At 38.8% G+C, this 257,416-nt stretch overlaps 1 protein-coding gene across 1 annotated transcript; it reads right to left on the reverse strand.

Moving 5' to 3' along the window:
- Window positions 1-26,725: 26,725 nt before the first annotated feature.
- On the reverse strand, window positions 26,726-199,749 carry PREX2 (phosphatidylinositol-3,4,5-trisphosphate dependent Rac exchange factor 2; the record flags this gene model as incomplete). The annotated part of the gene is made up of 40 exons (XM_080338602.1): window positions 26,726-26,771; window positions 30,783-30,850; window positions 38,717-38,819; window positions 50,215-50,405; window positions 52,055-52,121; window positions 65,712-65,826; window positions 70,567-70,710; window positions 72,783-72,885; window positions 75,395-75,612; window positions 78,236-78,277; window positions 83,487-83,615; window positions 84,953-85,043; window positions 85,381-85,463; window positions 87,369-87,463; window positions 90,274-90,453; window positions 95,623-95,830; window positions 96,182-96,404; window positions 100,210-100,371; window positions 103,147-103,331; window positions 104,188-104,305; window positions 107,548-107,684; window positions 109,738-109,823; window positions 112,436-112,584; window positions 113,873-113,965; window positions 114,118-114,260; window positions 115,404-115,476; window positions 116,209-116,284; window positions 116,832-116,881; window positions 118,217-118,320; window positions 122,364-122,464; window positions 123,527-123,671; window positions 127,076-127,225; window positions 134,569-134,672; window positions 136,464-136,597; window positions 144,619-144,780; window positions 146,555-146,656; window positions 149,346-149,450; window positions 151,332-151,454; window positions 151,529-151,600; window positions 199,609-199,749. The coding sequence occupies 40 exons, from the start codon at window positions 199,747-199,749 to the stop codon at window positions 26,726-26,728; spliced, it is 4,821 nt and encodes a 1,606-aa protein (XP_080194728.1).
- Between the last annotated feature and the right edge of the window lie 57,667 nt (window positions 199,750-257,416).

Here is a 257,416-nt window from a genome sequence, read left to right on the forward strand (position 1 = left end):
GAATATTTTCCCAAATCATTTATTTGCTAGCATCACAACAAAATTTTTACTTCTTTTTAGTTTAAAAATGCTTATCAATTTGAGTCATTATGCATGACAGCAATGAAGATATGTACAAATATATTTCCTTGACAGAGTTATGACTGACTGGTCCAGATTGATGAGCTGTCTTCTACTGAACTGCATTTTGAAAGAAATTCAAGTAGGATATACACCGGTACCAGTTAAGAAGTCTTTTCATTACAAAATTAACTCTCACAGAAACAAAATTTTCTTCTTACTTTAAAAGTAGGTTAATGATAATAAATATTAATCTTTTAGTTTGTTAATGTTTCTCATAATCTGAATAAACTGATGTTTCAAATATGAATTCCCATTCCACTAAAACCAGCACCTTAAAACAGTACATTCCAGTCAAAAGCTGTTTCAGACATAGGCCTCTTCTTCAAATTTTGATTCAGTAAATTAAAGAAAATACATAATATTACAAAATTATCTGGTTCTGGTTTCTGAAAGATGTTGAAATTACTCGTGTCTCCCATGAGGATATTATCTAAGGAGAGCAGGAGAGAAAAAGCTACCTAAGAATTAATTCTGAAACATTGCAAGTATATCTTAAAGTGTTTTTAAAGTACTTTTAAATGTTCACAGAAAGCATTGCATGGACAAAGGAAGGAAATGGAAACATTACAAGGAGACATTTTCCTTACAAGTACAGAACAGAGTGTAATTCAGTTTCTGTTCACATTCAAGAAGCTTGAAAAACAACATATCAGAAATGCAAATGTATACAATATGTTTAAAGATAAATATAATGCAATTGGTCTGGGTAGTATCTAAATCAGGAAGTTGGCTGTAATTGTAGCTTATTTTATGAGAATATAATATAATTAGAAGGCTGTTGAAGGAGAAGCTTATATACATCAAAATTACTGAGTTAAGACATTATGTTCTTTACATGAAATTCTGCCCTCAGGCTCTGAGGGAAAGGATAAAGTGGCAGAGAGTGGCTGAGTGGAGTTAAGAGCCCCACAGAGCACTATAGCAAACCACACTGCCAGAAAAGTTCTGAGAGGGCGCAGGGAAGGAATCAGAGCACCATTTCAAAATTAAGTGATGCAAGAACATGGGATAAAGAAACCGCTGAGGCTCCAAAACACACCCTTTCTTTTTAAGGGCTTCAGACCAGCCCACCCCTATGCCCACATGGAATGCAAGTAAAGAGTATGAGGACACACATAGCCTGCAGTGTCCAGCCTGGACCGGAGGGTAAAGTTACCAGTGCGCAACAGATGATCTCCCAACTGATTGGAGCTTGGAGATGCAAAAGTAAGGCTGTTAGTGCTCAACCAGAATAAGATTTGCCACCGTGTATTAACAGGGAACTAACACTGATCCCTGAGAGCAAGAAAAGTGATGCTTATTGATTTGCTTGGACATTAAAGTGACCTGCAAAAGGATTAGTTCATAACTCCTACAGAATTTCCATTAGATTTGTAGAGTAAGTGAAATAAAAATTCTAGCATGACTAACAAAATTTATGTGGAATACAATGGTGGTGATGAGCTGTGTGATAAGATCAGATGTGTTTTCTCATATGGCCTACGGAACAATAAGATCAGAGACCATTTTGCATATAGTCTAAGGACCATGCCAAGCAGAGCAAAAAAAAGATATGAGCTGAAGGAACATTAGGAAATGAGTGATTACAATAAAATCAGATATAAGATGTGTGCAAAATGCATGATGCAAGAAGAGGTAGTATGCTTTTAACAAGTGAACTGGAACTGATGTTTGAGAAGATATGATTTGCAGTAGTTGATCTATCCTGATGACAAAAGTAATGTCACTTTGAATAAAATAAGAGTGAGAAATTGGGCCATAGAGATACAAAATACTATATTAGCACACTAGGAATCAAATAGGTTTCATATACATTCTGTTCAATTAAGTTTTCCTAAAGCAGCTGGACTGTGATTATAATTTGCAGTCTGATACTAATATACCACCCAAAAAGATTCTTAAAATGCTACCCAACACTTTGGCAAGGTAACAGCCACAGCAGAATCACATTTAAAACATTTGCAAAGCCTTTCGAAAGTGCAGTCCAGGTGAAAAAAAGCAATTGTTATTTTTTACAAAGACATTTCTCTGGCACTGTATTTTCTATCAGCACTTTTCTTATGTTTACTTGAACTTTATTCTACTCCTGGATAATGTAGAGAAGCTATTCAGCTGTAAGAAATTTAAAATTTCTTAGGTCAAGATTCCAGAAAGAACAATTTTCCTGTTCTGTACCCAGGCCACAAGACTACCAGGCATCAACTCTTCAAAAGAGCTTTTTCACATAAATGTGTTACTTTTCACCAGTAGCTGAAAAAGGCATTCCCGTTTCCAGTTCAGAATTTCTACCAAGTGAGCTTACTAGAAATCTTCAAAAAAGCTATAATGTACTAGGGAAGGGAGAGGGTAGTCAAGATCTTTGCTATACACATATCTCCTTATGCAAAAAAATTTGAATGGTAAAGCTTAATACATTACAAAGAGGTTTGTGATCCTTACACACACCCCAAAGTTTTAGTTCTTCTTATAAGTTAATATAGAATGAATGTGGATACAACTGTGTAGGCTTGGCAAAGATACAGATGTTCAGTTTGCTTGGATTAGCCTTGTCTTACCCAGTTCTGCAATGGAGACATACATTATTGCTTGCAGTAGAAATACGAAAAAACAAAACAAAACAAAAAAACCCGTAGTGTTTCAATTATAGCCTAAAAATCCAAGAGTTTGCAGGCAGTACCTTTAATGCTAACTCTTTTTTGTCTGTGCATGAGGACATTTATATGGTCATTGCACAGAGTGGCAGAAACTAGTCAGTAGGTAGGAAAGTGTTTGGCTTTCACAGGTGTAATTATCACTGGATAAAAAAATACCCTCTGCCCTACATCTCCATCTTCTCTCTCCTCCAGCTGGCACTCAGCATGAACTTTCATCTCGCAGTAAACATCTATACCAACAATTTGTCATCGTTTTCTACTCCAAATAAGTACTTGATTTTGCAGCTTTTAATTATTTAGATGCTATTGTGCATATGTTAATACTGAATTATTTTATGTAATTAGCAGGTCCTTATGGTTCTCCTTTCTATAATATGGTAATTGTATTCACTCTTTTTTTAAGTGATGGCAGGAATGAACAGTTGTTCTCATTGTTCTGTGATCTCATCAGCTCACACAAACTAATTTAGGTCAGGCTGCACCAGGTTTGGGTGCTCTTCCAAAATACATAAAGGGACTTCAGTAGGCTGAATTAGTGATTTTCAACTTGACAATCTAGTGTAATTTAATGCCAAAGGAGCTAGGAGACACTGGATTGCTGCAGAAATTATTTGCAAGGTAAAGAGTGGATTCCAGCTCCTGACCAAATTTGGCTTCTTTCAGAAGGGTTTTATCCAAGTAATATCATTTCCATTAACATATATAATAAAAATTTTCATTTACACATATATCAAAAATACTTGCGGACAAAGATACTATCTGAGATGAATAAAGGTAGAAGAATTTGTTCCAAAGATTTATTGGGATCCCCCTTCTAATCACGTAAATGAATAGCGGCTATTGGGTACACAGAACTCTCCAAAGAGCTTTAACTTACCCTCTATTGCAGGGTCAAAGTACTGAACAAGAACCCCTCATGTCTGCTCTCTGCATGTCAAAATCAGAAATTAAAAAACAAGGGAGGAGGAAGAGGTAGGAGGCCTACCTTTTCCCAAAATCCTCAGTTCCCTTGTCTATTCCTATAATGACACAAATTCTCCAGTTCACTTCATGAAAGTTTTCAAAATTAATCTCTGGACCTTTTAAACTTGCTGTTCTTCTGCCTGTGTGTTACCTGGCAAATTTTTACTAACTGTTCAAAACTGATCTTAAAAAGAAGAAGGTCTTTTGTGGTAAGAGTTGGGGTTTTGTTTGTTTTCCAAAGAAATTATTGTCATTTTCTTAGGCAGCAAGTTCACAAATGTAAAATCTGCTACCTAAATTAAGGAGTTACTACAAAGTTGCAATTGATATATTCAAATGAACATAATATAACAACAAGGAACCGGTACATCTGTAAGGGAATTGCAGTCCATTTATAAGACGTGCAGCTCTACAGATTGGTCAAATATTGTTGAGAAATGGTTAAAAAATGTGATTGCTCTTATGGCAGGAATTTAAGGAGTATGGGAGAGAATACAGTATAAACTTATCAGCAAAACAAGGACTAGCATATGAAATTTGGTGGGAGATTGTTCATAAATTATCAGAACTGGAAGGGTGAATCATAAGACAAATAAAAGGATTTTTCAATCATATGGGATCAAAACTCCCAGCACAACATCTACTACATAGTTTCAGTGTCTCATTTGTGAAATGTTTTCAACAGGTAATATGGACCAATATCAAAACTACTTTTATTCTTTAACTTTGTTGGGAAATTATGCATGTCTTTTAATGTGTATATAGGTTAATTTAAAAACCTTTCAAATCTTTTGAGGTAAGATCTCTCTATGCAAGGAAAACATCATATTATTAAAAGAAATATAAAAGTACATATGTGACATATTTCAACAAAACTAATGCCTTTAGTGGCAATCAGATTTTGGGGTTGGTGAGTTTGTTGCATAGCAAAGCCAAACAAATGCTGCATCTGGAGAGCAAGTAATACTGAGAAAAAAGCCTCACATCATAGAACATAGTAAAATCCAAAACATATATACAAATGAGAAGGAAAACTCAGTAATTAGATCATGGAATCACAGAATGTTAGGGATTGGAAGGGACCTTGAAAGATCATCTAGTTCAATCCCCCTGCTGGAGCAGGAACATCTACCTGAGGTTACATAGGAAGGCATCCAGGTGGGTTTTGAATGTCTCCAGAGAAGGGGACTCCACAACCTCCCTGGGCAGCCTGTTCCAGTGTTCTGTTATCCTTACTGAGTAGAAGTTTGTTCTCATATTTAAGTGGAACCTCTTGTGTTCCAGTTTGTGCCCATTGCCCCTTGTCCTATCATTGGTTGTCACTGAGAGGAGCCTGGCTCCAGCCTTGTGACACTCACCCTTTACGTATTTATAAACATTTATGAGGTCACCCCTCAGTCTCTTCCAAACTAAAGAGACCCAGCTCCCTGAGCCTTCCCTCATACGGCAGATGCTCCACTCCCTTAATCATCTTCGTGGCACAATATTCCAGATGCAGTCTTGTGATGACTAATGGAACAAATTTTTTTAGAAAAAGATTCACTGCACAATTCAGCATGGCTAGAAGGTCCTAGATAAAGAGGGGCATGTCAAACCAGTAAAGCGCACAGATAGAAATTGCTTACCACCATTCAGTGAAAATCCAGAGTCTGGAAAATGTATTATATAAGTATTCGCAATATCTAACCAGGGAGCCAGGGCCAGCAGGAGCTCGTAGGCAATTAGGTTAGCCTCGTAAAGAAAGCCATAGAAAATGTAAGATCAAACAGAAGTGGTATCCAGATGTTTAAATGTAGGCATCTAGAGACAGCTGAGACCTTATTCCTGAAAGTGTTCATACATATGCTAAACTTTACAGATGTTAATACCCTGTTTTCCCAAAACTAAGACCAACCCCAAAAATAAACCCTAGCATGATTTTTCAGGATTTTTGAGGATGCTTGAAATATAAGCCCCACTCCAAAAATAAGCTCTAGCTACAGTTCATGAAAAAAGTCAATTTAAATAGTGTCCAGGCAGCTATACATGTAAAAAAGTAAGCATCTTTTGGAGCAAAAATTAAATAAGACCCTGTCTTATCTGGGAGGAAACAAGGTAGCTTCATGAGCACAGAGTCAACAGGAGCTGAGTGGTGTGTGTCTTGGGAAACATGAGACCAGTCTACAGAGGCAGACAGGACAAATGGGAAAATAAAAAAAAACATCAGGGTGATGATAGCAAAAGAACAGAACATATTTAAATATGGGCATACATACATACATATATACACTGACATATGTATGTATGTATATATGTACATATGCATGCATATGTATTGCATGAATGAAGAAGAAGAAATAAATATAAGACTACACATCTGGTTGTAAGTGCCTTGAAAAAATAACACTAAAGCACAGTTGATTTGAAAAGTCTCCAGATTCCACAGGCTGGGCCAACAATTATTAATGTTTGCTACAGAGTGCAGAATACTCTCTCCAGTTCCTTTTGGTCTCAGTTTCAGTTTTTGCACAGGTAGACCACCCCCACCCCCACCCCCCCAACTACTTTTCTTCTAATCTACATTTTGCTGGATTTAGTTCTTACATACTACCAAATTTATTCAAAATCCATGTAAGTAAAATAGCAAGAATCTTCCCAAAAGCAGTGGCAGACAATAATTTTTACTTCCATAATGCACACAGTTGTGTAGCAAAATGCTTATGATCAGATAACTTTCTGGAGCAGGCAGACATGCTTTAATTAATTTCAATAATGCCATTCTTATTTATAGCAGCTGCAAGTGGGTATATTCATGCTCAACTTCTATTTTGCATTATTTTACATTAACATAAAACAACATAACCTCACTCAAGTCTAAAATAGAAATTTTATGGTAATGGTTGCTTTTGAAGTAGTTTTGTGCTTGTTCTAAATGATCAGATATTATCAGGTCCAACGTGTGACTTTGAACATTCAAAGTAAAGAAAGAGCTTTTTTATGTTGATGCCAGATGTGCAAAACCACAAATTATACAAAATGAACATTAACTGCGTTTCATTATCAGCCTGTGGGTCTGGGCAAGCTCAGGTCCATGCTAGAATGTATACAAACACTGAAAATTAGGGCTGAAAAGATTTTTGAGAAGTCTCTTACTCCATTATTTGGTCCAAAGGGAAAATCAGCGACATCTGTATCACTTGTGATGTATGTTTGTCAAATATACTCCTTAATACCTGCAGCATGAGAGGCCACATACCTTTTCTATCCCACTTCTTCACATCATGAAAGAAATCATATCCCAATTTTCACTTGTTTTTCTTCTGCTATTTGACATCTCTTGCATGAGGGGGAAAAAAAAAAAGATCCCTATCCCCTTTGCAGCAGCATTCAATATATGTGAAACTCAGTCCTATTAAAAAACAAACAAATAAAGCAAAAAAAAAAAAACAACAACAAACACCTGTTTTCTGGTCAATAAAATTGTTTCACAGAAAAAGTGTACTTAGAGTAAACTAACAGCATTCTATAGTCTATTTGGACAGCTAAGAAAACAATGCTGTTTCATTCTAAGAAAGCATGTTTATTCTTTGCTATTTCTCTCTCTAATGATTCTTGGCTCTCTAAATCTCATTGAATCATTGTGCTGTGATTGATTGCTACACTGTAGGGATGAAAGCATGTATTCTTTATCACCACAATCTCTGTATTGTTACCAATTTTTCAATAGGTAACCAAGACCATTCCAAAAAGGGAGGAAGCAGAATCTTCCAGTCCTCATGGGGAGGCTCTATTCTAGCCAGCTTTCCATCTCTGTGTTCCCCTGAGGAATACCATTCACTATTTTACATTGGCAGCAAAGAAAACTAAGTATTCAAATATTTCTCCTTTTTATAGGAGCTTTTAAAGCTGCTTTTTAAGAATCTCTTATCCTTCTCACATCCAGGCCCTAAAACTCTGAAGATGAGTTACAACCTTTTTCTTGATATATTCTTGGATTGAAACTTTTTATTATAGCGAAGAAGTTCTGACTTCTTAATAAGAAAGTCACGTTATATTTGTGGTTCAGGTAACTTCAGTAGGCAACTGTTTGATGGCACTTGACTGTAGTTTGTAGTCTGGGACTTCCTGTTTCTCCCACTTTTGCTCTTTGTTATACTTTTTCTAAGTCCCTTTACTACAGAAAATTAAATCTCTTAACTCCCATGCAGGTGTCCAGGGCTGTTTGAGAAGAACTGAGAATATTTTTTTTAATTTCAAAATGGTATTTACCTTCCCATCATTTTTTGTCGTTGAGTAGTTTTATCCAGAAGTGACAAAGCATTCAATCTTTATCTTTCTTTGCCTTTCCTTTGACAGTCTAATTAATTTGTTGACACATCCACCACACATTTGAAGTCACCAGTAGTAACTGGGTAAGTGGTATGTAACAATGTTTTTGGCATGCAAAGAACCATAAATATGAGTCTCCACCCATAGACGGCCGAAGAGGCCAACCACTTATGGTAGGGTCAGGTTCAAGACTTGCACTTTCTTGAGCACGCTGACTCCATCCGCATTGCCGAGTGGCTGCAGTGCAGCTTGGCATACCACTTACCCTGCATCTCTCCACACCTGCATATAGGCCTCTGGTGTCACATCTGGTAAAAGACCATGCAGTAGACACAGCCAGAAGTATTCACAGCTACCAACTTCGGTTCATAAGTAACTGCTGCCTGCTGTTGCCCTTCTTGCTCCTCCTCCTCAAGATTCTGTGCCATGTTAAGTGCATCTGGCTCTCCCTAGCCTCCAGCATTGCGTAAGATGAGCCATTGCTATGTAGATAGTCAACTATCTGCAAGAACTGGTGTTTGAAAACTGGCAGTGCATAGAGGAGACATTTCCATCAGCAGCTCAGGTCTCTGACCACTGGATCATTTGACACCATTCTAGCCAGGCTTCCCATCACAAAGGGGAAGTTTGAGTCCAGAAGATTGATGTCATTTATTGAAGACAAATGGTTCAATGCTCCAGATGTGACCAGGAAGCCTGTTCAGAATTTTCCGAGGCAGACAGCCATATATGAGAATGTGGCTCACCACATCTAGCACTTTCAGGAAGCCTGTGAAGCCTACAGGCCTTAGCTTATACTGATCAGCTGGCAACCAGTTTGGGGTCACCATGTCTGGAAGGAACACGCTGGTGGCTGAGGCCTTCATCTAGTGGTAATTGATTCAGCAACCAGAGTAATTTAGGTCAGAGGGGACATGAAAGCCTTGCTAACTTCAAAGTTAGATCAGATTCCTTAAGGCATTTTCCAGCTGAGTGTTGAAAATCCCCAAGAATGAGGATGGATTTCACAGCCTGTCTGGAGCAAACTGTGCCAGTGCTTAAGGTGATGAATGTTCTTTCCCTTAACACTGGTCATGCTGCATTTCCCATGTTTTATCTTGTGACCATCACATCTTGTGCTTCAGTTCTGCATTTCTCAGAAGAATCTGGCTGTGTTTCTACAACACCTTTCTCTCCTATCCTGAGCAAGCTCAGATCCTTCACCCTCACCTTGTGTGCCGTGTGCTCCAGCCCTGTCTTCTTTCTGCTGCATTCTCTGCAGTTTGTAGACGTCTCTTGTACTAGGATGGTGGGAGGTTTTGAAATTGGACAAGGTACTCCAGCTGTGGTCTCCTGAGTGCCAAGTAGGTGGGATTGTTTATTTGATCTGCCATTTATGAGCAGATGGTCATGTATGAGAGGAAACTTAATAAGCTCCCAGAAGCATTGTTAGACTTGTTCAAATGTCCCTTACCTCTTGCCCTTGTGTTCCTTACAGAGCTCCTCTGGTAGTCACTGCCTTCGTAGCCAATCACTATGCTACATCAGGCCCAGTGATTCTGACTGTGGATTTGCTCCAGGGTGGTCTCCAGTACCCACTGCTTGGACAACCTGAATTTCACAGTCCTAGGCCAGACAATTGGTGTGTCTGGAGATTAAGTCTTCTCCTTTCCTCTACTTGTTATTGGAAAAGTAAAGATATGAAGAACGCACAATCTTTCTGATTTCTGAGGGTACACAATATTTTATACTGCTGCATATACCGACTGCTTACGAATCCAGTATTCTAGTTTTGCAGCTGTTGTGAGCATGGCTGGGGTGGGTTCATTCATCAGAAGATACGACTTGCATCAAAGCTTTAAGGTATGGAAATTAAAGTATAGGTTTTCAAAGATTCCCATCACTTAACTGTCATATGAAGTCAGGCAAAGTTTGAAAATGCCAAGGTATTAAAAAAAAAAATCCAAACCAAAGCAAAACACTTTACAAAAAGTGTTTTCATTGGTTTTAAGTTTGACAGAGCTAACTTTCATGCTAGTTTGATTCTGTCCCATTGTTGTCCTCAAATTTATAAGGCAGCAGTTTACTTCATGAAAGGTTTTTTGGAAAGCTTGGAACTAATTTTGTCAATATATTAAAAAAAAAAAACCAAAACAAAAACCACAACACAACCATTAGAGTTACTTCTTTACACAATACATTGTTCTCTATAGAGCTGTCCTTTATAGAAATCAATGTAATAACAGCTTATTGAGGGTTGTTCTGTAACAGAAAAATTTTATTTTGCAGGCGAGGATGAGTTTCTATGATTGCTTGATAACAGGCTTCATTATTTGGATTTATTCTTCTATTGCGCTTCTTTATTTTTTAAATGTTTTAATTACATTACTTTAAAAAAAATTCTTCCTGTAACAATTGAATTTCAAAGCCTCTCAATGAGCCAATAAGCCTTATATTTTCATGTTCATTGTTTCACCAAGATGGAACTGTCTGTTTCAGTGAACACACTGGGATCCTGGTGAAATAAGTGGAGATTCTGGTTTTTGGTACTACTGAAAATCTGGTTGTAATGAGCATGTGCAGCTGTCACATAAGAGCTCTGGAATCTATGGCATTGCTCCAGAAAAGAGTATCAACCATAATAAAACTACATAAGTATGTATTTTTTTCTACTGCTATGTATATTTTTCAGAAAAGGAAACTACCAAATTACAGCAGGTTTTGCTTAAGTATAATAGAAAATATAAATCTTCCCTGTCTTCTCGGTGTCACAAATCTAACAAAATTTTAGATTGTCAAAATTCTACCTCCTGTTTGGCAAAAAAAAAGCTTTTACAGTGAGAGCATTTAAAGTGTTTTTTACATGATACACAGCAGAACACAGATGCAAGATGGGATGTTGACAGTGCCTCACTTTACCAGAAAAAATCTTGTAGAAATAGTTGTAGTTTGGTTCTATATTCATAGCCATGATGCTCCATGAAGCCTTTCCTCAGAAGCTTTTTTGCTACAAGCCTTAAACTTGAAGGCTTATAGTAAAATACTTAGGACTCCTTAAAACGCAGCCCTGCAGAGATTTACCAATGCAGCTGATATGCCGTGTTTTCAAAAATAACTTCAGCATTTAACAGCCTACAACTAGCTGTTCTTCACTCAAGGCTTAAATATGTTTTGACGCAGTGATCGATTTAGATGTGCAAAACTACACGTAGTACTTCTGCGTCCAGTGAGAGGCCACGGACCATGCTGAAATCCAGATTCAGCTCTGTATCGTAACTTCCGTCTGAAAGGAATATCTTGACATTCTGGATAAGTACCATCACTAGCATTTCAAAAAGGTGGAATAAAATTGGAGTTACTTGAGACTTTAGTGAGTCAGCCAGAGCCAAAATCACCTAGTCTTAAACTAACCACCCCTTTTCTCACTGTTTCAGTACAGCCAAGTAGAAACATCTTTGCTAACACATATATTGGAAACAGCACAAGAGGCAGATACATATAAAGATGGTGTTCATGCCTCTGGAACCGCTGGACCAGCAAATTTGTAGTCTACTGATGCTCCAAATGCACTCTTTTCTTTTTCCTTTCCAAAGGCAATAACACTGGTCTAAATCAGATTGCTCAGCTGCCTCTACTGCAAAGAACAAAGCTCTAGTTTTCATTGACCGATGTTCAGCTCTAGATGACGTTCTCAAATGGAGTCTGAAAAGCTGGAACAATTGTTGCAGTTCCTATCTTATAGCTTTATGTAATTGCTTAGCAGGTCTTCTCAACTGCTAAGTCATGATGATTTTTTCAACCTTTTCACAGCGTATAAAATGCCAGCCCTGAGTTGTCTCTGAGATAGGTTGCAAGAAACTTAAACTAGTGCCACTTGCTTGAACACGTTTCCCTCCAAACTTCTCTAGGGATAAGGAGACAGGGCAGCTCAGCTGCTTCCATTGGAATGACTTCCTTTTGCAAACTTTGAAATGAAAAATGGTAAGAAGTAGATTTTTATCCCTATGTTTGTTTAAAGTTAAGCTTGAGGTTTGAGCCCTGAAACATCCTTCAGAGAGAAGAATTTGTTGGAGGAGACATGTCTGAGAATTTTGAAAATACCCTGCAACAACAAAAAAGCATCTTCATTTTTCATTTTTTTCCTAGGAGCAGTGACCTCTGATATTTTAAATGCTTCACTAAAAATACAGGAATCCTCTTCAAATAATCAATACCAGTCCAACATATAGTTCTAGTGATTTCAGTCTCCGGTACTTAGTAATTCAAGTTTTCAGTTGTCAATAGTCCTTCTCTCCTAAGGAGACTCTTAATAACTTATTTATCAGAGAAAAAAAAAATCCACAGCAGATAAAGCTCTTTGGTGTTGCATAAATTCCAGTGTTGGAAAAAATAGAGGAAGAAAACGTATCAGCAAAGCAGACCTCCCCCCGCCCCTGGCCCTTCCTGGAATTAAAGTTTGATTTAGTACACAGAAGCTCCCTATTCTTCACATTTCTGTGGTGATTCATTTGCTTTTGCTTACTGTAATCCAACTATATAGAGTTTTCTACCTAAATATTGCAGGAGAGGGCTTGCAGTTTTTATGTTTTGCAAATGTATTGTTTCCTCAGGCATGTGGCCTTCTACCTCACTTTTCTCATTGTATATTTTAGAATCATGGAATCATAGAATCATTTTGGTTGGAAGAGATCCTCAGGATCATCAAGTCCAACCATAACCTAACCCTAGTACTACACCATGTCCCTAAGAACCTCATCTTAATATTCTGAAGAACAGTGAAAAAAAAAAGTCAATTTTTTCTTTCTTTGGATACCAAGCAGCTGTGTCAAGAGACTTTCAGGAAGAATGAAGTTAAACAGTCCTAAGAACATCACATTTATAGTATCTGTACTTTTTAAATTAGTTTTGGAAATTAATAGGTAATTAATTTATTAATGCAGTACTTTCCCAGTAATTTCTATCCTGAATAATCTTTCTTTGGGATGCAATATGAAACTTTTTTTCCCTGCTTCATAACTTTTATACACACACACAGTCTGTACACCTACAGAACCCTAAATACCTAGAAAGTAAAAAGAATGTTTTGTTCCAGGTACACTACCTGGAGACATTTTTTCCAAACAAATTAAAGGAATCATACACTTTAAGGCTCAGTCGAATCTAAATTTAAACCACTGTCAGCTTGGCCACTTGAGCCTGGAAGACACTTCTGCACGTTAAAGAGAGGACTCTTCAAAATACTTGCCACCAACAAAATATGGCAGAAATTCTGAAACACATTTTCTTTTGTGATCATAGGTGTGAGCCTGCTCCCAGAAACCCCTGCAGCATTAACACCACTGTGGCAATCAACTATGTATTTTTAATGTCACTTCTGAGCAATGTCAATGGTTAAAGCCTCCACATCCTTCTTTGCAGAATTACAATTTATACCACTTACTCAGCCCAGATCATAATAAGACTACAAAGTTATATCATTATCTGAGCAAACTTTATGATGAAAAAAAATCACCCTGAATTTAATCCAATACCTATTCAAATCTACAGATCTGTGAAAGATTTATCTGTTGCTCTAGTTCTTCAAAAGTTGTCTTTCCTCCATGTAACACATATATCATGGAGTCTATACTTTTCCTGAATATAAAATGCTCTGTGTCCTTGCCCAGCTTCCAACCCCCACATAATATGAGAACTCAGCTTCGCAATGTTTTATACTGCCATTCTGATAATTCTTTTAGTTTAATCTGTAGGAAGGAGAGAGCTTTCTCTCTCATTCAAATGAAGGCTCCTTCAAAGCTGCCTGAGGCCAAAAGAAGTTTTGCCATTAATGTTACTGGGGTTTCTATCTAAAGAGCTTACTCACCTTACCAGTTTGCTTACATCCCTCCTCCTCAGCTTCTCTCTTCTTACTCATGGAGTTAGGTAATTAGGAGGCACCTAAGCAAAAAAATGATTCTGTATGCTTAGAGGATGAGAACATGCTAAATAATTACTACACTGATGCAAAACTTACTTGCTTTGCTCACTATGTAGACAGAATGCAGAAATATTGCTGAACGTATTTTGTTGCGAACGACCCATTTGTTAGAACATTTAGGACAAAGCGGAACTAATTATCACCAGCAGAATTATAGACTCAGCAAATTCTCTTTTGATAGTTTCAGAATAAATACTATCCCAGTGGTTAGCCTGAAGAGTATCGACAAGGGCCTGATTTGGCATGTCTGGCCTATGTAAGCCCTTATTATAGGAATAATCTATAGTTATGTGGTGAAATAATTAGGGTTCAACTATTCCTGGAAGCCTCTGCCAGAACAGAATGATTCAGCAAGTGCACCCGCTCTGAGTTGTTGCTTCCGAAAAGTTAATCAGTTCTCCAGAAATTCCAGAGGATGTGGATCTTCATCTCCCAGTTTCACGTACCTGTATATGGTGTTCTACTGCTAGTAAAATCGATAAACACAAGCAGGCTGGACTCTCTGTCTGCTGGAAGATGACCTGGCTATACCACCTCACTCTCAAGGTTGCGTGTGAGCTCTGATCTGACATTTGTGTCAGAAAACTCCTGCTAGTGAAATATGCTGAAGAATATCTACATGGTGTTTCCAATGAGGTTAAATCATTTGCCAGAAAACAAGAGCGACTTGTGGAGTTTTGGGGATGCCCCAAAGCAGGCAGGAAGGTAGGCAGTTGACTATAGAATTTTACTGGTGCAAATATAATGACTTTAAATGTTGGTTGGCGTTAAGAGCATCAAAAACTTGGATAGAGATGCTCATAAGCAGCATTTGCATGCTTTTATATGGAGAAAGAGAGAACAGAAAGACCTTAGAGGCTGAAGGAATAGTATTATTCACGTTTCACAGTAAATAGTTAAGTGCATGTTAGTGATTGGAAACAGATCCGAGACTTATTAATTCCTTGACATGGTCATGAACTATCCTCTTTTTCTAAATTAGCTACAATCCTGCAATAGGACAGGGAGACTATATATAACATTTCCACATGGATCTCAGAATGGTGTGGTATCTAGAAGACTGAACAACAGCGCGAATATGATAACTGTACAACAATCCTTTAAGATTATTATGGTGCCTTTCATTATCCTCGGGGAATACTTGTTAGGGCTTAGATCTATTCCTGCTGCTTCAACAGAAACACTGACTTACACGAGTTCTGATCTTCCAGATTATGCAAAAATTTTAAAAATCTTTGAATAGTTGAGGTATCTGGGAAACTGGTGGTATAAATACACGAGTAGTAAGGTTTGCAGTGGGTGGGAGCCAGCCAGCCAGCCTGACATTAAGTGGTTAGCCAAGACATATATTCAAGGACATTTGGAAGGGAGATTAGAGGAGAGAAAGCTCTGAATATAAGCCAGAATCTGTGGATAACTGATCATTTTGCCAGTAAGAATTTAAATATAACTTGCCATATGCTGGGATTGGCAGTTACAGGGCAAGGTCTCTACAGCCAAATTAGACAAATACGCAGTGAATTGAACTACAAGTGAAAGGCTGTTGCTTTGACAATATTAAATACTTGAACTTCATGTGTGTATGAAAAAATGTGCACTGCTCTTCTGACTGGAAAATCATAAATGAAAGATCAAATTTGTTTATAAGAATTGGTATTTCACTTCTGTTCTGAAGGAAGTTTATGACACCACAAGTATTACCTCTTTCATCTTACATTTTACATGCATCTAGATGAGACTCTTAAAGCCACCTCTTTACAAATGGTGCAGATAGCCTGGTTGCATTTTCAAAAGCATGGAAATTATTTGGATTAGGCTTTAGAAATCTTAACAAGTGGTTGTCTTCCTAATTAGGTATCCAAATACAAGTATCTCATAAAAGAGATTTAAGACTTTTCTTGCCATAAGTCAGAAGAATTTATATGTTCACTTTAAATTTATCAGAGCTGAGTAATGGAACAGGTGCATTAGTTCTGTTCTCAGAAGTGATTGATAAACCTGAACACTTAGCATTTATTGACACCAGTGACTAAATGCATAGATACCAGGTTGCACGTCAGAATCCAAGTCCAAAGCTGGATTAATTCCTTTGATGAAAACCTCAATGCCAGTTGAAGAAAAAAATATATATATAAACATATATATATATATAAACATATATATATATATATATATATTTATTCTGATAACCCAGACCTGAGTCACTTCTGAAAAATATGACATAATTTCACATTTTACTTTTAGATAATTACAGCTTCAGTACCTATAACCAGGATGTCAATCACTAAGTCCAAAGATGTTACTCAAAATGGCCTGTGAGTCTGCCTAAACTTTCCAGATACCTCCCTTCTGGCTGAAGAATCCCTTGAGCGACTGTAGCTCTGCTCTGGGTATGTTGATAGGCAAATGGGCTGGAGCCGAACTCTTGACTAACTGCCTCTAGGATTGGGAAAAAAAGCAGGATTGATCCAAAGCACATACATTTATAACATCTAACACATACGAGACTGGGCTACATGCTGAAAGGGAATAAAAGTCTTCTCAGAATTTTTTGCCTGGCAATCAAAAGTTTTTAGTCCAAACTGAACGTAGTCTTTTCTGCCTGAAAGCAGCTGATCATGCTTATCCCAGGACTGCACAGCAGTGGCCTGGCTGTGCTCTAGAAGAGGAGCAATTCTTTGTCTCTCCTGCTGAAGCTACACAAGATGCGCCGGCCTAACAAGAGTGCAAGCCAGGGGAACCTTGACATCATCACTCTCGTGTCCTCCTACATCTTCACGCTGCTATCCAGTAGCTGACACACCACACAACTGTCACCTCAGGATGCAGATAGCATATTATTTTTCTGTAGACAGACTGTTAGTGTGCAGGTTAACAAAAAGTCTTATTTCCCACAGCAGCATATATGAACAGCCCTGTATGTGATCCAAATAGCAAATTTCACAAGAAGAGGAATCACATTTTTCCATTTTGCCCCACTTTATTCAAAGCAGACCTACTTCCACCTATCCCATAATCTGGCAGAGCTTGTACTTCTGCTCTGCCCCAACAGCCCTGCCCAGTGACAGACATCAGACCAGTGCTGAATGAGACAGAAAATGGTCTGTGATTTTCTTTCCTTTCAACATGAGTCGAATCCATTTTCCATGCTGGTTTGTTCTTTGGCCTCCCCACTGAGTCTGCTCGAAGGAAGGTTCACAGGGATTATAAGTGTTTGAAAACAGGGAAATAGGACTTGGAGAGTGGAAGAATAGTAGAATGATTTCATCAGTTTTATACCAAGCTTTCTATTTCTTCAGAGAAAATTTTGAAGTGCTTTGAATTTTATTGAAATCCTGATTATAATGGGGGATACTTCCTCATTCTTTTCATCTGCTGTGGCCTAAAGGAAATTTAAATATTAAGGATACCTAGGGACAAAGTAGGGTTTTCCCACTCTTTTTTCTGCCCTTCTCATTCGAGATTTATTACCATTCTAAAACATGATATAAGCAGTTGTCTCACTTTTATTCTAACTGGTGCAGAATACCTGTTTCCCATTTTTCTACCAATCAGACATATGAAAGACCATCGGTAAGGCTCATATTTTATTTTCACCATACTCGAGTGTGGATTTTGTTATAAGCTCATTTAGATCATAGCTAAACTGCAATGGAAACAGGGTGCATTTTTACCACAATCTCAGCAGAAAGCACTTCTGTCACTCCTCCATCTTCAGAGTCCTTTCTTTGCCTGACTGCTCACCACTGGGACAAGGGCTGCTGCAGGGAGCTCCAAACAGACTGTGGCCTTCAAGAGAGATGTTGAAGGTACAACAGGCCCATAACATCAGTGTGGCTGGAGTCTTAACTTCTACTGTTCCTCTGAAAGGCATCTCACCTGAATCACAGAATCACAGAATGTTAGGGATTGGAAGAGACCTCGAAAGGTCATCTAGTCCAATCCCCTTGCCAGAGCAGGGCGATAAATTAGTTTCTTAAATGAAATTAAATGTGTTCATTAAATGAAATGGGAAAGGAAATATAAAATCTTAAAATCACTTTTAACACATCGTTTTGTTACTGTAGACAGTAAATAAAATTGGAGCTATGAGTAGGTAGGGAATGTGTGCTTCTTTAAAGATAAGGCTTAAGTTCTCTTCATGACTGTATTGTGATGAATATCCCAATAATGCAGTTTAGTCCCACGTTACAGTTTCAAGTATTAATGCTTTCTCTTAGTCATGGGAACTAATCCAGAAATGAAAGCCTACTGTCTGTTCTGTCTGTATCAGGCCCACAAATGTCCTTTAAAATTGGCACATGGTTGTAATTATTTCCCTATGTTTCCCAAGCTACCAGTTTTCCAGGGTGTGCTGTCAAACTTCCTAACACCTACCCAACTTTTTAATATATAAAAGCTTTATGTATTTTCCTATTTTGGAACAGCATGTAAGATACTGCTAAACATTTGGTCAAGCTTTACTTTGTCTTGAATTTGAATTCAACTGTCACTCAACATATTTTGAAATGTATTACAATATGAGCAAATAGCACTGATCAGGATCAGACATTATTTCTGTCTTAATCTGATTGATACTTTGTCATTAAGTTTTGTGATGATGCACTGACTTCAGTTAAAGCAGTACGGATGTTCATTTGCTTGCAATCATGCCCTGTATTGGTTTGATTAGAACTACTGTATGGCTGGTTGATGACAAAACCCCATTGATTACATGTGGTCTGCTTCTCATTTCCAGTCAAGCTTTCTGTCTTGAGACATGAATAGATTCATTAATTAGGTGAACTAAACATGTTGACAAGCATTCAAGCTAGTCCTGTTCTGGCATAATAGTCCTAGTATTATGGATTCATTCTCTGTAGTCGATGAAAATTTGGTTATTCATTTAAATGAAAGCAGAATCAAAACCTATTGGTGTTCCTTTTATTTGATTAAGCTCCCAGAATATATCCAGTACAATTTCCTCCTACTTTTAGAGGCTGTTATGCTTCATGAGGAAAGACAACAATTATTTGTTCCAGATGTTAAAATCCCTCCCGCTCTGATAAAGAAATGTAAATAACAAGAACAAAACATGACTAGCTAAAACCTAGAGCTCTAAAAAAAGTTCTGGATATTAGTAAGAATATTAGGAATTTACACTGAGTCTCCTATAAAGGATGCAGTTTTTTAATGACATATCAACTGTGCTAAAAACTTGCAAAAACTGAAGTCAAATCTTCAGGACATTTAATTGCTGTGTTGACACTGCTCAGCACTTGTCTTATCTTGCACACCTTTCTCAGTAACCAATATTCTTTTTTCTCCCCCTGTCCTGTCATGTTATGGAGATATATTTTGAAATATTTTTCATCAAATTAGGCTAAAGAGCATTTTTGGATGCTACCCTTAGTCCCAGGATAAAAATCAATGGAAGATACCTCCCATCCATCTTGTGACTGGAAATGGGCTTTTTTTTTTGACACCAACAGCAATCTAATCCATTAATCTGCTTTAATGCAACCCAAGCCAGTAATATGTTAGACATGGCAGAACCTGTACCAGCACTGGGTGTTCCTCTTGAGGAGCAGCAAGAGCAGATCCATGGCCCTGAAGGAGGACAAGCCAAGAGCTGTGGGTGACCACAGTGGCCTCCCCCTGGCAGGACCGGGACAACCACAGGCTCTGCTGGGAATGATCAGATAAGGCAGAATCAGGTGCAGGGTCCATCCTGAAAATCCAGTCAGAAACAGCAGAAGATGGGACTAGAGACAAAGCTCCCCAGAACACACATTTCAGTGTCCACCCAGAAGATGAGGCTGGAGACAGGAGCTGCCCAGGCCTGAGCTGAAATGCTGCCCCAGATCCACGGCCAGTGGGTGCATGGGTGAGGCTGGTTGGAGCAATTAGGCCTTTTAGCTCTTGAGGACCCTGGCAACTCCACAGAGGAAAATGTAAACAGAAATGTCCAGGGGAGAGGAATCAAGGAACCTGGGAAAACAGTTTTAGAGAATTAAGATTTCTACAAGCAAGAATGAAGTGACTGTTAGGAATTCCACTTCTTTAGTATAGGCAAAACATGAGCATCATCTATCCTGTTTCTGCATGACATAATGAGCTATATTAAAACAAGGGCAATCAAATACATAGTACAAGTAAGCTTATGAGTAAAGGAAGTGTCTTAACTTTCAAAGATTAGCTGACACATACTTTGATGTGAGGCAAAGATACATTATCAATTTTGAATTGTGGACTTACGCTATGTCTCATATGACCTCTGACATGTACGTGTAGCAAGTCCCTTTGCAGACATTTTGACATTCAAATCACAATGACAGCAATACTTTCTCATGGAAGACAAGAAGTTACTGGACACCCATCATGGTGTCATTGATATCTTTCTCAGAAGTTGTTTCAAAGCACTATATTTTCCCATTGTGTACACTGATCAAGAAAACAATTCTTCAGACTTTATTTCTGATGTATTCATGGCAGCAAGTCAAGACTACAGAAATGAAGAGCAATAAAAAAAAAAACCACTTACGATGGTAGAAAAGCAGGCCGTATTTGAAATCATCTGGTCACTTCAGCTTCTCAATACTTCTCAAAAATTCCATGCTGCCTTCCTTTGCCAAACAATGGAAAGAGGAATGCTTAGGACAGAAGGGGAGGGGGGCCAGTAATCTATATCTTGAAATCTACTTATCCAGAAATACTTTCATCCTCACCCTCCTCCCTGCTAGCAGAAGACTGAAAACAAAAGGGATCTTACAAAACCATTGTAGCTGCTTTTGGTTCTACCTCCACTGTTCCTCTTGGTCTTCATCACAACAACCGTGCAGAAATCAGAACTCCCTTCTGTAGAGACAACTGCTCTGTGAGGTCTAATATTTCATCAGCTTTCAGTCCTATGAAAGAAACATTCAGTGCAGCTCCTCAGACCCCTGGATCCCACCCGTAGCCAGAAGCTCTGAAAGATCAAGTGGGTTGTGGGTTTTTTGGTGTTTGTTTTGGTTTGGTTTTCGTTTGGGTTTTTTTTCTGGGGGGGTGGGGAGGGTATACAAGGTATGTGAGAAATGGTGAATGTTTTGGATCTTCTTGGGGCGGTAACAGCACCGGGGCCCAGAAAGGGATTTTAATGCCCGTGTCTGTTCCAGTATTCACAAAATACAGCTGCCAAAAGCTGGGGACTACTGCTCATGCAGGCTTCAGTTTTCTACTGGTTATAAAGAAACACTTGTCAGCAATGAACCTAGCCTGTGCCCACGTTCTCAGCAGAGATTCTTATTATAAACATTTATTTCTAGGAGTTTAGTTTCTGTTCTCTTGCAGCAGAATACGTAGGACAGCTGCTCTAAAAGGGTCAAAGATACCCAGCCCCCTCCTCCCCAATTTATTTCTTGCTTGCAATAAAGAGATTTGCAGTGGCCATATTATGAACGGTTTTATTGCTGTCTGACATTTTGTAATACATTGTTACTATTCCAGTCTTTAATATGTAGACTAAAAAAATAAACCATAGATCTAGAAGTACACAGTATTAGTTTAACCCATAATCAATATAGCAACTGGTTCAAAGTATGCTACCCAGGCACTTTACAAAAAAAAGTAATTTAAATCTGTGTTTCAAGAATATTTAACATTAAATTCCAAAGGTTACTTCTATCTACCTACTCAACTATCCACAGAGCTGTTAGTTTTCAAACAAAGCTCACTGAGAGATTCTGTGTATGGCTGTACTTATATGTAGTATTTCAAAGCAGTAATGTTCTCTTGTGCTTAATGAGACGTTACAAACAATATATTCTTCATTTGAAAAAAAGTGTGCAATACTCAATGCAGAAATTAAGTTCATTTTTAAAGTGTAACACAAGTATAACCGCATACATACACTATATACAGGGTGTTAAAAAGTTAAAAAGTGTTAAATCTGGTGCATGGTACAGAGAGAGAAGACACACACCCACAGGAGATGTTGTGGATATTCCAATGAAAGTCCAAATCCAAGTACTTGGCAAAAATGTCCCAGCTACTTCGAATACTCCACTGGACTTTCAAATAGAAGCAGACATTATTTCTAAAGTAGTTCCACTCTAGCCATATAGGATTTCTAGCATGGAAGTGTTATTTCTGGAGAAGAATGTAAGAAATGACTCCTTGACTGGCCTCTGGACAATCTGAATTTCCTGCTGGAGTGAGCATCTGCATGCCTGTGCATGCTGTATATTCATTTATACATACAGAACAAGAAAACATAAAAACACATCTTCTAGCAGGAAAAGGGAAACATTCCTAATAATACATTTATCTTGAGGAAAACTTGATTGATATATACAGTATATATATAAAAAAACCCTACACAATTGTCAGCATATAAAAATATGAGTTCAGTATCTTTTTATACTTCAAAACCTAATGATGAAAAATCCAGGTATCCTGAGACAGGTATGTACTGTGCATCTAACTGACCAATGCCAGTGTGCTGCTGGAGTACAATTAGAAAAGCACTACCTGCATTTATCAACAAGTACAGAGATAAAATACATAAGGCAATGCATTAGCTTGAGAAACTCTCCTCTCTCCATAATGTTAAACAAAAATGGTGCAAAATATGCGTAAAATGCTGGCGGACGTATGAAAGAGCTGTAAAGGAAAGAGTATGGAACAATATGTATATATACTACAGCTACTGATTTCACAATTTAAATGAAAATAAATGAAAGATACTTTCCTTTTTTAGCATCATGCTTAACCATGATGTATATAGTCACACTCAGGCAATTGTCTTAAATATATATATACACACACTACATCTGACAATGAATTAATAAAACCAAAAAAATCACTGTTGTTTGATTGTGAATTTCTCTGGGTAAAAACAGATCAATAAAACTGGTTCATTTTTTTCCATTAGGAGATTCTAACAGATGAAACAAAGTATGATTACTATGAATTCTCATCAACTTAAGGCTAATTGTTTTGACTCTAGAACACAGAAGAGCAGCTCTGACCACTATTCACTGCATTAAAACAAACAAAAACCAACCCAAAAATCTGATGCATTTGCTAAAATGCAGTGAAAATTACCTAAAAAGGCCATTAAAAATTGCAGCTCTCCCAGTGGACGTAAAATTGGTTGGTTGGTTCAGCTGATAGCAGGAATATTTACTTTCAAATGGATCCCTAAACACAAAAATGTTGAACACTGAGAAACTAGAGTATATACATTTTTGTATTAATTTACATTTACAATCTACAAGCAAAATAAATGTTACAAAACACTTAATTTGGGGAACTGGACTGAATCAATGGCCATTTTCATAGACTAAAGACTGTTTAGCATCCTATTGTTCATAGATGACAGTTACAAAGACAGGCCAAACATCACCAGCTCTACCTTAAAATCCAAATCGAAGTTTTCTCCAAGTATGAACCCTATGGAAACTTCACTGTTTCTTGGCCCTTGACCCTCCCTTCGCAGCTGTTAGATCTCCTATACTTCCCCTACAGACCACCACTGAATCACAGTAGTCAGTATTTGGTAATGTATGTCTCTAAACCTTTGAATTTATTCCCAGAAGAATTACACTCATCTTGGATCAGAAAGTAGAAATTACATACAGAATGCTTTCCCTGAACGGGTACAACACATTGTCCTAAAACCAGGCTGCAAAATCTGTTGCTGTAGAAGCAAAGATTTAACAAGTTATGGGTGTCACAGTTCTTGTAAATCATCAGTCTTGGTCATCCCTTCTTGTCATCTGTCAGTCGAAAAATTTATGAGAGGATAAACATACTGTGGTGAGAATGGATTTTTTTTTTCACTCTGCGCGTGCACCTTGCATAAGGAACAAATACATCATCTACATATACCAAACAACATAAATAGCTTTAATACCGAACAGATGTAAGTTTATAATTTAAGAATGGGATTCATAGAGGTCTATCTGATGTTATCAGAAGCCAGCTGTGTTAGAATGTGCAGTGCGCTCTGAAAACAGAGGGACGAGAAAAGCAGTTTGAAAAGCTGCATAATGTTTCAAGTGAACACTGTTTTTTGAAGGAAAATTTGAGAAATTAGGCACCCACTTTCCATAGACTGTCAGTGGGACATTTATGCCCATTTTTCTCTGGAAATCCTATCTTTACATACTACCTGTGAGCCCCAAAAAACAGGACTTGAGCTTCTCAGCCCCTTTGATGCTTGGCTAAAGAGATACTTCAATTTGCAGAATGGGTCACCAAACAAGCTCATAGTGCTGAGCAAGTTTTTGAAAACTGCCTCTAGGGGGTGAAAAAGAATAAAGAGCTAAAAATCAGATACAAAAACAAGAGGTCAAGATTTCTGATGCACAATCATGAAACAATAGCCAAAGAATTTGGTCCAGTGATGAGCTCATAACTATTTGTTCTTCAGTGTTTATAAATGACTATTACACCGTGTTTTCAACAACAAAATTAATTGCAAATTACCATATTATACAGGAAGACAATTTGGCATATTTGCGCTCCTACCATTTTCAATGCAATTAAAAAGAAAAAGTGATGACTAGTTGCGTGTGTGCATGCAAAAGATCTTGTCCTCTACTTTATATTTTACAGGATTAGCAGCTCCATGCAGCTGACTTGCCTTGTTGTTCAAAACCAAAACTCATGTGGGCAAATCTCAGAGGAAGACGGGAGCTTGTGGCCGGGGCACCATCCTCAGCACAAAGAGGTTGTGGATTCTCTGGGCTCCCAGCGTCTGAACAAGCAAAAATGAAACATTTTTGCTGCTTTTGGCTGGATTGGGAATGACCCTCATCAATACTGCCTCTCGGAATTAAACACATCCAGAAATATGAGATCCTGACTAGAAGACCAATTACAGAAATTCTGACTCTTTCTTAGGTACAGGAATTAGGTCATCCTAGACAAAAAGAGTAAGCTTCTAAAGAGTAAAGCTTCATTTTCTAGGTTGTTTGTTTGTTTGTTTGTTTGTTTAATAAAAACGTAGTCCCACAGCTTCCAGTAACTGTGAAAGAGTGTAAACTTCAAAGCACAAAGGCAAAACTGTTACTGAAGTGTTCATTACTGCATGTCTTTGTTACAGTTTAAGGCCAATGTTCTACATTTAAGGATGCACAGGTAATTGATTTGACTATATAAATATATACATATTGAAACTCACATATATGCACTATATGCACAGACATATGTATCTGTGGATATAGAAAAATATTTATTTTCTTAGCAAAGTTAACGTCTGTGTAAAAACATTAAGAATACTGAAAAAGGTAGGAGCTCTAATTCCTCCTTTGGAGAAAAGTAACAAGTCCCCTAAATTTCCTATATATGAACACTCTCTGCAAGAGTACAGCTCATTTTGAAGTCTCATGTATTTCATTGTGGATTGATATACTTGGAGATTTCATAAATAATTAGAGAACATGCAACAATTATAGTGAGGTTTGATTGCTACAACATAACTATAGGCTGCTGTTGTACAAAAAATACATTTTATTCAGACAGTGTATGTCCTGCTTTGATCGAATGTGTAGCTACTGCTACAAGTAGAATTATTTGAGAATAGCTTTTGTTTTCAAGTGCTCATAAATGAAACCTCATTTGGGGGCATTTTCTGTGAGAATTCTTTGGCCAAAAGAACAGCCAAACGCAGAGATATTTTCCCTGGGCCCTCTAAATACTCAATATAATGTCAAAATAAATCTATGACAATTACCACTCCACAGAACTGTGCTGCATGAAACAATTCTGGCAAAATATGGGAAATGGTCGCATAAAACATCAAACCCCAAACTGTGCTGCAACTTAAACCACAGACATTTCCAGTTAAACATAACAATAGTGCCTCATCCTCGCCTTAAGTAGATTTGCTAGTATAGTGTTATACAGGAATATAAACAACTCTGGAAAACTCAAAAATGCAGACGAGCAGTAATATAAAACATCCATTAGACAGAGTCTGAAATTCAGTCTAACTATGAAGATCAGACTTATACTTCTTCTCCTTCATTATAATGGCAACTAAAAAGGGCAAAAACTTCATGTCACATGCCATATATTAATAGGTTCTTCTCTAACGAAATATGACAGAGGTTGCTTAAGACACAGCTGAGTTTACTAATTACAAGCACAGGTTCATCACAGCAGTCTGCCTGCAGCCTCTAAACACAATTGAGATGAGCTTTCCACCTTTAAACCTCACTTATCATTGAAACAGTAAAGTCATCGTTCTGAGAAATTATCATGGTGACAGGAAAAAAGGGACTATCAGTGCAAAGGGCCCCATATGAAGTGCATGCTCATTTCTGAGCCTAGTTTGTCTAGCCTTTTATTCCTTCCACAAGAACACATTCTGTGGAGCATACAACTGAATTAATTCTCTCTGAACAAAACGTTTGTTTTCAAGCTGCTGGCTATAGCTATCGTGTGGCTGAACAAGATACATCAAATGAATCCGATTCCAGTGTAAAATTCCCAAGGAAGATTCCTGTCCTACTAGTGTAAGGCCAGAGTGCACAGAATCCAGAAATGTTTTTTGGAAGTCATTTCTCAGTGCCAATAGAGAACATTTACGGTATTTCTTTCTTTATCCTGAGTAAAGTTTTGTTGTTTGTTTGTTTGTTTTTTTTAATTTATCAAAGCCCAAGGCAGATGCTGCTGTCTTGCAGTTCAATTTCATCATATAGTCCCAGTATCCTAAAGGCCATTATTGGATTATTTTCTGGAGCAATTCTCCTCATTCTTCTCCAACAGGTGGTGGTGGCTGGCATAGCTTGTATAATCTGCCAATGACAAAAGAACAAAGCAATTGTTATACCAAGAGTTTGGTCATTATTAAAATGAGTGACCTTAAGACACACCAACTAAATCTAAATCTTTCTGCGCTGCAAAACATGAGGCACTGAATTCGGTTTGATAACGTTGGTGTGAGCCCAGTAAAATCTCGTTCGTGAGCATGAATGTTTGCCTTGAAAGTGGTTATCATTAAAACACACATCTTTAAGTAATCTTATAAAGACATTCCATTTAGTCAAGTTCTCACATTTCTGCACTGAAGACTCCATTCTGGAGAAAGTTAAGTCTCCATTAATCCAATTAAGAGTTGCTGCTCTGAATTTCTAAACTGGAAATGCTGCTTGAATGCAATTGCCTCCATTTTTCTTTTGTTTTTGCACAGTCTGACCTCATACTAACACAGTTCCCTGTAAAACTGATGCTGTTTGAAGAACCTAAGACAAATATCATGTGACATGCCAGCATAAAGATTTACCCTCTCCCCCTGCCCCATTTCTACATGTATGAAGTCAAGATCAGCAAGATTAAATTTAAATGACTACCTGACTGAAATAGCCACTCCTTCATTTAGAAAGGCTTTTGAACTCCTATTAAACACTTTTACATGGACTTGATAATTAGCAAGTGTTTGAAACTTTAATGTTAGGAATACTGAAAATGAGTGGCAATCATTCTGACCTCAGGCTTTCTCTTCAGTAAGTATGTCCAGCATACAGTATCTCTCCTGCAACCACAGCAATTAGAACCAGTAACAGACATGATCTCATTTGGAGATTACATATTTTCCTCTGTATCATTGAAGGAACAGCAAAGAGAAGAGACCAAGTGTGTCACGAGAAGGAGAAAAATCATCAGAATCCAAAACTGAAGAGACACAGCATGTGCATCAGCAATTAACATGAAGAATCTCTATTATTAAAATACCAAAGCAATCGAGATGGCAGGTTTGGTAGGTCTGGCCTGGCTACAGGCAGGGTGGTGAATCACCCAATGGCTTTGGTGCTAGGGATATATAAGGTGCTCAGGGTTTCTGAGTTCTCCAAGGGTACTTTGCAAATTTGCCTGCTAAAAGTATTAATTTATATGACTCCATTTTAACTAATTGTAAATTTTGAAATCATACTGCAAGTAAACACAGAAAACAAAACTCTGTAAATGTGGCTGGGCTCCACAAACAATCCACAATTAATGGGCTGGTGCCTTCTTGGCACGATGCTCTGCTGCTGAAATTATGTGAGGCACAGTATATACAGCTGCCCCATGTGTACTGAAAGCCTCTTCAACATCCAGGCACATCTTGTCAGAAGAAGTCTCCTGTGGCTACGCAAGAGCAGGGCAGGATCGCTGCTGTTCAGTCTTCAGTTCCCTTAGGAGTTAAAACCCATAGGACACTGATAACACAAAATGGCTCTGGGCTAAATAACTTGTCTCTGAATCTCAACTGGAAGTGATTATGAAGCAGTAGGAACGGGGAGCATCAGTTCTGTCAGCCAAACAGCAAGTGTAAACCCGCTTTCAAACCTCCACCATAATGTCTTCTGAACATCACTGGGCTCTTCCACATTGTTATCTGGCAGATTCAGACATGTGATCCTTTAAGGTCACATTGTGCAGACGCCATGTATTTCTTCGGAGCCATACATCAGCCAATACACACGTATCTCGTATTTGTATACCAATGAGAGAATAAGATGGCCTGATCTTTATAGAGAAAAGTATGCAGAGAAAAATAAACAGGGACTATTTGAGTTATTTTATTCTGCTGGTGCAATAAAACAGTAATATTCAAAGCTGGCAAAAGGCAGATAAAATTACTGTCAAAATCTCATCTAAGTAATTGCAGTGGGATTAGTTCTTGATGGTATTTTAACAAAATCCAGTTTCTATGGAACAATGAGTAGAAAAACGCAGCCCCAAGTACCAAGGTCCGTGTATTCTTCAGCATAAACGGTAACCATTGGATTACTTGTCTTGGCATTACTTGTCTCGGAATTCTGAAGCAAACTAACAACAAGGCTGCATAAACCCCTAAGGAGCTGCAGTTGCTGAAGATGGTACCGAGCAGAAGCAGCTCTGGGTCAACATATATGGAACATCTATTTGAGATGGTAAGAACAGATCAGTTGAGAAAAGACAGAAAACAGTGGCAACTGCAGAGAACTGAGAACACTGCCAAGTGATGTTAAATGGAACCAAATGTAATGGTAAAATTATTTTCAAGGCAAAGAATTGAGCACCCACAGTATTGTTTACCTATACATCAAAAATATTGCTCCTGCTGATAACAATTCTGACTTACATGACTTATCTCTCCCATGGAACACCAAATGCCCTGAACACTGAGCTCAATGAGATATTCCTGTGACATTGCTGTGGCTGCAGACTGGCGAGCGTGCTGGGTGCATCTGGATGTCTATTCTATGTTCCAGGAGCTCTCCCATAACTTTTCTTCAGCTTTCAATTGCAATGTTGTAGGAGTGTCAACTGGAAAGAGGCAATCTTTTCTCAACTGGTACAAAGCCAAAAAATATCTCATGGCTATAAGAACTTGGATTTTTCCTATCTCACAAAAGCTCTGAATCTAGATAAGTGCTTTTTGATTTAGAGGTGGGAGAAGCTTCATTTGCAACAGTTCTGTGTCTGTCTCCAGAATTATGTCATGAAAGAGAAGCCCATTTAAGGCCAAAACCATACAGTTAAAAAATGAAAAGGCTTCTCACAGCTTTTACTGTAATAAAATGTTACTTTACTGTCACAGGTTCCCACAACGCAAGACAGTTGCTTGGGCAGTTTTGGTCCTGGATTTCCTCTAGGCTAATCATTACTGTGAGAAGGGATGATTTCATCGGCTGGTAAAAGCCAAGTCTTTATTGCTGATGGGTTTACTCTAGACTCAGTACTTCAGTTGGATCTTATTTAATCTCCTTTATGGGGCATGCAAGATGCATATATGCTCCAACAAATGCTGCTACTCAGCAACTGAACAGCAGCTGCTACTCAGATTTACATCTTGTACACTTAAGGTACACCCTTTCCTAGAGTGAGTTTGAGCATGGGCACAGAACAACGTGCAGTGATTTGTCACAAATGATGAGCAGTAGCCTGACTCCCTACTGGGAGAAACTGGGACACCTGAGAAAAGGGGAACAAATAGCATAAGAAGAAGTTCAGACTGTAAATGGTCAGAATCCAGCAGGCAGACTCTCTGTTAGGCTATGGATAGCACATGTGTTCATTCACATGGTTACCTCTATCAGGTATTACTAATTCACTGTTTCCCTACTGAAATTTAAACACCACAGTGGGTCTGTTATGTATTCCACATAACTGTTTAGCATTCAATGTGTTATTGTTAGTCAACAAAAAACATTATGTTTTAAATTGGTTAAAAAAAGTTTAAATTAGAGCTAGATTAATAAAACCACTTCAAGATAAATCTGAGAACGTTCTTGTTTATTTTCATTTATAAATACTGGGCTTGTTAAGAAACGTTTCAGGTACCTGCCATCCATCACAGCATTAAGAAGCTGGATAAATATAGAACAGTTGCATTTTTCATTCCAATGGATGTTTGTTTCAGAAAGAGACAAAGAAAGGCTACATCATCTCTAAAAGCAACTAGAACATGATTTTGCTGAGATACTGCAGTACACTATTTCATTAAAATGGGGTTATTGATTTAGTTCCAAATATTTCCCCAAAACCACTAAACATCACAAATGATAAAGGACTTACTCCAGTGTTTTCATAATTAACATGAACAAGGCTTCATTTTTCAAAACTGGGCACATTTTGAAGTGCTACAAAGCCAGAACTTCTGCAACTAATTAAGTAAAATTGTGTGGCTAAAAACGTAGTGGATTTTATATACATTAAAAGCAAAATCTTACCAGTTAGTGCAAAATACAGTCAATGTCTCCTGTTAGGTTTTGAGTAGCTAGGACAGAATTTGGCACAACTAGACAAAATCAAGCTCTAGGACACAAGCAATCAGTTACCTTGGGACAGACTGTGGCGTTCGATCTCTCACTCCTAAATTCTTGGCTGTGTTTTGCACTCTCGCACCCTGTGAAAGAAAAATAACAGTTTCGCTTCATTTATTCCAACACAAGTTAGAAAGTTTTCTAAGCTTTCTAGATGAACAGAACTGTGATTATAATTAATACATATGCTCCATGTTCCGAAACAACTCTCTTCTAAGGTGGGCAACAAGAGAGAAACATGCAGAAGAGAGACAAAATCCTTCCACTTGTCTTTAAATAAATGTATATATGTAAATCTTATTAACATAAAAGACTTAATTTGGAAAAACACATTCAAGATTTAAAACAATTCAAACGCATCTTGCTTCAATTTGTTTGATTTTTGTCACCATTCTTAGTAGATGGCATGGATAATAAAGTTCTTTTCTGAAATGTCACTTATTTCCTATGAATTTTTGAACAAACAAACATTACAAATTATTTCCTATGAACAGCTTTCTAGTTCAATCTAGAAAAATGGCCTAAATTGAGGCACTAAATTAGGATTATGAAAATGCAGGTCTTGATCTTCCTTTATAATCACAGGATCACAAAGAAGTCAGGTTGGTAGGAACCTCCTGAGATTGTTTAGCCCAGAGGTAATGGAACTACTCCTACATTTGTACAGTCATAAAAGTAATTCAGCCCTTTGAAGGCAACTGCGAGGCTGATGAGGCCCCCAGTGAAAATTGAGCTTGACACCCCTGGTTTAGTCCAACACCCCTGCCTAAAGCAGGGTCAACTAGAACAGCTGGTCTCTCTGTACCTCAGTTGATCCTTTGAGAAGCAATAGTGAAAGCACTTTCACCTGACTCGGCCAATAAGGAGGAAGTTGATAAAACATACACAACATTCATATACCATGATGGTAAAAAATACAGACTTCTGCAAACTAATTAACTTAGACATATGAAATAACTTAGTAAAATTTGGTTTTAAATCATGAGGTCTAGCTTTTGAAGTGCAATTTTAGATTTACAATCTCTTTATGTTTTCTAACATTTTAAAGGAGATGGAAACTACTTGTTCAGTCTGTAATCCATACACTAATGCTCCCTTTATTTCTCCTTCTGGACTACCTAACTTCAGGACAAAGTAACAGAGAATAAAAAAAAGATAAACTCAGAATTCTTACTGTGAGATCTTAGATTGGTGTGAAACACCAAGGATCATTTACATTCTAAAGAGAGCTGCAATGGCAGCTGCACATGATGTAAAAACGAGGTATAATCATTGAATCAATAGGTAGAGTAAGTCTAGACCTCGCATTTGACTGAAATCTGGTACCCAGGTAATTTAGAAAGTATTAGCTCACTGTTCAGGGCTCAAAAAAAGATGAAACAGGCTGTTTGGTTACACACAGGTGAGTTCTTACAGTTCAAGTAAATCAACATGTGCCACAAAAAATACTGTGTCCTTACATTTCTTTTAGGAATAAAACAGCGGTTAAGACAGAGAAAATAACTAGAGTACCTACAAAACCAAAGGCTAAATATGAAAGTGATTATACTAGCTTTAAATCTAGCCCAGTAAGCTTGACTCCAACAGTTGCAAAAAACACATGACTACAGACCATCACAAACATGTCTTTCCCTATAAAGTCCCCCAGAATTCATTCATTAGTCACTTGATATTTCCTCTGTTTAGCAGCGAGTATGGATTCAATAAATTTCAGTGATTCTCTTCTTTCCCATCTCATCTTGAATCCCCTAATAACTTCCCATCACTAACCTTGTGGAAGGAGATCTACATCTTGGGTACAATCTTTGCTTGCTGTGTCAAGAACCACTATTTTCATTTGGTTTGAAACTGCCAGTTTCATTTGATGCCTTTACTTCTGCACTGGAGGACAATGGTCAGTCCCCATCCATGCCATATGTTCTTTAGATCTCTGTCATATCCTTCTTCACTCATGAAGCTGAACAACCCCGGAGTATTTTGTCCTGTCTATAAACCATTCCCAACCACTGATTATTCAACCACTGATTATTTTTTTTTCTGACCTTCTCTGTACCTTTTCCATTATTCTATATCATTATTGAAGGGATCAGAACATCAGACAGTTCAAAATGAAGGGTCATGACAGCACCTGTCATGACCTAAACTATTATAACTTCTGATTTGCTCTCTTGATAGTTACTGAGAATTGAGCTGATGTTTTCTGTCATGTCCTGAGGTCTTAAAGATGAGATGCAGATGCAATGGCTGACTCACAGTCAATTATTTTGAATGTGAACTCAGAATTTGTTTTTTTGCCCCATGTACATCATTTAAGAGTTATCTGCACTGATTTTCATCTGCCATTTTATTGCTCAGTCATGAAGTTCTGTAAGATCTTTTGGTAAGTCTTCATAGTTACTTCTCCTCTTTAATAAAAACTTGAAAAGGGTTCAGAAGAGAATAGGGAGAATGATTAGGTAAGAAAACAAAACTGAAAAAATCAGATGAAATTATGTTCTTCTATCTACAAAAGTGATGGCTTACCAGGGAAATTCCCATAAATTTTGGGACAGACATTTTAGCAGGGCCTGTTGCAACAGGACAGGGGGTAATGGTTTTAAATTAAAAGAAGGTATATTCAGACTAGATATAAGGAAGAAATTTTTTTACAATGAGGGTGGTGAAACACTAGAGCAGGTTGCCCAGAAAGATGGTGGATGCCCCATCTCTGGAAACTGTCAATATACTAAAAGTCTACTGCTAAAAAGAGAGCAAAATCTGGTCTGTAAGTCTACAGTATAATAGACAGAAAACATGAAAATTAGATTTAAGGGGAAAAAAAAGAAAAAACCTCAAATGAGGCATTAAGTAAAACATCCTAAAGAAAAGGTTAAGAAAACTGTGAAACAGACCACTTGGGCAGCACTGTGCAGGAATCTCCACTGCTGGAGGTCTGAGAACAGGTAAGACAAGTGTCTGTCATGAACTCCGTAAGGAGAGCTGATGTGTTGTTGGTTACAAAGTTAGACATGTTGAGTCCAGACCTTCATCACCTTCAGTGTCCTTTCTTCAGTGCCATTTTCTAAAATTTTATCATAATAAAGAAACCTCATCGTGACAAGACTGCTGAGACTGACATGTGATTAATGTAACTGAGAGCAAGAATATGCATATACATGGGAAAACTACCTAAATTAATCACATGTAGATCCTGGATGTCAGTACTGTGATTACCTTTGAGAACAAAATCAGTCTATTTTTACTTGCATCACTCACTAGACAAATTAATTTTAGTATCTTGCTCACATAATAAATCAAATGCACTGATAGAAAAAGGAGTCTATCTTTATACAAGCATGTAATTTATTGTTTAGCAGGAGAACAAATTAGACTTTACTTACAGGCACTAAATTCTTATTTCTTTTGAGGAAAAGCCCCCAAGAATTACTAGCAACTTGTTACATGACATCTCTTTGTCTCCCCTGAGCACCATTATGTTATTTCTATTTCAAGATACTGTTAATTCATAGTTCTCCAACACTATTCTTAAAGCTATGGCAATGTAAATATTGACACTTTTTGTATCATGTAGGCCATAAGGAGCAGTTGTGCTACGCGGGTCTAGAATGCTTCCCCCTGTGTACCAGTACTGCCAGGGCACTGGAGAAAGATCCCGGCAGCTCTGAGGAGGCACCACCATCCATCTGGACTCTTATATATGAACTAGTATTCTCACTGCCATGAGGAAAAAAATGATAGGGTTATTTTCAAGCTACACGCTAATTTAAGGATAGCAAGAACCAGTCACATAAAGAAAACAGATTCTCTTTATGTCTTGCTCAAAGAGGTGTAAATCAGTACAATTCTTATGAGAATTATGCAAAATGTAGGGCTGTTATTACACTCATGAAAAGGCATGAAAAATGATTACCCAAAAGACAACACAAATTCTCTCCTAGCCTTTTCTGTTTACCAGCTTGCTAGTTACGTTTCTTGCTCGGATCAGAGCTCTGTGTCCCCCTGCAGCTCCCGCCCCAGGCCTCTGTCCCCTCCACACTTTGCTGCATCCTTAAGACACACTTCTGTCACGATGCTTTACACAGCATTTTGTGGGTGCAGAAGTTTGTGTGAATAAACATATATGAGCAAGTAAAGTTACTAAAAGATAGCGGGGCATTTTCTCAAAATTTTCATTTAAAAAATCAATCTAGACTCGATTAGCAGATGAAAAACAGAAATCACTTAACTATAACCATCCTACAAACCCAAATTCATTCCAACTCTCACAGGTTGGTCTCTTTAGTTCTCAAAGAACAGGTGCTTGTGAATACCTAATTATAACTGACAGAGCAATTACTTTGAAAATTATTCCAACAATAGATTCAGGGCTATTATGAGTCTTGTTAAACATGATCATGACCTCATTCAACTGAAAACCCCACAACACTTCCTGGGGCCATCCATTCAATCAGGTGTCTGCAGTTACTCAGCACTGGTGCCCCAAGCTGGAGGAGGTGTCAGCTTCCAGATAATTTCTCCTCATGGAAAGCTGATACTGGTAGGAGACAACGTTCCTGGCTTCTCCAGAAAAACAGGTGGAGTAGATGTCCTTTCATGTTCACCTCCCTGTGGCTACTATCCACAAAAGATTCAGGGTGTAAACAGGATAATAAAGTTTTTGTTTGGTTGTTGGTTTTTTGTTGTTTTATATTAAGCCAGGTAAAAGATACACTTATTGCCCTTAACTAAATGTTCCGCATCAAACTCCACTTTTTCTTTTTCCTCTCTGAGTTTTATGGCCTGCATTACGCTTCTCACAGTTAAATCCTGCAGATAATTTAAACATTAAAACCGGAACACGTTTCTAGAAAATACCATAGTGTGTTGTTGAAATTACTCCAAAACATTTAGAATTTAATGGAGGGTTATATTTCTACTACAGAACTTCAAGACTAATTTAAAATTACAACAAAAGATTATTACTCTATTAAATGCTGTACTGGTTTCCTGCAAGAGGAAAAATGTGTGAAAAAAGTCCAGCTTGATACACCAGCAGACTTTTCTGCAGTGTCTGTGGGTGGTATTGAGATATTGGTATCTTTAACAGCTATTGATCACCTGCTGTTTTACTTCAGAGAATGCAGCCTCACTCAAGGCTTTTTTCTACATCTCTGTTTGAGCAAGTACAGGAACAGCTGCTCAAAACCATGCAAGGTACTTTCATCTTGTCTTTCATTTTCATTTAAGAAACTGCAGAAGATCCACAAATGAATCAGCATTTTTGAAAAGGGTCTAGAACTGTAGATTGAAAACGTACCCTTTGACAGCATATATCCCACAAGCAGACCTATATGAAACTCCATGTCCATGTTTTTTGATTGCAAAATGCCCAGATCTTCCTCTTGTCTAGAACTTCAGGAGCAGACATATCAACCCACACAAGCAGGATACTCCTTATACAGCAGTAGCTTTCTTTTCAGGTCAAGTAAAAGCTGTAATTTCTGAGCAGACCTACACGATCCAGTTCAGGAACCTTGAGGGTATCTATTCGCCACATAAACTTAATTTATGCACTGAATAAAGTGAAAGTCCAATATGAAAAGGAATAAGACTAAGTACTCTCATGTATCCATGTTAGGCAGCAGCACTTACATGTAACTGATCAGAATCTATGGCTTGAGAATATCTACACAATTGCTTTAACAGACTAAAGGTTTGATCTAGCATATGTGTATTTTTATCTACAGCATGTTAGAAGTAAAGTACAGCTGATTAATCATTTTCATAACTAAACTGTGATTGCTGAACAGAACATGTAGCAGAATTAATGAAAACAATAAAATTAGATGCAAACTAAAAACCAGAAATTATGAGCCTTATCTGTGATAAATTGTTCCAATAATTCATTATCTTTTTTCCATGTCAAGATTGAGTGCCTCCTGTATCTTGTTTATGTTTTTGTCATAAGGTTGAAAACTTCCGCAGGCTGGGATATATGTTCCATATGCACACAGAGTGATTAAGCCCCCCACTCAAACTCTCTTTGATCAAATGAATAGGTTGAGCTCTTTAATCTTCACTTCATGAGCCCTGTCTAACAACCTCTGGATCAGTCGTGCTCCTCCTTTGAACACCTTCCAAGGTTCCGAACAGCCTTTTCAAAGTATTTATCTGATAACAAGATATTCTAGGAAAAGTTGTGCCAATAGATTGTATCCCCCATTTTCAGTTGTTACTGTCTTTTAATCCAGCATTTTTTTGTCATACCTTAGCACTAAGAGTACATGTTGAGATGGTTATCTATCCACAGCAGTCTCGAAATCCTGATATTCTAGTATGACCAAAGAGTGAAAAACACCATTTTGAAATAAGTATATTCTTGCCTGGAAAGTTAAAAACCATGGTATTTATTTTTCCCTTTCCCTCCTACACATCCCGTTCATTCAGTGTATGAGTCACCTTTTATGAACAATAGTTAATAATCTTAAATTATTTTTATGGATACTATATATTAAAATAAAGATTGTCTTACTCAACAGAATATTCTGATGTAAGGTGATGCCGCAGTAATTACTATACAAAAATCATTAAGTAAAATCTTAAAATCATACCTCTGTAAAAATTATGATCCATGCAGGGAAAGAAGTATCTGGCTAAAAACAGTCTGTCCATTATTTAAAAAAATGAGCAAACAAACAAAAACACAACAACAACAAAACCCATCACAAAAAAAAAAAAAAAACAAACCCAAACAAAAAAGTTAATGTAAGTAGCTTTTAAACAAGGAATCACAGAATGTTAGGGATTGGAAGGGACCTCAAAAGATCATCTAGTCCAATCCCCCCGCCAGAGCAGGAACACCTAGATGAGGCTACACAGGAATGTGTCCAGGCAGGTTTTTAATGTCTCCAGAGAAGGAGACTCCACAACCCCCCTGGGCAGCCTGTTCCAGTGCTCTGTTACCCTCACTGAGAAGAAGTTTCTCCTCAAATTTAAGTGGAACTTCTTGTATTCCAGTTTGTACTCATTGCCCCTTGTCCTGTCATTGGTTGTCATCGAGAAGAGCCTGGCTCCATCCTCGTGACACTCACCATTTATATATTTGTAAACATTAATAAGGTCACTCCTCAGTCTCCTCCAAGCTAAAGAGATCCAGCTCCCTCAGCCTTTCCTCATAAGGGAGATGCTCCACTCCCTTAATCATCTTTGTTGCCCTACACTGGACCCTCTCCAGCAGTTCCCTGTCCTTCTTGAACTGAGGGGCCCAGAACTGGACACAATATTCCAGATGTGGTCTCACCAGGGCAGAGTAGAGGGGAAGGAGAACTACTCTCAACCTACTAACCACTCGCCTTGTAATACACCCCAGGATGCCATTGGCCTTCCTGGCCACAAGGGCACAGTGCTGGCTCATGGTCATCCTGCTGTCCACCAGGACCCCCAGGTCCCTTTCCCCTATGCTGCTCTCTAACAGGTCATTCCCCAACTTACACTGGAACCTGGAGTTGCTCCTACTCAGATGCAGGACTCTACACTTGCCCTTGTTATAATTCATTAAATTTTTCCCCGCCCAACTCTCCAGCCTGTCCAGGTCCCGCTGGATGGCAGCACAGCCTTCTGGTGTGTCAGACACTCCTCCCAGCTTGGTGTCATCAGCAAACTTGCTGATAGTGCACTCTGTTCCCTTGTCCAAATCACTGATGAATATATTGCATAGTACTCGTCCCAGTACTGACCCTTGAGGCACTGCACTAGATACAGACCTCAAAATACCACAAAACAACAACAAAAAAAACCCCACACAACACCTTTCAGTCAAGAATAAAGGAAGAGAATTAAAAAAAAAAAAAAAAAACCGCAAAGAAAACTCACATAGACTTTAAACAACATTAAGATGAAGGTTAAAAAATACTCAGTCAAGTCACTGTTGTTTGATGCTAAGCCGTCTTGTTAGGAAACATCCACCTTACCTGTTTGCGCATGACATCTGTGGCCTGCATGATGTACCGCGGGGGCAGCCCGTGGCTGCGAGCCAGGATGATCGCCTGCTCCAGGGTGACGCTCAGAGTGCAGCTGCAATGGAGGACGGAAGTCAGTGACCTGACAGCAGTCATTTCCTTAAAATAACTGAGTTTAGATCAATTATGTTATGAATAAAAAGATTACAGAACAGACCTGCCCCCATCCTTCTTATGCAGGCATCAGTCTGAACACTAGAAGGTTTCTTAAGTAGAAAGATTTAAGGATTTTGAGTGTAACAAGTGTTCCTGCTGACTTACAATCAAATGCATTTGCCTTGTTTTGCTGGGGTTTTTTGTGGTTTGTTGTTGACAAGCGCAGAGAGAATGACAACTGAAGGACAATAATTTTTTTGTAATTATATGAATCCTTTCCCAGGTGGTTTCTGCAGATGTTATCTCTTGTCCTCCACTGTTAATGCAGACCCAAGCTTTGGTACCATTATCCTGACCACTTGCCATTAATTTAGCTTTGTTATTCTCATGGATCATTAGTGCAGTTCAGTCCAAAATTTAGAGACACTTACTCCTTTCAAAAAAGAAAATAAATAGGGCATTTCTTCAAATAAACTGTCCTCCCCTTCTTTGCCAATCTTTTTCAAGTAAAACACTTGAGGATAAAAACTGATCATGGTACCACATCCTAATGAAAACGCTGTAATTGCTTTGTCAGAGCAACCAGGAAAGCTTCAGAGCTAAAGATCTTGCTGGAGAACAACCTGTCACCATAGCAGACAAGAAGTAGTAGAGAAAGTAATTTTGGACATGCCATCTGATTTCAGCTGTCATGGGGTGGACAAGGCTGGAGAGTTGTTTTCCCACACAATCAAGACCAAAGCTGTAGAAGGCTCATAGACAAAGGTAACTGAGCAGAAAAAGGTACTTTTGGGAAGTACAACATGTTTGAGGGCTGCTATCATCCAAGAGGTGAGAGGGGCTCCATTCGGCACCAGTAAGCTGCTTGATGGTTTTTCTGTTCACAACCAAAGTACCGCAACATTCAAATCTCTTCAATCAGAAACATGAGGTGGACAGAAAATGACCTCACCTCAGCAGAACCTGACAAGAGCTGCCTATATCAAGTTCAAATAATTAAACTAAGAGACGTGGTTAAAATATACTTTTGAGTAGCCTTTTGGCAAAATCCTGACCAAAAAATTCTGTATAATTCCTGTTAAGCGCACAGAACAGACAATGTGTTTCAATCAAACACTCATCTTGCTGAGAAGATCTGTAGGAGGAAAAACGTGTCTGCACTTATTTTCTTACGGGAAAAAACCCCAAACCCTGACACATTTTAAATACCGCTTAAGTAAATTTATGGACTGTAAAAGTTTCACACTGGTGAATGTAGAAGATATTAAATTTGATCTGTAGCTTTATTAATGGCCTTTCATTAAAAATTTATAAGCTAAGTGATTTTCCTTGGTAATGAAAAATCTTTTATTCCCCAGTTTCTTGTATACACTGACCTCAGAGTTAACTTGAAGCAAAAATCTATTGATCGTTTGTGTTATATGTTTGATTAAGGTGCATAAGAGTTAAATATTAGACTAGAAATTCCAAACACTGTGTTTTCATCTTGTCTTTGAAAGGTGAAATATTGCACAAATAAAGTACATGCTCATAATATTTGCCGGAATCAAAATCTAAACATCTAACCTTCAAGACCAGATTGCAAAGGTAGCTTTGTTCCATTGACAATGGGAAAAAGCAAAAATATCTGAAATCTAATTTGACAAGTGTAACCTAAGCCAGAGAGAAAGGGTAAAAAGTCTCTCTGCAGGTATAACAGGTTAATGGGCTCAAAGTACAGCTTTCAACCAACTAGTTACTGAGCCAACTTTCCCATAAATCCCATCTGCCTGGAACTCAAAAGATCGAAAGAACAGAAAAATCATATTGTGCACGCATAAATCAAAACTAACAAAAGAACCTCCTAAATGAAGGGCAGCTTGAAGAATTAGGTGCAAATGCTGATCTTGTGATTGGAAAAGACCGACAGACTGTTCTCTGTCCAGAACCTGAGGAAATGGTTGCTGATCATGAACACTATGAGCCGCCCACATTTTGACAACGCCAACTGTGATTCAGAAACAAGGTTTCCAAGTGTGTAGATAAAGACATAAGCACAGTGGAAAAAGCAGAGAGAAAACCAGCAGAATTAGGATTTCCTTAATAGGCTATTATGGAGGTAGGCAACAACGACAATACAATCCTGAATGATATAAGCTAAAATTTAAGATTACACCTCAAGGCAAAAAACGAGTAATCCTAAGGACAATATTTTTAACATATCCCTAGGAAACTAGTAGCAGAGACACTCAAGGTGACAGCAGTGATGATGTTAACTATTATCACACCTCTTAATAAAACATTTTACATTCAAGGTGAAGTCCTACAGTAATGCTGGTTAGATACATCCACTGTGTCTTTTAAAAAACATTCTTACTTATTAACGTATGTTAAAAAATGTTAAAAGAGTATCAGTGGCATGATTGAATTTCAATACAATATCACTAGATTTCAGGTTTCTCTTAAGGCATGTAAAAGGTCTGATGAACGGCAGAATTAAATGTAAGTCACTGCTATGGCTTTTGTCGTGTAATAATGAAATAAGGCTATTACTTTCTAAATACAAACAACAAAACCACTCACATTGCTTCATTTTGGTTGAATACTGAATCAATGAGATGGCATGTCTAATAAAACTGATCATATAAACCTCCCACAGTCCTATGCTAAACTGACTCACTAGGAAAGACACATTTACATGCTAGTGCTTTCTTCCAGTTCTTCAAATATAGTTTTTTAATTACTACATATTTGTTATCACAATCAAACTGCCCTGGAAACCAGCTGTGAAAGAAACAAATGCACACACAAAACATCAGATGGAAACACGGAAAAGCCATAACTGGAAGTACTTCAGCAACAGGGCAGCCGAGCACAGAGAGATCAACCAAACGCAAATTTAAACCAACACAAGTTGTACAGTTTTATGAAACGATATGAAAGCTGGGAGTTCCTCATATGGTAAGACTGTTCTAATGGTCTGAGCAAGGTTCAATATCAAGGATTGTCAAGAAATATGAGCAAAATGTAATCATCCACTCTCCTTCCCTGTTTTGAGAGCTGATAAGCAGATGGTATTAAAGTTCACAAAGCAATCTGGAAGCAGTTCTGACCACTGAAAGTATCTGGTCATTTGGATGCAATCAGCCCAGACAAACCAAACAAGGAAAATATTAGGGGAAAAACTCCTTCAGTTCTCTCATAACATTCTGTTATGGGAAACATAAACCCCAAATCCATGTATTTTACTGTGTAAACAAATAAAAATCTGTTCTCGTTCCCTCTCTTTCACTCTCATTCCTCCTTTTAAGTCAGAAAAACAAAAGACCCAAATTCATCATCTCAGAATTTATGTCAGAATCACAAATTCCTTGCCTTGACAGATTACCACAGCAAGGCAGCACAGACGTTTGGCTTTCCCAGCACAACTGGGCTGAGAATTCCTCATTTCACTCAGCTGGTTTCCAAGGAACAGAAGGGGCTGCAGCTGCTCCCAGCCCCTGCCTGCTACCCCCAGTCTCCCATCAGTCATGACAGTATTGATGTGAAGATTAAATACACACTTTCAAACACTTTCTGCATCATACCACCCTGAACAAAAGAGGTTAAAATATTTTCTATCACCAGTAGCCCATTTGTTTCTGACTGGATGTAATTTTTACTACAGGGCAGCAAATCGTCTGGATAGACGTACATTGACACTGAAAAATGGAGTTGTGAAAGAGGAAAAGAGACTCAAATTTTCTATGAAATGGATTATTTTGTGACAGCTTATTTAATGTCACCTGAAAGGAAACATAAGCTGAGTTCATGAACACTACCTACAGAGCTGCCACTCAGTGAGCTGTACATCTATGTTACTAGCATAAAAAGAATATAAATGATTCAATTCATTCCCAGGTTTCAATTAGGATTCCAGCCATCCTGCATCCAGAGATGCATCAAAACATCCCTTAGAAAAATGCCCTGAACAGAAAAGATGAGGTGAAACAAATTGGTTTAGTAGTTACCACAGTGAGAGGTGTTGAAATGAATTATGTTCTGACTATGTGAATAGGATAAAAATATGAAAAGGATGCATGTACAGTTAGTCTAATTAAAATCTAAAACTTCTACTCAACAGGTAATTAAATGCTGTTGTCTTATTTTAATTACTTTTTTCCCATGCATCATAAGTTAATCATACCTACATTTGATCATCTTTTAAACAAATTACACTATTAAGTATTCATTTGTTTCTGCTGTCATTTAAATTAATGCTTATAGAGCAGCTATCATTTATGTCAGCATATGCGGCAATTAAAAACTTAGTACTAAGTTAAGTCACTTTGGGATAAAAAGTTTTTGGGGTATTTCTCTATAATTACAAGTGATGGCTGGGTAATAGGTATTGATTCTGGAGAGCAACCCAAAGAAGAAAGTAGGCTATGATAAACGTAAAAAAGAGAGGAAATGTTGTTCAAGACTATAAAGAAATAAGCATTAAAAGTGTAGACAGGTCTGACTGAAGACTCTCCCACACTTTCTAAGCTGTTCTCATTGTGGGAATATGTCTCCAGGCAATTAAATGGAAGTTTGCAGTCCCTGTGCCCATATACTGAAGCCTTTGCTGAACAGAATTTCATCTCAAAAGGAGACAGAACTTGGGCTAGTTGATAGGTATTAGAGAGAAAATTAGCAAGAATTTTGTACATTAAACTACAATATTGTATTTTACAATTACAACAAAACTCTAGTGGAGTTCAGGACAGTTTCAGTTCCTTTATGAACCTTTGTGAAGCTGAGAAATTCCTGGTGTAGAAGGACCACTGCTTTAAAATTAGCATTGGGCTGAACCCATCCATGAAAGGTTAGTCCAAAACTTCTCTTATTTTTGCCAACATATAGCAAGCTGTTACTCTGCATGTGAAATATATTTATTCCACTATGATGGTTCAGTAATCATAAACAAGGCTTCAAAAGTTGACTGTGAAAGATATTAGACCTCCACACAGAAATATAATAGATAGTCCATGGTTAGGGGGAGTTCTGCCTTTTATCCATTAAGCATCAGCATCAAGAGGTTTCCTTCATTAGAGGCACCAATGTGATTACACAGTTGTGCCAACCTCCAAGTCAGTATATCCCAACTCCTGTTCCCTGACAGGATGTTCAAACACAGCCCTACCAGGTGTTTTTGAACGCAAGCTACCAGCAGAGTTCTGACTTGCTCAAGTAGATGGCACGATCTTCTCAAGCTAGAGAATCAGTCTTGGGAGCTAAGTATACATTAGCCATATTTCAGACCTAACCTTGGTTAATGACTTCTTTTGTAGTTTACAAATACAGTTTTAATCAGGTTTATTCAATTCAAAATTAGTAATTTTTAATCCTGAAGCATGCAACATGCAGTAGGTAATGATGATTTTTTCTGTAGTTTATTTGGAAGATTACTATCATCCAATCTATTTCCAGAAATAAAAAGTGACTGTTCTACCTTTTCCAAGACAGAGAGCTTTTCAAAGAATAATGAAAAAATAAACTTCTTTTCGCCACACATCTTCTGTAATTGTTAAAATATTGCACAGAGCATCTTTTCAGAAACATTCTTCCTGTAAGATCTTGCCACCTTTAATCAGCTGGAAATGTTGCAAGGAGACACTTCTACCATTACATGTTCTCTTTTTTGGACGGAAGAACGGCATTTCCAAAAGGTTCAAAGTATCTCATGCCTTTTGTTTGCTCATTCTCAGTCATACTTTCAAAACAAACAAACAAAAATCTAAAGTAATCTGAAAACCCAGCTTTGGCCATTATCTTTTGTTCATTGCAGAAAGATTTTCACATTAAAGGCTTCTTCCCATTTAAGCAGGCAAGTAAATCTGCTAGAAAATTGCAATTTATTTCCTGTCTAGTACTTGTTAAGGTTATTCAGGTAACTCTCTTCCACCTCAGAACTCAAAGAACATTTGGGTAAGTTTTTAATGTTAGATTGTTCGAGAGGATCTATTCTATTTTTCTCAGATTCTACCAAAGACCTGGACTGCAGATAAGGTAATACTTCAAGAACTGAAGCGTGAGAGAACGATTTTACATAGCAAGGTGATTGAGCTGTGTGTCAGCCTTGGTGCTAAATGTCTGTCCTGGTCCATTATGTTAAAAGGAATCCAAATAGGAAAAAAGAACACGTTGAAATCCATACTAGCAACAAATTAGATCCATCTTATCTGTCTCAGTGCACTTTATGCACTTCTCTGCATTTTCAGATTGCATTTTAAACAAAGTAAGTGTCTCAGAATTTAAAGCATGCAAGAGAACTCTAAGACAATAATCCTCCATGAACATATTAAACATAAACAAAGCAAACATGTGCCAGATTGGCTATGAAAGGCAAACATAAATAAAACTATCATCACTGTGGAAATAACCTATTTGTGCTAAATGCCTTGTTTATATTTTTTTAACACAAATTATCACGTATTTTACATGTAAATAACTGTTTGCGGACAGTAACCAGCACAGGAGGAAGTATGCCAGTATCTTAAATTATTTTATGAAAACAGAAGTTTATGTCTCAGTAGGTAAGGTATCAGAAAAATACACTAACTGTAGACAGACACAAGAAAACTGTCATTAAGAAAAAAAAAAGAAGGGAATCTTGACTAAATGGGAAGGTAGCAAGACTAAAAGCATGGTTTAGATGAGAAGGCTGGAGACGAGCAAGGCTTAGTCCTCCAACCTGTGCTGACCTGCCTCCTAAAAGCTGTCCCATCAACCCCAGAAAGCCTTCGATACTTTGGAACTAATACTCAGCCCGAATACAGTTGCAAAACTTCAAGGAGACTTTTTTTTTATTAATTAATAGCACACAGTCGTTGAGCTCAGAACTAAATTCCTACAGAGAAGTTTCTAAAATAATTTTTACTATAAAATGTCTTGAATAACCAGAATTCCTAATTTGATTTGATTTATTTTATCTGATGCACAGACAGGCAGCTGGCCGTGCTGGACAGCTTATGGCGTTACTCTGCTTTGCTGTGTGGAAGATGGAGCAGGTTTAGCAGGATGGCAGGAGCGGTGCCAGCTCCAGGAGACGCATAATCAACCCTTGGCAAAACCCGCCTCATCATTCAGCCGAGCTCCTGCCAGCCAAAACCCCACTGCTGGAGGGATGGCCACACTAAGGAGAGACTTTTTGGAAGGGAAATTAAAATTCAGAAAAGAAAATAAGACAGTGATTTTTCTGGGGCTCATCAAGCTTATGAAAGACTTCTTTTCTCTCGATCCTCCAGGAAATACAAAATTTTAAATAAACTTGGGATTTGTTTCATTTGGATGCTCTAAATGATTGCTTTGAGCCTGTAAGGCCTATGGTCCCTGAATAGACTTCTGCAGCTGCTGCACCTAATTTCATTTTGGCATGGAAAGAGGCTAAGGCATGTCTGTGCAGTGCACTCTCGCTCTTCTCCCTCAAGCAGGAGCAGCATCATGACTCAATAAAATTCAAAAGTGCCTTTCATCACCTACATTTGCGCAGAGTGATTGCAACTTCAAACAGAAAGAGCACAAGTAAAGAAAGCAGAACATTGTTTACCGGGTGACAGCTGAGTGGCAGGCAGAAATATAATTATGGATGATAAAAAGGGGAAAACAGAAAGGCAAACTATTGATTTCTTGGATTAATTTAGAGCTCTGTTCCTGATGTTGATCAACAAGGCATGTTCACTTATGATAATCCAAAGGGAGTTTGTATTCACATATCACTTAGGACAGTGAAGGTTAAAGGGACTTATTTTTCCCCCATCCTTGTTTTTCTGGACATCAAAATATATTTGAAAAGAGCTGCTGTCTGAAATAGATATAGGATTTCAGGCTCTAAAGTAAATTGGTAAACATATTGTCATAATAAAAATCAAAGCAAAGCAATCACGAGCAACTCAGAATCCCCAGTATTATCTTGGATATAGGGATGAAAATATGAACTCTGTCAAGCTGTTTTAGCCTAGTGCAGTGTAAAAAGCAATTTAATATGGATCACAGAGAAGTCAGAAACCAAGACACTGCTGATCCAGAGATCAGTCATCACTGTCAAAGCAGACAAAGCTGCTGTTTCATAGTTCTTGGCCTCTTCTGCACTGGACTGCCACCAAGCACCTCCCTCCCAAGATATATCTGGGATTTGCTCCTGCTTAGAAGGAGAGAAAAGGTGGCAGAAACCTCCCCACTCTGTCAGCCTAAGTTGAGGAAACACAAAAAGGGCTCTCCAGGAAGTTCAGTGAAAGACAAAGAAATTCAGTTCATCTATATTTCAATTATATTAATTATATCTAAATTCTGACAGATTAATGGTTTTCTCAGTTCCCACTCCCCAAGAACAAAAGAAAGATGCTGACCCGCAGAGCATCCTGTGCTCTTACCCAGACTCGGGTATTCTGTCCCAATAGACAAGCACAGAAATTAAGCAAAGACTAGTTAGTTTGTTTTTACAGAAAGCATACACAGACTTTTCTCTGAGTCAATTATTCTTCATTTTTAGGATGATAAGATGATAAATGAAGAATATGCTTTCAAAGTTTAACCTGCAAGCACAAATCACATCACATCGCCCCCATCACATCACCCCCATTTGCTTGTCTGGTAGTATCTGTAGATAATATCAGTTTTCAACTCATTTAATATCCATAACATAGTGTTTAAAAACAGTTACAGATCCTTGGGTCTGGGCCTCCAAAATGTTGATTTCTGCAACTGATCACAATAAAACACTTCATGGCATTTCATTTCTAAGAACAGAGGAGGCCAGATAGAATGCGGAACGCAGAGATAAATATCCTCTCTTGCTGCAAAGCAGTAGCTTGAGCTCTACAGAACCGACTTACAACACATTTTGCGTGAGAAAATTAAGCATTAGTTTGCATTTGCAAATGAGCATTATTTTGCATAATTATCTGCCCTGATTAAATAATATTCCATCCAACAAGCAGAAGAATTAAGCCTTCAAGATTGCAGACAAGAGGCAAAATCATCCGTGTCTACAGGACTTGATCCAGCATCTTATTCTTCCCTCTTCTGTCCTCCTGACAGAATTTCATGGTGCTGCAAGACAGTTTCACTCTGCAGAGCAGCAAGGGGAGCAGGTTGACAAGAACACAGTAGAATTTGGCAGCAGAAATCACAGGAACAAAATTCACCCAGCAAGCCTACTAGCAGGAGAGAAAACATGCTTTTTACCTGCGCAAAAGCAATTTCAGAATGCCAAAAAGCAGAGTCTGCTTAGTGCTGGACTGTAGAGATGTGGTCTGGGAGGCCAGAAAGAGAAAACAGCACACAAAGTCACTTTATGTGACTTTTTATGAATTTGAATTCTAAGGAAAAACTTCCTTATCCATTGAATACCTATAAAAATCTCAAGTAACGCACTCCTTTTTCCTGAAGGGCCTATCTTAAAATGTTTCTGATAATGCCAAGAGTTGATGTTTCTTTCTCCGAGCAGATGGTAGCCACAAAGGCAGTTTTAATACACAAGTGAAGTAACAGTATCTTGTATAAAAGCTCAAATGGACACTCTGTAGAGCAGAACTTAGTCAGGCTTGAGAGAAAAGTGGTTTGGACCTTTATGTAAATAGGTGATCTTGAATACTTTAACATCTAGATCAAAAAACACACATTTAAACACTACTCCTGTTGCTCTTAATATAGGCTTGAAATTCAACGTGTTGGTTTTCTACTATTTTGGGAGGGTTTTTTTCGATATACTTAAACAGACACTCAATAGTTGATACCTGTCCTAGTTTTGTGCAGAAATGTGATGAAGAAATTACGTTCATCTAAGAACAGCTCACATTCAGAATCAACTATACCAGCATACCACCTCTTACTCAGTCACCAAATTATTCTGAATACTTTGTGACCCACGCACTAGGGGTTATAGTTTACTGCGGCTATTAAAGTTGCTCTGACTTTATTCTTAAACTACAAGAATTTTTTGCTCAAATATACTGGCAAATTCAGAACCTAATCCATGAAATCAGAGTGAAACCCAGAGGTAGTCTTTTTCAGCTTTATAAAAAATGGCAAAATTAAGCCCAAAGTCTTTTCTGATCACACAAGATGTTAAACTGAAACTGAGACAAAGAGCCAGAGAAAAGCTCTATAGCTTCATGGTCTTCTGGAATGACAACTTCATGTCAGCCCATGCTATGTAGTATTTCCATCTTCACTTGATACAGTGACTAGTGTTCAGTACTACAGACTTTTTCTGTTACTGCCTAAAATCAAGTACAGTATAGACCATGATATACAGTTGTGTCAGTGACAGAGAGTAAAAAAATAGTCTGTTGCAAACTTTGTTAAGTCTGTTAACAAAGAAGTAGCAAGCACTGTCTTTATACAACTTAATTGTGTTGGCTATATATGGAGCTTTTCTGGTTTTCGTGCTCGATAATCTGCATTGCAGCTATGTTGCTGCTTCCCCCCCCACCCCGCCTCCTTCTCAAACCTCTTTTAAAGAAAGGACATTACTTAAAGTGAGGAGAAAGTAATGCTCATTCTAACACAATGCACCAGGTAACCAAGTCTGCTTAAATAAGGATTTGCATAGATCAGAAACTAAGCAGCATATTTTTAACATATTGCTACCTGTAATCCACAGTTCGGAATTCTTATAGGAAGAGCAGATATTTAGCATCAGGTTCTTGGTTATGTTTATTTTTTATTTGTTGTGTTTTTTCTCCCCTCTCCAATTGTAGTTGTGGTTTTTTGGTAAAATGTACAAAAAATTATCTGCTCGGCTGGAACATAAACATATTGCTGCCTTTGATGAATATCATTAAGTACTAAAGCGGTCTATAATGACACTGTTGTCATATATACACATCTATTAAAATATCTTAGCATTGACAAAGATTGGTTGATTACAGCTCAGTTCATTTTTTTATATTATATTAATCACGCCGAACTTCTACTTATTATAAGGTACTTATTATAAGGTACACCTGCAAAAATTTGTATCTCTTCTGTTTCATTTTTTTCCTTGAAGCAAGGTCTTCTACAGCTCCCTTTAGTATTTGAAGCAGATAAAAATTTCAGCATTTTTTGCCTGTATTAGGAGTTTAATATAGTATGTTATTCACCTAGGAAACCTTCCTTTTTCTGCTTCAGCAATTAAGATTTCTGCCTTTTACTGACTTGAATGAGGGACAATCCATTACAAGTGCACAAAACAAAACTGCGTTGCTCATTTCTGTCAGTCACTGCAAATACAATTCTACATTTTCCCTACAAATCATTCAAGTGTACTAGATTATTGAGTGTGAGACCTCTCTAGAAATTAAAAGCAGCGGTCTCCAACCTGCAATGACTGAATGAAACAAAGGGAGGGAAAGAAATGGTCATACCGGTGAACTCCACTGTTGCACATAATGATGTGACAAGCGCCAAGCCTGCTGCAGAGCTCGGAAGACACAGAGAGCAATCCCACGCCGGAGGCGCTGCAGGCGGTGTAAGCGCAGGCAGCCGTGCGCTTCGATCGGATGAAGGACCCGATCAGTCGGTAAAGTTCATCCAAGCAATTGAGAGGCCTCATCAGCTGCAAGAGAGGAAGAGAGATTTGAATATTTGGTACTGAGAGCACATGAAATGGTCTTTTAGGGCAGGTCCTCACAGACACAGATGGAACGGCAAGGCTGGCTGAGAAAGCAGAAGCCAAATTCCATAACAAATACAGAGCACACAATCTTCTGTTACGTGACCTATGACAACTTTTCCAGACTTTTAAATTCTTACCATCACTGACTGTTTCATTCCCAGTCCTGCCTACAGAAATGTTTTTCACTTCAACAAACCCATCCATCATTGCCATTTCCATTACTGGTATTGACAAAGAAGGGAAGCCATGAAGAGGCAACCTAGTAACTCACTGAGAAAATCAGCTTATAATTAACTTAACACTGTCCTTTATTTATGCAAATGTCTAGTTCCTAATTCTGACTAACAACATGAAAAGTAGAAATGAACAAAAGTGACAAATATACACTAAAAAACAAGAACAGTTAAATGTAGTGAGATTTAAAATAAACTCAGCAGCACTAGGGAAAATATATGATCCACCTAGTAAAGAAGGCAGCTTCAAGTGGAAGGCTGCTCTCAGAAGAGGAACCTTCAAAAGTGGTTCAGCAATAAAAAAGCACCATTTTATGGTGCTTTGTGTAAAGGAGACATTCACAAGACAGTTTTGCAGACCTCGTAAGTCCAAATTCCCTATTCTCTTTATTCCAAAAACACCTGAAGATTCCAACAAACCACCCTGCTACTCAAAGAATTAATCTTCTGAAAGACAGATTCATTCTCTGAATACAATTTTGACTATTTAGGGAAACGGCAGCCTGACTTGCTCCTATATGAAGGTTGCTTCATAGGAAAGCACAGAGTTCAGGTAAATCAACTATAACAACCAGCATATTTAAACCTGGGTGCAAACCAGCACGTGTCCTCCTCCCCTCCCACGCAGTCCAGCCTGGATCTAAGAAGCAGGAACTATCAGTTGGATAACATCGACATACAATTTTAGTCTGTCATAGGGCGCACCTGATGATCACAGTATTTCTCAAGTCACAGAAGCTCAATCGCTTTTGAAGTCAGTGTAGGCAAGACCCAAGGAACTTCTTTTTTCACCCACTGGGCTGCAATACAGGCATTAACTCTCCAACAATAAGAGAGAGCATTAAATGATTTTTCATAGCCCCTGGGATCTCTCAGTCCCAGAAGTTTAAAGATAGATGAAAGCATTTGAAGAAAGCCTAAATGAGGTGGTTCAGAAGAAAGCCTTCTGAGCAGGATGCTGGAGGAGTATTTAATTTGGAACAGCGCTTCCAGTTTTCAGAACAAAGAATTTCTGCCTGCACCTGCTGTCCCCCGCCCCTACCCTTCTGCCCCTCACATGCTCCCAGCACAACTGCATTGCTCTGAAAGCACGGTGAAAAACGACAGCTACGGTTACCCTTCTCCAGCACACTGATGCCCTTCAGCAACACTTTTTGATACAGAACTACATGGCACCACATGCCCCTAAACCACAGGTGGGACAAAATGCTGCAAGAGAGCTCCTCCTTCCCTGCTTCTCCCTAGCCCAGCGTTAATTCAAATTTTAGGTGGAATTAAGAAAGCCTCGGGAAAGGATTACAATGACACAGTGTATAACATGCAAAGTTTAATTAGGCACTTGACATTTTTATTTACCTTATCTATATAAGCCGCCTTGGATGTTGAATTTGGAGGCAAGTTGGACTTGTCCAGGTAGAATGCCCTGAAAAAACAAACAGAATAAGGCAAAAACTATTAATTGTTTAAATGCCTGAACAAAATGTATGCAAAGCGACTATTCTTAGACACTATCCCAAGGCTGGATTTTTTATTTTTTTAATTTTTTTCCCACTATTGAACCCTAAGAGAGGATCAAAGAATAACACATGGGTAAACAGGCACTACCACACTTTCTTTCAAAGTCATAAGGAACATTTATTGTTCTGGAGACAAAAACTGTCCCTTTGCCCTTTGACAGCACAGGGCAAAGTTTTCATGTCCAGATAGCAGAAACACTGGATTTGAAAGTGATTTTCACCAAAGCTATCCATGAAAAGGTTTGTGGCAACTGTCTGGATTTTAATAGTGACTTTGGGAACTTGGCATATAAATAGTGCCTGAGCCTCATGCAGTACAGCTTTTCTATATTAGCTGCATACAACTGCAATAACATGAAACCAGAATCCCAAACATGAAACACATACTGACAGAGGAAACATACACAAGCTCACAATATAAAAAGGAATTAAAAGGCAAAAACCCTGCAAGGGGCAAATACGCATCATACAAGCAAAACTGCATTTGGAATGTGTGTGCTCATGCACGTTCACGCAAATAAAAAACAACTGCCTTCCTTTACAATTCCTGCACACTTCTTAGAAAATGAATTAGTGCATGAAAAGAAAAAAGCCAAAGACAGCTCTCATTCACCTGCAGAAAACAAACACGACAGAGCAAGCATACTTACTGTATCAAGATTATCTATTGTGTACTAAAGCTCAGCAACCCACATTTTCCCAGTTCCTTCTACAACTTTTCACTTACCAATGAACAGTACTAGAAAAAGTCTCTTAAAAATGGACAAAGGCAACATATTTTGTTTTAAAAGGAAAAGTTTGACTAATTTCTGTGTGGCACGCCGGAGGCTGACATTTTGTACAGATGGCTTTCATGCTATCCTTCTCTCAGAACACATGTAAACTCTTTTTCAACCCCAGAAAGGAAGAGCTTTAGCAAGGAGCACCCAGGAAGCACGGAGCCCTTCGCAAGTCTCCTTCAACTCAGGAACCCTAGAGGATTTTTTTTTCTATGTTACAAGAAAATTAATTGCTTACCACAGATGATCTATCATTAAACACCTCATAGGCAGGTGAATTATCTTAAATATCTGTCCTGGTTTTGTTAAAAACAAGATCAGTTTCTCTTTTAGTGAATTTTTCTTTCAGTTAAGTTCTTCTAAGTAATTGCACTTTTCTGAATTTGGCTGCATGTTTTTTTCAGACACTGAGCTCCGGAGCTGATAACAATAGCAATGGTATGCAGAAGAGGCCCAAGTTTAGACTTATTGCTATGGTAGCCAAGGTTACTGATAAATTTTGCACGTCCCATAAGTGAGAGAGGTGTATTTGTAAGGTGGGGTGGACAGAACAAGTGACTAAAATTGACCAAGTATTCCATCCCATACACCCTATAAAAGTGGGAGATCAGGAGGGTCTCTCTCTTCAACCATGGCCAGGATCTGAGGAGGTCCCTGCCTGTCGTCCCTGTGATCCGAAGCCTGGTTCCAGCCCCTGCATCACTGAATCCAGCGCCAGTTTGCTGTGGAGTCCAGCCCAGGACTTCCAGGTACCTGTCCTGCAAACACAGGCAATGCTGTGCTATGCTGGGAAATTCAAGATTGTTTTTGTATATTTTGTATTATTTTCTCTATTTATTAGAAGTATTAATGAAGCATTTTTAAATTTTCCAACTTGCAAGTCTCTCTCCCTTTTCCTCCTATTACCTTTCCTTACTGGGGAGGGTTAACAGAGAGCATCTGCCACAGCTTATTGTCACCCTGCAGTAAACGCTGACAATATCTCTCCAACAAGATCACAGTTCCTCTGCCCCTGTGGCACCACTTAGGACAAAAAAATAATTGTCCTTGCCTATTGCAGGGGGGTTGGACCAGATGATCTTTAAAGATCCCTTCCAACCCAACCCATTCTGTGATTCTCTGATCACAAAACTCTCATTCTCTGCTGCTTGAAAAGCTCCTAAATCCTGCTGGGGCAGCTGAAAATAGAAACACCTGGTAGGCTTCCCTGCCTGGAAGAGGCACCCAGTGAGAACCAGGCAACAGCTACTACTGCAGCAATTCTGGCCAAGGGCAATATAAAACAAAACAAGAAAAAAACCCACTGAACTATGGAATGTGTTGAGGGAAAAGAAAAAAAGGAGAAAAAAAAAGGTTTCTCCAGTGGAAACCTCAAAGTACCACTATGATCCAGCTCCGCTGCCTGTGCACAAGGAGCAGACCTGACTGAACGTCACAGCCGAGCCACAGACCCAGGCTGGAACTATGGAGTGTGGTAACCAAATTTCATTTGCAATAAAATATAAACACTGATAAGTATGCATTCTTGCATCCTAACTCTCAAAAGACAGGATCACCTGGATCCTCCAGTCATGAAAACATTGATTCATATAGCATACATGGATAAAAACTGCTCTCCTCACTTTTTTATGGTTTTATCCATCATAGAAGGTATTCACGTTGTTGCACACTTGGAGAGCAGGGGTGTAGCCTGCAGATTTGAAGAGACTTTTATTCTTCAATAATGTGGAATAACTGAGCTGATAAAAAGATCAAGCCACCTTTAATTCTAGTAGAATTTGCTTCCCATAGCTTTGCAGTTTTGAAAAGCATCTCCTCCCAAATTCAAGGTTTGAATTAATCCTCCCAGAAAGTACAGAAAAGCAAATCAGTTATTCCATTAAGCCTGTTGCATGATCCAGAATGTACTTGGTGTCAAAGGAAGCTGGCGACTACTGGAAGGAAAAGAGGTTTGCAGAGAAAATTACCTATAAATCACTTTGAGTGGCCACAGCACATAAAAGCTACATCAGCAGCATCAGACCAACCTTTTTCTTTGTTAGCCAAGCTAAAAAACAAAGCTTCACCCTGCCATCCACTGAACATTATCAGACTGAAAGCCTATACTGCTTTTTCCTGTCATGCCACAGGAAAATCTGCTTCATTCAGAGTCTGTTCAGCACTCCCATTCTCTTCGGACTGTTATTTCAGCAAATTCAGCTGCGTTAAATGAAACCAGAAACCAAATATAGAACAGTACACACATTAATGGAGTACATGGAAAATAATCAACTCGGGGTACAAATTGAAGCAACATGGACACTAGAAATGGGATATACAATTATAGGAATTACTCCATTAATTCAGTCAATAATTCATTAACTTAAAGAAGAAAGAAAAATCAGCTATACACAACATTAATTTTAGATATCAAAATACACTGTTAAAAATGAAACTATACCCCCTCCAATCAGATTACACTCCCAGATGTTTCTCTAGTGCTTTATTTTTATTGCTTTTCATAAAAACTGTCTTCAGTATTTTACAGAACATGACAAACTGTGGACAGCATATAAATTTCCAAAGCACTTCACTTAATTACTAAATGCTTGTTAAGGTCCTTAATCATATTTTATGGGAAAAGTTAATGGCAGTCTTGGCATGGTGCCCAATTTGGACAATATTTTCTAATCCATTTGAAATGAACAAGAATGAAATCATAGTTCTTTGTCTGCGTATGTGATGGCAGGTTTGCTTCTAAAAGTTTTACAGTTTCTATAAGCTGTAGCAGAAAAGCCTTTCTTCAAAAAGAAGGCAGAAAATCCAATAGGCATTCAAACTATGGGAGATTATTGCTGTGTTGAACTTCTGTAAAACATCCCATATGTAACAATATCAAATAATGGGTCAACTATCTCAGGGAAAGCTTATACTGGAACAAAGTAACAAACATCTTAGGGCTCCAAAAGAAAAATTTATCATAAAATGAATGCTTTCCCTAGATGTTTTCCCAGAACTCAAGTACAAAGGAGATGCAGAAGTACTGATGTTCTCTTAGTGAAGCATTTTAAAGGGTACCCTCCAAAAAAGACCCGGACATATAAAATCCTGAAAATTTGAAATACTGAACCCTACGGAGGCTTCAAATCTGTGGGGAGACACATTCCTGCAAAACTCTGTACATGCAAATTATTCAAACAAAGTCAAATTTCTAGTCTTGCTCTCCGTTTGTTGTTCCGGGAAACCAACAGGGTTATCCTAGATGGTGATAATCTTTTCTTCAAAATACAAGGACAGTAAATTTGGAGTGGGGGAGAAGGAGGAGGGCAGGCTACCGGGTTATGGCATTAAATAAAGGTAAGTTAGCGGTTCTGCTCTAGAAAGGTTTTGCTTTGATATCATAGCAAGGAAGAATTTAGTCTTTTATAGTTTCTTCATCACTGTGGCATACATATAAATAAATTCATACTGTCCTCAATGGAAGGATGGAAATATATTTCAACTCTACTTGATTTTCAGCCCCTTGATCACGAGATATTCAATAGGATGTAGATAAGCATGGTCAACAACACAGCAAAAGATACATCAGTACAGATGCGCAGAGTCAGGAACTGTTAGAATTAGTGCCCCTAATTATCTTCTTCAGCTCAAACTAAAAAGCATGTATTTATGACTTAAATAAATAATATCTCTGTGTATCTGCATAACTACACATACACACTTTTGTACTTTAACAACAAGTCTGTGTTCTGCCATTTGATTGTTAATTATACAGGTGAGCATGTGTTGTGTGTATATTATATATATGTATACACACATTTGGAAATACATTTTTATATATGTATAACATATATAAATTCAATTGTTTCTGTAGTACAAAGTATCCTCAGCAAAAAGACTATTTGCTGTCACAGCAAACAATGTATGTATTTTACATGTTATTTCCACTAAACAGTAAACCTTAATAAATGATCAGTTACCAATTAGCCTTTCAGCCCATACTAAGACCTAGGGATTTTAAACAATGTGTCCTAACATCTTTGTCAGTGATATAATCCTATGTACACCGTCATTAGTAGTTAGAGAAACGTTTAATTATAAGAAAACTTCTACGACAGTATCATGACTTTAAATTTTTAAAGAGCATCCATGGTAACATTTTGACCTTTCACAACTATTGTGCAAACTGAAGTGTAGAAAAGATAGTTTTAACACCTCGTGGCTCTGAACTTACCATGGGTAATTCACATCTCATGTGTAACTATCACAGTAAGCCCTTCTTTTGAACTCGGCACTGGTGAGGCCCCACTTCAAATCCTGTGTTCAGTGTTGGGCCCCTCACCACAAGAAAGACATTGAGGTGCTGGAGAGAGTTCAGAGAAGGGCAACAAAGATGGTGAGGGGCCTGGAGCACAAGTCTGATGAGGAGCAGCTGAGGGAACTGGGGCAGTTTAGCCTGGAGAAAAGGAGGCTGAGGGGAGACCTTATCACTGTCTACAGCTACCTGAAAGGAGGTTGTAGCATGGAGGGTGTGTCTTCTCCCAAGTAACAAGAGATAGGAGGAGAGGCCTCAAATTGCACCAGGGGAGGCTCAGATTGGATATTAGGAAAAATCTATTTGCCAAAAGTGGTGTCAGCCATTGGAACAGGCTGCCCAGAGAAGTGGTTCAGTCACCATCTCTGGAAGTGTTTAAAAGACGTGTAGACGTGGCGCTTAGGGACATGGTTTAGTGGTGGACTTGGCAGTGTCAGGGTAATGGTTGGACTCCATGTTCTCAAGGGTCTTTTCCAACTAAAATGATTCTACAATTCCTGGCTTACTCCAGGCACAAAGTGACAAACCAGCTTTTGTCAGTCTCTGCTGTAACTAAGCGAACAGCACTGTGTGAAACAGTGTGGTCTGTGGGGAGGAGGATGTGACTGTAAGGTGGGACAAGCAAAATACACAGAGAAAATATAAGAACAGTTAGATTTTGTTATTCATAGAAATACCTACAAGTGGGGAGGGTTGTTAAGAAAATTTCAAAAAATGAAACTTAAGGGCTTTCTTGGCAACTGTTGGCTTTAGTGGAGTAGACTGGGAGCATAGCTGGGACACCGACTTGCAAAGGAACAGCCCTGCTACCCCAGCAGGCAAATCACAGCCTTCCTCTCAAACCTTTACAAATACACAAGCAGGGGACTGTAGAAACGTGAGCATAGATATGTTAAGACAGAAAGTCAAATATGACAAAACATGAAAGAAAATTCCCTTTGCTATACGTAACACTGCCCACTTTTCACATGCTAGATCTTAATCCCTGTTTTTCCATGAATCTAGTCTTCAGCAACTCTAGCTACTTCCAAGATCACTTGAAACCACCCTATTTCATAGAATCATAGAATGGTTTGGGTTGGAAGGGACTTTAAAGATGACCTAACTCCAAGCCCCCTGTCTAGGAGACACCTTCCACTAGACCAGGTTGCTCAAAGCCCCATCCAACCTGGCCTTGAACACTTCCAGGGATGGGGCATCCAAAACTTCTCTGGGCAGCCTGTTCCAGTGCCTCAGCACCATCATGGTGAAACGGAAGCTCTTGGGCCACAAACCAGTTACAGCTGCCTTATTGCTTCTCCCACCATTATCCAGACAGTCAAATCCACACTGAACCCATTAGTACTAACTAATTGCTTCCACATTTGCCTTTCAGACAGCGCATGTCTCCTTTTTGGCTCCTGATATTCCAGACATGCAATACACTGTTAAAAAAGACAAGATGCCAAATAGTCATTGGGTGGTCAGGGTTTCTACTACAGCCACAAGCTGTACCAGCTGCAGACTTGGGCTGGATTCCTACCAGTGACCAGGAGCAAAGGAAAAGGCTCCACCTCTGATCATTACAGATAAATGTTCTCTGCATTTGCAGAGGACAAAGGAAGCAGAAGGAACCAGATGTCCACCTCGGGGAGCAAAGACTCAGTACGTATAACCTGTCAAGACATTGTTTTCAACTTCAGAATACTACCTATAACAAATACTGACCATACTTTGTCAAAAGTCTAAAGAAACAATGAATTTACACTCACAGAAAGAGCATAGCACTGGAAGAAAAAAAAAAATAAGCTAAATTCAAGCCAGCTGGCAGTATCTTTTAGACCAGTTAGACAAATTTAATTTACTTTGTCCGGGATCTCTCTATTCTCTCTCTGGTCTTGCTTCACTTAGATGCAATGAATCTTACTTTCTGTTCTACCTAAAATGCTTCTCATTAAGTTCATCAAGAGACAAATTTAGCTATTATTTCCTTGTTATGTCCTTCAGAGTAAATGCTTAATTTTCAATCATTCCTTCATAAAGATTCTGCATTTAGTGGGAGTTCAGCCATGAGTATCTAGTTCATTTGGAACCACATCTTAAAAAACCTAAAAGGCATTAGATTTCCAGATTTTTTAGTCATATAAAGTACCTGATAAATTTGTGTATGTAGCACTGCTGTTCAGTTTGACTGTTGCCTTTTTAAGCACAGAGCAACACATCAAATACCTAGTATTGAAAACAGGACAACAGTTTTTCACCTGCTTTATAAATATCCCACTGTACCAAAAAGAATTTATTTTCACGGAATCACTCTCTGAAACCTGAAACTCTCTGCAGGTTATCTTTTCTGAATTTGATGGCAATGACAAAAAGTGTTAACATTGTTCATTAACATATCGCTCACTGAAGTGGACAGACATGAGGCAAAGCAGAGCTAAGACTAAAATCATCAGAGGACAACAGTGGCACAAGGAGAAAGAGCATAAGCTGCTTAACCACACAAGCAATTTGTTTTGGAAAACCTGGAAACACTGGGGGAAGAAATCTGCCAGTTTTAAGGTGGATAATGCATTTATTACAGGAACTGATCTATGATCTGGTCTTTTTGATAATGCAGGTATCGTCTTGAGGACCCATGACTTTGTTCCTGAGACAGACGAGTTCTTCCTTTCATCGTAATTAACTATCTCTATATGGATATGTCCTTTATGTTATTGCATCTCATTTATACCAAAGTAACTATTAGAGAATTTTAGTTCAGCCTGAAGCCACGAGTGCCATCACATCTATTTTCTGCCTTGACTAAATTATACAGGATACAGAAAACATCAGCCTGCCAAGAAGCCTGCAGCTTGAGAAGCTGCTGTGCGTGTATATGTGTATAAATAAAAAAGATGTTATATTCCTCAGACAGATTTTGTTCTGTGCTTACACAAATTCTAGGGGCAGAAATAGTTTCCTTTTCTTGTCTTTTTAAAAATTAAAAGAAACAAAAAGAACAATAACATGAAAACCTCATGGATTATAACAAGTTGACTCTGAACAAAGAATTGTATTAAATTTGCCATCATTCTGTGGAGGGCTACTTATGCAATAAAATAAATACAGAAGGCTTCAAGACAGAGAAACTGTTTCAAGTTACATTGTAAATGAAACACTTTAAAACAACAAATATTACATCCAACATAATCAGATGTTCAGCGTAATGAGGGTAGTTAGCGAAATCATTTGTCATTAGATTCACTGATTATAATTGCTTCCTTAGCGTAACAGACTTGCATTTACCTCCTAAAATGATAACCAAGAAAGCAACAACATAGAGAAAAAAAAAAACACACCAAAAAATGGCCTTTTCCCTTTACTGCTTGCTTTAATTTTTTTTTTCTATTACTTCTGTACAACAGGCTACAAAGTGGCAATAATTGTGGACACAGCTGAGTTCAAAGAATAGTTCAAAATCAGACAAAATGGCAGGAAGGAAATTTTTTTCCAGACCCTTCTTTGTCTATTGATGACCAGGCAAGTTAATTACTATACAGTGGTAATTAGCACCCACACCAGGGGCGGGGATGGATAGCAATCTTCAGTTGTCTTTTCCACAGCATGATCCTATCTTTGGAGTGAAGAACTGGGTCATCATATAGTCAGGGGTGTCACAAGAAAGTGCCATGCTGGGATAAAAGAAAAGTTATGGGAAAGTAGAGCTCTCCTCACCTTCCTCTATTATCTTGCTGATTTCCCTCTGAATATTCCAAATCCAAGCCGTCATAACATCGTGAACCAAATTTTACGAGTGTTTAGATGTCTAAATGCAAGCATAAGTGCTGAAAAGGCATTTAAAATGCTTATTAATTTAAAAGCCAGTGATTTCCGTAATTTCTCCTCAGCTAAAAATTAGCTGCATAGACAGCTTCATAAACCAAATGGGTACACTGATGTGCAGTTTTAGGCACCTGTATCCCTCTATAGTTTGCGCTTGCTGTCTGACCAATGTGCAGCAAAGCGCACTGCAGAGATCCAGGAGCTGGCAGCACATTTGGTGCAGCCTCAGCCCTGCACCCCACGGAAAGACCCATGCCCTCAACATCCTCTCTGCCTTTGAGACGCACCGCTCATGCACACAGATGCATCCAGCAAAAAACTCTTCAGAGCAGATGTGCCTGGACTTTTCTGATTAAGAAGCTAACCAGCAGCACCTGTAGAAAAATGCATTTTAATAGAATGTCATAGGAGGGATCCAATTTTTTTTTTTCCCAGAAAGAGAATTCACACATGCACACACAAAAAGACTAATCTGATAAAATGTCAAATATTCACAGAAAAAGGAAGACTGGAAGATCAACCTTCCTTATTACTGTAGACTGAAAGTTCCATGCTGGGCCATCAAGTCCAAATCTCTGATGACAATTTAAACAAACATTACAAAAGTTGTCATTCCTACACTCATCAATGACCATTTTAAAAAGAGTTTTGCAGGAAGCTAATCCAAAACCTGATTTCTTTGAAGATAGAAACTGTTCTCATATGCAACCAAATGTTTTATCCTAAAGTCCCTATTCAGATCAAGAATTGCCTGAGTTATGGCCATTCCACTAACCTGTCTGCCAGGGCCTGTCCCACCTTCCAACAGGCCTGCATTGCAATTCATTTGGTCACAGTAATAATCAAGATTTATTTCTGTGAGATATAATAACTACCATACTGAATCTCACCCTGCAGGAAAGAGAACTTTATGAAATACTAAAATCATATTCAAAGGACAGAATGTATTTTAACTACATTTTTAAACTTCAAAAACTACAATTAAAGTTCACCCTCATGCTTTCACAATTACCTGACTCAAGATTTGCAGGAAAATACTTAAAACCAAATAAGCAGTCCAAGTAAATACAGTTCATTCCTGAGTTCTTGTTATTCCTATTGGCATTTGTAGTAGTTACAGATTCAAACGCCATTGCGCCCTGCACTGTTGAAGGAAAATGGTCTCTGGTATCTGTAAAAGCAAAAGGACTGATTTGAGATGGAAAAAGCCTGTTCAAATGGCAAGGACCACCAAAGGAAGAAGATGTGGAAAAGCAAGAGGAGGCAGGAGAATACAGAATGGGCTCATGTAACATCAGCCTCTGTTCAGGTCAGATACAGAGGTTCTTTCTGGTCCTCTTCTGCATCAGAAGACAACCGCTGAGCTACAAACACACAGTAATAAAGATCTTAAAAATCTCTGCTGACTTAATTATTTTCACTTGGTTGTACTGCATATTTCCCATTAGCAAACAACTAGATGAGGTTAAACTTACATCACTGGCAACTACCAGCACCAGCCCAACCTGCAAACAGAATTTGAGTATAATTGTTTTTTTCCTTATCAGTGTCAGAGAAACAGAAGTGGCAAAATATAAAAATAAGCACGATCTGGCTGACTGTGAAAAATAAATCCAGCACCATTAAGAATAACTGTGGGCCAAATGTTGAAGATTTCCCAGCAGTTTCAGAAATTTCATAAACTAGGTGTTATGTTTTTTAAAAAAATAACATCTTTACACAGTTAAAGGACTTCCTACATACTGCTGGGGCAGGGCATGTTGCCTGAGGAATTTTAGAAAAACTCAACTTTAGCTAGCCTAAGAATAAAAGTTCCCTTAGGGTTAAGTTCTCTTCATTCCATGTAAAAATCAAACTCTGTAACTGGTTTTCAACTGTCTTTCATACATTCTCATAAACAGTTGATGTAGCATTTGCAAAAGCCCCAAAGCAAGAACCAGGAAAGACAGAAGTTCTTACGATGCCCAAATCAGTGTTATGGAGAGCAACTTTACACTTGGATTTATTGTATCACTTCTGGTACTGTGGAAAAGCTGGTCAAAGTTCCATAGTAATGAATGAATTTCACAATAAAAGCAAGGATTCAGCTCTTGACTTGATATGCACTGAAAATTTACTATTATACCCCTTGATTCATTCAAATATATAATTTGAAAATGAATTATTTTAAGGCATACATCAGTATCAGATTTGTGACCCAAAAGACACCACATTCCTCATAAACGTTCTATGTATTCAAAACTTTAACAAGACTTTACCACAAGTAATTAAGAGAGAGCCAAGCAAATGGACTACTTATTTTTTAATTTTAGTGTCCTGCTTGGTTATATCCCAAGTCAGGCCAACATGGCTGTTTGTGTGATCATACACAACAAAATGGTCTCATTATTATCTGAATGTGTCAGGAATAAGAGAAGCCGAACTTGCATCAAGAGTTCTCATCAATGGATGACTGCACTTCAGTGTCACTGCCAGCCAGTGGTTTCATTCCCACTAGTCCCATCTTCTTCTCACACTACTTTTTCCTTTGCTGTTGCTCCCATCTACTTTTTGCTGCTGTAGTGATGGGCAGATTGTAACATGGTCATCAGATGGTGATTTCACAAGAAGGCAATGCATTCCTTTTCTATGGAGAAAGAATGGTTTGTGGATTGTGTCTTGAATGACTTGTTTTATTACTAAGAAAGTGGTTCTGCACAGAAGATTTCTTCCATGTGAAGAGTTTAAGAGAGTATTATTGCACTTGAATATGTTTCCAGGGAATATTCATTTTCACTTTTTTGTTCTTCTCTAGAGCAATTACCCAAATGTTAATAGTTTTTGCTGCTGTAGTTAATTTATTAGATTCTCCTGGCTAAACACCTACACAGGCTAACAAATGGCAGAACATGAATGAAGCATCTGCTTTTCTGGTTTTCCTCTTCACATTATGTCAGTGAATTCGTGAAGCTGTTTGTGCCTTAGTTAAGAAATGGGTAGAGTTCACCAGAAACCAACCAACCAAACAAAAAAATCAATTACTGAATGTTCTCATCAGACATTAGATGGCTGGAAAAAAATCCCAATTTTTTCTATGCTTGTGACTGGATAGAGCCACTCACATTAATTTCTGTTGAATGCTAACTTTTTCATACTAACTTCTTGCAAAACTAGGCCTCAGAGGTTAGCAACTGATCAGAGCTGTGGGTCATGACCCCATAAGTGGAATGTACCTCATTAGAGCCACAGCACGAACAGAGGTCCTAACACACAAGGTACGTGAGGTCAGGGAACACTAGAGCATAAAGTAAGGAAGAATTTCTTTAAAAGATTTTCATGGGGGCTAAATTGGGCCTATTCATAGAAAAAAAACCAGCACAGAAAGTCTTGCCTTGTCCAGCTGATGGAAATCTCTCTCCAACACTAGCTGATTTCATCTAGGCCAAATACTGGCATGACCGAAGTTTTCTGTAAAGCTAATTCGTAACATAAACCTTGTCAAATAAAAAGTCAGGAGGAACTTTTTTTCCAAATAGCAAGTACTAACAAAAGAAGGTGGAAAACACACTGAAGAAATACTACATTTGTCATTAACATAGAACTGCACTGATACAGATGGCACCAAAAAAATTAATTATACAGTACTCACTGAATACAACTGGCTTTAAAATAACTTTTGCTATAGTACAGCTTAGATTAAAACACAATCTAGGAAGTCCACTGTGTTGATAATGTGTTAGAGAAATACCATTACAAGATCCATGAAGAAAACCTTCCAAAAACAGGAATGAGCCAACAGGTGAAGGAATTCAAAGAAGAGATCCCCATTTATCTTTTCCCCTTCTCCACTGTCATTAACCCCTTTTTTTTAAAAAAAAATATATCTTTTTCTCTGCTGCTTTCAAAAGCTGCCTAACAGTTCTAATGAAATGATGACAGTGTTTCCACCTGATTCAAGAATTTTAAAAGTTAATAGATATGATTTTACTGCAGTCCTTTGCACTCTTTTTCTTCAACTAATGCACAAATAAATGTACGTAAATAGGTGTTTTTCACAGATACAGTAAGATGCAGGAGTGGTCTATGTACACCTTATCATCATTTTACTTCATAACCAAGAGATTATTTTGTATACCAGAAAATCTGTCTCTTTGTGCAGCATAAATACACATCTTTACATACGCTGGCAAGTATGCACTCTGTAATTCACACCCAAAGTTGATCCAAATATGTTTATATTCCCATTAGTATGGGGGGGAAGAGAGGAAGATTCTCAGCTTTGAGGAAAACAACACTATTTTTTAAGTCATATTCTATAGACATTAGGTAAATATGGTCTGCAAAATCAGATCATAATGTTTAGCAATTCCAATAATCCATTTGTGATCAAGTAGACATTTCCATTTCTATATGCATTAGTAAAACAACCTGGAGGCAATTACAGCTATAGTTTTCATGGGAAAACAATTTTTTTAAAAGTAATTTAACAGTGCAGATGCCAAAAAAGTCAGAACCATATTCAATCATGCACGAAAATCAATCACCATACTATGCATTTCAGTATAAAGATGTGTCACAGAAACTAAGCTGAAAAGCAGAACTTGGTAAACTAATCTCAAGAAAGTTGGTTTATTACCCACCGTAGTTTCTGGTTATACTGCTTGACTTTTTCTAGTGAGGCTGCATTAATCTGAGCTTGAAATTCTTCTACTGAGACACTGTCTCTGTAATAATATCCTTCCATGCTCTCCAATGCTGTAAAAAGAGAAAGGATAATGCAGCAGAGAAAAATCAGTATTAAATATTTAGCATTTGCCTTCTTTGTAGTTTTGTTCACAGACTAGTGAATTACTTTTTAACCTTGAGGCTGTGACCCCACTATGCATTGCTGAGCTGTTTCCATATGTCATCAGATCCATACAGATCCCTCTAAGATTTCATTTACAAGAAAAATTATATTTCTTGCCCTGTGGAAAATATAAAGGAGAGAGCTAGTCTGAGTTCTGTTGCCCTAATTAAAGTACTCCTGCCCTATGAATGTAAATGTGGCTTTTCGTTCTGGAATAAAACAGTATAATAGAACAAGCTGGGGGTAGAGGAAAGAAAGGACTGATGTACCAGCTACTTTCACAGAGGGAGATCTAAAAACTTATGAAGCCTGATTTTGGGATATGTGAACCTCTAGTTATTTGCACTATTAATCTGAATGCTGCCTTCTGGATCAAGTAAAGCGAACTTCTCTCAGTCTCTGAAAATGCCCTTTTCAGGGATCAGGTAAGTTTCTGAAGTCAAATACTATGTCCACTTTTGTTGTATTCACTTCACCAAAGCAAGGACGAATATTGCTACCAAAATTCAGGAACTAAACAAAGAATTCCATTAAAGCAAGGATCATAAGTCCTCCTTACATGAGCATTGCACAGAAATTAGAAGAAGAAAAAAATGAACACGCAACCATTCCATTGTGACACGCTCTTCCTAGCAATAGTTTTCATAAGAAGAAAGAAAAAAAAAAGAGCATTCCCCCAGTCCCTTTAAGTGAGATACCCAGGGAAGTTTAATCTTTTCTTTAGCCAAGCCAAAATGAGTGTTTGAAAGGTTCTCAAGAAAACCTGGACTGGGAACATCAAGATCTTCATATTATAACAGAATACACAGGTTCTTGGTGAAATAGGTCATCTAGGGAGAAGCATTAAAGATTCTGCAGTTAGGAATACTGCCACCTTAATAATCCATACACATTCTAAGAATTCATCATTCTATCAGAAAATGCAAGCAATAAGCAGACTTCTAATGGAAACATGCTGCGGTCTTACAGCTTTGGCTGCACACAGAATATTAATTCTGCTTGTACTGCTTAATATGACCAGTTAATAAATAATTCATTCATTGTGAAAGAACATGCAAATTGCACTCCCCTTCTGTGATTTCAGAGTTTGTAATTCTACTTCTGCGCAAAAAAACCACAATAAATTTCAACAGTCATTCTTGCTTCTTAACTTCCTTGGTGCTAAGTCACACCAGAAAGCCCCCACAAAAATATCCACTGAACTCCATTTATAACAGTATCTTAGTCCAAACAGAGTTGGTAATCTTAGTTTACTGGCATAAAGCTGGTTTTATCCAATTAGACCACCCAGCCCAGAAACTCAGTGGTCTGCTGGGACTGGCTGGAGCAGAGAGTTCTGCCTCCACAGGCACTGCAGGGCCATGCTCAGGGGTGCTGGCAGGGAATCTCACTGTGGGATTTGGCTCCCGCCCTTATGAAAGGGTTTAACGTTTTTCTACCTAATATATTAGAAAGCTCTTTGGTAAGGAAGCTTTCCTTACAAACAGACACGTGTTCTACGGTGTTCTTGATTCAAAGTTGGAATATTATGGTCTGAATGCATGGGCAACTGAATGGGAGAAAAACCTGGGGGGATGGAGAAGGCTCACAGGATAGCAGCTAATGCAATGTGATCTACCCAGGGGACCATTACAAGTAGAATACCACAGGGATCTATACTGTTCAACATCTTCACCACTGACCTGAAGAACGCCCTCCAGGGGCACTGACAGAGTGCCCCCTTGTCTAGTTTGCAGCTGGTAACAAAGCTGGGGAAGCAGTGGACTTAATCAAGTACATAGCAACCTAGAGAGGGACCTGGACAGGCTGGAGGAATGGGCCAGCAGGAACCTTGTGAAACCGAACAAGGGCAAATGTTAAGTCCTGTACCTGGGAAGGCAGAGCCTAAAGAGCAGCTCTGTTGAGAAGGAGCTCAGGGTCATGTTAGACAGCAAGCTGAAAAAGCACCTGCAGAGTTCTCTGGCAACTAAGAAGGCTGGGAGCATCCTAAACTGTATTAACATAAGCACAGCCAGTAGACTGAAAGACTGCTTTGTCCTCACTTTACTCAACACTCATTAGATAGCATCTTGAATACTGTGTCTAGTTTTGGGCCCCACAGTACACGAAAGCTGCTGATCAAGTGGAAAGAGTTGAGTAGAGGGCCACAAAGATGGTCATGGGATGGAGCACATGCTCTCTGAGAAGAGGCTGAGGAGGGATCTGAGCTTATTCAGCCTGTATAAGTGATGGCTTCAGGGGGGACCTACTAGCCAGGTGTCACTAGTGACCAGGTCAACAAGAAGTCAGAGCCAGGTTCTTCACAATAGTGCATGGTAGCACGACAAGAGGCAATGGACGTAAATTGAAACAAGAGATACTTCAACTCAATAAAAAGAAAACACTTTTTCACCATTAGGGCAGTCAAGCAGAGGAACACGTTACCCAAGAGGTTGTGCAGTTTCTGTCCTTAGGTGTTTTCAAGATCCTACTTGCTAAACATCTGGGCAACCTGGTCTGATGTCACAGCTGATGCTGTTGAGAACAGGAGGTTGGACTAGAGACCTCTTGAGGTCCCTTCCAATCTGAATTATTCTAGGATTCCATGAAAAACTAAAAAAAAATGAAAATCCCTACATAATTAAGAAACTAAGTAGCAAATTTAAATAAACTGTGTTTTAATTTTAAATAAATTTTCTTCTAATTAAGCTTATTTATTGCTGAGATCTCAGTTCTAACAGAGGAAATAGAAAAAAGTGAATACCAACAGCAGTACCCCAGCATTCTCAGACCCCATTCCTGCAAATCAGGATTCTTTTGACTGTATAGACTTAATTAGGTGATTGCACAAAACTGTTTGTAAAAGTGGAGTGATACATAACATAGTCTAGATAAACAATTTTTAACTGTGTAAAAAGTCTACAGTCCCAGTCCTGAAAATACAGACTTGTGATTTTAGGCATGGAGCTACGCAGCACAGCATAGAGCAACACAGAGGTGAAAAGACTGAAGTGCTCTGACTTGTGCCTTTGATGAAGTGTTCCAAAACCATGATTTTCTAAATATTCTATTTGAAAATATCATAACTATTGTATTTTAGGAAGGAAACAGCTTAGCGCTGTTAAGCTTGAGAAGCAAGAATTCACTTCACAGAGGAACTTACAGAAGATTTCTACATTTGCAGCTAATAAATCTCAGTTAAAGATGGGGATGTACTGAATGAGTTTGATGGCAGCTCAGCCAAACCTCATAGAAAAGAAATAAGAAATAGAATACCAATTCACTCATTAATGAAGAAAAAAAATTAAACACTAGGATTTAACTTCTTATCCAGGACTTCTTATTCTTGGAGTCTAATGGAGTATTTTGGAGGGGGATCCTTGAAAATTAAAGAAATTTGGTATAATAAAGAAAGAAGAAATCTTCTACATTGCTGAAAATTATTAAGCAGATGTAACACTTGAATGAACATCCTTTTCCTTTAGCTGACTACAAAGCAGCTTATCGTAAGACTCAAATATTTTGGGCTTCTGGAAACAGAAAGGGAAAAAATTCTGCAAAATAAATTCTGCAGCACACTGAATCCCCCCCTGAATCTAAAAAAAACCAAAACAAAACAAAAAAAACCCCCACAGTATTTCCAGGTTTTCATCAGAAACAAGGTATTTTCTGTTCTCTTTCATGTTTCTTTTTGTCTGCTCAGTGCTCTCATTTTCCTTTATAACTGAAGTCGGTCTGCTCAACAGAGATACGCTGAAGTCTGTCTTTATTAGTTGGTTTAAAAGTCAGACTTCAGGGATCTTATTTTTAAAATATCACGTGTTTTAAGTGTACAGTAAGTTCAGCTATTTCTTCATGTATCTTACTATTTGCTGTTTCCTTTTACATCCTCCTTATCTATCAGAGACCAAACCCTCCTCGAAACCTTCATTGTATGCCTGACGTCTGCATGTTCCACAGAGACCCAGGCAGCCTTTCGCAAGGTACGCAGTTACTTTCAGCCCCTTCAGAAATCAAAGGCAGCTCAAGGCAATCAGCACCTCGCACTCTCCATTTCGGTGAATCAAACCCCACACTCCTGATGAGTGTAATGACACCACGGCTGATTTGGGCTGCCTGCCAGTTCTGAACAGGCTGAGCATCGGCGCCAGCATTCATCTCGCCGGTAACGTTTGCAGTGTCGTAACTATGAAAGCCTGAAAACCTTATTTAAGCCTTCCTAACATTTTAAAGAAACAAAATTATCGGGGGATAACAATCTAGTGCTTAAATTTGAAGTAACAGGAAAAGATGTCGCATTTGCGATGCAAAACACTTTTAAAAGCAAGCTGCATTCCCTGACTATGGTCCACTAATGTCTACAAAGAACAAAACAATATTGATACAAAAGGATTCATTCTTTGGTGTTGGAATCATACAACATGTATAAACTTACAAGTGTATACCCATGCCTCTATATTTTTATCACAAATCCCAGCATTTCTTAAATTCACATTTTAATTCAAAGTTCTCAATAAATGCCCGCATTGAACAACATATTTAAATATAAGCATCATGTCCTTATAGTCACTAACAGTTTAAATCAGACTGAATAATTAGGGTTTTGAAGCAAGTTAAATATTATGTGAAAGACTCCGGGCGGGGGGAGGAATTCAAATGCAAATTACCTTGTGAAAAAAGTACTGGGTGGATTTTAAATCCCCCTCCATTCTTCAGCCTTTGAGGAAGCTGCTCAAAATGGTAACTGTCAAGGTAGAAGTAAACCTTCAGGGTTTGCCGGCTTCCTTCTGCTTGGTATGTGATTGGTACATCTAAGAATACAGTTAATGTTACTATTTCATTAAAAGCAATTGCACCTTTTCCAGAAGCTCTTGCACCAAAAAATCACACTATTAGGTAAAAATCATGGCAGACACAAAATTAATACATGCAGTATTTTACATTATACTCGGTGGTGTTGTGGTCACTTTTGGCCTATCCATTATCAGGAAGTAGAGAAACAGTGACACTGACACCTTTAGCCGTACTTCACATGCCTCCCTCAGGTGCACGATGTTAAATGTCAGTGTAAGATACAGGGTCAGATTCTTCTCCAATTTGTGTGTGACAGAACACAAATAAATATACAGTAGCTACAGCATATTCATTAAACTATTATTAAAAATACTGGGAATACAAAAGTATTATGGTAGAAGATATGAAACAGTAGGAGCACATTTCATTACACTTTGAGAAGCCAAAATCAATGTATCAATTGGTTTAGAGTTCAGGGCAACTAGCAGTATTGGTTTTCAGTTACAGTGATTCCATAACATATTCCGTGTGTATTATACCAGATGATCAGCATGTAACGACCATTAGCAAAAGTCAATGAAAATTTTCTATTTAGCTAGATCTCTCAGAGGCAGTCAGTTTAATTCAATTTGAGCTTTGTATGTGTTTCTTGTTTAAGCATCGTTTTGATACATAAGTCTCCAAGTTGTAAACAAGTAACAATAAAATTTAGTAATTTGCATTAATATATTAATATGTAGTTTTGACACTAAGTGCATAAATTATTTTGTACCTAGATGTAAAACACTCCAAAGGAACATCTTTCACTATTTTTGGTAATAAGAAAAAGACTTATTTTTTTTTAATTGATTCTGTAGAATCATAAAGGGAAGGAAAACCAAATTTGCCAGTTGTCTTCTGTAACCATAGTCAGGATGACCCTGGTGGCAGCACTTAAACCAACAGGAAACACAGAGTTTATTACACTCCTAGAACACACAGACTTTCCAGTTACTTCTGTTTTAGCACAGACACCTCAGTTGGAAGATACAGCAATACAAACAGTTCATAACATAGGCACGAGGTTAACTCCCCATCAGCAGGCCCTCCTGTAACTGCAGTTCCATGTTGTTGCCTGGCTTGGCAAGGCTTCTTTTTAAAACAAACACTCTGAACATGGTCCTTATTTGAATTATACAGAAATAAATATGGTCTCATATAGGCTAATTCCTACTTGACTACCAGCCTTGCACTACCGAATTCTTTGGAGCACAGGCAGCTTTGTGGAGGAGTTTTGTGTCTTCTGGGTTTGGTTACTGCAGAAGTTCTCTCATGTGTGGTCTCGATCCGGCAAGGGAATTGTTTTAGAAAAGCTTGATGTGAAGCAGACATGCTTTCCTCCCTTCCCAGGGGATTTATGAGACTTATGAAAGAATGGGAACTTTTTGCTCACTAAACAAAGTTCACTGCAGGAAAATCTCTACTGGCTGAAAACATATTAATAAAGGAGCAGCTGAAAATGAGAGAAGGGTATAAACAGCAGACTGAGAAGACAGTCCCTTCCTGCAAGCTGGGCCAAGCACTGGGAGGGAGGGTTCAGGACCCTGATGGTCTGCACCCGCAGGTCTTGGAGGAAGTTTCTTGCACAATTTAAAGCCATCCTAACAGTTTCTGTGCCTCCTTTCAAGGAACCCTTCTGAGATCTACTTTGTCCCTCAGACAATAAAATGAAATTATTTTTATGCTTCTCCATGTTATCTCAGCTGCATTCCTCTATTAAGACTTTCATGCTTATTTTACACGTGACTCTTCAATAACAACTAGTCTTCCAGGGACCTTCCTGATGTAGTCCACGGAAAATGCGCTTAAGCAAATAGTTTTGCCCTCAAAGTTACTGACACCGCCAGATAATGATTCTGCATTGTTACTGATGGTAGCTGTATTTCAGGAAATCTAGGAATATTAGGAGAGCTACAGATCTACTAATTCTCCATAATCTCAAATCATATAATAATCCCCATGGGAGGTAACGTTCTAGGAAAGAAAAATGGTACAAATACAAAAAATGTTTCCAAACAGTAAACCCCAGATATTAATTATAATTACTCACTTGCGACTAGTGGTTCTGGCTCTGATTGTCTGAAATAAAAAGTAACTTTCTCTAAGTCAAACAGTGCAACCAACGTATCTTCCAGCATGGCCTGCTCATCGGCCTAAAAAAGGCAAAAGAAAAATTGAAACGGTCATTTCAGACAGACTTTTTCCCTACCAGAAATAATACCAGAACACGACATAAAAATAACTTCAGAATGTTGCACAACATTTCACTGGTGCAGTGCATAACCTAATTAACTCCTAGATAATGTTTCTATCGGCACTTTCCCTTTTATTACTAGTCCAAGATTATTAAAATGAGTGTTATAATTTCACATGGTAAATTATTAGATAATTTATAGCTGCCACTACATAGCTTTTAATCTAACAATACTGCAGTTATTCTTTATGTAAGAGTACAGAGCTCAGGGTGATTTGCACCTTCACCTGCAAAACTCTAGATGTAAATCAAGTATGTAGATAGACCAACATTCTGATGTGCACCTATGGTTCACTCTGTGTACTCCTGAGCTAAAGGGATAGCTGAAGAGATCCAGTATAATTTACCAAAAAAGCTTCAGGAAGCAAATTACTAACTTCTCAGGACACTTTACAGAACCTTTAAAAAGGAAAATAGTCATCTACAAGTATAATTACCTTGAGTTAAATATGCAGAGCAATTATAGCAGAAATCAATAATCACTTAAAGTAATTCTATTCTTTACACAACCCTCCCCCTAGCACCTTAAGCTAGCAAGAGACAAATGGAAATTTGAGGCATGCTTTATACCTCCTCTAAGAACTGAAACAGTAGGAATTCAAAGAATAAACTAGCTGCCTATAAAATGAGGACAAACTTTAGCTTACTGAATTATAGAAAGGAAAAAAACAAAACAAAACAAAACCAAACAAAACCCCCCATGATTTTCCCTGATCTATAATGAAAGGGCAATCTCCCTTGTATTTATGAAAAAACACAAAGATGCTAGAAATGCCTTGTCTCCTGGTTGAATTTATGGAGTCCCTAGGGACAGAGCAGTTTTATCAGCAGAACAGTCTGAAAACCATTCAGTGAACATGGGAAATCTTTGCACAACTGCTCATTCTTTACTGAACTGTGGCCATAATGAGAGTAATTTCCTTCAAATACCCTTGTTTAAAATAACACGTATCATTTGTAAGCAAAATAGTGCTGAGATGGTATTGAAAAAGTTGCCTTTAAATACTTTTTCCTTGGTTAAGAACAGTTAGAAGAGAATCTATTTTCAATTCAACAATGCATACTGCTGGTATCTGATCATGTGAAAATAGCTAAGTAGAATGCATTTTCACTACAAAAGAAATCTCTACAATCTTGAAAGAAAAAAAACAAAAGTATTCAGTGCTATAAAGACAACAGTTATTTTGTGCACATGTAAACACATAAGACAGGCAGCAACTGAACTGACTCTTGAACTCTGAGGACTCCAGCACCAGGACATGTTGGTGCTGGATGGTGCTAAAAAGCATCCAAGACTCAAGACACGAGCCTGAGTTCCCCCTACCATGCTGTCTTCACATATTCATCCTGTTTCTCTCAAGCACTCACTTGATCTGTTTTTAAGCTGCTCGCCTCATCCTGACGTACCCTTTCCCACATGAGCTCAAGTCAACACTCTCCAACAATACCACAGACTAATACTTTATGATTGTGATTTAGAAATACCGTCATTTTTATTAAGCTTTAGAAGCAGAAGAGATTATCAGGTCAACTTGTCAGCAATTTGCTAACAAGAAAGACGAGGCAAGAAAATATGACCTTTGATACTAGGAACACTGTCTGTTATTTGTGTGGACTTTTATACAGTGTAATGTACCAAATCAGATATTTTCAGCGAGCAACTCCAGAGGCTGAGAAGACTGCCATGGAGCAGACTGCTTCCCAGTTCTTCAGGATAGCAGGAACCAGCCTGGTGTGAGAAGCAGCTTAAATAGCTGAAGAAGCACTTTGGATAACAGGGGATTACAGGACTACAAAGCCATGTCTCTTTTTTAAATTGTTTCCTAAGCCATGGCTCTTTGCCATGTCTTATGAAGAAACAGCAGAATTCCAATTATCCTGACAGGCCATGAGGATTTGCCCTTCAACAGGAGCAAAACAGACCACCATGTCTACTCCCCCAACCACTAGAGACCTATTGGGTTGTTGGTTTTGTTTATTTGTTGGGGGGCGGGGGGTGCTACTAAAATTATCCATACCAGGTATTTTATTTATTTTGCATTGCTGCTTATTGTAAACTGAAGTGGTGGTTATCACCTAATACAACATGCACTCCTAGGGAACAGCTATGATAGGGGTGGGGAGTCAAGGATAAGCTCACTATCTGCTAACTCAAAACAAACATCATAGTGTCTATGTGGAAAACCTATTTCCCGTATCACACACAAACACTTCCCATATCACAAACAAACACTTCCCATATCTGTAATTATCTAAATGGCAAATTTTCCAAATAACAACTAATTAAGTAACAAGCTAAGCACGAAGGGCACAAAAGATCACATTTATAACTAAGACTGTTTAACTGTGCCCCTGGTTCAGAGAACAAAGACGGGCTGTGGCCAAGCATGTCACACGAGGAGTCTTACCAGGTTAGGCGAGAGCAGAGACTGGAAATGAAGGAGAAGACCCGCGCTGGCAATCTGTTCCAACCACCTTCTGCTGGCCTCCAGCGTCTCCATTTCATATTCCTTGTTGTTGTCAAACATCTGATTTAAGGCCACCATCAGTTGCTCTGAAAAAGCGCAGACCGTGGCCACTAGGCTCTGACAGAAGACCATGTCTCGCCTCAGCTGTATCTCACTATCTGTGATGGGTAAAAGCCCAAAGAGGAAAAAGAGAAATGGAGCAGGAGATTAACAAACAGCAAAGGACCTGGGCTGGAATATTTTTCTTTGTTTTAAACCCACGGCATTTTAATGTAAAGTAAATGACAAGTTTACAGCCTAATGTTATTCCCAGTAAACAGCAACACTGCCATTTTCCACATTAAAATATTATTTTACAATTCTAAAATGGTATAGGAATGTATTTAATATCTGGAATTTAAAGTGGTTCTTTATAAACAATGCATGTTTATCTTGTAGATTTTAATGTATATACCATCAATTCTATGTACTTTTGATGTTACAAGGTGACGGATGTGAGCCAGATCTCTCTGCTGCAAGGTGAGAACCACCTGGGCACAAAAGCATTTACTTTCCCAGGAAAGCAAGGACAGGCAGAAGCTCTTAACATGACTGCAGTACCTGGTCAATTCCACAGCTACCAGCTGGGGAGGTTAGATGAAGACTGTCCACTGTGAACTGCAGACAAGGCACATAGGAGTGTTGCTACCAAAACACAATATATCCAAATACTATATATATATGAATATTAAAATTATTAAATGAGCACAGAGCAGCATCACATATCCAGGAAGGAGCAGAGACTTATGGTGTCAGGGAAGTCCAAGGCAGGTCCCTAGGCAGAAGTCTATGGAACCATTAGCAGTTGATTTAAATTAGGGACTAGCTAACCTACCCATTTAGTTTGAAGGGCAGAGGCATTAGACTAACTAAAGGTCAAAAAAGTGAGAAAGGAAAACACATTCTCAGTAAAGCACAAAAGTGTGGTGATAAATATTCAGTGCTTCCTTCTTCTTCTCTTTTCTGAAGGTCTTCAAATATTTTTATCATTATGAGCTGTTAGACAAACATCAATCACAAATGGTACAGGTAGACTTAATCTTTCTTAGAGCAAGAGAGGAAGATTAGGTGATACTGAGGTCTTTCCAAACCCTACAGTCTTGTCCACACTTTTAGATTCCTCTGCCTCTAAGAGGCTTAGCTCTTTACCCACCTTTCTCTATGGAGCTGGCAAGACTTTAGATGACCAGATAAGTAAGCAGAAATAATGCTGTAGTCACAAAATTAATATTGACTTTAAAAATATGCTTTTATAAGACTCCAGGTGTTTCTCAAGGTAACTTCATTCTACCTGTTTCCCTTCTGAGACCTTATTCAATCTTTTCCTTGACCATTGACAACAGTGACCACTCTTTTACTGTCATTTTGATTCCATTTGCCAGCCTCTCTGGACCTCATGAATGTTTTCCATAAATGATCTAACCCCTACTGCTTCTGCACTGTGACTCCTTGCTTTTTGTTTCAATTATTAAAATTAAGCCCTCTCCTCGCCTCTCTCTCCAGTCTCTCAATCTGTGCAGATTCCAATACAGACAGAACCTTCATCTTTAAGAACTCCACCCATCTCTAGCTTCAAAAATCCACTGGCTTCTGCATGGTCAAAAACCTTCCAATGTGACAGCAGCGCTCAGGGATCTGAGCCCAACACACATTCCCTCTCCTCGCTTTGCTCAAGTTTATCTCTGTTTGTCTAACAGCAGCTGACCCTCCGTGTCTTCCTCTGCACTGCCTGCTGCTGAAGCAGCCCTCTTGTGTCTCCAACACCTCATTTCCAGATCTCATTTAATACTACTTGAACATCAGATACCACATGCAAGAGCACTAAGGGCTCTTTTACAAAAAGATTTTTTTTTTTATACAAAATAAACCGCAGAATTTACAAACTTATGAAACCATGTAAATAGGGGAAACTGCTTCAGAAAAGTCAAGCCTGAAGCATTTCCTCAAATGCTAAAAACTTTTATAATATTTGGAAGAAATCTAACAAAGAAATGTTTTATTCCTCTTTATAAAACAGCTGTTATGTGTCATTTAAAAATCATGACATAATAACGCATTCATATAGTGCTGCAAGACAGCTAAAATAATGAGCTTTTACAGCAAAATGTGACCGCTTACCTGAAGACTATACACCTACAAACTGTAGAGAATCTTCTGCCGTAAGTATTGTTTTCTAAATACTGATTTACTGACATTCATTTCGCAGACACACATATTTATTTTGTGTATCTGAAACTGTATGCTGTACGGGGTTATGACTGAATAATACACAGAATAATCAGACCCCTTCCAAAAAGGAAGAACTTTTAAAAAGTCATCCTTTAAAACAGACAAAAGGAAAGGCATGGGTTAGAATAGTAAGGTAAGTCTGGAAATAGATGGAAATTAAAAGAAAAAATATAGCAAATAGGCAAAAACCCAAAAAGAGAAAGATAGCAGAAGTACTGGGGAGAAGCTCAGTGATTTAGTAGTTACTTCATCTGGCAAGATCCAAAGTAAATGACCAGAGAAGGTATTTTGCATTTTAAAAAAAGAATGTGCAATGTTTGTCAGAAATGTCTTTGGAATAGCTGTGTTCTTCAGGAATCCTCACTGTAAACACTGGGGTAAAGTTGTTGATTACCAAGTTTTTGTATCTGACTTTCTTCCCCTTTGTCTAAACACAGTACTCTGTCCAAAAGCAAAAAAAACCCTCAAAACATCCACATTCAAATCCCCCACTCCCAAAACAAGCAAAATTACCTGTATACTCAAGAAGTGCCAAGAGTATTCGTGCCTTCACCTCTTAAAGAGAAAAGAAAATATATTAAGGTCATGGTTAAAAGTTTTTCACCAACATAATAATGCATTTTCAGTTTCTCATTTTATACCAGCTTAACTCCAACTTATTGTACAGGCAATCCTGATTTATATCTACAAAACAGTAATGAGTCTCAACTTCCAAAAGGTTTGAAATTTAAATAGTTTGAAATATGAATACAACTTGGATGACACAACAGACATTGGAGTTGACTGTAACAACAGCACAGTCTGTATTCTGTGTATACTTGAATATCTCTATGAAAAGCCAGAATCTTCGCCCAAGGTGACTATGCTCAAAAATGAAAACATTTCAAGCTGATCTCCATTCGTGCTGTACACTCACTGCAAAAAGAACTGGCAGTGCCTATGCTTCTGAAATGCATGCCCATGGTACCTCAAATACAAGCATCAAAATACTCAAAATCACTGGTTTTGCTTGAAAATTGCCTGAAGATAGGTCTTTGCCTCAGCCTTCTGTCTTCTGGAAAAAAACTTGCAGAGATTAATAACTTCACATCTTGGAGTCTGAAAGTAGCTTAGTAACTGAAAATACCATATAGGGAAATACAGCTTTTATCTGAAGAATTTAAATATACTGAGGCTACTACTTGCAGCTTGTTTGCTATGAGATTTGTTGAATCTCTGAATTCAAAAGCATTTCAGGTATCTATAAATAATTATTTCCTGTTTACGGGAAAAACACAGGACATCGCAATTCTTCTTTATCACTGCTGTAAGTCTGCGTTTCAAAATACACCCACAGGCAAGAGAGTATTTTTAGGTTCTTTGTGTAAGTAGAGACTTACCTGGGGTTATAAGTGAACCTCGGATGTCAACCATTTGCTTTCCAACAAATTCCAAATGCTATGGAAGTTTCCACCCCTTCTTGCTACATGGCATATGGAAGGGAATAACTCCCTTGTGATTTTGCTTTAGATTATATGGTTTGTAATGCAAGATATCTTCAATTTCTTTTATTCTTAGACATTCTTTTGTACTTTTTTTTTTTTTTTTTTTTTAATAAATCGTGCTATTCTGCCATTCTGACCTTTGCCAGTAAAGGCTGGATTTTCGTCTTGTTTCTCACATTTGAAAATATATTTGAAATAAGACTGAGATTTGCACCGCATGGTTTATGATCTAAGTTGAAATACATTTTTTATACCTTTGGCTGAAAGGCTCCTTCACTCTTCACTTGTAATTTATATTATAACAGATGTGAACTCTCTCAATTGTGTAATATCTCCTGTTTAAACGTAGAAGTATTATGCTAGCAAAACAACTGCACTTCCTCATGCAGTTATAGGACTAGCTGACTAGAAATCTAACTTGCTCTAAAATACTTCTTCTTTTGATCAAAAACCTTACTTTTTTTTTTTTCTTTAAGAACAAGAAATAACACGAATTCCTCCTCTTCTTTGTTCTCTTTATACCCTTCTGTTGTTATGCTGGCTGGCTTTGGTTTTACTTTCCTTCTGAAGGGTCCCTTTCTTTCCATCCATCGTGTTGATTTTCCTGGTTCCTACTCAAGTCATCCCTCAGCTCTTCCTCTCGTGCTTTCTGATTCTCATGTTACATATCTCACATATATCTAGAATCCTGTACCTACATTATTCTCTATTCAACGACTGTTAATTCCTGCCCTGATAACTGCTCTCTCCTTCACGAAAATCAAGCACTCCATCTTCAAAGATAACTTCTCTTTATTGGTTTAACAATTTAGTAGGTTCAGTCACTCCAAGAAATATCTTTAATATTTTCTTTAGTTACTTAGCTCCAGATAAACCCTCCTAGAATCCATGTACTATTTCAGAGAATTCTGCAATTCTATCAACTTGCTTAGCCTTCTAGGGCTGCTTTTTACTGCAACCATATAAAACTTTTCTATCTCTAATGACATGGTAATGTCAAAGAAGGTCTGGTTGCTGTTTTTTTCCGGAGTGTTTGTTAGGGTTTTTTTTGGTTGGTTGGCTGTTCTTGTTTTTCTTCTTTTTTTTAATCTCTGCAAACCTTCACAGCTTTTAAAAATTGTTCACGTAACCCCCATACTAATAAAAAGTAAAGTGACAGACCAGAACAATCATCCCCAAGGCATTCTAAGTTTTCCCATTTCTTCATACTTATTAAAAAAGGTAAGATCCAGGACTCACATCTCATTTTTGTGGGGCTCCCATGTCACCTTTTGCTTTAAAGCATTAATCCATCTATCTAATACAATGTGGTCCCTTCCAACCTTGTATTCTACAATACAATGCAACAGAACAATGAGTAAAAAATTACAATAGCCTGTGATATTTTTATGAAAATGAGTTGGTTTTCAATAAGGAGATGCATTCACTGAAAGCATTGTTCATTCCTTTAGCATTCACCAATAATGGTTAAGTATGTTCATAACGATAGCAGGTTTTAAGTACAAGAATTGTTTTGCCATGGCAAACAAAGCTGTGCCCGTGGTCCCCTTTGACTACTTCCTCTAGAACCTGCTAGAAGAGACAAATAGATCTGCTTTCCTCAGTTATTAAAATACTGCCTAAACAAACATGAAGATTCTCCTAAAATCTCACAACTTCATTCTATTTGTTGTCATATACCCAACTAAGCAGTAAAAATAGGAGGTATGTTTTGTTTTTTTCTAAATCAAGTGAGTAAGAGGGAATCAGGGAGCTAAATCTCTGTACACCATGTTAGGTTTTCAGCCAGAAATAGCTCAGGGTAGTACTAGTGTTTCTTCTACATATACTGACCATTCGTGAACACAATACATAAAGACTAGACTAAAAGGTGAAAAAAAGAAATTAAGATATGAAGGGAAAATTTAGCCACTAACCCTGCTGCATGTTCATCTGATTTCAGTTAGATCCGCTGCTGGTTGTGTCTCACATTTAATTTACACAGGCTTAAGCCTGTCTAAACCACAGCAGTCTCCCAAAACTGCCTGAGGGGCACATCTCTGCCCTGAATATGTTCAACACATATACCTGTCCAGACATGCCTTGGAAACTAAGGCTTGAGAAGCAATTACTCACTTCCATTTTCCTGTTTCTCCTTCATGCTATTTGTGCCAGGGAAGCCACAAGAACCTGGGCTTTCAGGTATTCTTTACATCACACCAACTCCTTAGTTTCACAGGCAAATCAAAGTTACTATGAAGATGTGGATCATGATTCTCCAGAATACTTTTTAGGAACAAGTATTAGTGATACCAGTTTGAGGGGTGGTGATGGTGGAATAGGAATCAAATTAAAGAAAAAAAACCACAAGAGAATAGAACAATGTAAAGAGTAATGGTGAATAAAAAACCTAAGATGATAATTTTACATGTAAACTCATGTATTTGTTTATGAAGATGGCACAAAAGCCAGTTGTTGGAAATCTCTGACAAAAGCTCAGGTGCCGTAAAGGGAAAGGGAGAGCCAAGAATATTTAAAATGGGCAGACAACTTCTCAGACACAGTGATGAAAGAAAGTAAGGCAGAGTGTGTGCTCTCCTTGAAATGCACAAGAATAATGCCTTTTACTATTTATCTCTCTGAACCACGCACCATTCACAAGCATGACAGCTGCAATAAAGTTAGTTACTATAATTTATTAACAGGGAAAACCGTTTTTAATCCTAATTTCTAAAATACTAGAAAATGCCAACAGTTTTATTGTTCTGTAAACAGTGAAATTCCTTCTGATAAATGTCACCATTACATTAGTGTAGCATTGTAAAAAGAGCAGTTTCGTATCATAGAGAGGCAGTAAATCATTTGGACCTTGCTGAAGTATCCCACAAAATTTTCTGGTAGATTTAAAACTAAATTTAGCTGAATAACAGCTCAGTACTGAGGGTATGGGGCCAATGTTGAAATGAGTTAAGTCTATTAATTCTATTTATGGGTAAACAAGTTGTGTGAAAATGGTCTGTTAGGCTTGGCTTCAGAACGGGCGCAATGGACTGTTAAAGACACATTTTCGTTCTTCTTGAACTGTGAAAGAAAATGTGATTAATACTTGAATATAATTTGATTTAGGCTGAAGACAGAGATGTAGAAAAAAAGGATCCAAAAAATATTTATTCATTTTTCACTCAGTGACAGCCATCAATAAATTAGAACATGTACTCTTAGTATTGGAGAGTCAACCTACTATGACTGACTCCAAAACCAGGAGATATTTTTGTGGTTGTTTTTACAATTTTCTAACCCAGGGTCTGAAAAATGATTGTATCTGAAATGAGAAATACCAGAAGTCAGAGGAGGAGGAGTTTGTTTGCTTTGGCCAGTTGGTTTTTGGAGGTTTATCTTAATAAAACTATTCAAAAGGTTCTTTTCCAGTGATCTGAAATTCAGCAGTTGATGAGACACCATGGAAATTGGCCAACAAAATAAAAGCAGCTAAGCACAAGCACAAATTATTTAAAGCTTGATCTGACAAGTTTTTGTTCCCATGTAGACTCCTAGTGCAAGTAGTTTCATACAAATAATTTTGCTCATTATTTCTGTTTCTCTATCAAACAGCATGGGAAATAAAGCACAAGCTATACGCAAGATTTTCTGAAGAGAAATTCCAGTTACTTTCTTATGAAGCCATGGAACAGAGCAGAAAACCGCAGTCCACATAGTCACTTGGTGGTGAAGAGGAGCAGAGAACTAGGGAACTTGTGATGGAGTCAGTAAGTGAAAAGCAGTAGAAGACATTTTGCTTCACAGCAGAAGAGGGAGCATGATTTTAGTTGGATAATTATTTCAGATCAACGACAGATAAGAGCAAGACATAGGAGAAAAGCTGTCCTGCAGAGTCTTCATCTTTCCATTTAAGATGGTAGAAAAAAAGGGAGTTAATTTCAAGGACAGCCTCATTTTGGTCCCACAAAGTTCTGGGACAAATCAGTCAAGCCCACTGGACTTCAGCAGCAATTGAAATAACGCTGCACATGCAACATATGGCTCATCTGTTTTCACTTGTCAGAAGAGATGACTTTCTCTTTGGTATCTGAAGTCAGCAAGGTGAACGTGAGACAGATGAGATATACTCACCTAACTTTGTTACTAAGCGAACAAAGTCCTGAAATTCAAGCATCAACTACACAGTGTTCAGCAAACCTTGCCTTGCAACAATGTGAAGCAGTTATAACTCTCCCCTTCCCTCCCCCAGGCTCTCTATCATTAAAAAAGCATTTATTTATGATCATGTTGTTCTTACTAACCTTCAACAAATTTTCTGATATTCTGGGCAAGACCCCGGACGCTGCTGGGGAGGTTCCAAGGGTCTTGCTTGATGTGGAGTCGTAGCCTCTTTGGACAGTTAAGCTTTGGTTCCATTTCCTGCTGAAATTCTAAGCAAGGACAAAAATCATATTTTTGTGCTTAAATCTCCTGAAAAAAAGCCACAGTAAGACATTATTTCTTCCTAAATGTTTTCACAGCTCAAGGAGGCGTCAACTTCTTTAACTCTAAAGCTAGGGTGACAGTCTTCTAAGCTCCCTATGTAGTCAAAGGAGAGAGACAGAGAGCAGCATTCCCAGACATGATTCTTTGTGAAACAGGTATGTCAGATAGAAGGTGCCTGTCCCTATAGAGTAAGCGGGACCCTGGAATTTTTAGAGGCCAAATTAATTAAATAAAAAAATTAAACTTAAAACAAAATTACTTATTGTTTAACCTTGAAGTGCTCCTTGTACACTTCATGAAGATGGTGAAGAATAAAATGTCTGACTTGTTCATATCTTGTGTCTAACTGAACATTTATTACACCACTGAAGGATAACATTTTGTTGTGCGAGTCTGGCAGGTACTTCAGGTTTTGCAAAACCAGATAATTGGGGTACAGTAATTACGCTCTGTTGACTTCAAGGGACTTTAGTCATTTATAAAAGTGAAAGATCCACCCTCTGATCATCTAAAATTAGTTTTCTTTGCTAAAAGACATATGCAGGATCAATGCAATCATAATCAAACCTATTATACATATTAATACAACCTCAGTCTCCCACTGAGCTTTTTTCTTCTTTTTTTCTTCTTTTTTTCTTTTTTTTTTTTTTTAAAAAGACTACTCAGTTCACTGAAATAAGTCCTTTGCAGTTTTCATCGCAATCTTACAGTTCCCACTAGATATCCATTTACACACAGACTTCAGTAACTACATGTTAGCAGAGTATTTTAAATTACATACAGGATTGTTTCGAAAAAAAATCAATAATGCTTATATAAGCACATATTTGGCATAAATATTACTGTGACCAAAAATATACACTTACAAATCATTTATAAATCAACTTCACAAATAAAATATCTATTAAAATACTAAAATTCTGGCATTAGTAATAAAATAGATCAGAAACGGCTTCAGTAGTTGAGACAAAAATGTAATAAAAACACCTGCAATATACAAAATCTGTTTCTTCATAAACCTTAGCGATCCTTCAGTCAGTTCAGAGTCTAAAATTTAAAGCTAACTTTCCAACAAACCTGAAATTTTCAGTTGTGCAATGACAGTTTAATAAGCCAATTTGCAACTAAGACCTACTTAAGATGAATTTCATCAATCATTGCAAATTATGCTAACATTAAGCAACATCTGTTCTTCAACATTCAGATCAAGGAGTAGATAGGAGACACATCCATGTAGCCTTCAAGCTGCTTTTTGATTCTCGTAGATAGAATTGAATGTTACCTTGGAGGCCTCGACCTGGTGTAAAGTATTTTGTCTGCTCAAAGGCCCTCATCACAGCTGGTCCTTTCAGAAGATTGACAATCGAATCAACCTGTTGGGATCAAGGTTTTCTGAGAAAGATGTTTTTTATAACCACAATTAGAAAGCCTTTCCTTAAGAAATATGGCCTACAGAAAAGCAGCTTTGGATTCTTTCTTACATAATGGCTCTAGTTAAAGTAACAAGCTCAGGAATGTTAGACTAAATCTAAGGACCTGTTTAATTTGCAGTTTTGAACTGTTTACAGAAAACTGAAGGAGAATGAGTAAATACATACCATCCCAGTAAACAGTGGAAAGCAAAAGTAAAAAGAAAAAGAAGTATTTGCTAAAGACATCTTAGCTCAAGGATGGACATTAGTATCAAAGCCAAGAAAAGTAATCTCATACTTGACCAAAAAGATGCTCCAAACAACTATGGAGCTTGTCCTGTTTATCATGAGAGATTCGAACACTTATGGGAAGCTCATCACCTGAAAAATATTTTGAAATGAAAAAATGTTGAGAAGTTTCAGCATATTTTCCAAACCCTTTGTAGCTTAGATAATCTGCTTTGCACACAGACTGATGCGTTGGCTTTCAGGATCAGAGTAACTGTTCTCCCTACATATTTTGCATTTAGTAGTCACTCGATAATACAGAAATCTCTTAGAGAAAGGACCATATTCAAAACCCAACTGGACACAGTCCTGGACAACCCGGCTCTAGATGATCCTGCTAAGCAGGGGCTTGGATTGGATGTCCCTTCCAACCTTAAACATTCTGTGACCAGAAAATATGATTCTTCTATGCTGGAGAACACTCTAAACACTAGATGAAACTAATATAGCAAGACCACAAAGTCACTGAAAGGCATTCACCATAAATTTTTTATATGGACTCTATAGACAATTCACAATCTTAATGTTCTTACTAATTAAAACATTCTGAGAGTTTAGTAATTCAACAAAAATACAGCATCCAAACCCTGTATTTGATATGAAGCTTTTAGTAATTTCCTAAGAAAGTACAAAGAAGGACTCCCAGGTCACTGTCTTCAGTCTCTTGCTCTCTCAGAAAACGAGTGATGCAACCTGAACTCTTGTAAAAGGTGTGAAAAATTGATCTTAAAACTGGTTTTCTTCCTGCAGTAACAGATAAGAAGTAGCCCCTTGATAATTTATAATCCAAATTTATTCATGGTCAATCTAGACTCATTGTTCTTATGTCAGTGATACAATTAAATAGCACTTTTCTCTCCCTGACTTTTTTTTAAGCTCCTTTAGATGTCCTTACAGCCAGTAGTTATAACTCTTCACAGGATTCTAATTGTAATAGATGGAGCACGGTGCCAAAGAGCCTTGATCTGGAGTTAACCAGGTTAGTTTTGGAACTAGAAGAAAATTAAGTTGTCAGGAGAGTGGGAGTTTCACTGAGCAGCATTATTTATCAACTCAAGTGCTGTATCTGTGCTTGGCTAGCACTGATACATTCTTTTAGGTACCTCAGCTTGATGCTGCACAAGTGCATATCAGTTCATTTATGCCTAAAGCTGAAGATACAGACCCTAGGTCTCCTCTTTTATTTATGGTTCTTTATGTCCTTCATCATTTTCCTCTGCATCTGCTCAGCTCTGTAAGTAACTATCATTTCTGGAAAGTAGTTGCCTAGAATTGCATTATTCACAAGGCATCTCAGATACCTTGCATAATGTCTTTAATACCTTCCTGTCCCAATGGAAAACACAACCTGATACAACCAGCAATAAAATCTGCCTTTTTTATGGCCATGTCTCACTGGTGGCTCATATTCAACTAATATGCCTGGCTCTTTCTTTTCCTAAATCATTCCCAAATGGTAAATTCTCAGCTCAGAGCAAATATTTTTTGTTATTAGTCCCTGAGTATATGACCTTCTACTCCAGGCAGTTAAATCCCATCTCATTCCTATTAGCAGCTGCATTTATTTAAATTCAATTTGTCATGGCATAAACAGGAATGTGCTTCTCTGTGGTCTCACATTCCTTCCCACAAACATACACAGCCGTATCCTACCGTCTGGGTGCTGACGCAGGCCTGGAGAGCATTCCACGCTCACCTGAAATGCTCCCTACTCTGTGCAACACAACGCACTGTCAAGGTCAAGGCACCAGTGTGGCTAAAAGCAGGGACTCTAAGAGCTCTGACTAATTCAGGCTATTCTCAGAGAAGCTGGAATGTCAGCTCTCTTTCACAGAAGGATTTAAGTGCATCACTAGCTAGGCAGAAGCAAACTGATACACTTCTGTTACCAAGGAGGAAGCTTTTTTTTTAAATAACAAAACTACCAGGCAAATGAAAAGAATAAAACAGGATAAAAGGAACATATGACAGATTCATAGCTGACTTTTCTAAACATACCTGAATCCATTTCATCACTGTGAAAATAAGAACTGCATTGGCTGCTACAAATGCTGGTGAATGAGGCAATGGAGTTCCTATTGCTGTTGCAATCGCTTGGAAAAACAAAAACAAAAACCAAAACAAAACAAGAAATAAGGTCATGTCCTTTAAGTCAGGCTCTATATCGAAGTTATGGAAATTCTTTCCCTTTTCCACTTTAAATTTAATTATGAGATGGTCTGTACAATTCTTCAGCAACAATAAAGATCCCTATACTTCAGGTATCATATAATTTGCAATCCTGGTAGGATGCAGAGGATCAGATTCCCAAAACAGGTGATTCAATCATCTCCCTCCCCCTTTAAAGCAAACAAGAACTTGCAGAATGATAAAATACCCTTTCAATGCAAACCAACTAACTTTTCTTACACAAGGAACAGTTTTTGAAACTGTGGCATCAAATGTTTTAGCAACTCCACATTTAAATTCTGTATTCCTAGTCCATAGCTAACACAAATCATTCAATAGTCTGGTGAATTACTTACAAACTAGAGTCCATAACAGGTTTAGAATAGACTTGATCCATTTGAGTAGCAACAAAACTCAAACCAAAAACTTATTTCCCTGCCAGTCAGAATATTTATTATGACCAAGTCTCTTCCAGTTTTTCATTTTGTTAGAGGTGCACAGACATTTTTATCTGTAACTTCAGGAAAAACTTCTATGCATACAAAATGTCACATCAGTCTATAGTAAGGAGGTTTGGGGATTAAAATGTCTATTTTTCTTCTTCTCATTTCTCTGCTGTAGATATTACACTAATTCACCTCATCTTTCCCCTCAAAAATTAATTGTTCTGTACAGAAAATAGACAGAGAATGTACCTATTTCCGAAGTACAAACAGAATAAAACACAGCCTTTTGTACTAAAATTCCTATTACAATAATTTTGAATTCAAAGTCTTCAACAGAGTTATTTAGCCACTTCACAATGATTGCTTAGTTTCAATGCAGGAAATGCTTAAGTAATTATCCAGCAGAGGGAGACTTAAAAAACCAAGAGAATATGAGATAATATACAAGTATACCTGAAGGATATTTATGTATTATGATCTGGTTTTTCTTTTATGAATCAAGTATACGCATTCCCCAAGATACACTCAGCTATATTTTACATATTATGCTGCAGGTATACATGAATCCCCTACTTTTTTTCTTTATTTTTGTAAATACAAAAGCGATCTTTTACTGGTTTTGGCATACTTACATTTTCTGGCTAAGTTATATGTTTTGGACCTGTAGCCAACCACGTAAATGAATAGGGAAAATTTATAAATGAAGCAATATGATATATAATTAGTCATATCCATTAAGACATCAGTAACAACATGTTCCTAACAGAGGGTCAACACTCCCAAGGAGTATTAAAAATCTCTGGCTGGATATTAAGAAATGTTCTCTAACTCTATTCACTTATTAAAGTCTCCAAAGAGAAGATGAAGGTTATTTAAAACTGGATTGTGCAATACATGATAAAATAAAACACAGGAAAATGAGAAACAGATTAGATGTATTAGCTATATCATACTGCATTTTTGTTGTGTTATATTGTGAAGTTTATAATGAGACCATACAACACAAAACGAGAGCACTCTAATGGATTAAACCAGCCTACTAGCTCTAATAATAACCTCAGCAGTATTATGGGATCTGGAGATTTTAAGTATTGCCTAATGTAATTATTTAGGCAAAGAAACAAAAAAATCCAGTCTCACTCCAACAATTGTTCTAAATTCACAGATTTTATTATTATTCTGCATATGGAACCCTGGATTTTATCACCCTAAACAACCACAATGGACTATATATGACAGGAATCAGACTAAATAAAATATTTTAAACTAAGAGACACTCATGTCTGAAGTTACACATTCTTTCTCCATACACGAATCTTGTGGCAACTGGGTAACTTCCCAACTGGAGCAAGCACAGGCCACTGGAGCAGCCCCTGGACAGTCAGTTTGACACAGCAGGGCTGTACAGAAAACCCCAAACACACTTCAGCACTTCGCTTGTGTGTTCACCATGGTTAGAACAAGATGACAGATTCTGTGCAAATCATCTCTGTATTTATTTCTGTTCAAATTTATACGTATATTTCTGTTTCTACTCTGACAAAGAGTTCCTATCTACCATGCTGCAGTAATCAATTATTAGCTTATGAAAGAGATCTCAGCAACAGAGCATTCTGCAGAAAAATGATGACCCTACTGAGATTCTACTTTCTGAGCATAATAATGAAACACGGTAATGAACAAATAATGAAGCCGTGGTTTTACTTGCAGCTAAAATTTTAATTTAGATTTTGTATCAAATAGTTAACCAATTCTCTTTAAGCAGCAGAAGAGAATCTTTGTCAGACCTATGCTTGCTACAACTACTCCTTCTTTTTAAAAATACTATCTCTTTATTCACCAGAAACATGATGCATTATGAATTCTAGAGATGAGATGATGCTACAATATTTAGAGTGGAAGAAGGTGCAGAATATCTGTTGAGAAACAGGTGGTTTTTGTTATTTAGATCAGCAAGAGTGGTGGCTCTAGCATATTGCTTTCCATAGCAGATATTTGGTTTGTTTTGGGGGAACACAGTAACAGATTTCTGCTTTTTTTAAGATGGGTAACGTAAAGCAAAGCTTTACAGCTCTGGTTGTGATATCCTACAAAGGTGAGGGACACTAAGATCTAATAACTCATCTCTACTCATTAAGGAGTTTATTTTACACATCTTGTAACACAGTTATTCCTCTGTTAGAAATGTCAGATGTCAGAATCATATTCTGATAGTCTTCACAGCCACTTGACAGTCTAAAAACTCACAGGTTTCATTCAGTTGACAAAAATATTATTAGTAAAGTTACCTGTAAGAATCTCTGTTGCTGATGGTATCATGACCAGAATCTTCTTGTTCATCACCTGTCACACTGAAACACACTTTCTTCCCGTTCCTTTCCCCCTTTTCATTATCACTGTCTGCTGGTACTAAAGGCTCAGGTGTTTTACGTTCTGATTTGGGAGAATATGTTATTGAAGAAAGAAGGCTGCGAGACAAACAAACAAACAAACAAACAAAATCATGTCTTACACAGTGAGCTAAGAACAGGATAATATTTCCCATCAACATCCTTCACCTATTATTCTACAATATGTGAAGGGAACATCTTAATTCAGTCCATACCTATTTGAAGGAAGGGAAGAAAGTGACACATTCCACTGTTAAAAACTGTAACAGTGAAACCCGCTAGCATTACTAAATACTCAGTCTGGTATGAAGGCAGTGATTGTGGCTGGGGAAGAACTAACAGCACATCCTTGAACACTTGGGGTCAAATTTTAAATTAACTACTTCTAAACAAGAACCACGTACATCTCAGCACAAATTGAGAAAAACCAAAGAAACTGTATCTCTGTGAAAAGCCTGTGTTTTATCAATTACTACTGCACCAGACATGCCAGCCTGCAACACCAGCTATTTTACTACGACATTTTAAGAATATTTATTAACATATCTGTGTATTTCCTGATATTCAAAGCGTCTGAGCCACTTTCACTAGTAAACCTGATGATTAATCTACAAGCTTCTATGACAAACACAAAAGTGAAACCCAGTCGAGAAGAGAGAGCAGTGCAGACTGCTACATTTAGAATATACACAAGTACTGGAAGCAAAAGATGCATATTCTTGCGTGATTAATTCATTGAGATCTTCTAATTTACTTTCAAGATCAGAACAGCTATAATGGGCAATTGTCCTTTAATTCCTATTACTCAAACATGTCATTAGAATGACATTTCCAAACTAAAATTTGGATTTGAGAGGCAGCGTTTTTCTTGAAAAAACTACCTTCTAACTACCTGAAATAAGAAGACATTGAATTTAGGTTTTTTTCCCCTGTAAAGCACTTGGACATGATAGCAGGGTTTTACTGTAGGAACTGTCAGAATGGTCAGCTGGCAAACTTCCTACCAATGACATGGTAGGATTCAAACATGTTAGATCTTTTTGTTACACATAGTTCTTATTTCTGAAGGGAAACTAAAAGGAGATGCATATCTTTGTGAACAAAAATGCTGCCCTAATTGTTTTTAAAGGGCTGCACTCAGAATTCCTTCCTTTACTCTTATTTCTCGATGCACGTATTAGCACTGTTACATTATGCAAGGAAGGAATTCTGATTTTAAGTGATTTAGAGCTCCATCTTAATTTTGTGGGGACCTGCCAGCTGAAGTAATTAATTCTTAATCCCAACAAAGTTAAGTTTGCTCAGATACAGTTTCATCAGTACTGAGCTACCAAGTACTCTGCCAGAAAACAACCTGATCACCTTGAAAGCAGAAAAAACGTGTTCAATACCATGTTCACCTATAATGTTTTTGAGTATATACAAATCATTTCCTCAGGAATGGAAAGAGTTTTAAGAAAAAGATTAAGAAACCACATACTTCGGAAATGCAATTGGGTAGATTATCCCTATAATGCTGTCCGTTGAATGTACAGCAATGAATAAATACCACAAATGGTTCATCAAGCTTGGTCTCATTGAATTTATCACCTGATAGATGTTAGCACAGGGTTTGACATTAAATTTAGGGAAATACGGATGGTAATCAAAAGCTTTTTAGCAAATCCTTCCATCATTTCTGCATAACTTCCTCTGGCTAAAATCTAATAGATATATATTTATCCTATATACAGGAAAAAGTACTGATCTGAACTGCAAATGAAATATAGAAAAACTGTACAGAATGTTGACCTCATAAAAATCAGTTCTTCGTACTTTTAAAACTTATTTTCTCAGTATGAAAAAATAAAAGGGGTTCAAAAAGGAATTAAATTCACAGCACACCATTCTAACAGTGCTCTTAAAAGAAAAGGTCAATTCCAAGAAGACCTTGTAGCACTGCCTGCTGGAAGATGAGATGAGATAAGGACAAGGATTAATCTATACTATTGATTTTTCTTGTGTTCCCATTATCATCCACTTCTAGGAAAACAAAAATGGGCTATGGGTAGATCCATTCTGGTAGCTTCTTGTGGATTTTTTTGTTGTTGTTGCAAGAAAATAATCAAGAGCAAGAAACAAGCATAATGAACTACAATTTCAACTCCTGAAAATATCTTCCCCTGAGTAATTATTTGCAAAGACACAGACAGGCTATTATATCCTCTTCTTTTATGTGACTGTTTAGTCACTGCTGCCAAGATCTCAGTAAAAGACTGATGAAGGGAGCTGGAGCTTTTCCTAAGGGAGCTTTTCTGTTTCTCTCAGCAGGCAGCCTCTTTTTCTAAGGAATTTTTTTTTTGCTGAACTACCATGTACGAAAACTGGAACTTTGGATAACAGAGTTCTGGAGCTGGTAGTTCCTGAGGGCACTGAAGTGCTCTTAGAAACCTAGTTCGGGGAGTCTAAAACACACAAACCAAAACCTGGATGAAAAAAAATGTTAAAAAAAAAAAGCTTTTTCTTCATAAACACAGGACATGCACATTATGTCTTCTTTGGAGTTGGGTCTGCCCCAAACAAAATTATCTTAGATGTCTATCTCTCATAAGATAAATATGTGAATATGTGAATGAGTAGTCACTAACAGCTAGAAAGTCCCTGTAACTCTGAAGAAAATATCCATGAAAACAGAAATTTGAGTCTTGACCAAAACAATCCTTACATGTGGAATTAATCCTATTTGTAACCCAAATCAAGACAATCCTAAAAGTATGTCAGAAACAAACACAACCTGCTACAGTCAGTCGAAGCATTAAAAACTGATAGCCACAGGCAGTAACAAAAAAACCTGTGCAACCTGTAACTGCTTTGCTTTTTCCTTACCCCACAGAGGCTCGGAAAATTTTCAAGCCTCTTGTATACTCCCAACAGACATCTTTCCAAAAAGCATCTGGGATGGAGGGAGCACACTGAGTGCATGTGAACCAACAAACAGCAGAGTCACCAGGGAGAAAAAAACCTAAAGGACTTATCTCTGTATAACACCTGGAATCAATGGTTGGTATCTGGCAATGGAACTAAAGAGGTACTGGGCTACTACTGAACTACTTGAATGAGGAGTCAGTGGAACTTTGAAAGGCTGTGGAAAGGGGATGTGGGTATTTTTTTTTGCATCTCTCTCTCCATCTGTACTGTATTTCTTAAAAAACTCTATCTCATCAACAAACCATTACGAAAGTTACTATGAAGATAATGTTAGGAGTACACCTCTTAGCTCTTCCCATAATGCTCAAGCTCTCACAGACCTGCTTCACCCGCAGACGAAGTGAAACACTTGCTTTTCAGTTCGCTTTCATTCACTAACAGATGGGAGAGGTTGGGCAGATAACCCTGCCCCCAGATTTCGGGAGTTGAGAGAGAGACCACTACTGACCTCAACACAGAGCAGAGACATCTGTAATAGTGATATGAAAGAACAACAGGTTTTCAACAGTCCTGTTATACAGGGTACCAAACAGTCATTCAGTAGGCCAATTGTTCTATCATTCAATAACACATAAATTTAGAATTGTGACGTCATTTTCATATTTTCTGTCCTGAGAAAATCATCATAATGACCATTCCTCGTAATGACTAATGATTTTATTACTGTCTTTTGTTTCTTAATAGTCCTAACTTTGCTCTCAAGAGTTAATTAGCAGCCGTAACTATGTTCTAATAGAACACAACAAGTACTGCTGACCTGCTCACACCCTCTTCCCTGTTCAGCACTCCTGAGTACTATAGGTCCCTTGGCTGTCCTGTTTCCTTTACAGAACCGCTTTACTCCACAGTAATTACGCTCTGGCACTCCACTCGAAGTCCGGGAGGAATAAAGCCTGAAAAATCTCAGTCTTACAAACAGCAAAAGGTAAATTTTTGAAATGTATGAAGGGAAGAAAAAAAGCGATACCTTGTAGTTACTGACACAACTGTGCAACTCAAAATTAATATCTGTGTATATATATATGTATACACCTGTACACACAGTAAATATGTGTGTGTATTTATGTATACATGTGCATGAAAAAAAGGCTCAGAACTTCCTGTGGTTTTGCATCATGGGCTCTAGGGAGTGAAAAGGAAAGGTGTGGCAGAGTGGTAACTGGAACTTCCTGAAACATTGACTGAACTTCCATATATAATTTTCTGACTTCCTTGAGGAAAAGTGACAAGACAGGCTTTACAGACAGTCATTTTTAAGTGCATCCAAGCACTGCAATTATGTTCAATTTAATTAACATCTTCAGCATGATACTTAGCAGAACTGTGTAAAGGCACAGAAAACATTTTCTTTAAAAAATCTGAGGCCACTCTTACATTCATTGCTATTGCAGTATATAATATGACTTATTACTGTGTAATGATTACATTACTATGAGAAGAGCATGAAAAAATCCCCACTCTGAAATAGCTACGAAAGGACAAATCACTGAACAGTGATCAAAATAACAGGAGAAGCAATGATACACCACTTTTCCACACTGGAGATCACGAAACATTGGCTTTTAAACTCAAAAATTATGTTACTTGTATTTTCAAAATGAATAATTTCTGACATTTGCATTACATATGGGATCTTTCGAAACTGAAAGACCTATCATCCTTCTTCATCTTTATCCCAACACAGCAAATAGCCTAGCAGTCAATCCACTTAGCTCACAAATGGAAAAGCCAGTTTTAAATCTGTCTCCTGAATTAGGACAAACTGTGATGAGACCCTGGGTCTCCCACATTCAAGCTAAGTGTCCTAATCACTCAAGAGTAGCTCTCCCTAGATCCATAGTTCTTCATTAAGACCAATTTGGTTTTGGAAAATGTCCAACAAATTAAAATTGTCCTATGCATGAAAATGCCTTACTTGCAAAGTCATCTCCTGACTATTCAGCAGTACCTGAAGAGTTCAATAAAAGCTGTTTTAATACCTCTGCCCTTTGTTTCCATTTCTAGTGAAATTTTAGATGACATGTGGGCCTCCTATTTCTCTCACCTCAAAATAATTAGCATTTCCACATTCAAGAGAAAAGCTACAAACTAAAGTGGGGAAAAAAAATCAGGGACACTAGGGGAAAAGAACAAAATATAATATTAGCTACACCTAAGTTCTTTGCCTTAATTCTGTCTGAACCCAACACTGATCCTACACTGCACAAAAACAGTTCCCACATGCATCAGTATCTTCAATGGAAAAATTAAAGGCAGGTCCAGAAGGTAATATTTACTTACTCATCTATTTGACAGACACATGTTTCCATCTCTTTCAGTGCAGCTTGTAATTTGAACAGTAATTTTTGATAGACATCTTGTGTTTCTAAATCTTCTTCTTTTAAGAGGTACCTCAGACCATGGCCCTCTTGCTGGCCAAGAGACTGTCCTGAAGGAGCAGCCATAGTAGTAATGGTATGTTGGACATAGATCATGGGATTTAGTTTACCTGGGAATAATCCAAATACATTACATCATTATCTTTTTTTCAACATAAAGTTTGAAGTTCATAAAATACCCAACAGACAGTGAACTTTTTTCCTGCTTAAAGCTTCATGTAATGATTTAATTTTGTATTTTATTTTGCATATCAAACTCAAGCTATTTAAGGAAACAGTTACTGTGAAATTATGACTAGTATTTATTATGCTTTAAAATAAACCTAAGTATTGAAAACAGAAGGATTTCATAAAGCCTTGTCCTTAATTTTAATATTTGGGACATAAACCTAAACCAGTTACCTTTTAAGACTCTGTATAAGAAGCACTGGAAGTAGTTCTTTGAAGTGCAATGGACTTACCTTGATCAGTGTTCTTATTTTCCTTTTCATATGAAGAATGTTTTCTGCTGTCTAACTGTACACCAAAGGCACTACCGAGGGAAGTTGAGGTTTTAGGGTAAGACACTTCCATCACATTGATATGGCAATTGGTTGGACAGAAATCACTGCTGTGAAGTGGTGAAATCTTTGACTTAGCTTGTTTGAAGGTAGGCCAAGCTCTGTTTTTTAATACTCTTGAAAACTAGAAGGGGGAAAGAAAACATTTTTATTAACAGCTTTTGATGTGTCAGCAGTTGGCTGACAAAACTTGTGTACCTGACTAGAAAACAAAAGTATAAAATATTTCAGGCAACCTTGACTTCAGACATCTTGACTTCATATTTCCATCTTCCTCTATAAGGGAAAGAAAAAATATTTTTCATTTTATTTTTCTGAGAGGTTGGGTTTTGAAGTAGATTATATTTATAATTGTAATTAGCCTTGTAACAAGGAAATATAATTTATTTTCATTGCACCATAGTAAAATATTAAGTGTTTTCCTGGGGAGAAAGTCTGGAAATGCTCTATGATCCAGTGCTGTACTACACAACATTTATAAACATCTGCTGACATAGATGTTTTCAAGTTAATGTCTTGCAAAAAAAATCTTAAATTTTTACCTGAGGCTATAATAAAGACAGGATTGGAAGCTATGAATTATGAATTTCATATTCAGGAAGGATTAAGTCCTTCCTAATGGTCTCCTGGGCTGCATTAGCAGAGCTGTTGTCAGCACATGGAAGGAGGTGACCCTGCCCCTCTACTCAGCACTGATGAGGCCACACCTGGAGTGCTGGGTCCAGTTCTGGGCTCCCCAGAAATAGAGACACATGGGCATACTGGAGAGTCCAGCTAAGGGCCACCAAGATGGTTAAGGGACCAGATGATCTCTCCTGTGAGGAAAGGCTGAGAGAGCTGGGACTGTTGAGCCTGGAAAAGGCTCAGGGGGATCTCATCAATGTGTTCAAACACCTGAAGGGAGGGTGCAAAGAGGATGGAGCTGGGTTCTTCTCAGTGGTGCCCAGTGCCAGAGCCAGAAGCAATGGGCACAAACTGAAACACGGGAGGTTCCCTCTGAACATCAGGAAACACTTTTTCACTGTGAAGGTGACCAAGCACTGGCACAGGTTTCCCAGAGAGGTTGTTGGATTTCCCTCTTAAGAGATACTCAAGTGCCAACTGACACAGTTCTGGGGCAACCATCTCTAGGTGGCTCTGCTTGAGCAGGGGTTTTGGACAAGACCTTTGGAAGTCCCTCTCAACCTCAACCATTCTGTGATTTGAGTGATTCTGTGAAGCTAATAAACATTAGAGCATAAAAACTGCAAATACCATATTTTACAGACCTTGCTACTCCACTACCTCTTTTCTCCCCCATATATCAGCTCAGCAATGATGAATATGTTTTATGGTATAATTCTAATACAGTGCTTAGCCACATCTCCTTCACTATAACACTAGAAATTTTGTGCACATTCTTGAACAGCCTTAGATACATTTGTTTTTTTAAGGTGGGCTGACTGACTGAACTGTACCAAATTTGGACACTTAGAAAATACACCTATTTTAGAATCACAAAAGTCATGAGATCAAGCTCTCCCACCGGAGAAGAGACTTGTCAGTCACAAGTAGGATTTTTGTCAAAATATGTCCTTTCCACTGCATTTTGTTGTTAGGGGAAATTTTTTTTCTGGAAAAGACACAATCAGTTCCAAGTCCCTGGTATTTTAATCACAGTATTTGTCCAGTCGAAATATTGTGCAGACCTACCGCAGGTATGGAGCACAGCTCACGTGTAAGATTATTTTCAAAGCTAATTTGCAAAGCTCCCTCTCTAATAAATATCAGTACAAATTCAATCAGTCAAGTTTTGCCTAACACTTGAGTTGAACAAAGGTATATCCCTTCTGAGTAACAACACGTTTTTGTGCTAGGATTTACATTTCTGCTTATTTTGGTGTCATATTACTTCAGCCTGATGAACATTTGACTGATTAGTAACATTTAAATATTTATATCAGAATAAGATCTGGAAGGTTACAAGAAATCCAATTATGGACTTGTTTGAAGGCTGAAGAATGTACAAATAGTTAAGAAGGGCACTAAGGACATTCAGTGATGAAAATGTTCTTGCAAGCAGTACATATTTCACATCTCAATCTCCCACACATCCTGCTCCAGAGAGACCAAATGCCTGGCTACAATTTAATCAGGTCATAAGTCAGGCCTAAAATTCTTTTCATATATGTGTTCAGAAACATCTGGGACTCATGGCACTGGACTCGAGGTCTATTATGAGCAAAATGTTCTGATAATAATAATAGTAGGAACTGCAGAAATCTACAGGGTTTCTATTTATAGAACTCAAACTTTCACAGTGAAACCAGGAACCAAGCTGGGCTCAGGCACTCTGAAAGTCTCCTGTAACTATGGTTACCCTTACCTTGCCAAGAAAATGACATATCTATTCCTGAAATTCATTGCATTACTAATTGTCATTAAAAGCTGTAACTGTGAAACTACTGATTTTTGAGCAGATGAGCTTGGAAGTGCAGTTTGTATCAGCAAGATCTGCTTCTAGACAGTATAAGCACTATGAAAACTTCCCCGAGGCTGTTTGTTTCATACCCAGTATAATATAATAAAATTTCATATATCATCTTGGCCTCCTGTAAAGAGACTGTACATCATGCTCAAATTTTTTGGCTATGGGAAAGTTAAAGCACCTACACGCTACTTGAACTCTAAATACACTATCATTAATGTTAAAGCTAAAAATTTTTTAAAAATATATTTTGAATTTTAATTAAATAGAAAAAACAGAGGAGTGTAATTCAGGCAAACAACTGACACATCAGATGTTTGGTACTGCAGTATCAGAATCCTTTTGATGTCTCCTTCTGTTACTCAGCTCCTCAGTTTATTCGATTTCTTGTCAGAGAGCACCCTGGAAAGTCTTTGGAAAACCACTTTTTGGCCTTCATCCTACTGAAGCTACAGATTTTCCTTACAGTTTTCCCTCCTTTTCTTTGAAAAACAAGAAAACATTATCTGTTCTTTTCCACGCAACTTTTAGAACTGTGTGAAGCTTCTACATTGAACCTCTTTTTCCTTTTTGTTTCCTTTCAATTTTTTGCATATTAACTCTCAGAACAGAGCAGTTTGTAAATGTCCCAACTCAGACCCCAACTGAGATAAGACAGGGCAGAGCCAGTTCTTTGTTACCATTTTGGGCTTACTTCAAACTAGTTCCAACCCCCAAGAACTAGCTTGTATGGGAGAGGAACCAGAAGCCAAGATGAGAATGTAAGTTTGCATTAACAAACTGGCGAATGGTTGATTCATTCATGCCCTGCTTAGCAAAACAACTACAGAGAAATACACTGACTGCAACTAGAGGTCATACTTTATTCATTCGCATCTCATTAATTTAGATGTCAACTGTATGAAAATCAGCACTTTCTCCTTTTTTCTGTGCTACATGTTTTATTAACCCAAGTTAATCTAACAATTCACAGAGCTATTACTATTAAGAGTCTTGCTAGAAAAAGTCATACCAATTTGAAGGACATAAAAGATGAATAAAAGGGTAACAATTTGGTATTTAAAATTAAGATGGAAGATTAGAAGGAAAAAAAACAATTCAGCTGTTATTGCCTCATTTTGGTTAACATCTGCAAATTCACTAGAGTACTGGTTTAAGGCATTTACAAGAATGCTGGGCCTTCTGTGGGAAATATGCAGTTGATTGTATCTGCAACTGAAGACAGCAAACAAGTAAGGATATAATCCACACAGTGTCTAAATAAGAGGTAATAAAGAGCACAGTTTGAAAAGAATTTATGCAGTTACTCAGTTTAGGTATTCACACCTCAAAATAGCTAAACTTTCAGCCATATTTTTGTCATTGCAATAGACATTTTGAAGAGTTACTCAAGCTGTACCACATTCCCTTGTTTTTCCCTTAAAAGAGAAATATCACCAAGCTTAGGACATGCAGGTTGTACCTTTTTATAACTAGAGATTCTTCGGTAGATATGCTCAATTTTCTCGCTGCAGATGACACTGAATTTACTTTGAAGCTCGGTGGGGATTACTTCATTTAAGGAATTGAGGCTGTTGCAATTCTGCACAAAATGTTCATCGCTTTTTGCCAGTGCTTCAAGAATCTAAGATAATAAAAACAAAAGCAGTATGTTATGAAATAAGATGACTAAGATATCCCCTTACTTAATATCCCTTAGAATTAAAGCTGAAAAGCCTGATAATCAGTTGCCTTTTAACATTACAGGCAATGCTGCAGAACAACAATTAATGAAACTGGGGAAGCGGTTTCTTTAAATCTATCCCCTGCATAAATTACACCTATAATAAGCACTTTTATTTAACTTCTCGTGACATTGTCTGATAATGGATTTACTACTAATTTCCTACTAATGTAACCACTATGGCTCCTCTGAAATACATTACCTGCTGTATTTACTTGAACAGCACATACTATGCAAAGCTGATGGATGAATTCATTACTTGTAGCAAAACTTTGGTTTTGCAGTAAAAGTGACACTAACACACTGAAAAAGCATAGAACAAAACTGAGTATGATCCTCTTGTATATCCTATATATAAATGGAAGATGGGGAACAGAAGAAGCTATATTGCCCAGCAAAGACTCAGGTTTTCCTAGGATAGGAGTAGCACCAGCAAATGATGGTGATAGAGAACTGAAAGAAAACACACGTTGAAGAGGTAAGGGTAGGATACAGCCCTGGTTTTGGAGTCAGAGTTACATTTCAGGCATTGAAATTCCCTGTATTACAGAACTTGGAAAATGTCTCCTGCTAGTTGGGTCCAACTCTGAAGACATGTTTGAAAAACATACCCAAAATAACTTTCTAAGAGAGGCACCCAAAATCCAGATTAAGGCCTCTAAAGAAGAAAAGAGCTACTCAAAGCAGTCTGGACAAACATCACATACAGTATGACTCCAGCATGGGACTTCGGTCTGTAATTCACTTCTGCTATAATTCATTATTATACTATCCACCATCACAGACGTAATATACGATTTATAAACTCCACCAAGGAGTTTAGAAAAACATGATAACATACAGAAATTTTAAAGTGCAAAATCTGAAGTTTTTAAGAAGTCACAGATTAAAAAGTAGTAGATCCTGAGAGATTTTTTTCCTCAGGTCGCCAGCAGGATGAATTAAGCAAAGTCTTTAACTCTTCTGCTACAGTGTTTAATCACTGTATTAAAACATCCCAGTCTCTTTGGTCGTACCTCTAAGCTTCCTTTATGTCAGGTTTAATTAATAATAGAAATGAAAATAATTCACGTGAGGTTTTTTGCAGCTGTATATTAAAATAAGTACATTCAAAACCAGTAACTTTTGCAGCACAACTTTGGACGCCTTCTCATCATAACAACTAGCACAAAGATTTGCACAATACAGAAAAGCAGTCTGGGATTACTTCACTCCCCTCCTACATATGATGCAAACTAGAGATGTTTAAAAATGCAAAGTAACAATAAATACACAACAAAGAAAGAAGCGTATGGAGAGAAGGATAAGACCCCACTGAATACAGAGAGAAGTTTATGTTTAGAGTATTTAAAACCATTTGTAGACAGTTATATTTGATGAAACGACACTACAATTTGTACTATCACCTTTGAGCTAAGGGACTTTCTTTTTCTACCAGTGGACCTTTAGTAGCCATTTAGACCACTATCACTTGATATAAACTTTATATTATTCTAACATAGTCACATTACATTCCCCTCTTGTTTTTTAATAATTACTAAGTATTTATTTAACCAGCCTAAACACTAAGAGTGATGACACCGCATTATTTAAGGCCAGAATCAGTGTGCTGAAAGTACTTCTTTACTTAACTACTTCATACAGAGCAATGGAAAAATGTTTCATAAGCCATTAGAAAACAATACATTAAACGTTTTACATGAAATTGTGATTACAGCAGGAATTAACATCTTTCAGGCCAATGACCTGAAGCATTGACTAGACCAGATCTAGCAAATCTCATCATGTTGGTGCATGAAGTTACTCCCCTATCTGTCAACCTGACCTGCTCCAAAGTCAAGTCAGGGAAAAGAAACAGGTCCCCATGCCTAATTCATTTCAATAAGTGATCAGTACTTTAGTTTATACTTCTGATAGAAGACCAGCAGAAAAAGAAATGTGCAGATACCAATGCACTCCCCAAAATGTAGGCTTTCATACTTTTATTAAGTGTACTTTGTTAGCAAGCATATGTGTGAAAAGATAAAAACAAACTTAGGAAAAGCTATATGACTACATTATTTGTCAGTTTGGCTCAAACAATGACCGAATATAGATATAGAACAAATCACATCCTGTTTAGAGCAATCACAGATTTTGCCATTTAGAAATATTCACAAAATAAAAATTCCAAAGTAAACTCTGAAATTGCACTTGTATTTTTTTCTTCCTCTGTGATATCACCAATATATGCACAGGTTTATTTAACTTTCAGACATACAAAAGCCCAATGTTGCACTACTCCTTTCACATTTTGAAAGTTGTACACACAGTTATGCTGAGATTAAGTAACTTTTGGAAACTACAGCCCACCTTCACCAAGTTATGACACTTCAGTGAGTCTTTGACTTTCTTTCAAGTTTTATTCAATAATTAAGAAAAAGGAGAGAGGGGCAGGAGGAATGGAAGACTTTCACGTTCTTTAACATCTTTTCAGTTCAGAGGCTCAATTTATAACCTCACCATAATTTTGTTTGCCTCCTGAGTACACAATCATCCTTCAAAATGCCACAGGGATAAAGGTTACCCAATATAAGGTATTAAATACATATAATCCTAAGAATAAGCAAAAGGCAGAAGTTGCCTCACAGGTATTAAGCATAATAAGAACTAGTACATACAAAAATTGCTTCATACCTTCGCAGTCAAGCTGAAAAATCCCTTTGGTTCAATCATCTTTTCTAACACGTGGCACTTTATTCCAGCTGTGCTGTCATACTCATAAACTACTCCATACTCCAGATGAACATTGTCAACAGTCAAACTCACATGATCTTTCTTCCCATCAATTATTGCCATAGTGTTAAATTTGTCAATTACCTCTAGAATAAAGAAAAGAACACAAATCAGCTGAGGAGGGTTGGCCATTGAACTGAAAAGGACATAGGCATACGTTCTAGAAACAGGTATTTCAAATCATTCTATTTAAAAAACACTCATCAAAAACCCCAGCTACCAGCCAAATGACTTAATAATCAGAACACCAGTAGGTTTATGGATGCTAAAGTACTAGATTGCTGAAGAGGCATGAGCAGACAAGTCACTGTAGTCTCTCTTTACAAACAGTTATTGAAGGGGACAAATTCAATTTCGTTTATAATCCAGAGACATAAAAATCAACAACAACAAAAAAATGGAAAACTGAGAACTTCTAAATAAACTAGAATAAAATGACCATGAAAAGTGTCAACATTCAGAAATAAAAGCACAATATCAGCATTTACCCAGAGAACATAAATACGTTAAGTGTCTCTTTAATCACCATGATGCATATGAATGCAGCTTTATCTAAATGTTAATTGTCTGAAAATAATCTGAAGGATAGCTGATTTCTCATGCAGTACTGACTAACACATCTAATTTAGCCTTAAATTATTACTAGTGGTGAAAATAAATCAGGTAATTCCTAGTATTATCTATTCTATGAATGAAAATTGAACAGATTTTCCCTTAAGTGTACACAGCAGCTTTTTCTGAAAATGAGAAGTAAAATAATTTTCAGAGAACAGCATGTTAAATTTATATCTTTAGAATACATAAAAAAACAACTCCTTATGTAAATCACATCTTACAGTCTGCTTGCAATTTCCTTGCTGAAGACAAAACCACTGCCTATATTTTCCTAGCTACTACACCAACGTTCTGAGCAACAACAAAATCAAAACAAGCATCATATACCTTCCACTTTGCAGTCAAAGGCATCTCCTCCATCATCTCCAGAGGGCTTGGTGGTTGTTTTCTGAAGATCTTCCTGTGCACTTTCAATGCTGTTGTAAACCCACTGTATAGAATCTTGCTAAATAACAACAGAAAAAAGGCAGCTAGGAAAAGCTTTGCAAGGGCAATACATAACAACTTATTTCACTGCTATGAAACATGAAACAGATGTTTGAATTCCCTGATTATTATCAGCATTATTGCCTTCTGAACTCCAAGTTGAAAATAATATTGTGAAAACTGCAGAGAATTTTGGCTTTGTCTAAAACCATCTGAAGCATTTTGTTAACTAATTTTTTTATTTCAGAGTATACTGTCACGAGACAGTATGATATCTGTGACAGCATGACATCTCTCAGTTGCATGTCTCTGCCAAAAATAATTTAAGACATTTCAAATCAAACTTTACCTTGAAAAATATCTGGGAGAAGAAAGAGTGAAAAAACAAAGACAATCAATTTTTGCATTGCTCCATCTGCTGTGCATCCACAAATTTACTGGCAAATATGGAATACCAACCAAAGACACAGTATCTCCAGTTAATCTGTCACCTACACATCACTGGCAAGAAGAATATACACTGCAGCCTTCATTACCTATATTTGCCTTGACTACAGTTATTTTACAAGAATTTTTTCCATCTATCAAACTGATTTTCAAAACCCTCAAAAAAGAAAGAATCACGGGTCCCAAAAGTCCAGCATCTTATGTGACTGACATGTGAGGACAGGAATCGTGGCTTTGCCATACAGCCTATGAAGAAGCCACGTGTACACCTTACATCTTGTTCTCCCCCCTCACTTACTCAGCCACATGCCCATCACATCCTTGTGGAAGGGCCTGTCAAGTATGGCATCTCCAGACTTCACCTTACACTTCAAAAGAAGCTTGACAGTGATTTAATCACTGCCTCTCTAACAGCTACAGTAGAATAAATGACACAATTATGACCAATCTGAATTCACAGACTTTAAAAATAAGTTTGGGGAACAATTCAAAATTAAGGAAGGATACCAGCTAAATATTACAATTTTCACACAAAATGCCAAGTACCTCTGATTATGCTTTGTTAATATACAACATCCAGCTGCTATCTTCAACCCATTAATCATAGATGACTGAATGTTTGAAAGATTAAGCTACTCCTTCTCTCTAGTTTTCCTAGATTCGTGTATGCCTCACTTTTCCCCAAAAGGCACTGAAATATTTTAATAAGGAAGCTTGACTTTCAGAGCTCTCTGTCAATTGTTGGAGGACACCTGTGCACAAGCTGATAGTCAGAAATGCTTCTGAAACCCACACCTCTTCACAGGTACACCTAAAATCCTGCTGCTTGTTGATGGAGTCCCACAGGTCTGCATGCCAGTATTAAGACTGACATGCCAATCTCTAATAGGAGATTTACATTATGTCAAAGGGTTCCTTCTTTATGTAAATGTAACATGGCCTCATGGAAGGACTAACTACTTAAACTGGAAGCCCCTCTTTCAAAGTTAACACAAGATGTAACACAATATGATTTAGAGCGATGTTCTCCACAAGCACTACAGAGGCACAAACTAAGCATAAATCTGTCACATCATGGTTAGCATCACTGCAAAGAAATTGTAATTCCAAGAAGTAAAATCTGCTTTCAATTTTCTTTATCCAGACAGGAGAGAAAGAATAGAAACATTGTCCAACAGAAGTTACACAGTTATTCACAGTGCAAGAATCTGAAATGAAACTTCACTCTCCAGACAAGCAGGAAGATTCCTCACCCTGAGAAGTGGAACATGCAGGAAATATAAAAAGGACCCCTTTCAATTATGCAATTGCCAACCACAGGGGAGCCTGTAGTATTCATGTTAATTAAATGACAGGCTAATGCACTGTAGTTACAAAATCGGAGAAATCCATAGTCATCTTCCAAATAATTAAAAACTGAAATTTCTGAATAGGAAATGAAATTTTAGCTGCCTTGATGCCAGTGGGAATACTGCCATTTATTTCAGTCTAGACAGGTCTCCCATAGTATTTGATAGCACTATATACTAAATGAAGTTTTACTTGTCTGTCTGAGGGATTTTAGTTATAATTTGCTGAATTATGATCAGCTACTTTTTAAGATTGAAATAAAAAACAGTTATGGACTCCAACATATTACACAAGTGGATTCAAAAAACAAACAAACACACAGTAATTTTGCACAGCAAGGCATTCATGCCAGACAACATTAATCAGTCCTCTTTGGATGTCATTAATCTCTATAGGAACTCCATAGTTACACACAGAGAACACATCTGCTGTAAATAAATTAATTTATCTTTTATTCTAGGCACTTTTGCTACTAGTGAACACAGCACCTTCTCTTTATTAGAGCTCAACTTCCTTTAAAGAATAGGCGAGCTTGATCTTGATGTGCTATGTAACAACTTCAATTCTGTATCAGAGTTTAAACACAAACATCCAGACAAACATTTTCATAAAGACCGTACTTGCATGACACAGTTCCAACTACCGTTTACTTGTAATTCTTATCTCATATCTATGCAGTAGGTGTGGGAGAAGGATTTCACTCTTGATTTTAATTGGATTTTTCTTCTCAATTAACATGCACTGGAAGTGTTTGTGAAGTTAATTAATTATACTGGTTCACAGTTTATGAAAAATTTGCAGGGACTTGGAAAAATTACATTATAGAATCCAGCTGGTTTTGGTTTTCTTCCTTAAATTTGTTTCTTGGAAACTTAAGATTTTCTCCTAAACTAATGTGAAAAAGGTAATAACAACTGCATGCTTACACTAAAAAAAGGGAAATTTTGAGTCCTTGAATGTATGTTTATTCCCAAGATTGGAATGCAATGGGAACACAGAGACTTTTATGGATGGAGTAGGTGCAATGTGCTCTCTATGTGCTGAAGTGTTACAAAATTGTGGAAGAAGTTCAGCTTTTTGCATTGCACTTTCCTGTTGCTGAGCAGGCAGCGAGCTGCGTAAATCTCTCTCCATCATGATGGGAATATACCTCAGAATGCCTTCTGCACAGAACTGCAGAAGCATTCAAAATAATCTTTCCAGTGTTGCATATGCAAAAAAAATTGCTGCAAGCCTAGATGTACTTCAGTGCAGAAATTAAATAGACCTCGATCATGAGCAAAATATTGAGCAATCTTCAGCTTTTCTAATTCAACTGGTTTTCCTTCTCTTTTATTCACCACTCATTTCCCCTCATCCCAATCAAACACAACAGATATGTGGACAGAGATACACAACACAGTGTTTGCTCTGACCAAAAAAAATTTTAAAATAAAATCTGTAAGGGTACAAGGTGAGACGCACCTGCATTGGCCGCCTGTACTTCCTGCATGCCGTGACATGCGCAATAACACTTGCATGAGTCTCTTTGCTGACATTAATACCATTCACTTTGATTATGCACTGGCCAGGGTGAAGACCTGCTGCAGCTGCTACTGTTCCTATTAAAAAACAAAACAAAACAAACTTAGTTAACTGACTTCTTTTCCTAAACATCTCCTTTAAAACTTACAGTCCAAAGGCCTCATTTTTTAAATCAGAATCTGCTCCCACTGATTCCTGCATACTTCCCCAGATCACGGGGTGCTTCTGCACTCAGGTGGACTCCATAAAAAATTGTGTTCCCCAGCAGACAATTTCATTAAAAGGGACCAGACTACTTTCAAAAGGCAGTTTCATAAGACCAACATTGATTAGTGATATGAAAATGTGAAAAATATGTCCTAAAGGATTTTAAAAGGATAAAAAAAGCCCTAGCTTGAAACTCACTAATTACAACTTAGACCACTTCTACTTCAAATTCTTTTATATGCTCGAAGATTATGAGTTTCTTTACTACTTCAGGTGTCTCTGTCTTACATACAAAGCAGAACATACTAGAATTTCTTGTTAAACATTAAGTGAAATATCCAAACGCAAAGACATTTCCAAGGATCTTGTTCCTTATTTTAATATTTTTTACCAACTCAATTATAGCGGAGTGCCTTACAGCTTTAATCAAAGGATAATCAAGTAGGATATCTCAAATTTAATTATTTTTTGGGGGAAAAACAAAACATTCCCTTTGAGCAACGTAAAATATATGGTTCGGTGATTTATCTTCACAATGAAATAAACACCTTGGGAAAATCTTCTGTCCACTGAATAGTTACTGCAAAAATAGCAGCTGTCTTCAAGTCTTTTCAATGTGACTCAAGCCCACTCCTGAAAGACAGCCTGCTGGAGTATGACCTTAGTTCCAGCTACCTGAACGTTCACCTCCTTCATGTCTCTCTTGATACTGCCACAAAGGTGCCAGGGAAGTCAAAATGTATTGCCTGGAGACTGCAAGGCTGAGGTTCAGACGCCAGCTGCTATGCAAGAAAGGCTACACTGAATTTGCAGGGCTGACAAAGAGAAAAGCTACATCATGACTTGTCAGCTGAGCATATCTGACAAGGAAATAACTTAAAAGAATAGACATGGATTCCCTCATTTTTGGTACTATCAGCTTAGATGATAGCTACATTTTAAATCTAATATCAAAAAAACCTTTGGAAATGACACCAGTACAGCTATTGCAATCCTCCCCCCACAAAAGATTTTTAAAAAACCATTTAAATAGGCCTCATTAAATTTCTCTCAAATAAAAAAAAACCCTCTCTCCAAAAAATCCAAGGTCAATTTAGCAAAGTATTTAAGCATATGCTTAATATCTCTCAGGTTTAGTAAACCACATATGCAAGCACTTACACACTGTTGAGGCTAATTGGAATAAAGTATGTGCTTAACGAATAAGGATAGGCAGTTGAATTGAGATCCAGGTGCAGAAATAATTATCATATCAGCTCAACAGTCTGTAGTTTATTAGACTTTCTCTTGAAAATCTAATTTCTGGCACCACAGCCTAGAAAAAGAAGTAATCGAGCTCTGTCCCAATATGGCTGCTTTGCAGTTCTGTTCTCTCTAAATTCCTCAGCTACAAAGGGAAGAGGGAGTAAAAAGGACACAACTGCCACACAATAGGTGAAAATACAGTGTCAGTTTGCTCTACCATGAACAACATGCAACAGCAACAAAGAATGCTTCAACTTTTATCGCTGGTGCACCAGTCAAGAACATAGTGAGTTATGGGTGGCAAGCATTTGACAATCACATCACAAAACAGACAAAAGAGTATTTAGAGGGAACATCTGCAATTACTAAGACAGACTGGGTCACTAGCACCCTTGAGAAGATTTGTGAAAAGTACATTTTCTGTAAAACGTTTTCAGAACATTGCAGAACCATATGGCCACCTAACAAATTAACGCTCAGGGAGAAGGTTATTTTGCATCCATCAGCTATTCCTCAGTCTGTGAAGAATGCATGGCCTTAACCTTATTTCATTTTATTTCACTGCTTGTTATTGGAGGGGGGGATATGAGCTGAATCACTGGACCTAACTTTTATTTATCCCAGCCATGCCATTTTGGTATTAAGTGTATATTTACCACTACACCTCCCACGGCTTACCTCTCCCAACAGCATGGACGACTGATGGCCCAAAACCCCGAATTTGGAATCCAAGTCCATCTGCAGAGTCAGGAATCTTCACTGTCCTGATACAAGCAAAGATTCAATATGTATGGAGCGAAAGGTAGCATTTTGTTATTCAAGGTAAAAGTGGACAGCAATAAGTAGCTCCCAAAGGTGTTAAAGAGTCCACACTTTGATCCAGTTTGCAGTTTCAGATACAGCACCATTCATATTCCAGATATTTTACACCACTGACATCAAGAAGAGCAGTAAGCTGAGGTACCGAAACCAATCAGAGGAAGGCAATACTTATTTACAGGGAGATTCAATATGCCATTTATGACCAAAGCATCACCATAGCTTTAAAATTCCTCCCAAAGGGACTGTGATTTGGGTAAGTTGCCACAGCACAGCATCACTGAAAGCCCTGGGAAGGCAGCTGGTGTCTCAGCCAAGAGGACAGAGCCTGGGGACCACAGAGCACGGCAGGCCCGGTCAGATGAGCTGCTGAAGACTGCAGAGACTAGATCCGTATTACAATTTGTTAACATCTAAGTCAGGGGTATCAAACTCATTTTCACTGGAGGCCACATCAGCCTCACAGTTGCTTTCAAAGGCAAGTAACTATTCCGACATTTACACAGTCTTAAAATTACATTTGGCCCTTCGAAGGCAACCGCAAGGCTGATGTGGCCCCCGATGAAAATTATTTTGACACCCCTGATTTAAGTGCCTGCTTGGTGAGTGTTACTGAAAAAATATTTTGCTGAATAGCTGCTCAGAAATACTGCAAAGTATTGAGGTTTGTAAAGCAAGAATCACCTACTACTGTTCATTAACTTGTGAGCACATTGTGCTATGCTCTCGTTTGGTCTAAGTGCGACAGTAATAAACCAACTGACAAACATGACCAACAAAAACACAGTTCTGAGAATCAAAATTCACATCTGTTCCTAAAAATGAAGCCCTGAGCTCACCCAAAGTAAGCAAGCATGCCCACATGATATCAGCTCGGGTTCCAGAAAAAGCATAGCTCTTATCAGAGCTAGTCAGGTCATGCATAACAGTGCGCTGATTTAACTTTGTAGCCTTTACTTCCAAAGCCAGCTCCATTATTAGTTGAGGGATCTTTGCCCTGAACTCCATTTGCCAGTGCAAAAGCAGAAAAAAAACCCAAATCGATGCTGAAAACCGATTTTAAAATACATTTGGACTGTAATAAACTTGATTTACAGCTAGTTTTGAATAACATCATTGCATCATTTCTTGTACTGTCATTTTTTTCTGGTATACATAATGTTCAGCATTTGATGACTACTATCAGTGAGGTGAGATCCAAAACCCATTGAAGTATATAATTTTTTTAAAATCTTAGAACATTATTGAGATTAATACATTTTCATGTGAAATATTTCATAATTATAGCATTATATACTACACTTACATATTAACTAAGGTGGATACTATCCACATGGTTTCATTCTGAAAATCCTTTGTGAACATGCTAATGAGCTATGGAAGACCACCACTGGCCGTTTAGGCTAAGAATTAGGCTAAGACCTGTCTCTTCTGCCAACACAGCTGTGCTAGCAGCAGCTCCTGACAAAAAGCAGGCAGCACTGAGAAAAGAACTCTTCAGCTCCTCGGAACTCCTCATTCACAAGATCATCTCCATCAACCTTGAAATTCACCCACATTTTCACTGGCAAGTTGTATCAGAAATTAACCCAAGATCTATACTAAAGAAAGGCCAAGATATGGTTTTTATGTTTGCTACAACATTAATATCTACTGGTGTGGGGTTTTGTTGTTGTTGTTTTTGCTTGTTTGGGGTTTTTTTTCTAGAGTATCAGTCCAGATGATAAACTTTATGCCATTTTTCTTTCTTTACTCTTCTCCCATTTCCGGGTGCCATTGTATTTCTCAACACACCTTTGCTTATTAAGAGGAAAAATAGGTTGTCATTCTAGCGTTGAACCAGAGCCATTCCCAAGGCACCCCATGTGTCCTTGCTGGTAACACAGGGTGGCTCCCCCTTACTCTACAAAATTTTGTTAGAATTACTCCTGACCACTGTTTCTCACTCCCTTCTTTCTTCGGTATGTACAAACTAGTAACAACTGCACTACCTTTATTAATAGACCTATGCCCATTTACATACTTACTGAACCCAGCCAGTAGGCCTCACTTTTTATTTATTTCACCTAACAAAAAATGCATTCAGGTAGGAAAGGTCAAACCTGTGTACAGAAATGCATCTGTTAGATAAAGTTGGGGAGCTCTTTACTTGCCCCTGCTGTTTACACAACCAGCACACAGGCTGAAGTGGCCCATTAGATCACAGAGTCTGACTTCTGCCAAACCAGCAACTAAGTCCCAGGCAGAGCAACTTGTTTAGTAAACACTGTGAGAGATAAGTGGTCAAAACTATTCACATAGTCAAGGAAATTTCATTTACACTTGCAGTTCCTGCATGTAGTTAGAGTGGCAGAGCTGATGGTCTAAAGCGCTTTTACTGACTGACAAATGTAATAAACCAAATTCAAAGCAGACCAAATGGCTTGAATTTACAAAGTCAGATTAGATACAGCATTTAAAGTAACTTTACAGCAGTGCTGTCTGAAGTTCCACTGGTCTTTTAAAATTCATTTCAAGTGTAGTTTGTAAGAAGTCCCCCAAAGGCACAACAACTTACTCCCGTGGCTTAGTGCTCACAAGAACCCGCAGGGGCTTTCTGCTGTTCAAACACGCTTTCAGGAAACAATCCACTTCACTGAAGGGGCGCAGAAAAACCAGGTCACCGTTAATGGCAAAGATTTTTTTCCCAACTTCCAAGCCTGCCATCTAGAAAACAGTAACAGTTGTGTGTATGTTTGCCTTTTAGAATCACTAACGTTATATTTTCTTCTGCTAGCACGCAGTAGGAATAATGACAACTCAGCAGGAATAATGACACGCACACTTCCTTTACATTCTTCACGTCTCCTTCACAGATCACGCATGAAAGACTTACACCACAAAATGTTTCTAGAACTGGTTAAATTGATGTGAAGGTACAATAAACAGTCATTCTGAAGAGACATAAATACAAGACTTAGTCTTAATCAAGATTTTATGACAGTGCTACAATATCAGTTAATATTTGGAACATTTAACACAGTTTTCACTGGGCCCATTTATTTTTTTATGACGTTACCTAGTTGTCCATCCATCAATCTTCAAAGAAAGTAAAGCCTTTTTTCATAAGGATTAATGATTGATATTTTAGTAAGTGAGCATTTATTAAGTGCCAGAACAAAACTATATCCTTAAATGCTTCATGGCCTTTGAGCCAAAGGTATGGCAAGCCAAATTGCAAACAGTTTTTAAACTCTGGTCTAACATGAAAGGAACTGTAAGCAGTTGGATGGCAGGAGTACACAGAGTGGCTCAGGGCCCAGGCTAACCCTTAGCACCATCTGAGGTGATGGTAGAACCTGACTGCCAGAAACCACCCTTGACACAGCTCTGTGGCTGTATTATATTATTGATTCGCTGTATTTATTTTTATCTTAAATTTCTATTCCACCATGAGATTTACAAAGGCTTGAAATCTAGGTCTAAATTACTTCTCTTGTGGAACACACTCGTACTTTATGTTCACACGTATAGAGACTCCCATGCAGTTCAGCAGAAGATGAATTTACCCAAAGAGTATCTAGAGCAATACTAACAAATGGAAAGGCTGTAATTTATTCATTCAGATTCTTAAATTCTAGACTTCATCCAAAGCTTGATACATCCTTTATTATGAAATATATGAAGTGCAACTCATAGACTAGATTTATTGATTTCATATTCTACCAAAAATGTTTATTCCACTCAAGATTAATGTCATCACTGGAATAATATAAACTGTATAAAAATAAAATTATAAATTTTGTATCACGACTCAGTATAACAATTTACCTGAGCAGAAATTTATAATGGTGAGAGCAACATTGAAAAAAACCAAAAATATTCATAATCACAGCTTTCTTGGAAAGTTGTCATTGTTATCTTCTACTACTATAGATTTTCCTAGCTGATGTACAACACATAGACTTGTGATCAAGTGAATAAAACAGGGAAGATAATTTATTATACTTGATACCTCAGCATTTGATCCTTTTTCCACCACTTTAATAATTGGCACCTTATTTTTATCTTCTAAACCAAAACCATAGGTGCCCTCATTAGATTTAATCTGAAAAATAAAATTGTTAAAAATATTGTTCAGAAAGGCATTAGGACGAGCTAAAGTAAATCCCCATTATTAAACAACAATACATAGTGCTAATTTATTGTCACTACAACCAATATTTTACTCAAAGCAGACAATCATTGGGTTTCACTCACCAGTAATGATTTGGCTATGACATTTTCCACAACTTTCAGATCATGTTTCATGAGTCTGTGCTTCATATTTGATCCTTCCATTTCTTCATCCGCATAGAAACGGAACAGCAGTGGTTCATCCTTAAATTCACTTTTCTCTAACACTATATGATACAAAACCACATATATTAATCCTTTCTATTTTCTTTTAAACTGTTGAATATCTTTCATGAACCATAAAACACTGAACATGCGTACACATATTGAATGCCAGCAAACTGTCTTTGTGTGTGAATCTACGTAAATCTTAATTTTTAACATAAACAAGGATTTTTACTTGGATCTATTACAAACAGGCATCACTGTGCTCATCTTCAACTACAACATCTGGATCCCACCAAGCTGAGGAAGACACATTAGCCTGAAATGGTTCTAGTGAAAATTCCAAACAGAGGGATTTTTCCTAAAAATATTTTCAAATATTATTTTGAAAAGTTCTGTTGGACAGCTGCTGGAGATGCTCACCACCAAGTTCTGGCACCCCCCAGGTGGTGAAGCATGCCAAATTCAGTATTAGAAATTGGTTTGGTGGGATGTGGACAAAACTGGCAGACGGATGAAGTTTGCATGTTCAAAAGTTAAAAGAAAAAGAACAAAGAGTGCCGGAGAGGAAGTTAATTCTCCTTCCTTCTCTATACAAGTTGGTGAGAAAACCATTTCTTCCTCTTTTCATTTCAGTAAATGACCTACTGCTTCAATGCTTTCACGGAGATCTTCCCTCTGATGGTATTAAGAGTGACTTTGTTCACCTCATTTTTGGTACTGCACATATCTCTCCTTTCTTTTTTGTTTGCCACTGTCCTTATGATTTTCTCATTTTTCTACAATCCATTTTCTCCTATTGTCATCACATCACTTTTCTAAAGTTGTGCTCCATACTTTATTCACTTCCTCCAAAATGTCTCACTTCTTTTCTACATATTTCCTAATTTTTTAAAGTCTCATCTGTGCAAACATGTATTACCTACTTAAGAAATCTCTTTCAAAGTGTCTAATAAAACTGCCTCGCCTAAATCTTTTAGAAACTGAATTCTTCTGTACCTGCTATAAAATCAACTGAAAATGCATTCAGAGCATACAACAGCTATTTTTTCTTGAAGACTGTAGCGTAGGTCTCTTCAGCAATACAGCGAAATGACTTCCTATCCCTTCTGTAGTATCTTTACCAGCCCGTGCATTTCCTTCCAAGTATGTAGACAGCATTAAATAAAAGGTAAGCATAGTTTGTACAGAATGTATTTACTTACCATGGTGCATAAACCCATTATCACAAAGAGCTACACCAAATATCATCGCTTCCTCCCTCGTCCGGCAATCCCCCTGTTAAAACATACCATATTTTTAAAAAATATTTTTCAATATAGCAGCAAAATGGATTCTATGCATAATGGCATAACCTCACAGGTGCAGCAATGATTGTATATTTACCACCGCCACCTTTATATATGCACTTATAGCATACACATAAAACAGTATATACATGTTTATCATAGAACCATAGAACAGTCTGGGTTGGAAGGGACCTTTATGTAGTAATACCTCTTTATAGTTACAAATAAATATGTAAACATTTTAGTAACACTGAACATAATAGAATCTAAAAGTGTGCAAGGTTTTAACTTTCATTTTATAGAACTGGTGCATGGTGACTGAGTGAATAGGACACCCTGTTCTTGTTCCTAGTCCCCTTAAAATAACACAGAACTGATGACAACAAATTAGTACTGACTTTTATCCATCTAGTCAGTAGGAGTTTTTCAGAGCCTATCCATTTCATTTTAAGCCATAAATAATATTACATGTTGAATCACAAAGCTAAGTCCCATTAACACATTTAAAGTTCAACTGCAAATAAAGAAGATAAGCACAAAAGGCATGAACAGCATGGCTGCTGACGGCTGATTTCTCTTACTTTAAGAAGATTACACTCACACACACTGTTCTAATAACCCTTACACAAAGTGTTTCCATGTTATTCTGCTTAATACATCACGACTTTTCAAATTAGAACTCAAATGCAAAATGGACATAAATCCGAAGGTTTATACTTGCCTGTGCAATCAACCAGTCTATGAGTTTGTTAGCCATGACAACAGATTTGTAGGTTCTCAAGTGATAATCTTTATCCCTTTTTAAATAAAAAAAAAATAAAATTAAAAAAAAAAATCAAACAAAACCTCAAAAGAGCCTAACAGGAAAAAAAAAAGTGTATTTTATAAACAAGTTAGTGCAAGGAATGAAACATTTTTTAACAGTTCAGAAGTTGCCTCTGGAGTAAAAAAGCAAGTTGACCCTTTCAGTGTGGACAGAAAGGAAGCTGACCAGATCTTACTTGAGTGATAGCGTCACTGGAGTAAAAAGTCAGTTGTTTTGTTAAAGCTGGGACTCTCCAGATGAGGTAATGGAGTGTATTAATACATTCAGTAAGCATACAAGCATATCCATCAGAATCTAGAAGGCTCTAAAATTCTGTTTAAAAAGGTCATATTGAATGGAGTTTGCAATCATTTAATGATTCAGTTATGCTTTTTGTCATGATAACCCTTCAATCTTGTTTGATTACTCCCAAGAGACCAATCTTGAAAGGATGGATTAGGTTCTACATTCAAACACAGCATCTTCAGATTATATACTTCTTCCAAATGACTCTTTATGGATTTCCCAATTGGACTCACCTAATTACTGGGGTAAACAGACTGTGAAGGCGACAGTACAGTCGTACACCCTGTTACAGAGAAAGATGAGGTTAGTTAACAACACGTTCACACCACTGAGAATATAAGAGCAACAGACGCAGTAAGGAAACCTATATGTTCTAAATGCCTTCATTTGGATAGTAAAAAAAGTCTGTTCAAATTTCTACATATTTTCATGTGCCAAGACTTAATATTTCTAGATAACAATATTGATTAAGAAATTATCAGAAAGAAAACATTTCCAATCTAATCAAAGCTTCACTGAGACACACGCAAAAAGGATGAACTTTAAGGCAGCACTAAAAAAATTCTGCAAGTACAGTACTTTCAAAGAAAAGTACACCAACCCTGAAAGATAAAGCAATGTTTCCATGTATTAAGGTTTTCCCAGTCACTGGTTGCTATTCTACACACAAAGTGAGTAATTAAAGTAAAAAACACTGCATTTGATTACATGCATGAATACTTCAGGTACAAATTGAAATTACAACTAATATTTTTTTTTAAAGAAAAAAAGATTCAAATATTCGAAATGTTTTCAATTAAAAAGAAAAAAATAAAACATTTGACGGAGTTTAAGAAACTACTATCAGAATATTTTAAAACAAGATATCACATTAGTATTCCTTAGCAGACTATCAAAAAAGAATTAAGTTTTTAACATGCGAAAAGAACTGTGGCTGACAATTATAAGCTGTAGCAAATTAGATTCCATCTTCCTTTGCTGTGCCTGTTAGTTCAGTGCTGAACATTTTTCTAGATATACCTTAAGAACTGAGGGCAGAAAAGTGAATAGTCCCGTAATGGAATACCCAAATGCTGACATTTTCTACCACCTCAAAATCATGAGAGGTTTCAATATAAACAAGTTCAAAGGCAACTTTGTTCAATCATTTTGGTATGCTCAGTAGTGTAGTTGGACAGCACTACCTATCTGTGCTTAATCTACATGACTGCAGATCTACTGCCTTGTTAATGCACTAATAAGAGACACTCAGATTTAAGACGAAATTAAAAAGTTTTCTACATACAACTTCATATCTATTAAAATGGACCGAAAAATACATTAGACTGAAACATCAGCTTCAGAATCACCCAGAAACACAGGGAATGCATCCTGCATATGAAACCATTAACAACAAAAATAACTAAAAAATAACAAACTAATTTTTTTATTTAAAACATATAACAAGCCAAAATCTTTCCTTACAAATGGAAAACTGAACTTAAGTAACTTAAATATAGAGATAAGCAAGTGTAATGGGAAATTATTTATCCTAGCATAATTGTTTACATTATTTTTCAAGCAGAACCTCCATCTGTGATATATTCTCCCTAACAACAGCAACTATTCGATTCCGTACCTTAGAGATCACATCCTGCATCTCATTTCTGGGGTAGTATGTTCCATCATCATATCGGAATCTGTACAGCATGTGTTCGGGTTTAAATTGGTGCTTATCTGTAACTGAATTAAAAAAAAAAAAAGGTGAATTTCTGAAGAAGTCAACAGGAGAGAAGAGGATCAGCATCATTTCTCCTAATAACAGCAATACGTACATTACAGATAGGGAGGGCAGGAAGCCAAATTAGATCATCTGCCCTCCTTTATGTCACTGGTGACAATATTTCTCACAATATTTAAGTAGTCCAGAAGAAACCAAACAATTTCAAGTCACAGGGCAAAGAGTAAGAAAGGCAAACAGGCAGGGAACAGCCTGAAAAATAAAGCACTTAAATCTGTTCTAGTCATTAGCAGTTTTCAAAAGCTTGTCATCCAAATAGCCAAATTAAGCTTCTTTTGCAACTATTCATACTATCGTCACACATTATTCTCTGTTCTAATTCTTGCAGAGGCAAATCTCAGATGAATCAACAAAGATATGAGCCCTCTACAACACATCTGACCAGTCTTGCACTGGGGAGGAGAGGGATAGGCAACATCATCCTCCATACACATCCAGCTGAAGGTCTTCAGTGCAAGAGAGGCCATCATTACAAAGGTGTCGATAATCATTTCCCCAAAGAGCTATGAGAAAGGATCTTAACATGGATTTCCAGAATTTCACAAGATTCCAACGACAGCCTCACAACTTCAAATGTTTTGTCTAAACAGTCACATCGCATGATACAAAACTTCTGGCAATGGGACTACAGCAATTCTTTCTGAAAAACACCTGCTTCATTTGACGGCTGAGGAGAGCACCAGGCATTATCACCATCCTAGGATAACCATCTTGTATTAATTACTGGTTTGCTTGCAGATGTAAGCTTTAATTTTGAAACTAAATTTCCACGTCCTTGACTGATAAAGGAGGCTACTGTAATGTCTTCATTAATCAGAGTAGCAGACCTGACAGTGTGAAGTAATTCTTCTGTACGTGCCTTCCTATCCCAAGTGACTGAACCATCATCCCTTATTCTCTTCAAAAAAATTTAGTTAGGCACCATAAACTTTGTATATTAAGGTGCCTTCTGTCTGCATAATTTTTCATGCCCCTTCAAGCTCTTCAGTACCTCCACACATCATCTGATACATGGACATAAAAACTGGACTTCATATATTAAGTGGTTTCACGAGTGCCATGTGTAAGAGCAAAATAACTTCTATGCCTGCATTTGATGTATCTACTAACAGTAAAGCCCAGGACACTATTCCAATTGCCTTGAACTGATGGTTCACGCTAAGATGATTATCCAAAATAATGCCTAAGCTCTTTTACGTATCGTTGCTCCTCAATTCATCAAATGTAGGCTACAAAATTTTCACATACAATGCCTAGTATAGCTATCTAAATGAATTTTAATTGATTGAGACAATTTAACTCAGAAAAAAAAAAAGATACCTTCTAGTTCTGCAATTAAAAATAATTCTCTGCTGTTGGAGACAAAATATATTACACTAGATTAGCATACATTAAGAGTTTTTAAAACCATCAACTGCAGAAAATAGAAAAACAACACCAACTGGGCAGTATTCCTTAATGGCAAATTGTTCCTCACTGTTACAGAGATGCTCAGGGAGAGAACCAGGACCACAAAGCACCCCTCCATCCTTGCGTGCCCACAAGCAACAGAGCAGGCTCTGCCCTCTGTGGAGCACAAGCACTGCGCTGGCTTTGCAGCCCCAAGCTCTGGGAAGCGAGGAAACCAGACAAGGATGCTTCCAGCTACAGTACTGTGTAAAATAGCACATTTATCCAGGGAATGCTCCGAGAGAAGCTGTAAATCAAGGAACAATGGCTCCTCCGCCCAGGGTTATTTTCTGTGGTACAGACCTGATTTGGCTTGTTCTACTCACAAGGAAGAACAGACGATCTATCAGCTACTATACTAACATGGAAAACTTAAAAAAAATATTAAAACATTTAGCTTTCTCTATATCCTTCCTTTTAAATAGATTCACCTATATATTTATAAGGCCAGAGTTTCAAACACTTAAAGCTGATAAAACGCTGCATTACCACTAAAATAAGGAACTCCAAGTTGTTTTGTACACTACCTCTGACAATGTACCTACACTTTGTGTTGAGATAGATATGTATATGGCACACATTAGAAAAGGGAATTGATCCAGGTTTAATCTGGTCTGGTCTTTATCTTTTTTTGCATGGGTAATTTTGACTCAGATCAGCATATCATCCCAGAATACTGCACAGCCACATAAATACCTATTGATTTTAAAACATATTCAGACTATTTTTGTAACCACAAAGCTCGTTACTGCCTTGAGAGCAGGCGTCAATCTCTAACCATCAGCAGCAAGTGACTGGACAAAGTATCTCAGCCTATTGGTTGACGTAAGTCATTCCATGTATTAGAGAATTACACTGGATGGATTTAAAACAGCAACATATAAACACATTTTTTCCATTTTGCAAAATGGAAGAAAGAAAAAAAAAAAAAGGAAAACCATAACTTTCGTGCTTGCAAGAGTTCACACAGCAGGAAGCAAAACAATGCCCATCACAACATGGGTCTGGCATTGCTAGAATGAAGCCCAGCACAGTGAAAATAATGTCCGACACAGTGAATATGCAAAGTCTAACAAAGCCCTCTACAATATTTGCAATGTGAATAACAGCCAAACTTTCTTTCTCCCTTGCTCCCTCTGTGAAAACAGATGGTTCATTCAACTTTATTTTAAGAATTCTATTTTCACTGAACCACAGCTGGATCCACTATACAAAGTAGCATGTCTGGCTCACATTTCTATGCTCTAATATAATTACCCTTTTATCTCATGAAATTACACAATATTCATTTAACTCTGTATTGAGAAAGTCTACGAGTGTGTTTGGGATATGAACTACAAGATCAGGAGAAGAATATTTGGCAACAGAATCATTCCATTGAAAACAATTCTGTGTGTGTAGTAAACATAATAGCATCTGACATTTGAATGATGGTGGAGGAAAATCATGTAGACTGCCATTAAAGAATTAAAGACTACATGACTACTGACGTATAATGTTTTTCCTCCTAATCTGTGCATGTTTCAAACGCATACAGCTAAGTGGCACCCTGCTACCCTAGCTTTCTTTCCAGACAAGGACACTGAAAACATAGTGGCAAAGAACTTATTATTAGTGGCAAAGAAATTATGTATTAAATTCACTACTGACTAAACTACCTAAGTAAGTTTTTAAATGTATATTATCAATAATTCCATCTAAATTTACACCCTGGATCTATGCTGGAACTGAAGCTAACTTCACAACTCTTTCACTATTTTTTTTAAGGGACTGTAGCTATTGTAAGCCAAATATGCCTTCAAAACCAGAAATTTATCCAGTTTATTTGTATGGTCCTGTCGGCCTATACCTTGTAAAAGGGACAGAGTCGAGGACCTGCTCCGGTAAAAGAAAAAAGCTGCCAATGCAAACTGTCTCCAGAAATCAAACCTTCTTATTGGCTTAAAAATCATTTCAGTGATACTTCTCTCCAGAATGAACTAAACACAGCTGACTGAAAGTTTCAGCATGAAAAGATCAATGTTAATAACTACAGAATGCAGTGAAAAATAAGGTCTTAAATTTCAAAATATTAAACTGTTGTGTTCTAGGTTCGATTCCACCAGTTCCACTTGTAATACCTAACAAATGAGTAAGCACACTTATCAACAGTCAACTGTAGCTCACTCTCTTCTACAATTCTTAGTTAAACATGTATGCCTGAAAAACCCTGGCCTTAATAAAAGGTTTAAATCCTTAAAAGCAGTCTGTGGTTCTCTGTTCCCCCAGAATTTATTTTTGCTTACAAGAGAATAGCAACATTTCTCTAGGTGCCTGCTTGCAATGTTGTGATGCCAACAGCATAGATGTAATCTGATTAAATCAATGGAGCCTCTCTCAGTAAATCTGCTAGGCAGGGACAATGGCCCCATGAGGTCCATGCAAAGATATATAATGCAGATTCAACAAGCTGTCTTGCATTGTCAAACAAAATTAAGGCCATTCTAATTACAACAATTACCTTGAAAACAAGTAAGTTAAAACTGATTATATTTACCATGATGGATAATACCATTCTCTAATAAAGCTTGGCCAAGATGAACACCTTCTTCAGATTTGTGTATCTCTCCGATTTCCAACAACCAGGACACAAATTCACTGTATTAAAAACAGACACATACACAAAAAACATTTAGATGTACCACCACACCTACTACATTTCCCTCTTAGTTACTTGTGCTTCTTACTAGCCTAGTAAGTGATTCTTAAGCCTAGTGATCTTCAGAATGCCATATCACCTTTAAAAAACCCACTCATTTAAACTTTCTAATTATTTCAACATAAACACATATGGTTTCCCTTGAGATGTCTTGCCTTTTTTGTTTAGAAGTTTCACCTTTGCACATGGTGCACCATTAGCAAGTTTGCTGATGATACCCAACTGGGAGGTGCTGATGACTCTCCTCAGGGACAAGAGGCCTTGCAGAATGATCTAGACAGATTGGAGCATTGGGTAATCATCAATGGCATGAAATTTAACAAGTCCAAATGCCAGATTCTGCATCTGGGATGGAGTAACGCTGGGCACAAGTATAAATTGGGAGAGGAGTACCTAGAGAGCAGCCCTGCACAAAGGGATGTGGGGGTGCTGGTCAACAGCAGCTCAATAGGAGTCAGCAGTGTGAGCCCTGGCAGCCAAGAAGACAAACCACATCCTAGAGCACCTATTACCTTCTCCTCCTCTTGCATTTAATCTTCCTAAGCCATAGGTATAGTATGATATTCTGAAGATTGTCCTGACAATTTTTAAACATGTAACCTGCCTTTTGTAACTCTGGACCTGACATTCAGGCAAGAGGAGGATGGAAACAGTTTTAGAGACAGATTTTTTTAAGTGGAATAAAGCAAAACTCTAAACTAGGCATTTCAGAGACAAAAACGCATTAAGCAAGTTGGGAATTATTTCTTCAAAGAAACTATTTAATTCATTTTCATATTTGCAATATGTCTTTGCAGCCTTGTCTCTTTAAAAAGCTACTTTGGAATATGAGTACACATCCATAAATTTCAGGCAGATCAATTTCCATTTTGGCTAAATTCTGGGAGGCAAATAGGCCTAACAGACATTACAAATAAAGCGTGGTTTCTGCAGAATCCCAAAGAAGATTTAAAATGTGTTTTTAGCTGGTTAAAATTTATGCTATAAAATGCACATAATACCTTCCAAGAAAGCATTTGGGGAAAGTGGTTAATTTCCTCTTCCTGTCTTTGATGAGATTCCCTTGTTTGCACATCATTTTGTAAAGTCTTTCTCCTTGCTCAGAGATCATCACCCAGGTGTCCTGTTCCATGCCCAATTTTAAACCTGCCAAAAATGCATTAAAATTTTATGAAGTGATATTGCCATTATATTTCAATATCTTTCCCCAAAGGGAGAAGGAGTATTGGTATTTTACATACAAAAATAGTAAAGCAATAGTTTTCCACTATTTTTTTCAAAATCAAGATTCATCTGTGAACATCCAAGATTCATAAAGCATAATCAAATTTTATCTGTAATTTCCTCATAGCGAAGTTAAATTGTTGCTGAAAATGTACATCTGTACTGACATCACCATTGATACTGCAGTAATAAATGCTAACACCGATTTTCAAATTTCAGTATATGAACATTTGCAAGCAAGTAGTCATGTCTTTCACAAGTTTAAAAGAAAAATGCCTTCATTTTTTTCTTACCATGTGATAATAAAAAATGGACAAGTTATCTGTTATACATTTGTTAGTTTCACAAAAGATTGATTCACCCCCTTTTCACAAAGCATCTACACAATCTCATTTTATTTGCTTCAGAACACTCTCAACAACTGACAACTATCAAGGGTTTTAGTTCAGTATTTATTATTGATCTATTTTTTCCCATTTCTCTTCTTGATAAGATCATTATGTATTCTGAATAATAGATGATGAAAACCAGTTTCTGTTGAATTATGCATCCTATTTGCTACTCACAGAAGCTTGTGCTTCCAAGGAATACCACAGACCTTCATATCCCATGCACTTTCTCCATAGGCAATTATTAAGTCTGGACAAATCACACATTTCTGAGATGTCTTATTTATGCGTTCTCTGTTTCTGTTCAGATTTTCACATTTTTAAAATTATAACTGTACATGATAGATCTGAGTAATAGTCTGCCACTTCTTTAATTCTGAAAAAATAGCCACAAAAAATGCACCTGTCGTGAGAAAAAGCTAACAATGGTATTGGAAACTGATATCAGAGTGTCTCTCTGAATCTGATAGTGGTGATGCCACACAAACAGCTAAAACCTGATTTATTTCCAAGAAAAGAAAATTTAACCAAAATACTACTTTTGGAGCTTACTGGATGTTAATGTTTTTTATTTGTATTGACCGCATCAGGCCATCACAGCATCCTCAGCCTTAAAGATTACCACCTTTAAAAAAAATTGCTAACTTGCTGAATGTCTCAGGTGGTTACAGGAAAGCCCCCCAAAAGACTTCCGAGCAAAAAGTTTCCAATTCAGCTTGATTTCTCCTAGCAGGAAAAAACAATCTATTAAGTGGTCCCAGATGATACTTCAATTACAACTGCTGAAATCTCTGCTGAAGTACTTCATTTAGTGCATTCTCTCCCTTTTGCTCTCCTTTTGCTCTACGGATTCCAAATGAAAGTGTAGGTTGGGCTTCCCTAAGTTCTCTGAATCGCCGGGTCTCCCAATATGAATGGCCCAGCAAGCCCCAGCTACACAGCACACTTGAGCTGGGTTTCCCTGTCTGGCTTCTGCTCCACATGCTGCATTTCCCTGGTCTGCAGCTCACTGCAATCCGGAGTCACTCCCACGAGCCTCACTCCCAGCCCAACAGATCTGGCAAGTCTGTGCATTTAATTGAGTTGGTCTCGGACTTGCAAAGGAGATAAAACACAGTTCTCGCATGTGCAGTCACTCAGACTTCAGTGTAATTGCCTACGTAGATATATATACACACACGAAAAGGCTCCTTGTCTCATTAAGTAAATACACAATTAAAGCATCTGTATGTTCACAGTGAATGAGAAAGTGTTTAGATCTACATTCAGATAGAGTATTTGAATTCTAAAAAAATAGCTGTTTCATTCCTGAGTCATTTGGCAACCTGCATGCAATTTTAAGTTAATACATCCTGCGTTACAAGAGGTATTAACACAGAGATGGGTAAATTTATAAGTTGACAGACAAACTGAGATATTCAAGAATACTTTTGAAAACACTGTGTTCCAAATTGAGTCTAAGTGTGTACCAAATCTTCTCCTGCTCTGTCCTTTTCCTCTTTCACGGTTGTCTCCTCGATGGCAAACCCACTGCAAACACCAGAATTTAAACAATTCCCCAAGTCACAGGATGATAAAATCCTAGGTCCTGGCTTGACTTTGGGAAGGTCAGCTCAGACCTCAAGCTTGGCAAGGTTTACCTCAAACTCACCTCTGCTACCAAATGCTCAATAGAGTAGTGTGAAGTGGTAAGAATACATCAACATAAAGTACTCCCACTTTTTCTATTTCCTACCTAAAGGTATCAAGAGTGCCAAGAAATTTAAGAATGAAGTGGGATTTGGTAAAAATCTTTGTAGCCAGCTTCAGACAAGGCCCTACACAGAAGCAGACAAACCTGGGTTTTGTTTAATTTGAAACCATCGCTACCACATTGATTTTTCATTTCTTATTTTAAACTGTCAATATTTTAATCCTCCAAAGCATCTTTTTAGCTTTTCTATTATTAATTCCCATTGGTACTGTTCATTAGGCAGTGCTCTCATACCCTAGTCAAAACTCTGGTCCTGTAGCAGAGATGTTCCACAAACATCCAGTATTCAACTTTAGATGATCAGATGAAGTATTGTTAGTCTCCGTTTACAACAGAGGCACAAAACAGCGGCCACTAAAACAGGCCACAGGAAATCTGAGCCAACCAGAAAAAGAACCTCATATCTAACTACAAGGTCACATCTTCTTTCAATACCAAGGCTCCAGACATTGTTACTGATTAGGATATTTTAGCTTGCAAATGAAATTAGCTCCAGAAGATGACAATGTGTCATCTTCCCTGGTTCTACTTTGTACTGGTTTCACCTTCAATGCATGAGGTTATTTGTGGTCACATTTGAGATCAAGATTATATTTCATCCAAGTATTCTTCCACCATAATTCAGTTATTCAAAAAGATAGTTGTTTGTGAATGGTGATTTCTTACTTTCTTGGGTAGGGGAGAATACATGAAGGATGGAGTTGTGAGTATATTCTGTACCATTTCCTAGTGGATCATCTGTATGGAGATCCAACATTGAAAACTTGCTCATGTCAGTGATTCAAATGTCCAGTCATAAAAGGGAATCTATACATACAAATCCCACAAGGCATTTAGGACAGTTTTTGCTGGTTTTACTTCCCCTCATATAACACAAATCATAATACTACACAGACCTCAATGAAATTATTACAATTTATACTGGATGAAGATAAGCTGTAAAATCGTAGGTTAAATCATCAGCCCATTTCCAGAACAGCTTTCACTACCAGAATACACGATTCAAGCCACTATGCTTTTCCCAGTACAAGTTCGATTTATTTTTTCCAAGCTGGTAATCATAAACCTTCAGCTGAACCTGACACTACAAGTTGGCCGAGCAGCTGGTTTTGCTTTTCATCTCAACATAAAAAATACCAGCATGGCTTTCTGGCAAAGCAATGCAAGGCAGTTTATTAACCTACCTTTTCTTCTCTCTCGCTCTTTCAAAATAGCTTCCAGCCATTCTTGCTTTTCTTCAGGGGTTTTTGCCATGCACACAAACCATTTGTTCTTTGCTGTGTTGTGGATCTTCCAGCCATTAACGACAGTGTGGCCGCTGCTGTGATAGTCAGCTGGGAAGAGATAAAATGGCTTAAAGAGCAACAACTCTTAAAAAAGCAATAGTCGTTACAATTATTAAGAGCTCCTATCATGATAAGCAAAGCTCAGGAAATACAGAAGAATAAAAATGTACCACTTGTGAACTATAAGTTAATAAGCTGTACTTTTAACTTTTCGCACATAATGTCCATTTTAAAATGTAACAGAGAATTGCCTAGCATAAGGAAGAATGTAGAAACTCATTAATAAAACAGGCAGAGCCCCATTGAACGAACAGATCACGGTACTTAGAGTACTTTTGTTTGTGTTAAACTGTAATAAATAATTCCTTAAAAAGCAGCGTCATGGTTTTGCTCCTTAAACTACTCAGAGCTGCTCTGCTGATTGAATGATTTACTATTAAATTTTTAAAAGGCTAAATATTCAGTTTGAAGAGTAAGCAAATCATATGTATTTGATGTATCGTTACTAGGTACCTGAATAAATATATATATACATTCACACAAAATGAAATATAATAAAAGATTCACTATGACATTAAAAGAATGCATTAGCAAAATGCATATATTTATAAATATGTTCCTAACAAGCCTGTCTTCAGTGTGCATGTTATGGGGGAGAGGTAACGACTGCCAATCTTAGATATCTTGACCTTCTGACTCTTAACTTTTAAACCACTATGCTATTAAAAAAAAGACAATTTACTCCTTATTACTCTGTCTTTATTTACATAACATTCTATTATAACATGCTAGGCCATACATGTTATTCAGAAATTAGCTAAACAGACTCCTCTCCAAAACTAACACCCTTGAATATTCTCAATTAGGTTTATAGGCATTTCCAGGAGGGAAACTTGTAAGGCATAGTGTTCCATGACAACAAATAGATTTTTTTGCATAAAATACAGACTGAAACTAGAACTAGCAACTATAACACAAAACATTAAAAAAAATCAAAGGTCAACATTCTCTCATCATGAACCTTCATTAAGAGGCAAGAAAGTCCTAGGGCCAGCCCAGAATACTGTAATAACCACAGAGCTTTTTATTTTGTATATATTTTTTCATAATTCAGTACTGTTTTGTCTAATGAGATGGGATTTTCTGAAACTGAAACCCTTGCTGAAATGCTTGCTAAGGTTTATCATAAATCTCAGCAGACATGCTAGTATCCTTTCAATAACTCTGCATTTTAATTAGATGGAAAGCAGCCAAGCTTTGTACACTGGACTGGGAAATGTCAGGAACTACTAGAAAATCATGAGACTGATGGCTGATTTCTAAACCAATGAAACTTTCTAGTACTCAAAGTGTGTAAGAAAGTGCAAGCACGTCTATGACAGGGAAAAGATGAAGTTATTCTTCCAACATCATGGTTATAGCACTTGATTTTTATAGCACTTATAATATTTTTATTCACATAACCTATGCACAATAGTGTTTGTCCCTTCCAAAAACTTTCCTGAAAGCCAGTCACCATATCATTTATGCACTGTCAGAAAATCAGAGTCAAAAGTCAGGGAAAATAAAGTCTCAGACAGAAGCTTTCAGCTGACAGACTACAGCATTTTGGAGATCAGAGGCAAGAGAGCTACTGGAGAAAGGAAGGTTAAGGACCCTTCGTATTATTTAAGCATATACTTGTAAAGCTTGCAATATGGCACACGTTGCGCCTTTTTGTTTATTTATTAAGTTAGAGGTTAATACATATAAAAATACAGGGTGATATTTTTCCTGCAGTCTTTGTTACTGTACATCCATCACCGCAACACCCATGTTTGGTACGGAAATATTACGATCTCTAAAGCAGTGAACCACAGCAGTTAAAATTCCAGCCAAAAAAACCAAAAAGACAGCTCAGGCTCATAAATGAATTGAAATCTTCCCATGTCACTCTGGACAGAAATTTGGTGTCAACTTAGTAGTTTAATTCAGAAAAAATGGCTCATCCAGCCACTTCAATACCTCAATGGGGAGGTGACATTTTAAACACGCAGCTTCCTTGGCACCTGACTTTCTGTAACTGCAGGGCAATGAGCACAGGCAGTTTGGCATTTACCTCATACCACTACAAGCTCACCGAATTCTGTGAAAAGCCCAATCACCTAGCCGGGTACTGAGGCTGTATACAGATGGCAATGAGTTCAGGTGGAGGAAAACGGGTAGTATTCACCCAGTTTTGCAAAAAGAACCCACCGTGGTGATGCCCAGCTGGACTTCAGCTGCAACAGCCCTGCTTTCACTGTTGCTCCTCATGATCCTCATGACTTCAATTTGCCAAGGCTCCCATGTTTGTTCTCACCAGTACCCTTTTCAAGAGGCTGTGGGCATGGATTTCAGCATTACACTATCATCCCATATAAACTCGAACCTTTTTCGGACTGGCTGCTGCACAAAATCTGGCCAAGAGATGCAGATGGGCAGCCAAGAGGTGTGCCTGTTCCAACAGGCCAGCTGCGCAGGATGTACACACACTATTCACCGAAAGGCAACCACAGCTGCCAGTCAGGCTAAAAGACTTATTTGCAAACCTGACATAATAGTTAGAGAAGGAAGAAGAGCATGAGACTTCAGGTTGCTCCATACAAAGTATGAACAAGCATGCTTAACAAGTCATTAAGCCTCCAGCTTCCCAAGGTGATGAAAGCTGACATCATCTTCTAAGGATACTTGGTAATACACTAAAGCTTGTGATTTGTTCTGTAATATATTGTTCAAAATTCGAGACTCAAACCTTTGAGAGATGCATAACAAGCAATTTGTTACAGTCATATACAACAGAATTTGTTGCTTCCCTTAAAAAACAGAGAGAAATCTCTGTACTGAAGTACTAAGTTTCTCAGATTTAAGGTTCTTAGGAGCACTAGTGCTCAGAAATACCAAGGAAATAATAGCTGTATAATATCAATTCCCTTCCTCCTCTGTATACTTTGAGATGCAGTCTCTGGTTACTATTGTTATGTAGTGTTTTCTCTATTTCATGCCTCATTTAATGAAAGCAGGGAACAGAACTAAGATACTATAAGCAACCATAAATCTGGTATTTCCTAAGTCTCAAGTGCTTGTCTTCATAAACTAAATAACATTCATTTAATGGCTGATGAGTGCCTTTAGAAATATATTTTTCTCTCAAAACTGAATTTTTAAAAATGAATAAAAACTATACCAATACAAAATATACAGCTTTCTAATACTTCCAAGTGGTTGTGTAGTCACATTGTTTTAAGAACACAAATAGTCTGCCCTGGTAAGTAATATGCATTCCACTTTAACCAGTGCAATCAGAAAAAGGCAGAGTGCTTCACGACCCTGAAACAAAAAAAGAAAGCTTCCACCAACTGTACTGCTCAGCCAAGACCTAATTTCATCAAAGAAAATTTGCTTTTCAGAAAAAGCTTTGTTAATTTCTGTAGGCACGTCATTAGCATAACAATAAACCACACTGAGAATCTGTTTTCCTATTTCCGTGCTTCTACTTATAAACAACACAGACGACATTCCTGTATCTATCTACACCGAGAGCAAATGCTCTTGGTTACCCTGTTCCCTGCAGCCCTGTGGTTCCTCATACCAACTGAGCAGACGATCCCAAAATCTATGGTCAAGAACTGTGGAAGTGTCATCTAGACTCAAGTCATTAATGCAGAGACCCATGAAGACTACATGAGAAAAGTCACGCCTAGATATGAAAGCAGAAGCACTCTGCACTCAGAGCTTGCACTCTCAATTAAGAATTATAGAAAGTGATGGGGAACAGATGATTAAGGATAATAAAACAATACAATACCAAAAAAAGAACATGCAAAGCTAACGTGAATGATGCTCAGACGACCAGACTACTACACTTGGCAATGAGATGAGACAAAAAGAACGCAGAAGAATAGTACTGGGTCACAATTCAAATGCGGATGACTAGAGAGGATGAGAAACAAGACATCTGGGTGCAACAAATGAGAACAGTAGAGAAACTGAGACAGCAGAAGGTTAAAGAAGGGCATCAGGATCTGTGTGAAAGAAAAAGTATCAATGTGACAACAGGGAATACACTTCTGACTATAAGGAAGGAAAACAGGTTTTTCTTTAGAAAAAGAGTAAGGCAGTGTCAAGAGAAGGACATAAAGGTGCCAGGTCATTGAAATAACAGATAAATTTCCATATTTCAAACAGTACTATAGAAAGGAGGAATAATTATTTTAGGATATTGGCCAAACTGAAATGGAGAAGGTGGGAAATGCGGGGATATGATTAAAACAGAAAAAAATGGCAGGTAAGAATAAAATCAAAATAACCAATTAACTGATGTCTCAGAAATGTGAAAAGGATGGATTTTAGAAATGTTGCATACATAAAAGTGACAGGATTTGATATGGGCCAGGAAAGCAAGTGGGAAGGAAGCACAATAGCCTCCAGTGCTGTGTGTGAGGCTATAGGAAATGGGGACAGTAGCAAAATTTCCTGTGGTTGGAGGAAATCGGACTCCTCATATCTGCAGTGGAGAGGAAGATGATTTGTGCTTAGTCAAATTATCCTTGAAGATTCATTGAGAAAGAAAACAAGGAAGGAAAATGGACCGTGTGAAACAGATCAAGGACTAGATAGCTAGGACAAGCAAATGAAAAAAGCTACAACAGATTTGAGAAATATAGGAGAAACATGAAAGAAGGAAGGAAGAAATATTTGCTAAAGTCAACGCTAAAAGCATAGCAACATCTGGGATCAGAACCAGCAAAAGAAAAAAGTTAGAGAATTCTCGGAATATTCATAATGAAAAAGATGGCTAGCATGAGTCTCTGCGGCCACAGTAATGTCGAGTTACAAGTAAAGAGATGCCATCTCAGAAAGTGACATAATGGAAAGAGGAAAACTTTTTGGTTTATTTCTAAAGCATATATAAGGAAGATGAAGGAAAATAAATTAAAGGTAGTCAAATAATACAGGACATAAAAGACTGAAACACCTGTCTTTTTAGCATAAACAAAGTGCTGAGATTTCACACAAATAAAGCCAGTAATTGGGCAGAAATACAAGCAAGGGGAACAGCAGAATATGGAATATTGGATAAATTATATTTAAGTCAACAAGGCTTGATGAAATTCACTATAGTGCACCCAGAGATATCTAAACCACTAACTAAATCAGTGGGTCTGGTGAAGAACGTAGCCCCAGACAGATGTCATGGAGTTCTTACAAAAAAGTCTAGTAAAGAGAATGAATCAAGTGTGACCCCACAGTGCTCTACCTTACATTTAGGATTTTCCAATAGCTTTATCAAGAGTTTAAATGGTTCAGTAACAACATAGTTTGTTCATGGAATCAAGGCAAGAAGCACTGCAAGAGCTTTGGGAACAAGACTTGAACTCCGAATGCTTAATGAATTGTGGAAAGACTAAGATAAAATTCAGTACAGAAAATAAAGTAATTATTAGCTCCTATCCTCAGACATTGACACACTGTAAGATATAATGGGAGAGTCACCAGTACTGCACAAAGTGATCTGGTGTGGTATTCTAGAACACAAACTAAAAGAGAAATAATGCTCTCAGAAAAGCCAAACAGTCCTGAGATTAGTAACAGACATCCCACATGCAGCAATACAGTAATTATGACGTGCTACTTGGCGCCAGTGATGTTTCAGCTCTGGACACCTCATAATACAAAAGATTCAAACAAGTTTAAAAAACAAAAAACAAAACAAAACAAAAACAAACACAAACAAACAAAAACCCAACAAACAAACAAAAAACAAACAAACAAACAAAAAAAGAAACAAAGGACACAAAAAATAATAAAAACTTAGAAAATACGACCCATGACAAGAGGTTGAAAGCCTTATAAAGAAGAGATGGAGGAAAGACAAAAAGCCTTCCAATAAACTAGTTTGTTGCAATAAGAACAATCAAATTGTTCTCGAAGTCTACCCAGTAGAACAAGAAGTGAGCAAACTATTTTAAAAACAAGGAATTCAAGTTTAGGAAAAAAAAAATCTTAATTTTTAAGGAATATTTAACTTCTGTGAAGGACTTCCATGAAGCTTCCTTAAGTTGTACAATCCTTGTTGTTAATGCTAAATTTTAGAAAGAATTTACATTAAAAAATGCTTGGAATCATAGAATGGCCTGAGCTGGAAGGGACCCACAAGGACCATCAAGTCCAACTCCTGTCCCTGCACAGGACAACCCCACTGTTCACATCATGTGTCTGATGATGTTGACCAGTCTCTTCTTAAACACTGTCAGGCTTGGGGCTGTGACAACTCCCTGGGGAGTCTGTTCCAGTGCTCCAGCATCCTCTGGGTGAAGATCCTTTTCCTATGTCCAACCTAAACCTCCCCTGGCTCATCTTTCTGCCATTCCCTCTGGTTCTGCCATTGGTCACAAAAGAGAAGAGATCATCTCTTCCCCTTGCGAGGAAGCCATTGACCACGATGAGGTCTCCCTCGGGCTCCTCTTCTTCAGGCTGAACAAACCAAGTGACTTTAGCCACTCCTCATATGGCTCCTCCTCCAAACCCTTCACCAACTTTGTAGCCCTCCTCTGGACACTCTCCAGTAGCTTTATATCCTTTTTATACTGTGGCACACAGAACTAATCCGTCATAGACGTAGGGCAAACCTAATGTTATTTTAAAATCAAGAGAAGTAATACATAACTTCCAGAAATTGCCTCCAGACCTACGTATTTGCAATGCCACCCACTGCAGGTTTCCCATCACTTGTTTTTCAGTTCTACATTGAGAAGCCCAAAATAATTACTAACTGTAAGGAAAAAATAATTCTTATGCTCAAGGGTTAAACTCAAGGTCCCAAAACAAAAATTTACATTTGTAGAAATACTTCAGGTTTTCACCTTTCTAATGTAAGTAAAATTTCAAGTAATCATATGGATTACATCCCTAAAGGTGTTAAAAAAACCCCACTTCTTTTTCTTAAAAAGCTGTGTTACAATTTCAGTATTTATAGTGTTTGAGATTTTACTCCAACAGAGGTAGCTCTTCTATTTGCTTTTATTAATACAAATATATCACATACCTAGGGATACTTTATTTAGGGGTGCTGGAATGATGTAAAGTGAAGTTAAATACACAATTTCAGTTGAGCAATAAATGTCACCTTATTTTATTATTATGTTCATGTTAGTGTAAACTAGTCATCTATGACCGCCCAGCTAATAATGTACAAAAGCAATGTTGTGTCACAGAAGCCCAACTTTCATATGAGCAGACAGTCCTTCTAAAGAGGCATCTTACTCTAAGCACAAGGAGCACACACCATTCTCAAAGAAATCATGAAGCTGCGTTTGATTCCAGCACCTCGAAAACACTGCTCTATAAATGAGCAACACGAATATACTCACCTGTTCCATCATCTACATTCTCTACTTCCATCACTTCTGTGTTAATTCTGCCTCGAAAAAGGTAACGATGGCCATCTGTAGATGCTTTGCTGTTCTTCAGTCGCCTGATAAAAAAAAAAGCAACAGAGGAGCAGGTCACCCATCACTTTTGCTCTGTTTCTGCAATGCTGCCTGTACATGTAGCATTTAAAGACTGCTGTAAGGACCACAACCCATTTGTATCTGTGCAACTGAACAGCAGAGACCAACTGCTGAATGGGACACTGCTGATGCTAAAACAAAGGTGCTACCTCTGGTAAGAGTAAGCTGCAAATTGCTGGTTGATGTGAGAGTATATGAAGTCTCATTCTGTAAATGCTCTGTTCCAGCACTGGTACTTTGCGCCGCTGCCTGGCACCAAAGATGAATTGCCACATTGGGAGGACCTCTCCTGCTAACTGGTTTAAGCCTCCATATGCCAGCCAAGAAATTCAACATAAGGGTAGCAGGACTGAAAAAATAAAATAAGAACAACCTTGGATATAAATCTTGACCTACACACATTAGCCTCATAATTGGGATTTATGCATGGAAGAACTATGAAGACATATTTACTTCCTCACATAAGAGTTAACCAAGAATTATAATTAAGAATTGCTGAAATTTTTATAAAGTTTCACAGTGACATAGTCCAAAGCACTTTGCATTGCTATAACTCTGTTCCCAGAGAAGTCAAGGCTTTTTAAGAATTCCAGTTCTAGGCAGCTTTTCCCACCTCAGATAAGCCAGGGGGAACATTTTCTGTCCATTCTGCCCTATAATGATAACTAATACCATATACCAAACAAAGGCCAGCTCCTGAGAACTAACAATCATCTGAATTCTGACCTTCACTCATTCCAGAGAGGTACTAGTTTCAGAAAATCACCTGCCTCTCAGTCATTACTGTCTAACAAGTAACTCTAAGCTCCTTATTCAGAAACTGAACAATATTTTTTAAGAAAAAAACAAAACAGCAGTAAGCATAAAGGTTCAGTATCATGCTTTTTCTCTCTCAAGTGAGGTAAATCCAATAACTTCAGCAACCTTTGTACCTATGCACCCAAATGTAGCAATCCATGTTTATACAACTCAGCAGCAAAAGGATGCTTAAAAATTACATAAAATACCTTATACCATAAAAATATGAAAATTTTTGTAAAATTCCCAAAATACAAACCTCCAGTGAGCAACACACTCTTTACCTACTTACCAATCAATACCCAAAGTATCTTGCTAGTACATAATCAATACATTTGATTAATCTATCCAGTAATATATATTCAGTGGCTACTCAATAACAGTTTCTACATCGAAGAGACAAACTCAAGCAGTTTCAAGAGGGAAGTCTATATGTAGGAGAACCCTTATTTTTTAGATGCATAAAAGCACCAGACGTTAACTGCAGAAGCTTTTTGCCGAACTAAGGAATTGCTCCTTGCAAGCAACAGCTTTCTGGCTGTTTTCCCTGATTAGAAATACAAGGCTTGAAACTCTTCAATCTGTAGAGACTAATTTTATAAACATAAGCTATAATATCAATTTGTTTGAACTAAAAATTCAGTTTGTTTACTACTCCTAGAAAAGGGTGATAGCATCACATATAACCTGTTGTGGAAGACTGACAAAACAGATTCTTTCTCACTGTACTTCACTATTTGGATTCTGCATTCATGCAATTTTTTTCCAATGTTTGAATTAAATTCATTTCTCTTTGGATGACAGGTCTCCTCTAAAAATGCTAACTTTTATATTGCAATTAACTGTAGCAAACACTTCGGTGTTGTTCAGATATTGTTATGAAACAGCATACAGAGAATTAGCTCTACTGTGAGAAAAAAACAGATTATATTTTGAAGTATAAATTAATCATTTACCTGTGCTTTTTTTTGCAGTAGACCAAAAGGTTATCAAAAAGAAAAAATATCCTCTCTTGGATATTTCCTGCTGAAATTTTCAGTAGTAGTCCACTTCGGAGCATTTCTGTGCACGTGTCTGTGATGTTGGACCCCTAAAATCAATTGTAAAGACGTATATATATATATTTTATGTTTTTCTGTGAGAACTGAAAGAGTCTGCATCAATTAAGGAGAAGTTTCTTATACAAATTCAGAACCGTAATGATCTTCTGGCAACAGCAAAAATCAAACTCATGGTAATTATTACATTATAATTAAATAATACTATCTAATGTTTACTCAATGCTTAACACCACCTTTATATTAATTTCATTGCCATTAACTGGGGTTATTTGAATGGATAAAGGTTAATCACAAATTATATTACATCTGTGCATAAGACGTCTCCTGAAAAATTAGGCCAACTTTATACAATTACTCTTTTCCTCAGTAACTTCACTATTTAGTCAGAAGTGTCAGAAAATGGGAATCTACAGATATAATCTATGGTAAAATGAATTTGCAAACTGAAGTAATCTGGAACTTGAACATCAAGAGTATACACTTCTACACTAAATTAAGCTTAACACAAAACTGAAAAACAGCAAGATTTAAAATTCAGGCAAAGTAAATAGTGGCTCCTACAACTATGACTGTTCAGTATACTTCTTAACATACTCTGAAGATGTGAGATTTTTCCTAAGCTTGAAATGTGTGGGATGAAACCTCCCATGGCTCATTTTTGCTTCAGGCAGATCATTCTTTCATGTGAAAACAGGCAGGCATTTTCATAAAGGTTAATGTAAAAGGAGTAACTTTAACAAAAGATAACATTTTCCCAAAAATATTTCTGTGAAGAAGTCCTGGCATTTCTATGCCTTAACAAGCGAAGTTTGCCTCTCAAGGAACTCTGCCTTGAATTCAAAGGTGTATTTTGCCATTCTGAAAATCCCTGCTCCTGTGGGACAGAGCTCCTGTCCGTGCACTATACACATCCAGACACACAATCCTGTGGATAATTCTGTGTGCTGGCCGCACCCAGAGCTCCAGGAGCTTCCTAAGCAGAGGCAGTCAACAGTCAACTTGGAAACCTGCAGAAGCCAGGACTTTCCTTTCATCTGCAGATGTTATGAATGACTTACGCCTGCAATAGCGGTAGTTACTTCCTCTGCTTGATATAACCACAGTAGCCCGAAGAAAAATGCATCCAATTAAGAGTCAAAAAGCAATCATGGGTTCTGCTCTTCATCTTACCCTTCATCCTTTGTACGTCACAACCCTGAATATTGGGCAATAGCTCAGACAGTTGTAAAGAGAATGCAGACTGTTTACAGAGATGATAAGAGAGATTGCATCATCACACTGGAACATAATTCAGGTCTCCAAATAAAGCAGCTTCAGTATCAGCACTAACCACTTCTGTTCCCATTTAGGTTCAAATGAGTCCAAACTAAATGTCATCTATAGCCACTATACCATACTGACAGCATCTTAAGACAGCATCAGCACCAGAAGCTGGCACACAAATTTAACAGTTTTATTTGAAACCAAACACTGAATTCCCTTAAAAGCACACACTGCATTATAAATTAAGCATAAATTAGGGCTGCACTTGAAGCTTGCTGACCAAAACTACAGAAAAGCAGGTCACTTCTTTCCATTCAGTTTCTTTGCTTTTGTGCATTAAAAAGGGTAAATTTGCTTACCAATAACTTGCATTTTAAAAGGCTGGATGTTTTTTCAAGTTTGTTTGTTTTTACAGAGAACTTCAGCTTTGCTAGAATTTTTTTTTTGTAGGGAAGCTAAAATATTTCAGGTTAAGGCTTCGAAACTGTATCAGCAGTTTCAGCTTTCTACAAAAGGGTGTATTTTTTTCAGAGAAACGGTCTTATAAAAACATTTTGTCCGTTTTTATTTCTAGAAAAATACATCCTTTTCGCAACAGTACTAGCAAGATCTGCTCCTGTACCAGCATCATGTCACAAAATACCATGTTTTAAACGTATTTTAAATTTATATAATTTGGGCTACCTGAATGATCAAGACTCACCTTATTAATGATTCAAGTTCAACATTACAATATGCCAGCGAGTATTATCTGTATCACACTACTGTGCTTTGTTATTGTTTTCCCCTTCATTTTCCTCCTTTTCTAATATAAACTGCTGGATGATGAAAAAAACACCCCAGGGATACTGTTTTCCCCTAGAGACCTCCCATCCAAATACTGAACAGTGTTAACTTTACCTATTGGATACCTTTTGACAAGATCATAACCCACGCTGGCATGGCCGCAGGTCAGTGAATTTTGTTATTGTTGTTTATTTGCTGAAGTCCAAGGGAATAACGTAACAGGATAAGAAGTCACATCTGGCTGTCCTACGTAACACTGCTAGTGCAGAAAAAGCCCCTGCCCACCCCCTTGCCTATGTAGTGCTGTTAGGGTCAGCCTGTTCCCGGACTTGGGGTGGGCATGGAAGTGAAAGAGAGAAAAGAGAAAGGCATCTTATGTGAAAGCACTGCTTTCCCTATGCCTGGGGTGAGCTCTCAATCACAGAATGGTTGGGGTTGGAAGAAATCTCTGGAGATCATCTAGTCCAAACTACCTGCTCAAGCTCCCCTAGAGCAGATCGCACAGGAAGGCGTCCTGGCAGGTTCTGAATGTCTCCAGAGAAGGAGACTCCGCAGCCTCTCTGGGCAGCCTGTTCCAGTGCTCTGGTACCCTCAAGGTAAAGACGTTTCTCCTCATATTCAGATGGAACCTCCTGTGCTTCAGTCTGTACCCCCTCCAGTAATTCCTTGTCCCTCTTAAACTGGGGAGCCCAGAACAGGACACAGCACTCCAGATGTAGCCTCACCTGGGCAGAGTATAGGAAGGGGATAACCCCCCTCAACCTGCTGGTCACACTTCCTAATGCACCCCAGGATATCACTGCCCTTCTTGGCCACAAGAGCACATTGCTGACTCGTGGTCAACCTGTTGTCAACCATAAATCCCAGGCCCTTCTCTGCAGTGCTGCTTTCCAGCAGGTCAGCCCCTAACCTACAAGCACTGCCATACCCACCATGCAATTCAAAGGAGGACTGACAACTGTAACATTTTCATGAAAGGTGTGGCTACACCTTGAACCTCCACATGGGTTTAGAGCAGACCGCCAAGCTACAGTTGATATCCAGTCCAGTAGGATAATTCATTTATCCAGCTCTGAGATGCTCCTCTCGTTTGATGCTGCAGTAACAGATGAGAGGTCACCCTCGTCCCAGAAGCAGGTGAGATTATCTACTGCACAGCTAAAACTGATCTACACTACCCACAGGCAATATGTTTGGAATAAATATTACCAAAATTTTCTGACACAAACATGTTTTCATTAAATGTTTGAATCGAAACTACCAGGGAAATCTCAGATATAAGCAACTTGAACCTGAAAAGTAATTTTCTGTTTCAAAGCTTGCATGAATACATATATTTACATTCAGTGCCTGCAAGGGAAGATTGTATAGTTGCTCAACCTAAACATAGAAACACTACTACTATCCTACAATTCATACTTCTATACATTTAAAGTACCTGCAATTAGAGCTGATGCGGTATTTTCACTGAAACCAACATTTTTCTAATATGTCAATTTGAAAATGCCATGTATTGCAGAAACAAGTCTGGTTTAATCATCTTACAACAAAATATATAAAGGACTTCAGTGGAAAAAAAATGACCTGCAAAGCAGGCTTATACTGTGAATCTAGACTAGTTTTTCCTTCATCTATCCTACTGAGTCATTGAAGACTCCAGACCTCTAACACAGAGCAGCCTCTCCTGTGGGTAGCACTGGGGCCAATGACAGTGGGTTTTTTTTCAGGATAGCTAGTGTGGAAATTAAAAGCCCATAAGACCTGAGAGCCTGCAGGTTATTTGTGTAAAACTGGCTTCTAGCAAACTTTGGTTGCCAGTCAGTCACCTATCATCCCACTAAGGCAATAGCTCAGGCAAGAGGTCTGAAATGTCAGCTACCATGACCATATCACAAAACAAATGCATTTAAAGTGCACTGGAAGGAGAGAGACCATATGCAAGAAATTGAAAACAATATCCCCCTCATCCTTAAGTCAACGAATACCCACATTTGACATTAAAAAATTACCTATATCACCTTGAGATTAAAAGCAGCATTTGTTGGTTTTAGTTGTTACAAAAGCTACTTATGTACATATTCTGGGCAAATTTCAGTCAAACGAGGAGGATCTGACCATACTGATTCAGTAGCCAGCATGTTAACAGTGAGAAAGGCCAGGCTGGACGGGGCTCTGAGCAATCTGATGCGGTTGAAGATGTCACTGCCCATTGCAGGGGGGTTGAACTAGGTGACCTGTGAAGGTCCCTTCCAACCCAAACTATTAATATTCTATGATAGATCAGTAATTACAGATATTAACTTACTCTTCAGTACTTGCACATGGGCACAGGAAACAAAATAGTGGAAAGCGATGAAAATCCTGGAGTATGAACCAGAATCTCTATTAAAGTACTACTTGATGAAATGGCAGAATGGAAAGGAACATAATCCCCACGCTTTGTCACTACATTGGCCTGTGACTCAGACGGGGTTGTTCCGTTTCCAGCTTACAAGTAATACAATTTTATTTTTTCTTCTCTCACTGAAACATCCACGCAAATTTTACTGACAGACTCCTTCAGCTGCTGAGCCATTCTCCAGCTGAGACAGCCACCTACACAAGTTCTGAATTCTGGCCAATAAATCTAACCACTTAGGAAATTAAGTGAGAAAGTCATTATAGTCAAAATTTTATTTCTTGAAACAGATGTTCCATTTTTCCATGAATCTGTATTTATATCATAATAAACACAAGCTTCATTTTATGACACTTATGTATAGGAATTCAAGCCATGCTTTGATCAGATTCTAAAAATAGTCTTTATTTTTTTCCCTTTCCTTCTAGTTGGGGCCAAGCAATGTGCTAAGCATTTCCTTCTGGAAGGAAATCTCCAACAAGTTTGTCTCTTTATTTTTAGGCGATTCAGAAAACCAGATGTTTATTTAATTAAATCCACTCTCATACATTGTATTCAAAGATTTTTTGCATTGTTGTCGGCTATCATTCAAAATACTGTTAGGTCTTATATATGCTCTGGAGTTCTTACAATTTCAAAGACTAATCATACATTATGTTTGAAAAAGATGCGCAATTTTGCCAGATTGGGCACCCTGTGGTTGCCATATGATCACAAACCTGATCAGCTAAAGTACAATAAACGCCACATAACTCTACTGAAAACATGGTATTTTAAGACAATTAATTACACCATTTCAGAGTTCAAGAAGAAGTGAAATCTTAAAATTAAATTGGGGGCATAACAACAATGACAAAACCCCAAGGCTGGAAGGAAATTACTGTGTTATGGTTCACAGAATACATTCTGAGCACAGAGAGAATAAGTCTGTTCCGCATGTTTCTCTCCATAGTGTTACCCTTCCTTGTTACCTTTGCTCATTAATATATTTTCAACTGCAAACATATTTACTACTGTATGTCATATTAAGAATTCGGAAGAAACTTAATGCAGCAAAGTGGATTCCGTTTTCACAGTCACACATTTGAGAACAGTCAGTTCTTCAACAACTTATATGACTAATAATGCATGGAACTTTATACTTGAGTGTGTTCATTAAGATGGATTTGGCAAATATTTATAAGATTCAGGCACTGCAAGCAAGGAGGAGAATTTTAACCATTGTACTGCAGTAGAAAACTTAATTGAAAAGTTGAAAATAAGAGGAGTAATGTCAGTGATAGGCAATAAGAATTATTTAACAAATTTCCTTGCTATAAAATATTCAGCAACATAAGCACTTAACTTTCTACTACTTCTATCATGTAGTTATTGCACAAGCATGTCTAACGCATTTTAATATACACATATACTAATCTTTCCAAGTTATTGCTGATGACAGCAAGTTCAAGCAAATTGACACTTATTTTCACCTATCTACACAAGCAGCTGTTAAGATACTTGCTTCTTTTGGAAAGTGTTAGGCCAACTAGACCTCCTCTGAATTTAGAGGTTTCCTTTATCTAAGCAGTCTTTTATTTTTTAAAATCCTACAAACAGTATCATGCAATGAGTACACACTGTCATTTGTCTTTAATGGTGCAGGATTTTTTTGAGATTGAAGACTACAACTAAATGCAGAAAGGTTTGTCTGAATACAGACCAGCAATTATATAGCTTTTGTACTGCCTGAAACTCCTTTTCTTGAGGCACAGAGAATTATTGTGGAATGTGTTATCTTGACTGTCATGTACGAGAAGACTATAGTGCCCTGAACTCCGGCATAAGAGAATTTCTCTGCTCTAAATTATACCTGCCCCAATTTCAGAAATGGAAGAGCAGTTCCTGAAAATGCTGCTACACAGGAAAAGGAAAAATGCCTTAAGCGATACATTTCAAGTCCCACAATGCACTGAAAAAACATGAAGAATTTTGAGTAAAGTAAAATTAGTTGCTTAATCAACGTTTTGAATGAACCAAATCTTCCCACACTACTACATTAACAACAAACCAAAGGTTTGCGCAAGTCTGCGGATCAGGAGACTTCACGTGGAGCAGACTGGAAACAATTCTGCAGTGTCACCGGCAGTACTCAGGAGGTTCTTTGTTCACTGTGATTTTTATGCTCCTTTGAGACAGTGGCTTGTTCTGCTGAACCCTCCTGCAAGGCAGGGGGAGGCTGAAGCCTCTGCTGCACAAACAGAGCAGGTTCAACAAACAGCAGGCCTGGTAAAGGCAGGAGATGCAGGGAGAAAACAGAGCTGTGTATGAATTATTTTGTGATTCTGCTCTGTTACCTATTGTTATGAATGTCTACTTAAAAGTCGACTCTTCTAGTCAATATTCTAATTTTTAGTTGTCAGACTTCTTGGGCAACTGTCAGTTAAAGTTCAAGTGGGTCTATCTCAAAGCTTTCCCTAATTCAGTGTCCCATCAGCGTCCCTGAACTTTTATCTTCTCTACACTGTACAAAGGCAATTGCCCACTACGTAGCTGAAAGATCGGTCTCAGTCTATCAGCCTAAGGTGCAAAAATTAAATTTCTCTTGCTATCTTTTCCAGTCAGTAAGCCTTCCACAAAGCTTAAAGGGATAAAATCTCTTCTTCTAGTTCTTAAGCAGCTCTCTCAGGAACAGAAGTAGCGCATCTCAGTAAAGTATTCAAAAGAGCAAAAAACTACTTCCATGTTGAAATCTGTCTCTTAAAAAAACCCCGTGTATCATATTCAAAAGTCATTAAAGAGAAAGTTTATATTACTTGCTTTAGATTTCTTTTACTGGGACTTCATATGTGTTTCCTTCCCACCTCAGCCTGGGCAGCTCAGACATTTTCATACAAAACACCCAAGGCAATTTAAAGATACACATGTCTACATCCACCTTTCTGTATATAACAGTGCTCGAAATGATACAAAAGGAAGATTTTGGTGCTACAACTTCTCCATCATGTTGTTATCTAGGGGAAAGGGTGACTCTTCTGGTTACTCCTGAAGATTTAGCTCAGGAACAGACCTATGGTTACTTCATAAAACTAAAGCATTAGAGCTCCTCCATTTGCAAACTATGAAGAAAAAAAAAAAAAAAAAAATAGTCTTACATAAATATTTTTAAATATATTTACGTTAAGCTCAGCCAATAGTAAGTGACTACCTACAAGCTGACTAAAACTAATGGACTCAGGGCTCAATCAATAATAAACAACCAGACTTTTTTTCAACCAGGCAAAATGCTGTTCGGCAGTCATTGACAGCAGTTAAATGAGAGCAGCAGTTCCATGAGGATTTACAGATCCGTATCCGTGCGCGCATACGTGTTGTTATAAATGATCACTATTCTAAGCCAAACGGTAAACATTTGCATTGTTTCCTGGAAGTCTGCTATTTTATACAACCATGCTCCATCATGGATAACACTTAATTTATAGAGTAGATCCCAAATAAAAGCTGTGATTTCACAGAACTGAGGAGCTGACAGTACCCTCAGGATCATAAAAACAGTGCAATACATGCTTGTCAAAAATGTTACTCTCTCCTCAATAAAGAAAGCAACAAATCTTATAACAGTACCTCCCATCCTTCAATATGAGACTGCCATTCTTCCAAAAACTCTAATTTTTCCATTTGTCTCTTGGCCTCATTTATGTTGGAACAGACAGCTTTCATGGCCTGGAGGGCTTCCATTAGTGCCGCATAGTCACTGTGCTTCTTTGGAGTCCGCTTCAGTAACTCCTATTTAAACATTAGGAAAAAAAATAAAAAAATTAAAAAAAGAGAAACCTGTCTTTGATCTCTACATGTAAATTACGGGAGGTTTAAATTGAGTAGGATCCAAAAATCAAAAAGTAGCCAGACTTCTCTTTTACTGGGTGGAAAAGTAACAAACCCTCCAGCACTGTGTCCTATTAGGACACTAAAACTCAGAGAAATAAATTACTAACAATAAAAGTAACTACTACTTATGAATAAGTTTGCATTTCAGCTACTTCCTCCCCTCAACTATGTTTTTTGGGTTTTTGGGTTTGGTTTTGGTTTTTTCATGGTTGTTGTTGTTTTTTTATATTCCACGGGATGGAACTGTTCAATGGCAAAGATAACAATTCTGCTTAAAAATGTTAAGTTTACTGACGTCAAAATTAACACCTGCCTTTCCTGCAACTCAGGGCAAACCCCATGTTCCTTTAGCTCCACACTATTGTTTAATCTAGTGCAAAACACCAGAGCACTGAACAATAGCTTAGGTGACTCACTGATTTCAGGTGGTTACTGGTAATGGCAGCCACACCAAAAAACAAAAGGGGAGTTGCCAGTATTCATCTGAGATTTCCCAACTCAAACCACCACCTCCCCATTTACAGCTGGACAGACTACAGACAGCCTTCAGTGCACACCCTGACTGAGGGATGGGTACGTTCCTCCTGGAGCCCTAACCCTGCTGACATCACACCCTGTACTTAAATTTAACATAAATAGATTAATATAAATGTATCCATGAAGTAATTCATTAGTCATTTTCCCTTGTTTTGTCTGTAGAGCCTTCACTCAAAAAACAGAAGACAAAAATAATGTTAAAATAGGCCAAAGGAACTGTAAAACCACAGATATCTGGGGATGACTCAAATCTCATTGCAGTTATTATGTTCTTTAACTTGTTTTAAAAACGTTTATTTTAGCATCTTCACTTTAAGATTTTTGTCAGTGCAATGAGATGCATATGCTTCATAACTGGCAGTGTTTCAGACCTAAACTCACACATGGGTGGTGAAAAACGTTGTCCAATAATCAGGTTTCAAGTAGCTTCTAGAGCAGAATCTGCCCTGGCTTTTCTCTCACAATATGAAACAATTAACAATATTAAACCTTACTCTGTTACACATAAATTTGTTTTAAATGTTTACTTTCCTGATAATTGTATTATTTGATTTCCTAACATGCAAAAAATGTCAGTAACTCGGAGGTTTGAATATCAAATGTTTATCAGCACATAAAACTTAATTTAAAAAGTTGTAACAGTAAGATAAGAATAAACATATAAATGTGCATAGAACCACCTACAGCATCTTACTGTTACTCTACAGTTTTTCTTACAAATAATTTCCATAAACTTTTTTAATTTACAGTTTGGTGATGGTAAGTGAGAATCATTAAAGCATGTCACTAACAAACCCTGCTACCCCAAGCATTTTAAGCAAGGACATGGTCAAATCCAGTTGAATTCAGTCTCATTAAACTCCCTCAAATCGCTCCCTTCTGTTCAACAATGGAGAGGCAACCTTAGAACTAGATGCAGAAGGGAGCTAATCATCTTTCCCCAGCCAAACTCCTCAGTCCTTTTAATACTGATGTCAGAAGACTTGCCATTGGCTTTAATGAGAGCAAGTCTGGGTCCAGTATCTAATAAAGAGATTATTCACTGTCTAGAGAGATTGTTCCTGCAGTTTGGAATTATGCTTAGCAACCAGTTTTATATAGAAGTATAAAGTCCCAGATAAAATCTTGTAAGTACCTTCAAAAGAAGGGGATACTTGCATATTCTCTGTATTGGCGTTACTAGATATCCCTCCAATGGTACATCTGTGTTCTTGCGTCCTCCAAGGAGCATGCAATTCTAGATTGGGAACAGTTACAGAAATTAATACAAAAATCCCAATAAAATTATCATAAATAAAGACAAGGGCACATGCATGCAGCAATATTGGCTAAGCTGTACATCAATTAGATACGTATGTTAACTATGTGATGAGGGAGGTTTGCAGGAGTGTCTAAAGAACAGGCCTGAACACACGCACAGGCAGGTACATTCACTATCATATATGACATGGAAGCTTCAGTGGTGTTATGCAGGCGTAGGTATCCTCTTCATCCCATCAAAGAGTTGTCTTTTTTAAAGTTTAAAAACGAAATAATGTAAATAAAATGCTAAAAACATGCTTTTGCACTTCGGTGAACAAAAATAAAATCAATTCAGGGTGACTGCTATAGGTGCTGTTTGTTCCAAAAGGTCTGTTTGTGACAGTAAGTAGTACCAAAGATGTTTTGGATAGTTTTAATATGGCCATCTAATACACACACCAAGAAAGGCCTTCTGTTTACATACTTCTATATTTAAATACAGTGTGCAATGAATAAAATATCCTCAGTCGTGAGCTAAAGAATATTGGAGTTTTGCAAGACATGCAACTATGGAAGCAGAGAATGAGATACTGGGTGGAAGCATCCATGAAAAAGCATCTGCAAGAGAGAAAAGGATAAGAGCCATTTGAGATAATGAAGAATGCAAGGGACACTACAGCAAACATTTGAAATTGCTGGAATTCAAGTGTAAGTACATGGAGACCTAAAGTGATGACGGAAATTATTTTTTTGAGAGATCAGAAGGAATTGTGATGCAATGATATGAGATAACCTACCGCTTCAAAGAGCAAGATGTCTAAACTGAGAACACTAAACAAAAGCAGTTTAACGCAGCCAGATGGTATGTTGACACAGGCCACAAATCTGGATGCTGACACATTGCTGATGGAACGGAGGCTCCACAACTGGGTGGTTGTTCGGCTCAGCACGTAAATCACAACGCACATACCCCAACACCAGCACTGCCAGAGGGATCTCTACACCCACACTCAAGTCTCTGCTTTGTACTTCATGGTTAACCAACTTCTGTCTTGCCCTAAAGGATCCTTTATCCAAAGGAATCAGACTTAACCTTCCAACAAAAAAGCTTAACTGATAAAGACTGAGCAGGATAACGGCAATGCAGACTACAGGTTTATACAATGACTGTCTCTATATTTAAAGGCTCCAAAGTCTGGTTTCAGCTCCTGATTATTTACAGATAATCACATCTCAATTGTACATCTGAATTGCATAGTCAGACCTCCTGTTCTCTAGGTTAGACTGTTGCCACTTATTCTACAGACAGGTCCTGACTCTAGGAGGAACCCAAAGCAAATGTGAGAGCCCTGTGCATGCACCCCAAGTACATGACACTGACACATCATGAACTGCCACAACTACATGCTTGCCTTCCTTTCTCACAAAACAAGTTCTTTGCAATCTTTCTCAAAGTATTTTGCTTTTTGTCTCTGTAGTCAGCATTCACCCTGTCTTCTTGAGTCTGGCCATGCTGCTCCAAATACAAGAACCATGTGGGGAAAGGTCCTCAACCTGGGACAAGGTGAAGGACACTGTGTCAACTGCTAAGGAAAAATAGGTCAACCTTGAAGCTGCTTTTAAATATGAATAGAACACTGCTGAATAAGAGGCTCTTAGCAAGAAGGCAGATGGCACTTCATGTCACCCAGTACCCCCTACAATGAGGAAATTCCCATACTGCTCATTAACGTGGCCGTAAGTAAATGCAGTTAGGGAGTCAGATCCAGTATCTTACAAAAATGTAATGAGCTGCAATAGGACAATTTCATGAAGGATTTTGTCAACAGCAGTAATGAAAGCCTACTCGATGCTAAAAATAATTAATAAAATTAAATAAAACTTGTGATAGTGACAGCACTGGCATCTGTGATGCTTTACTCTCCAGTCCTAAAATGCAATAATGAGTTCTGCTCAGTCTGAAATCGGATATCATATCTGAGGGTACCTTCTCCAGCATTTAAGTTCCAATAAGGCCCCCCATGTCAAAGCTGACCTTGTTCTCACAGACACCATGAAGGAAAATATAACAATCATTCCATACTGAATCCTTTTAGCAACCAATGTCAGCTATTACGAAACTCAGTATTTACATGGAAACTGGTCTTGCTGTGGGAAAATCATGAGAACTGTCATACTTAACATTTTAAAACCCCTCTTTATTTGTCTTATAAAGTGAAAAACTAATTATGTAGCTGTTTCTTTTGACCCCAGATTAAGTCAATGTCTAACATCAGGATGGCTACTCCATGATGCATAGCAAAACATTTTTCTCCCTGGTGCGGCTGTGACTACAGTACCAGAACGTGGACCTTCTCTTCAGAAGTTGTGACAAGCCCTTAAGCTTCCTTTCTCTGCCCCTCCTTATATATCTCACCCTACTCCTTTTCGTTTCTACAGACACGGCTGGATTTACACCTTTGCCTCTTGGCCAGCAAGCTCAAGGCACACTCGCTAATGCCGTATTATGCACAGATCCACGTGCAGCACTGAAAGTGTGATAAACACAACCCCTTCCTCTGGAAACACCACCCCCAGCTGAAACTGCCTACTAACCACTTGCACATGGTGGAGGTAATAGTGCTAACAATTCACTACCCAGTGGAAAAAAAAAAAGTTAGAACAGCAGTTCAAAGTTTATTTACCAAAAGAAACGCCCGCACTGTTCTTATTTTGTTAAGGTCAAGCAGAACTTTCTGTGCCTTCTCGTGGTTACTGCAGTATTCATCATAGATACGGAATTTCTCTTTCTGCAGAAACAAAGAAATACATTGTTTTTCACTTGCCATTTTGATTTTTTTTAATTAATAAAACATGGAATTAACCCTTTTCAAAGCTGAATAGCTAATATAGGAAAGTCAGCTCTTCCTCCTCTATTTACTATTTGAGGTCCAGCTTTAAATTAGAATTATGAAGAATTTGGAAGCATCACTTGGGAATTTCAATCATAGAATGCCAGGTTGGAAGGGACCTCAAGGATCATCTGGTCCAGCATTTCTTGGCAAAAGCACCGTCTAGACAAGATGGCCCAGTACCCTGTCCAGCTGAATCTTAAAAGTGTCCAATGCTGAGGAATCCACCACTTCCTTGGGGAGATTATTCCAATGGCTGATTGTTCTCATTGTGACAAATTTCCCTCTTGTGTCCAATCGGAATCTCCCCAGAAGTAACCTGTATCCATTACCCCTCGTCTTGCCCATGTGACTCCTTGTAAAAAAGAGAGTCTCCATATTCCCTGTGGCCAACCTTTAAATACCAGAACATGGTGATGAGGTCTCCCCTAAACCACCTTTTCTCAAGGCTGAACAAACCCAGTTCTCTCAGCCTTTCCTCATGTGGCAGCTTCCCAGGACTTTGATCATCTTTGTGACCCTTCTCTGGACCCTCTCCAGCCTGTCCACATCTTTTTTGTACAGCAGGGACCAAACCCGAACACAGTCTTCCAGATGTGGCCTGACAAGCACTGAGTAGAGCAGGATAATGACTTCTTTGTCTCTGCTGGTGATGCCCTTGTTGATGCAGCCCAGCATCCCGTTGCCTTTCTTTGCCACAGCAGCACACTGGTCACTTATACTGAGCTTGTTGCCCACCAGGACCTCAGGTCCCTTTCCACAGAGCTGCTCCCCAGCTGGGGAGGTTCCAGCCTGTGCAGCACTCCTGGATTATGTTTTCCCATGTGCAAGACCTTACATTTGCCTTGTTGAACTTTGTAACGTTTTGCTGAATAATTTCAGAGGCTGTACTATCACAAAACACAGAATTAAAAAAATCAGGAAGAAAAAATGCATGAATGGGTTATTTGCTGACATCATTACCTATTTTGTCTGCAAACACTTGTTTGCAAATACGATCCATACTTCTGCACAGTCAAAAATTAATGTTACTGAACTTCTGTAAAATGTTTCCATGAACCTTTAGTAATTTTCTTCTCCCAAAACAAATAAACAAAGATGTAGCAAATAAATGAGTCTCTAACCAGAGAGAATGATGAAACATAGACTTTTTGTTAGGCCTACAACTGAAAGCAAACTAACTTGTGTTGATTTTGCAGACCTCTGTAACACTGACATCCTTGTTTTGCTCCAACAGGAAAAATAATACTCCTATAAAACCATTACTACAGGACATACAAACATACTCATGGAGGCACTGCAGTTGTGAGAAGTAAAATATCTTCACAGTCCAGAACCATGGAGATATTTTACCCAGAATATGCAATTCTTTGTTAAATATTCACATTTTTTGCCTAGTATCAAGAGGAAATAAAAATAAAGCAAATTATTACTTTTCTGGCTTCACGCAACCCTGATTATCGTACCTCCATCTCAGATGTAGGCACCAGCCTCACCCACTCTGCAGGGCTCAGTTTGTCAGCAGGGGCTAATTTGGTGAATACAAAATTGATGAAACAACAGAAGTTTGCTAATTTGACATCTCCTTTCTTCATTTTCCTCTCCCTGCCCTCCCCCTGCCTTTTTTTTTAAATAACAGTAACCAAGAGATGACCTCGAAGTGCTCAACATTAGGCAGTCAAGTTGTATTTTGTCGTCATGACTATATACACTCATCACAATGACAGTAATTCATAAAAGGAAAAAAGTGAAATAAGGCTATAATAAGAGCTAGCATACATAATGAAGAAAGCAGGTTCCAACTTCATGCTGCGCATTAGGTTCCGGCTGTAAGCACTCCTCCACCAGGGACAGGAAGTTTTTGTGAACTGCAAGAATATCTTCAATATTTGAAAACAACATCTGCAAAAGAATAAAACATACATAAATAAAACATCAGATACGAAACAGAAGAAATATGCAATTAGGAGACCAACCTTAACTGTCTCTTCTGTGACATTTTTATCCACTTTGGCTGTAGCCCATTGGATCATTCGGTGAAGGAAAGCCTGCATGAAAAAAGACAAATAAGGAAAAAGTTATTTCAGGAAGACTTGAACAACTTTCGGCATTTTGCACTTGTAATTCGTTTCTTAAATTTCTTATGCTTTGGATATAGAGTCACATCAGGATATTATCTGGAACCTAAGGAAGTATTTTATTTACAAAAAACTCGGTAGTCCTGTTATCCTAACGTGATAAAAAACCCTATCCACATAGTGTTAAAAAGAGTTAAACAGTGAAATTTTAATGAAGCTGAGAAATTGAACATTCTCTGAAGTACCACTTCCACCTTGCACTCATAATGTTCTCAAGCAAGAGCAAAATGAGTCATTTTCAAAATATCACTCTAGCACTTTACAAATTGACTATAAGACAAACCAAAATAAGCCACTAATTTCTAAATTAAAAGTAGTCAGGAGATACTATTATGAAATATAACTTTTACCACAGTAACCACAAGTAAGATTTTTGATGTATTAATAATCAAATCCATTGTAAGTAAATTGGCTTAAACAACAGTCAGCTGCACCTGGTTTTGCTTAATAAAAATGTTCACTCTTCCCTTGCGAAAAAACACATTCTTGGAGATCGAATGAGAAGTTAGTAATCCCACGAATGAAATACCACAGGAGTAAGTTTTCATATATTTAACATTCAAGAACCGGAAACAGCAAGAAGAAGACAGGTACAGTAAATCATTCCAAAAGACATAAATCACATTTCAGGTACAAAGGGTATAATTAATTTTTATGAATTAATTCCACTACAAAGACTTGGGTACGTTCTGAAAATTTCTACAGATGGCAGACTAAAATCTTACACTGACAATTCTTCACACAGACACTCATATTCTTTAGTCATTAAAAACTGGCACCACAAGTGCACAAATGTCATGTCTTTCCTAATCATTTAGCTCCAAGTCATTGTGCATTGTACACTGTACACGAACTCATCTAAATTCTGGCGTGGTGCAAATTCCATAAAAGAGGCAATAAATAACCCCTGTGTGGAAGGACAGCAGTCACAGCATCCCTTTTTTTCTCTCTGCTGGGACTTAAACATTTTCCTTCCCAAGTGCAGTGATCTTTTCTCTGTTAAAGCAAGCTATGTAACTGGCATTACACATTTATTACTGAAGAGACAAATCTAGTTATTCAGGACATAAACAGAACCAAGTTTGGAATATTTCCAGCGTATTGTATGTTTTATGTAACTCTCTACAGCGATGTAGATTTTCTTCTTCTTTAAATCCCTCTCTTCCCTATCTGTGCTTTCTTTCTAATGTTTTATTGGTGGTAAAAAATGTCATTAATTCATTTGCAGCAGTTTGCTGCTGGTGGACAACAGCCCTTTCTATCCTTCCTTGCTACAAATATCCCCAGAGGTTATGGCAAATCTGCTGTGTCCATTGCCTGTATGGTGTACAGCCAATCCCACCGAGAGTGAGAAAGCCTGTTTAACTGTGTGACTAAATTAATTTTTGAAAGTTTTCACTAAACCAGTCAACAGTATTAAATATACTTTAGAACTGAGAGGAACAAAAAACCAAACCAAAACAAAACACACAAGAACTACCTCTGAAGCTCATGCTTGTTTCTGCTATCTGTAATCTCTGTTCCCATTATTTCCCCACAGACCAAACATACTGCTTGTCCACACTCATGTTATCCCAGATCATCTTCATTTCCTGGAACTGTGAAGGAAGGTGAATGTTCATTTGGCTGAAGGCGAAGCTGAGCGCGATCTGGGAGCTCGGGGCAGTAGTTATTCTCAAGTGATTCAAGGCACCAGCCAAGAGTCATGAGGTCAAGAGGAGTATACATCAGCTGCAGTAAACAGAGCTGTCCAAGCAGCACTGCCCCAGAGCCCACATCTGCAGAGGTTATCAGAAACCGAACCCAGGAAAATCCCAGCTCTCACAGAACCAAGGCACAGGTCACCGACAAAGGCAGGGAGACCCAGGATGCCTTCAGCCCCTTCCAGCAACTTGGTGCAAGGCAAGCCAAACCACGTCATGTTGCTGTACTCATACTGAAAGGGTAGTATAGTCACTACCAGTTTTTCCTAAAGATTTGCCATCTGTTGTCCCTAAATACGTATTTCCTTCCTGGAAAGAAATAAAAAAAAAAACAACCAAACAAAACCCCACATAATGCTATGTCCCACTAATCAATTAATGTGACCGTTTGAATATTTCAGGGCACTTACACAAGAGAACTATGAAGCCACAAATACCAAAATAATTGTAATAATCTCTCATTTCTAGAAGAGTGGTGTAAGATAATTCGTGGGAGCGCAGGTAGGGATGAGGCTGTCTACCTCCATTCGCCTGCCACCAAGACCCATCCTTGGCGAAGTTCACCCAGTGTGGTGTGAGCAATGCAAAGCAAAGATGAAACCCAGGTTTTCATGATGCAAATGCCCCCATCAACTCCCTTCCTGGAACACAGAGACACCGCTGACTCCATACACACGTCTGCTCTGGGACTGTGCCAAGTAGAACAGACAGCTATCATCAAGCAGGAGGATGGAGAAGTAATTGCTTTTGTTACAGTGTAAAATAATTTTAATCCAGCGCTGTGACTACGGAAGGATAAATGTCTCTGAATTTGAATGAATATACAGTAGGCCTGAAACAGAGATGACTATTCAAGCGACTCCAAAAACCACTTGAACATCAACTGAGGACAACCAAGAACAGTTCTTCAAAATCAGTAAACAAAGGAAAAGCAAGCAATTTGTAGGCACAGCTTTAAGGAAGATCCCAACACAGAAATATCAGACCTTAAAAGGAAAATATATAAGAATGCTCAGAAAGTACTCGGGAGTTGACAGCTACTGAGCTAATAGAAAACAGTTTATTGAAGCTTTCGAAGGTACACCGCATAAACTATTACTAATGGTAGAAAAACACATCTGTAAAAAAAATGAAAGAAAGGCAAAATGGACACTTCAGCCAATTTAGGATTCACTAAAGAACCAGACAACACCAAAAAAAAAAAGTCAGAAGTTCACCTGAAATAGCACTGAGTGGTTTCTAAAAATTCTACCATAACTTCAAGTCTTCTGCTCAAAGTCCAGACTCATGACTGAGCACCACACTGCACAAAGGAGCAAAGCATTACAAACTGCAAGGACACAGCTCAATAACCCCTGCTCCTGGACTGAGGGAAAAACAAACACAAAAAAACTCCAAAGTAAAGAATCAGCTCAAACCTAAAGCAACTTCACTTACCATGCACACATGTCAGTAAAACATGACTCAGCTTTGGTTCCTGGAGTATCCTGAATGTCTCACAGGAGTTATTTCAAGTTTCATCTACATTAGTGTAGATGTTTCTCAGCACATCAAGCACCGAGAGTAAAACGTTATCTCTCTGCACTCTAGGATTCCAGACCTTTGTCACCTGGATGGCGATCCTCAACTTCCTCATAGCTTTTTAAGCAAAATCTTGAGTTTCTTTTATATTACCTTCAATTCTTATTTTTCTGAAGCATCAGTAAAGCCATATAGTTTAAACATGACATAATTTTCCAAAATATGACCTTGTGCTACCAGCATTCTGTGTACATTGCTACAGTAGAGGGATTCACCCTTGCAGCGCTGCCCCAGCAATCTCTGCCAGCCAGACTCTTGCAGATTTCCTGAATTCAGAGTTAAAAGAAACCTCCATGAAACATTTCAGACAAGCAAGTTGGCTGAGTACCATCAAAAATAGTCTAAATTTAAAAGATCAGATGAAGAGGAAAGATAAAAGAGAGGATGTTTGTTACTTACATTAAAAAAATAATCCACTTCTCTTTGTCAGTTTTTAGACCTGTCTATGCAAAACTTTGTCATTCTAGGAATATCCTTGAGTCATTCAGATTTCTACAACCCCTGTCTCTGCAAAGTTTAGAATTCAAATTAGAGATCTAGACTTCCTTAAGCATCCTTCTGGAAACTTCATTAACAGAAAATGGCATCTAAATGACCACTGTATAGCTGCTTTGGAGAAGAAATGGCCAAAAATGCTGAGAAAATTCTAAACACATGCACATCTTTAGAAGTCCCATGATTTAGAAGTTCCAAGTTTGACGACCTCGCAGACCAGAACATGGGCTACTAACTGAGCCTTCTGGAATAGGGGAACAGCTACATGTGAAATATATAACAGTTTAGGGCTAAGGTACCCTAACTCTACTCGGGTCCTACTGGGGACATAAAAACTCTATTTCTGGCTGTGACTCAGGGTCTTTGTACCACGCTGGTAAGGAGCTGGGTAATTCACCTCTACCTTTCAGAAACATGGCATTATTTATGACTATACAGAATTATATAGAATATTTGGAGAGATTTCCATACTAATGATACCAATGAAGATAACTAAATCATGTTTTCATGACTGGGTCATGATCTTGCGAGGTCCCTTCCAATCCCTAACATTCTGTGATTCTGTACTAGACCTTGTTGCAACTCTTCTACCCTTTACCTAACTCTGCTGTAACACATTACAGGAAATACCAGGACTGAAAATTCAAACATAAAGACTGAAAATCCAAATTTAAAGAATTATTAAGGAATCTGTTCACTATGGCAAATAAACACTAATGTGTCTGCCTGTCTGTTGATCTGCTGCCATTTCGCGATGCTGCATGTTTCACAGAGAACACACACTGAGTTCCTGTTCTGGGGATTTTACTTCTGGTCTTATCAAAATAAGAGTAGCGTTGTTGGGTTGTTTTTCTCCATAGTTGCTCTGTGTGGTGTTAAGAAAAAAAAAGTATCACTGCTACAGATAGCACAAGAAGCTGCCAACAGCACAAACGACTCCTCTGACATCTGGAATGAAATCAGGGAAGACAAAGAAGTCTGCCTGCAGAAGAGTCCCAGGGTACAAAGAGTTTTTGCCTTCACAACAGATAAGAAATTAACTCCTGAAATTATGTTAGAGCACCTGGATCACAAAGTATATGTAACTATTTTTCTGAAAGCAATCATCCTACTTTCCTGAGACCAGAAAAAAAATATTCCATTTCATTTGAAAAAAAGAACTAAAGAAAAAGTTCCTTATTTTTTTCCCTTCATATTTCTTTTAACATTGTTTCTACCCTTCATACTGTAACAAACAAAACCAAGGTGGACTGCAAAAACATAAATATTTTTTTATAAGGTCACTTCCTGTATGTTTTCACTTTAAGAAAAACAGTTCAACTGAAGCCCCTAATCTATCATATTGAAACCTGCCGAATAAAACTAGCAAGATGTCCATTAAAACTGAACAAAATTTTATTTTGCACAATGAAAAAAGACACAATTCTAGAAGAAACCCACAACAAGGAAAATGTTCATATATTACAATTCTTATAACTGTCTATGATAACAGGCTTATCTTCACAAATTTAGAAACACAAAGCTGAAATACTTGCAGGTTTTGTATTTTTTCTTTACATTCTCAGTATAGCTATAGGTATTTGGATGGCAGAAAATATTTTGCTCTTTTCACAATATTTCAAATGATCTTAGAGAGAACACTGAGATCTAAACTTGGGAAGAAAACTCCTCAAAATTATAGGTGACTAGCCAAATGCGATTTCTTATAATGACTAATTGAGCTCACAGACATCGATGCAGTATTTTCCACAGCAGCCTGTGGTTTTGCACGCTATAATTAAGGCACATCAGATTCCAAGTCCCAGGAGAACACCGTGTCGGTTTTGTTGAAGCGCTTTTCCTTGATTTTGCCCCAAAAAAACAATTTCGGCAGAGAAGTCTCCGGCAGCAATAGCAGCTGTGGTGAGCGTTGTGTTCTTCCCCTCCTCTCCCCATTAACCTGTGCCAGGAGCAGAGGCAGTGGCTGCTCAGACTGGCTTCAGCTGCTGAACAAAAGACTCTTCTTCCCTCTCCAGTAACTCACCAGCTGAGGCACCACCTGTTTCTCCCATCTTGCCTGCAGGACGGGATGAATCACAAGCAGCAGAGGCAGCATCAGCCAAGGTCAGATGTGTTCTTTCTCCCTACTGTACTTAGAGCCACTTTCAAAGCTAGGACAGGGGAATAGATGGACCACATCTGCAATATTTTCCATTCTAGTGCTCATTTCCTTTCACAACTGACCAAACTATTCCCTTCTCCATTCATCTGACCCAAAGCGGCATCAGTCTGCTGAAAAGAGCATCCCTGGCATCCTTCCTTCAAATAAACATAAACTCAGAAGTAAACACCCACACAAAAAATGAGTGCATTGAAGAAACATGTATCTTCATAACCTTCTCACACATTGTAAGTATGCTGCCACGTTAAGGGATAATCTTAACCCTTTCTCCCTCACTTTTTTTTTTTGTTTAAATATTCTGCTAAAGCTTTTCTCTATTGTATCAGAAAACTTCTGCCAAGAGAAGAAAACCTTTCCTCACCCTGTCCTCTTTCTCAATCACCTTTTCTGCATTTCCCTAGTCACTGACAATATTTTTCTACTTTTCATTGCACATTTTCTTCATCCTTTCATGCCCACTGAGACTCCCAATTCAGTTTCCTCCTTTCACGAGGAAGTGCTCCCTAACCTGATCTCCCCACCTCTAAAATCACCTGAGCTATGGCTGCGCTTTCACTTTTGATCCCTTCCTCCCTTTCAGCATCCAGCAGATGAAAGCAAGAGATTTATAGTGAAAGTCCAGTTCCCCTCAGCCAGGCGGGAAGTCTGATGTCTCCACCCTCTTCCTTGTACTGAAACTATTCTCAAAAAGATTTAGTACAAGCTTTTCCTGGCCCAGATCAGAAGATATCCGTTCCTTTTTCTTCCCTGATATCAAGAAACCTGTCACCCACATCTTCATTTTGGGTTTTCTGAGGACTAGCTATGGTCTTGCTGGTCAATACAAGTTTGGTTGAAGAATAACGATGGAGTTACTCACATGCTTACATTTAAGATCACGCCTGAGTAAATTCCCAAATCAGAGGCTGGATGTCAGGGTGGCTCACACATGCTGCTGCAATCTGAAGCTATGTGAAGAAAGCTGCTAGAAGATCATCTACATTTTTTCTTCATTAAAATATAGCTTAACTAGAGCTTTAGAGAAAGGCCACACACTGGTGTAAGGGGTGAACCCCATCTGCAAGCTGAGCAGAAGGCAAAGTCCGTCTAATATCTTTGGCAAATATTTTATGCAACATTGGTTGCTGCTAATCCCACTAAAAATGCAAACAGGTTAGATTCTGGTCTCAGCATCACCAACAGAGATTTTTTGGCAAGGATAAAGAGCTATTTGCCTGTCCTATGTGATTTTTGGATCAGTCTGCTGGGATTGTAACAGATAAACTAAGCAAATGAGGCATCCATTTCAATAAATGTTTCTAGCATGCTACGGAAGAAGTATAAGATTAACCCTTATTGTAGTTTTAAGATTTCCTGATGAAGAAAAAGACACTCCAGATTGAAAAAGGTTCACATGTATGTGGAATTCCTTCTGGTAAGACATCACATGGTACTGTTGGTGCATGTTACAAAGTGAACAGTATACCGCTAATCATACAACTGATCTTGCATCACTCAGGTGGGAGTGGAGGAGAAATGACATCTACAAACAAAGTTTACCTCTCATAAAAGTCAGCTGTTTCCTGAATTTACAGAACATGAAGTTCTTACTGGGAAACCTCCGTGAATTCAGCTGTGTCCACTACCAGCACATCAAAACAAGAAACTAGGAAACCTCAGAGCATCTGTCCACCTGGAAGTAACAGCATGTTCCCCTTAAATTGCAATCATAATTAGAAAACAATTCATATGTTTGAAACCTTTATACTCATATTACAGCTCTTCCTTCTTCTATACAGACATGTCTGCTTATTCTAATCAATTAAACAAATCTTGAATTTTCATTTAATTTTTACTCCCGAAATCATGATTTTTCTAAACTTTTTAGTAGAACACTGATTTGGCAGAATTTGACACTTCCAAAATATTTCGAGACAAATTTAAATTCTACAGAGCAAATTTCATTTCTTTTAGCAACTCACTAATTTCAGAAAGTGTAAAATGGTCAAGATGATAAATATATTTGTCACAAATTACACCTTTGAAAGAATCTTTTAGATTTTCTGATTCAATTTAAGAAATAATAGTTAGAAAATTCAAAAATGTTACAAGTCACTCTCTGATCATCTTCTTTATCTTTCTAAAGTTCATTAACATGTTTGAAAAGAATTTTTAGTCTTTTCTGACTCAATAATATCAACCAGAATTAAGAGACCTATAATCTTTATTACCGATTATAAGAAAGAAACCAGAAATAACACATCACATCTCTGCCTTCAGAATTAAAGTTTAAAGCTTAATTCCTATTGCATCTGAATAAGGGAGGAAAGCTGACTCAGTACTAATTAAAATGAATTATTAAGTCCATAATTATTAAGGCAGCTAATTAAAAAAAAAAAAACAACTGTTTTACTTATAAACTGAGAAAACTTGAAACTACCAATAGGTGATCAAAATGGAAGCCCACCAAACCCTTTTTACCTGCTCAGTTTTCAACACATAACTCATTTTTTTCTAATATTGGATTACACAGTCCTTAATTGTGAGTTTAATGTTTAATATGGTTAGATGCTAATTAGGAATTAGCATGTTTGAGAGTTCTACAATTTTTATTGCCAGCGCTGTATAAATAAAATGCACTTCTCAAACAGTATTCAGTGCCAATTCTGGCTGCCATTTGGATTTGCACACTTATGCCAAGAAAAACACAAAGCGGAGAAGAGTATGAAACAGCAGTTTTCTACCCTAGTTTTAATTCTTCACAAAACCTACAGGGAAGCTGTAGTGAGTGCAGTACTTCTAAAAAGTGCCCTCCTGATCACAGAAAAAGAAAAGCAGAACCATCCCATTTAAGTTCTTTTCCAATCAGTAGAAATCAGAGCAGTTCCCTACATAAGGAAATCTCTCATGTCTGGGATTCACGCCCCCAACTCCTATCACTTCTCGTTTAGACAGGACCCAGGATGATCAAGTGGTACAAAGTTATCAAGCTTGTATCATGCAACAATCAAGTGCCACATTTCTGAGTCTTAATAAGACAGACTTATTTTGGAAAAACTCCCAGACAACGACATGAACTCTGCGTTTTCCCACAAATATACCAAACTGGGAACACATTGAAATTCAGGTAGATAAACCAAGTAGAAGTCCTATATGCCTGCCCTGGTAGAATTGCATGAGTTTGCAGTTTTAAATGTCGTCTTCTTTCCCCCTGCCTCCAACTTTTGGAAGCCTGTGAAGTTCTCATAACTTCCTTGGAAAACTAGATCTTCTTTACAAGATAATTCTAACACAGAGAGCAGGATCTCTTTATAATTAGGTCAGAAAGCAGTTTCAGCTCTAATGTCTGTCTCCATCCAGCAATAAATTTAGTGACAGACTACTTTTGAAGACAGTGTTAGCGACAGTGTGGGTATATAAGAAAACACAGAAACACACATGCTTACTCACATGTAAAAGAACAATTCAGACAGACAATTATGTCTGTTCTTGCTGTACCATCATATAGTACAAAAGGTCATCATCAGACAAATACACTCCCACTGCACTTGCATAAAACAACTTTAAATCTTTAATATTTGTTTAAACTCAAAGTTTTCCTAGTTTTCACACTCTGAAATTTTAAATGCAATGTAACACTGTGATATGTATGACCCCCTGCCATCTCAAACCAGGAAACTGCCAGTCTACAAAACCCAATCTGCATTCACAGCTACCAAGAGCAACATACAACACCTCCACCCTATACCGTATTTGTCAGATGTTGGAAAAGAAACCGAATTAAAGGATTTCTCAACAGTAACAGGATCTTCTCATCAACCAGTCAATGAACTCTTCCCAGGATAGCACACAACACAGAATTGGCTCATATCTGGTAAGCAAGGCTGACCAAAGCAATTCTTTCCAGCAAGGCTGACCAAAGCCATGGTAATTAATTAAGGCATGAAGGTCTGGGGAAAAAAATAATAATAATAATAATTTCAAAGGAGAAACACACAGCCTTATTATAAGAAGCTGACAAACTCTGATTCTCTTCCTGGAATATTTTAGCTAAATTTTAACTTTTTTTGTTTTTCCTTGGGAAATGACCAAGAGTAGATAGGTTGAACAAACTGAATAACAAGCCTACTCTGAGAAGTCAAATGGGCTGCAAGAGTGAACTGAGGTTTGCTATTTCCAAGTACCAGCACACAAACAGCTCCCAGATCTCCAGGGTCAGACACCCAGAGCTTCTGATTCCAGATCCCACAGGAACCAGTGACATTCAATGAAAAAACAAGACCCCATTCAACTGGACCTTACTACAGTGTTAAAGGATCGAACTACCACCAGGACTGATTGTCCATCAAAGATATTCTGATGACAAGAAATGGGCTTAAAATTCTCCTTGAAAAACTAAAAGTATTTTAATTAAATACGTTTTGTTACAATATTTAATAAACACTGAAGTGGCATATGTATACTTACATGATTTGTGACTTTAAAATCCCATTTCCAAATAAATATTTTCAAGTGTTCAGGAATAAAAAAATAAATTTATTGCATAATCCACGGAAAAAGGTCTGATTACAGCTATGCAAGTCTTGCAACCTGGCTTGAAATACTGTTGTTGGTATTTTTTTTTTAGTTTGAACCGGGACTGAAATACAAAGAACAAAATCGGTAAATGAAGAAACTATCAGCTTCTGAAGATTAGATGCCAGTGTTAGTTGTCTCAATTCCATTCCAACAAGAATACAACCATAACAAAAATTTAAATTATTTAATTTTACACACAGCTTCCTACAAACAAAAGATTGTCACATGCTGCTATTGCCTGCCGTGGATTGGTCTCATGAATTTTCATCTGTCTATATGGTTTTGAGCCAATTTCCATGGAAATACAATCATTAATAATATATTTTTCTGGTTTATATTTGATTCATGAGATGCTTGAACTGTGCAAATGCAAAGCACAGTTTATCTTTTACTCCTTTATTGTCTCGATAACTATCAGAAAATGTATTTGATTAAAAAAAAATTCAGCTCTGACTTTTTTTCTTCATGCTACCATCTAAACGTCTGCTGAACATTAATTATATCACAGGACATTTACATGCCAATCTCAGTTTACATCCATCAAGGAGGTTTCATTTCTTGAAGGATACAATGATCACCAAGGACATGATTTTAGAAAAATAAATGGACCGTATTCATATCCAGAAGAGAACTGCAGGAATAAAGCCATGCCATTTGAATTTATCCACAGTGGCTGAATTGCCTTACTGTCAAATAAATTTGTAATTTCAAGAAATATGGACTTAGATTCTACATGTGTACTGGGGAAAAATAACCCCACACACACACTCATAGGCTTTCCTTCTCTCACTGTTCCTTTCCTCTCTTTCTATTTAAGCACAGATTTTTTGGGGGTTTGTTTTTGGGGTTTTTTTTTAGGTCTTATGGTCTATGGTCTGTCTTTGGCTTTGATGAGTGCCCAGTATAATTGCACAATTTCACTGAACTGTCTGTGAAGCATGTGTTCTCCAGGAACACAAAGATTGCATGGCTGTTCTAGCTCCTTTCATTAATTTTTATAAGGGAACAGAAGACAAAACCTGATTAACAGTGCAATTTTCACTGCCTTCTTAATGAGATTTTTTTGTTTGAATGCTGGGACCTTTAGATGAGAGTTCCTATTATTACCTTTTCCTGAAATAAGAGCCTCATTTTTCTAGGTTATAATCAAAAGCTTTAAACCATCCTTCATTTGAAGCAGAGAGGATTGAGGCTTTTTTTTTTCCTCTTTATGATATTACATCTGTAAAAAATAGTACAAGGAAAACTGCCTCTCTCAATCAGTCTGCAGGGACAGTTTGTAAGAGCACTACTTAAATCACTCGCATCACCCTCCTCACCAAAACGTGTGCACTGCAACTGCAGACAACTACAAGCAGAGCAAGCTGGTGTCAACTGCCATCTGTTAATACTCAACCAGAGTTTGACAGCACTGAATACTGCTCATTCCGGGACACACTGCTGCTTACCAAGACACCCACATCGATTACACAAACTCAAGTCTCACCGAGTCTTTCCACATAAGGTTACACAAGGATACAGAACATTTTTTTATTCTTATTATTTTTATTTCATTCATTAATTTGCTGTGAGGAACGTACTTTCAGTTGCTATCCTGCAAAGAAAAAAATAATTGTCTAAACCATTCAAAACCCCAGACACCAGACTTCTAAGAACAACACAAGGGAACAATGGTGTTAGTGTGACCAGGAAATCAAGAAACTATAAATAAATATCAAGTATTGTTTTCCAGCATCTTCAATAGTTCTGGATCCTGCAGTCCTTCCTCTGGGTGAGGAAATGACGCCTCCACAAGTTTTTCTTATGTCCGTAACAGACCACTGCAGTTTGCCATACCTGGGCAAACCGAAGGCATCCAACTTGTCGATGGTGAGCCAGGGCCAGGCCCATCTGCTGGGCAATAAGAGCTGCTGTGACCACAGATTCATTTATTGACTATGAGGTGCTGCTTTTCCACTACAAAGCCCAATTGCCCCCTTTTAGGGAACGGGGTACAGTTGCCTCAGAGATGACCAGTCCATCTGAGCCATGGCACTGCATGAATGTACTGACAGAGATGGCTTGAAAATGCAGGCAAAATGGCTTCAGGAGCAATTTCATGGCTATGGAGCAGCTTTCGGAGGAGAGCTGACACCAAGATCGGGTCTTACAGTCTGTAGGTCTATACATGATCAGAGAATCATAGAATAGTTTGGGTTGGAAGGGACCTTCAAAGCTCATCTAGTCCAACCCCCCTGCACTGAGCAGGGACATCTTCAACTAGATCAGGTTGCTCAGAGCCCCGTCCAGCCTGGCCTTGAATGTCTCCTGGGACGGGGCATCTCCCACCTCTCTGGGTAACTTGTGCCAGTGTTTCACCAACATCATTGTAAAAAATTTCTTCCTCATGTCTGGCCTGAATCTCCCCTCTTTCAGTTTAAAACCATTACTCTGTGTCCTATTCTAACAGGCGCTGCTAAAAAGTCTGTCCCCATCTTTCTTTTAGGCCCCTTTTAAGTACTGAAAGGCCTCAACAGGGTCCCCCCAGAGCCTTCTCTTCTCCAGGTTGATCAACCCTAACTCTCACAGCCTTTTGTCACAGAAGAGGTGCTCCAGCCCTCTGATCATCTTGGTGGCCTCCTCTGGACCCTCTCCAACAGGTCCATGTCTTTCCTGTGCTCAGGGCTCCAGAGCTGGATGCAGGACGCCAGGTGGGGTCTCACCAGAGTGGAGCTGAGGGGCAGAATCACCTCCTGGTCACACTCTTTTTCATGCAGCCCAAGATGTGGGTTGGCTTTCTGGGCTTCAAGTGTACATTGCCAGGTTATGTCCAGCTTCTCATCCACCATTACCCCCAAGTCCTTCTCCACAGCGCTGCTCTCAATCCCTTCATCTCCCAGCCTGTACTGATATCGGGGGTTAGCCAGATCCTGGCAGAAACATCTTCATCCTCCTTCTCCCCTTAGATCCTGCCTATAGGAAGGACCAGTGGCAAGGAAACACATAACGCAGCAAGGCCAGGGCAAGACATTCTATACTAACATCATTCCAGACGTGCAGTATTCACAATTCCACCAAAAATGAAGGGAAAAAGAAGAAAAACTCATAGGAAAACAGGTTTGTTTAAAATTAGGAAATACAAGCCCAGAAGAATAACTAATACTTTGCACATGCAAATGAAGCAGACACTTCAGTAATAGGCTGAAATCCTGTCAGAAGGAAGCAAAAAGAAAAGCAGATTGCTTGGTCTTTCAGGTTTAATCATACTTTCCCCAAACTGCCTGTTAAAAAAAGTTGCTAATTGCTGCACTTTGATTTTTTCCAGTGGCATGTGAAAGAAACTGGGACAAGCACAGAGGAGAGTTGCCAAATCCACAGAGTTAGAAACTTTCCACGAGCATTTTTTTTTAGAAGAGATGGAGTTTCATTTCAAAATATTTTTCTGGCCTCTTCTACTGTAAGGATTGCAGTGCAATGATTTACAGAAGGGATGCTATCTCTATAGATAAACAAAACCATAATTCCCAAGAGATGTGACCTTCACCGTCCATCCTAAAATAGTGTGCCCAATTACACAGCAGCAGCCCACATCCTTAAAATATGTTTGACTGAATTATGGCACTAAGTGCTAGTCTTGAATTCTTAAGTTTGCTACAGAGTGCGACTAACTAGAAGAATAAAATATACAACTAAATCAAACAGTTATGTTTGTCAGAAAACAAATTCCAGCAACTAAATGGTGACATGGTAGTATGTACTGTTGAATTTATTGTTCTTGTTTAAAAGAAGAGCTCAAAAAATGCATGAACTGACTTATTGTTACATCAACTTGAGCATTAAACTACATGCTTCCAGGAAGTTTATCATCCTGTTTGCTGATTATAATTTGGCTTGTTGTGTTTTGATATCATGTTCCTGTTCCTTCAACTCACATCCTCCAAACCAGGCAAGCATTGGAGTCTCACTGCCTGTACTCCAAACACTTAACCAGCTCATAAGCTTCCTCATCCCAAAGATGCTGTAAAGAAAGTTGTAGGGCAGAAACAGCTTCACATCTTCCCTCAAATCTGAGAGAAAGACCAGAACTGTGACTCATTTGGCTAAAGAAGAGTAACAAAAAATGCACCTACGTGAAAAGGATCCTAAATATACTGGACATTTACTGACAAAACAGTGCAAGTATTTAGGTAACAGGATGTTAATCTGATAAATTGTGATTTAAAGAGAAAAACACTGCAGGTCCAACAAACAAAAAGATTTAAAGTTTACAATTAGGCTCTATTGGTTGAATGTTATGTTATATTTTAATCTTATTTTTAATGTTATTTTTATGGAATTTCCTTTCTTATAATACACTGCATCACCAGAACCACTAGTAACAAATATGCATAAGCACAAATCCACAATACAGTCTCAGCCCTAATACTGCCAGTATCATTTCTGCCACAAAGATAACTCTTTGATGACCAACATGGGATACTGCTCACTACATACTTGATATTTTTCTCTTAATTTAAGTGGTTTTCTGCAAATTCTGTTCTAAGTCTGAGATAATAGGATTAACTCTACCACACAAAAGCTAAGAAAAATTTAAATCCTTATCAGTGATTCTGTAAGCCCTCTCTCGATGACCATCTCAAAAGCAGCAACTTTTGAAATACAATAGCCAGAGACAACTGAGCTCCTAATAAGAAAATCAGCTGAACAACATGAGTTCAAATGTTAGCATGAGAGAAAAATAATTTGTTATTAAAGAACATTTCTTTCTCTCCTTTGTATTCTCTGCCATTACCCACAAAGCACAATTAGCATTTTACTTTCTGTGTAAAGAAACTCAGCATCCAGGACTAAGACAACTGAACAGAAATAAAATTTCAAGGAATTTTGATAATATGGCAAACACTGCGGGCTTTCCTTCTGAACCCTGAGTGGACAGGCATCCTGGTTGTATATAATAGAGAAATGCAACATCCATTGTAACAGAAAAGCCTTCAACAGAACACTACATGGAGGCGTAAGGACAATATGGCAAGGCCTTAGCACAAAGAGTTGTCATTCATGAGGGTGGCCTCATTTTCTGAAGGGATGTGTGACATCCAGATATTGTTTCTCAGCTATCCTTTTAGACAACAAGGACACTTCTTTTTCATTGTCATCCAAAGAAATGGACCAAAGGAAAAGAGCACAATTTCCTGCCTATTTTGAAAAATCAGAGTTCACCTAAGGAACAAAGCAGGGTGGAGACACAACACTACAGAGTCCTTCTGGATTAGAATAAGTGATCGGAAATAGGCAACACTCATAGCACACTGACTTAGAGCAACCAGATATGGGTCAAATAAATAAACCTAACAGATAAATTTAAGAAGTCTCCATGCACACAAGAGGTAGGACAAACTGAAGCCAAATACCCAGTGAACACAGAGCTGCTCTTGGCTGAGCATCAGCATGCTTTGCAAGGCAAGTGCATCGGAGGGTTTAGTGGCCAATGTACTTTTCCTGGTCATGTGATTGTTCTCCAGCATTGAACTGTGCATTTTCAGACAAAAATGGGCCTTTGCCATGGGCGAAGGCAGGAAAAGGATCAGATTAGCAGCTAGATGGGACTGGGAAGGCAACCAAAAGTACAAATCCTGTCTGTCACACAGCTTGTAAACAGGTAACAGTGACTAGCATGGCTTTACATAAATATCTTTACATAAATGTGTTCAAGAAAGCAAAACTAAGTCATTTTGTAAATACCCCACAATACTCGGTATTTTTGGTTCTGCTTCCAAAACCAGAACATCAACTTGGAAAGATTTCATTGCACGCTCCCATTTAGCAAATGGGATAGAATATTATAATTGCACAGCCAGCTTCTCCCACAATACCTATTTTCGTCAAGTTTCTTCTGCACATGAAAAATTCCAGCAGCAAAATTCTGGATCAGAGCACACTGTGAAACCAGAAGGATTTCTGAGTGTGACTTGCACAGATCTCTGTGCAAGGCTGTCAGTCTGGCATCCAACCTAATAGTTACCTGACATTCTTCATTTGAGCAGCATGAAAAGGTCTGGAAATTTCCCAATCTCAAGAACAAGCAAAGTTGTCCACAGACATGAGCCTCCTGCTCCTACACAATCCTATACTTACATGCTCCTCTCAGACCACTATTATCAGGGAAACCTCTGAAAAAACACAACAAAACAAATCTCTCCCTGACACATTCAGGATTTATTGGAACCGAAGGCATGTTTCCCCTCCTTACACAACAAGGCAAGAAAAAGGGGCCTGCTTGCTTCTTGTCTTCGCCTCAGTTCCTCCATCACCTACAACATGAACAGAACAGGGCAAAGTTGTGCAAGAGCCCTTTTTCTAGTTTTCTCCATGAATTCCATGATCTAGATGAAACTTTTAAAGTTTACATCTTGTGTCCCTCCTTCTTAGCAACTAAGTAGACCAGTGTTTTTCCAGTGGGTCATCACACAATGTAGTGTAGGACAGGCAGATGGAAGCTTCTTAAAAGTCCAAAACCTCCTCTGTATTCAGTGAGAAAAGTCAGTGCATACTGCTGTTTTTGAGAAAGGTGCTCCTGGTAATTCGTAGATAGTCAGCTCACTGAGCTATGGGCTATTTGCAACTTCTTTAGATTAGGTAGTTAAATTCATACAATTCAGATAAAGTAACAGTCTGAATGAGCTTGGCCCACAGTACTGGACCAGTGAGTGCAACGTTCATATGAAAGCTTCCATGATCACCATACAAGAACTATCAGCAGTTCCTTCAGGCTATCCAGTCTCACAATTTCCAGTTCCCTGAAAATCTTCACAAAGGTCTAATGTGTCTCGTTTCTGAGATTCCTGGGCATTAAAGACAAGCCAAGTAGACACAATCCTCCCAGCTCCTGTGTTTAGACTATGTATGTGCCTTGCAATCCTTATGAATGCAAATGGATTAATCTTCGGCCACAGGAAAACATCCCTGGCTTTACTGTTTGCCTCTGGTTGAAGCGAGCACAAAACTGAAACAGCTTTGATAGGAAGGAGGACCTACACTCACCTGCTTTTGCCTTACTTCCATGAACCAAGTCTTGCTCTCAGAAAAGTGCTGCATGCCTAGTCAACGATTTTAGTGAAAAAAATTACTGCAGAAAGGTTAACATTTATTCATCCGTTTCCAATGTTTACCCTGAGTTGATAAATTTTATTTATTGACCACATTATGAATAACTTGCACCAGATTGTTCTAAAAGCTGACTTTCATTGTACCTCAAAAGTGTTTTGCTAGCAGCCTTCACACTCACAGAAGCTCATACAAACGTATCAACTGTTATCAGATCTACTACCATGGTAAATAAAATCAACACATTCCAAGTACAAAATAACAGCAGGTTCTCTAGCAATTTAAAACCAACCTGGGACATGGCAGAAAGACAAATATCTGAGTAACAATCGCTAAGGCTTCAGAAGCCCATAGTAAACTTCTGGCCTACTCAGTTATTTAAATGAAAGAAATAATGATCATTAAGCGCTTTCTTTACAATTTGTTTATCTCTATATAAAATATATCGACTTCTTCATCAATCATTTTGAATGAGCTTTCCAAAGAAATAAACAGTACAGAAGGGGGAGAGCCAAGGGTGTTACATGGGACATAAGGATCTTAGCATAACGGCCTCTGTTATATAGCCTGAAATACCAAATTTGTTACAAAGTGGAGTAATTTCTCACTGACTAAAGCCACCCTACAGGGAGGCTAGACTGCCAGATAGTACAGATTTACAAATACGCTGCATCACATGAGGAGGCCCTACAGGCGAAACCAGCCAGGATATCTTTACAATGACGCATAATTGAGAAGATAGTCTGTTCTAGGCTATTGGGTTTTAGTTTTGTGGTACTGTTGCCATTGTAGATAGCTGCTTTGTTCCCTTGGTTGGCCTTCCAAATGGTCCTACCCCTGTAGTTCTCATGCTACAAGATGAACCTCAGGGGAAAATAACTGAATTCAGCCACATATTTTTAATAAATACATCATGTTACCCATTTAAAGTATGCTGTCTGTATGATGTTAAGCTAGGTTATGATAAGTAAAAAATGAAGCAAAATGTCAGTGCTGGATTTTGTCAAGACATCATCACTTGCAGCACTCCATCACGCACGCCCAGAACAGTAATTTTCACTTTTTTTAGAATTTTGGTTAGATGATTACAGCAATTTTATAACATGTTTTAAAGTCCTCTTGCATGACTCCCAAGTATCTGGGTTAGAACTTCAGGATCAAGTTATTTTGCTAACTGGGTATTTTAGAAAGCATAGACACTCTTAATGGAATATATTCTTCAAACATGAACTTTTAGTCAAAGCCTATGCAAGGCAAAATCCAGCATCGACATTTTACTCTATTTTTTTGCTTATCCATAGGGCTATATGATAAACATAGCGGATTCAAGTCTCAAAAGCTCATAAAAGTGCTGGTTAATTAGATATTTGGGGTGCAAAAAGAACTGCTTTTCCACATCATTTAATGCAGTATTTCAGAAAGGGAGTAATCCTTGACAGGCTGCATTAATGTAACTTGGAACCACTGGCATGTTCCTCTTTTTTCCCCATCACAACACAGTCAGATTGAGGAACTTTCAAGGTCCAACATTTTCTTCTAAGCTCCCGAAATCAAAGCCCCCAAGATCATTTCACTCAACCTTCAAAAAAGAAAAAAAAAAAAGCCAGAGAAAGCAGCCAGAACAATGAGGATGTGCTGATGCAAGCAGGAACTCAACTCTTTTTCATGTTAGAGGAACACCCCTCTCAAAGAGGCATTAGGTCAGAGACCTCAAAGGTAAGAAGCTAGCAGCTAACTCCAGGCTGAAACAATGTCAAGGACAGTGTCTCCTTACTGTACCACACCAGAGAACACCCAGAGCTAGTGATGCAACCTCAGAGAATTAGTACTTCCATCTCCTTTCATGCATTAGTCAATTATCTTTGCGGTTTGCAGAAACGCAGAGTTCCGCATTAAGTCTTACAAAATACCCAGGTTACATCTTAAAAGGAAAATACCAACTCCTGTGGAAAAAAAAAAGAAAAAAAGAATGTTTAAATTATTTAAGACTTAGAAGCCATGCTTTCAGAAGCACGTTCACAGCCTAGAGGACAGAACCTCAGGCTGTGCTTTCCCCGGGTTCTGCTACACCAGCCAGCCCAGCGTGGCTGGCCAGGCAGCACAATGGGATGGGGGTCCCTCGGGGAGCTCTGCTAAGGTGTTCACAAAGACAGAAAAGAGCTCTGTGGTTTCTGTTCTGAGTGGGCCCCAGTAACTGTTCAGACAGTGCTACATATATTTGTATCTATATATATCTCCACACACTGTACTTAGTGTTTACTGCAGGCTTTTTTCCTCCTCTCCTCTCCTCTCCTCTCCTCTCCTCTCCTCTCCTCTCCTCTCCTCTCCTCTCCTCTCCTCTCCTCTCCTCTCCCTCTGTTTCTGTTTTTGTTTGGGGTTTTTGAGTTTGTTTCACTGGTCAGTTGGTTTTGTGGTTTTTGTTGTTATTGTGGGGTTTTGTTCTTTTTGAGCTTTTAAGATTACTGGCAACACAAGTGCAAAATACATCAGCTTCTCAATATTTGGAGAACAATAATTTTGCCTCTGTACTGAGGCAGTGTCATCCAGGGGTATGGAAGCACTTCACAAACGCACTGAGCTTCCACAACATACTTGTAACAAATAACTTTTTTTTACACATCATAGCTGTAGAAGCTAGAAGTGAAAAAGGGACATTACCACAAATTTGCAAAAAAGCACCACTTCTATATTTATAATCAACTTGCAAAGAAAAGTGAGTTCTGAAAAGATGCAATTAAAAGGCTTAATTTCAATGGAGGACTATCAATACTGAGAGGAATAAAGCCACATAATTCATTAAATCCATTTATGTTCAGATGGAAGACTTACTAGGTCTCATGTTCCCATAACAGATCTACATAACTGTAAATGCACCCCGAATCGAACCCTTCAGTGCCTCATAACTCCAATCAGTGCAGAACACTGACACAAATCTGCAGCAAAATAAGCTGGAAATATCACACCTATTCACCTTCTCTACAGAATTTTAATATGGCTCCAAGGAAACACACAGACAGGGCCTTGATGAAGTTAACAGACTGTCAAACTTCAGCACAATGTTTATGATGGACACTTCTGCTCCCCAGGCTGCATGCAGCTCTCTTCAAGTAATGCTCTAATTAATTCATGTAATAAAGAAGAAACTTAAGAGCATAGTCAGTCATTGTACAACATTCCCTGATCTTCTTACAGGAAATAAGACACATCACTGTCTGGATCACCTTCTGCTTCAAGTGTGGAACACATTCCTTTGATTTTGTCTTCCCTTAACAAAAACATAGCAACGAGTATTTAAACAAAACAAACAAACAAGCAAAAGACCACCACAAAGCCCACGAATGTCCTGAAACAAAACACTCAACTGCACATGCCTGCCCCCCAACACAGAAAATATGGAAAAGCAAAGACCATATGACAAATGTTAGTCACATTACTTAGTATATAAATGGAAGACACTCACCATACCGTCCATGATACAAGAACTTACATAGGGCAAAAAGCTTGACATCACTCTTACTATCCTACATGGATATGGTTTAGCAAATAGTTATACAAGTGATTCACATGTTGAATTTCCATTGGTGTCCAAGTTTTTTAGAGGCATGGAGCTTTTTAAACAGTGTTTAAGGGTGTATGCATTAAGTCATGAAAAATGCCCATTCTGGAAATCCCTTAATTCCTTCATCAGAATTCAGTTGTTTGTTTTCTCTGTTATTTTTACAAAATTTGCCGCAAGTCTGAAATGCAGAAGTTGTCAATATAGTTGTTACCAATTGCTAACTTTTTCCTTTAAACTGCATAAAGGACAAAAAAAAAAAAAAAAAAAAAAAAAAAAAAGGAATATCCCAGATTTCAAATAGGTACTTCTGTGAGGTTTTAAAATGAATTTTTATATAAAGTTTTTTGCTTTAGAAATGAATAGATTTTTAAGCAAGGTTTTGAACTCTGGTGATTCTTATGTCATTAGCTTGGAAAGATCATAGTCTTCCCCCTCTTTTTTTGTAAATAATTAGTAAGACGTTACAATAAAATGCCACAGCTAAAAAAAAAGAAGTCACGGAGTCATGAACATTAACCACACGACCAGTTAACTGCTTCCATGGAACTGTGGGAGCACTGGGCAGAATGGTCCACCCTTCCTGAATTTACAGATCAGTCCCATAGACACCAGACCACTGTGAATTACACTTAGCACATGGATACAGCAGAGAGAGACACTCTGTAGATCTATATAATGAATAACCGCGGTAGTAGTTTTCTCCATATATAACATAATTGATGTAGCAAGGTAGATTAACTTGCATTCATTTTTTTCCATCCATTCCTAATCTCAAGACCATAAGGCTGTGAAATACACCTTTTTGGAGACGGTAGCTGTGAGAAGCACTTCCGAGACTAGTACTGACTTCCTATTAACAATTCAAAGTCTCCAGAAAAATATAATCTACTGCAATAGCAAATGAAATTGAGATGTGAAGCTTTCCTTCCTTTAAGTGAGTTAAGAATCTAAAGAAAAATGAACTGCAACTACTCTCCCTGCAGACAACACCGCAAGTAAGGACATGTGGGAAACAGCCACCTTTGCAGTAGGAAGATCTTCCATTTGCTTTTTCCGCACAATGCAGGAATTCGGCACCTTGAGAGAAAAGTGAAGATAGTTTAGGCTTGAACTCTACCTCCAACCCTGCGATCAGAGCCAGGGAGCCTGGCATCAGGTCAGTCCCAGCCTTTATATTTTATAATAATAATAATGATAATAATAATAATAATAATAGGAACTCTAGAGTGGATTATTAGAGGGTTTTTTTCTTTCACTCCCAAAACATTAGTATGAATGAAATGCCACTTCTTCAAAAGTAAGGACTTACTTTCAATGGCCTTCTTAATCTGCACAAGGCTCTACTTCTAAGAGCAACGTTGAATGATGACTAGTATCATCATCTGCCCTATAAAGGGCCAGTATTTGAGAATTCTGTCAACCTGCTTCACAAAGGTTTCTGACCCACATAAACCAACCCCTTCAACAGGGATTAAAGAATTGGTTAAAGTGGTGGGTAGGTTGCCAGAGATGGTCTTTAAGGTCTGAAGACAACAGCAGCTGCTTTGGGTTTTTTCAAGAGTAGCACAGCCAGCAACCACCTTTGACTTTTTACACCACTTACTAACACAGTCTAAAGTACTAATAGTTCCCACTTCCTTTTGATAACAACATGATCTTTTGCTATATGGTATTATCTCACACATATACCCCCTACAGAAAAGTCCACTGGCTGACGGTGGAAGGAAGACAGCTCTGCCAGGACATCTCTGTGACGGGGCTGCCACCGCTGCCTCCCACATCTTTTCATAGCAGGTGGGGAAGTTGGTACAATAGAAGGAGGAGCTGAAGTATATTTCTGTTGCTTGCTTAAAACTACGGTAAGAGAAGTTTTAGTTACTTATTTTTTTCATTAAACTATCATTTTCATGCTGTCTTGAAAGCTTAAAAAAACTCACATGCACACATATAAATTACTACCTCAGAACTGAGGGAATTCTTTAAAGAGCATTTTTATCAACAGCTACTACGTTGCCCTGTTTCCTAAAATCACCATCATCTGCTGTACCTACAGTTCATTGTTAATTAGCAAGCCCACAGAATCTTAGGGATTGGAAGGGACCTTGAAAGATCATCTAGTCCAATCCCCCTGCCGGAGCAGGAACACCTGGATGAGGTTACACATAAACCAGAAATTTCAGAGGCAGAAATGCACCACACATGCCTGGAACAGGCTACAAAAGTGAGTCAACCACTCAATTTAAGGAACTTTGTGGAAGAATTTACCCACTGAGCAGTGTACTTAAGAGCGCTTCTGGTCAAAAAAAAAAACTGCAAGAGAAGTTACAGAAAGATTAGGACAGGAAATAAATACTTACGAATGTTAATACTCTGCCTACAGACCAAATTCCAAAGTTTATTAAGTTTAACCATAAATTTGGACTTTCTTCATTTACTGTAGCATGAACTGATCCTTGAAATAAAAATAGAAATTCCTTTGAATTCTTTTTCAATTAACTGAGTTGATTAGAGTATTTCATTATGGAAATACTTCTGCCTGTGTGCACGGCTTTATATCCTCAGAATCTGAAGATTCAAAACTATTCCTAGTTTTCACCTCTCTGACTGGACTGTCATCTGATGCAAAAAATAGTGATGTAGAGCAATTACCTAAACCAAACGAACACACTCCTACTATTGCCAAACTCTGTCTGATAACAATATTATGACAAGCAGAGTTTTTTGTTGTTTAAAATCACCTTAAAGCAGAGAACTTCATACTTAGCTGTGATCCTCCTATCAACCAGATAGTACAGGATGCACTTAAGGGCATCTGCATATCATCACCACAGATTTCTACAAATTAATTACTTTTTAGTAAAACTTAAGTATAATATTTGATCTGTAACTTCCTATTTGGTTTTTTTAAAGAAATCCTTGTAGAAGCAAAATAAAGATTCAGCATGCTGGAGCATTATAGTGTTCTTGGCCTCTCCTCCATTTTCATAGGTATTTACAGTTCTGTGGAGTAGGATGAAAGAGAAACAGTTGAGGCTTTTGGTGTTTTGGTTTGTCTGGAAATATCATTACAATGAAGCCTGTATCTCAGACCACTGGGGTTTGGTGCTGCAAAGAGCAGGACGGGACCTCTGTGCTAGAGTAATTTGTTAACAACTTTGTTTAGATAAGACACATGCCTGAAAGTTTTCCTGTTAGAAATGTCAAACCCCTTATGGATCTTATCTCCAGTTCACAATGAATTTCAGTGGGATACAGTCTTCAGACCCCTGTGACCACGTTCGGAAAACACTAGGCTTCATTCTAAACTAAGTTTAGGAGTCAGAGTATTCCTTTTATAAAATATATACAGTCTCATCATCAAGAATAATTAATATATTCTCTTTAACAAATTCTTGGGTGCTCCACTGAATATTTCAGGGGTTGAAAAATTTTACAAATGTTGAAAATAGACAATTTTGTTCCCAAGTCTACATGTTAAGAAGCCAGACAATCTGTGCAGCATTAGAGGGATGAGTTGTCTCTTTTTGAAGCATAACTAGGAAAAAAATATTTTACTTTACATTTGTAACTGTCAAACTATATGGAAATGAAACAAAGGAAATAATTCTCCATGTGTAATGAAGCAATGGCAAAAATCTTCAATCTTTTATGGAGCCTGATTTTTTGAAAATGTAAAATACTGTGAAATTCCGCAACTGCCTGTTGGATTTTGTAACGATAAAGAATTCAAGTAATTCTACTAACACACTGAGCTTCATAAGCCAATGAACATGGTTGCTGATATCTCTGACCTTCAATTCAGGACTCATGGAATCTCAGGCACAACACATTGCATTCTCAAATATATTAACATGTTGGAGACATCTTTAAAGCATTACATCTGAAACAAAAAAAAAGATAAGTCCAATTCATATCCTAAGCTTCAAGAGAGGGAATGGAGAATCACTGCAGCCCAGATCATATTAGAAAGTAAAATGCCAGAGCATAATTATTTTTAATTGGGTCCCACTAACAATGAGAACACTTCTTACCACTTGAAAAATAAGGCAGAAATATTAGTCTAATCATCATCATCCAGGCCAGAGTCGTAACCACTGTTTCATTTTCAAACACTTTCTGGGGGCTTTTCTCCTCAATATCTTTTTTTATTGGGTGCAAATAATTTAAATATCACCTCTCAATTGTGCTTTAGTACAGCTGAGGGTGTTTAAGAACTAACACAGCTACACAAATATTACAACTACAAAGACTTATTTCCATTTTTAAGCGTCAGAAGAAACTGCAGACAGCTTAGTGCAATAGAGGGGAAGAGGAATGTCCTCAGATGGCAATAATAAACAAACACGCTTTTATTCTGGTCAGACCTAGTAAAGATTGGGCACGACAGTACTTAGCTCATCCTATGAATTTAGATCACTAAGATCTTTTATTCTGATTCATCATCATCTTTAATTCCATGAAATATTTTATTTTTTCTCATCCACTGAACCCATAACTGTATCACTACTTGAATATTTCTGACCATGTGGTTTGGAAGAAGTTTTAGTACCGTTTACCTATCAGCCAATAAGATGATCCAGTCTCATTCCATACACAAAAAATGAATCTGTTGTGGCTTTAATTTAATTTTACAAAACAACTGAGGCCTAGACTAACCCAAAACCTGACGGTATACATCACATCGGTCATACAAAACAAGCCACAAAACTATTATAGAAAATAGAAAAAGACAGCATTTCAAAAGTGACTGTTACTCAGGCATCTAGGTAACAATAGGGGAAAAAAATCTACTTAAATTTCTAGCACGGCAGACCTAATCAAACTCAGCAAAGCTATGACACCACAGGAGAAGATTATTTGCTCCATGTATTTCAAGAGCTGATAAGCAAATTCATTTTCTAAGGCACACAGACTACTTCCATCTTTAGAGCGCTAATAGTGAATAAGTAGGAATGCTTTTTGCAATTTTTTCAGCTATCCACAGAACTCTGTGACCTTACTGGAATCAGTTTTGTCTTCCAATTAACAGCTTTCATTCATTAACGTAACTTGGGGGCGGGGGGAAGACAACCAACCCACACATTAAAAATTACACATTTCTAATTAGAGACATACACAAAAACATGACATATGAAAACAGGTATGGATCGTTTTCGAGGTTAAAGAGACACTTGACAAAAAGCTGATTACAGTCACACTGATCATTACAGCTTTATTCTAAATTCTCCATAGAGTTTTTTTGTCTTTACAAAAACAACAACAGCATCACCGCCCATCCTCCAAACTGAAATCCCATTAATTAGCTAGGCAGCAAAGTTTCAAAGCATACCAAATGATTACTAGAGCTCACTCTGCTATTGTGTTTAACTTTGAAAACAAGTCATGATGAGGGACATCTACATGGAAAGCATCCTTCAGCTACAGAGAAAAGGTTTTAATCTGCCTAGAAACTGGCAACCGCTCACTGTGTTTTCTATACTTTATGTTATGTTTCTCTGCCCACTGGAACGAATTGGCTGCTATGAATGAAAAGAAACCTTGCATCTAATCAGTGGCATGAATTTAGACTGAAAGCTGCTGTGCAGGACTTCTGTGAAGAGTCTGGGCCCTCTGCCATCCTTGTGCTTGTGAATGAAACGGCGTGAGCCACATGCCCTCCTCCTCCTCCTCCTCTCCCCCAGCTGGGGCCTTCACCCTTCCCTTTGCTGGGAGGACTGGGGAACGAACAACCCTTTGCTGGTGAAACGACCGTGACCCAGAAAGGCATTCGGTGCCATCAACGCGCTCGCTCGAGACATCTCAGCTGCGCTTTCCATCCTGCCGCTGTCGCTCCAGGTTTCTAAATCAACTTGTGAACCAGCAGCGAGGCAGCGCTCCTGACTCATTCCAGTGATAAATAGACCCCTAAAGTGCTCTCTGACCTCCCTGCATGCTTTTCCTACGTTACTGCTGACCCCGGAGACTCTGCACCCCGCTGCCTGTACAGGTTTGACTTTGTTTTTGTATCAGGACGTACTGATCAAGAAGAAAAACCAAACAAACCAAAGAAAACTTTATTACCAGACAATTGCTCTAACAGCAAAGTCCCTATTCTTCTATTCATTCATCAGAACTACCATATGTTCTTGATTAAAGTACTACAGCCAGCAAGTTTTCAGGAGATACAAAATAATACAAAATCTATTTAGGCTAACAAAATTTCACATTTGTTTCAAAATCAGTGATAGGCATGCTACTTAACCAAAGAAGTTCATAACAGGCTAAATTTTAAATTTAAATTACTGCTGAATCTGAATAAAAAAACAGCTGCTGTCAAGTAACTCATTTAATTAACTTAAGAGCCGAGTCAGACTTGGAGAATGTGCTATTAGATATTTCAAAGAACAAACACAATGTCTGTTACAGATATGTATTTGTTTAGCTCTCTTCTGTAGTTTTTAATCTATGTTCAAGTACTACCTAGAACAAGTTCAACCGTCAACTTTTAAAACAATTCTAAATACAAAGACTTGAAACAGTAGAAATATAAATCACCACTATTTTCCGCAGAATTACTATATTAATGGTTTTCTCTCATTTAAAACACAAATTTACTGAACTTCCTAGCATGTCATTCAAGTTTACCACTTCCATTTTCAGAAACTTTTTATTATAATATCCAAGTTTTTCCATTCCAGGAGAAAAGTTCTTTTCATATATCTACCCCCAAAAATTATGGATATGTTTCCATTCAAATAGTAAATATTACTAAACCCTTGGGCTTTTGCATTTTTCATTAATGAACACTCGTACTTTGCTAAACTACTTTGAAAAGTAGCTCATTTTACTAAAAAAGTATACTTCACTGCATCTCAAGTAACCTACAACAATATGCAAAGACCACAACAGATGAATTCCAAACTGCTAAGGAAGCTTGTGGCTTCCAGTGCGAGGAAGGTCACTTATCTCCACCACACACAAGAAACCTTCTCCAGGCACAGGACCAGTAATAGTCCAGAGGCAGCTTCCTCAGCACCTCTCTCTATCCAACACACTTGGCATCTCTTTGTCCCCTACTCAAAGATACACCAGACACCAAAACTGCTGGTGAAGCATGAGGTATTATTATACTTTGTCAGAGCTGAGAGACAGGACTCACAACTGTCTTCAGAGGAAGATTTCAGACCAGAGGATTCACTGTAAAAACAATGGACTTCTACTGTCATCATTCCCATTCCATGTCACATGACAGATCCTCAATGAAACATATTCCCTGGCTGTTGCAAAAAATTGGGATTGGTCAAGCAAAGATATGATCGTGACAGGAAGTAGAGTCAGGATTAATTTCTGACTAACCGAAAGAGCAGAGACTGGCCTAGTTGTCCCCAATGTCATAACGCTCTTGCAAAAATTATGTCTTTATCTACAACACCAACTTGATCTTATATGTAAAAAAAAAAAAGATTGTTCATACGATGACAGTGAAAACAACCAAGAAGAAGAGCAACCGGGTTCACAGAACTTCAACCGACACCAACCACTGGCACTGCAATGAAGACTGATCACGTCCTGCTCCTCTCTGTCCGACTCACTTGACGTGAGCAATGAAGTATGCTAACATCTACTAATTGTTTGAGTATTTCTAAGCTGAAAAACATATGTTCTGCCATGTAAACTGATACATACCTCTGCATAAGTCATTAGCCTTTACATTCGGAGCAGAAGTCTCTACTGCTTCAGCAGACTAACGGGTAATAATAATACATTATGTAATCCTCAGAGTTTCCCAGAGCAAGAAGCTGCACTTTCCTAATGTTGCACAACCATTTCTAAACAGCCAAGGAACAAGCAGGAAGACCTGGGAACCCAGCTTTTCAGTCCAAGTTCTCTATGCAGAGTGCACTCAAGTGTTCTTATGTATTAATTCCTGCTTACAACTTTTAGCTTTTCCTGCCTGTCTTGCCTTGCTCACCATTTCCACTCCCAGCTCATAATTCTGGTGACATCTCCTTTTGTGTTCCTTCTCCCTCATCCTGCATTAATCGACGCATTCATTGAGTGGGAGAAGAGGCACAAAGTCTTTCCCAACCCAGCTTTAAGGTTTGGTACTGAAAGGGTCCAGGCTATCAGAGACATAACTGCTTGGAAAATCCTGCTCAGGCCAGTGTCTCTGGACTGGAATAGGCTCAGTGGCTATAGAGAGACGGCAGATGAAGAGTGAAATCAGTGCAGTGGTGTGCAGGACGCCAAGAACATCGAGTGCAAACAGATTCTGTGGGCAGCGACGGTGGAGGCTTCTAATTAGCCTCCACCAAGCACTTCAGAGCTTTTCACTTGGTTGAACTGACTGGATCCGCACACAAGAATAAAAGCCAATTCTCCAACATTAGGAAAATAACCCCACCCCATCCTCCATGTGCCTCCCTCTCCTCTATGTTTAATAAAGTTCTACAAAATATCAAGGTGCCAGATTCCTGACCAAACACATGCAGAGCTCTATTCTTGCATCTTATCTTTTTATTAAAAGCAAATGTAGTGTGCTTTACTGACTTGGCCATAAAACAATAAAGATATGCCTTTCATTTTTGCCAAGTGCTTAAATACATGCAGAATGAACTTAGCACTCAGTGTGCTGTACGAAGTCAGTACCATCATATTTTCTCTATAATTATTAAAATATGAAAAAAGTTTAAATACCTCTTTTCACCTTAAAAATGTTAAATACTACATGAGATCATTTTAAAAAAAAAATAATAAAGCACTATCTAGATACCTTTTGCTAATCTCAAGCACATACATATCACTGAAAGGCACCAGTTCATAAACCGTTAACACCTGAAGTGTGTCTTCTCTCATCCCATTGTTACATTTTCCCTGTACTACCTTTGAATTAACCAGCCCTCTCCTTTATCCATTTCCAGAACAGTTATCTCACTGAGGTTCCCAAAGCCTGCTGCTCTTTCCCCCAGCAGTATCGATGGCTATACTCTCATATCGGTGATCCTGTTCAACAGGACAGCAGATCAGCTGCTCTCATCATGTTTTCCTGTACTACCTCACACAAAAGTAGCCAGAGGTTCAATATTTCACACACATCACTAGGAGACAGCTAAATTTACCCTTCATACTGTTCCCCTGACCAAATCATGGAGATGTGTAAAAAGCTTCCAGCGTTCATCGGTGGACGTTCAAAATTAAAGTTACCCGTAATTATCAAAATGCCTGAGCTAAGAAAGTAAAATTCCAGACACTCAAGTCTCCCCTTTTGCAACTTGTTATTGGCAGGGCTCGCAGATGCTGTAGCATTTGGTCTCTGTCTCTGGTCCCCCCCGTATTTCATTCAGCATTGACTGCAGATGGCAGTCATCAGAATACCCACCCGCAGCAAGAAGTGGCACCACTGACTGCAACAGCATGTTGAGTTGGTTTGAGTTCCAGCTCTTCCAAATAATGAAAGCCTGAATGTACCATAAATAACAAGCAAACCTCAGAATAACTATGGCATTTTGAGAATGCTCATCCATTATGTGTTATCCAGCACTACTATCAGAATACACAATCTACAATACACATTAACAGTCTTTTTGGTTAATGTAAATTTGGACTTTCAAAGTAAATATTTATTTAAACTAAGACAAACCACTTCCATTATGACACTAGAGTTCCAGGATAATGTTAATTTCTTAGGAGTTTTTTGTGCTACAAGTACATACAGTAGCTCCTGTAAAAGCCTTTGGAAACACAGACACTAACTGCACTTCTGGAAACTTAAATATTTTATTCATGGTCACTCAACAAATTCATTTTTGTGGTTACCAAAGAGAGGTGACAAAAACTGTCATCTTTTATCCACATTAGGCACAGAAAAGACTGAAAGTAAAAAAAAAAGGAACACGTATAAAGGAATTCTTTCCAGCATAAGAACAGTTTTCAAGGGAAATCTACAGCTCTAAATTCATAGACAAATCTGATGGAAATCTTGGCTGCCAATGTAACATCAATAAAGGGATCACAAAAGGAAAAAATCTGTTGGACAGCATTTAGGAAGGGTATTTGACTTAATATGGTAACTGAGGGAAAAAGAGACAGAAAGCCTCCTAACAAGGGTGCTCTGAATCAGTCCTTGAAGTATTTTCTTCTCCCCCATTAACTACCAGATAAACAACTCTTAAAATAGGCATCTCTAGTAGATGCCTCAGGTTTAGGACAGATGTCCATCCATATCTACATATATACATCTTAATATTACAAAACCATAAGTCCTTTATTATTCTTATTTAGCATTGCTTTGTCCACCTCTATCTAAAAAGAACCTGGAATTAAAACTGGTATTAGACAGACTGGAACCAACAGCTTGGTCCCTACCTCCCTCCAGAATTTAAGTAAGTTTATCTTCCTGTAATTTCCAATTAACAGGACAATCATAAGTATGAGCATACAAATTTAGAAGTTTATTGTGCAAAAACTTGTTTACAGAAAATTAGGGGCAATCAAGACGTATTTTCATTCTTCCATTATCAAAGTACTTACCACCAAAGCCATTCTTTCTCATTGAGAGAAAAACTTGACACAGGCTTTTTAATTAAAAAATCAGAGCAGCAGTATCCAATTTCCCAAGGTCAGGTGGCAAAGTCCTGAACAGTGGTAATTAAAAAAACATTACAAAAGCGATAAAATGATCAAGTGCAGGTACACAGAGAGGCTGGGATGAAGCACTTTGCCCAAGTCCTATCCCCACATGAGCAGGTGGGAGCAGCACGAGTGCTGGCAGACAAACTCCTTCACCCTGCACCAGAAGCGCTGGAGATCTGAAAAGAATCTGAAATTCAGCCAGCAGTCTGGTTCCTCAGCCCTTTGTTTTAGCCTGGACATACCATCAGGCTACATCATCATTTATGTTAACTATTCTTTTTTTTCCCCCCATGATATTAATCATCCCCTAGAAAGAACAGATTCACGTGGAAAGCTGATTTTTCCCTCTCCATACCCTGGACACAACCTATGCACATACAGCTATAGAAACCCAGAGGTGTAAGGACAAGCAATGGTAGGCTGATGGCTGCTATGGACGTGCCCATCCAGAGGGATCACCTCGGGATTTCACAAGGATTTTGAAATCTCCTTACACCATTTATCAGGGAACATGCTCCAAATATTGGCTGCAGCCCTTAAATATTTTGAAGCACTACCTGTAGCTCTCAAGCTCAAGTAGATTAGTTACCATTAGTCTATAGTGCTTTTTGAACAATTTTATTGTACACTTTCAATCAAAAAGAGAAAAACTGTAATATAACACACTCTTCCCGTGGATTCAAAAGATGGGACCTGAATTAAAATGAGATGTTATTAAAGTCCATGGACCAAGCTTTTTTTTTTTAAACAAAGGAAGAAAAAAAAAAGACAAGCTTCCAGAAAAGAAAATATGTATATAATATTAAACGGACATAAAATAAAGGGTGAAAATCAAAGGCTTAAAATTTGTTTTAGCAATATGTTTCTCTAATGAAATGTGATAAACAACTATACTTATATATGACGTCTGGTAATGACCCACCATGGCTTTACAATCCATGTAATATTTTGGGATGTGTGTGAATTAGAATTATAGACATGCTAGGAACAGTGGGCTAGATACATCTGTATATGACAGTCTACTGAAGTAGAAACCTATTTATATAGTGATTCGAAAAGCCTTTGCATAGAAGGTTGAGATTTGACAGCACCTGTGGTAGCCGCTTTAAGCTTTTCCTGTTATGATTTACTATTTCTAAATGCAAATACTGAAATGTAATCAAGACAGGTAGAACAGACAGTAAAATGCCTGTGAAAAGTTTAAGAGAGCAAAGCATGGGTCTTCAATGGAGATGACCGCAACATCACACGTTAATGAAAACCAGTTCTTTGTGCACTCAGACTGAAGAAAGCTTTACCTGCCTTGGGGCCAAAGACCTCTTTGATATCTGCAGAAAACAGGAAACTTTCCTTCCCATTGTTTCTGTCTGGCCTGACTATTGTAATGGTTCAGTATAGCTAAACATGGGAAAAAGTCCCTTTATTTCCTGTGAGGACAACCCCACAGCATATGGGAAGAAATTAACACACTCGTAGAGAATATAACTGCCAACTTCCAGGCATTATTCTTAATAAACAGAGTCTCACGCAGTGTCAAAAAGAAAATGAATGAGGAGTAACCTTAAAGTAAACAAAAATAAAAGTTATTGCTATCTCCTGCCCCTGCCCACATAAATAATGCTTCCAGGTATATTACAACATATTTAAATGTTGTAAACACATCCAATTATTTTTTTTTTATTTCCATTCATTAATTGCAATATTATTATTAATGGTAGTTATGTGTTGTCTTGTGTAACTAACTACAGAACCAATATCTTACTAGAAAACAGACCTCCCTGCTTAGAGAAAACAGCAGAAAACAGCAGAAAATATCCTTCTATTTAAAAAGTCTCCTATGTAATTCTAACTCACAGGAAGATCTCAAATCTGCCAAAAATATTTCCAACATTATGAGGCAATCTAAAACCTATCACTTTCAAAATGTTAAATCAGTCATTTCACCTGAAAACCCGGAGGTCTCTTTTACTGGTAAGCTTGAGATCAGCTAAAGACAGCTAATGTTTTGCTCTCTTTAATGACAAAATTGTCAATTATCTCTTGATAATTATTGAAACTTACTATTTTATTGTAAAACAAATGAAAATAAACACACAAGAACCAAAGGCAAAGATGGTATTTTCACACCTCAAGCTGACTGCATTTGAAGATGCCTAAGCAACTGCATTTCTACCACCTTATTGCAGCCACACTCACTTCAACCATCCAACAACAGAGTTAACTTCTGGGACCACAAGTGGCACCTAATTTAACACTGCAAAAGCCAGTGGTGCCTGTCCTGTTAACACAAATACAATACCAGGAAATCTCATCACATACTTGACATGTTTCAGAGGGGTCTTTTGTGTGCTTTCTCATTTTTCAAAGAACCTTTAACCATTCCCTCTTCCTTTTCTACCGTGTTCACACATTTTTTTCTTAAATTCCAATATTCTCACCCTCCTATTTCCAGAGCATAGTTTCTCCAGAAATCTCACACTTCTCATTCTTCATATTAATTAGTGTTGCTGACTACTGGTATCCTTCACCGAGCGCTCTTTCCACACCTTTTTCCCCACACACTGTTTCACGCTGCAAAACAGAATGGTGAGAAGGAGCAAATAGCAGCTGCAACTCGTATTTCAAGCATCTTCCCCAACCTCTAAAAATAGACTGGCTGGTGAAAAAGTAATTGCAGTTTCAGACTGTGAATTTTAAATCATTATAACTAGGTTCAAACACATCTTTATCAAAGTAGGAACCGTTACAATCAACACATTGTTGCCAACAAGAAATAAGTTTGTTTATTCCAGTAGTGTAAAAATCCATGCTTTGGGATGCGACCAACTCTTGGAAAGTATTTTCTGCATCCTGCTGGTTGTGGAAGCGTTTCCTCTGCAAAAAGTTGTCGAGATCCTTGATGAAGTGGTAGTCAGTTGGTGAGAGGTCAGGTGAATATGGCACATAAGGCAAAACTTCAGAGCCCAATTTGTTCACCTTTTGAAGTGTTGGTTGTGCAATGTGAAGCTGGGCGTCGTCATGGAGAAGAATTGGGACCTTTGCTTCGACCAATGCCAGGTGCAGGCATTGCAGATTTTGGTGCATCTCATCGACTTGCTGAGCATACTTCTCAGATGTCGTGGTTTCACCAGGATTCAGAAAACTGTAGGGGATTGGATCAGCAGCAGACCACCAAACAGTGACCATGACTTTTTTTTGGTGCACATTTGGCTTTGGGAAGCAATTTGGAGGTTCTTCCCTGCCCAGCCAACCCATTTTGGACTTGACTAAGAAAATTGCTCGAATTTGCTTTTTGTCTAACATCATTTCCATAGTCTAAAATAAATATAAACAGCAAGTAATCAGTAGCACAAAAACATAAAGCAAGAAAAGTGCATTAAAATGATATATAACATAACCACACTTATTTAAGAATGTATTTAAATATCAAATAGCAAATTTCAACAATGCCCAAACTGCAATTACTTTTGCACCAACCTAATACCACTTTCAGTATTAAAAGGTAAACTATGAGAAGAAAGCAGGGTTTAAGTAAGGTGCTAAGTACACTTTGCAAAAGAAGGATAAGCAGAATTCTTTAACATCTTTTGGTACAATAAAAACCATAATTCAGTACCTCAAACATCTTTTACACATATTAGGGGGGTTAATTTTTACCCTCGGAAAACTGTTGTGCAAAAGATTAAGAACCAAACCAGGGTGATGATCAATGATACTGACACCACAAAAATTCATGCCAAAGGCATTTGAAAGATGATCGGAAGTATGAAAGGGGTTTCAAAACAGGAATAATTAGACTTCGACTTTTAATAAGAAAAATAGTGACACAAGTACTTCGTGAATTTTTCAGGCAGGACATTTAAAAGAGCAAAATGAATTATTCTGTGGGAAAACACATTCAGAAGTCACTGTTGCCAAGAAAATACAAACTGTACAAAAATACAGTAGGAAAACTCAGAAATTACTTTGTTTGTATCCAGACCCTAAATCCATAATCTCCAATATAGACAGCACCCAAAACAGTGGTGCCCCAAGCGTGCCCTCCTTAAGTAATACTACTAACCATCATTACAAAAAAAGAAAATTACCATGATAGACCTGTTAGTAAATCTATCACAGCAATTCACAGGTTCACTGCAACATCTCTCATTTTACATCTTAAAAATGAACTTGTAGTATACGATAAACTGGTATTTTATAAGCTTTCAGGAACAAAAAGCAGCAGAAACTGGAAGGAAGGAAGCAGCTATCATTATAAATTTACAGTGGCCATTTTTACAAAGGCATTCTATGAATCAGGATGTATTTACTGTCTTCCTGCTTTAGATGGCTCCTGCAAAGTAACTCCCCACCAGACAATAAAAGGATAAATAGGAACTAATCAGCAATTAATATTTTAGAATTGATAAAATACTAACGCTATAGGTATGTGCCACTTTCCCGTGCCTCTACCTTATAATGCGTTGGTATATTTTTAAACATCTTATACACTGTATCTGTTTAAATCTCAAATGCCTCCGTGACTCTTAAAGCAAACCTCCTTCACTGCACTCACACTACAGAATCCAGGGATGTTGTCCCAAAGCATCCATCATGTGCTATTTCTTTGACACATCTGGATACACCATATGCTTTAATTTCTTGGGTAAGGTAACTTAGCACATAGTACGCAATAAAATGAAGTGATTTTCCAGTCTTGTTACATAAATTCATAGAATCCCAGAGATCAATAATTTTTGTTATACAGTACATCATTCCAACTTTATAGCTTTGTGCTTTTAGTACTCTTTTTTTTTTAATGTCACAGTAGGGATTAAAAACAGGGCCAGTTAAGTTTAGAGAGGAACCCAAGAACATTCTGAGAGTGTATTAAGGGCCAGAGAAGAGAAATCTTGCTTACCATTCTTCTATTTTGTATCTACAACTTTTAGCTTATTTCAGTAAGAAAAAAAAGGGAAGTTGATGATTCTTAAGGTATCTTTTGTTAAAGAAAATACAAACTAATGAATTATTTCAGGGGTTGCTCCACTTTCATGGTGTTACCTAGTAATCAGTATTTAATTTGGTTTGCAATCTGGAATTTTTAGCTTTGTTTTAGATACACATTCATCATGTTTTGAACTATCATGCTTTGGGGGGCGAGGGGCAGTGAGGACACAAATATAGACGATTCAGGGTCTGCCACTGGATATGACTCAAAGTATCTTGTCTACTTCATCAGTTTGTGCCCATCACAACGTAGTCTTTCCAAAACAGATACCTGGCTACCAATCTGCCCTGCACAGCTTGTCAGCAAACTCTTCCTACACAAGCCCCAAGATACACATCTCTGAAGGCTTTCTGTAAGCACAGCTTCGTCAAGTTAGCAAGGCTAAAAAATTAGGCTTTTCAAAAAACTGGACAACACGTATAAAAACAATCCCAGCCCAAGTGAGAAAACTCTCTTGCAGTTTAGCCTTTCTGACTTACAGTTCCTGAAATATGCCCAGCCGTTTCAGCTGGGGACTCAGAGGTCACAACCACACATATATTTGAAGTGTTACCTTCAGATCTGTTTGTCATGCTGTCAAGTACATGACACTACTCACTGTCCCTCAGCCACACAGACCTGGCCAGCCTATAAGCTCTGGCCAGCCTATAAGCTCTGACCAGCCACTACCTATCTGTATTTTCTCAATTACTTTTTGCGATGCAAATAAACACATCCTTATTATATTATATACCAAGAGGCTGAAGTCCCAAGTACAGAGCATTTCCCATGGTCCAGCTCATACCTAACCAGCTACAACAAGGATTAACTGCATAAATCTCGTGGATAGCCCTGCCTGGTCTAGATATTCTCTATGTTGGCAGCTTCTTTCTCCTTTTAAATTCAGCCTGCTAGCTGATTGCTCTGGCCTAAACCATGCTATTTCAATGATTCATATCCCTCATGAAGCTCTTAACACCTCACCTTTAAATATAACAGAAGACACCATGCACACCTCTCAAGCAATTTGGCTCTCCAATACACTGCCACATTCCTGTGCAGACCACCTATAACACCTATAAACACCGATATCCAAGTTATTGTCCAAGACTTATCTAAGAGCGCTCTGTCTCCACTGATGCTCCTCTGTCACAGGGTGTTTGATTCAGGCATAAGGAGGCTGGGATTGCTCAGTCAACATGTGAGAACACATTTATCCCTCACTCTAGGAATGACTCAATTTTAAACAGTCTGAGAAATTACCATTATATTACACAGGGTAACTTAGAAAAATCTGATTTAATGTAAATTCACCTGTCACTTGATCTAGCTTTTATAATAGGCAAAACTGTATTTAGAAAGCAAACATATCAATACATATAATGTATTTAAACTTCAGGTGCAAGTATCAGCAACTACAGCCAGATCTCATTTTAAAGCATTTTAAAGCACATATAAAACTTCCCAAGGAAAGTCAAGGAGTGGATTATTTACCTGCTCCATTCAGCATAATATTACCCATTTTTCAGGAGGCCTGCATCACACAAATGACATTGAAATAAAGAAAGCCACCCATCATATTACTGTTCTCTCTACCACTCTTCAGTTCTAGCTGTTTCTGCCACCCATTCTCTTCCATTAAAATGCTCTCCAGCCTTGAACTTGAAAAGCGTAGAGAGCCCATGAGGTATGCCAGATCACTTGGCAGTCAGGCTGCCAAAAGCCCTAAGGAGAATCAGGAGGTTTCATGGGAAGTAAAATAAGTGTCAGCCCTTAATACCTCAGTTCTGTCCCTACAACTAGATAAATTCAGCTGTGGACAGTCTATGAGAGAATCACAGGAGCAAAAACTCTTGCACAAAATGAAGTTGGCTTTGAAGAATTATCCTTGCAGATTCCCAGACATTTTAAGTAGACACCCGTTCTTCTAGCATCAATTATATATAAAGGGAAAGGACTGCTTTGCTGACAGAGTACCGAACTAAAAATCAAGACATCAGATTATATTTCTGGCTCTGTCACAAACTTCCACTGAGATGCAAAAATCAAGATCTGTCTCTATGTTTCCCATTGTAGAACTACTCAGATTTGATTTATTAATTACAGCAAGGCACTGAGAGATCTCCAAATAGAAAATATTACAAAAGCACCAGATTATGTTTCCTAACCAAATATAATACAGTGGAGAAAAAAAAAATCTGTATATCTGTGTTTCCTCTTGGATGTTGAATATTTGTTTGCTGAACAGTATAGCCTGGCCACTTGCATGGCAATTGCAGAGGACAGAGGAAACAAAGTAGAAGTGAAACCCTGGAAAATGTGTTCTCCTACAGAGCTGAAACTCCAAGCCAGCCTACCTTTTCTTCCCATATCGGTAAACTGAAAAATTGATGTGTCATGCAGTTGGAAGGGATCTGTAGAAGTTATCTAGCTCAAGAACTTGAGCGAAACAGTGTCAACTCAACAGGTTTCCCAGTCTTGCCCAGTTGAGCTTTGAACAAGATATAAATATTCCACAGCCTCTGGGCAACTTGTTCCAGTTTTCGACCATCCTCATGGTAAAATATATTTTTCCCCACAGACTGAGTTGGAACTTCCTGTTCTCCAATACCTGTCCTTCTTCCACTGTGCACGTCTGTGAGGAGCGTGGCTCCACGTGCTCTATATCCATCTACTAGGGAGTTACAGACAACAAAAAAAATTCCACTGGGCCTCCTCAAGGTTGAAGAAGCCTTGTTCTGCCAGCCTCTCTTTGCAGGTAATATGCTCTAGGCCCCTCCTCACCTTGCTCACCCTCCACTAGACTTGCTTCAGTAGCTGAATTTATTTCTTGAAGTAGGGAGCTCAAAATTTGAGTCACAAAGGTCTCACAACTGTGGAATACTGGTGACACCCTTGCCAAAATGACTTGGGATGCTGATTGTTTTCTGCACTGCAAGGGTGCACTGCTGACTCATATTTCAGTTCTTGTCCACTATCACTCCCAGAGCCCTTTCTGCAAAGCTGCTTCCCAGCCCCCAGCCCGTCCTGGTGCACAGCATTATTCCATCCCAGATGCAGAACTCCATGTTTGCCTTCACCAAACTTCACGATGCTGCTGACAAGTACTATGAGTTCTGCAGCCTGTTCAGATCCCTCTGACTGCTGAAAGTGCAGCTTCCTATTCCACTATCATTACTGAAGACAAAATACAGAATTGGTTCTTGAGGGACACAACCAATAACTGGCCAGCACTTGTACTTTGCAATGTTGACAGCTGTCTCTTGAGTCTAACAGTTCCATCAGTTTCCTATCCATCTTATTGTCTATTTATTCAGTCCAAATTGGTGAGATCTGGATTTAAGGATACGATGCAGGACTCATGTCAAAGGCTTTTGTTAAATCAAGGTAAACAACATCCACAGCTCTCACCAAGTTCACTGAGCCAGTCATCTCCTTAAAGGAGGCAAACAGGTTGATCAGGCATGATTCACCCTTGATAAATCCCCAGAGGTAGCTTCCAATCACTTTCATTTCCACCAGTTGCATGGGAACAATTTTGAAGATGATTCACTGCATCGCCTCTCTAAGGACTGAAAATCCTCTTCCTTGACCTGCTGAAGCTAAGTTTGGCACCTGTGTTTTCCTAGTCATCGGGAGCTTCCCACAATCACCATGACCATTCAAAGATGACAGACAGGCCTCACATTGCCACTGGCCAGCTTCCTCACGTGCATCCCATCTGATCTCATACTTGCGTATATCCAACTGCCGTAAGTACTTCGTGCTTTCATTCATTGTTGGCAATGACACAGTCTCACAAAATCTGCAAGTAAGCTTCAAGAGGCCTAAGGAAAATGCTTGTCGGTGAAAACTCTAGGAGAAAAGGCGTGGAGTACCTCAGCCTTTTCTGTGTCCCCTTTTCACAAGGCTCCCTGCCCCACCAAGCAATAGGCACACATTTTCCTTAGCCTTCTCTTTACTACCCAGGTACTTACTGAAGTTATTTTTGTTGCCCTTCACATCCCTAATTTCAATGCCAGGTGAGCTTTGACTTTGCTATCTCCATTCTTGCATGTCTTTATTTTCCTCCTAAATAGCCTGTCCCTAAGCCATCTTGAGTTCCACACCAAATCACAATCTGTTCACCAAGGAGAGTGATAATCCCGGTCAGTTAAAGACAGAACTGAACCATTATGCATAGAGTTTAGAATTAAAGCAAAAGTAATTAATTCCTGAAGAAGAATATACATAAGTTCATAAGTATACAAAGTTACTTGTATTAAAAGGTAGAGCCTAAATTATTCTAATTATTAATCTAAACTATTGGGTAATCCAATTCCTTTCAAACATCGGCACATACACTTAACATACAGACAAGGTTATACCCTTCTACAGACTGGCAAGTTGCCTCTACCAGTATCTTAGGTCAACTATAGCCAGTTTGAATTTGTTTATTTTGGCCAAAATACAGTTCCTTTTGGTTTCCAATGTAAAGAACTTCTCAGTTCCTCCTATAGCGTAATACTGTTACTAACTTTGACTTCATCTTCTTTGACAAAATTGTTCTTCCTGCTAGCCCTACCAAAAAAATAAAAACCAACCCTGGAATGCATCGTTTCAAAGCACTTGGTGTTGTAGAATGGTGACAAAAATTACTATGTAAGGGGGATGAAAAATATGCCTCCACAAATATCTGAAATCACTGCAAACAGCATACTATCCAACAGTGTTAGGCTCCATGGAGTAACTTAAGTCTGGATGTACTGACTGATGGTCCCCTCTAAATAGTCTACTCTAAATCAGCAGCTCATACTATGAACTTATGAAATATATGTGGCAGGAGAGTTAGGACTGAGCCATAAGGCAGGGCAAAGGAATACCTGGAACACTGCAAATATGATGAATCACAATCAAGAAGCTGTACAACACCCTTAAGCATATAATGGCCTTCAGTATGTCTTAGCCTACAATAAGTCTTAGGAACAGAAGTTTCTTAAATGGTATGAAACAGAGATTTCTCCTTTCAGTATTTAGACTTTTCACTGACCAGCTAAACAAACCACCTTCTTCTTAAAGAGCAGCTTTTCACAATATAGTCTAAGTGCATCTGAGAGCATAAGAGAAAATCCATTAAAAGTATGAAACATCTGTCTACAATATAGTGCAGCATAAGACCCTACACTCCATATAAGATAAGACTGTGCTTGAAAATTCATCTGAAATGTTCTGCTTTTGGCCACCCCCATATCTTGCATGAACTCTGTGCTCTAGTTAGTAGAGATGCGAATGAGCTTTCTTGCTAATCCAGTCCATAAAGCAAGTGTTCAGACTTGGGGGCGGGGCTTACAAAGAAATAAACAGCTTTTAAGCAGTTACCCTTACTTTGATAAAGGCCACAGGTGGTGCTATCGATACAGCCAAGCAAAGTCAAAGAAGAATAGAATACCACATTCACATTTTTTTGTAACGCTTAAGCAAGTTAAAAACAGCAGAAAATGGAAGTGAATGGAAAAGATATTGACTTTCTATGGTAATTGTGTCTGCACTTCCTTTTGACTTTTTCTGATGAAGCAGCCATAGAATGTTGTTTTTCTTTTCCTGAAAGAAAGGAAATCACATAACCTTATCAAAAAATGCAGCCAGCTAAAACCCTTCCCTTCCATTCATTTAAATCCCTTTAATAAAATATAAATGCAATTATGCAAACCATTATGAAGTCACCAATCATTACTGTAATTGAGATACACATGTACGATATTTAGGGAGTTGGACTCAATGATGCTTATGGATACAGTCCAACTTGAGATATTCTATGATTCTGTGATATATACACACACACAAAACCAACACACACGTGTTGTTACTGTATCAAACTACATCCATAAAAGGTAATTTAAAAGTGGCTCTTTTGTGAAAGGCCCAACACCTAATTTCATCATCTAACATAACCATTTGAGGAGTTTCAATTCAGGACACAAATACTTTATTGCTGGTCAGGGTTAGCAACATTGAATTTGACTAAAGTTTACCTGGAGTCTCAATTACTATTAATCACTCATCCAACTAATTAGGCTGCTCAACAATCAGAGAAATATCTACTGAGCCAGGAGAGAGGAAAGGCTCAGTGCAACAGGGAAATCCCAATCCTGAGGAGCCACACAGCCTCTGAGGAAGCTGGGCAACAAAACTTATAAACAACAATCTCTTTATGCCCACTGAAAAGCAAGGATTCGGCTTCCCTTAACAAGCTACACATTTAAAGAAAATGAACCCTTGTTGCACTCTAGTGTAAGCAGAAGAGAGGGGAGAAGATAGTGCAGTAGGATCTAATGGAATTAAACTCAGATTTGAGAGTTAACTGGCAGAAACGTATATACATTCACAGACAAGACTCTGCAAACCACACTACAGTCTACATAATAACCTATCTTTTTTTTCTCCTCCCCAGCTGCTTCAGGATCTAACCAGTCACCCCAGCTGAGGCCATGGGGTTTTGGAAGGCTTACACAAGTGCTAACATCTGCTTCTATTCCCATCAACGTCAAATTTGTCAGAACACGAAAACAGCACCAGAAAAACAATCCCTGTCATAGAAAAATAAACTCTACTTCCATGGATATCCCCTGAAGTACCAAGTGTAGCAGATCTATTAAATTTCCAATTGTATTCCAAAATAAAATTTCCTTCCCCCAACCCCCCCCCTCCAAAAAAAAAAAAGAAAAAAAGTTATACATTTACCTACTATTGTGCCTAGCCTATTTCCCTGCAGTGTACCTACATTCTAAAAGTTTTTCATAGTCTGGTTTACCTTTACTGGCCAGTCAGCGTAAAGCACAATCATAAAAATTAAGCCTTACCCTAAGTTACAACGTGACAAATTAAGCCATTCACTTTTTCGCAAATCTTTACTATTAAATACTTTTTAATTTCTCAGCAGCTTTTACCTTCAGTTTTACTGGTCTCTTTACTACTGCTATGTTGAGGGTTCAGGTGAACATTCTGATTTATGCAATGAATTAAACAAAACTTATTTTTTAAAACATTTATTAAAAAGTCAAGTATATTACCCAGCATAAAATCATGGATCAATGAGAATCTTGGAAAAGTTTATGTAGTTTTACACTAGTTAGCTAACTGTGCTTACAGAGCAAAGTAGGAAATTTTCATTATGTTTACACAGAGCATATGAAATATAAACACTCATTTGCTGTAAATAATGAAATAGATAGAGCACATATTTATAAAGTCACAAAATGTTTTTTAAAAGCGTCTTTACCATGAACACTCAAGGCAATAGTAATGATTCAGTTGGATAATGTAATTATTTTAGACAGAGTATCCACTAATTGTTGCTTTTTCTCCAGAAAGTGCATTTTGGTTAATCCACAAATAAACTGATTAAATAATTAATTCTCAAGATTCTCCTTTATCCCTGCAAGTACAGCTTCTCTTTCATTGAAAGACAAAGATTTTGCCATAGGAAGATTATATGATCACCAGAGAGGTCACTCAGCAGCAGAAAAATCCCAATTGCTAATTTAGCCATTAAAGTATCAATAGTTTATAACAGAAACCTCATATTACAGCTCATTATAAACTCCATCTGTAGACACAGTTTTCAAAGATGCTTTAGCACCTTGGGTAAATTCCTCCTTCATAATGTTTCTTTAAGAAATGTTAAATGCTAACAAGAAGAAAAGCTCTGGTGTTGCAATGACACTCCAAATGTTATCGTGAAATGTCTGAAGGAAAAGTTTAAGCCTTTCTCCATAATTTCCTGTGCACGGCTCCTCCCTCCAACATTGCTGTGACTACTGGTGGATTCAAGTTTATCCACCTCATGTATGTTTACATACCTCAATCAAATGGGCCCAAAGTTGTTATTGCTCAGTGTTACTGATGTCTCAACATACTGTGCAACTACAGTTTACTACTGAAGATTCAGGAGATCCGAAAGAATAATAATATTAATACAACCAGACCTTTCCACTCAGATTTGATCTGTGATGAACACAGATTAAAAACAATACACTGTTATTTACACAGCCTAAAGCCAAAAAGAAGAGGTGAACGAACTTCATGTGGGCTAACTATTCAGCTACATCCACCTAATAAAATAAAGAATATATTAAATCTTCTGCTTTGCACGTAAAAGCCTTGTAGACTTTTGACAGAGAACACAAACCAAACTGCTTTCCACACTGACGGTAACTGGATGATGACGAATCACAGAGTAGAGGAACAAAACTACTTTTAATAACCAACCAGAAATCTGTCCTCAGTGAGACGCTCCTTAATTCCAATATAAACTGAAGAATCTGAATACACCTAACATATAACATACATGATTCCAGTGCAGGGAAACCAAAGCATTTCCCATGTTGACAGACACCAGCAAAGTCACTGCCTCATCATGATCTCTTGATTCTCCAGGAGGCCCCAAGCCGTACCTGGCAAAGCCCCATTTCCCCAACATGACAGGGGCCTCCTCCTCCCACCACTCAAAAATCAGGGTTACACTTCACTTCCACTCCTGTCTGTGTTACATACTGCCCATTGCAACCATGTAACTTTTCCTCAGACAAAGGGGTCGTGCATGTTACCAATTCACGTCACAAGATCTTATGAAGTACTCAGGAAAATCATGTGTATGATGAACACCATGCTTCCACACAAATCCCACTTTCCCACACAAGAACAACTGATTCAAGGAAACTGAATTTTTCTGTTCCTTAATTTACGTGCCTCCTCAACGTGGCATGTAAATTTCCACAAAGTGCAAACTGCAGTCCAAATCGGTGAAGAGTTCACTCTCTTGCTCACCACTACTATGCAAGTGCTAACGTAATTTTACATATGAACCATACACATCATAAAAGATTACATTCTGTAACCCCACAGAAGAAATAAGCTCTAACCCTGAAATCACAGGGGTTTTTTCACTTATCTAAGTGAATACTCTGTTCCTATTACCTACTACAGTGAAAACTGCAGGTGCTCTGTATGAACTGTTATGAAGACTATAAACAGCTTCAGCTTCTCAGTCATAAATGAAACACAGTTTCTACCACAATGGGCTCCACTGATGGCGTTGAGGCGACCTGGAAGCCTAACTCTTAACTTTCATTGTAACTTCAACCCCTCGGGCTGCCTCTACTTTAACAAGATGTCTTGGAAAACAGGACAGGGCTTGGGCAGAGAAACAGTCAACGCTAAGACCCCACACTGTTGTGGGTGGTGGGGTCACTTCAGACTGCCTCTACTCTGCTCCTAGGAACTGCACACTCATTAGCAGCTGGATGTGCTCCTACAGAAAACCTTCCAGTTCACAGATACCCTAAAGGAACCCAGGCTCTGTGTCCAAGACCACCTCATGAGGTGAATCAAAATAACCTGGGACAGTGTTTGTGTCTCAGAAGAGGTGGTCCTAGGTCTGACAATGGTTTTAAGAAAGGGAACCATAAGCCTAGGACACCTAAATGAGAGGATCTAGCCTCCGGACCAAGAAGAAACCATAAGAAAAATTCCAATGATGGCTTTAATGGCTTACATAAAATAAATATGATGGTGTCCGTACTGGCCCTAGTCCACTGGCCCTCAGAAATCCACCATCACAGCTGCTCTCAACAGCAGTCCGAGTGGGCAGACCAAAAGAAAGCTCAGGAGCTGTTTCCTCAAACCAAGCCTGAGGTACAGTTAAAATGCATGACATTTCCCTGGGAAGGATTGACTTCTCTGAACCATCACTTGAACCCTGTTCACAACCATGAATATGCAAAAGTTCACGTACAACCAGGTATTTAACACCAGCCCTCCTCCTTTTCTCCACATTATTTAGATCATCTTGATCCAAACTGCAAAAAGACTTATCACTAAATTCAGTATACGGATGCAACTTCAAATATGTACAGAGTCTGCTCTTCAGAAGGAGCTGAGCACTTACTGCTGGAACACCAGTATCTGTTATGCCTTAAACTGTTGAGTCCAAAATTACAGATATTACAAATCTTTGAATTTTCTGAAATGATTTAAGACTCTGACATACACCAAACTTGGGGCTTAAGATAAAATATTGAAGAGCATTCCCTTAGGATAGGTATTTTTTTACAACTGGTAAAATCTGATGGTTAAATGGAAGCAAGTAAAATATAATCGCGTGGCCACTTTCTCAAATGTACATGTTAAAGCTTTTTTTTTTTAATAGAAAACACATTGGACCATTTACCATTTTCATGGTTCTGCTGAGGACAAACATATGGAGAAAATAAGCTACTCTGTAGATCTTATTTCACTCCAGTGTCTGTGCTTTTATTCTCCCTGTCACAGCCAAGTTGAGAATGTCCTCTTTCATGATAATAAGCAGAAAGTTCACAGATCTCAAGGCAGCAAAGCAGGAAGTTTGAAGTTCGAAGGATTCCCCCTCTTCAGTGAGACAGGGGAAAGAAACGTTTGAGGAGGCTACTGTGAAACCTTTCTCAAACTTAAGCATCTGATTTAGACATAGTTATCTCAACAGGGTCCTAAAGGGATGCTACCACGGCCATGCACAAATGAAACCCTGTCAGCATTTCTGTAATACTATGTCACTTCGTTTTTTTGAGAGAGTGAAAACTCCTGCCTTTCTGACTAGAGTATTACCTGCCACAAATAATCCTATCAACACTGACAGACAGATGTAGAAAGATGCTAAAACTGCTGCAACTCAGCTCTCACCAGAACGCGCTACCTTCCCAGCTGACCCTGCATCACAAGACAGGAGGGAATGCCACATGTGGCTTTAACGCCAAGCAGCTGCTCCACTCCAGCACCCCCTCCGGCCTCCTCCTCACCCCCCGCACCGCTCTGCTTCAAGGACTATCCCAAGTAAGGGGGCTGCGGCGCCCTGCCATGAACACGAGCCCCCACATGCCCGGCAGACCTGAACCCAAACACACTATCCCTTCAGCCTCCGTGTCCGGACAAGTGGGATCAGGCTCTCCCAGGAGAGCACCTGGGCTGGTGGAACACACGACCCGTCTCCCCAGCCATTTCAAAACCTGTTCCTCTCCCTCCCTTTCAAGCGGCCGCCCCGCAGAGCTGGGGACGGACAAGCCTCTCCCGGCGGCGGGTCCCGCCGCAGCCCGCCTGCTCCCCACCGTGGGCGCCGCCGTTCCCGGGGACAAGCGCGGCCCCACGGGGCCGTGGGGCGAGGCGAGGCCCCCTCTCCGCTCCGCTCACCGACACCAGGAACTCCAGCGTTCCCACGTAGTCCCGCTCGGTCTTGAGCAGCTCGTTGAGGACGCAGACGCGCAGGCGAAGCTGCTTCTCCAAGTCCTTCCCGCTTTCCCCCTTGCCTTCCCCTTTGCTTTCCTCGGTCATGGTGCAGCGATGGGGAGCGGTGCTCCCAGCCCGGCGCCTTTCCCGGCTGCAGGCAGCGCTGCCCGAACGCCCCGGCACTGCGCTGCGGACAACAAAAGACCCCGCTAAGTTACATAGCGGGGCCGGGCTGCGGCCGGTCCCCAAGTGGCGCAGCAGCCTCAGCCCCTTCTCACCCAGCTCCGGCAGCGGCCCGAGGTCCGGAGGCGAGGAGCCAGCCCCGTCCGCGCTGCTTTCCCGTCAGGAAGGGGACACAGCCTGAAGGAAACGAGCGGTCACTGGTTCCCAGCTCGCCCTGTTAGCTGAGAGGTTGGAAAGCCTCCGCGGCAGCACAGACTTGGACATTAATCAAAAGCTTTGTATCCATGTGACTCCAACCCCTTCCCCCCCTTCGCTAAATCTCAGGAAAAAGGAAAGGAAACAACTTCAGGGAGGATTGCGTGCCAGCAGCTGCCTGTTTCACACACAAGCTGCGAGCTCCAGTTTGAGGCTAATTGGAGATCTCCAACAACAGAGCACAAGAATTATAAAAATGTCCCAGCAAGTTGGCTGGCAGGGGAATCAGCAGTTGTTTTTGTTTTGGTTTAATCATCAGCAAAAGAGCCGTTTCAGCCGCCCCTTCCACACCTTCCCACGAGATGTATATTACAATGTATATCGTAACTGATGTGTATTTACAAACATGTGCTTCGATACCCTTCTGAGCAAACACACAGAGCTAAGCAGGTACAAAAAGTACACTTTGCAACAGGTACAGGAAAGTTCCTCTGAGACGGGAGGAGTATTTGTTTATTGAAACAAAGCGCTGTAAAATCCTCAGGTTATACTGTTTTCCTGTCTGCACTGGAAGTTTAGATTTGCACAATACATTAGAAGAGTAAAAAGTAATTCAGTACCCTTTTCAAACAGTTAGCAAAAGGTATGTCACTACTTTATACAGGAGGAACCGATTTCTTGAATACTCAAATACGTCAGGGCACTTCCATGTGTATTTTGAGACCACTGTTGAAAGGTGCAGGTTTCTCTGCCTAGCTCTTCAATCCGTGACTGGAAAGAAAATCCAAATCTTCAAGATTCCATATCAAAGTATCTTTCTAAACCTGCAACATCCTAAGAAGAAGGAGTAAAATGAAAACCAGAGTGTAAAACTCTTCTACAGCCACAGTACAAGCTGAGGCAGCGAGAAGAGTCCTTACTAGGAGAGAATAAGCAGAGATATTCGTGTTCTGGTAATTAGACATCATCTAGCTATTTGCCTCAGACATCTTTTGGGAAATAGAGAATATAGCTCCCACAAGATGCTTCTCAAAGAGCAGAAATAGAAAAGGCTGTTTCTTTGAATGTGTCCTACTTTCCTTCATCCTCCCGTTCCTAAGCACACACACTCCCTTGCATAAACCCTAGTCAAGAAGCAGCAGTTGCTGGCACTGGCTCCACTACATGTGCCCTGCTCAGCCATTTCTGCATGTGCAGACTAGCCTGCAAACTTGCATACTGACCCCAATGTAGCTCTTTCTTCGGTGGGACACTAGTTCTCAATGGGCATTCCAAAAACAGACACTGGTTTTCATGAAAATCAGAAATTCATGCTTTTAAGGACCTTACTCCCCTGCCAAATCGGGTTCAAATGGGCTGATGTGTTGAAGACAGACTGGGGCAGAAAAGCCAACACCGTTCAATCATTGAAACTTGTTTCCATAGGAGACCTGTCTAAAATAGACAGCGTGTCTGATGATGAGCTCAAAATGTTTTTACCCTCTCAGGTGGACTTCACCAGCGAGGCACCGAACCGAAGTCCCAAAGCTCTATGGCATCTGCCCTGATCTTACGGAGGAGATTAAGTGCTTCACACTTGCTTGCACTAGCACCAAGAAGACTGATGGTGTGGTGAAAAGACAGTGTGATCCACTGAACCCCATGCTGAAGTTTTCTCAAGTGATAACCAGCAAAAGCATCTGAAACCACTGGAGTAGAACACCACACTTACTTTCTCACTCCTGAATTCATGTGGGTGCCCTTTCTCCAGCAGTCATATCCAGATGCCTCAAACTAGTTTAATCTCCTGTCAGCAAGCACCCTCTTTCTTTTAGGAGAGGAGAAATAAGGGACCACTACAATTTCTGATTTTGTTCATTCCCCTTTGCTCTTGGCTTCAACCACATGCCGTTAGTTGTTACAACCCACGTGCACACTCACAGACCAAGGCGAAGGCTGAAAGAGGCAGGACCAGCAGCCTACTGTCTTTTTCTTCCCCATCATCTATAGTGGTAAGAATTCCTTCATGTTTGTCATCTCATTGCCAGGAGACCTTAAAGCCAAAGTGATCCCTGTCCCAGTTTACACTCCTGCTGCCCTCACACAGCTGATCCGTGCTCCTTCATTCACACAGGCAGCTCCAGCTATTTGGGCCAGCAGAAGTATTACTGATGACACAGTTTTGTTTGGGTTTTTTTGGGTTTTTTTATGACTCATTTAAGGCCACTGAACCCAGCAAAGCCCACAGCAGATGTGCAGTGATAGGAAAAGTATTTCTGAGTAGCAGACACAATCTGCAGAAAACACACGTGCACACAAGCTTAGCCAATTTTCCTGACAACCTGCTCAAAGTAGTATACTAAACAGAAGGGCAAATTACTCTTTTCCCCCAGTTTCAGGGAAAAGTTGAATTGCTCCAATTGTAGTTTTCACTACACCAAAATTAGGGGGGGAAAGGAATAAAAAGAAAGGTAGAGCAAATACACATGATGAAAAGTTTCAGCCTGAACAAAATATTTTGAGCAACTGAAGAGCAGATTTTACACTGTGATGTATCAAGGAACCTGACTACTAGATAACACCACTTGTCTTAAACATAGAAACAAGTTATTTAAGACAGTATATTGATTATGCTAGCATGTGAGAGACAGCAATTCTTGCTCCCTATGGGGAAGCCACAGGTTTGGAGAAACTGCCAAAATCAGATTGTTCCCATGGGAATGCTATACCTCCAGAATGCAACAAGAGCTATTTTGGTCCAAGTGTACGTGATGACCAGATTTGAACTCTATTTAAAAAGTCCTGTTGAAAAAAAAATAAGGCACTACACAACTTTAGGCCTATTCACAAAATTACATAACTGAGGATGGATGGAACTTCTCAAGATTATCTAGTCCAATCCCCCTGCTCAAGCAGAGTCACCTACAGAAGGCTCCCAGGACAACAGGACAGGTTGTCCAGCCAAAGTTTTGAGTATCTCCACAGATGGAGATTCCACAGGCTCTCTGGGAAATCTGTGTCAGCATTTGACCAGTGTTCTATAGTCTTCTCTTGTGTTCAAATAGTGTCATGGTTTTCAATTTGTGCCTATTGCCTCTTGTCCTGTCAGCAGGCACTACTGAGAAGAGCCTGACTCCTCCTCCTTCACTGCCTCCTATCAAGAGATACTGATTTTGCCCATGAACCTCCTCCTCTCCAGGATGAACAATCCTATCTCTCTCAGCCTCTCCTCATATGTGAGATCCCTTAATTCCCTTAATCACCCTCATGGTCTGTGGATGGGTTTCTATTAGATGGAGATTTGTTATTGAACTAGCCAGGCCCAAAGGAATTTCAAGGCCACCTTGGAAAGCTGAAAACAGGATCTGCTGTGGAAGTAAAATAGTTTAGCAGTGAGACTCAGGCATGTGGACAGTTCGTGAACATAGATGATATCCAATCAATTAATGCACACTTGGAGCATGGACACGTGATCAGGAAATAACTGCATATATAAGGAGGCTTGTTTCTGTAATAAATGGCTTTGTGTGATTCACATTGAATCGGAATGCTGAGTCCTTATTCACTCCAACAATGGTCCTATCTGATGATCTGGAAGAAGTTTCCAGGTATTAAAACCCTTACACATGACAGACGGTAGTAATTAAACTTCAACAATCTGCCATGACAGTTGCATGCTCCAAGGGAAAGCCACGTAGATTTGTTTCTGTGTTGCTACTGAACGATGGCTATCAGTGCAAGACAGCTCCAATATCACATGTGAATGAAATCAAACATTCAGCAGGGCATACTATCTTGTATCACAGGACTGTAAAGGACTCTTCAGTCCAGCTGGAAATTTAAAATTGTCTTCTGCTCAGAGAAAGCTGAAATATGTTTCTAAAGCCATATCAATCGATGGGATGGCTTACTCTGCTGGCTGCTCACCAACACAGAAGACTTTTCTCTCTCCAAGGTTAGTTTTCCATAAGTACAAAAACCAGGGACCAAGTAAGATACACCAGCCACTTCTATTCGCCTTGTAGAAAACACTTCTGGGGACTCCTTTTCTCCAGGTAATACTGATAATGCAGCAATTTCTTCCACTCTAACCTTCCTAAATGGTCCATGCAATGCAGAAATGGCTATCAAAGCTAAACTGGCCAGTTTCCTGTAGCAATCTTCACTACCAGAATTTAAAAAAGAAAAAGCACATAATTCTTAAGAGACCCATTCAAGAAATGTGATTAACAAACACTGAAAAAGTTCACCAGAATAAATAGTTTGTTTACAGGTGGCTATAATACCATACTTTACAATGAAAAGGTTAAATGTACAGGATGAGCTGTAAACTGTTATGAATTAGGTGTTGGAGGGTGTGTCAATCAAGGAGTTATCTTCTGACACATTGCTGTCTGCTCATTCACCACAGAGTTTACACTAAACCAGCTTTGCAGCCACAGATTTTAAAGCGAAGTTATTATTTGTACAGAATGGACCAAAATAATCAGTTCTGTAATCTTCCCTTATGGCATTTTTGAAGGAAGATGGAGTTAGTTTAACCACAAAGACATTTAAATGGCACCAAGCCCTGTAAGTTTGTGCAGACAACCTAATATGATCATCAACCCAATGCTTACAGTGAGCTCATACACTCAAAAGATTCCTCCTGCAGGTATTCTGAATACCACTTGCTCCCCTTAAAAACAGACTTTTTTTACCCCAAACTGCTACAATATTCCAAGTATGAATGCACTGAACTTCACACAGTTTTTCCACCAGCCTCTAATAATGGTGCATGTCTATCCAGAAGTCTTTTAACCATTTTATTCCCACCAGCACAAGGGACACAAGAAACATCTGTAGCAAACAAAATCTTAACATTCAGCTTTACTTAGCATGTAAAGAACTACTGCATGACCCAAAGATGATATATCCAAAAACAAATCTAAAAGGATGTATACAGATAACTCTTAATAAAAGGGGTTATTTGTAATTCACTTAAAGGAGTGCATTTGACTTTCCCTATAAGAATCAATTGGGCCTTTAAGAAATCCTGCAGCAAGAAGCCACCGAAGTGTTACGATGGCAAGTGATCACTACAGATGTTTTTTCTTCAGAAGGCTATCTAGCATGAGCCAGCGTGTCTCCAGAACCTCAAGACAGGAGCACAGTTCGTTCACATACCTTTTGAATTTAAATTGACATTAAAAGAACATGAACTAACACAAACGAATGGCAAGATCTCCTCAGGAAACTTTAATTAGCTCAGGAAGAAACTGACCTTACATGGAAACAACACAAAGAAGTAAAAATGATCTCCCCAAGGTTCAACATCAGCTTAGAGCACCTTGACAAAAGCTATTTAAACTTAAACCTCATCCTACATGGTATCTAAACAGAGGGACAGAATAGAAGCTGTGGACAATGACTCCACCTCACGTTCAAGAGGACACCTGATTACAGCTTCTTCACACTAGACATTTAGCAACCCTTTTTAAAGCTGATAGGAAACAAAACCAACATTAATTATAAACCATGCAAGATGAAATAAGCTGAATACAATTTACACAAGTAATCTCAAAAAACCTCCTACATCTTAGTGAGAAATAAAAAAAAAATCATTTCAGAGTATACAAGGTCTTTCATGTTGCTAGCCAGATTTATATCACTCTGGATTCTCCAAGGGAAAGAAAGAATAAATGATGAATTAAACCATCTTTTTTTACACTGCTCGTGGGAGCTCTGCAGAACAACCAGAGACTGAGCACCAGGGCTTTATGTGGAAACAGTGGCAGAAAAATGACCACTACTTTGACTTTTGGATAACAGGCAGTAAAACAAAATTTGATATCAAGGAAAGCATACTGAATTTCCATTTGGTTTACTTCAGGGTAAAAAGAAAAACAATCTTCTGATAAGAGGAACCTAATTATAAGCTTTTAGGAGAAATGTTAACTGACATACAGTGAGTTCTCCAAAGACAATAGCACATTTGTTTGTTTATAGTTAATCAGAGGACAGTAACTCATACATAAGTTTCCAGCACTAGTGGTTGAAATATTATCTAAACATGCCCATCTGTTCTGCAGTATTTAGAAGGTGGAAAGAACATTAGATTTGTCAGCTGGTCCAAGCTGTAAGACAGACATCTTGTATCTGACTTTCATAGGCAGCCTTTATACCTTAGCAAGTGCACAACACATAGATCCACTTGAAGGCACTTTCCACTCTGCTTGAAATACCTTTGATACAAGAGGTCATTTTATCACATCTAAGAACATTTGTCCATCAAAGTGCAAAGACTCCTTACTGTTATTCAGAGGCTAATACATTAAATATTTTACTTAATAAAATCTTCCATTTGCTGTTCAAAAAGTTGAATTTTTGTCAAGTATTTCAGTGTTCTTACTCTTGTACAAAGACTTGGAAGACTTCATTTCATCTTTTTTCAAAGTGTAAAATTGGTCAGTGATCTCTCTAGTCATTGCAGGCACAGTGTAAGGTACTGTCCATATTTGCTGAAAACCTTAATTTAAACAAGGCTACTAACTGGGTTATTTTTTTTTCCATCTTGCTTAAATTGCTGGATGAAGTGATACAGGAGCCTCAAGTATCAATTGAAAGTCCAAGACAAAAAAAAAAAAAAAACCAGACATCTCAATTCCCACTTTATCAGAAATTATTTGTTATGTTCACAAATGTCTGTCTGAGAGAGAGGGTGAGGAACAGACACATAGAGGTAACATGAAGCAGATGTCCAGAAGCTATACATACCTGTAAGCAGAACGCAAGTCACACTGGTAATACCAGCACAAAACAAACAGCATTTGACCGGTCTCAAGATTTCCATTTTGTTTTAAGTAATCAGTACTTGCACTCGATCTCTATCTCTGCCAAAGCAAGAGTAAATACAGACTGTTCAAGTTATGATGTGCTGTAAGGTATGTGGCAGTTAAGCTGCTTTCTTCTCTTAGTTTCTTTTGCCATACAAAAACTTGCATAGATAATAAAAAACATCTGAGACACTGAGTTCACTGGTTAAAGCTGAAAGTATGGAATAAACTGCCATTAAACTCCAGAGATTTAATGCTGATGATGCCCAAAGCAGATATTTTGTATTTCTAACCCTGCAGAGAGTACAAGAGTAGAGAGAGTAATACTTTGAAACCACAACAAATATGGGGTTCTAACATGACCTATCAATCAAGAAAAAATGAACTTTAAACTAAACTGAAAAATTAATTTGAATTTTATTATAGTTGACACATTTTCTTTATTAAGGAGCTGAAAGAATGATAACTACTACAGAGAAATCTAAATATATTCTTCCCTAGGTAGAATTGTTACTGTCAGAAGATGGAACTTCTGCCAAAATGAATCCTTTAAAAATCTTTATGTATTAGAGGTCATTATGAGAAAAGCAGAGCACGTACAGCAGAGTATTCATTCGCTATAAGTTTATGTGAAAAACTGAAACCATTCTGTTTGTAAAAGCAGGCATTAAGAAAAATCTGAATGATAAGTTTAACACTGTGGCAACTTACTATTTTATAGCAAGGCATTTCACAAACTAATTTGTATGTTCTGATGTTCTCTCTTCATTTGTGCAAACAGGGAGCAAGCCAAAGCCCCACAGTCCAAGCCATGTGCTTTAACCATGAAACAACATGACACAAGGTTAGATCATCAGCTGACATAAATCAGCATAATTTCATTAATTTCACTGACCATTAAAGACACAAATGAAATATGGACTAGCAGTCTAACCCTACTCAAACGATCACCTATTTATTTTAGCTATGTATGTGAAAAAGAACAAACGTATTACCATGGAGTTGTAGTAGTTATTTGGAAGCAGTAATGTGGCTATTTTACAGAGTGTTCCTAATATGAATACATGTTTCTCCTCTGAGAAGAAAAGGACAGAAAATATTAAAAACAAATAGAAAATCACTACTCAAAAAAATCTATGAACTAAACAAAATCACACAGATTCCTTCGCAAATTAGTTCTTCAACCATAAAAGGCTAACACATTAATTTTAAATATTTGTATAAAACTTTAAATAAAACATGATCATTTGCTCTGAGTCACTTTCTTTATAATATTCCCTTTCACTTTTACCTATCATACATATATGACTTGATCAATATATTCATATCATTTGCCTCCAGTGAGCTACAAAATGTCAGCCATACCAGTACTAACTGCTTTCAGGCAAGACTGATTGAACAAGGATGTATAACTTTTTATTAAAAGAGATACAATCTTCTTTATTCAGCTCCTCTGTCTTCCAGGCTTTTGTTTCCATAAAACAATTGATATATCACTTTAAAAACTTGCTATTTACTTACAAAAATGAAGATTTAAGCTGGAAATACTGATTTTATACAGTAGAAAGTGAAAAGATGCAATACTATTCTTATTTCTACCAGAGTTTAACCTGAACATCTAGATCTTACAGTCAAGTCATACTGATGGAACTCTGAAGTTTCTTCAGATTTTTTTTTCCCAGTTTGCTCATATGTGACACTAAGAAAGTAGGTTACGTTGGGGGTGGAAGGATCTCAACCTGTCAATTATCTCACCTTCCCTCTTTAGCTGATGTTCCTCCAGAAGCCTCTGATGCACACAACTATAGTATCTTTTGGCTGTAACTTTTCCATTTTTCCAGAGTCTTCTGCACTGACTAAACACTTCTGAGACTGCTGTGTTTATTTTTTAGAAGCTTCTTCTATGTAGATTTTTACCTGATCCTTGTGGGATGATCCAAGTGACTACCACTCAGGCATTAAGCAACATGACCGGGGTCTGGCACATGTTTATTCTCTTACCCTTCCTTTAAGGGAAAAGGCCTATGCTGTTAAGTTTGGGATTAAAAAAAAATAAATAAAAGTAAAAATCACATACCAACACACAAATATTGGTATTTATAATGGAGGAAGAATAGTTAAAGCAACACTCCTTGCAATTCAGGCAGAAGCTGGTTAAGACAACAACGGTCCTCAATTTTGGGCCAAGTTAATTGCAGCCCTTTAAGACAGTCTCTTTTTTTCACATGTACAACTAATAATAGAAGTGTTTAAGAAATACTTTGCCTAGGTAAACCTAGACTTTGAGGCTATATCTCTTTTCCCTGTACCACGAGACCTGATAAGAAACAGTTCTGGATCCAGCCAAGTAAATCAGACAGGATTCCTCCAATCTGTATGTTTTTATCTGTAGCTCTAAAATTCCTTTTGCCTGGTCCCTCTACCAGGTGTCTGGAAGGAAGTACAGGAACTGTTACAGTAGCATATAACCAAAAACATCATATAGGCGGAAGGGACATCTGAAGCACTTCTAGATCAAACAAGCTGCTCAAACACATACAGATAGAGCAAGCTACATAGATGAATTTTTAATACCTGCTACTCTGGGCAACCTGCTGCAGTGTTTCACCACTCCTATGAGGTTTTTTTTTCCCCTTGTAGAGTCAGCATTTTCCATCTTCTAACTTGTGTCTGTTGCCCCTCATCCTTCCACTGTACAACTCAGAGATTCTAGCTTCATCCCTCTACATGTGGCCATCAGAGCGTTACAGAGAGCAGCACCACTGCCACCTACTCTTCTAAAGGCTCAATAAACACAGCTGGTTCTCTCAGACCCTCTGCATACACCGTGTTGTCCAGCCCTATAAGCCATCTGCTGGACTTATTCCAATGTGTCAGTGTTTCTCTGGTGCTGGGGAGCCCACACTGGGTACAATGCTCCAGCAGCAGCTTCTGACGTGCCAGACACAGGGGAAGAATCACTTCTCTCAACCTGCTGGCTACATTCTTGTTCTTATTCTCAGCCCAGTATGACATCCCTCACCAAATAACTTCACCTTATGAAGGGAATGCAGAACTTGATGACTATGCTGACTTTAAACCACTTTTGTTCTGCCAAGAAGAAAGAAAACCTGAACCAGAGCCAAGTGGTGTCTCAGTATTAATCTCCTCTTGGTTATTAGCTAAGTTTAGCATCGTTCTATGGCTAACAGAAGTGTTAAAGGTCAGCAGCAGTATAATGCTGCTCTGAGACAAAAGCTCACTAGATGCAGGATATAAATGTGCTTGCTGGTGACAGCACACTGATTTATGGGTGCTGAAAAATCAGTAATTTGAATAAAAGTTAGGTTCAGAACAGCAAGCATTTATGCCCCCCCATAAAGGCTGTGTAGCAATAAGTGCAGTAAGGCAGCCATGGGAATGGATGATTGGGAATTTCCTGTGGAAGTAGCATTTTTATTTTCCAGCGTAAGAACTCCCACTCAGCCACTATGACATTGTTTGGAATCTATAAAGTTTCCTGTACAGATGTTCCATGAACGCTGGAAGGAACTGCAGAAATGTTTGTGTGGCTAAACAGCACACAAACGCATTCTGTCAACAACATGAAATCACAATTAAAAAAATGTTTCAATATACTGATGAAGACACATGGCTTACTGGCCAGGAAGCAGTAAACTAAGAACTGGATCTGGAGTCTACCACTAAGTTGTTGTGGAAGCACCATTAAGTCATCCCACTATGCAGACCTCTAGGTTCTTACCAGCTATTAGCTCCATTCACACATTTGACTACCACTGACCTCAAATCAATACAGGCTTTTTTTTTTTGGACAGCTGTTATGTTTCATAGGCCTTCATAACTCTCACTTCCTTGGTCTCATAATGTGAAAAATATCTGGTGTTTTTACCATAAAGTACCTCCCACTGAAAAGAGACAAATTTGCTGCTGTTGTAAACTGGAAGTATCAGTGAAGGACAGACAGTTCTCTTATACTAGGAGGAATTTCACCACAGGAGATTAAACAGTAACACCCATGCAAATCAGCGCAAATTGTAATATCTGATAAGCTTTCCCATCTCAGACAACAGAATTTATTCTGTTAGAGTAATAGTGTTGCCTCAATATTTATAATTTCCATTATTTTTCAAATGACAGCAATACATATTATTTTTACTTTACGAAAGAGTTTATATACAACAGTAGCTCAGCAGTATGCTCGACTGTCCCAGCGAGTTACCACAGATTTGCTCACCCCATGCTAGTGCAGTTGGCTTCCCTGTGAGAGAGCAGCACACAGCTCTGGTACCTAACTCCATGAATGCTTAGTAACAGTGGGTGCAGGATTTGGACTTCCCACAAGGACTGGTGAACTGAAGTGTATCCAGCAAATGACAAGAATGATTGCAGAGTTCGATTTGAGGAGCTAAGCAGCATAGCTATATTGAAAAATCTTTCTGAGATTCTGAGTAATAAGCCCTGGATAGTCATGTTGCACGTAAGACAAAGAAATTGAGCCACTTCCAATGTATCACAGTATGTTCTGGATTGGAAGGGACCTCAAAAGATCATCTAGTCCAATCCCCCTGCTGGAGCAGGAACGCCTAAGTGAGGTTGCACAGGAACATGTCCAGGTGGGTCTTGAATGTCTCCAGAGAAGGAGACTCCACAACCCCCCTGGGCAGCCTGTTCCAGTGCTCTGTCACCCTCACTGAGAAGAAGTTTTTTCTCAAATTTAAGTGGAACCTCTTGTGTTCCAGCTTGATCCCATTGCCCCTTGTCCTATCATTGTTTGCCAACGAGAAGAGCCTGGCTCCATCCTCGTGGCACTCACCCTTTATATATTTATAAACATTAATAAGGTCACCCCTCAGTCTCCTCTTCTCCAAACTAAAGAGACCCAGCTCCCTCAGCCTTTCCTCATAAGGGAGGTGCTCCACTCCCTTAATCATCTTGGTTGCCCTACGCTGGACCCTCTCCAGCAGTTCCTTGTCCTTCTTGAACTGAGGGGCCCAGAACTGGACACAATATTCCAGATGGGGTCTCACCAGGGCAGAGTAGAGGGGAAGGAGGACCTCTCTTGATCTACTAACCACCCCCCTTCTAATACATCCCAGGATGCCATTGGCCTTCCTGGCCACAAGGGCACAGTGCTGGCTCATGGTCATCCTGTTGTCCACCAGGATCCCCAGGTCCCTTTCCCCTACACTGCTCTCTAATATGTAATTTCCCAACCGATACTGGAACCTGGGGTTGTTCCTGCCCAGATGCAGGACTACACTTTTCCTTGTTAAATTTCATTAGGTTATTCCCCGCCCAACTCTCCAGCCTGTCTAGGTCCCGCTGGATGGCAGCACAGCCTTCTGGCGTGTCAGCCACTCCTCCCAGCTTAGTGTCATCAGCAAACTTGCTGATAGTACACTCTATTCCCTCGTCTAAGTCATTAATGAATATATTGAATAATACTGGCCCCAGTACTGACCCCTGAGGCACTCCACTAGATACTGGTCTCCAACTAGACTCCGCACCATTGACTACCACTCTCTGGCTTCTCTCCTTAAGCCAGTTTGTAACCCACCTCACTACTCTATTGTCTAGACCACACCTCTGCAACTTAGCAACTAGGATGCTGTGGGAGACTGTGTCAAAGGCTTTACTGAAGTCAAGGTAGACCACATCCACGGCTCTGCCATCATCCATCCACCTTGTAACATTCTCATAAAAGGCTATGAGGTTGGTCAAGCATGACTTACCCTTGGTAAAGCCATGCTGACTGCCCCTAATAACCTTCTCATCCTTGATATGCCTTGAGATAGCACCAAGGATAAGTTGTTCCATTACTTTCCCAGGGACAGAGGTGAGGCTGACCGGTCTATAGTTACCCGGGTCCTCCTTCTTGCCCTTTTTGAAGATTGGAGTGACATTTGCTTTCCTCCAATCCTCGGGCACCTCTCCCGTTTCCCAAGACTTGGCAAAGATGATGGAGAGCGGTCCAGCAATGACCTCAGCCAGCTCCCTCAGCACCCGCGGATGCATCCCATCTGGACCCATGGATTTATGGATGTCCAGTCTATTTAATTGCTCCTTAACCCAGTCCTCATCAACTAAAGCAAGCTCCTCCATTGACCTGGCTTCATCTGGGGTCTCAGGGGTACAGGGCTCCCCAGGACAGCCTCCGGCAGAGTAGACAGAGACAAAGAAGGCATTCAGTAATTCTGCCTTCTCTGTATCTTCCGCCACCAGGGCACCCACCCCATTCCTCAGTGGGCCTACATTGCCTCTGGTATTAGTTTTATCCGCTATGTATTTGAAAAAGTTCTTTTTGCTGTCCTTGACCCCTCTCGCCAGCTGTAATTCTAAGGAGGCCTTGGCTATCCTAGCTGCCTTCCTACATCCTCTAACAGCAGCCTTATATTCTTCCCAAGTGGCCAGCCCCTGCTTCCATGACCTGTAAACTCTCCTCTTCTGCTTGAGCATACCCAATAGATTCCTATTCAACCACACAGGCCTCCTGGCTCCCTTCCTTGACTTCCTACGTGTGGGGATGCTCTGATCCTGAGCGCGGAAGAAGCAATCTCTGAATGCAATCCAGCTCTCTTGGGCTCCTTTTCCTTCAAGCAGTCTTGCCCATGGGATTTCCCCCAGCAATTGCTTGAAAAGGCCAAAGTTAGCCCTGCTAAAGTCCAGGGTTGCAATTCTACTTGCTATTCTGTTCCTGCCACACAAGATGCTGAACTCCACCATCTCGTGGTCACTGCAACCCAGGCAGCCCTCAACCTTTACTGCTTCGACCAGACCCTCCTTGTTAGTGAGGATGAGATCCAGCAGTGCACCTCTCCTAGTCGGCTCCTCCACCATCTGCATGAGGAAGTTATCATCAATGCACTGGAGGAACCTCCTGGACTGTGGCTGGCTGGCTGAATGGTCCTTCCAGCAAACATCAGGGAAGTTAAAATCACCCACAACAACCAGGGCCTGTGACTGCGAGGCCACTCTCAGCTGCCCATAGAAGGCCTCATCAACTTCCTCAAAACCTAAGGCTTGCACTCCCCTTGGTAGAAAATACTGTTTTTATTTTGTCAGTCTTTGATAAACCATGACACATTCAGTAACATAAGAACTTTATCTGGTATCATTACTATATATATATCTGGGACTGTTTAGCATAGACTGGAACTTGGGAGCCTGGGGAAGGCTAAAGTTAGAAGGAGGGGCAGATCTTGTCAATGTATACACATACCTGAAGGGAGGCTGTAAAGAAGAAGGAGCCAGGCTCTTTTCAGTGGTGCCCAGTGCCAGGACCAGAGGCAACAGGTACAAACTGAAACACAGGAGGTTCCCTCTGAACATCAGGAAAACAAGTTTTCACTGTGAGGGTGACCAAGCACTAGCACAGGTTGCCCACAGAGATTGTGGAGACTCCAGCCTTGGACATGAATTCAAGAGCTGTCTGGACATGGTCCTGGGCAACCAGCTGTATGTAGCCCTGTAGGCACAGGGGGGTTGGACCAGATGATCTCCAGAGGTCCCTTCCCACCTCAGATGTTCTGTGATTCTCAAAACTGCCAGGTTCAGAGTGTTTTGATTACTGGCACAGAGTCCAGGTGGAGGTGAGTTACTAGGGGTATACCTGGGGGCTAATACTGGGTCTAATACTATTCAACCACCTCATTAATGATCTGGATGATGGGACAGAGTGCAGCCTTAGCAAGTTCACATATGACATAAAACCAGGAGGAGTGGCACCTCAACAGGCTCAAGAAAAAGGCAGAGAAGAAACCATGAAGTTCAATGAAGTCCTGCACCAAGGAAGAATAACTCCATGCATCATTATGCACTGGCAGCCAACCAGCTAGAACATAGCTTTGCAGAGGAGGACCTGGGATAGATGAGATAACAAGAGCCAACAAGATGCTGCAGCTCTATGGATAAGACCAGCACAGAGCAGAGGAAAAATGTAAGAAGAAAGAAGCAGCAAAAGAAATAAGGAGCAGCAGAAGGAAATCACTATACACAGACCCCAGCTGCCTCTGTCACCTATCACCTCACAAAATGGACTGGGAGTAACCCACAGCAGTAACAAGGGGAGTGAAGTCTTTGAATGTTTGTCTTCTTTCTCAATACCCACATCAGTAATTGTTTATGTTAATTGGCAATAAATTCTTCAACCGGAGTCTGTCTTGCCCATGACTGCCTTTTGACTCCTGCACAGCCATACACTACCAGCTCTCAAGCCTCCCCTTGACAATTCTCCTCATGTGCACACACATAGCACCTGCCCTCAGAGTCTCAGGAGTCTCACCCCACTGTTTCCTACAGACTATCAAAACTTGCCTTGAGCTGCTCGCAAACAGCACCTGCATTCCAACAACTAACAAACCCACCAGAATTCTATGCTGCCAGCAGTGCCCCTGATACCAAACACTAACCAAGTGTACTAGACTCTCTAGTTGGAAAACCTTTTCTGCATGTTAAGTCCTTCTGTGTGGAATTCAATCTCAGGTTGTTACTCAAGTATGTAAAAGTTGCTTTCCTATCTGAGTCTTGTTTCACTTGTGTGTTGCCACATCATCTGTTGCAGCCCATCTGGCATTTAGCTGTGCAGAGCTGGAGCAGAGCTATTGCTCCAGATTATCTCTGCTACACTGTCCTGATCCTTCCTGTTCTCTCAGTTACCCACAAGAAAAAACAGAATCAGTAAGACAACATCAGCAAGCCACCAAAACCTAAATATACTTGCTCTGATTTTTACCTAGAATTTAGTTGTATTAACTGCAGCACTTCCACAACCCAAACCCTGCAGTTTCTGCTCAGTAAACTCAAACTAAATACAACACAGCTGCTGTGTGATCTACCAGTATGTCACCTAACTGAACAATTCCCCTATCTAAAACAACTAGAGGAAAAAAAATTATGAAGCAACTTTACTATGAAAGAAATCATCAGCCTTCAGTATAAAGTACAAGGTCTGGTGTCTTCCCCTAAAACCACACGTTAAATTCCACCAGAGAGAAAAGAGAAAAAGAGAGATACATACATCAGGAAATCAATAATCTGATCTATATCCATTAGAGACTATATAGGAGATAATGACAGAAATGCAGTCAAAGTGCTGTCTCAATGCTCAAAACCAGACTGGTTAGTTACAGTAGTAAGCTCAGGATAACCAAGGCAAGACAAAACCCCACCCAATTTCCTTTCTCATTTGGAGGTAAGAAGAGAGGTATAGTATCCTCTGTCTGGGTTTAGATGTCTGGATGTCATCCTGGACAGCTGGCTCTGGGTGGCCCTGTCTAGGCAGAGGGGATGGACCTGAGGACCTCCAGAGGTCCCTTCCCATCTCAGCCATTCTGTGATTCTGTGTTCTTGCCTTTGTATAAACTCATAGTGATGACCCTGCTTTGCCATTTAAATCTTCAAAAATTCACAGACAGCAAATTCAGGTTAAAAGTATTGGAACAGATACATTTTCTGTCGAGTACAGACACAGATTACTTTCTTGAAGAGACCAGCCCTCCTGGACTCCTTTGCCCTTTAGGACTGCCTCCCAAGGGACTCCGCCAACCAGCCTCCTGAACAGATCAAAGTCTGCCCTTCGCAAGTCCAAAGTAGCAGTTCTGCTGACCACCCTTCTAACTTCTCCAAGAATAGAAAACTCAATCATTTCACGGTTACTGTGCCCAAGGCAACCTCAAACTGACACATTGCCCCTGGGTCCTTCTCTGTTTACAAACAACAGATCGAGCAGGGCATCTTCCCTAGTAGGCTCACTAACCAGCTATATCAGGAGCTTGTCTTCCATGCACTGTAGGAGCCTCCACTGCTTCCTCTCTAGAGGAGACTCACTCTCTAGTGAGTGCAGAGGAGGGTGACAAAGCTGGTGAGGGGTCTGGATCACAAGTCTGATGAGGAGCAGCTGAGGGAACTGGGGCTGTTTAGCCTGGAGAAAAGGAGGCTGAGGGGAGACCTTATCGCTGTCTACAGCTACCTGAAAGGAGGTTGTAGCATGGAGGGTATTGGTCTCTTCTCCCAAGTAGCAAACAATAGGACAAGAGGAAATAGGCTAAAATTGTGGCAGGGGAGGTTTAGATTGGATATTAGGAAAAAATTATTCATGGAAAGGGTTGTCAGGCATTGGAACAGGCTGCCCAGGCAAGTGGTGGAGTCACCATTCTTGTAGGTGTTTCAAAGGTGTTTAGATGAGGCTCTTAGGGACATGGCTTAGTGCTAGAGTTAGGTTATGGTTGGACTCGATCCTGAGAGTATCTTCCAACCAAAATGATTCTGTGATTCTACATATACTTTTTCAGGGTCCTGAGAGCACCTACCAGCCTTGCCCCATCTCCCTGGGTCTTCCCCCACCCTGCCCATGATACAGGAGGCATTTCAGCTCCCTGGGGCTCCCTCCACCCCACCCACAGGCCAGGACTCCTTGTGAGCCCCCTGAGCCCATCAGCCCCTGCTCCAGCAATGCCACAGCCAGGCTGGCATCCAGCTCCCCACAGACCTGCCCTGCTGAGCCTCACTGATGTCCCAGCCCAGCCTTTGCCCAGTCCCATCATCCTCCCAGCCATGTCTGACCCTTGTTCTCCTCCTCAACATGCCTGATCCTGACTCCCAGCTGCAGGCCCATGTCCCAGCCTGGCCTCATCACCATGGGCCTGCCTGGTGGCCACTGGACCCAACTGTAGACTCTCTCTCCATCACCTTCTGTATTTTTATTCCTATGCTATCAAAACATTAGTGATGCTGCCACTGAACTGTGTTTTTCACATGCGAGTCCATGTTTTCTTGAAAAGCAATCGCTTCTTTTTATTCTGCCCTAAGTGATCTGCGTATGCTTAACAGCACTAGTCCCGATCACAGCAATGAATGTAGAAACTGTTTAGGAGCCTGAAATAATGAACAACATGGAAATACTCTTGAGTTAAAAGGTTAGTTACATGATTGCTTCTCTCCCAGAGCTTTTTGCTTTGGAAGTGAGAATTCTTTTTCTTTGACACTTTTCTCCCAGCCTATTATTACATGAAGACTCTACTTTGCTGTTAACGATATTTCAACTCCTAGAAAACACGCTTTTTTTCCTTCATAATCATTGCTTTCTTTGCTACTCATGCACCTGCTAAAAACTGCAAGTTTCCCACTACAAAAATATAATTGTACCTTGTATTTATAAACAAAGGAAATTGTATTTGTCAAACATACACTGTGCTACAGCTATCCTGTGTACTACTCAGCTCATCCTCCAGCTCTCGATTTTCAAGTACTTAATAAAAAAAGATAAAAATAAATCATACTAAAGAAAGAAACATACAACTTCTAAATCAGTACTTGTGTAATCTACCCAACATAATTCTCTAAAGTCAGTAGGGACCAGTCACACAACCTGTCTTCCACTCACAGTGAGGTCAACAAGAATGCTTTAAGTTAGATGTCTGTCATTCATACACCCATCACCATACATGTAAGTAATTTCCCAAGTAAATTAAATATTAAATATATTCTTAGTTAGCATCACTGAATTTTACACATTTCTTTAAGTGCTTAGAGTCACTGCCTTCAAGGCAGAAGAAATGACAATATATACCTTGTTAGAGGGTAATTGCAGAGTATGTATCACAGAATCACAGAATAAATAATTGGGCTTTTTTTAAGGCATTATCATGATAAATTTTTGCAGTCATCTTAGGGTTCCAGAGACCAGGCCATGCATTTTCCCTATGTAATCCACATTTACATATCTTGAGGATATTTCTAGGGAAGCAGCAAAATTCAACTTAAACACTGATTGTAATTTAAAGCTATATAAATTAGTCTACATTTTAATGTTATAAAATTGTGGCCTATATTATCACAGAGTTATGCTGAATACACTCACATGGATTTTGATGGAGTTTTTGTGTTTGGTTTGGATTTAGTGAGTGTGTGCAGGAGCAATATACTTCCATAGAATCACAGAACAGCTGAGGTGGGAAGGGACCTCTGAAGGTCATCTGGTGCGACCCCCCTGCTCCAGCGGGGCCACCTACAGTCAGTCGCCCAGGACCATGTCCAGACACCTCCTGAATATGTCCAAGGATGGCGTTGAGGGTTTTGATTGTGGGGTGACAATAAAACCGTGGTAGATGTATTGTTAACCCCCTCTCCCCCCGCTTCCCCCTCCAGCCCTTCCCTCTCCCCCATTCCCACTAAGGACAGGTGATTGGGAGGGAAAGAAGGACAGAGAGAAGAGAGCTGGAAAAATTAAAAATGTTTTACTAGTGCTATTAATAAGAATAGAGAAAAATAATACAAAATATACAAAACCAATCTTGAAAAGCCCCAGCAACTGCAGAGCGTGCACCAGAAGTCCTGGATTGGACTCTGCAGCCAACTGGAGCTGGATTCAGTCTGTCACTAGGCCTCAGTTCACAGGGATGACTAGCAAGATCCTCTCCTAATGTCAGCCATAAGGAAAAAAGGGACAAGGTCCTCATGATCTCCAACTTTTATATGAAGTATTCACATGAATGGGATGTTATACTCAGTTGGTCAGTTTCTTGGTCACCTGTTTCTCGCTGCCCCTCTTGCGAGATGTCCATCCATTCTTATCAATAACCTCGCATTCCATTGCTATGTTTACCAAAACATGTATCTGGTTTTCCAGGAAAATGCAGTTACTATGAAGGCTTTAGCTGACAGGCAAATTCACTAAAAGAGAAACTTCTTTTTTTAACAAAACCAGGACAGATGGATACTCTACAACCTCTCTGGGCAACCTGTGCCAGTGCTCAGTACAGAAGTTTTAATATGGCAGATAGCAGAATAATTATTCTGAGTATTTTTCCATCACTATACAGCCTTTTTTTTTCCTTCTGTTCTATCAACTAACTGCCAAACAGCACTTCTGATAATGGTGGGGGTTTTTCATGCTTATTGAAAGATTTAAATACAACTTCCTTGTGTGCAAAAATGTCTGGAAAAAAAAGCAAAAATTCAGAGATTCTAATGTGGCAGCAGAGAGTGAGAAAAAAGTAGCTCTGAAGCAGACACAGTTGTCATGTTCACCAGCACAGTTCACAAAACTAAAAATATATGAGAACTATAAAAAATGTTCATGAGGAACATTTGAGTAAAGCACAGAACAAGCTGAGTCATTTTGTGGAACTCAACTGAAGGAACAAGAGCTCATTGATATGCCACTGGAAAATATGTTTTAAATGTAGTCAATCCACTGCCAATATTGTAATATTGTTGTAGCAACTGTAATTAGGAGAGAATAACATTTAAGAGCATCTTAACTACTAAAAACAAGTGAAGTGGTGATGGTGCCTCTCTCTGGTCATTAGCTATCAGATGCTGTTTGATCATATTTTTCATAGCTTGCAGACTGATTTACACTGTGTAGGAACTTAACCCACAACATTTTAGATATCAATCATTACAGCTCTCCAAAATGCATTTTAACATGGTTTGATTTCCCAGTAGAGTTACAGACACATCCAGCGTATTTATAGATCTTCCAGTGCTGTCTAGTCTGGGAAATGAACTGTCTATTTTTAAAATGTGTTTGTTTTGGTTATATTTCTAAACTGATGACTGAAACATTTTAAATACCTAAATAGCAAATAAGCATTTTTTGACATTTTCTCACAAAAAAAGAAAAACCTTCTCTGAGTTGTGTATGAACACAAATTGATAGCACCAACAGCTGAAGAGCAAGTAAGAATAGATGTGCAGATAAGAGAACTGCCCAAATATCATTTGCCATATTCACTAGGGAACATGGATTTTTATCTGCAATCTTTAATTAAGTCTCTAAGTCCACATTCTTTGTTACAGATAACAGTCAAATTTTCAACATAAATGCAAAATAAAAACGTGAACGTTCATCTTCTCTCATTTATTTTCTCTTTAACTAGCTAGGCCATAGAGTCCTTATCACATAAAGGAATGTAGGTGAGCCACAGTGTTCACAGCTCCACTAGCTTTTACAGGTGTAATGGCTCTGGCTGGGACAGGGTTAATTTTCATCACAGCAGCCCGTATGGCTCAATGTTTTACATTGGTGACCAAAATAGTGTTGAGAGCAAACTGATGCTTTAGCTATTGCTGAGAAATGCCTGCCCAGCATCAAGGCTTTCTCCATTTCTCACCCTGCCCCTCAGTGATTGGGCTGGTGGTGAGCAAAAGGCTGGGAGGGGACACAGCTGGGACAGCTGAGCAAAGAGATATTCCATACCAGATAATATCACACCTGGCAATAAAACTGAGGGGGAGTTTTTCCAAAGTAGCCTTTGCTCAGGGACAGGCTGGGCATCAGTTTGTGTGGTGAGTGATTACTCTGCATCACTTGTTTTCTTTTTCCCAATCTTCACTTACTAAACTCTTTATCTCAACACGAGTCTTCATCTTGCCATTGCCATTCAGATTTTCCCTCCCATCTAGCTGCGGATGAAAGTATGCAAACAACTGGAGGCAGAAGCTTGCCTGCTAACCAGGGTCAATCCACCACAGCAAGTTTCACAATATCTGATTTTATTTCTTTTTTAATTGTCCAGTGTTATCTACTGATGGAAGAATCCCAAATTGTACTTATATAGTTCAAGGCCATTCTTAAGTTTCAAAAACCCTGGAGATTCAGTTTCATATTGAGTTTCTTTCCCCAGCATTTCCATTTGCAGAGACCATTTTGCTAGTTCTTGATTGTTCAGATGTTATAGTATGTCATGCAACATTGACTTTTTAAGTCTGCTTTCAGTCTGAGCTGGAGAAATGAACTTCTTTTTCTATGATTTTTCAACTGCCCCGTGTTGCCTTGGGTTCAGAGAACATCTGGAGACTGATGCTCTGATCTGGGGCATCTATACAGTTTTATCTCTAACAGCAGCACCATTGATCTTAAAACCAATAAAGTTAATCAGATACATAACTGGCAAACATTCAGTCTTCAAGAAGGGCAACAGGGATGACCCCAGCAACTACAGACCCATGAGTCTCACTTCTGTGCCTGGCAAAATTATGGAGAAGATTATTTTGGGAGTTATTTAAAAACACCATAAAGACAACACAGTCATTGGTCCCAGTCAGCATGGGTTCATGAGAGGAAAGTCTTGCTTAACAATCTTATTTCATTCTACAACAAGGTTACCCACCCAGTTGACCAAGGGAAGCCAGACAATATGATCTTTTTGGATTTCAGTAAATCCTTTGATACTGTCTCTCACAGTGTCCTCCTGGACAAGATGTCCAGCATACAGCTGCATAAACACACAATACAGTGGGTGGGCAATTGGCTGATGGGCTGGGCTCAAAAGGTTCTAGTAAATAGAGTTATGTTGGGCTGGTGACCAGTCACTAGTGGGGTTCCACAGGGATCCATCTTAGGGCCAGTGCTCTTCAATGTCTTCACAAATTAATTGGATGCAGGACTTGAGGGAACACTAAGTTCGCTGATAACACAAAATTGGGAGGAGCTGTCAAGACTCTGGAGGGAGAGAGGATTTGCAGAGGGATCTGGATGAACTGGAGAACTGGGCAGTCACCAACTGCACAAAGTTCAAGAAGGGCAAGTGCCCAATTTTGGACCTGGAACACAGCAACCCTGGCTGTACATACACACTGGGGGACGAGATGCTGGAGAGCAGCTCTGTGGAGAGGGATCTGAGGGTTCTGGTCAACAGCAAGTTGAGCATGAGCCAACAGTGTGCCCTGGCAGCCAAGGGGGCAACCGCGTATTGGGGTGCATCCAGCACAGCATTGCTGGCCAGGCAAGGGAGCCGCCGGATAAAAAAAGACAAAGCTACAGAAGAGAGCTATGAAGTTGGTGAAGGGTTTGGAGAGGAAGCCATATGAGGAACAGCTGAAGTCACTTGGTTTGTTCAGCCCGGAGGAGACTGAGCTACAGAGGAGGAGGAGGGTAGGCGCTGATCTCTTCTCTGTGACAGCCAATGACAGAACCCAAGGGAACATCAGGAAGATGTGCCAGGGGAGGTTCAGGTTGGACATCAGGAAAAGGTTCTTCACCCAAAGGGTGGTGGAGCACTGGAACAGGCTCCCCAGGGAGGTGTCACGGCCCCAAGCCTGACAGTGTTCAAGAAGAGAGTGGACAACATTCTCAGACACATGGTGTGAACTGTCGGGCTGTCCTGTGCAGGGACAGGAGTTGGACTTGATTATCCTTGTGGATCCCTTCCAACTCAGGGCATTCTATGAACCTATATGTTCAAAACAGTTAATTTACGGTAAGATATTTTTCTGTCTGTATATCTTAGACAGCTAATTGCACTCTTACACAAAGACACAACGCAAATTCTGAAAGCATTCGAAAACATTTCAATATACATTTTCCAGTACAGCATCTCAAGGGAAAAAAAAGAAGTATTTACCTTGTAGAAAATCTAAAAAGTGTGAGAGCAAAGGGCTGGCAAGTATTTTCCATCACTAATAAAGAAGAAAATTATATTCTCCAGTAGTTTTGATTCTCCTATATTTCTATACTTTGTAAGCCTTTGATTAGTAAGGTTTGGGTCTTCCTGCTAAAAAGTTCAAGTAAGAGAAAAAAGATGATTTATAAACACATGCTTTCTGAAAGTAATCTTTTGGTAAAGTAACTCATCAAGAAAGAGAAAACCCTAAGGAAGGAAAACAAACTAATGAAAACAAGTAAGGCCAAACAGCCTATAACAAAACTCAGTTTTAGTAACTGTAGATGTTCACTATTGTCATGGAGGCACTCCAAAAAAACCAATTTAGGCAGGCAAGAAACTCCCAACAGACTTTATTCTAACCAGGGCTGTTTAGCAGAAAAACAACTACAAACAGAGTTTATCCAAAATTAGTCAGCACTCCAACATCATAAACCACAAGGTTCAGATACTGGTTTGGAGTAAAATTACTACACAGCTGATTCAAATTCAGGGGGATCAGACCCCAAAACTCCTGAGGGATTATTCAAAATGCACATCTTCCCACTCTGTGTCAAAGTGAGGGCTCTCAAGGGCCCCCAAATCACTTACCAAGCCAGTAAGGTGCCTCAGTCACCCATGAACGCCCTCAAAATAGCCACTCTCAGGACAACATACCTTCACAGCACAGCCACTCCTGCCAGAACAACCAATTGCCCCAGCAGGCTCTATTTATACCCTGAGCTGTGGTCATTTATGGGCGTGGTCTATAAACAATCTCTCAACCAGGACATCTCATTGGTCAAGGGCCCTGTCTGTCAATCAAGGGGTGTGTGCATGACCACAGTGGTCCATCAGCCTAGAAGTTCCTGTTGCTTTTAGAGGAGGGTGTGGGGGGCTGTCTCTGGCACACCGATGTCTAATATGTTTTAATGATCTTTTTCAGCTTGTACCCTTTAATTATTTCAAAGGCACCATCGAAAGAGAAAGAACATGGCAGACTAGCTCATTTTTGCATTCTTTTAAGTTAGTCTCCTCACTCTTGTTTACAAGAATAATAAAATTAACATTTCTTGGCCAAGGATGGCATTCTACTGTCTGTTTGAGCCTAAGTTTTTAAGTTCTTTTTTTTTTTTTAACTACTTTTCTTAGTATTCTAAAATGAAGTCCTAGAAAATTATGAAACAATGCAGATTCATATCTGACCAAGTAGCCTATTCTTCTATATGCTGAATTTCTAGCCACTAGCAGTAAAAGGAGAACTCAGGGGGTTTTATGCTTTTGGGAAAGGATGTTAACCAACTACTGTGCTTATCTGTAAACACGGGGAACACAACGTACTCACAAAGTGCTTTGCTGACCACATTAAGAATTTTTTTTACCTTCACATCTTTATTCTGAGGCAAGAATTCATTCAACCCTTCACTAGCATTCACCCATTACATCAACAAAATAATCAGAGCTTATCCAGTAAGACAAAGCTCCAGGCTGTGCACCTACCAGCACTAGCGGACTCAGCTAGTTCATAGCCATTACATGCATCTGTGACCACGATATGGTGTCACCTGAGGTCCTTATATAGATTTATCATTTCAGTACTACTTTCAATCCAACATCTCTTACCTCAAGTGAAAAGGGTTCAACTTTACGTCACAAACCACAAAAATAACAGGCAGGCCTTGATTTGTCATGCAGTTTTAAGACACTGCTGACTTTAAGAACCAGCAACAGAAACCTACACTCCAGATGTCCAGAAAGGCATATACAGATGTATCTGTATAACTGGAAAGACAACTCCATCCAGGAGATAAAAATCATTCTTTCACACATAGCTGGTGTAGGAACAACTTGTGTTATAAATCTGGTGGGAAGGGTCTCCCTCCTTGGAGGGAAAAAAAAAAAGCAAGCAGCTTCTGTGTATCATTTAGTACAAGGGCCCCCAAGTAAAATTCCTCACTTACCTCACTCTGTACCCAGAAGGGAATGGACTTAATAGTTCAGTGCTGTAATCAAAGTTTTACATTTTTAGCTAGAGATGCTGTTTCATTGACCACAGAACAAAACAGCTGAAAAAAGATCTGTGTGCCTAAAGAGAGAAGATGATTTACTTTTTTTCCAGCCATATCAGTTAGTCTAACCAAATACATTCTCTTTCTTTTCAGTCATTGCTTCATGATAACCTTGATAGTCATGGATGCAACGGTTACTAAGATTATGGCATCATGAGACTATGGCCTCACGCCTCTCCTGTCCTTGCTCCCAGCTCTACAAACATAGGATCTGCTTCGGTTTCATCTTGTTATTTTTCTGTTCTTTTGTTTTGCTCAATGTATCTCTTCCATATACAGAAACCATGATAAAAACAACACTGCCACCTCAACACATCCACCCCTAGATACTAATTTCTTTACTCACTTCAAATAGGAATGACTCAGAAAAAACTGTTTTTCTTCTGGAACATGTTCCATCCGTTCTACTTGTCCTGCCAATAATGATTAGGAGAATTATTTCCATCAATAGTCTGTAGCTTAAACTACGTGTATCAAACAATACATGTCCTACTTTCATATCTATTTTTATCTGATTTTCATTAGGACTTATATTAACTTATTTCTCCTTTAATGATACAAATGTCACTTATTTAATGTCACTTGCGTAGTTACTGAGGAAAAGGAAAAAGAACTGAGTGTCGTACATAATTTACAATTTCTTTTGATTAATCATCTCATGTTGGCAGAACTGCTCATCTTTCATGTAAAAAGCTTGGGTACGTTGCGTGGTTCTGCTGGACTGACACCATATAAAAGCTACTGATCAATTATTCATACACAGATTAAAGTTAATTAAAACTGTAATCTTGGAACATCAGGAAAATATAAAATGACCAAGAATTATTAATATAAAAACCTTCAAAGAAGTTATAAAAGTCAAATTCTCAGCTACAAGCCTACTGTTACCTTTTTGGTCAAAAAAATCAAAGGGAAACTTATTTTCTGTGTTTTTTTATAAGGTCATTCATTCTTTTGCAGTTTCAATTAATTCTGCCAAAGATTTCAGAGAATCTTGTTCCTATTAAAGGAGACTATTTCAAGGGAAAAATTGCAAATGTAGTTCACAGGATCGATTCACAGTTTTATGCTGACCTCAAGCCCTATGCAGTCCTCTCATGACTAAACAAGGCAGTCTGGAGCTAAACATTTCCTTCTCTGTTCATGGTGTTTAGGATCTGTAACATTTATCTCTTCAGTTCTGTCACCAATTTAGGGGGCGGGGGGAGAGGGAGAAAAAGCCTAGCATTGTGGAGCAACATCATTCTGTAATAAGAGCTCCAAAGAGTTGTCAGAGACTCCAGTCATTCCTTTCTCTATAACTTTTGGCACTCATTTTGGTAAGGCTGAGGGTATAATTCAGGAAATCCAGGTAACGTGCAGCCAGCCTCTCACATGGCACCTTGTTTTCCACCAAGAGTCGATGGTCTGTTATGATCCCAGTAAGAAAGGCACTCAGACTCTGAAAGGTATAATTTAAAATTCTATTTATTAGAGATAACACTATAATGAGAGAAAAGCAAAAGTAATCTTACGTCCCATTAGATGCTGGGAACTCCGAGTGGTGTAGCATCAAATGAGCTTCTGATCCATGCGTGGCACATCATGCAGACCCCATCCGTAGAATTTTGGCCATTTGAGCTATTATATGATTTTATTGCAAGAAAACAATTTCTATTTGTCATTTCTACTCTCAGATAGGAAGGATGTTGGCATGAGAACTTCTTGCTGTATTTTTAGATAACGGCAAGGCCACACAGGTGGCTTGATCGCTGGTCCGCAGTGGTTGCTGCCTGCAGGTTCCCTGTTCACAGTGAGCTGGTGAAGTCCATCCCAAAGCCAAGGGACATGGGCAGCGCAGCACCAGCCTGCAGGCAGAGCTCCAGGTGCAGAACAGCGCAGGTGAGCCCTGGGCCTGCTCAAGTTGACACTTTGTAGATCACTAACTCCCCAATGTACAATGGTCTTCTGGTCAGGATCACTACACACATCCTTCAGCCTGTTTCCCCTGAAACGCTTATGTGGCTGATGCTGTATTTTTTCCAAAGGGACAATGTAATTCTGAAAGGCATTTACTTTTTTCTCCAAAAGACATCCTGAGGGCTCCCTCTCTCATGGCTACTGTACTTCTGCAAAAAGAGCACAGCTCTCTTCATGGAGCTCACACACAGCTACCAAAAATTCTGCTTCCACCATCCCTTCTCCTTTCGTGTAACTGTAAACCAATAAATACATCATGCATAAATAAGCATTAAGTCAATTTAATTGCACAAACACACAGGTTGTTTTTTCCCACACCTTCTTGTTCAGTTGTATTCAGGGCTTATGCACCCTGTGGCTTTTTACTCATTTTCAGCCTTTCCATTCACTCCTTTCGCAAACATGTTCCGTATTTCTTCCAGTCAGTTCTACTTGTATTCACCTCTGCTCATCCCAGCTGTGCAGAAAGAGGGGTTTGCATGAGTGCACACTTCACATGCTCACAGCCCCTCTGTCTGAACACCCATCCTTCTTACTTCTATGAATATAGGCAAGACAAAATATAGAGAGTGAATATGACGTTGTATGAACATGTGTGTATCTATGTGCACGTGTGTGCTTTGGTGCATTATAATCCACAGGCATACACACATATACACATGCACTTGCCTGGAGTAGAAGAGGCCACAAGCTCAGCGTGATGCAAAACCGCATCCCCATAGGGAGAGAAGGAAACAGAATTATTGTTCCACCTGCAAGCTGTGACATGTGGGATCTTTATCACCGCTGTTCTCAGGGCTGAACAGAGCTTAAATTCAAGGATACATTAAACCTTCTAACAGCATAATCAAAGTCTGAAAATAAGGAAGGCTGAAGTACTGTACCCAGAACTCCCTGTACCTGACCCCCAGGGAGGGTGAATTTGATGTCCTGCCCACACAAGTCGCTGTTTTCTCTACTAATATTCAAATTGTGGTGCACCAGAAGTAGCCATAGAGAATAAACACTGTTTACCTCTAAGCAGAGCACATATAAGCAACCAGGGCCATATTCCAGCTTTCCTTATGCTGGACACTTAGTGCTGTCATGGTGCCTACTGTGGCATTTGCAGGCAGGAGACCAGCACCCAGGTTACACTGGCCACAGCACAAGGCAGCCACGTGTTGGTCAGTGCATGGACAGAAGCTGTCAGAAAGCCTAGGGTTAGGAACCTCTGGTAGGTATCTGTAGAAATGTTTCCATACCTGTTCTCACTGAAAGTAAACTTCAAGCCTAAGGTGTGGCGAATGAGGTATGGCATCTTCTGCCATGGGAGAGAAAAGTGAGAGGGACACACAAAGATACCTGTTGTGTCTGTGACATGCTTGAAGGGCCACATGCCATTTTGGCTTAAAACTTTGTTTAGTTTCATTAGCTCATTAACTATGTAATATTCAGAAAGTCAGTCTCTGTTAGGGAAGACAAATTTCACTCAATTAATACTCAGAATTAAAATAATTCAGTCACACAGGTATGCTGATTTTTTGGTGCATCTAGTGCATCCTTTTCATCACCACCACACTTCAAAGCCAATCTACTAGTGTCATAAGCGCTGGTAATTTAATCACTAATTAATGAAATACTGCAATCAGAAACCTAGCATACCAAGCCTTTGAGTCTAAATGAGAAATTATAATCAGATTTAAATAGTTCACTTGTTCAAGTTACTGCAACAGTCTTTGAATTCATACATTTTTTAATAGGATGAGACAATCTGACTGTCAGAAATGCCACTGCCCAAGCACAAACCTATGCATACTGTAGGCACTTCTCAGTTGCCTAGTTCCATTTCAAGCCTTCAAACAGCTGTTGGGTTTGTTGTGATAATTCATCATCACTAATTTTCACAGTTTTTATTTCACTTTTTCCCCTCCCCCCCATATTACGGTCACAACACCTTTAGTATCATGGTTAATTTCTAAATCAAGCTTGCCTCCTCTTTTCCATAAATATACAGAACTTGTAGTTGTGAAAACAGGAACCAAGTATAACAATAGATTCTGATGTTCAAAGACAAAGTTCACCTAAAATGACACTAAATATCATTAATTTCGCAGACTTGGTTCAGCAGGTTTTATTAATACCGTGAGAAGTGCTGGGGACCAACCTCCTTATTCTTTCAGCCTGTCTGGGTGCTGTTTGAAGAAATCGGCAGGAAAATGCATCTACCATTACTCTTGCTATGTAGTGCCCTCTTGTGGTTTTGTGTCAGGAAAGAAACCCGAAAAGAAATCCTTTGGAGTAAGAATATGCACCCACTAGGTTGTTTTTCTAAGCCCTGTGAAGGCTCTGTACATGCTTGAACTCGGTCACAGAAGTGGGTCCACAGGAATTCACACTTAGGCATATATGTAAGCGTTTACAGAACTGATCTCCAATTAAGCAGGAATAAATATATTAACACTTTGCACTATGTTTACTTTAAATTCAAATCATAGCTCTTTACAACTTCAGGGAATATCTACTCATGTTTTTTACATCAAAATATCTCATAGATTGGAATTTGATAATTTCAGCTACAAAACTGTATCTTTGTATCCATTATAATTGAAAACCACTTTAATTAATGAAAGCCTTAAGCTACTTCAGAATCAAGACCCATATTTTAAAAAGAAGCCCTACAGAGGTCTTTAATAGGCATTTATAAGTAATGTAAATAATTCAGAACTCATGTAAATTTATGATACACATCTTTTTAGGACAAGAATGGTAAAACATGCAAATTTGACTAACAGAAGGAACGTTTTATACAAGCTACAGAAAAGAGTCACTTCAATACAGCTGACACATTGAGCAAGACAGATCTGCAAATATTCTCAAAAAAGATTCCTTTTAGCATAAACACTGTTGTTCATCCCATGTGAAAATATGAGTTTCTCTACAATTCAGGGTGCTCCTGAAATTCACAAACTCTTGGGGGTTTTTTTAATCATTCAAGCTGGGTAACTAATTTATCTCTAGTTTGGGGATTTCATAGTTGACTGATTTTTTTTTAAAGGCAAAATCCAAAATCAGATGTAGTCAAAGGCATGCCACACGAAGGGTCCTTCAGTCTATAAAGCATATGGCTAAAAGTCAGTGTCAATAACCACATTCAGCCCAGTCCAAAAAAATCCCACATTCCCTTCCAACTCCTTCCCCAATTAATTGATTTGCAACTAATTCTGAGAGTCGCAAGGAAAAAGATCAGAAGTTCTTAATTAGCATGGTTCACTACAGAATGATGAAACAAGCCCTGCCACTGATCAAGTAACATAATACATATGTTGTTTCCACCATATTTTAAATCAAGGCTTCAGAACAGGGTAAATTCTTCTTTATTTGTCCCCTATCAAAAAAGTCTGCATCCCACAATGCTCTCACGAGGAGCAGATGGACATTTGACAGGAAAATCAAATGCTGACGGATGGATTTTAATGCATGTAGTCATCTCTGTTATCACTCAAATCAAGTGATCTCGACCAACAACTTTGACGAGAATAAAATCAGGCCTGTATGGAGACGAACAGTTCCATTGCAGACATGACAAGGGATAAGACAGTTCAGAGTTCAGTGCTGTACTGAAACTGAAGATCCAGCCCACAGTCTGAGTTTGTTGCCAACATCTAGGGGCAGATGAAGGGTATGGATTGCCCCATGCCAGCAGCATATTCTTCCCACATGCTGGAAAAAGCTCTACCAGAGCTTTTCTGCTACCCGGTTGAGTCTGTGCTCCTTTCCTCTGACCCCCAGGAACCAGAATTTGCAGGGCTTTTCAATGGCTTCATTTAGGATTTAACTTTTGTGGGATTGCCTGTTTTTAAAAACACAATGGGGAACAGACGGATAGGATGACAATTTTGCATATCTGTGCAATATAATTCTTTATGGATCAAGCTGACAGACTTAAGTATTTCTAATTCACAAAAGTGCTTTTATACTTTTTATCAGCATCAGACATTGAAGCTAACTTTCAGAAGCAGCTAGAAGTAAATAGCTATAGATTTTAGAATGAGTAGAAGACAAATGCACCTTAGGGAATTTCAAATTCAACAGAAGCCTATTTGAGCTTTCAGTTCTTTTATCCAGGCATCATTTAGAGCCAACTAGAAACACTACCGAATAAGTTCAGGAAAGTTTTCCCTCTCTGGTGATCCAATCAAACTGAGTAGGTCAGCTTTAGAAAGAAAAGTGTTCTTCTGTTTCCCTTTGAGACTCATACTTGTGCATTGATGTGATATTCTGGTTTGTGCCTACTCTTTTCTATTAGCACAAGAGGTCCCAGGCTCAAGAATACTGGTGTTTTTGTTTGATCTCCCTCACAGTAGTAAAATCAGAGCAAAACCAGGATTCAGCAGAAGAAAGAGTCCATAAAGAGCTTTACAGACTTGTGAATTCCAATGATTTCCATGGCAGTAGCAGAAAACAAAATCAGCCTTATTCAATGTCCTTCTATGGTGCATTGCTTCCTTCCTATGGTAGATGGCACTAGCAGCATCTATTATCAAGATTACCACTTTCCACCTAAAATGCTTGGTTTAGTTGTTCATAGCTTTGCCAATTATCAGCAGTTTGGCCTTAAATTTTTTTTCCAGGACAAGTATCATGTCAGCTTGAAATCTGAGGAGCAGGGGAGAGAGAATGAAAGGAACAGACTTCGATAAAAATAGTTCAGCTGGTTAGTCAGAATTGGCTGAGGCTGGTTTTGCCTGTGTTAGGGGGAAAAACAAAAAAGTTATCTTGTTTTGTTAAAAAATCTAGCGATTTGTTCTTTGAAGTAGGGACTTGAACTTCAGGTAGGAAAAGGATGGGAAGGGGGGGAATGCCAGCCACTGTTTTGAGAATGAGGCTTTTCATCCTTTTGAAAAATCCACACAAATTTGTAGATTTTAAATTCACAAAGAACTTCGTGTATTAAGATCCTGCGCAGAAGCTGAGATCCTAGCAGTATATTTTCCCCTCCTGTCCATCTGTATGCTTTAACCCCATCTGAGCAAAAGCATTTTGGGCATGGTGGTGGTTGGCTGCTGCAGGCTGGGTCTGGTCTTGGTTCAGGTGTGTGCACAGAGGCTGGGATACCTATGGCCTGTGTGCTTTTGGAAGCACCCATCCTGGAATCATTTTCTGCAGGCCAGGAACACACACATGTACACACACAGAGCAGGATCAGCATCCAGACATGCCCTCAGGGAGGGCTTTGAAGGAGCTATCTGAGAAAGGACAGAAAAGCCAGAGGCAAAGGGAAGTGCAAAAAGAATACGAGATTATGGGATGACCTATCTGTGGGCAAGAGAAGAAACAGAAATTCTGAGACCCAGAAGAGTCTGAAAGTGGGATTTAAACAAGCACATGTGCTGAGTGCAGAAGTATGTACACAAATCTCAGGAGATGCAGACAGTTGTCACTCAGGATTAGAGAGATAAAAAAAGACCATTTAGTCATCCAAATGTTTGCAGCACTGAACAAATAAGGGCCTTATAACCCTTTTTTGATACATGGACAATGTCATCTTCATTCTTTCTCCCGTAGTACCCTGTTACTGACTAGCTAACATTCACTGTCAGGAAACTTTTCCTCTGCAGGAGAGGAAGGATTAGCAAGGTGCACTCACCTAAAGCCTGTAGGCAAAAATCAGAACAGAGTGCTATCAAGAAGAAAACCAGCATTTGCCATACTATTTGACATGTGTGAGCTACATAGGACAACTTAGTAACTTCTCTTAAGCTTAACATGACACAAAGGTGAAGTGCCATGGTCAGAAACAATAGCTCTTTTCATTTAAATCATACAGCTGAAAAGCTTTAACCCTTCTTTCCAAGTACATGCTACTTATCAATACTGCTCACACCAATTTTAAGAAAGTTCCCCTGCTTAGAAGCTGCTTTTCAAACACTGTAGTCACTAGTACTAGTGAACTAATATTTCATTTTTTACAAGGAAAACTAGAGCATCTTCAGGGGAGGTTATATTAGTCACAGCGATCATGTAAATCTAACACATTCTTTATTTAATTTAAAAATGTTTATCATATTATGTCCTGCTGGCACATAAAAATGAATGGGGCTCCCCTTTTTAAAAAGCTGTTAATCATCTGTTTTAAAAGCAAGCAAGCCCTACATATTTGTCTGACAATGCTGCTCGGAGCAATGAGATACGCAGCCTTGCACCTTCCACTGAGGTGAAAATATGGCAGGGTAAAAATTATTGTTCAAGTGGGTCAATGGCTCAATGTCTGGATGGACACTGCTAACAAGTGGTGTCCTTCAAGGGTTGTGCTGGGACCAGTACTGTTTAATATCTTCATCAATGACACAGACAGTGGGATCGAGTGCACCTTCAGCAAGTTTGTGGATGACACCAAACTGAGTGGTGCAGTTGACACACCTGAGGGATGGGATGCCATCCAGAGGGACCTGGACAAGCTCAAAAAGTGGGCCCATGTGAATCACATGAGGTTCAACAAGGCCAAATGCAAGGTCCTGCACCTGGGTTGGGGCAAGCCCCAGTGTCAATACAGGCTGGGGCATGAAGAGATTGAGAACAGCCCTGCAGAGAAGGACTTCAGGGTACTGGTGGATGAAAGATTGGACGTGAGCCAGCAATGTGTGCTTGCAGCTCAGAAGGCCAACTGTATCTTGGACTGCATCAAGAACAGTGTGACCAGCAAGTCAAGAGGTAATTCTGCCCCTCTATTCTGCTCTGGTGAGAACCCACCTGGAGTCCTGCATCCAGCTCTGGGGTCCTCAGCACAGGAAAGACATGGATCTGCTGGAGAGGATCCAGAGGAGGCCACCAAGATGATCCGAGGGCTGGAACACCTCTCCTATGAGGAAAGGCTGAGAGAGTGGAGGTTGTCCAGCCTGGAGAAGGCTCTGGGGAGACCTTGTTGCAGCCTTTCAGTACTTAAAAGGGGCCTATGAGAAAAATGGGGACAGACTTTTTAGCACAGCCTGTTGCACTAGGACAAGGGGTAATCATTTTAAACTCAAGGAGGGGACATTCAAACTAGACATGAAGAAGAAATTTTTTACAATGAGGGGGGTGAAACACTGGCTCAGATTGCCCAGAGAGGTGGTAGACGCCCCATCCCTGGAGACGTTCAAGGCCAGGCTGGACAGGGCTCTGGGCAACCTGATCTAGTTGAAGATGTCCCTGCTAAGTGCAGGGGGTTTGGACTAGATGAGCTTTGAAGGTCCCTTCCAACCCAAACTACCCTATGATTCTATGAAGTGCCAGTAAATCAGCACCTATAAATGATAATCTGATAAGTGAAGTGTATTCAAAAGGGATATTTCACAAAAGTGATGGAATGATGATCAGAAGAGAGTGTGATGTTCCCAGGAGTTTTGAGAAAAGCAGGCTGTGACAAAAATCTTGAGAGTGCTTTGCATAGGTGAGAGCTCCAAGCAATTTGGAAAGTGACAACCAAAATATGGAAAACAGTGACTAAGCTGTTTTTTATGAAGAGAAACAAACAGGAGCATCAGAGAAATGAGGTCTGCAGATTTACTGAGATTTTCTGTGTTGCTGATCCTCTATTTCATGCCAGAAGACAGCTCTGCTCTGCTCTGAAATGCTAACTGGGAAGTTCTTTAGCAGCATTGTTAAAACAGGAAAAAAAAAAAAAAAAAAAAGGGTTCATACTGATGGCTTTTGAAAGTCAGGTAAAACCATCTAGGAAAGCTGCTGTCAGTTTCACAGAATCACACAATGATTGAGGTTGGAAGTGACCTCCGAAGGTCATCGTTTCCAGCCCCTCCACTAAAGAGCTGGTTACCCAGACATCTTTTAATATCTCCAAGGATGGAGACTCCACAGCCTCTCTGGGTAACCTGTGTCAGTGTTTGGTCACCCTCACAGTGAAAAGGTGTTTCCTGATGTTCAGAGGGAACCTCTTGTGTTTCAGTGTGTACTCATTGCCTCTGCTCCTGTCACTGGGCAGTCACTGAGAAGAGCCTGGCTCCATCCTCTTTGCACCCTCCTTTCTGGTATTTATATACATTGATAAGATCTTCTCTGAGCTTTCTCTGCTCCAGGCTGAACAGTCCCAGCTCTCTCAGCCTTTCCTCATAGGAGATATGATCCAGTCCCTTTGTTGGATGTCTCTGTTGTGCTGGGGAGCCCAGACCTGGACACAGCACTCCAGTTGTGTGCTCACCAGTGTTGAGCAGAGGGGCAGGATCATCTCCCTTGACCTGCTGGCAACAGCACTGTAACATAGCCCAGGACACTAGCAGACTTCTCTGCTACAGGAACATATTGCTGGCTCACGGTCAACTTGGCATCCACCAGGAACCCAAATGCTTTTCCTGCAGGTTATCTTTGGTTTCTCCCAGTAACACTTTTGCTATGCTTTCTATCTTTCACCAGCTGCTTCACCTCTTTTCCCTTTTCTTTCCTTTCCCTTTCCTTTCCTTCCCTTCCCTTCCCTTCCCAGCTGAGAGGCTTCTAAGAACTCTACGAATCTTCAGACAGAAGACAGAAAATTAACCATACCTTGTCTGAGGAGACACAAGTTTTCAAAAGCTGAATTTTCAAATAACAGAATATTTAGATGAGTTTGGTTAACCTGAAGTTTAAGTTGTAAATGTAAATACAGTGGGAGAAATTTAAATGTGACCCAGCTCATAATTAAACAGCTGAAGATGTGAGTGATTTGAATTGGTAAGTTTAGTAGTGATCATAGTGGTAAAAACAGATGCTAGACCATTTAAAGGCTGTTGTTTAATTATGCACACTTAAATTTTCCACACCCTTCTGTTCTTTTTTCTGTGCATCTGACATAAATCCTACTCAAAAGTACCATGCCAAAGGCACAGCTTTAGCTTTAGACAGGGTTTCCCAAGGGAGGAGAAAGCAGAGAAGCAGTAAGACAGGGTCCTGACTAGCTCCCCCTTGCTGATGCTGGGTCAGGGTAGTGGGGTACGCTCCCCAACACAGAGTCTGTCCCTCTGGCCTGAATGCCCCTCTGTTGTTCTCCCCATCAGGGCCCAGAACAAGAGCATAGTGTGAAGGCAGTGGAGACCTGGAGCTAGTCCCAGGCCAACACCTCCATTACCTGTTGGCCCAAGAGAGCCCTGACTGCTGTCCCTGTCCCCCTGACTGCTGCTACAGCTTTGCTGTGAAGCAGCCTTCACCTCCAGCTTTGCCCAGCCATGTTCCATGTTATTCCTCTAAACCTACCTCAGCCATGCTGATCTGCACCCCACAAGGACTGGGCGAATGGCAGCTACCCCATATGAGTATCACCAAATCACAGAGTGGTTGAGATTGCTGAGTACAATAAGGCAGCTGATACTGTGTATTTTTTCCTAATGCTGATATTTTGTCTATAAATGTTGTCGATATTGGGAGGAAAAAAAGGAAAGGAACAATATAAAATTTTAACTTTGTTGTTCAGCTTCAGCTGAGAGTTAGAAAAAAACGTAAATATAATATCTATGTTCTTTTAGCATTTGGAGCAGGGTGCTCAGGCAGAACCTAGTGAGACAGGGAAATTAAAATTAAAGAAGAGTGTGATGTACATTTGCACATATTCTGTGGGGATTTAGATACCAGTGATTCAGCACACAGTGTGAATTTAAAAAGAGAACTTTGCCCAAAACGTATAAATAAGTTTTTCTTACAAGGAGCATGGCAGTTTAGTACATACCCCAGCTTATATTGTATGCTCCAGGCGCTGAAGTCTACAAGGTCAATGATTCAGCTACACTGCCAGAAGTCTCCCTTGTGACAAGTCACCTTTTTCCCACATGGTTATGAAACAAGAGCATTGGCGGTCTGTCAGAAATCTGTTATTTTTTTTTTCTCTCAATGTTTAGTTAAGTTACAGCTACATGCAAGTATGTGAATATCAGCCCTGGTGTGAATTCACAAAGAGGTTCAGCTGGAGCAGAACTGGCATGAACCTCCCAACAGGGTCTTATCAACATCCATCAGCCCAGGCCTGCAGTGACCTCTTCCAGCGCTGAGCTTCCTTTAAACCCAGTTTAGGCATTGGGTTTCTGTGATAGCCAAGGCTTGCAATGCTGACAGCTCTGTTGATGTGGCCAACTGAATCAAGATCATCAGCACATTTCACATAGTTCTCCAAACAGTAGGTAGATGCTTAAGTGTTGATCATTATCTATCCAACCTGAAATGTGTTATTAACTGATGTCTATGTCCATAATGACTATTATTTGTATCTATATTATTACCTTATTAAAGATAGCTCAGGGAACTATTCCTAGCAAGATGTTCAGGCTTTCATATTAGTAGTTAAATTATTCTATAAACCAATGAAAACTCTGCAAACAGCAGGAAGAAATCCAAAGGGATTGCCTAAAAGCTAAAATTATTCTGTGAAGACTACTGTCTCCATGGTCCCTCAGTGTTCAGCAGTGAAAAATAAGTTTTCTTGGGCACGGTTCAACACAAGACCCACTTTATTCACCCTTCATCTCTCTCCAGAAGAATCCCAGGGGAATTGTATTGTATTGGATAACTCTCTGATTTCGTTATTTCACCAGGCCTCTCTGACAACTGCCATTTCAGTCTGACAGCCCAACATATCTGCAGGGAAATGCAACAGCAAGAGTTAGAGAAGAAGATAACACCTATTTTGACATGACTGCCATATAAAAATAAATGAATAAATAAAAGATCTGTTGTCTGGTTATGGGCATATTATGTATATAACTATGTAAACCTAAGGTTTGGGTGGGGAACAAAGGAAAGGAGGAAGGAAAAGCACTGCCTGCCTGCACTCACTAATTCCACAGTTATACTGCAGGCACTGTTGGGATCCCCTGTTGTAGAGACACACACCCACCTGCCTTACCTTTGTCGCAGCTTACTGGTTTCAACTATTCCACTCTTTTCACTTATTCACAATAAAGCTCTTATTAAACTTCAACAGCTTAGTCATTACAATATGTTGACTCAAATAGTATAACAATATTCTACCAATAGAACTACAATTCTTAGACTATCATAGTTATAGCATAGGAATTCCCATACATTTTGAGGAAAAAAAATTAGAAATTACCAATTTGAGATGTATGTAAAGAAATTGATCCATAGAAGGTTATTAATAAAATGCTTTACACTACTAAAGTGAAATGTGCTAATTAAACCTCTCAGTAGCTATTTCATAATTAAACTGTCTATTATTCATAGTATTGTGATTATGGTAAATATCTGAGATATATTCCCCAAGCCTTACAATATTTTAAAAAATATTACAAGACTCTATTTTTTTGTGCAAGTGCTTGTAGGTAAAAAAAATAAGCAACTTATAGAAAACAAAACGGATATGCGGATTGCGAAACACAAGCACTTCCTATAGATAAGTGACAAAACTGTATGGAAACATCTATAAGAATGTGGTTAAACATTGGTTAAAACATAGGAGACCAGATCCTCATCCTACACACATTATCCACAGAAGTTGACCTGGATGGTATGCTAGCACGTCCAGATGATCCAGATCCAAGCCACACACACACATCCTAAGGCACTTTAAATGCTTCCCATGAAGGAACCTGAAGAGACATAGAATCAAAATAGGTCTTGCTGCAAAGTAAACAGTGCAAGATATGTACATACACATCATACATAAGTCCTCCATGGAATGGAAGAATTTTTAGCTGTGGTCTGAGTGATTTTATTATAATGGCAGAGGTATTTACAGGAATATAAAATTGTACACATTCAGAGGATTGTCTTAAAATATTTCCATGATGCCTAGAATTCTTCCCATCTATATCAGAGTTACGATATCCTGCACTTGTCAAACAACTGGAATGATAGTTTAATTGGTTCCTTATAGAGAAGGTTGCCTTCATATACAATTTGGGTTATAATTCACTGGAAGCAGCCTAAAGGAGATTTATCTGTTATTTTAATCACCATGAATACGTTCAGACAAAGCTTTCTTTCAGATCAAATTAATGATCCTACATGGTAATATTCCATGCATTTCATCTAAACTTTCTAGACTACAGGGACTGCAAATTTGTAATGCCATTGCAGAATTCTCCATGGCCATACCGGAATGGTACACTTTAGGCAACTTTTCCTTATTTGGGTACCTGCTTATCCTATTTACACAAGTGGATTCCTAGTATCTCTTATACACTGACTGCTTAATTTTTTCTTTCTGACAAGCATTCAGCAGGTGACAAGATCTAGCTGTTTGTTAGCTTGTTCTCTTTGTCAGATCTGTTGAAATGATTAAACATCTTAGCAAACTATTTTTTATCACTTTCAAAGCTGAATCCTGCTCCATGACTTCACATCAAAGACGATAAGGTTACAAAGGTGCCAATACATTAGTGACCTCTGAAAAATCTCTTCTATTTCTACCTTTATCTGCTATTGTATTTCACATCTTCTCTGCAGATCTCTTACCTTCAGTGATAGTGCCATTTCTTCTGAAAAAAAAAATTACATGCAACCAATTATAGAGAATAAACTGATGCTAAGAAACACTGTGGTGTTTCACTGTGGCAAAACTTGTTTCAAACAACTGACAGGCCCCGTTCCAGCATCACTGATATTTCTTAAGTTAGAATTTCAAGACCCACGGTTTCTGTAAAATTCCTATTCAAGTAACCTGAATATCCTGTTTAGAGACTATATAATTACATTAAACAGTGTTTCCCATAAAAAGATAACACAAATGAATAGAGATTAACGCAACCACTCCTTGGCAAAGCTTTTTAAGAAGCTAGCAAAAATTAATTTGACAGATGAAAGATTAGACATGAGCTGGCAATGTACACTTGCAGCTCAGAAGGACAGTTCTATCTTGGGCTGAATCAGAAGGACTGTGACCAGCAGGTCAAGAGGTGATTCTGTCCTTCTGTTTCACTCTGGTGAGACCCCACCTGCAGTCCCACATCCAACTCTGGAGCCCTCAGCACAAGAAAGACATGGACCTGTTGGAGAGGGTCTAAAGGAGGCCACCAAGATGATCAGAGGGCTGGAGCACTTCTCCTATGAAGACAGGCTGAGTGGGTTGGGGTTGTTCAGCCAGGAGAAGAGAAGGCTCTGGGGAGACCCTATTGAGGTCTTTGAGTATTTAAATGGGGCCTATAAGAAAGATGGGGACAGACTTTTTAGCAGGGCCTATTGCGATAAGACAAGGGGTAACAGTTTTAAACTCAAGGAGGGGAGATTCAGGCTAGATGTGAGGAGGAAACTTTTTACGATGAGGGTGGCGAAACACTGGCCCAGGTTGCCCAGAGATGTGGTAGATGCCCCATCCCTGGAGATATTCAAGGCCAGACTGGACAGGTCTCTGAGCAACCTGATCTAGTTGAAGATGTCCCTGCTCAGTGCAGGGGCATTGGACTAGATGAGCTTTGAAGGTCCCTTCCAACCCAAACTATTCTATGATATCCATGCTGTATAAAAGCACCATGATGCTGCTCACTCCTCAGCACATCTTCTTAGATTCCTACAGCAGTTGACAACGTAGAAAAATTCCTTTTCCATGGAATTTGTCCAAGAGACTTATCCTGTTTCTAAATGCCAGACTCTATCTACATAACTAGTAGGTCACTGTGAATTTTAGTTTACGTAAACAAGTTGGCCAGAACATGCAGAAGGTATCAGCATTCAGTCTGCCTGTTGCTACACCAAGGAAATATACCAAGTGAAAGCTCATCGTGCTTTCATTTTCAATAGCCATCATGATTTTCAAGTTTCATTTGAACACACATGTTTATGCATTTGCAATTCAGTTGAAAGAATAGCTGTGTGGCAAGTAGAGAATAAAAAGCACCTAAAAGAGTCGCAGGCTAGAAGTATCAGTCAGTGGTGATCTTGTTTTTCCTACAGTGTTTCTCCTAGTCTGTCTTTAGACAGTCTTAAGAAAGGAGACGAACATGAAATATATTGTCCAGCAGCAGCCTGGAAAAGACTGTGGCTTAACTGACATAAACCTCTCCAATTTCCCCTTGCTAAACGGGAAGGAATAATTTGTAGTTGATCTTTGCCTGTTATATATCCCTTCTACGACAAGTGTCAGGAAGATCTGAGGCTCTATTTATTCTCTAATTTCCTTCCCACATGGCTTCCTTGACACAAAAGCGCATTGACATCTGCCTACTCATCACAAGAGTATTACTGACTGGCATAAGTGTTAAAATGTAGTCTTAATCTAGGTAAATTTTTAAGGGAAGTAAATGACATGGTGTTTGCTGAATAGCTAGGATTAGAAGAGTTCATCAGTGCAATAATACTGTGTTTGTGGGAGTCTGTCACGACTTTGTCTTGTCACAATGCCAGGCTACCTTGCAACAAAATTAAAATGTATTCTTCAGGTCAATGCTATATCATGTTTTGACCTTGTACCCTTTGAGCTCAAAGCAGAGTGAAACAGTGACAGCAAATTTGAAAGGACTGCCAATCCGAAGGCTAGCAAGTACACAAGAAGGAGAAATTTGGGCTGCCTTAATAGCAGTGTAGCTAGTAGATTATTCCAGTCTGCTTGACACTTGTGGGATGGCATCTAGAATGCTGTGTCTGTTTTGGGGGCCCCAATCCAGGAGAGACATCAGTTAAATCAGTGAACATCCAATGAAGGGCATCAAGATGCTTGGGGGCCAGAGCACTCCTGTGAGAAGAGGCGGAGAGATCAGGGCCTTTGGCCTGGAGAAGAGACATCTTTGGGGGAGACTGAATAATCCCGTGCCCGTACCTATGAGATCACTAAAAAGACAGAGCCAGGCTAATACGGCAGTGCATGGTGGGAGCACAAGAAACAACAGGCACATTGAAACAAGAGAAGTTCAGATGACACATAAAGAAAAACTTTTCACTTTGAGGACAGTGACAGTGAAAGACGTTGCCCAGAGGAGAAGCATAGGATTTGTTCTTAGAGGTTTTCAAGATCTGACTGGATAAAACCATATATATGGCCCTTTTGAGCAGGAGGTTGGGTTAGAGAACTACTGAAATCTTCCCCAACGTATATTTTCCCATGATCCTATGCAATACTCTTTAGAGAAGGGAGATTAATCTAGTTGACTGTCCTGTGTGTACACTTACTCAGGATATTAATTTTTTGCTGCTAAACTCAATGTCATTTATCAGTTCCATTAGTGAGAGGTTTGGACACATTATCACAGCTACGACTACCATGATCATACTATTGAGATTTTAGTGTTCCTTAGACATACCACCACTAACCTAAATTAACTGCTTCAGCTAATAGTTCCATTCTGGCTCAAGTCTGGAACTCCCAGAGATGTCAGTGGGAAAAGAGTATTTTGAAAACATAAGGTTTGACATTCAAGATTGAAACTAGACAGTAACTTTACATACAGTTATAGTAGGAATAGTTCAGATGACTCCACAGACAACTTTTTGCCCAACAAGTTTCTTAATCTATACTGTAAATCTTTGCACAATTTATTGCTGTTTCATCTCACCCTCTTTGCTGTACTTGCTGTGTTATTTGTACAACAGGTCCCAGAAAAGATCAATACCCATTGCACTAGCAACTGTATCAACAAATATTCAAATAAAGAAGTTTGGGGGAGGAAAAGAGTGGAAAATATTATCATTCATATATTGTTTCTTCACATTGTATTCCATTACAAAGTATTATGTTGCAACCCACCCACCGTAAATAACTTCCTTGCATAAATGTTTATGGATCTGGATGGAGCCTGCAATTGAACAATCCCTCCTCCCCAATAAAATAGATTTAAGGCAGTTGAATTGCCAGTAATCACTGAGACAGGACAATAAAAGATGACATTTTAAAAGCAGTAAGTCCTAACCTTTACTTGCTAAGATCAAAGGGTAATTTGAGTTACCATACTTTCCAGTATACCTATTTCCCGAGTACATCGACAAAATTTTTTTACACCTCAGATCTTCCCACTTGTTCAGTTTATAACGAAAAGCAAGGTGTGCATACCTGCAAAAAATCTGCATTTAACAATGCGTATAAATGCTATTATATTAAATTATGTTAGTATTACTTAATGACAGTGTACATTATTATATTAAATGTTAATTAAAATGCAGCCCGATAATTAAGACAAGGTAATCTTCATCTCTGCTAATGATGAATCTTCCCTCAGCCTTAGGTAAGGATAGAAAAGAAAAATTATCCTGTCCTACTTATTTTGTGTTTAAATTACCACTCAGGTTGCCAGAGGATACTCTGAAAACAATTTGTTGCTTATTTCCTGCACTAAGTAATCGATCCTTCAGAAGAATTTTGGACCACCAGATAGAATGTGGCAAATTGACATGAGGAAAATTCAGGTGATTTTTTTTTTTCAAGAGACTTTTGCTGAACAAAAAGATCTTTTGAGGAACAGGTAAGAACATGAAAAAAACTAAGATGTAATATACGGCCAAAAAGGCCAACAGCATCCTGGCTTGTATCAGGAATAGTGTGGCCAGCAGGACTAGAGAAGTGATCGTCCCCCTGTACCCAGCACTGGTGAGGCCCCACCTTGAATCCTGTGTTCAGTTTTGGACCCCTCACTACAGGAAAGACATTGAGGTGCTGAAGAGAGTTCAGAGAAGGGCAACAAAGCTGGTGAAGGGTCTGGAGCACAAGTCTGATGAGGAGCAGCTGAGGGAACTGGGGCTGTTTAGCCTGGAGAAAAGGAGGCTGAGGGGAGACCTTATCGCTGTCTACAACTACCTGAAAGGAGGTTGTAGCATGGAGGGTGTTGGTCTTCCAAGTAGTAAGTGACAGAATAAGAGGAAATGGCCTCAAGTTGCACCAGAGGAGGTTCAGATTGGATCTTAGGATAAATTTCTTCACAGAAAGGGTTGTCAGGCATTGGAACAGGCTGCCCAGGGAAGTGGTGGAGTCAACATCCCTGGAGGTGTTTAAAAGACATTTAGAAAAAGTTTTTAGGGATATGGTTTAGTTCTAGAGTTAGGTTATAGTTGGACTAAATGATCTTGGGGGTCTTTTCCAACCAAAACAATTCTATGATTCTATGAATATGAGGGAACTAAATGGGAGGGGAGATGAAAGAAAGCGAGAAACTGTTGTGTTGAGGGAACATAATCACCTGAGGGTGAGAGTTCAGGATGCAATTGGAAAAGGCAGTTAGGGTAACAGACAAACTTGAAATGAATCTGGAAAAACAAACAAACAAACAAAACAAAACAAAACGCCAAACTGAAAAACATACACACAAACAAACACAAAAAAACCACAAAAAACACCACTGAAAAGAGTGAGGAAGAAACAGAAGAAGATACAGATAACTAGAAAACTAGAAGACCTGGAAACTGATAGAAACAAGTAGAATGAATGAATAGACTCAGGGATGGGAAATTCTAACAGGATTCACCTCACTCTAAAAGGAGTGAGGCCATACCAAAGTGCCTCGGGAAGGTCCTACTTGCCTCCCTTTCTTTCTGGCAGCCCAATCTTGCAGTGAGGGAGCCAGTCTACTATGAGCTGATGCAGAAGTCTTCCAAAACTTTCACCCAGGCTGCTACAACAGCAGACTGCCTCAAGATACCACAAAGTCAGTGAAGAAGTTGGCAAACTATGTTTCACTAGCCACTGGTTAATATATTTCGTATTACCCCTACAAATAAATACAAAAGTATACATGCTTACTTGATAAATCATATAGGGTTTTCTTAAGCTATGCTATGTTCAGGTACAAACCTGCACCTTGTTTCAATGCCAAACAGATCCCAAAGACTGAAAGCAAGATGTGAGTGCATACATCAGATTCCATAAATACAGAAAAGTTCACTTGTTTTATATACAAACATATATATGTACACCTATTTTTATCATGCTACGGTGGTGAACACTGACAAAAAAATCAACTCCACGATATTTTATAGCTTTTGTCATGCACAGTTTAAAGTTGCAAGAGCCTGGGTCAGCTGTAGGAGATGCGAATGTGTTATTTCTGACACTAGATGGCAGGAGATTGAAGTAAATTATTTCCAGTGGGTCAGAGTAGCCTCTCAATAAATCAGTTTAAAAAACAAATGCCTGCTGCTTTGTAAATTGGGTAATAGAATCAAATTGAAAGATAAAGTAAGGATTCTGAAATTAAGCACAACAGACTTTTATGTTTTTAAAGCTCAAATGTTTATTGGAGGATTACTGTTCAAGTACACGCATATAGTCTCAGTAATTAGATGTAGTTCAGCATGCGTTAAAAAAATGGTGGAACTGATTCTACAAATTTGAAACCCCACTGGAGTTTTCCCAGATGTGATTAGAAGCCGAAGGTGCATGTAGAAACTAAATTACATGTAAGAAAGTTGTGAGACCTCAAACCTCAGTGTCCATGTTTGTTAGAAAGAGAGATTGGGATGAAACCTAATGGGAGAGACTGACTATTCCACACCAAGTAAAGTCTTTTTGTATGTTCTACTAAAGTGCTACGTGGCGCAGTTAAAGGAAGGAAGCTGAACTAGAGGGACTGAGGTTCTGGTAGACACTTTAGATATGTTCAGACCCACCCTTTTCTCCTCTCTGAAAGTTTATTCTTCACAGTGTCCGGCTTAAACTTTCACTAGTTTTGGACAGAAATCTTTGGTGTCATTAGTGCAATGAGGGTCCTTAATGCAATTCTTACAAGTATCCCTTGTGATGCGTCACACAGTGTCATGTTGTCTGAGAAGGACAGAAGTGCTACAAGAGCCTTCCTGCAGCACTGACAGGCCCTTTGGGCTGCAGGGAGATGCTCACCCCTTACAGCAGCTCTTGCTTTAGCACTGGCCTTGCAAATAGTGCCCCCTCCAGCCCTTCAAGCCCATGAGGCTGATGTGCTGCAGGAAAGCTGGAGAATGAGAAATACCAGCTATGCCTTATGCATGGGGGATTTTTTTTTTTTTTTTTAATTGGCTTATTTTTAAAAAATAATAATTCTTGATAGGATTTGCTCTGTCCATTTTTATGACTTCTCCAGAGATGTTGCTGTTGATGGCAATTGAACCTCAGGACAATCAGGAGAGGTGCCTCCTCACACATGTTTAATATAAAAGAGATTGTAAGGAAGGCAATGTGACATTTTTACTGAGAATTTTTTATGGTCAGAGTAAGTAGTTCCTTGTCAGCTGGCCAGAAAAGACCCTGAAGCTTGGTCTGCATTTACCTATCTCATGCCACAAGTGATCTGCACTAGCTAGAAAGACAGAGTATGTCTCCCCAGCTATATGGGGCTACTCTGCAAAAACCAGCACAGTGAGCTGTGGTGATACACAGTCACACTGATTACTTGGGTTTAACAACTTGGAATGTAATTGAATTCTTGGAAGGACACAGGACCCCAAAAGACAGCCTCACTTTTGCATTCTTTATTTTGTCAGTATGAAACATGTTTTAGAGCAGTTACTAGCTGCATCCACCACACAACGCTATAGTTAAGATAATACAGAGCCAGTAAGACTAGCTTACACTTTTCATTTTTCAATAAGTGCTCTCTAAAAATGGTATAATTACACCTCTTTTCTAGACAGGGAAACTTAAGCTGAGGAATATGATGTAATTTATGCAGGGTCATCAGAAGGCTAGCAGCAAGGTCTAGTCAAAAAGTTAAGTCCCTCTGACTCCTGGCCCCAGATTCTAGCCACTGTCTCCCAACAGCATGGTAAATACCCATAAATAGGTTTTGGTTTCTTTTGACATCTAATAACTTTTGCTTTCATGTTGATATTTTATATGTACTGGGTGAGTGGGAGGTCAAATAACCCCTGGCAGTGGTAACTGGAGGAGTCCCAGTTTCCTACTAAACCACCTCATCTGATGATGATCCCTTCCACATTTAATGTGTGTCCTATCAAATACAACATATTTGTCTCAGATGTTATGAAATATCCATCTACAAACAGGAAAAATGGGTCATACTGAACTTAAATCACCCACATGATTCTCTGTAACTCATTGCTTCTCTGCTTATTGCACTGGTTGAATTTGATTGTAAGTAAATGCTCTCCAGTAGTGACTTTACATTTACTTCCAAATTGCAAATGAAGTCCTATATCAAACTTACTTATGTCTATGAAAACCCTGCTTGGATGGTTCCTATTAATTACCATTTCCTAATAACCACCACTTTCTGTATTTATCTGTCAGCTAGTTCTTAAACTGTGAATTTGCACTTCATTGATATTGCATAGAGCTATTTTTTATTTGTGCTATTCAGAACACCAGGCAATATGGAATCATGTACTGTACTTCTCAGATGTCTAAATAAATTGCACCCATACAGAAATCAACTCAGCTGCCAGAGGGTAGCTTATACTTTGTGAACAAATGCCAAGCATACTTGATTTAAATCTTATGATGCAGTTTTTTTTCACAAACCATACTGACTTCCACTCCAGCCCTCAGAATTTTTTCCTGAATGCACCCTGTACAAACCACTCCTCTGTCTTCTTTAGAATTTGTGTCAGATCAACAAGCTTATGCTTACCTGGATCAGCCATTTTACTTTTGTAATATGTAATGTGGAACAGCATTTGACTTTTCCAGAAACTTTTCAGAAATCCAGTATTTATAAAATCATCAGAGGCCAGGATACAGCTTCTCTCACCATTAGTAATTTTTTTGGCCCTTGTTAGCTGTTGTTCATGTTCCTGCTTGATTACTGCTGAAATTACTTCACGATTCTTGTGTGGTATAAGGATATCAGGTTGCTTCTTGCTTCTTTCCAGGTACAGATTTTCCTGTTGACCACTTCTGCTATGTCTGCATTATTTCCATCAAGCAGTGGCTCTTTGCCACTGCTAAAATTTACACTGTGCACAATAGATTTAAATCCTTTTGTTCTTAGTCTTCCCAAACATGAATGTCTTTCTGATGGCTTTAGGTCCTCTTATAACTCAAAATTTATGAAGTATAGAAAATGTATATCCTTTGCTATGTATTTCTCATTTTTCTTATTGTGTATTGCTTTTTTGTTGTTGCTTAATTGCTACACCTATTTCACTACTGAACCAGAATGGGCTTTTTGACAGTACTGTCCTGTTTCCTGGGAAATACAAATAATTTAATCATGTCTTCAGGCCACAAAATAACTTATTCTCAAAGAACATTCAGTTCAATACAGTTTTTATTTCCATATATTAGAGTGGTATCTAGGAAATAACCCACCTTTTTCATTGAGCCTTTAACAAATCCCAACCAATACACTTCCTGGGCTTTGTTAACATGTTGATCTGTAAGTATTTAAGATGCACAGTTCCTTCTTAATCAACTTTCAAACAGGTAACAGTGTATTTAATGTGAAAAATCTCACCTTTATATGCTTTTTACTCTCTCCGCCCTTGCTACCTGAGTTCAAAGCAGTTTGTCTGCAGCAGGCAAACTGGCCTTTTTGAAGTGTTACAGGCGAAGACTGTATTACAGCTGTTGTAGAGGGGGTTGTCATCATTTATCTGTATTTCTGGCAGGTAACTGAGAATATTGACAGAATGTGCAACTGCTTCTAAACCACTCGATGGCATTTTGAACATCAAAGATGTGTGGAATGGAAGGAAACATCATGGCACTTCTCTTGCTCAGGAGGGTAAGAATATAGTCCAGTAGTGGAATAGCAAAACCTTCAGATAGCTGTGTGGCAATTTGCTCTTAAGTACTCACCTTCCCAGCTGTTAGAGAAAGCTCTAGATTGTCAGTCTGAATCCTTGGATTTAATCCAGAGAGAACTGTCTCTGAGCTAAGAGATTTTTGCTATGGAAACAGTTTCCATGGTGAATAGATTGTCTAATTCTGACTATCAGATATATCAACCAATATGACAAAATTTGATCAAAGTACATACCGATTTGTTTTCCATTTTCATGGAAACAACAGTATTCTCCACTGTAGTCACTTGTTTACCCCCAGTGATCGCTGCACCACAGGAAGCAAAATGGGATTCTGCCCATTTACTTCCATATTAATGAAGACATTACTTGGATAGACTATCCCTGACACTTCACATGGATCTTCACAACTAAGCTTTGCACTAATAGAGGGCAGCAAAGTGTCATTCATTCCCAATGAAAAAGTCCCACAGTTCTTCTTACTTGGCGTCTTAGAATAAGGAGAGTTTTCACTTTATGGAGCCCAGGTTCAAAAATGTTCATTGCTTACCTGGTATGTCAGGTCCATGTTGTGGGCAGGAAAGCAGGACAACAGCTGGGCTGGGAAAACAAACAAACAAACAAAAAATGACTAGCTTTTAAAGTTTAGCAAGATAGTTGACTTGATAATTGAATAATCAAATTGTTAATCGAATCTCAGTTGAGTTTTTTCACCTGGAGAACTTATCTACTGTACTTACTTAAGCTTCATGTATACCTGGGTTAAGTGCTATCATAAAGGATTATCCCACTTCTTCAGTCACACAGAGATTGAAGAATGCTATGTGAAACACTTTTAACAGTGTTGAGGAACAGCAGAGAAGGGCATCACTTACAGAGGTAGCAAGTTGCCATCCACTAACTGACTACTTAGAGGAGTGAAAGATGGTTTACCAGGCTCTTAAGGGGTAAAGGTATCTTCAGCTCTGCTTGGCTATTACTGCTCAGTGTCTTCATGTGTTTATGTTTGTGAACAGTAACACGGCAGCTGACCTTTATTTTTACTTTAAATACATTTCTTTCAGTATTTTTTTCTTGCTCTTCCAGCAGTGAAGCAGCCTATCAAAAGACAAGTACATTTTTACATTTGCAGGGGGCGAGGAGGAGGCTGCCATTTGCTTATGCAGGAACGTTTAATCAGTCCAAGTGAAAATAAAGTGGAAAAAACTCACACTCTTGTGTCCAAGGCACTTGCTGTTATGCCTAAAATCACCATGTTTAAGAGAGCAATGAGTAATGAAGACTGCCTGCTACTCATTACCAAAGCTTAAGTACTTTATCTAATGAAGAAAAAAAGATACTGAATCAGATCGCATATTATAAGGTCTAGCTTAGACGTCACACTCAGATAACTCTCCCCATCAACAGCAAAGAGGAAAAGCTAAAATGTAATCTAAAATGTTCTTTAACTATATCCTGTGTCCTTCCTGCACTGTAACTCTGCCTGAAATAGCATTAACAATGAGGATGTCAGGTGAAAACAACTCTTGGTCTGTCCTAGAGGAAAACATTAATGAACAACTTCAGCAATTTTTTCTTTCTTTCTACAAACTGTTTTAAATCCTTTCTCTTAGCAAAGAGTTAGAAACAGTTTTATAGGTTGTCCTTTAAAATTTTTGAAGGGGTGGGCTACAACAGCAGATTCCTACAGATAACTTTTTAGGCATGTTCTAATCTTTCAGTTCACATTTCTGGATCCCACAACTTCTACCAGATGACTAAATGACGAAATTCTTATGATGAAATTCCTTCCTGCACCAAAATTACATAAAGTCAGCTCTTGTCAAGTCAGTGCAATATTTGTTAAGTTAATTCAATGACTGTAAATTCAAGTTAATCAGAAATATGAGGGTTTTGGTTCACATTATTTTTTTGGCATGGTATTTTCATATTTATGATTATGCTGCAACTTCTGACACCTGAAAGCTTCTGCCACGTTGTCTCTTCTGCTTGTGTAACCACTCGCCTCTGATTTGAACTGCAAAGCTGTGCGTGTGTTCACTGCTTCAGTTACCAAGAGGGAGAAAACAAATATCAGTTTAATGTCAGAGAGCAGCAAAAGCCGGCAGCTCCCAGGGCTGGGGGCATCAGGGGCTCCCTGGGGTGACAGGGCACTGCAGGGCAGCCCCGGCATCAGGCAGCTCCCTGGGCATGAAGACAGGCCCAGGCCACCACATAGCCCCATGGGTGGGCCTGGCTTGGTGGGGCCCACAACTGGGCAGGGCTGTGGAGAACTGGAGAGTGGCCCTGCTGTGGTGTCACTGGGGCAGGGGCTGGCGTGGGGCCCTGGGCTGTAGGCAATGTGGGGGAGCCAGGGGCAGGCAGGGCTGGTGGTGCCAGTGGGTCCCTGACTCTTCTCTGTCTCACAATGGAAACCATTTCCTCTCGTGGCAGAGCTTGTGCATCCAGAGTTTTTTTTAACAAGTTGATGACAGACAGGTGGTGTTGTCTCCTTGTAATGCTGTCTGTTTGTAAGACACAAGGACGTTTGCTCTAACTATGCTTTTGGGGCCTTCTTGTTTTCCTCCTTTGTTCTCTTTTCTGGCATATTTCACAGGATCTAGTCTTATTCCCTGTCTTTTTAACATTTCAGAACTGGAATGACAGAATCCTGTAATACCAGTATTTTTTACTATTCATGTTTTCCAGTCTTTTCAACATTTTTCAGTATTCAAGTTGCGTAAAGCTCTGAAGTACATGCTACGTAATTATATACAGTTTCAAGCTATTGAGGCATCCAAATTTGGAGGAGGTCAATCAAAATATCATTCCAGGCACAGATGGTAAAATGACCTGATAATTATCAGGCTATGTTAAGGGCGAGAAAGGGAGGAGGAGGAAAGACACTTTCCGTGCCAGTGCAGCTGACAGATAAATTAACAACTCATTAGTTTCTGCTTCACCTCCAGTACCATATTCTGTGTAATGTTCCCTTTCCTCCCAGAAGATATAATGATAGTCCACTGCAGAATGTCTGCAGCTGGGAGTTGTTTGGGGACTCACACATCACACCATTGCACTGAACTTACTCTTTCCAAAGCACCTTTTCCTTCTAAATATTTTCATATATGCACATATGGTAAATGCTAGATGATATAAATAAAACCTTAGCACCTGTCATCTTTTGTGTGCAGTAGCTGCTATAGAGCAGTTATAAAAATAGTTCACTGGTTCAGAAGTCACTTAGATTTCTCAGTGTTTCAAAATAAACATTGTTATCATTATTCCTTTCTTCTCAACATTATAAAAAATCATTACTCGGTATCAAAAGATTGCAAGTAAAGTGTATATTAAAACTAGATTCTAAACATAATCTTTCATTGTTAATGTGCTGCTCACCTTAGAATAAAAGAAGTGAAACTGTATCTAAGCACAACTATGCTCAGACAAGTTTGAGAGTCTGGGAACTAGTATGTTTGCCTCTTAAATTAAAAATACAATCTAATCAAATTCACTAATGCTCTGTGCTCCAGTGGTTATTGTCAGGAGACTCAGATGCTAGATTTACAGCTACCAATGACTTGCTGTTTCACCTGGGGCAAATCATTCAGCCTCCCCATATCTTAGAGTCTCCGTCTGCAAAACAGCTCAAAAACACCGGTTACGTGAAGTTGGAGGAAGGCTGACATCTTTAATGACTGCAGAGTACAGAAGTTCAGAGAGGGCTGGAGGAATGTGCAGTACAAGTTCAATGTATTACTAGACACAGATCATTTGTACAGAAAGTAAATACACATGATAGGAGGTGCAAGAAAAATTTAAATTGCCATCCTTATATTTCCCAATGTGAAATTTGGACCAGGATAGAAAAGATGATAGACAAACTGCTTGCCTAATGGAAGGCTGATTTTTCACTCAAATTAAAATCCTTTAGGTTGAGATGTAGGAAGTCTTTTTAATGTTGTTTCTCTAGGAGTGCTAGCAAGGGTAAAGAGACATCTGAGACAAGGTCTACATACAGTCACACTGCAATTTGTTTATGCAGCTATATACATCTCTCACTTAAAAAAAGTTTGAGCAATGTCATGAGCAACGCTTTTTTTCAGAATTCTTGGACAAAAGTTTAAAACCAAGTGGCCACATGTGTCTTAAGGCAGAATTGGAAGACAGAACAAACTTTTCTTCACAATGTTCCCTGCTGTGGATCCTTCAAAGAATTTTTTTTCTCCTATGGGTAGTTTTAAGAAGGAATTCCATATGTATAAAGAAAACTATGAACACAAGTTCAGCAGCCTTTCTGAGACTAAAACCATGCTAAGAAACAGAATTCATCAGGTGCTGTAATACTGTCATCCGACGGTGTCTATCAGCGTGGTTTCTAAAGACTCCTTATGGGAGGTTGATCTGTTCATGGTTTGTCTGTTACACATCTAATTTCCTTTAGCTGCTTCTAAAGCACATCCATATTTAAATGTCTCTAATTCCTACAGAACAGAAAAAAAAACCTAAACAACTAACCTGTGTTCCTGCCCTTCCAATCCCTAACATTCTGTGATTCTGTGAATAGTAGCAGAAGATGGAAATACTTTAAGTGAGAGAGTTTCATTCTTTCACTCTTTCACTCAATTAAATAATTTTTTAGCAGTTCAGTTCCATTGACACAAGTCCAAATAAAATGACTCAGTTAAAGTAATGCAGCATCCCCAAGTAGGCTGAAGACAGAGCGCCAAGCTTCTTAATTGCAAAACTCATCCCTTTTAAAGACACTTGTAACTCATTATATAATAGAAAGCTAATTACATCTGAATACCCTCAAAGGCAATGCTCACCCATGGTTTGTTGTTACAAAACTAGCTGATTCTTTCCTGTGCTGCCATGTCTTTGGCCACAGTGAAAGCAGCGTGATGGTGAAACCTTCCTGAGCTTCAAGTTGTCAGCAGAGCCAGGAAGGACCACAGGGCTGTATTAGCTGGCTGAGGAGGAGGCCGAAGCAGCTTAAAGGAGATGGGAGTGGGGATGGAGAAGAATGTGCTCCTGTATGCAGGAAGCAATCCTACACTCAGAAGCACAGACACCTTAAGTGTCCTGCCTCGGCAGTGGTCTAGTATCCCAGCTAACTTCAGACCAGCTCAGGTACCAACAGCAGCTTGTCCCTGACAGTACAAAGCTCAGCACAACCTGAATAATCAGCTCTAGGAGTGGGTAAATCCTCGGGCTATCAGCTCTTCGTTGCTACAGTAACACTCGTGACCTCTCAGAGTGGTTAAAGTTGACTCAGTCATGGCACTCATGCATGGATTGTATCGCTTTCCTGTTCTTTTAGAGCCCAAATCTAATCTAGCACAGAATCAGCAGGATCACTTTTGCTGTCCTTTATCTCTCAAGGTCTCTGTGTCTGTTAAAAGAAATGGAGGCCAGATCTTGAAAAGGACATTGCACTCAAGCAATCGCAATCTTTTTTAGCTAGTTATAGCACTATAAATGCCAGCATGAAAACGCTTCTTCCAATTTATTATTAGCTGATATGATTTAAACCAGAACAACATAAGCCTTGTTTAAACTCCTGTTTCTGAACCATTATGGCACTAACAAAGCAAAGATTGTTTACTCAGGCTAATGCAACCTTCTCATGAAGGTGAGAGTTGGGACCACTCAAAGGTGTAAGACGTGCTTATAAGAAACTATTTCTCTTTTTCTGCTCTTCTGTACAATTACAGGCTTCTCAATAAATGACATGTTCTCAAGTTCAGGTACCAAATGTAGGCTGCCTGCCCACTCAAGTGAAGTGTTTCATGTTTTCAAGCCATGTCAAATTGCCTGTTTCAGCAGCCTGTGCTCCTTGTAAAGTTTGGGACGCTGTGATAAATCCCCCATCTTGATTAATTAAGAGGGAAATCATATCCCATTCTTCTCTGTCCTGTTCCTTCACAGAGTTTCATCATCTCTAAGACAAAGCCGCACACCAGAAACCTGGTATTGGCAATTCCTCTTTTCAGCTCCAAGAAGTGGAGGAAAAGAAACTCTTAGTTTATTCCTCCAAAATCCTTTGCTTATCTGGGTGCAATTTGTAGCCCTAGATTGTCTGGAAAGTAGGCTTAATACATATGTAACTCCCAGGCTTGACTACAGTGTTTTAATCCTTTCCTAGCTGCTAGAATGACAGAGTTCCAGCCCTCCCTCCAGTCTGCCCTGTTGCTTACTACGATTTAAACTGATGTAGAGAGAGAGACCAAGGGATCTTTATCCCCCTCACTATCCCTACCTCTGTTAAAGACATTTTTGAAACTTTTAAAGCTATTTCTCTTTCCAGCATCTCCACAGCTCTAAAGATGTATTTTTAAATTAATTTTAAAATTTATTTTAAACAGACAGAAGTAGTACATGCCATGGTTTAACTCCAGCCAGCAACTAAGCCCCACACGGCTGCCCACTCACTCCCCTGCAGTGGGATGCCGGTGAGAATCAGAAGGGTAAAAGTGAGAAAACCCATGGGTTGAGATAAAGACAATTTAATAAGTAGAGCAAAAGCCACACACGCAAGCAAAGCAAGGGATTCATTCACTACTTCCCATTGGCAGGTGGGTGTTCAGCCATCTCCAGGGCAGCAGGGCTCCATCATGTTTAGTGGCTGCTTGAGAAGACAAACACTATCACTCCAAACATCCCACCCTTCCTCTTCCCCCAATTTTATATGCTGAGCATGTCATCATATGGTATGGAATATCCCTTTTGTCACTTGGGGTCAGCTGTCCCAGCTGTGTCCTCTCCCATCTTGTGCACCCCCAGCCTGCTCGCTGGTGGGGTGGTGTGAGAAACAGAAAAGGCTTTGATGCTATGAGAGCACTGCTCAGTGGTAACTAAAACGTCCTTGTGTTATCAACACTGTTTCCAGGACAAATTCAAACCACAGCCCCACACTAGCTATTGTGAAGAAAATTAACCCTACTCCAGCCCCAATCAGCACTACATATTAAGAAAGATAGCAATACCTTTCTTCGAGTGTTCCACATTCTGTTATTTTTCTTTACTATTTGGTTTCGGTGCTTGACCTCCATTTCTTTCTCACATCTTCTTGCATTTTACTTTGAAGGAACGTTGCAAAAAGGTGGGATTTAAGACTGAAATCTGGAGCCAAAGAAGCCCATAATAAAATTCTCCCTAACTCAAATGGAGCCAAGTTTTCCTCTTGAAAGTAAAAATTTTAGAATAGTAGCCAAACTATTTTGCAAACAGAAGCCAATAGTAAAATTCTTCCTAACTCCAATGGAGCCACGTTTTCATCCTGAAAGCAAATATTTTAGAATAATAGGCAAACTATATTTTGCAAATAATAGGCAAACTATATTTTGCAAACATTTCAATTAACTGGTGTATTACCTGATGCACTTCAAATGTAGCAAGGATACCCAGTAAGACCAGACCACAAATAGCATATGAAATAAAGCAGTGGGTTTTGTTCCAATATCATACTCATGCCCTCCAAAAGTCAGTTACTCAACTTCGTGACAGCTGAATTTTAACCTTTGAAGTCACCTCTGAACATACAGTAGAGTTTCTATTAAATAGGTGTATGTAAACTTAAAGTGGCACTTATTTCAAGACTGAAGACTTGAAGAAAAGGTTTTAGGTTTTGCCTGCAGAACATGGAAAGTGTTTTCAACATCGAGATGTACAACACCTTATGTTGAATACACATCTGTGTATAGGCATACATAAAAATTCAGCTCTGCGTAGCCTGACCAGAAGTGAATTTGCGTTTTTAAGCAGGATATGTTATGGGGGAACGGGCAGCTCAAGGGAGAGAGCACCAGTAACCAAACAGAAGGGAATAATCCTGCCCTGGACCAAGTCTTTTCCATCCCCAGACTCTATCACACAACTACTGTCGGATTTGGTGCCAGCACAGAAGAGACAAAGGAAAATGTTCACTTGCCTTTCAGCCACAGAATATGAAGTGTGTGTGGTTTAATACAGTCCTTTTTCAAAAAGTTCCCTCTGTCTCTGATACATTAGCAGGGATTTACAGTAGTTCTCACACATGGTCAAATGTCAGCTGGTTTTATTTGTCTACAGCCCACTCTTTGCTCTCAGAGAGGCTGAGAAACAGTCATTTTTTAAGCACTTTTTGCTCTTTTGTAATGAAAGTCAACATAGAAGTATCAAAGGGGCTACCAGTTTTTTTCAATATTGGCATTATATTTTTACCTTTAACAAGTACTCCATATGTTTTCTATAAACTACAATTATTTGCAACAAAATTCACTCCATTTTCTTTATGTTGGTCTTTCACCCTCACCAGTGTGGAAAAGAGACAGCAAATACCCAGTTTTAAAAAAAAAAAGAAAAAAAAAAGCTGAGATTTTATTTTATTTTATTTATTTCAATAGCAGCCTGTCTTCCCCTTTTGATTACTCGGGCCTGAGACTTTTGGCCAACCCTGGTAACTTGAAATCCCACTTTCTCCTTCTTTCGTGGTTCCTAACGGACCCGTCACCGCTGATGTTCTGTGGTGGTGTATCTCTGCCCTCCCATCAGACTCTTTTGCCCAACCGGGAAAATCACGGCGCTAATCCCCGCTGATGCCCCTTACCGCGTGTTAACCGGCCCCTGGCCGGCTGCCTTCCCGCAGCACCTGCAGTCGAAGCCCACCCGCGGCACGCCTGTTCTCCACAGCCCCGAC

This window comes from Nesoenas mayeri, assembly GCF_963082525.1.
Source record: "Nesoenas mayeri genome assembly, chromosome: 2".
Taxonomy (NCBI): Eukaryota; Metazoa; Chordata; class Aves; order Columbiformes; family Columbidae; genus Nesoenas; species Nesoenas mayeri.